This window comes from Anguilla anguilla, chromosome 12 (genome assembly GCF_013347855.1).
Source record: "Anguilla anguilla isolate fAngAng1 chromosome 12, fAngAng1.pri, whole genome shotgun sequence".
Classification (NCBI taxonomy): Eukaryota; Metazoa; Chordata; class Actinopteri; order Anguilliformes; family Anguillidae; genus Anguilla; species Anguilla anguilla.
Window position 1 is genome coordinate 27,049,836 of NC_049212.1, and position 255,394 is coordinate 27,305,229.

The 255,394-nt window shown below is 43.1% G+C and overlaps 22 protein-coding genes and 1 pseudogene across 35 annotated transcripts in view; 13 read left to right on the top strand and 10 right to left on the bottom strand.

Annotated features, from left to right (window-relative positions):
- The window catches only part of sipa1l3 (signal-induced proliferation-associated 1 like 3), a 79,547-nt gene extending 72,561 nt beyond the window's left edge, over nt 1–6,986 (top strand). Inside the window, 7 exon segments of the mRNA XM_035385365.1 lie at nt 285–447; nt 1,025–1,217; nt 1,533–1,682; nt 1,787–1,913; nt 2,282–2,363; nt 2,466–2,618; nt 2,732–6,986. Coding sequence (XP_035241256.1) covers nt 285–447; nt 1,025–1,217; nt 1,533–1,682; nt 1,787–1,913; nt 2,282–2,363; nt 2,466–2,612 — 862 coding nt within the window. The 3' untranslated portion in view covers nt 2,613–2,618; nt 2,732–6,986.
- Nucleotides 6,987–8,879: 1,893 nt separating this feature from the next.
- qpctla (glutaminyl-peptide cyclotransferase-like a) lies at nt 8,880–18,114 on the top strand. Its single transcript, XM_035384915.1, has 7 exons — nt 8,880–10,395; nt 11,473–11,619; nt 11,943–12,236; nt 13,623–13,784; nt 13,970–14,069; nt 14,475–14,591; nt 16,004–18,114. Exons 1-7 carry the CDS (start codon nt 10,186–10,188, stop codon nt 16,147–16,149), a joined length of 1,176 nt encoding a protein of 391 aa, XP_035240806.1. The 5' UTR covers nt 8,880–10,185; the 3' UTR covers nt 16,150–18,114.
- A 257-nt stretch (nt 18,115–18,371) lies between these two features.
- On the bottom strand, nt 18,372–23,629 carry six9 (SIX homeobox 9). Of its 4 annotated transcripts, none has more exons than XM_035384916.1 (3): nt 21,202–23,629; nt 19,337–19,500; nt 18,372–18,981 (listed from the first exon to the last, which is right to left on the bottom strand). In XM_035384916.1, the coding sequence occupies exons 1-3, from the start codon at nt 21,583–21,585 to the stop codon at nt 18,786–18,788; spliced, it is 744 nt and encodes a 247-aa protein (XP_035240807.1). In that variant the 5' UTR covers nt 21,586–23,629; the 3' UTR covers nt 18,372–18,785. The 4 variants fall into 4 exon arrangements, with proteins under 4 accessions (XP_035240807.1, XP_035240811.1, XP_035240809.1 ...); XM_035384920.1 differs by having other exon boundaries at nt 18,815–18,981; nt 19,337–19,486; XM_035384918.1 differs by lacking the exon at nt 18,372–18,981 and adding an exon at nt 18,998–19,150 and having other exon boundaries at nt 19,337–19,486.
- Nucleotides 23,630–23,759: 130 nt separating this feature from the next.
- Nucleotides 23,760–32,200, bottom strand: six5 (SIX homeobox 5). The gene is made up of 3 exons (XM_035384914.1): nt 31,457–32,200; nt 28,483–29,999; nt 23,760–28,137 (listed from the first exon to the last, which is right to left on the bottom strand). The coding sequence occupies exons 1-3, from the start codon at nt 32,149–32,151 to the stop codon at nt 27,413–27,415; spliced, it is 2,937 nt and encodes a 978-aa protein (XP_035240805.1). The 5' UTR covers nt 32,152–32,200; the 3' UTR covers nt 23,760–27,412.
- A 3,065-nt stretch (nt 32,201–35,265) lies between these two features.
- tbcb (tubulin folding cofactor B) lies at nt 35,266–40,837 on the top strand. The gene is made up of 6 exons (XM_035385494.1): nt 35,266–35,749; nt 36,376–36,519; nt 36,999–37,095; nt 37,368–37,559; nt 37,716–37,788; nt 38,101–40,837. Exons 1-6 carry the CDS (start codon nt 35,630–35,632, stop codon nt 38,213–38,215), a joined length of 741 nt encoding a protein of 246 aa, XP_035241385.1. The 5' UTR covers nt 35,266–35,629; the 3' UTR covers nt 38,216–40,837.
- Nucleotides 40,838–41,866: 1,029 nt separating this feature from the next.
- clptm1 (CLPTM1 regulator of GABA type A receptor forward trafficking) lies at nt 41,867–61,666 on the top strand. The gene is made up of 14 exons (XM_035384229.1): nt 41,867–42,004; nt 45,886–46,019; nt 47,431–47,554; nt 48,702–48,860; nt 49,657–49,774; nt 52,647–52,732; nt 53,007–53,127; nt 56,211–56,455; nt 56,652–56,745; nt 57,103–57,293; nt 57,710–57,805; nt 58,304–58,439; nt 59,673–59,840; nt 60,474–61,666. Exons 1-14 carry the CDS (start codon nt 41,951–41,953, stop codon nt 60,650–60,652), a joined length of 1,905 nt encoding a protein of 634 aa, XP_035240120.1. The 5' UTR covers nt 41,867–41,950; the 3' UTR covers nt 60,653–61,666.
- Nucleotides 61,667–63,530: 1,864 nt separating this feature from the next.
- relb (v-rel avian reticuloendotheliosis viral oncogene homolog B) lies at nt 63,531–81,549 on the top strand. Of its 3 annotated transcripts, XM_035384225.1 has the most exons (11): nt 63,531–64,642; nt 66,344–66,358; nt 66,718–66,884; nt 69,378–69,698; nt 72,608–72,768; nt 73,103–73,194; nt 75,192–75,323; nt 76,294–76,398; nt 77,515–77,730; nt 78,748–78,819; nt 79,639–81,549. In XM_035384225.1, exons 1-11 carry the CDS (start codon nt 64,600–64,602, stop codon nt 80,268–80,270), a joined length of 1,956 nt encoding a protein of 651 aa, XP_035240116.1. In that variant the 5' UTR covers nt 63,531–64,599; the 3' UTR covers nt 80,271–81,549. The 3 variants fall into 3 exon arrangements, with proteins under 3 accessions (XP_035240116.1, XP_035240117.1, XP_035240118.1); XM_035384226.1 differs by lacking the exons at nt 63,531–64,642; nt 66,344–66,358; nt 66,718–66,884 and adding an exon at nt 68,055–68,513; XM_035384227.1 differs by lacking the exons at nt 63,531–64,642; nt 66,344–66,358; nt 66,718–66,884 and adding an exon at nt 68,520–68,709.
- A 10,597-nt stretch (nt 81,550–92,146) lies between these two features.
- LOC118210161 (MICOS complex subunit Mic25-like) lies at nt 92,147–103,283 on the top strand. 2 transcript variants are annotated; one of them, XM_035386107.1, is made up of 8 exons: nt 92,147–92,287; nt 97,201–97,882; nt 98,487–98,586; nt 99,007–99,133; nt 99,329–99,412; nt 100,177–100,247; nt 100,592–100,727; nt 101,317–103,283. In XM_035386107.1, exons 2-8 carry the CDS (start codon nt 97,225–97,227, stop codon nt 101,338–101,340), a joined length of 1,200 nt encoding a protein of 399 aa, XP_035241998.1. In that variant the 5' UTR covers nt 92,147–92,287; nt 97,201–97,224; the 3' UTR covers nt 101,341–103,283. The 2 variants fall into 2 exon arrangements, with proteins under 2 accessions (XP_035241998.1, XP_035241997.1); XM_035386106.1 differs by lacking the exon at nt 92,147–92,287 and adding an exon at nt 94,214–95,235.
- A 1,074-nt stretch (nt 103,284–104,357) lies between these two features.
- Nucleotides 104,358–110,788, bottom strand: LOC118210160 (dynein regulatory complex subunit 4-like). The gene is made up of 11 exons (XM_035386105.1): nt 110,574–110,788; nt 110,041–110,136; nt 109,723–109,920; nt 109,350–109,556; nt 109,166–109,220; nt 108,688–108,893; nt 108,256–108,423; nt 106,967–107,053; nt 106,483–106,692; nt 105,971–106,036; nt 104,358–104,987 (listed from the first exon to the last, which is right to left on the bottom strand). Exons 1-11 carry the CDS (start codon nt 110,574–110,576, stop codon nt 104,865–104,867), a joined length of 1,419 nt encoding a protein of 472 aa, XP_035241996.1. The 5' UTR covers nt 110,577–110,788; the 3' UTR covers nt 104,358–104,864.
- A 1,314-nt stretch (nt 110,789–112,102) lies between these two features.
- On the top strand, nt 112,103–116,792 carry tekt1 (tektin 1). Of its 2 annotated transcripts, none has more exons than XM_035385748.1 (8): nt 112,103–112,246; nt 112,677–112,937; nt 114,016–114,181; nt 114,508–114,636; nt 114,757–114,900; nt 115,483–115,708; nt 116,052–116,248; nt 116,534–116,792. In XM_035385748.1, exons 2-8 carry the CDS (start codon nt 112,748–112,750, stop codon nt 116,691–116,693), a joined length of 1,212 nt encoding a protein of 403 aa, XP_035241639.1. In that variant the 5' UTR covers nt 112,103–112,246; nt 112,677–112,747; the 3' UTR covers nt 116,694–116,792. The 2 variants fall into 2 exon arrangements, with proteins under 2 accessions (XP_035241639.1, XP_035241640.1); XM_035385749.1 differs by having other exon boundaries at nt 112,240–112,377.
- Nucleotides 116,793–117,956: 1,164 nt separating this feature from the next.
- On the bottom strand, nt 117,957–124,707 carry tp53i13 (tumor protein p53 inducible protein 13). Of its 2 annotated transcripts, none has more exons than XM_035385746.1 (9): nt 124,075–124,707; nt 122,750–122,824; nt 122,472–122,507; nt 121,637–121,695; nt 121,353–121,431; nt 120,974–121,102; nt 120,235–120,459; nt 119,082–119,958; nt 117,957–118,703 (listed from the first exon to the last, which is right to left on the bottom strand). In XM_035385746.1, the coding sequence occupies exons 1-9, from the start codon at nt 124,243–124,245 to the stop codon at nt 118,588–118,590; spliced, it is 1,767 nt and encodes a 588-aa protein (XP_035241637.1). In that variant the 5' UTR covers nt 124,246–124,707; the 3' UTR covers nt 117,957–118,587. The 2 variants fall into 2 exon arrangements, with proteins under 2 accessions (XP_035241637.1, XP_035241638.1); XM_035385747.1 differs by having other exon boundaries at nt 122,739–122,824; nt 124,075–124,705.
- A 6,339-nt stretch (nt 124,708–131,046) lies between these two features.
- Nucleotides 131,047–144,951, top strand: LOC118210092 (annotated as a pseudogene).
- Nucleotides 144,952–150,494: 5,543 nt separating this feature from the next.
- LOC118209587 (synergin gamma-like) lies at nt 150,495–167,953 on the top strand. Its single transcript, XM_035385035.1, has 13 exons — nt 150,495–150,594; nt 152,045–152,085; nt 152,421–152,551; nt 153,846–153,958; nt 154,054–154,159; nt 154,349–154,460; nt 158,863–158,940; nt 159,384–159,580; nt 160,145–160,561; nt 160,676–160,815; nt 161,199–161,308; nt 161,562–161,621; nt 162,030–167,953. Exons 1-13 carry the CDS (start codon nt 150,560–150,562, stop codon nt 163,013–163,015), a joined length of 2,526 nt encoding a protein of 841 aa, XP_035240926.1. The 5' UTR covers nt 150,495–150,559; the 3' UTR covers nt 163,016–167,953.
- A 635-nt stretch (nt 167,954–168,588) lies between these two features.
- Nucleotides 168,589–176,640, bottom strand: tada2a (transcriptional adaptor 2A). Its single transcript, XM_035385037.1, has 15 exons — nt 176,363–176,640; nt 175,717–175,823; nt 175,345–175,404; nt 174,970–175,061; nt 174,319–174,473; nt 173,327–173,415; nt 173,138–173,210; nt 172,827–172,890; nt 172,157–172,200; nt 171,931–172,041; nt 171,724–171,795; nt 171,200–171,332; nt 170,753–170,796; nt 170,051–170,130; nt 168,589–169,464 (listed from the first exon to the last, which is right to left on the bottom strand). Exons 1-15 carry the CDS (start codon nt 176,385–176,387, stop codon nt 169,279–169,281), a joined length of 1,335 nt encoding a protein of 444 aa, XP_035240928.1. The 5' UTR covers nt 176,388–176,640; the 3' UTR covers nt 168,589–169,278.
- A 1,463-nt stretch (nt 176,641–178,103) lies between these two features.
- On the bottom strand, nt 178,104–186,280 carry nek8 (NIMA-related kinase 8). The gene is made up of 15 exons (XM_035385036.1): nt 186,132–186,280; nt 184,613–184,818; nt 183,455–183,687; nt 183,200–183,331; nt 182,819–183,027; nt 182,528–182,607; nt 181,548–181,717; nt 181,203–181,350; nt 180,781–180,857; nt 180,547–180,664; nt 180,294–180,444; nt 179,618–179,781; nt 179,144–179,296; nt 178,735–178,893; nt 178,104–178,376 (listed from the first exon to the last, which is right to left on the bottom strand). The coding sequence occupies exons 1-15, from the start codon at nt 186,176–186,178 to the stop codon at nt 178,348–178,350; spliced, it is 2,076 nt and encodes a 691-aa protein (XP_035240927.1). The 5' UTR covers nt 186,179–186,280; the 3' UTR covers nt 178,104–178,347.
- A 75-nt stretch (nt 186,281–186,355) lies between these two features.
- Nucleotides 186,356–190,407, top strand: LOC118209590 (dynein regulatory complex subunit 4-like). Its single transcript, XM_035385039.1, has 10 exons — nt 186,356–186,628; nt 187,086–187,181; nt 187,529–187,726; nt 187,920–188,126; nt 188,249–188,303; nt 188,511–188,716; nt 189,001–189,168; nt 189,528–189,614; nt 189,886–190,101; nt 190,272–190,407. Exons 1-9 carry the CDS (start codon nt 186,626–186,628, stop codon nt 190,015–190,017), a joined length of 1,152 nt encoding a protein of 383 aa, XP_035240930.1. The 5' UTR covers nt 186,356–186,625; the 3' UTR covers nt 190,018–190,101; nt 190,272–190,407.
- A 1,272-nt stretch (nt 190,408–191,679) lies between these two features.
- On the top strand, nt 191,680–195,823 carry tmem199 (transmembrane protein 199). The gene is made up of 7 exons (XM_035383691.1): nt 191,680–191,867; nt 192,271–192,455; nt 192,553–192,626; nt 192,747–192,836; nt 193,077–193,119; nt 193,792–193,904; nt 194,506–195,823. Exons 2-7 carry the CDS (start codon nt 192,275–192,277, stop codon nt 194,599–194,601), a joined length of 597 nt encoding a protein of 198 aa, XP_035239582.1. The 5' UTR covers nt 191,680–191,867; nt 192,271–192,274; the 3' UTR covers nt 194,602–195,823.
- Nucleotides 195,824–195,989: 166 nt separating this feature from the next.
- Nucleotides 195,990–200,826, bottom strand: LOC118209658 (tapasin-related protein-like). Its single transcript, XM_035385204.1, has 8 exons — nt 200,289–200,826; nt 199,587–199,757; nt 199,222–199,500; nt 198,734–199,063; nt 198,232–198,561; nt 197,864–197,965; nt 197,422–197,441; nt 195,990–196,749 (listed from the first exon to the last, which is right to left on the bottom strand). The coding sequence occupies exons 1-8, from the start codon at nt 200,332–200,334 to the stop codon at nt 196,735–196,737; spliced, it is 1,293 nt and encodes a 430-aa protein (XP_035241095.1). The 5' UTR covers nt 200,335–200,826; the 3' UTR covers nt 195,990–196,734.
- Nucleotides 200,827–200,909: 83 nt separating this feature from the next.
- Nucleotides 200,910–206,243, top strand: gemin4 (gem (nuclear organelle) associated protein 4). Its single transcript, XM_035385203.1, has 2 exons — nt 200,910–201,267; nt 202,141–206,243. Exons 1-2 carry the CDS (start codon nt 201,258–201,260, stop codon nt 205,329–205,331), a joined length of 3,201 nt encoding a protein of 1,066 aa, XP_035241094.1. The 5' UTR covers nt 200,910–201,257; the 3' UTR covers nt 205,332–206,243.
- LOC118209660 (TLC domain-containing protein 3A-like) lies at nt 206,056–210,569 on the bottom strand. 2 transcript variants are annotated; one of them, XM_035385206.1, is made up of 6 exons: nt 210,348–210,392; nt 210,186–210,311; nt 208,805–208,888; nt 207,724–207,940; nt 207,388–207,483; nt 206,056–207,022 (listed from the first exon to the last, which is right to left on the bottom strand). In XM_035385206.1, the coding sequence occupies exons 2-6, from the start codon at nt 210,305–210,307 to the stop codon at nt 206,753–206,755; spliced, it is 789 nt and encodes a 262-aa protein (XP_035241097.1). In that variant the 5' UTR covers nt 210,308–210,311; nt 210,348–210,392; the 3' UTR covers nt 206,056–206,752. The 2 variants fall into 2 exon arrangements, with proteins under 2 accessions (XP_035241097.1, XP_035241096.1); XM_035385205.1 differs by having other exon boundaries at nt 210,186–210,569.
- Nucleotides 210,570–212,605: 2,036 nt separating this feature from the next.
- On the bottom strand, nt 212,606–215,914 carry LOC118210425 (GTPase IMAP family member 8-like). 2 transcript variants are annotated; one of them, XM_035386611.1, is made up of 3 exons: nt 214,913–215,914; nt 214,067–214,747; nt 212,606–213,445 (listed from the first exon to the last, which is right to left on the bottom strand). In XM_035386611.1, exons 1-3 carry the CDS (start codon nt 215,016–215,018, stop codon nt 212,892–212,894), a joined length of 1,341 nt encoding a protein of 446 aa, XP_035242502.1. In that variant the 5' UTR covers nt 215,019–215,914; the 3' UTR covers nt 212,606–212,891. The 2 variants fall into 2 exon arrangements, with proteins under 2 accessions (XP_035242502.1, XP_035242501.1); XM_035386610.1 differs by having other exon boundaries at nt 212,606–213,448.
- Nucleotides 215,915–216,046: 132 nt separating this feature from the next.
- On the bottom strand, nt 216,047–237,496 carry LOC118210424 (ubiquitin carboxyl-terminal hydrolase 2-like). Of its 4 annotated transcripts, none has more exons than XM_035386609.1 (14): nt 237,276–237,496; nt 231,940–232,027; nt 224,551–225,209; nt 222,782–222,832; nt 221,671–221,788; nt 221,464–221,575; nt 220,928–221,038; nt 220,363–220,427; nt 220,043–220,146; nt 219,733–219,813; nt 219,030–219,108; nt 218,132–218,239; nt 217,881–218,001; nt 216,047–217,287 (listed from the first exon to the last, which is right to left on the bottom strand). In XM_035386609.1, exons 3-14 carry the CDS (start codon nt 225,163–225,165, stop codon nt 217,203–217,205), a joined length of 1,650 nt encoding a protein of 549 aa, XP_035242500.1. In that variant the 5' UTR covers nt 225,166–225,209; nt 231,940–232,027; nt 237,276–237,496; the 3' UTR covers nt 216,047–217,202. The 4 variants fall into 4 exon arrangements, with proteins under 4 accessions (XP_035242500.1, XP_035242497.1, XP_035242498.1 ...); XM_035386606.1 differs by having other exon boundaries at nt 224,551–225,212; nt 237,276–237,495; XM_035386607.1 differs by lacking the exon at nt 237,276–237,496 and adding an exon at nt 232,621–232,745.
- Nucleotides 237,497–241,190: 3,694 nt separating this feature from the next.
- LOC118208942 (leucine-rich repeat-containing protein 75A-like) lies at nt 241,191–251,422 on the top strand. The gene is made up of 4 exons (XM_035383953.1): nt 241,191–242,857; nt 246,571–246,699; nt 248,682–248,794; nt 249,591–251,422. Exons 1-4 carry the CDS (start codon nt 242,600–242,602, stop codon nt 250,414–250,416), a joined length of 1,326 nt encoding a protein of 441 aa, XP_035239844.1. The 5' UTR covers nt 241,191–242,599; the 3' UTR covers nt 250,417–251,422.
- Nucleotides 251,423–255,394: the final 3,972 nt, after the last annotated feature.

The following is a 255,394-nucleotide window of genomic DNA, read 5'->3' on the forward strand; positions in this document are numbered from 1 at the left end:
GTTCACACAGAGGTGTGTTAGAGTGTGTAACGGTGTGCTGTGCACATTTATTGAGGTGTGTGATATGCCGCCTTTTTTTGTGCGTTATTCTAGTGTGTGACAAGCTTTGTCACTGCGCTGTGTGTTCAGTCCGGCCTGTCTTAATCTGTTTTGTGTGTACTGCGCTCCTTCATGGTGCTGTGCTGTGTTCAGGTAGGGGTGTGCTGTGTATGTACGTGTGGTTAATGTAGCTCTGTGTTCAGGTGAGAGCGTTCTAACCTGTGGTGCTGCGCTCCTGTGTTCAGGCAGGTGGACCTGAACTCTAAGAACGTGTTTGGTCAGCCCCGCCTGCGGGCGTCGCTGAGAGACCTGCGATCCCCTCGCCGCTCACACAAGAGCACCGTGGAGGACGACCTGAAGAAGCTCATCATCATGGACACGCCCATGGACACGCCCCTCAGAGAGGCTGTGAGAGACGTGGCTGTGCGCACACACACAAACACACACACGCACACCGACATGTACAAACACACACACACACACACACACACACACACACGCACACACACACACACGCACACACACAAACACACACACGCACACGCACACCGACATGTACAAACACACGCACACACACACGCACACGCACACCGACATGTACAAACACACGCACACACACACGCACGCCGACATGTACAAACACACACACGCACACACACACACACACACACGCACACGCACACCGAGATGTACAAACACACACATGCACACACACACACACAGATGTACTCTTTCTCTCATACACACACATGCACTCAAGTGCATATACACACCAAAACATATACTTACCCACGCTTACTCTCCCATACACACACTGTACTGTATCTGCAACTGCTGTTACTCTGCATGTCTGTGCTGTAACTGTGACTGTGCTGTGATTGTGTGTATCTGTGCTGTGTGTAACTGTGTTGTCATTGTGTGTATCTGTGCTGTGACTGTGTGTGACTTACTGTCTGTGACTGTGCCGTTTCTGTGGTCTCCCCAGTCCCCTCGCCGGGCTCTCCAGCGCACTTTCTCTGATGAGAGCCTCTGCAGCGGCCGGCGGGACGACAGCTTCGCCTGCACCCCCCCGACCGACAGCCAGGCCTCCGCCGGCGACCTGCTGTTCACCTGCACCCTGCCCACCCGCCGGCACGGCCACACCCCCGCCCAGGGCTCCCTCCTGTCCAATAAGAAGGGTGAGCCTCTCGCTTCTCTCCACGCTATTGGATGAAGTTTCTGTGATGTATTGTTCACAGAAAGTAGACCCTTCTTTGTACAGGTGGAGATTCTGAGGAAGTTTGGGAGGTTGAGTGTTTATATAACCTGTGAACGTCTTGGCGTCATTGTATTTGATTGGTCCATTTCTGCGTTTTGATTGGTCCATTGTTAGTAGGCTGGGGATATTTTCCTTTCTGAAATGCCTGGGCAACTGCATTAGATCAATGAATGACTAAAAACTCCTTTCTCTCTCCCTCCCTCCCTCCCTCCTCCCCCTACCCCTCCTCTCTCAGTTCCTCTCTCTGCCTCGGAGCTGTCTCTGACAGAGGTGAGGGATAAGGTTCCCCCGCTGCGGCGTTTGGACCCCGGCCTCATGCCCCTGCCTGACACGGCCTGCGGGCTGGAGTGGACCAGCCTGGTCAACGCTGCCAAGGCCTTCGAGGGTACGAGAGGGAGGGCCGTCACAGCGACGATGATGATGAAGATATCGGTGCGTGTTGTTGTTGAAGATAATGACGATGTGCGTGTGTTTGTGTGTATGTTTCAGTCCAGAGGGCGGTGTCTCTCTTCTCCCTCACCGATTCCCAGCCTGGGGGGGCAGAGCTGCAGCCGTCTGTCAGCCCAGTGCAGTTCCACACCCCCCAGACCCCCCGCACCACTCCCACCATCAGCAGGTAATGATGTGTACCGCACACACACACACACGCTCACGCTCACACACACTCAACACACACACGCACGCACACACACACTCACACTCACACACACACAGACTATGCACCATCCCTACAGAAGACGGTTATAATTCAGTAGAGCTGTGACTGTCTCCTCTGGGAAAAGCGGTTGTGGGGCGCCCTCTTACCTGCTTAGGAAATGAAACAGAGTGAGGGGCTGCACCACAGTGCCACCTTTTGGACAGTTCTTGGGATAGCTTGTGCAAAATGAGAGATGGTTATATGCTTAAAGTAGTAACATAAAGCAGTCTTGTATTGTGCCAGAATGTCTTGTATGAAATAACAGGCGTGCTTGTGTGTTGCTGCAGTGACGAGGCCCCTAACGACCTGTCGGGGCGACTGTATCACCTGGAGGTGATGCTGAAACAACTGAACAATGACCTGGAGAAGGTGAGTCCCTCACAGAGCTTTGACTGAGGTAATGAGGACAGAGAGTGAGTGTGTGTGTGTGTGTGTGTGCGTGGGTTTTCACCCCTGCTCCCTGTCTCTCAGGAGAAGCAGGATAAGGTGGCCTTGCTGGCGGAGATGGCGAACCTGCGGGAGAATAACCAGCGCCTGCAGGAGGAGTCCCTCTCCGCCAGCGAGCAGCTCCGCAAGTTCAGCCAGATGTTCACTGGACCCTCCGGGGACAGGAAATGACCACAGGTCAGGAACAGGAAATACTCACATTTACAATATAAGGCAATCGTCAGGTAAATGATAGTTTCGGAGAGCTGTTGAAGGTGACACCCCATTCTCCTCTCTTCCTCCTCCATCAGGGACTCCCATTGGCTGAAGCTACTGGTGACGCCCTCCCCTGGGGACGTGGTCACTACAAGCTGGGGGAATCCTGAGATACTGGACCAGAGTGGGCAGTGGTGGGACCTAACGGGACAGGATATGCCTAAGAGACAGTCCTGGGTGGGGTCCATCTCCCCCACATCAACGCCCACATTTTCTGCTGGCCCACCACAGGTCCCCTGGCAGGGGAGGCACTGGTACCCCCCTCCCCCCCACCCAAACATGCGCTCCTGGTCTGGAGCAGAAAACACTGATTAGCACCTCCCACCTCTTCCTTAGTGACTGGCTGGCTCCAGGTTCAAATGCAATTGAACCAGACATTGTGGGAAGAGGTGCTATTGTGACTTATCTTAGGTTGGCTTTTGGGTGGAACAGGTACAGAACTATTTTTTTTAAACCTCATACAAGTCTTAAAAGGCATTCAAGGTGGAATTTTCTGATCTGAATCAGTTCTTTTAGCAGATTATTTCCTTATCTCTGCTGTTTTCATCACTGTCATTACCTTTATTTTAAAAACACTAAAGTCTTAATTGATACTTTAACTAAAAAAAATCTGTCAAGATAGGATTAACCATACTGTACTACTCCCAGAAGGCCTCATATCAGAAGCAGATCAGCCAAATAGAAGCTCAGTGCGTGACTGTTTGCTTAGCTGCAGGGCCCATTCTGAAATGACTCAATTTCCCATGTTGCACTGCACAAGGTGCAAGTGGGTTAAAAGAAAGCATGGTACTATACACCAACCTCAGTTCATTGTTCAAAGTGCGGTACGTTCTCCTGGGACTGACTCAGAGTTAAAATGCGCAGCACAGCGCGCAGTACTGTAGCATGAAGCTTTAATTTGCCCTTCGGCACTCCTGCAATCCATTAATAATTCATGGAGACACAAGGACTGCAGCAGACCGAATGCGCGACTTATAGAGTATCGCATTTCTGCGGAGGGTACTTCTCCAGACAAAATACCCACACTGCACCGCCAGAGGGAACGTGTTTGAGCTGTTAGTTGTCCCGGCAACGGTGTAGGAACATTATACGCATTCGCTGTTATGCACTCAGCTGGTAGGAGAAGCCGCCCGCTGGACTAGAATGAAAATAGGATGCCACTGAATGGCCTCTCATTGGTGCTCAGCTTTGAGCAGTCATCTCTCGAGGGTTCTGCTTTATTGGAAGCTCTCATTTAATTTTATTTTCAAGGGCTATTTCGGCATCTTCTGCTGATGAGAGCTCCTTGTAATTGGGCTTTAGAAATGTAGTTATGGTTGGGGACATCACTTATGGGGACTCTTCTCCATCTCTGCAGCTGTGTAAGGATCCTGGAACGTTTTTACGTGTGCTTATGTTTTATTATCATTTATATTATATGCAGGAAGGCAAGATACTGTTTTTTGGTACCAACAGCAATGAGGTGCTGATTAAGTGTGGACCCCACAAGCACACACACACACACACACACACACACACGCACACGAGAGTGTAATCATTCACTCTGCTAGAACAGCATGTAATTGTGGAAATGCAATTAGCATCGATACACCAAACCTACCCAGGAAACGTTGGGCGCAGATGAGCTGGAGCATTCCTCGGCGGTGTGGAATCCTGGGAAGGTCAACATTCTTAACCCCGGACCAGAGGGATGTTGACCCGGATGTGACTGTAATTGTTCCCATTAAACAACCACATTGACGTTGGCAGCTGCAGGGGACAGTTTGGGGCTTTCTGTAAGGGAGCTCACTGACTCCAGACCAGCCCACGCTGCCTCTCATAGCTCACGTCACAGGCCGAGCCGGCACTGGACCTGATCCCGGATGAGAGGAATCCGAAGGAGAGAAAAAAGGAAACAACTGAAAAAGACGCTAATAAAGACAGCTGCGAGCACAGCGGGAGTGTTCCACCGCTCACCCGCCTTACGGTGCTGCGGTCTTCAGTGCCACCAGCAGAGGGAGCACTTTCCTATACACAGGAATCCCTGAATCACAAGAGCCCTGTATACGAGTAGGTAATCGGAAAGAATTGTGAGAAGTGAGCTCCTTGGTTGATATTGAGGCACTGGGCCCACCTGATCTGGACAAACCAGATGATAGTGTGACACATGTGACGTGGGTTTTATGTGATCGCACACTGTGTGAACGTAATAATATCGGGAGCAATCATTGAGCACCATCGTCTCTGTGACATACTACAAAAAATATAAAAAACCAGCAAGTGTTTGCACAAAGGGGATGCTTATCTTGTCTTGAACGTGTGTGCCGTGGGTCTATTGGTTTTTACGGGGCTGCTCTCTCCTTTTCTAAGGACAGGACGTGGCAGCAATGACAGGAAGTGACATGGTGTCCCACAGTGTGGTCCCCAAAGATACTGTAGATATCTGTGGTGGCTCTACTTGTTCTGTACTGTATGAAAGTGCATCTTGCTGAATAATGTCACTGGACTGTGGTTCAGCCAAGGAGGCACTATTCAAGAGTGGGCGGGACACACATATGTCCCTATCTTAAAAAAAGATATATCTCTATGCTCATTAATCGTAAAGACACTATATTTGTACAGCTAGCTAGCTAGTTTATATTCCTATATAGAATCTATTTTTCTGAACCGTGTGTGAGTTGATGAAGTGAGAGGCAGGACTTGCACGAGGGTGGCAGGACTAGTGGCTCTTGTCATAGGAAGGCTTTTTGTCTGCAGTCCTAGACCCCCCCCTATCTGTGTCAAGATTTCCTACTGGTGGGTTGTGAGCTAATTCGGGGATAGAGGGTCCCCTAAATTCTGTTGAAGTCCCACATAGACCCTGTTCCCTCAGTTCAAAGTGGCTGGGTGGTCTTGTGTCCATGCATGTGAGTAAAGCTGTGGACAAGTGCCCCCCTCCCTTCCTAAACAACTGGACCCCCCCTCTCAGGACCTCCACTGGCTGCCCTTTCCTAAGACATCTCCTATTTATTTTCTATTTATTACCAGTGTGTACATGTACACCTGCACAGCTGTGGCCTATCGATAACTGGAAGAGAGGGACACTGCAAAATGGGCTGAAATTGAATCTGTGTTTCTGTCCCTGAGCAACACTCTACTTACACACACACTCATCTCCCTCCATCTCTCACTCTGTCTCATACACACACACACTTATCTCCCTCTATCTCTCGCTCTGTCTCATACACACACACACACACTTATCTCCCTCCATCTCTCACTCTCTCTCATTCTCTTGCTCTCTCTCAGACACGTATGAAAAAGCGTACTCTTGAGTAATGCACACCGAGAGTAACACCCGTAGGACAGAGACACAGATCTCTCTAAGCCCTGTCCCTCTCCTGCTGTCTCTTGTGTTTTTCCAAAAGCTCCTCTGGTGGTTTATGGTGGCCTCCCCTCTTGACGCACTGTCCCTGTTCTCTGTCCCTCAGTACTGTAATCACTGTCCCATCAGTGCCGGGGCACCTGGCCCGGGAGAAAACCACAAGGTAACGGAACAAAAGCAGCATAGTGCTGACACGTGTGATCAGCACTAACAGGAATCATGCTGTGATTGTTTTACAACATTATCTGCACCATCATTGTCTTAAGTTTTTTTTTTTTTTTCTTTGTATTGTGTTTTAAAGAATTTATTTTTATGTATTTGATTTTTTTAGTTGTTTAAGATAAAAGATAATGAATATATTAATGTTCACCACCAGTACCGAAGCAGGAATCATAAACAGTAATTAAAAGAAATTGTATGTAATCATTTTTTAACTTGTTATTTTTTCATAATTTATTATTGGGACACATTGGCCACTTTTGCAAGCTGGAAAAATACAAAAAAAGATTCTGAGTGGGTATAAGAGGGCATCCTGCTTTCTAGTGTAAGCTGTTTGATCTTGGATCATTGTACAAATTTGATTTTATTTTTCATTTTGATTTTTTAATTTTAAGATTGGAGCTTCCTGCATGAGGCAGGAGGCACTGTAGAAGAAAACTGACTGTTGATATTTCTCTTGGTGTCTCCTGGGGATGTTGTATCAATGAGTGTACATTGAATGGTGTAAATTATGTTCTCATTATTTTATAAGAAAAAATATATTAAAAAGGAAACAAAATCTTTCATAAAGTTGGGGTCTTATTTCTTATTTGTTGTGGTTGTTTTGTGACCATTAATCAACCTGTAACTAGACTGATTTTTATGTCCATTTTTTGTATGCATTTTGTTTTGTTTTGGCTTGCCAGCGTATGTGGTGAACGCAAAATAAATGTCTCATAGAAATTGTCTGCCAACATTCATATTGATTTCTAAGAGCAGGGTGCCCATATTACTTTCTGAGAGCATAGCAAAAGCATGATCTTTCCTGACTAGTCTGTTACGGAGTTTGACATCTCCAGTCTACGTGTCGTCTGTCCACATTAATCCGCTCACCTCACTGTGTATGAATGTGTTTTACTGTGTGTCCACTTTTTCCACTCTTAAGTGTTCCACATAGGGACCATGAAAAACAAAAACTTTTTAAATTCTTCATGCCCCTTTTTTTCTCTGGTTTTGGAATGCCCGATCATAAGTGTATCAGCGCTCCTGACTGCGACCTCTGCTGTTGAGTAAGGCGAGCGCAGACGAGCACAGCACGCCAAACGCCGCTGCTTATCCCGCTGCTCTTAGCAAGCCAGGCTGGCGCAGACATGCTGCTTAATGAGCAGCCACGCATGCACCTGATCAGCAGGAAGGGGTCATGATGAGACGCCGTCGTCCTGCCTGGCTGAAAACCTGCCGTCCGTGGGCAATGCTAGAGCCAAGCATGCATTCCCCCGAGGGGCTGCTGGCCACAGGCAGCACTGGCACGGTCCTGATCCCATATTTGGCTGTGGATCCATGCGCAAGAACTGAGACTTGACTTAGGATGAGCCACCCAGTAGCTCCTAGGCTGTGAAATTTTGATAGCATGGAATCTTCATATTTGCAGGTGTCATAATTTCCCTGGATCACACCTGCATTGTGCAGATAATTGCTGTTTGTAGTAGGGACACAGCCCATGGTAGACCCGCCCTTTGTAGTGGGAACACGGAGTCTATGGTAGACCCGCCCTTTGTAGTGGGGACACGGAGTCTATGGTAGACCCTCCCTTTGTAGTGGGGACAAAAAGTCTATGGTGGACCCTCCCTTTGTAGTGGGAATAATGGAGTCTATGGTAGACCCTCCCTTTGTAGTGGGGACACGGAGTCTATGGTAGACCCTTCGTTTGTAGTGGGGTCACAAAGTCTATGTCCCCACTACAGACCCTCCCTAGTAGGCCCATTGGCATGTTTTGTTTTACTGCCTCCCCACATTCTACAGATTGAGCACTTTTGTGGTTGGACAAGGAGGGTGCTGCTTGTGTGAGGGTGAAAGGTCATAGATTAAAGAGGGAAGGTGTGTGTGTGAGGGTGGAATGTCGTAGTTTAAAGTGGGAGGGTGTGTGTATTGAGATCCCTATCGATGATCATTTGGTTACAGGCCATAAATTAGAGGTGTGTGTTTGTACCCTGTAGCCCCTGTCCCATGCAAAGAAGTCAGGGGGTGTAACCATGGCTACAGTAAGATAACATCTCAGATTCAGGTGCTCCCAGCACATCATAGCTCATTGTTTGTTATTGATCTGCTACCTGTCAAGTGAATGGTAATATTACATAAGATTATAAAAATGTATCTAGCATAAGAATTTAGATGCAATTTAAGTTTATTATATTAATGATTATTGATATTATTAATTTCCATTGGTATAATTGCCATTTATGTTGCCATGAATGTAGGCGAATTTATTAATAACATTTTAATTCATTTTATTAAAATCTAAAATACTATTTTTAAATTATATTTTGTTTGGTAGACAAAAGAAATGCAGACCTATGAAACACTGCATGGATCACAATTCACTGGTGAATCTTTGAGATTGGTATTTACTTCACTTCATATCTGGCTTGTTTATAAAACAAATATTACGTTTCTCTGGCTACGAGTTTGTATTACCATGTCTGACTTGACCAAAACGTCTGATTTTTAATAGCCAGATGTGCAGCCACCTTGAAGTTTGGTGTACCTTAATACTGGTAGTACGCACTCCCTATAGTTTGTCAGACAAATTTGAGAATAAATCGTACGTTTTCGGCTGTCTCCGAAAATCACGTGATAGCATCACATGTGTCGCTTCGAAGTCCCAACTGCTCCTGAACTGGTTCAAGTTGCAGGAGCTGAGTCCGTTTTGTTAGCATGTCAAGAATGGGTGTTTCTAAGAGATGTAGCGGATAGTGTTGGACATAGACATATATTGGACCCTGACTGCGGAAATGGAAACAGGCGTTGCTGCGAACGATGAATTGCATTCCCAGTTATGTCAGGGTGGTCGGTATTGTGTTAGCTAGCCAGCAGAGTGCTACGGAACTCACTTGTTAGTATGGATAATGGCTAGCTTGTAATCAGGAGGTCGCGGCCACGCTTAGCTTTAACGTTAGCCATCATATGCCATCATATCCAGTTGTAAGCATTATATAAATTTTACTAGTCTATTTACATTGTTGTTCGTAATATCTGCGGTTACTAGCATTCCGCCATGGCCCGAAACACAAAGTATAATGATAATAGCAACGTAGCGGCTACCATAACAAATTATATTTGCTAACCAGTTTGCTTCAGTAACTTTGTGTCATGCGTAACGTTGTCGTAAAGGCGCGTGATGTAGATCATGCCTGTTTCAGAGTAGGCATGTAAACCACATGCAGCATTTCTGTGCTATCTGCCGTAGCCTAATGGCTCCATTTATTGACAGTTTTATTGGCCAATATTATTTTAACTGCAAAAAGTAAAGTAGCAGGGGGTCGCAACCTAACTGACATTAGCAACCAGAAGTGGGTGGAATAGCTTTCGTCTTATAGTGCCGTTAGCCTACGTGTGAAATATTTGTTCTACAAAAGCAGTGACATTTTCGACCGAAGGACGATTTTGTAGCCACCTAGGTAATTGGCTCGGACCGACGACAGAACACTGCAACCGGAAAGAACTAGAGAAGTTTGAATTCTGCAGAATAGTTACTATGTAGCTAAAGTTACAAAAGTGTCAAGGGACACGTAATGAATGGACAGTGTGTTGTGTTTTTTCATTTACCGTAATGTACATCACGGAATAGAAAGACGATTTCAAACCAAAGTTCAGAACTCGCTAGTCAAGGTTACAAGAAAATCCTGAAAATTGACATGCATGTGACATATCCGGAAAATTCAGCGAAGTTAATTTACCTTGTGGCAAATAATCTGAAGTAAAAGTTACTGGATAACTATATGCTAGCTAGCGAAGTAGTTGATCTCGTTTTTATCGATCTGTTTCTTAACGACGTGTTACAGATGCACACGTAGAACAAAGATTAGGCTGAGCTTCGAAGCGGCTAACCGTGGCGAGAGGGCGTCTTTGGTTCCTGGCCGCCGATAACCTTGCAAATTAAATGTAAAAATGTCGAAAGGGAGAAGGTACAGGGCGGCTCCTGCCAACAACGGCGGGGGGCTTTCCGTCTGTGACCAGGTGTGGAAACCTCGGCCACGCGTGCTGTTGTGTTGCCTGTGTGTGGTCCTTTCCGTGACGCTGCTGTTGGGGATTTACTTGTCCAACGACACGATCGGTACAAACGTGCGTGTCCACTCTGCAGACCTTACAAAAGAAAAGGTATGATTGTAACTCGGACATCAGTGTTGTTTTGAACTTCTGTGGCACGGAAAGAATTCCCAGGATTTCTGTTGTGTACATCTGAAGATTTCAAGTCCAGTCATACATTCTGTTTAGTGGGTCTGTCTTACTGCCATGAATATACTGCTATGTTATGAAATTAATACAAAGTAATTTACTACGAACTTAATGCTCGGTATATTGTTCAATTTTTGGTGGTATTTTAAATTGAAAATGTAAGAAATAGGCTATTCTTTGAGTCTGTTTTAATGTTATTTGGGAAATATATTATTAAATCTGACATTATTCATATCATGGAATGTCCACACAAACTGCTCTGTTTGGTGGTTATATTACAGGTAATTACTGCCCTGACTACTGCCTGTAAAAGTAATTATTGTTGTACTCATATAAAAGTAAATATATATTGGTCTCAATATTCAATATTGCACCAGTTTGTATGACAGATGGTCATGTATATGCATATTCAATAGGTAGGTGTCCAGTCATTTTAGATTGCTTGTGGGTGGAATCTGACAGTCAGTGATTATAATAGCAATTTGTATTGCACACCACTTTGTTTTGGATGTTATGAAGGAGCTGTAATTATGTCACAATAATCCTGTCTTTCTTCTCTCACTCCCTCTGTGGTCTCTGTCCCTCTTTCTTCCATATCCCCTCTCCATCCTTTTCTGTCTCACACACCTCATTCTAACCTTTCATCCTCTCCTATCCATCTCGTCCTCTCGATCCCACCCTTCTCTCTCTCCCGTCTTCCCCCTCTCTCTCCTTATCTTTCCCCATCTTCTCCCACCACTCTCTGCTTTGCTGTGTCTTTCCCTCTCCTCTGCCGACCACTCCCTCCCCCTTCCTCCTCTCTCTCCTCCCTCTCTCTCCCCCCTCTCCCTCTCTCTCCCTCGCCCCTCTCTCTCCCCCTCCTCTTCTCACCCTCCCTCTCCCCCTCTCTCTCCCTCCCCTCTCCCCTCTCCCCCTCACTCTCCCTCCCCTCTCCCCTCTCCCCTGTCTCTCCCCTCTCTCCCTCTCCCTCCCTCCCCCCCCCCCTCTCCCTCGCTCCAGTTGTCTCATAAGCCCAGTAAGCTGTCCTCGGCGCAGGTGCGGCGGCTGGCATCTCGGGTGGATCGGGGGCGGCTGTGGGAGGCTCACCTGCGGCCCATCCTGGTGGAGCGCTTGCCGGGCACGGCGGGCAGCCAGGCCGTGCGCCAGGTGAGAGAGCAGCATGGCCGCCCACTTCACAGCCTCACCGGGCGCAAGGCCGTCAGGGTCCCGTTCAGCTGCACAGACGGCCGTTTGTGATTAATATGTTGGAATTCCTTCTACAAGCTTTCATTTAAAAAAGATAATCGCAATAAAATAATAGATAGACAGTTTATATTTGCATAAGAAGAACATGGGCTGTACATAGAATAATGAAATGAATGAAAGAACAACGCTCAGGTGAAAACTTCCAGAACCTGCTCTCTCTCTTCTCACTCCTTTTCTCTGTCTTTTCACACCCTCCCTCTCTCTTCTTCCCCTTCCTCGTTCAGCACATCTCCTCTCAGCTGGGTTCCCTGTCCGCCGGCTGGTCTGTGGAGGTGGACTCCTTCCCGTCGCCCACCCCTCGCGGTCAGGTGACCTTCTCCAACATCCTGGCCGTGCTGGACCCCCAGGCCCCCCGCCGGCTGGTGCTGGCCTGCCACTATGACTCCAAGTCCCTCCCGCCGCCCCCCGACGACCCGCAGCGGGTCTTTTTGGGGGCCAGTGACTCGGCTGTCCCCTGCGCCATGATGCTGGAGCTGGTCACCGCCCTGGACGTGCAGCTCAAAGCCCTCTCACAGCAGGTGGGGACGGCGCTGCAGGACACACCCCCTAGCAACGGTTGTCAGACGTGAGATTAGGAGACTTGAGCATTAACTCAGATTCAGCTCTGTAAGGATCCAGTGTGGCACCAGCGTAGTGTAATGGTTAGGGGACTGGGCTTGCAACTCTTGAGGTTGCAGGTTTGATTCCCACTGATATTGTACCCTTGAGCAAGGTACTTGAATTGCTTCAGTAAATATTGAGCTCTATAAATGGATTCTTGGTAAAAAGAATGTAAGCTGTGTAAGTTGCTCTGGATAAGAGTGTGTTTTAATTGCCGAAAATGTAATGTAATGCCACTTAAGGGGAGGAGACTGGCTTCAGACTGGCTGGTAGCCAGTTTTACATAAAAAAAAGAAAAGATTGGCTTTCATTCCACTTGCTTGCAGAAATAGCCATTGTGCCATGAACTGGGCCTTGTTAAATTTCAGTGGGGCAGGCCATTATCCCTTGATGTGAGTTTCTAGTTAAAGAGGAAGATTTGAATAGCATTTGCCAGTGACTGCTAGTGTTTGAAGTATATTGAATTCACATTTATAGACCGCTGTCCCTGTTGTTCACTGAACTAGATTATATTGTGGAAATGTAATAAACATTCTTGCTGTTTTTTTATTTGTCTGGCCCTCCTAGTTCTTACTTAGACAGAGTATTTGATCAGTGTTTCGTGTGTCGCTATTGTTCGAATGCTGGCCAGCCATTGTCTGTTAGCGCTGTTGAGCTTGAGACTAGTTCCAGCTGGCTGATGTGTTGCCCCTGCAGGCTGATTTGAGTACTGCGCACATAAGGGGGAAAAACAACAAAAAAAGAAATTTTTTGCGCAACTTTAGGGAAGGGTGGTGTCTATAACTCATACATTGAGAGCCGTTAGGTGTTTTAGATTGAGCAAGTGGAAAAAAAGGAGGAATGGCTAGAAAAGAAAGGAGCTGGAAGGATTAACAGGAAGAAAAGCAGCTGGGAGAGAGGAAGGGAAAGAGTAAGTGGACACGGCAGAGAGCCAGAAGTAAAGAAGAAAGAACTGAGGTACTAGATGCCTCTTCCTGTCTGCAGAGGGTCTCTCCGGGGAAAATGCCAAGCTCAGCTCTCTGGAGATTTGGCCTGTAATATGTACAGACTGTTCTGATTGGCCAGTTCTCCTGAACTATGCAGATGTGCAGGTGTTCATACTGAGGCAGAGACATTTCACCAGGCTGAATTGCTGCTTTGCTGCTTGCACTCAAAGAAACCAACACAAAACTACAGACCCAGATCCTCTGTGTCATATAAAAGACAATAAAGGGAATTTTTGGTGGCTTGTCCTGTTATCTTACTTAAATCTTTCTGTGACCATGAGCCCCTGTCCATCTCTCTCTCTCTCTCTCTCTCTGTAGAAGGCTCCAGTGACTCTCCAGCTGGTGTTTTTTGACGGTGAGGAGGCGTTTGAGGAGTGGACGGCCACAGACTCCCTGTACGGCTCTCGCCACCTGGCTGAGCTCATGGCCCACACTCCCTACCCGCCTGGGTCCCCCCACAACACACTGCTGCAGGCTGTGGTGAGGACCTGTGTGTGAGCGTGTGTGAGCGTGTGTGTGTGTGCGTGCGTGTGTGCGTGCGTGTGTGTGCGTGTGCATGTTTGTGCGTGTGCTTGCGTGTGTGCGTGTGTGAGCATGTGTGAGCATGTTTGTGCGTGTGTGTGTGCTGTAGGCTCACTCACTTGTCCTCCTGTTTTTGCACTCAGGACCTCTTTGTTCTGCTGGACCTAATCGGTGGTGTAGACCCGCTGTTTGTCAATCACTTCGATAACACCGCCCGCTGGTTCGACCGCCTCATCGCCGCCGGTGAGTGACCTCCATCAAACGTGCATTTTATTTTTTATTCTCTTCAAGATTATTGTATCGTTTTGTGGCTTTTTGTCCAAGTGCTTGCACCATAGACGCATGTATAAATAAAACGAGGGATCTGTTCTCAGTGAGGGAGAGAATAGAAGGTGGGAAAAGACAGGAAGCTGAAAGAGGGGAAGATGGAGAGCCTCCCTCTCTGGTGCTGAAGCAGCTGTCTGGAGAACCAGAGCTGGTCTGCTTTTGTAACTTTGTAGCTTAAATCTGTTTGTATCTCATCCCAATGTTTCACCACTCTCTTCCCTTGTTTTTTCTTTCTCTCTCCCTCCCTCTCTCTCTTTCTCTCTCCCCCTCCCTCTCTCTCTCTTTCTTTCTCTCTCTCTCTCTCTCGCCCCCCCCCCCCAGAAAAGAGACTGCACAAGCTGGGCCTGCTCTCCTCCCACCCCAGTGAGCAGAGCTACTTCAGGAAGGACTTTTACCTGGGCCCTGTTCAGGACGACCACATGCCTTTCCTACAGAGGGGTGAGGGCCCTGCCACTGACACGAGCATCTACTGACACGCACACAGGCACACTCACATGAGCACACACATACAGACGCACGGACATGAGCACACACTTGCATTGACTCAGTTCAGTGACCTAAAAATGCACTGATGCAGGCATATGCTGACAGAAATGGACCCCAAGTTGCACTAACACAAGTGAAGTTTCACAGAGAGATTCACTGCCACAAACGCACAGTGACAGACAGATGTTTATCATTAACCATTTGGACCGTACGGTCACGCAGGTGTTACAACACTGGAGTGGTCCCTGAAGCGTACGGTCACACCAGCGTGATTAGAACATCTGTCTACAAATGACGCATTTGTGAGCATTTATTTGTTTATGCTGATGTCTTCACTTGCTCAGAAGTGGCAACTGTTAAGAGTTGGAAAAACCATACTAGGCTATACAGTTAGATAATGTTAGACTGTTAACAAAGCTGTCAAAATGAGCTAACTACAGGCTGGCAGAAAGCAGAACGCACAGTAAACAATCCAAGAGCGGTTATAGTTTACAATGCATCACATCACGGGTAAACGCACCAGTGATCAACATGATCACTAAACACTCTATTCGTGCAGTAATATTTTTTTGGGGTTCTGCCATCTCGTTTTTCTGCATTCAACCAAAGATGATAAATAATAGAGATGCTCCACTTGCCCCCACCATATAAATGATATAGCAAATACATACATTTTCACCACACAAAGCATTAGCTGACATTTGATTTTTTTGTAGATACAAATGGAATAGACAGTGCAGGTAGTTACCTAAGTCAGACATCGTGCCTGTCACACACTGAGAGCTACTGTGTCTAGTGTTGCTGTATGTGTATATATCGAACTGAATGATATTGTCAGATATGCAATGCAGGCAAAATTGAAGATGAAGTTAGGCTTTAAAAAAAAGAACAACTGTAGCTGCTAAAAATAGTGCATCTCCATTCAGAGCAGTGTAGGGTGAATGTGGCCAGTATGTACATTCACTGATGTGGGGGCAGTTTGGTCATTTCCCCAATAATGGGTAAGCTTATGATTATTATTATTATTATTATTACAGTAGGCCTCATTATCAGCACTCCATATCAAGGGCAACTTGTACCGTGCGAAGGCCAGTGTGATGTAACAGTTGAATTCTGGAACAGCTGGTGCACACACAGAAAAAACTCAGGCTGTGCGGCCATAGGAAATATTTTAGAACTTCAGGGATAAGGGGGATAATGTAATTGATTCAGGGTCAGTGTTGGCACTGCTTACAGGGTGTTAGTGGTGACCAGCGCCATTGGAGCAGTGTTTTATATGTGATCATGGTTTAAAGGCGAGACTCAGACACGTTGTGTGTTTAATGGCGCTGACACACGTGCATGCTTCCCCGCCACTCGCGCAGGAGTCCCAGTGCTGCACATCATCACCACGCCCTTCCCCTCCTTCTGGCACACGCTGGACGACACCGAGGAGAACATGCACCCCCCCACCGTGGAGAACCTCACCAAAATCCTGGCTGTCTTCCTGGCCGAGTACCTGGGCCTGTGAGCACACCGCACCCCGAAACCGCAGCCCCCCGCACCCCCGAACGCAACATTAACCGACCTCTCCTGTCTCGCCCGGCAGAACCGCATACAACCGCGTATGCTCACTCAACTCACCCCTCCCTGCTCACCCCACACCCAGCCACTGGTCACCTGAGAGAGCCACCCCCCACACCGAGGGGCCTGGGGCGTGGAACATTGGGTTATTGTATAAAGGGGCACAGACGAGGGATTATGGGCTGGAAACCGTCACACCCAGCGTTGCCTGGCAACAGGAAATGACCAGCACCCCTCCCCCTCCTCAATACCACACAGTTGACGCTTACATACGCCCTGGAGGCGTGGCACGTCTGCTGCAGACACCAGCAGCTCCATACCCCCTCAGGACCTGGGAGGGGCCCCTCTGTGAAAACGAGAGAACTCGGAAACTCGCTGCCTTCTGAGCCGCCACCTGTTGTTTGTCTGTTACGGCGCTTATCTTCGGTCACCGTGGAAACGTTCAAGGCTGCTGCCGTCTGTGTGTCATGATGCCAATTGCCAGCCAAATGCATTTTAACCAGGACAGCCCCGGAGGTGCGAAGGAGAAACCATATCAATGTTCCAATTTCCCATTGGTTAATTGGATCAAGAGTCTTAGAGACATTGACCAGCAAGATGCGTATGTATATGAGAGTTATGATACCGGACTACGGTAATCCAAAAGCGTTCTGTTTTCTTACGTCATTACAGTGCAATAGTTGACTGAGCCCAGAGCTTTAGCGGTACGCTAGGAACTGTTTGTCCTTTACATGGACCCTCAGGAATGGCCATCAACTTGAAGCCTTCAAAACGAAATGTGAATGTGTCCATATTTAATCTTCATTTACAAAATCAGGAGGTAATGATATTAATGAAAACCATTGCTACCTTGCCTAAAACCCTACACTGGTGGTTTGGGGTCTCCCACTAGTCATTCCAAAACACAGTGATGTCACACAGAAGTAGTGATGTCATAAAGGTTTTTATGTGTGGGGTTTTTTCAGCTTCAGATGGTAGCTTAACTCTGCTATAGTTGCTTTTTTGCCTTAGCTGTGTGTAGCATGAGAATTTGTTGAAGACTGCAGGTTGTTCCAGAAACCATACTGACAAATCTTGTGACAGCTTGGAATTATTGGCATGTTGACACAGCCTCTTGCTCCACCCACTCACATACACGCATAGCTCATGGTGTGGGGTAGCTTTTGCCACTTTAGCTAGCATCTGTTAATTCCACCTGTCGTTGCCTTAAATGGTACCTTGGACTGTTTTCTGAAATAATGCTTAGTAAACATTTACCTTGTAAATGGTGGATGAATATAATTAGGTTATTCTTAATTTTTTTTAAAAACAAACAGTGTTCTGAAAACCGTTGCTAGGCAATGTGTTCCAATGGATACGCCAAGCCAAAGGTCCTTGCAAAGCTGATTTTCAGTGATAGTGCATTTGTCCTGGGTTTTAGTTTCTTTTACTGATCCTTGGTACCTTTCAAGGGACATGCAGCTGGCAGTGCATGAAGGACTTTAAATCCCAGTTTGTTAAACACACAGCATAGGCTCCAGTGAAATGAATGGCTATTGAATGGAGCTGTAAGGATCCCAGGTCTGGGAGTAAAATCCTGCTGCACTATTTGCAAATGGGGAAAGATCCCCTGGAACAAGCACTAAGGAATCCAGACCCCCTGGAACATGCACTAGGGGAGCCAGGCCCCCTGGAACATGCACTAGGGGAGCCAGACCCCCTGGAACATGCTCTAAGGAATCCAGACAGCCTGGAACATGCTTTAAGGGAGCCAGACCCCCTGGAATGTGCACTTAGGAGAGCTGCTTAGTCTTTGCTGAACTGCTTGCACCTCTGGCTGTGTTGGGTTTGGCCTGCTTTGCACCCAAGATAGGCAAGCCCCAAAACTAGCCTCTGCCACAGCGCAGCATTTAATAAACTTGGCAGAAAGTGATGCGTGTTTGACCTTGTTTTTTTCAGTCATCCTGTCATGCATTCCCCTACCTATAAGCGCCCATTGGATAACTGTACCTGTGTGTGCATGTGTTTACATTTCTTCAAAAGCACGAGCACTGAACAGGAAGCCCCACGTCTCTGGGACTGCTCTCCCCATGTGCCCTGGATTGGCACAGATCGTCACATTTTGAATGAACCTATGCAGAGAATTCAGAAAGAACATTATGGTAAAGAATAGAAGCCCTCACTCCAAACTGCAGTCTGACGTTTTTAATTGGGGACCAGACAGAAATGGAAACATTTCAGAAAAACATTCTATGGCACAGAATAAAGAAAGACGCGTCTGTGCCGCACAGTGCTTAACAGTAACAGAAATGTAGTGGTTAAATCTCCAGGTAGAGAGCTTCCCACCTGCAGCCAGCACATGAAATCAGTGACCGTAAAACAGGAGCTTCAGCTGCCCTCAGGGATTAGTGGCCAGAGCATCCTGTTCTCTTGCGCTTCTAAAAGCCCATACATGTATTTATGCTGACGGTGATAGTTACAGTATAAAAAATATTGCCAAAAAAAAACCGTCTCGCCGAGGACCTAATCCAATCAAAACCCAACAAAGCCCTTATAACCAATCAGGTTCTAGTTAAGCTGGTCTCAGTGGGTGTCCACAGGGCCTCAGAACTGGTACCCGCCCTGCAGGATGGTGGGGGCACAATGGGAATTGTTAGGGTGAGGATGGGGGTATGGGCAGGGGTAAGGGGTGCTGGGGCTCCCTGGAGGTGAAAGGTCATCATCCGAGCTGGGGAACGCTGTGCTGTGCAGAGTCCCATCTGAGCACAAAAACCGGGGTACGCTGGACTCTTCCCCCTCCCTGACGGAGAGAGCATTTTAAACGGAGAGGCATGTTTGAGGTGAGGTGGATTGTTTCATGGTTTCCTCAGCAGAGGGCAGTATAAGCCAGGAGCTGTGAAGGAGGCTGGCACGTTGCCAGGCCGAGAGAAGAAGATGGAAGTGGGGAGGGCGGGAAAATCATGCAGCTGCTGCAGCAAGAAGAAGAGAAAATGAACAAAAGATGAGGAGGCTGCGAAAAAAGAGACAAAGACGGAAAGATCAGGTGAAGTTGGAAAGTTCTCAAACTGGTGAGTCCCAGACAGACCGAAGAGAGGCGCAGAGAAAAAAGGTGAGGTGCAGAGCAAGCTGACCCAGCCCGGCGACCCAGCCCTCACCTGTCCGGACCCTGGGCGGCCCGGTCCCTCTGGCGCCGGTTCTTGAACCAGTTGCTGACCTGCGTGGCGGTGAGGCCCGTGGCCGCAGCCAGGTCCCTCTTCTCCCGCGGCGACGGGTACGGCTTGTGGCAGTACCACTCCCTCAGCACGCTGCGCGACTTCTCCTGCACACACACGCGCACGTGCACAAACACACGTACCGATACACACACGCACGCGCACAAACACACGCGCACGAACACACACACGCACACGCACAAACACACACACGCACGCGCACAAACACACACACGTACGCATACGAGCACGAGCACACACACACGTACGCATACACGCACGCACGCGCACAAACACACACGTACGCATACACGCACACACACACGCACACACACACACACACACACACACACACGTACGCATACACACACACGCACGCGCACAAACACACACGCACACACACGCGCACGAGCACACACACGTACGCATACACACGCACGCGCACAAACACACACGCACACACACACGCGCACAAACACACACGCACACGTACGCATACACACACGCACGCGCACAAACACACACACGTACGCATACACACACGCACGCGCACAAACACACACACGTACGCATACACACACGAGCACGCACACAAACACACACACGCACGCACACAAACACACGCACGCACACAAACACACGCACGAGCACACGGACACACAGGCACGCACACGAACACACACACGTGCGCATACACACGCGCACGAGCACACACACACACGTACACACACGCACGCACACGAACACACACACGTACGCATACACACACGCACGCACACGAACACACACACATACGCATACACGCACGTGCACGAGCACACACACACGGACACACAGGCACATGCAGTGCAGCCGGAGTTGGGTGAATAGGGTAACTTATTCATCCATTTGTTCTATAGCATAAGTTTGCTTATTATAGTGCAACATGCCTCTAATGTGCCTTATTTGGCAGATGCAAAGCAACTTTGCCCAGGCTAATACGACATGGCAGCAGACTGAAGAAACTACAGAGAAGCTACAGTTACTAAATGGGCATTAAAGTTGAAAAATTCCCCTTAAAAGCAAATCCATAGCAGACCAAATATTATATTTATTTCCCCCTAAAACCCACGCTTCTCCCCAGATTCCTCTCAGCCCTCCCATCTCAGCCCGAAAACCCCAGTAATGTTCATCTTTGCTGATCAGAAGCACATGGGTCTACTTACAGTGCTACTCAAATCTGGCCCTCCAGGCCAGTAGTACTACTGGTTTTCCTTTCTGCTTGAGTTAATTGATCGATTAATGCCACTGACTAGCCAGAGCTTTAACTCACCTGGTGTCCCAGGTTGGAATCAGTGCTGATTAGAGGGGAAGAGTGAAAACCAGCTGCACTACTGGCCTCGTGGGCTAGATTTGAGTATCCGTGGTCTACTATGTGGTGCGCCACTGTATCAGACATAGAGCTTAATTTTTAACTCATCTCTAGCAGCAGAGAGGTTGAGTATAATATAAAGCTGACTATCTGAATCCCAGAATGCTTCACTGTCAGGCCAAAAATGATTTTTGCTGTCGTGTTATGGTGTACTTTCACCCAGTAGACACAAGTAAATTCCTTTAATTTATTTACCATTTTAAAAGAATCAGCTATTTTCACCAATACAATTCTTTCAAATTATTGTACATGTTTGTTGAAAATTCTCTGGGATTTTACATGTAAGGAGTTAAAAGTATTTAAAGTGCATACTTGCTCTAGTTTTGGGTCAGAGCCCACAGTGATACTGGTGCAATGCAAGGCAATGCGGCGTCCTTGCCATTGGCTCACACCTTACCTTAAAGCAGTAGCTGGTCTCCTCTCCATCCCAGATGGTGCGGGGCAGGGGGAACTTGCGACGGACGCGGTACTTCCCCACGGCCCCCAGGGGGCGCCCGCGCTGCTGCTCGGCCTCCAGGTAGTGCGCGCGGAGCCAGAGCTGCTGCAGGAGAGGGTGGCTGCGCGGGGAGAAGGGGAACCCGCGCAGGAGAGCGTAGAGCTCGGGGAAGCGGCCCTGGTGGAAGGCCACCGCCGCCCGGGCCTTCAGCACGCTCTCCTGGCCCTGCAGCCCCGGCCAGGAGGGCAAGGAGCTCAGGAAGGAGGCCAGCCGCTCCACGCTGCCGCCCTGCAGGAGTACCTCGCACACGCACGCCACCTGCTCCGGAGAGAAGCTGGACGTCATGGCTACGCCTCTTCCCCCACGCCCCCCCACCCCCGTAGACAGAACGCTGGGGTTTGGGCCAGGAGCGACTCCTCAGTAGTTCCAGGTGCTGAGTTCAGAATCCTCAGTCAGGGAAGTAAGATTTATCCCAGCAGCCCACAGGTCCCACAGGGGTTTCTAGATGGGGTTTGCCACCTCTGGGTGCCCGAAACTTCCTTTGGACAGCTCACTGTTCCCCTCCCCCGAGCCCGGCGTCTCGTCACTCACTTCCTGTCCTAAATGCAGGTACAGTGTGAAGTAGCACGCACTCTGCTGTTCCGCAGCCCCCAAAACTCACTCCCAGCAGGAAGCAGAGAGCAAGAGCCCTCTGCAGCCTTCAGCTCTCCCACTTCCACAGCAGAATGGACAGTCACGCAAAGAAAAAAATAATAATGTCATGAAAATATAACCCAAAAATGATTTAGAAACGAGTTTCTTAGAGCTCCGGCTGATTGGCCGAGTGCAGGGGTCTTTGGGTCTCTCCTTCAGAGGAGGCTCGGGTTCATTCGCTCCGCTGCCCGGGCTGCGTGTGTGTCAGCAGGTTCCTGCTGGTGTGTGTTAACGAGAGCATGTGCATCAGCGCGCGGAACCGCCTGACACGCCCAGACACAGCACAACTCGCAGGTAACTCGAGCGCATAGGGGCTGGAACAACACCCACTCATCCACACCATGCCAAATCCCTGCCCCTCCACACACACTCAGACACCTACACAAAACTGTGTATATACAGGGACACACACACCATGCCAAATCCCTGCCCCTCCACATACACTCAGACACCTACACAAAACTGTGTATATACAGGGGGACACACACACCATGCCAAATCCCTGCCCCTCCACACACTCCGACACCTACACAACACTGTATATACAGGGGGACACACACACCATGCCAAATCCCTGCCCCTCCACACACTCAGACACCGACACAACACTGTATATACAGGGACGCGCACACACACGCGGTCGCTTGTGGACCAGTGCTTTTCCGTTTTATTCTCAGTCGTCCATAACAAATGCATGGTGGTGTTCTACAAACACAAATATGCATACATTTGAATCTGAAAGTGGTCTAATTTCCTATTCAAATTAAAGGATTGGAAGCTAGGAGTCTAAGATTTGATACTGCAACTTTTGCTAACGCCTGTTGTGTCCATCCATTTGAGAACCAGAGAAGCAAGATTAATGTGACCGCTTTTAATGAAAACTCACAACACAGACATTAAAAATGTTTAAAGGTTCATTTAAAATGTTTATTACAATGTCATAAAATGGTTTATAAAAATAAAATACCTTTGAGTAAAAAAAAAAAAAGAAAATAGAAAATTGAGGTGTTTTCACCATAGAACACCTTTCCTCTTTCCTCAAAATGAATCCCTTTATTAAAAGTGAAATAGAAAACTTTGGTTAAACAGCTGGAGGTTTCATGTGTCGGTGCGCGTGAGAAAAGGAAGAGAGAGAGCGAGAATGAGCAAGAGTGCACATGAGAAAGGTAGATGGTGGCATACTCAAACAAAAGGTAAATTCACAAATGCCATTCAAACAAAATGGGGAAAAAAACGTCCAAACCCCCACAGGAACGCGAGCGCACAGGGCAGACACAGCCGTAACAGATTCTCTCTTCCTTTTGCAGCAAATAAACCAGCAAGGATGGGATGCCATGAGGCACAGAAGCTCATGTCTATGGTCTCCCAATCAAGTCCAAGAGCCCTGGGGCATGGGAGACCCACTCATACACTTATCAATACAAAAAAATACAATATGCATTTCACAAAGATACAACTTAAACCTTTGGCAAACATCCTACAAGTGTTAATGTCCTATTTAGAGTATATATGCATATAAAATGTATACGTTTCCATAGAAAATTAGTTGACCTTACAACAGAGAATGAACAAGGTGTCCGGGGAAAAAAAAGTCAATACTAAGGGTTTGTGTGGTGATCCCGTTGGGATTAGAGTATTTTAGAAAGCGAAATCGCACGTGGAGGAAGCTGAAAATGAAACTGCAGTCATCAGGCTACAGGCCAAAACACTTCCCTGCGAAGACACTTTCGTCGTGATGTTCTGAATTCCAGCCAGAAACAGATTGACGCCTGCTTGTAATGCAAGTTTAGAAGACACACAATAAAAGAAAATTAAAAGATTTTAGATTTTTTTTTTTTTTTTGGTTGGAGGTAAAGCTTAACAGCTGTATTGTGCAGTTGTGGTCCAGAAGGCCTGAACCTTAAACAGATGAACCGTTTTAAACCAGACACTACGGCTACATTCAGACTGCAGGCCTTAATGCTCGACTCCAATTTGTTCCTCAAGCCCGATTTTTAAGTCGGACTGTTCACGTTCATACCTCCAATTGGGCAGGGCATGCCCTTCTGTACCAATCATGTCTTTGCATGCGTGGATAAAACAATTTGAACTTTGAGTCACAAGGCTACATATCCAATTTTATTTTATATTAAGTTACGACTCCATGTGGTTTCTTTGTATACTGTTCTAATCGCATCCAACTACCACATAAGGGGAGAACCTGGAATTGGGCCACTTATCTGCAGTCTGAACGTAGCCTATGCTTCACATAATTAGTGCTCATATTTTATACAGTTTCCGGAGTGCGAGTCAGACTTAATGTCCACTTCCCTAAATTACACTGGTTCAGTCATTGCCCTAGGTCTGCGCACACGCACACGCACGCACACACACACACGCGCGCACTCTCTCTCTCTCTCTCTCTCTCACACACACACACACACACACACACATTTGAAGTTCTCCTTCAAAACCTGTATTCTAAAAAAGTAGAAAGTAGATGCGATTGTGATTCACATTTAACCTTCAAAATTTGAAAGACCATGATAGGCAGATTTTAAAATCCATAACAATGTCATATTCAAACCGAAAATTTCATAATGCTAAATTAGGCCCAGGGCTTCTTTACCAACAAAAACAGATTTATGCAAGCATGTGACATCTGAGTAAAGATTGATTTTTAAAAGACACACAGAATGTGGTAATATATAACTACACCTGAGGAATAGTATGCTTGCTATGTACAACTATAAGCTACATGTCATAAGTACACAGGCACATGCTGAAGTTTAAAGGGGCTGCCAAATAGGATACATTCCCAAAATTGGCATGAACAAGCATTCTTCTAGCAGACAGTGACCCAGGGAACCCAAAACATTGTCCTAATGTTGCTAAAACACTGTAACAGAATATAACCTGTTGCTTACGTGTCTAAGAAAGTAAGAGGAGACACTAGGCTGACTTCCTGAAATAAAAAGATGCAAGTAAACTGCACAGTTTGTCAAAGTGCAACATGTCAGAAAAGTGATTTCCCATTAACTGGAGTGTCAACATGGGTACCACATATTTTCCCTTGGTGGGTGAGGTTGGGGGGGGGGGGGGTTCAGAATGGTAGCAGCAGAAACTAGTGAAAGATATTCATACATCAGAGCATGTCCTGCGTTTGCAGCCAATTTGTGAAGCCAGACAGATTCTGCCCAAATCACTGGTCCTGCCAGCAACCATAGCATTGCTGCATCTAGAGTGGGTAATGTTTGCATATTTATCCACTCTGAATGAAGAAATGCTGTGGTTCTGATTAGGGGAGGTGAGCAGATCCTGGATCAGTCACTTGGGTCAGAATGTGCCCAGAAATAAGCCACGCAAAGCCACACTGATCCCAACTAAACGACATGCAGTGATCAGAAGACATCATCTTATCCTACTGTACAGAGCAGAATTTAAGAGTTATCATCCTATGGCATTCAAGAAACTGACGTTGTAACTGTGTGTTAAAGCAGGACATGCGTCTATGTCTACAGATGTAAAAACAGCTAGAGCTCTTACAGTACAATGAATCAAACGTTCTGCATGAAGATGATGCTTTTCTTGTTCTGTAACATGACCATAAACAACCATTTCATTTCACGACCACATTCAACATTACACTCCCGTGTTTTGGGCTAGGTTTCTTTTTTGAAAATTAAGTCTACACATGAAAACAGATCACACACATGCAAGTCTCAGCATTCAGTTAAAACAGTACCCTAGCTGGAGTGTTTCTTCCTAAGAACAGCAATGGCAATCGAACAAGTAGGGATAATACCTTATTTTAATCACCGTTAGTAGTGTGAGGCTCCATACAGAGCTGTGTCTGGGGCACTGTCACTATCACTCATACATACTGGAGTGAATTTCTCTTGATGTGAAGTGCACTGAAGAATTTGAGTCCCGTGGGCTAATGGAATGAGTATTACTCACACTGTTTACAATTTTGGAACTCAGATAAAATCTCATGATAAAATTGTAATAAGATTAGCAAGTTGGTTTGATTTAAACCGTAGAAGAACTCAGCCAAGTAATTAGGCCATTAATGTACAAACTAGAAAATGAAATATAAAGACTGCATTTACATAGCAACCCAAGGACCCTGGGACAAAAGGCACTTGCTATTTCTAAGGAACATCCTTATACATGTGGAAAAAAGCAATAATATTAAAAGACGTATTGCTAGTTATATAGACCTGTATAGAAAAACTAATTCATGTGTTTGATTGCATAGTGTTAAAAAAATGTAGTGTTTTGTTTTAGTTTTGTGCATGTCAATATCGGCATCAAAAAGATAGACAAAAGTATCTGAAGAGAAAATCCAAGATGAACTCAAAGAGAAACCTTATGCTCATGTGGAACTTCTTGGTAATCTCATAATCTCAGTATCAGCCAGGAGGTCATAGCCAAGTGTGAACAGGGCCGCTTGCTCGACAGAAGCGAAGACAGGAGGCCTCAGATGTGGGCGACTCAGCCAGGTGGAATATGAACCTTTGAAATGGCACACGTAGCCCCCACGACATCAGAACATGGGGCCTGTGTCCCACCGGTGTCCCACCCTCCTGGGAACACCATCCCACTTCTTTCCTTGAGCACCACCACTGGCCTGTTAAGGAGCTAGGTGCAGATATTTGCCCAAGAGACACTACGCAGCCAAACAAACGCAAAGCACCTGCCTGTTCAACACCTGCGTTTCCACACCTTTCAGAAACAGCCTGACGAGGCCTGTGACTGCCGTGCTTTGTCCACGCAGGCCTCCGATGAGATCTCACAGCTTTAGTTCCCCTCGGGTTTTAAGGAGGCTTGACAGGCGATGGACGGGAATCAAAAAGCCTCCACGGCTTACAAATTTCTACAAAACTTCAGTAACAGGGATTGTCCATGTGGCACAACGAGGCTTTGTTGCCTGCATTTAAAAGAATCATCACGCCCCAATCAGGGCTCTCCATGATTGATTTGGGGACACCCAAAAAGGCACTCAAAACTTGGTAGTACACAAAAAAGGCAGGAAGCAGGAACACCTCAAACTTCCCCTATTGGAGTGTCTTGGCCACTGCCAAAATGGCAGCTGATGTTTTTCCCTTGCTGAGCAAGAGAAAGAGTGAGGTTGTCCACTCTCAAACCCCCAAAACTGGAGTCTCTACCTCCAGTATCAAAGTCACATGAAATCCAAACAGTACTCGTGAACCACTGTTCTTGCCCCCACAAGCCTCAACTTCCTATGTGGCCCTCTGTCAGCTGAGCATGACCCTCTCCCTTCTTCCTCCTCTATTGCACTCATGTCTTGTCCCAGGGGACCCTACACCTCAGGTCTTTGTGTTCGTGCACCAAACTGCCCAGGTCTGGATGACCGGCAAAGCTGCAGGTGGTTTGGATTTTGGGGGGGTGGGTGGATTAGGGTGGGAGGGAGGTAAGGGGGGGAAGAGGATGTGGACAAGAGGTTGAGAAAGGGGCAGCCCTCTGGAAAACCGCATCACAGAACCAAGTCCTCGTCCACCGGCACAGACTGAAGTTGGGTGAGGATCTTGGGATCCCCGTCCGCGTCCTCAGAGTCCTCCAGCCCCCTCGGTGCACCCCCGACATCCCCATCCAGAGGGGAGGTCCCAAGGAGGAGCCCCTCACTGCCGGCCAGTCCCAGCAGGCCCTGCTCATCTCCCAGTTCCCCTTTCCCGCGGACGTCGAATAGGGCCAGGCCAGCGGCCCCCGGCAGGGACACAGGGCTCCAGGCGGAGGGGGGGAGCTGCACGGGGGCCGACAGGGAGACAGGGCAGGCGGGGCTGCGGGACAGGAGACTCTCGGGGCTCAGCGCCTGCTGCGGAGTGGGCGGGGAGGCCCCGCCCGAGGCGGGCGTGGCAGGGGCCCCCGGCTCAGGACTGGAGTAGAGCGCAGACGAGCCAATGAACCCGAGGGAGACTTCTGGAGTCTGAAAGGAGGCGGAGGAGAGGGTGGGGGAGGCTGAGGAACAGACAGGGGCTGGGGCAGGGGTGGGCGCAAGAGAGATGATGGGGGTGAGGGGCAAGCCCCCGTTGCTGGGGGCAACACTGGCAGCGATGGAGGCTTCTTCCAGGCCAGACTTGATGGGCAGGTTGGCAAACTGGACTCCTGCTGGGATGGTCAGGACCAGCTTGCCTTGCTGGATGCTGAGGCCAGTGAGAATGGGACTGCCACCCATCCCTCCTGCAAGGACCAGATTCCCCGCTGGAAGGGGCAGGGAGAGATTTCAATGGAGAGATAGAGAGAGAGAAATAACAAATTAAGAATGTAATTTAATAGCAACCAAATGCAATTACATAGGCCTAACCAGTTTGCATACAGCGTTTTTACCCTTCAAGGTGTAAGATCACAAATTTGTGATTAGAATGTTCTTAACATTCTAATGCGGATGTAACAATCACTACAGGCAAATGAAAGCAATGGAGTTCTAGAACACAGATTTAGAATTTTTGAAAAAACATTCCAAAAAACCTAATGGTTAAATAAGGAGTTGGAATAATGTGGAACTGCTGGAACAGCTGCAAGAGAAATGTCTCCCGTGTGACTTACCAGAGGAGCCTGCAGGAAGCTGAATGAACTGGGGTGCAGAGTTCAGGAACTGGACCCCCGAGGCACCGCCGGCAGGGGCCCCCACAGTCTGCAGTGGCCCCAGCTGGTTGACCCTGAATGCCCCTTGGGCCACACCCATGCTGGGCCCTGTGCTGGAGGTCAGGATCTGAAAGGCCCCGCTGGGCGAGGAGAAAGAGAGGGAGGGGGAGGCTGGCACCACCTGGGGGAAGGAGACGGAAGGCACAGAGGACACAGGTACCAGCTGGGGTAGCGACAGGGGGACCAGGTGGGTCGCGGTGGCCTGGCCCGTCTGGGATGCCGCAGGGACAACCTGCGTCGGGGAGGAGATGGGGATGATCTGGGTCCCGGGTATTTGGGTGGACAGAAGGGTGGTGGCCGGGGCTGGCTGGTCGCCCAGCTGGAGCGCCAGCCCTGCCTGCACCTGCTGGGAGATGGATGCGGCACCCTCGCCTGGGGTGGAGGACCCAAGCAGCTGCTGGGCCGGGGCCAGGCGGGAGGCGATGTGGAGGGTCTGAGGATGGAACTGCGGGACGGGGGTCCCGTGGGGGAGCTGCGCGGTGAGGGGTGACACAGGCACCAGCTGGGGGCACGGAGAGACCTGCGAGCCAGCCTGGTGCTGGACCAGCTGGGACACGGGAACACCCTGGATAGAGGGGACCACCTGGGGCAGAGACAGCACTTGGGGCACGGGGCCAGAGGACGAGGAGACCACCTGGCAGATCTGGCTACTGGGGGTCAGCTGGGACCCAGCGGTGGCAAACACCACCATCTCCGGGTTCTGGGCAGGCATGGGCACCACCTGGCCTTGCTGGGATCGGGCCACCGTGTGGGCAGGGGTTTCGGATGGCCTGCTGGTCTGGACCAGGGCAGAAGAGGGAAGGGTGGCTGGGGAGGCAGAAGTGGGGGACAGGGTCTGGGCATCGCCTTCAGGCTTCACAGTCAGGCCATCTTGCACAGCCAAGGAGCTGATGAACTCGACGGTGGCGATGACCGTGGCTCCAGCACTGCTTGAGGTCGGCTTGGTGTCTACCGGCAGCGGGAGAGACACAGCAGTGCTGGGATTGACGCCGGGGTTCAGGACGATGGCGGGCAGGGCAGCTTGGGTGGTCCCGGCCTGGTCCTCGGGACCCAGGTCCACGCCCCCGGTTATTTTGGGTATGATCTGGGCCCCGTTGAGGAGAAGAGGAGGGTTGCCCATTACTGGGCTCAGGGGGATGGTGTGCCCGTCGCTCAGGGTAAGGCCATTGATGATGACCCCCCCTCCGGGCCCCGAAAGCAGGGAGCCTCCATTAAGGAGAAGCGGGTGAGAGGTGGTGAGAAAACCACCGGTACCGTTGAGGAGCAGCTGACCTCCAGAGCTGCAGGGAGTGCCAGAGAGGGAGATGAGGGAGGCTGTGGTACATCCGGGGTTGTCGTGGGCGACAGGTGTCAAGGTGATGTCTTCCAGACCACCCCTGCTGGCCTCGTCCTCTGTGCTGTGATTTCCATCAGACTCACTGAGAGAGAGAGAGAGAGCGAGAGAGAGAGAGGGGGGGGGGGGGCATGGGGTGAAAGAATGAGGACATGAGCCAGCAGATTGAAAGAGGAAAATTACAGGGAGAAGGGAGACGAAATGAAAGAAGGAAGACCGGAGGATAAAAGATTAGAAGACCAGGAGAAATCTAGATGAAGAGATACAAAGCCAACAATTGTCTCCATCTTCACAATTCTGACCCGGTGATTTTCATTACAAATAACAATGTGCATTTTCCTCGAAACATCCACCAGCTATTTTCTACGGAAGCCGCAAGACAGGCTCGTTATCACCAATAAAAAACTGAGAGCACCTCGCATTCAAAGGCCTCCACATGAACTCCCCGATAAGATAAAACTGGGAAGCTCACTGATCGGGGCTCACCCACCTCCCCCCTCCGCATCTTGCATGCGTGAAACACAATTACGTCGCAAACAACCAAAAGAACACAAAACCTGCAGTACGCTTACGTAACGTATTCATTACAGAAGGGATAGCTTCACCGTGGAATTCAGAAAACAAATGCACTGAAAAGAAACACGTTAATAGTGAATTGTGAAGTTTGATTCCACGTCTGCGACAATCGCTTTGATTTAAAATTAAACTAGAAAACACTCGTTGTCTACCTGTTGACTCCTCTTTATCGCTCCCCGCGGCCCAGTGGCTATGGAGAAAGACGTTAACCGCGGGGAGATTTTGCGGTGCAGGGTTTCAGGAAACACGAGCCACCCTCGGCTCCCAGAGCTCACATTTCACAACAAAGGAACACGCTCTCTGGTTTGCCCTGGTCGTTATCTGGCCTTTAAGTTTGATATTTTCGTCTCGCTCCAATCGCAACTTCATTTGCCAGTCACACAAACGCAGAGAAGATAACTATTTTGTCTGTTAGAGCGTGTGGCTTTCTTTGTGCAGTCGTATGATGGGTGTAATAACTTCGGTCATGCTTTAAACTTTTTCGTCGAGTTTCATGTCAGACCAGGGTACTATTATGATTATACCTGCACCTCCTCTCAATTTCTTAATGAGCTCGCTACATTACTTTCGTTCATGTTAACAATACTTATTGCCGTCTAAGCCTGCTAACACGCCGTCCCCAGTGTTACTGTTGTCTCAAGATCCGATGCCTCTTTTTTTGTACCAAATGCATATTTAGCCTACTTGTATACATGGTTTTCATTAACTGTTTATATGGCTCTACGTCAAGGCCCACTGCTTGATGGCTAAACGCACACTACCGGAAAAGCGTAATGTTCTGCGTCTCACTGTCAACTGTTTTTCCCCCTAAAGTATATACAGCGAACGAAAATAAAATACATTTGTTTATACTGCAGACACTTGGAAGGAGGAATAAGATCCGGGACCTTTAATCAAGAAACAAGCTATCAAGAAATGAGAACCATAACAGTGGAAGAGTGCTGGAGGTGAGAAGACTTGCCGTACCTTTTACTGTTGGCACCGGACGGGGTTCGATCTCTCTGGCGACGGTTCTTGAACCAGTTACTGACTTGAGTGAGAGATAGTCCGGTTACTTTCGCCAAGTTTCTCTTCTCGTCTGGTGTCGGATACCTATTGCTCTTGTAGCATTCCTTAAGCGCGTTGCGGGACTTCTCCTTGAAGCAATACACGGTCTCCTCTCCGTCCCAGATTGTTTTTGGCAAGGGAAACTTCTTCCTCAGTCGATACTTGTCAACTGCGCCCAGAGTACGACCCCGGGACCTCTCTGCCTCTTTGTAGCGCGCCTGTAAGTAAAGGTCCTGAAGGAACCCGTGGTTGCTGGGGTGAAAGTAGTGGCTCTCCAAAATCGCGTACATCTCCTTGAATTCCTCCCGGTGAAAAGCGACCAGTGCTTGGGCCTTCAATAGGGTCTCGTTGCCACGTAGCAGGTCGGCCGTCGGAGGGATGGAGGAGAGGAATTTGCACAGGCGATCCACATTGCCCGCCTGTAGAAGCGCCTCGCACAGACATGCTAACTGGTCGGTCGAGAAGCTAAGCGCAGAGCTCTCGAAAGTTTCAAACAACTGCTCTGAATCGTCGTCGGGGTCCGCATTCTCTTCTTTCAACTTCCCCGGTTCCGGAGCCGATTCTGGTGAGGAGTTTTCAGTTTCTACTCCTGCCTCCAAAGAAAAGGAAGCCATTTTTAGACTAACTTTTTCTGTAGTTCCTCCTCCCTCCCCTTCGCACTCTTTCCCCTTCTCTCCGTCTACGAGCGCCTGCAGCCAATCGAAACGTCACGCCCCTAAATTTCCCCAATCCTCCTGAACTAGCTACGTAGAGTGATTAGACTTGCCTAATAGCTCGTGGAAACAGTCGTTCTGCCGTACAGCCTAGTTTCAGAGATTTTATAAAATCTTGAACTTTTTCTTGTTTAGCCTATTAACAGATTTTCATTTCTTCGCATTTACAAACAAGAAGTTCATACGACGCACCGAAGTATTTGAGCCGGGCCTCCCTCATAAATCGTTTTGGTGTGAAAGGCGCAGGAACACAATTCACTCTTTACTTGCGTTGTCCCGTCACAGTCTTCAATATCTGTTTATGTGGGTAATTTATTCATAGGCATATATTTATTGCACGTTAAAGACTTATTTTCACTGGTTCATTATAATGCAAATTTGTAGTAATAAGGGTCTGGCCAGCGCTGCCCGTCTTCTTATCACGTTGGTATAGACAGTGCAGAAACCTATGGGCGCCCTACACATCATCCTTCAATGCCATTTCCATTCAAATGATTTAAGAGGCATGTAAATGTGCCATTGGAGTATTGGGAAAGAACAGGTCAACAATGTACAGTCACCTCAACATTATTGGCACCCTTGAAAAGGCTGTATTAATATACAACATAATTAATGAGATACATTTTATGCTGAAAAAGACCAGAAATTTGTATTATTTTATTTATAGTAGTACAATCATAAAACACTACAGAAAAAGAGTAGTGTAATCCTTGTGGAGAGACAGTTCACAATACTGGAAAAAGGGGTTCCCATAATTTTGGCTTTTTTGAAAATAAAATTATTGCTGGTTCAAAAAAAAAAAATCATTCAAAACATAACATGAAAGATTGAACACCATATTTTACCATAGGCTTGACAAAATTATATCATAAGTGAAACGTTTGCTCTGAGAAAAATTTATTAGAATGAAAGAATACAGTTTTCCTATACTGTTTAGAATAAAATATAGCTTATTACTATTGTTTTTTATGCAGCCTTTTTTTTTGTGCTACACACACATTTGTTTGTGTGTGTGTGTGTGTGTGGTTCTACTTGTCTGTATATCATATGTTTCCTGATGTAGTAGCGTTAGCTACTGAATCCTGTCTTGCTGTCTTGCCCTGATTGCAATTTCGGTGATTTTTTCTTTTTTGTGTGTGTATTCAAACACTCTATCTATATATATAGCAGCATGTCTGCCAGTACCAGTACCACTGGACAATGAGCTGTAGGAGCATCTTTTTGAAATGCATCTCACCACAGCCAATGCACAGATCCAGACCCAGTGAAATAGCTACAGCAGGTGTTTACTGTTTTTATATTTGTGCGTGTCAGAGATATTTTGGAAGGAGCTGGCTGCGCTTCTTTTTCTGGAAAAAAAGCATATGTGCAGGCTGCCCTCTCCACTCCCCAGTTCCCCATGTTGGGGTCTTGAAAGCATATGTGCAGGCATGACCCTGGAGCAGAAAGCGTGCATGTGGGCATGACCCTGGAGCAGAAAGTGTGCATGTGGGCATGACCCTGGAGCAGAAAGCGTGCATATTGGCATGATGCTGGAGCAGAAAGCGTGCATGCAGAAAGCATGCATATTGGCATGATGCTGGAGAAGAAAGCGTGCATGTGAGCATGACCCTAGAGCAGTAAGTGTGTGTGCGGGCGTGTCCCTGGAGCAGAAAGCATGTGTGCTGGTGTGACCCTGGAGCAGAAAGTGTGTGTGTCCCTGGCGCGGGGGTTGCTGTCTGTTGTGACTGCATCCCCAGGTGTGTTGTCTCTGTGGCTGTGGCCAGTGTGCAAATGACCCATCTGCTCTGTATACTTCATGTAAATGTGAGTAGTGTGCGGTAGAGTCGAGCAGCACACAGCTGATTACACACAGTGCAGAACACACTCAGCACCTTCAAGACACACACACACACACACACACACACACGCACACACACACACACGTGTGATGACAGGGAGCCTACGTGGTTATAAGAGAATGTTTATAAGGGTTAGACAGGGTGTGTGTGTGTGTGTGTGTGTGCATGTGCATGTGTGATGGCAGACAGCCTCTGTGGTTGCAAGAGAATGTGTACAAGAGTGAGAAAGGGTGTGTGTGTGTGTGTGTGTGTGTGTGTGTACCTGTGTGTGCTTATGTGGCCTGCTGCACGTACTCCTGGACAGGTAGACAGACAGGCCGCAATGGGGCTGGGCCAAACACCACCATTCTCGGCAGCATGCTGGAATGTAAACGTTTTCACAGCGTGGAGGCGGGCACTACTCTGGGCAGCCCCTATGCATGCTGGGATTAAGCCACCTCAATCCTGCACTGACACAGCCCCCCTTCACAGCACTGAGACTCACCACTTTGATCTTCTCCTCTGTGCCTAGACATGTTTACCAACCCTCACACCAAAGCATAAACTGAGGCCAAAGAGTACAGGAAAGGTCTTCCTTATTCTTCACAATTAAGTCATTCTGTAACCACCCTTATACCTGGGCAACTTGTGGGATATTATGCATACACTTAAAGAAATATGGAAGTAGATGAATAAACAGCAATGATGCATCATCAGTGGACAATTCATTCATAATATGGAAGACAATCATGTACCCCACACAATTTTCACTACAATGGAGTCTCACAGACAGTCTGACTGGGTGGTGTGCTAGGTGGTCTTGGTAATTACTGTCCTAACAGAGAGCATTATTTTGAAATGAATGCATTAAAAAAAAATTATACTGAAGAATAATAACGTCCCTGTACGTTTTGTTGTAAAACGCATAAAACCATGTCAACACATTAGCAAATAGCGCCATCGTACGGTTAGTATAATTGTTTATGCCATGATGAGATCATGTTCAACTGGCTAAACGCTACACTAATGACGGAGAACGTCCTCACGTTTCTTACGTAAAAAGGGCAGAATTCTTCTTCCGTGTATTATTTTGCCCTCTTTGCAAAATCAGTGCATTCATTGGTTAAGAATTCGTACCCGACTGGATTCCTACTATGCGATTGGTTGTCAGACTGTAGTGGGTGGGTGGAAGGTTCCAGAAACGGGCGGCTAAAGCTTTAGTTAATGATGGGGTTGTGTCGTTGTTGGTAAGAACAGAACCACGGCCCAATCTCTTCGATAAGATACCAATATCCTCCCACATGGACTGAGCAAGGACTTTGGAATAAGCTAGCCTACCAATCATAGCATATATAAAGATAAGTATAAATAGGTCGTTTAATAAATGTGTTTTATCGTGTCGCATTTTTTAAACCGAACTCTTTAAATTCTCATAGTTTAACGTTAGCTACGTTTGTTAGCTAAGATACCAACAGTTGCTAGTGAACTAGCTAGTTTGCAGGCTAGCTCGATATTTTCTGCTTTCGTAAAGTCGGTCAGGATTACATCGCTACCAGAAAATGGACGGAGGTGTGTCAGTAATCACCAACCCTACGGTGTCGGTGCGTTTAACCAGCACACTCAGTTCGTTCGAAGTGAATCGTAGGTTCAACCGAGGCATGACTATCGCTGAGTTTAAGGTAAGTGAATATGCGCTGTGACATTTCTTAGGGTTCTTTACACGAAGTGACTAGGCCATGTTTACGGATTTACGAAATTTCCATAACTCCGGTTTTAGCTGGTTAACGGTTTGGCTACGTGACTAAACTCCTGGCCTGGCACGTGATTGTTGACCACGTTACTTGTTGAAATCAATGCCAAATCTGAAGTACCCGCCCATCTATTGTCTCGTGTAACGCTGCAGCTGAATATATGTATATATATGAAAGCCGATTACCTCGTTACGTTCTGACTCGCAATGCTAATTTCTTGCTAGCTAAAATTTCTAACCATTTTAATTTGGGTAATTACCGTTTCCCCTCGCAATCCGCATAGTCTCTAAAAGCAAATTATAGTACATATTCATATAAATTAAATGCACAATGATGAGGTGATTATCCTTGCGCTATTGATGAAGTTAAATTCAGAAATGATTGATTCAGTGTGAAATTCTTAAATACTAATATCAGTGGGTTTATGAGATCAATTTTAACGAGCAGTGTACAGTTGGAACATGCCTGATACATTTTAAATTTGGAGTTAAATTCACTGTGTTGGTAGTTACTTGACTTGGGGGCTGTGGATGAAGTGTGCACTGATTTCTCAGAGCAAGCTGGAGATGGTGGTGGGCTCTCCAGCCTCCTGCATGGACCTGCAGCTCTTCAGTGCGTCAGACAAGTTCTTGCAAAAGATGGAGGACAATGAGGCCCTGCTGGGGTCCTACGCTGTGGACGATGACTGCAGGATACATGTGTGTACCTCCCCCAGTCCCATGTCTCTCCGTTCAGTCTTTCTGTCTCCTGTCAGTTTGTAGTAATTGTATCTTCTAGGTCTTCAGACTGATTTTAGATGCAGTCACTGGATTTGCGCCTACACCATGCTCATCTTCAGAAATCAATTTATATTTTTAAAAAATGCGATTAGACCTGAGATTTCTCTGCTTTTAAGAGTCATCACTGCTCATGCCATTTGCTTAGAGATATTTTGGTTCAAGTGCTGCTTTTCCCACGCTGGAGAACATCATGTAGTGAGTATTACGCTTGCATGTTTGTGCGTGCGTGTGCATTTCTTTACCAATGGCACATTCTGGAATTGAGTTTCAGACTCGAGGGCATATTGCAGCACCAGAAAGTCCCCTTCCCACTGATCTAGCTGCACACATGATTTGTCTGAATTATAATGAGACTTGTGCTGGGAGGCATTTTATGGATTTTGATGATGTGTCGGCAGGTGATTGATCGAAGTGGGGCTCAGACTGGGGAGTTCAGCGACCTGTCCAAGGTGGAGAAGTACGAAATACCTGAGGATGTCTATGAGAAAAGAACCGGTAAGTGGTTTTCACGCCCCCCCGCCCCCCCTTAAAAAAAGGAAGAAAGAGCATTAGAAGCTTGTTTTATGTACATAAGAAATTTTTGTATATATGTACATAAGGTTTTGTATTTGTCACGTATTGATGATGTCATAAATGGTGTTGGTGAGTTTGGAAACACGGAAATCTCTGAGTGAGAGAAATGCTTTCATCCCATAATTATCTACTGCATAGCGGGTGTATGTGTACTTGGCCGAGATGGTCATCCGAGCACCTGTCACCCTATGTAGACTCAGTACGCTCCTTCCTGAAGAAGAAGAAGGTGGGGCAGTTTGACGAGGAGAAAATGGCGCAGCGGGAGGCTGAGAAAGCTGAGCGCGAGCTGGAGGAGAAGACCGCTGCCGAGGCCATTTCCGTGGGCAAACGTTGCCAGGTGCTGGTGTCTGGCCAGCCCACCAAGGTCGGCACGGTGATGTTCGTCGGTGAGTGCGATAACACTTTATTCCTCCTCCGTGCTCATCTGGGAGGCTGTGAGGCAGATACTTACTGTAATGCATGTAACTGGCTGAAGAACTAGTGGCCTTTATTTGGCATGCATGGTCGATTCCTCAACATTTTCTTTAACGTGTATATTTCAGGCACAGCAGATTTCAAGCCAGGTTACTGGGTGGGGGTGAAATATGACGAGCCGCTGGGGAAGAACGACGGCAGGTGAGGAATGTCCCAGTTCAGACCAAAAAACCCTGAACAGACATTTTTCAAAAGATATTTTGTTCGGTGTGAGCTGCAGAGTTTTAGAACGTTTTAAATGAGCTAAAAATTTAGATGGGTCTACTCAACCAACTCATAACTCATTCATTATGGTAACAGTCGTTAATGTAATTTAACTGTTCTTTTGATTTGGGCTTTGTAGTCTTTTGTGGTTGTGACCTGTATTGGGTTAAGTGTTTTCGTCACCACCTGTCGGGGGGAGAAGCTTAGAGATGGTTATACTGTATCTGTCTGTCTGTCTGTCTGCTCCAGTGTGAACGGGAAGCAGTACTTTGAGTGCCAGCCCAAGTACGGCGCGTTTGTGAAGCCACAGACGGTGATAGTCGGAGACTTCCCGGAGGAAGACTATGGTCTGGACGAGATGTAGGAGTGCCCCAGCCAAGAGGGGCAAAGAGAGCTGAAACTCTGACCTATCTGGCAGATCGCATTTTGCATTTTATTGTTGCCACTTGTTTCGTTCAGTCTCAAGATGGGTCAGAGGAATCTTGATTCTGCTTTCAAAACTCACCTAAAACAAAAGTCAAAATACACTGACTTCTGCAGATATTTATAGTGCATCAGCCATGCAGCAACAGTGCTGGGGGTATGGTTTGGGGGGTACATCTTAGCTTTATTAGTTTATATAGGCTGGATCAACATTTTTCAGGAGTCCTCAACCAAAACTCTCCGGGTAGCAAAACATGGCTTCAGTACTGAATGTAGGAAAGAGCTAAACATTTAATGTACTCCACTAACTTAGAATAACAACTTTTTTGTAATTCCTTAGTGTCTGTTAGTCAGTTCTGTGCAGATGTCTGCAATGCCTTATCCATGACTGTTGTCTGTAAATTTATTTTTGTGTATCTGAAACATTATTTCAGATTTGTCTGTGGTTGTAATATAATTAACTGTGGTGTCATTGTTTTTCATGTTCTGATGGATGGTGCTGTACACCATACAGCAGCAACTTTGTTTTACTAGCAACACACACTGCAGTGAATAGCACAGATTAAGTGCGTGAGAAAGCACATCTATACTGTTTTGTTTGATTCATTTAGCAAAGTTTGCTGATGGGGCAGAAGTCACAGAATTTGGTTCAAAGAGCAGCGTGCTGGTAGTGCTCATAATGTTCAGCCTCCAGCACTCTGTCGGGCTGGGCTAATGTTAACCCCTGTTTAACACACTGTACACAGTGAAGGAGAACATTGCTGAATGTGCCTCAAAAATGTGACTTAAGTGCATTGAAGCCTTTTGCAAGCTAGCTAGTTTGAGAATAACACTCGGGTAAGAATAAAGTAGTGTAACCAGTCTAGTAGAGTACTGGCACCCAGAACTTTACATGGTGTTCTTGAAGGGTGAGCTGATTTAAATGCTTAGCCTGCAGCCACTTTGTTAGCCGAGCATGCACTCAGTGCTCTGTTGCTTCTCCCAGGCGCTTTTTGGCAGGAGTGTGTGCAGGGATCTGCAGATGTTTGCCAGAATGCAGCAAGCACACTGGACTCTTCTGAGCATCCTCAAAGTCAGCTTGTTGGGGAATCCTGCAGTGGGGGGAAAAAAACATAGAATCTGCTTAGTTAAACGTTTGCTGAAAAAGCTTCTTATTTTGCTCTGCAGAAAACAACAGCCCAAAGTGTACAGTATACATGCCCAGATTTTGTTTCTGTTCATAGTGTCCGGGTTGAATTCAAATTTAATCTGAATACCCAGACATAGTGAACTGTGGTGTTCATTTAACACTTCTGACGTTCTGCCAGCTACAATGCACTTTTTTGCCCCAGAGTAAATTGTATCCAGTTCATTTTTTTGTTATTGGTAAGTTTCATTCCGTATGCTTTATTACACTGCTAGCTGTATTCTAATATATGTATTGCAGTGTTGTTTTTAAAAGGATTTCCATCTGAACACAATTATTTGTCACTGTGAAAACAGCATTGTCTGCATTGACAGAACTATGCTGGACTTACCACAAGCTTATTTATTTTTCAGTCTAGGACTATCTTTTTGGATGCTGTGTGCATTTTATTAAAATTGACATGACCAATTTTAGTTGAGACAAAGGATGTTGAAAGAAGCACTGATTAATTAAAACGGAAATGCTTTTGGCACTACACAAATGCTTTTGTGTAGTGCCAAAATGTAATGATATCCTTTGTACGCCTGAAAATGGCCTGAACATTTCTCTGGTGAAGCCATCAGAAGACATGCACCTGGTAGGGGTTCTGTTTTTACCAGGTGTTTGTTTTTTGATTGCTGTTTGATAAATGAGGCAGGGCTCCTCTACTTAGAGGAATACTGAAAGTTGGAAAAAGGCAAGGATTAGACCCCCAGAATAAAGATGGGATAGAAAAATGACATTTCACAACTGATATGTAATCGCTGACTGGATTGAGGGATGGCCTTTGAAGTCGACACCACGTGCTATTTTGAGACTAAGAAGCACTGCCCCCTCCCTGAATCGATTGATCATTCCCTGTTTATTGATTATTTGTTCTGTAAACTTTATCGTTGCTATATTAAAAGTATGTTATACTAACTCCCCCTCCCCAAAAAAAAAAAAAAAAAATTGAATGATGCATTTCTGATAATTTGTTATAATGCCCACATGGAGCATGGTTGTTTCAATGCTGCTTGTTAGTTTAAGCATGAACCCTCTATCTGGTGTTGGGAATACTGATTGGTTGATTTCAGAAAGGGAATAAACAATGACCCTCTAGATTCTCAGGAATGAGGAACTGACAGTGCAGTGCTGAACTTTGCTGGGGCAGGATACTGCAGCTGATGCATAACAGAACTGTGTCAGTCCTATTAGCTGGAAAGCCCCATGGACAGCAGCATGCTTATATTCACATTTGTTTAATGCCCTACTCTCTGTAAAGGAACCTTGTTTTTTGTGTGTGGTTGTCCCAAACTTAGAAAAAAGTGGACTTGTGCTCATGTTGTTACAAAACAGTTAGAAGCTTCTACAAAACTGCTGAAGGAACTTGTCATTAAAAAGCACTAATGAAAACTGCAGAAATTGTCTGTGAAATTATTTTTCCATGTGATAGTTGGTCCAATATTCCTCTCAGGAGATGCACTGTAATATTTGTTAGGTTATAAGTTGGAGGAGGAAATACAGAAGAAATTTGACATGCCGTTGTCAGAGCTTTTTTGAGCTTTCTAGTAGCATCTGACCTGGTGAATAAAAAAATGTACAGAGGAACTCTGAGATGTTCCAGATAGTGCAGTTGTGTGTGATACTAAGTCTGGGTTTCCACGGTTTAAAGACTACCTGTATAAATGTTAACCAGTTTTTGTTGTTAAAAGTACACATTTCATTCTTACATTATGTCCATTTAGCAGACGCAGTTATCCTGCGACTTGCAATGAATGAGGACAAAAGCGCTTTCACTTGGGTTATTCAGGCAATGGTGTTAGACGTGCCTAACAAATATTCCCAGAGAAGTCATTGAAACTGCAACAACTGACACACTAAATCCAATATGGCAGTTTTCAGTCAGAAAGAACCATCATACTGGGGCGACATAGCTCAGGAGGTAAGACCGATTGTCTGGCAGTCGGAGGGTTGCCGGTTCAAACCCCGCCCTGGGCGTGTCGAAGTGTCCTTGAGCAAGACACCTAACCCCTAACTGCTCTGGCGAATGAGAGGCATCAGTTGTAAAGCGCTTTGGATAAAAGCGCTATATAAATGCAGTCCATTTACCATACATGAAAATGTCATAATGGTCAAGCACTGAGAAATCCATCAAAATGTGACACTATGCCTTGGGAAAAAATGACTTCAGCGATTGCACCACACAATTATAAAATGGTATTGAGTTATTAAATATTGTTGATGCTAATAATAATAATAATAATAATAATAAATATTCGCTGAGGGTCCACACTTAAGCCCTATTGCCAATATTTTGAAATCAACAGAGCAATCAGTTTTTTTCTCGGCAACTTTTATTTTTTACATGGATTTAGAACCACTGCAACTTCCAGACTGGCCCTTTGGTCCCTTACCAAGATGGTGGCCTCTTGCGATTCACCCTTAGGATTGAACGGTTTTTAAAAAACGTCATGACGTATGTAATTTCAGTTCTCGCGAGAGTACGATCACACCAGAGAGGCAGGGAAGATGGCGGCGCAGGAGACTGAAGCAGCAAGACAACCAGCCCTAAGCAACGGCGAGGTAAATTAATAAAATCTCATGTATAGACATTAAATGTAACAGGAAAATCGGGATTAGTTGACCTGTCAAAAAAGACCGACGAAGTTATAAAATGGTAAGAGATTACCATTGTCGCTTCACGAGTGATTAGGTAGCTAACGCCAACCGTCATCGTCACAGTGCCGGTCCGACTTGAAACGACCCCTGCCTGCATTTCACGATGCGATGCCGATGGAAAGAAATGGCTGGCAAGCGAGCATATGACGTTAAGGAACGGTTGTGTGAATCCAACTTAACTAGCTATATTACTTATGAAACCATTAGCTGTTTCATCATCGTGATATTTGTCTTTGTTTGGCCATTTTGACATTGGCTTACATTGATTAGATTAGTCGTGTGTGCTAGCTAGTAGTATGAGGTAACATTTGTAGTTCTCTTATCGCACTGATTGACTGCTGTGCGTAGCTAGCCATTAAATGGGAACTGGATTCTGGTCGGCTCACTTCGTTATTTAGGAAAGCGCAGCTCGTTTGCACCAAACGGCCACCTCGAACGTTGGTTGAGGTCAGGATGCGCGAGATACCCAGTTACCTTTCCTCGTTAGTCACCTGGATGGAGGTGTAACGTCAGATCTGGCTTGACATTCGTTCTCGGTGTTGAGTTCATAACGTTACTTGTTCGTTTCACTCAATTTGTGTTACTTTAGCTCATTTTCAATGCGGCACGATTTTAATACATATTTAGCTAACTGGCGACGGTATCTGATCTGTTTTATACTGTTAATTGTTATAATTACTTCTTACTTGACTAATGTTGGCACAATATGAATGCGAACTGTAATAATGGACACATTAGCAAGCGCTGACGAGCTTGGTGTGCAATAAGTTATTCATACATATTTGTTCCGCAATATAACGTTAACGTTAGTGTTAATGACTGGCGAGATTGCCTATATTGCAAATCGACACCGATTATAATGTAACTTAATTACAACTTTATTCTTGGTATTATGATAATATCGTTGGATAACTTGTAAACTAGACCGTTAGTTTGCGTGCATTTTCAACCAAGCTATCTCGGCTAGTTGTGATTTTTACCTAGGCCCTGCGTAGCAGTTGGCTATAGTTAGGCTCCTATTGCTAGCTGTTAAAGTATTTTAACGTAAATTAGCTACGATGTAACGATAAGATCTTTTAAATAAGATACTATTTAGCTTAGAAACTCACGTGGCACAATATATAACGTGACGCGATTGCTCAACAGGAACTACAAGTTAGACTACTACCCAGTTGCATTCGTGCAAGTTAACCGTCATCGAATGAAGCTTCTTAACTGCTTTGTCATCTGCAGACATAAACCGGTGTTTAAAAAAAGTGTCAACTGCGCATCAGTTGACTCTTGTAAAAATCTGAAGTCTGCTTTCGGGGTTGGCCTCAAACGATAGGGTCCAGGATATTTATCATCGTTAAATCAATATAATGTGATCTCGTTTGGTGGTGGTCGAGTATTCTTGGCCTACGTAGAAAATACCAAACCGGCCATTACACACAATCCTTGTAGAATTTACAGCGCCTTATATCTTATGCTACTTGTTAAGAAAGCTTGTTTGCTTGTGCTATTGAAGTGACGGCCACAACCTGGAATTACTTCATTGTCGTCATGTCACTAACGTTAATAAACCAGAAAGTGGATTAAAACCACCCAGAATTATGTTCTGGAGAGACCGATTTTGGGTGGCTTTATCGTGCCTCTGCAGCGCACGTTGGGTTTGACACAAAGACACGACGAATATGGACGATATGGACGTATTTAAAGAATGTATGACTTTGTCTGGGATTCACGTAACGTTAGTTTGCTCGGTAATTATGCAGATGCAGGCGATAATGGTACATCAGGGAGAGGATTGAGGACGCAGGGCATCATAAATCAACTCCTGGGAGCCGTACTTTGGCTGCCTTTGGGTCTGACTTTCCCACAGTATGCACACAAATAGTCAATGTTACCAAAGCATGGCGGTAAAAAGGGTCGGCAATGAACAGGTGAATCCATGGTGGATTCATAGCGAATGCACAGAAATGTGTGAGCGCACTAGTTGAAAATTAACCCAGGACCAGATCGTTTTAAATCTGATTATAACCACAGGCAGTACGGACAGACCTGTTCCACCAGTGAAAGGTGGATGGTTGTCCACGGGAGTTAATGTTCATGGTGTACTCGTTTGTTTTCAGAACATAGGAGAGGCCTGCTGCTATTAACCTCTGCATTTCTTGTGGCTGGAAACAGGTCCAAACTGCTTGTGTATCTGTTTTCCCATAGAAATCTGAGCTAATTTCACCTTGTATTGATTGCCTTATTAAAAAAAAAAAGTGCAAAGGTCCACAAAGGGTGTAGAGCACCCTTGTTGATGGTGACAGCAGATATCACCCAAGCACCATATACCACGTTTTACTTACTGAAACAAAGTGAATTTAAACATGAAGTGTTAGCATTATCATGTGTAGGGTACGCTTTGTCAGTGTTATTTTTGAAGCGACTTCCTGTACTGTTAGAATGTGACTTCCTGTCACTGTAAAAATGTTGCCCTACAGGCAGAGGGATGTTGCCAAATTAAAAGGAGGAGTTGTAGATGGTGGTCATTTTCTTTCAGCTTCCTCTTGACTGTGGTTCGTTTTCCACAAAAGACAAAAATCACTTAGAAATGGGTTAACATGTGAAAGGAGTATGCTTTGTTCAGTTAAGGCGTACCTCAATTTGGCTTTTTTTTTTTGCTTTTACATAAAGCCCCAGGCATACTGGTTTGTCTTGGCTCAGTGGTTCTGAAATAGTGCATTGGGACTAGGCTCGCTGTTGGATCCTGAGAGGGGTTGAAGTTGATTTGCAAAATGCCTGTGAAATATATGTAGACCACTTTTATACATTCCTATTGATACCGCAACAGTCAAATTATACACTGCAGTAGTAGGTGCAAACACAGTTGTTTTGAGGTATTTCATATACTAATTGAAAAGACATTACCATAATTTAGGCTACATTTTAATGAGGAGTGGGTAACTGGAATTGTAGAGACTTTTTAATTGGGTCGTGCCTCAGAAAGTCTGGAAGCCGTTGTCTTCACCAATTACAACTCTCCATGTGACCTAAAACAGGCTGAGCACTAGAGGGATTGTTTGACATTGAATACTATGGGTCCACACTCACACACACACGTCCCGTTTGAACTGTTCTCAATAACGACAAAATTCCCGTTGGAAATGTTTGCAAATTAAAGTCGGTGATCTTTTGTATAATCTCATTCAGAGTCCATATCGTGTGTTGTAACGCTAGCCTTGACACGGTTTATTAAGTTGCATACATCTGTGAAAAATGATTAAATTTGCATGATCTTCTGTCAGCTTGTACTGTGAAATATCAAAGTGCAAATGATGGTTTTGAACTGCTTTGAACCAAAATGGCACCAATCGGGTAAAGTTGAATGTGGCCAGTAAGAGCACTGCATTTCACTCCGGTGGTTTAATAAAAAGGATCAAATCTTCCACTGGTACTGGAAAGAAGTCGATCACAGTATGGGGCGGGGGGAAAAGGCACCACCCCCAGTTGATTGGTTCCAATTGCAGCCAGTTATTTATTGCAGCCAATGCACTTGGAGCAGCACAGTGCCTGTGCTTGATATTTTTTTGTGTATAGCAATGTTAATAAGCGCTACTGGATTATTTCATAATGTGTGATTCTCACCTCTGGGCTCGATTACCTGCCAGCCCAAGACCCACAGCAGCCCACTGCTGTTAAACCCTCTCTAAAGCAAAAGCTGATCATGAAGAAGAAACCACGTTCCTGGTGGCGTGAGTTTGTGTGTGACGCTGAGCTGTGATGCGTGACACGCATGCCTGTGTTTTTCTGCGCAGGTGAGCAGCAATGGAGCTGCGGGAGGAGAGCAGGCCGTTCAGACTGCGCAGGCTGCGCAGGACCCGCAGCAGCAGCAGCAGCCGCAGCAGCCGCCGCCCAACGCATGGCAGGTTATTAAAGGCGTTCTGTTCAGGTGAGTCCAGGGTGGTGCGCTGCACCTGTGCCCCCAGCGTCATTCAGAAGGCATTTGTGCGTACATACTCACAGCCAGACCTAAGGTGTCCCAGTGAGGTCAGAGGTAGGGGTCCAGTTTAAATCACAGACTACCTGTAGCACCCCCCCCCCCCTTATAGTCCCTGCTACGCACTGACTTTGGGGTAAAACTAAGAGTATTTTCATTGTTAGGTTAAAATCTTAGGTGATAAGAATATGTGGGTGATGCTTTGAAGATAGTTTAGTTATGATTTAATTGCATTTACATTTAAATTCCTTTTGGCATTTAGCAGATGTTCTTATCAGAGCGACTTGCACAGATGACATTTATTTTGAATGTACTGTTAATTTATAGGGCTATATTTGCTTAAGCAGTTCACGTACCTTCCTCAAGGGTACAACGGCAGCACCTCCACCTGGGATTTGAACCTGCATCCTCAGCTACAAGCCCTATTCCCCACCTGTTACACTACACTGCCTCCGTCTGCTGCAAATGTAGCTGAGCTGGCTCCTAGTGCTTTCTGGAGCCGTCCTGTGGGGACAGGGGAGTTGGGGTGCTAACTGCCGTTTTTGGGTGGAGTAATTGGTGTCAGGAGGGTGGGGTTGTGGGTTGGGAGCGGGGGAGGGGGTTCTTGGTCCCTGTAGGGCAGCTGTGTGGATATACCGCGTGGCGGTTGTAGTGTGGTTATAAAATATCCTGGATGATGCGTAAACATCCAGCGCCAGGGTTACAGAGACTTAGGACTGATTCTCACTGGACTGAAAGGGGAGAGTCACGTGCTGGGAGGCTGCTGGATGTTTGATCAGGTGCTTGCAGGCTTGAGTCCTGAGTGGGGGGTTCAAGGGTGCATTTACACACCACTGTGAATGGATTCCAATTTTTTCCTTGCATCTCACACAGATCAGATTTAATTGTTCAAGTGTAAACTTTTTTTTCTGTGATTTGCCTCCTTCATATGTGCTATTAAATTCCAATAAAATTCCAGTCACCTTCATCCAACATTTTTGCCCCTAAAGTGATGTGTTGACATCATGTTGATAATTCCTCCCTTCCCTGGGCTGTGTTACTACCAACTGCATGTCTCCACAGCTGGCACTGATGTGATCCAGACCACGGGATCTGCACGCCCCCCCCCCCCCTCACAAGAATGTGGGGAAGTGAGCCACCCACCAGCCCCCCTATAAAATCCATTAATTAAAAAAATGTACTATGAAACCGTAAAAGTGTTCTGTACTGGGAAGGTGTAATTATGCTCATTAGTTTGGGAGTTCAGGGGGCCTTCATGGCTCACAGCTCTCAGTGTCTGAAGACAGAGGGATCCCCCTGCGTCTAGTTCTTACATTCTCATCGTCTCGTCTGTTTTCTCTCCGTTTCCTCCCCCTCTCTGTAGGATCTTCATCATCTGGGCGATCAGCAGCTTGTTCCGCAGGAGTCCGGCCACGCCGGAGCAGAGCGGGCCAGCCGGTGCCCCACGGGTACCCAGCCGTAACCTCTTCCCCAAGGACACCCTCATGGTACTGCCCCGGGCCCATACCCCCTCCCCCCCCACGGGGAATTTCTGCTAACTCAGGGAGAGCGTTTGCTCAGCTGTTTGCTAATCAATCTTGTGATGGCTTTTGTTTGGCAAGCGTTTCTTATGGCCAACCGAACTGTTTCCCCTGTAAATTTTATGTTGGTGTTTTTGCAGTTCATTAGTTTCTTCTTTTTGATATTTGAACTTTCTTTTTTGTGTATTTTAGTTTTTCCCCTAATTCCTCTGTCTGTGTGGCCCCTTCTCCTTAAAAACTTGGCTTATTGAAGTTAAGCTTCAGCACACCTTTAATAAGACCGTTTGAGCCCGAAGGTGATTTTCACCACCGTGTGTTCTTTAACAGATTAAACGAGCTTATGTAATGGATAAAAAAACGCCTCAGGCAACGCCTCATTTTGTTCACAAGTTGTGCCCCTCTCAGGAAACAGGCCTGGATATGATATGGATTAGTCGGTAGGCCCTTTTATCTGAGAAAAAATAGTTTTTACTTACTAAAAAAAATGTGTTCACTTCAGTTTATCTCCAAAACCAAAAGTGTCAGTTCAGGAATATCAACGTACATTGCAAAAATAGGTTGTATGAAGTAACCACATCATAGAGCCACGTCAGTGGATGTACCATTTATAATGCTTTATAATGTATAAAAATATCAGCAAAGTACTTGACTGAAATATGCTCAGAACTGAAGTGGTTTTATTTTGGTGACACTGAAAACAATTAAAACAGTAAATAACTGTATTTGGCAATAATGATCCTGTGTCAAGGCACTGAGTCTGTATTTGTAGTAAATTAGCCAGTTTTTCACCGGTAAGTACTTATAACTTTCATTAACTGTAAGAGGCTGTGTCAGAAATGTGTATGTTTGTTCAATTTGTTTCTTTACACAATAACTTTCTTTACAGAATAACTTCTCTGCATTTTTATTATCTTGATATTCCACTGACTGCCAATACTAAGTCTATGGCCACAGTAGATTGTTTTCCCCCACTGTGGGGGTGTGGCCTATTTATGCACTGTCTCTATGTATGCAGCTGCCTGTATGAGAGATTGGTTGCCTGATAGGTGTGCTTACACTCCCTCCCCCCTCTTTTTCTCTCTCTCTCTCTCCATCTCTCTCCCTCTGTCTCCAGGATTTGTATGTCTACGTTACCCAGGATGAGCACTTCTCTGAGTTCAATGATACAGAGGGCCTATTCTGGTACCAAAGGGATCTGGTGTACGGAGACTGGGTCACCGGGGACAACCAAGATGGCTGCTATGAGCAGTACCAGGAGATGGACATCCCTGAGGTGGGGTGGGACTTGGGGGTTTGCCTGAGATTGGCTCACCGGTCCTGTCTGTGTGTCTTTGGTTTGTCGGTTATCAGAGAATAGCTGTAAAGTTGTAAAAGGTTTTTTTTTTTGTTAACCTGGAACTGTGACTGTTCTGTTTGTTGTCTGAAATTAATGATTGTCAGGTATAGGGAAACATTAATAACGTGCGTCTCAAACTCCAGTCCACTTAGTGTCTGCAGGTGTGTGCCATTTCCTTTCAGTCAAGAGCCAGCTTTGCCCTTGGAAAAAGTTTTGTGGACGCTTTAACCAATCATTGCCGCAAATTACGCATTTACCACATTTAGTGCTGAAAGCAGAGAAGGGAGTGAAAGAGTAGCAATACCAGACATTTTATTACAGTTCCAAGGACCGTGCATGTTAGCAATAGCATGTAAGTGAACTTTGTACTAAGCCTTGTGGCCATTTTGATCTTATCTGTTGCTCCACTGAAGCATACTCCTTTACAGAACTTTTTGGTGTACGATTGGCAAACCCTCTAGCCCTCACAGCCCCCACTGTCAATTGGGTGGTGAGGTTTTGGGTGTTGGAGGGGAGAAGCCCCTGAGAGGGTAAATATGGGCAGTTTCCTGAGCTCATTGGAGGCAGATGGGGGAAGTCTGGGATAGACCCCCCTCCCCTGCTGACCACCTGTCCCACTTTAGACAACAATGACCTGATGTAGAGGGGTACATTTTATTTTAACAGCATACAGTTGCATTATCTCTCCCCCATTTCTCTCTCTCTCCCTCCCCCATCTCTCTCTCTGTTGTAGAAGGTGCTGCAGAACGGCTCTCTCTACATCCATGTGTACTTCACTAAGAGTGGGTTCCACCCAGACCCTAAGCGCAAGGGCGAATATCGCCGGCTGGCCACAGTGCACGCCTCTCGAAGTAAGTCTGACTCGGCTAGAGCCTGGGAGCACTCGCAGGTATCACACTCAGGCAGGTATCACACTCAGGCAGGTATCACGCTCAGGCAGGTATCACACTCACACAGGTATCACACTCAGGCAGGTATCACACTCAGGCAGGTATCACACTCACGCAGGTATCACACTCAGGCAGGTATCACGCTCAGGCAGGTATCACACTCACACAGGTATCACACTCACAGGTATCACACTCACACAGGTATCACACTCACGCAGGTATCACACTCACACAGGTATCACACTCAGGCAGGTATCACACTCACACAGGTATCACACTCAGGCAGGTATCACACTCAGGCAGGTATCACACTCAGGCAGGTATCACACTCACACAGGTATCACACTCACACAGGTATCACACTCAGGCAGGTATCACACTCACACAGGTATCACACTCACACAGGTATCACACTCAGGCAGGTATCACACTCAGGCAGGTATCACACTCACACAGGTATCACACTCAGGCAGGTATCACACTCACACAGGTATCACACTCACGCAGGTATCACACTCACACAGGTATCACACTCAGGCAGGTATCACACTCACACAGGTATCACACTCAGGCAGGTATCACACTCACACAGGTATCACACTCAGGCAGGTATCACACTCAGGCAGGTATCACACTCAGGCAGGTATCACACTCACACAGGTATCACACTCAGGCAGGTATCACACTCACACAGGTATCACACTCAGGCAGGTATCACACTCACACAGGTATCACACTCAGGCAGGTATCACACTCAGGCAGGTATCACACTCAGGCAGGTATCACACTCACACAGGTATCACACTCAGGCAGGTATCACACTCACACAGGTATCACACTCACACAGGTATCACACTCACACAGGTATCACACTCAGGCAGGTATCACACTCACACAGGTATCACACTCAGGCAGGTATCACACTCACACAGGTATCACACTCAGGCAGGTATCACACTCAGGCAGGTATCACACTCACGCAGGTATCACACTCAGGCAGGTATCACACTCACACAGGTATCACACTCAGGCAGGTATCACACTCAGGCAGGTATCACACTCACACAGGTATCACACTCACGCAGGTATCACACTCACGCAGGTATCACACTCAGGCAGGTATCACACTCAGGCAGGTATCACACTCAGGCAGGTATCACACACACACAGGTATCACACTCACGCAGGTATCACTCAAGCAGGTATCACACTCACGCAGGTATCACACTCAGGCAGGTATCACACTCACACAGGTATCACACTCAGGCAGGTATCACACTCAGGCAGGTATCACACAAGCAGGTATCACACTCACGCAGGTATCACACTCAGGCAGGTATCACACAAGCAGGTATCACACTCAGGCAGGTATCACACTCAGGCAGGTATCACACTCACGCAGGTATCACACTCAGGCAGGTATCACACTCACACAGGTATCACACTCAGGCAGGTATCACACTCACACAGGTATCACACTCAGGCAGGTATCACACTCAGGCAGGTATCACACTCACACAGGTATCACACTCAGGCAGGTATCACACTCAGGCAGGTATCACACTCAGGCAGGTATCACACTCACGCAGGTATCACACTCACACAGGTATCACACTCAGGCAGGTATCACACTCAGGCAGGTATCACACTCACACAGGTATCACACTCAGGCAGGTATCACACTCAGGCAGGTATCACACTCACACAGGTATCACACTCAGGCAGGTATCACACTCAGGCAGGTATCACACTCACACAGGTATCACACTCAGGCAGGCATCACACTCACACAGGTATCACACTCAGGCAGGTATCACACTCAGGCAGGTATCACACTCAGGCAGGTATCACACTCACGCAGGTATCACACTCACGCAGGTATCACACTCACACAGGTATCACACTCACAGGTATCACACTCACGCAGGTATCACACTCACGCAGGTATCACACTCACGCAGGTATCACACTCACACAGGTATCACACTCAGGCAGGTATCACACTCACACAGGTATCACACTCAGGCAGGTATCACACACACGCAGATGCACAGAAAACAAGCTCAACTCAGGATGTTAACCTTTAATCGACTTTCGATTATTCGTCTGTTACACATTCACATCATTCAAGCTTAACAATCAAAAAGATTTTATTTTTACACCCCTCTTTGGGAGAAAATGTAATGACTTGAACTGTCCACTGGTTGGCACTGTGTATTTAAAAATACTGAGATAGACTTGGGACATTTACATCCAGGTACTGGCACAGATACAGTCAGTAATGTATCATAGGCACGTAGGAGGAGCCAGCATTTTATTATTATCATTATTATTTTATTCTAAGTTCAGCGAATAACATTGAATCACTGTTTCCTAAAGACCAAGTATTTTGGCAATAACCTGAATAGGAGTGCTGTCCTTATGCAGTTACAGGGTGGACAAATGATCCAGCTCAGTGGCCTAAGATATCATTCCCTAACATATTTTTTATTGAATCCCCCACTTAGGAGCCATATCAACTATATTATGATCCATGACCATGAAAAGTAGACCAGCATTAGTTCACTGACTTTAATTGTACGGTTTCACTTTGAACACTCTATTGCAGAAGCAATGTTAACTTGGTCAGTTTGTGGGCTATTGTTGTTAGATGTTGCTAGCCTCAGATCTCTTGGTAATAAATAAAAGTCCAGGTTTTTGAATCTGTTTGCTGTGCATTAAGCCACAGAGCCACTTTGACAATTGCAATGTTTTTAATATATTACTAGCACACACACTCACTATTCAAATTGAAATGATGTATCATGCGTAACCCCTTCTCCTTTCCTCTCAGTGCTGAACAAGTACAAGCGCAGAAAGTTCCTGAAGACCAAAAACCTGCTGACTGGCGAGACTGAGGCCGACCCCGAGATGATCAAGGTGGGAACACAGTTTTAGCCCTGGGCTGCCTGGAGACCACGGGATGATCACAGATTAGAAGTGCAAGAGATTCTTTAGAGCCAAATAAGGCAGAGCATTTAAACCAGCATATTTTCTGTCACAGTGCTGCTCTAGAACTCTCATGTTAGAATCTCGATTAAACAGAATAAAATTGAAACATTAGATGTAGGAGTTCTTGGTTCCAGAGGAAAGTGTGTTTAAGGGTGAGGTAATGGGACAATGTGCAGTTTGAGCACGTGCGTTTGTGTTCCAGCGAGCGGAGAGCCACGGTCCAGTAGAGGTGATTTCCCATTGGCACCCCAACCTCACCATCAACATGGTGGACGACCACACAGCCTGGGTGAAGGGCTCTGTGCCCCCACCTCTGGATCAACGTAAGTAACCCCCCCCTCACACACACACACACAGGCCCACATACACACGTGCATGCTTGTGTACGTTTTTGAGAACACACACAGGCCTACATACACATGTGCACGCCTGTGTACATTTTCAAGTACACACACACACACACCTACCTTCATCACAGATGGTATTTTTGTTTTGGTCTCTGCTGAGGAAGTGCATGCCAAGAATTTAAAAAAAACAAAACATTGGGCCTCATTCACCAGCCGTTCTTAAGAAGAATTTTCTTCTTAAAACCCACCTACGCAGTTTTCACGAAGATTCTGACATTCACCAATGTTTTCTTATTTGGGATTTGTTCTTATGTAAGAACAGAATCTACGCACACTCAAGGGCACACTTACGCACATTTGAGTGCTGACATGTTTGTGCAAAATAATTGGTTATTGCGTTTTCTTCAATTCTACAGTTGTATAATATTATAGGATTTAAATTACAATAATATTTTTATAATTTATAATATCTTTTAATAATTATTTTCATTATTTTACAAAGCATTAAGGTGCCAGGTTCTGCCTCAGAGGGTGGTTGCCTCAGCAGAAGTTCATCTGTAAATAAATTATAAAAATCAAACCATTGTAGTGACCTTTTATTTTTGGGGGTCTCAATTATGCAATGTTTGGTCTATAATGCAAAAGCAAATGTTTAAATTTTGAATACAATCTAAGCACTTAGGTAACACTTTTTAAACACATGGACATGCTGAAGAAGAGAACACTTACTCAGAAGCGTCACTTGGGGGGTGCGGACCGCACCGGGTGACACCACCAGAGGGGGGTGCCACCAAAATGACTGGCAATAAATGTTTTGTGCAGTGTTTTGTGCAGAGACGGGTTGAAACAGCTAGTTTCTCCGATGCAGTTTACTGCCGGTTGATTAAATTAGCGGTATTAATGTGGCGAGAAGCGCTTTGTCGTTTGAATGCATAACACGCAATTCCTTGCGCCCACTCCCACCAGCATTTTTTTTTGCCTCAGATTTGACATCAAACCATCTTTTTTTTACTTCATCAGCTGTGCGCCCTTCTCCGGATACAGCTGTCACTGAACGAGTAATAGCATCCCATGCATCTTTTTTTTGTGTTATTTTATATCCACTACTGACGCTACTAAATATGATAGGTCATTTGCTGTTCACTTCCTGCAGCAATACCTCCACTTCAGAACTACTGAAGTTTTTCTTACATTTGGAGTCCGGTGCTCCACCGTCTTTAGATTTTCGTTTGGGCATTCTTGACTTCTCGCTCAGCTTTTCTTTTCAATTTCTGTGTGTGATTTGTGTGTGTGCACGGCCCTGCAGTCTCATGCCCTTTTATGGGGATTGGTGGAGCTTTTACCTATGCTAATTAGGAACAACTGGCATGCGCTTTCAGTTTACGAGGACAATGGGATTCATCATTATAAGAACATGGGTGCAAACAGTTCTGCGGTTTAAGAACACGTAATGAATCTGACGTAGTCTTTTCTTAGGACCTAGGAAAAATGCAAGAAAAAAATTGCCTTAAAGTTGTGCACGAATTGACTCAAGTTGAGTAAGTATACATTTCCTGTTGAGTATACATTTCCTGTTGAGTAACGCGTGGCCAAAACTCAAACACGTGGGGGGAAATAGAATCATAGCTATGCGGAGGAAGTGACACATACCAGTCGGGCACGATTCCTGCGCATTGTTTCTTCTAGAATGTTTTTCAGCAGCGAGGCGAAAGGGTTTTGTTGTACCTGGGTGGGGCCGGCATTGGAGTGAATATCAATAGGTCATTTAAAAATATGAAATTAAATGACACTTAACTGCAAAACACTTGAGAACATATTTATTGACATAGATTTATTCATACATAATGCCTGTTTGACCCACTACTTACAGAGGGCACTGTATATTAGGCTCAGTGGCAAAGTTTGCAGCCTGGCTGAGAGCACTTAATTTTTCTTGTATTTTTTAAAATTTTTATAGAAGAGCTCTAAGGCTCTGTCATCGGGAAACTCGTCCAGAGGTGGCCCACCACTAACGTTAAATATTTTAGAACTAGAAGGCATTTCTTTTCCTTCAAAAGTTCGGGGCATAGCTAAGAACCTTGAGCCCCTCCCTAGCTAAAGTAACATTACCTGACTATCTTCCTCATCGACATCAGGCATCTTTCTCTTCTCTGAGAAATATTTTAACAAACTCATCTGAAAATGCAATCAGGAATGTTTTAATACATAGCTTATATAAACATTGTTAGCAATTATGTTACCGACATTTATTGAAGTAATGTTACCGGAATTATGATTCACTGAGTTCGCTAACGTTACCTAGCTAACGTTAGCTGGAACAGTATTTCACGATATATTATTAATATTAATAATAATTAGTTGGCCATGAACATCAATAGAGAATACAGTGCGAATGTTTATTTAAACTGTAAAATCTATCTAACTTAACGTTAGCTAGTTAAATCTACCTTTTTTCTTGTTCTCCGGTAACGTAATCCTATCCTCTTCCCTGTTTGTCACTCTGCCTGAGGAGAAAATGCTGTACTCGCGCTGTTGTTTATTTGGTTGTCATGATTTTGTGAGTGATTGACGTCCTGTCACTGTTCCAGTTGCTCATCCTCAAAGTGGAGAGAGAGCGGACAACCGTTCGTTTGAGTTTAGTGGAGCGGACAGCTCCGCAGAGTCGTGTAACTGCGACTTCATGACATTTCATAAAATTCTGAAGCAGCGGCGGCAATAATTTTGCAGCGGCAGGCCGCTGCAGCAAAATGTATATAACGGAAACACAGCTGCAGTTCCGCTGAACAGACCCACTGTCTGGCTCTGCTGTGCCTGGTACTGAAGCAGCAGGGCAGGAGAGCTCATCTGTTTCAGGTCTTAATGGTTTAATTAGCCCAGTTTTAATGTTTGTTAAACTATAGCGAGGAAGTGGCCTACAGCTGCAGTCTGCACAGGGAAAATGTGTGCTCCAGCAGGAGCGTGCAGCAGACCATTTTAAGCCAGAATTAAGAGCCTCATGTTTGGTAGAAATAATGCGGTGTATTCTAAGCCCGACTGGCTCTCTTACCCCTCCCCTCCAGATGTGAAATTCGACGCGGTGAGCGGGGACTACTACCCCATCGTCTACTTTAATGACTACTGGAACCTGCAGAAGGACTACTACCCCATCAACGACACGCTGGAGAAGCTCCCGCTGCGCCTGACCTTCTGCCCCCTCTCGCTGTGGCGCTGGCAGCTCTACGCCGCCCAGAACGCCAAGTCCCCCTGGAACTTCCTGGCCGACGAGACCTATGAGCAGTCGGACGAGGACCAGGACTCCGTCAAGGTCAGGGGGGAGGGAAGTGGGAGGGGCGTACAGAGGCCCCGCCTTAAGCGATGAAAGTTTTAAATGTTCTTGATAGAAACCGCGAGTGCTTTTCAGAAACGTGTAACGTGATGGCGCATCCCTGTTATGGCATTGTGCGAGTGTTCGTGGATGGCACCCATAGCGACTGTTGCTAAGGAAGTGTTGGCCTCCGCAGGTGGCTCTGCTGGAGACCAATCCCTACCTGCTGGGCGTGACCATCGTGGTGTCCATCGTCCACAGCATCTTCGAGTTCCTGGCCTTCAAGAATGGTGTGTTTTGGGCTGGAGAGTTGTCTTGTGTGGTTGAGTTGTTCTGTGATAGATTGGCGGCCTGTCCAGGGTTTATTCCTGCCTCTCGCCTGGGATAGGCTCCAGCACCCCCCACGATCCTGCCCAGGATAAACGGGTATAGATAGTGGATGGATGGATGGGTTGAGTTGTTGATGTGGTTGTTGTTGCATTTGTTTCATGCGTTGTGTCTCCAGAGTGTTTTTGCAATGTAGCTGACTCTGTTGAGTGTCTGTACTTACCCTGATGATAGCATCAGGTTTGCATTTGGTGTGTAGAGCACGTAACGCCATGGCGACGACTGTGTGTAACAGCCCTTTCTGTCCCTCTGCGTCTAAGACATCCAGTTCTGGAACAGCCGGCAGTCCCTGGAGGGGCTCTCCGTGCGCTCCATCATCTTCGGCGTCTTCCAGTCCCTCGTGGTCCTGCTCTACATCCTGGACAATGAGACCAACTTCGTGGTGCAGGTCAGCGTCTTCATCGGACTGCTCATCGACTTCTGGAAGATCACCAAAGTCATGGACGTCAAGGTGAGTGGCGGGTGGGGGCGGGGCAGGAGGTGGTGTTGGGGGGGGGTCACTACCTGCGACACCATTTCCTAATAATTGTCTGTCCCCTTTCTGTTTTTTTTCCCTTTCAGTTACATTTCTACATTTCTGACAGAAATATTAAGCTCTCTGCCATTGTTTTATTATAAGATTTACATTTTCAGATGAAAGCTGTCCTAAAAATGTAGCCTTACTCCAAGCTTGCAGTGTTATTAAGGTCTTCGTAAAATATTCACAGCCATGGAATTAATTTCTAGTCTTTTTTTTTGGAATGCTCTGTAGCGAGGTAGTTTTTTGTAAAATAAAACACAATTGTATATGTAAGCTCTGTAAATGTGTCCTAGAATTTTTAGTTTATTGTGTAAACTGTCTCATGATGAATTGTATTTGATCTCCAGCTGGACAGAGAGAACAAATTGGCTGGAATCATCCCACGCTTGGTCTTCAAAGACAAGTCCACGTATGTCCAGTCCTCCACCAAAATCTACGATGACGTAAGAGCGCTTCTCCCAAACGCAAACCGTGTGCTCAGGTTTTTTGTGGTAGTTTTGTTTTTATTCTTCTTTTTTCTTTTTCAATTTGTCCATAGTACATTTGCTATTGTATCAGTTTGGAGTCACAAGCAGGATCCCTAAAATATAAAGCCACAAATGCAAGGGTTGAAAGGGCAGCTTCTTTAGGGAGGGGACAGTAAGGTGTCCAGTGATGGTTGAAGTAATAAGCAGTGAATCCTCCCTTTAACTGTTTTTATTTTTGTGGGGGAGTTGTAGACCAGCCTTTGCTTTCATATGATCTTATCCCCTGCCCAACACACCAGTGTACTGTTTGAAGAAAGACTGCTAGTGGTTCATTTAAACTATGAGCGGGGGAACATAATGATTGTGGAATATTGACATTAATGCCCACTTGTAGATCATGTAGTGTGTGATGTGGGGGTGAGTGAGTGTTACACTAACTGTTTTTGCTCTGTCCCTTCCTCTCTCGTTGTGCAGATGGCCTTCAGGTACCTGTCTTGGCTGCTGTACCCGCTGTTTGGCTGCTATGCTGTCTACAGCTTGTTGTACGTGGAGCACAAAGGCTGGTACTCCTGGGTTCTGAGCATGTTGTACGGCTTCTTGTTAACCTTCGGTGAGTCACCCGTCACCCTGCTAGAAATACCTGTCGTCTTTTCTTCATTTTCACTTTCACTCTCCCTTTCCGTTTCTCTCTCTCACATGCGCGCACACACACACACACACACTCACACTCTCTCTCTCTCTCTCTCTCTCTCTCTCTCACTAACTCTAGCTTATGCATAAGAGCACAATCATGGAACAGGATGTCAGCCATCATGGAATTCCCCTGGCACGGAAAGGAAAATAGGCAGCTGCTCAGTTTACTTAAATGGGGAAAAAACATTTTGACAAAATGAATGTGTACTTAATCAGTGGCATTACGTTTTGTCAGGGTGTTGCACAAGTATTGTCTTTTGGGACAAATTTTGCAAGATGAAGTGCCTCATTAAAAATGATCAGGTTGTTTAAATGTGGTTTTGCAACACATTGAAGGCACTTGTACAATTAAGAACAACATGCAAGGATATAATCAGTGATATAATAGACTTGCCTACATATGACCGTAGCACAGTCATAATTGTGTTACTGTTATAGTGTGTTGTTGTAAGGTACAACGCTGTCATCAACAAAGTTAGCAGTTTAACTTTGGATGTTAGCCATATAGTTAGCCAAAAGTAGTTTGATAGCTAGTTGCGTAGCAATGGTTATTCCCTCAAGTTACGGTAACTAATACAGTACCTAGTTTCAAAGCTAGCGGTCTTTTCACTCAGCATCACATTTTTTGCTTGCCTGGATAATACTTAATGCTAGCTTAGCTAGAGTTGCTGTGAGATTAACAGAACATCAACCAGTAATGGCTAAATGACATGGCTAACTTTAGCTGCTTGTACCATGGCACTGGTGTGCATTAGTCTGTATTATTGCCATTTAATTGCTTCCAGCCACTTCTTTCTCCTGTCTGGCTCTGTAGCCTCACTTGGTCTTGTATAAAAGAGGGACATTTCTATTATTTTTTTAAATTGTATTGCAACTGCCAAGACAACAGCTTTTAGCTTGTGTTTTTAGCCATAGAAGTCAGTGATGGAATCCTGTGATCTTGCCCTTTCCTCTCCATTGCTAAAGATCTTGGAGGGTCCAAGTTATCCGAATGTCCAACTGCTTTTGTACTAGAACACCTCATTCAGCACATCTCAGCCCGCCATTTTGCCTGCTGCCTAGAGACTATTTAGAACGTTGTCAAGGACAAATAGGAATAGTGTTGTTTTCTGTGTTCTGATTGGTTCCTTGGCTATGCCCCGCTTCCTAGGCTTCATCACCATGACGCCCCAGCTCTTCATCAACTACAAGATGAAGTCAGTGGCCCACCTCCCGTGGAGGATGCTGACCTACAAGGCGCTGAACACCTTCATCGATGACCTGTTTGCCTTTGTCATCAAGATGCCCATGATGTACAGAATAGGCTGCCTCAGAGATGGTATGTCACCACCCAGCCCCTCCCACCAGCCTCGCCCTGCCCTACCTTGTCCTTCTATATTTCAGGAGGTCCAGGTTCCCTCCCTGATCCCATAGCTAATTTGTCTTAATGCCAAACACCTTGTCCCTAACTGTTAAGCTTGCTGTGAAGCTATTTTATTTGCTGGTGTAAACATCTTCTACTAGGCTTGGATCTACTAGGCTTCCCGGAAGAAATTTGGAGAATTACTGGTACAGTGATGCTATCTAGAGGGTATATTTTAAACAATATGGTCTGATTTTGATGCTTGGTGTCAGATTTGGTGGCATTTGTTTTGGTGCCATGCCTGCCTCTTCTTGTAAAAGCTCCGCCTCGTGTCAATCAAGCCACCTGAGCGCTGCCTCCAAGGCAGTGACTGCGCAGCTCGCAGCCGGAAAAGTGACGTATGCGGAAGCCATGCTCTCTAAAAACTGCACAACATTCCCGCAAAGAAACTGGTGTGCGGAGGAGAAATTTTCCGCTCTGTTGTGTGATACGTTTATTTTTTTTCCGTATAAAAGCACGGTTCACTTCTCCTTCTACATTCCAGATTTATTATGCAAGTTTCGAAGAGTGACGGCATTTTTTTGTTTTTTTTGTTTTTTGTCCTTACAGATGTAGTGTTCTTCGTCTACCTGTACCAGCGCTGGATCTACAGAGTGGATCCCAACCGCGTCAACGAGTTTGGCACCAGCGGGGTGGACCAACCCAGGGACAGCTCAGAGCAGGGGGCGACGAGCGGCGAGCCGGCCGCCATCACAGATAAACCAGAGGGGGAGAAAAAGGACGACTGAGAGCAGGAAGCGCCCATACCCCCCCGCCCCCACCCCTTGTCCAACCTCTCCCAGAGGAGATGATTCGCCGAGGCGAGGCAGAGTTTGTTTCATTGGCTGGGGAAGAGAACAGAGCTACTGTATTCTGTAATGGGCACCTCAACCAATTCACTTCAACTTTCCTTTTTGTTTGTTGGGATCCATGACAGGTCATGTTTAATATAGACTTCATGTTTTGTTTTTTTTATTCCCCTTTTTGCAGTTCCAGTGAAGTAAAGTGTGATTGTACTGTATTGTAATTTTTTTTCCAACTGTTGAGTCTTGGACAGAGGGGTGGGGGGGCGGGGGGGCAGTGCATATCTCCATATTTTAAAATGACTGGGTTGGGTGAGGGAGGGGGCAAAAAGGAACCAAGCATGATTCTGCTGTCTGTGGATTCCTTGTGAATTTTCATTCCATGTGTATGCCTTGCTTTTGGGGCAACTGGTAAAACTGGCAACATTATCTAGTCTGGGGGAGGGTTGGTCTTGTCTGTAAGTTGAGCCAAAATGGCTGATGGCTGACCCTACCCAAACACTACACACATTGAGGCTACCCTAGATTTTAAACAAGATAATTGATGTTCCGAACTTAAGCAGCCTTGTAGGTATTAATATCTGATGATAATATTAACAATGATGTTGACTTGATTTTGTTTCTCAGTAATTTTTTTTTCCTTTTGTATGTACTGAAACTGTACAGAATCACAGCTTGTACTCTTGATAATACTGATGTCAAACTCAAATATTATAGCCGATGTACAACGTGTAATTTTGCCCCGGATTGCCCACTTGAATTCTGCTGCGTTTGCACTTCTAGCCGTAGCTGCAAGGCCTCTTTGTCTAATACAGTAGAGTCCCAACATCTGGTTGTGTACGAGATTAATGCATTTTTTGGTATTTATTATTTTGGATGCTGTATATCTCAACGGAGGAGGGGGATTGTTTAATACTTATTGAATTCTGATCACTCAATGTTCATATTTATAGTGCTGCTGAAGAGCCATTTAAAGGTTTTTTTTTGTTTTGTTTTTTTTAAACAAAAAAAAAAAACATGTCTAAAACTGAATTTATCAAAAAGGCTTGAAAAGAAAACGGATGATAAAACGACTGGGACGTTGGGTGGTTCATTTCCTAGTTATAAAGTTCGCAACATAAAACCAGCAGGAGATTTTCCGTTAGCACTGAGATGCTTCTGACGGGACGGTGGACGTGGCCGTTTATTTTTGGCCTAATAATAACGTTGATCTTTGATCATAGCCAGAGCAGTTTAAACGCATTACGTGTGAAAAATATAATCGCATTCATTCGGTTGTTTATTTCCAAAGAGGTTCTTGTTGGGTTTCTTTGAGGAGATGACTACAACAATACCCCCTCCTTGGATCGGAACCAGCAGCTGGTACCATGTCGCCCTGTTACTAACCATTAGTCTACAGTTTCTTATGAAGGGCATGCTACGGTTCCGTGCAACGACTTAACTGCTTTTATATGTCCGTGGTCTATTGTGGGGGGTTTCTAGCAATGGTCATCCCCGGCACCCTTTGATTCAGGGGTACAGTAAGACACGGGAGTAGGAGTAGGTGATTCCATACATTTTTATATAGTACAGATAGTAAAACCTTAAAACGCTGCTGGCTCTGGTAATGATTCATCTGCCTGTAGGATACTCGGAGTTTATTCGGGAGCTTTTTCTTTCTATTTGGCTTTTCCAGATTTTGATTGGACTTAATCGACCAGATCCCGTTTACAGGAAAGTGAAACTGCACTCTAGCCCTGTCACTAGAAATTTAAATGTAGGCTAGTTCGAAAGGATGTGGGACCGCTGGGTTTACAACAGAGGTAGAAATCTGCAGCAGATTCAAACTTAATGGAGAAATCGTAGGTTGAATTTGTTTACCTGGCATTCTAGTCACTGAGGGTATAAAGACTGCAGAATACCCTTTACTAAAGATTTATTCAGCGTACGTTTAACAGCAAGTGTATGCTACGGGCTATCTGTAGGTGGCGGGATTCCAGAATGTTTCGGTTTGCCTCTAACATTTAGCGCATTTCTCTGGATGTAAAATGAACACAATTTGTGATAAATTTTCCCAGTCAAATACTCCAGGGTCGAATCCAGGCGTAGCCTACACGTTGCATATTGTAAAAGACGAACCATTTTATACAACCGGGTATTTTTTTTTTGGGACAATCCAGGCGAATTTTCCTGGCTGAGCAGGCCACGCCTATCTACCATCTCTCACAAGCTACTTTTACTTTCTATTGGTTCAATCTTCGTGTTGTCTCTTACGTCCCTCTTCTGATGTACGATTGATGACGTACCCCCTACTCCCGGGTACTAACGTCGAAACATTATTTCACAACGTTTCGATGACCAGGCCAGGCGTCTGAGTCTCACTAGCAAATTCTCCCTATCGATGAAGTACAGCATACACATTTTTTTTCTGACTGCTGAAATAAATTCACCAGCTAAAACCCACTAGGCTACACGTTTAACAGTTGTTCTGTTGCTTTCCCTCTAAATATCAATTACAAACCGTTAACTGTATAAGTACGTTTCCAAGAACATTTCGACATTCATAATTTTTTCTTATGTGTATTTGTCATGGCTGTTTCCTTATGCTAATCACATGAACGGGATTGCGCGTAAAATTTACAATTAGTATTCATCATCTCATACACCCGGAATGCACACAAAAACAAAGGTCTGCACATGTGTCATGAGTCCCATATTGTTTTTCGTAGGAACTTTTAAAGAATAAAACTAAGAATAATTAAGGAGAAGTTTTGTGAAAGAGGCCCATTGAGAGGCTATCGAATTCCCGGCAAATGTTTTGACTTTGTTAAGGGTGTATTGCGCCCTCTGCGGTCCAATCCTGTTTTGTTTCAGTAGGGTGACGCAACCGAACGAAATACAGACTGGGAAAACAATCGACATGCTCCTGTCTGACTGCAGACAATTGCACATTGACGGACGTTTGTAACCTGTTATAGCCTACGTTTTCAAAATTTTTAAAGTAGGCCCTATCAGTAAAATTATTGCTTACGAGTTCAGCACTACGCGGAACAGTTAATGAAGACAAGTTGCACGTATGGAAACTGGATAGGCGAAGATGACCGTCGCCTCGCGTCCAATTGACGAGAACTTGCTTGTCGTTGGATCCTGATTATGCTGCAGGTTCAGTGCTCTGGTAAAACTGCGACTCGTGCAATGTCAAACTGAGTGAGCATGCCTAATGGTGGAATATCATCTCACCCGCAGAGGCACAAGAACAGGGAAGGTGTGACTCTGGAAGGATATCGATTTGACTTCCGCGTAATAAAGAGAGTCTGGATAAATGTTGTTTAATCGTGATTGTACTATGCGTTGTATGTAGGCTATCCATTGTTTACCTCGTTGTAAGTAGCTATAGCAACAATACATCATTTGGAATAATTATCTGAAGTTCGTTTGCGTCGACATGGTAACGCGCTTTGGGGGTTTCCCAAGCTGACGTAAGGGGATTTCCACTATTGCAGACCAACTCGTCTAAAACCAAACACGAACGAATCTAGAATGAAAAAGAAGGAATGGCCAGATAAAAAATAAGCAAGCGTACAGAGCAGACCTTCGATTATAGTCGCAGTCTGTGGGTAGTTATCTGACAACGCTAGCGTCTAAAAGAAATAGCATAAACGAACACCTCCTCCAAGTCCATGTTTATATTCTAAACTAGATCGGTTCTGAAGAGCAAAGAAGAGAACTAGGCCCACCTCGGAACAATCTACCATTTTAGAAGACAATGACAGCGATAGTTTTTATATCCATCGACGAGGAGTCAGATTAATTTTTCTCCGTCGGCAACACTGTGGCGCTTGGTATCAACTGATCGCCTAGAAGGACTACACGAAGTGAAGTAACATTAGGTCTTGAAGAGTTGCAAAGTTACAATGATAAAAATGGGCACCAGGGATGTCACACAGGGCGCTGCAGGTAGGACAACGTTTTATTTTCTACAGTATTTTAAGCATACATGTGCCTGTAGAATGAAGCAACAGTGAACACATAGCTAATTAAATATGACTATCTAGGCTATAGACTATTTAACTGTGTCCTTGTACAATTTCGTGTACCATTTCCCATAGATATTAATTTATTAAATCATAGAGTTACTGTTGCGAATTGTTCATAGGTTGATCGTGGTGCAACCCCCGGGCTTTGTCCATGATGGCAAGTAGCCTAATCTGGCTAATTTAAAAAGACACTGGGCAACGTGGCATAACATGGGATATGCTGTGTGTTTAAGGCTTTTTAACGGAATTTGTTATAAATTTGTGTAATTAAAAGGGTTAATTATATTTGATAACACAAACTATGAATGTGATCTGGATTTAAGACTGGACATAAAGTCGCAAGTAACGTTATGTTTTAATTTTTTATTAAAAACGCACCCGAATCATGTTGTAAATTATATATTGTTAGTTTTTTTCTTCTACAATGTTCCGTAGGACTATTTGTTTATATAGCAAGATTCGCCAACTATCTATAATAATCATATCAACTCATCTGTCTGAAGGATCACGTTTTTGTGTTCGTGACCATTCTGGTGAGGCCCAATCACAGAGTTGTTCTGTGGGTCCAGCTTTAGGAAGCGTGCCACTATATATCACACCCCTTTTTAATTCAGCGAGAGTTGCTGTGACGTCCTTCCAATTTAGCACGCAGAGCGCGGATACTGGTCAGAGAGCGGTTACATGCTTGATTTAGCCTATTTCCAACGCCTTTGTTAAATATTTATTCTTTAGTAATTAATTGCCATCGCAATCGTTAATTTCATTTAACCAGGCTTCTGGCAGTGAATTTATACTGTATTGTCCTACTATAGTTTATTCTCAGCTGGAGCGAAGTGTCCCGTGGCAATGTATTGCTGGAAGATAAAAATTCAGTAGAAGTTAATCAGCTGACATGGTGCGATGCAGGCTATTTAGGTTATGAAAACTTTATGATAAGCAAAAAATTAACGCCTGCTGTGTTACAAACTATATATAGGCTACTCTGTGGCCAGTACAATGGCGTTGCATGAGCCACAGATGGTTTATTGTCAACATGTGCTTAGGTTAGACCTGTTCACTGGTGAAACCAAAACTTCCTAACTCCTAACTACCACATTACTAGATAAGATAGCTTATTGATTAACTATCGTATGCATTGGGATGGTTGCAGTAGCACAACAGTGATTACTGAATAGTGCAACAATTGCTGCTGTCAGTCAGACCACTTCATTAAGCAACAATCTACAGAGACAGTTGAGTGTCTTTCGAGTCAATGCCTGCTGTGTTGCATGATTCAGATGCAGCAGTTCTAAAGTCCACTTGGCTGATCCCTAAAAACTCAGTAGTCATTTTGATTAGCAGTCCCTTAATAATCATACATTTTATTTGAAGTTCACTTACTTGAGAATGAAATCATGAAAAGTATTCTTTTGAAAGTACAATGCTTACACCAAATCAAAAGGCCCAGCCTACCAAAATTCTCAGAAGTCACAGCCAGATAGTACAAATGGTTATATAATGTTACTAGATGCAGAAAGCATCAGTGGTTTCTCTTGTCCTGAAACTACTCAGTATAATTGTTGACCTTGCTTTTACAACATGTATAAATAATTCTGTTCCTCTTTCCCTCCCTTTTCTGTAGATATACCAGAATTAGGTGAGTATTCATAAACTTTGTGGTTTTTGCAACTTCTGTGCGCTAGGATGCTAGTCAGACATGTTGTGATGTAATGACACATGCTATATTTTGGTTCTGTTTGGCAAATTTATTAGTCCAATATGAATAGGATTTAAAGTAAAACCTTTTACCTTACAAATCTAAACCCTATACCAACCAGAGGTGCAGATTTTCACACCAGAGAAAAAGACCTTTCATACCCTCTCAAAAGTGACCCATATTTTGAAAGCTGCTTTGCATAAGAATGATTTTCATGTAACTGGTCATTTCTACTGGCATTTGGAACTCCACCATGTCCGTTGGCCTCAGTAGTTGACAGCCCTCCTCTTCCTCGACAGATTTGATTGATGAGTATGTGAAGGAGAATACGGCGAAAGAGCAGGAAAGCCAGCCCCGAAAGTTACCGGGCCCACCCCCTCCCCCCCAAGAGCTGGAGGACCTGAACCCTGTTGCCAGACGCCATCACACCCCCCCCCTGTTAGTGGCTCGAGGCACGGCACCCCAAGTGAGTCCTGTTTGTCGCCTCACACAAGTTCCCGTTGGCATGGTTACTGCTTGCCCTGCACTCGCAAAACTGGCGATGGAAGAGGGAGCCCCAAAAAAAAAGTTGTGGTGGGGGAGTGGTTGTCATGGAAACCTCAATTCTGTACATCCCAGGATACACCAATGCAAGGTTGTCTGGTTTTCTGTTTGTTGTCCCACGTTTGGAATGGGCTGCAATCCTCATTTACTCATTTACATTTTCATGCCTTCAGAATAATAATACAGAGAGTTGTACATAGTTTCTGAAGAACTCCTTGATCATATTTGGATTTAAGCCTGCAGGTGTATGGTTATGAATCATGAATTATGTCTTCATAATGGCATGCTGATACAGATGCACAAGAATGTTACACGCAGCCAGAAAGGTAACTTTTCTGAGCACACACGTGTATCACAGTGTCTGGCGTTTGCTTTTGAGGTTATGTGTGAATCTGTTGATAATATTGTTGCTTTACCCATTCCACCAAGCGGCCAGTTTCAAAAGCTTGGATCTTGCATCTGAATTGGCCTGAGGTATGCTGAGAAAAAATGGTTATTTGGTTTGTCCATAGGGGGGAACCTTCTTTAATTCTTTATGGAACCCAGTATGGTTGGTGTGAAAAGTGTGAAAGCTCCTAGATTGAACCATTTTACCTGACAAAGAGCACTTGTGCTAGATAGAGTTCCTCTGTGGAGGCACAGAGGAGCCTTTTAGAACCCTTTCTTTTGAAAGCGTTGATCATACTTTGCGGAACCTGAACTGGATGCCTGGCTAAGCTTCAGTGAGTCCAAGGCATGAGAACACTTAGAGAGGTGAAGGGGAGGGAGGAACGGCAGGCTGATCATGCCGATATCAACGCTGAATACGGAAATGACTAACATGAGCTTGGGACTTCTTGGATCCGCGGGTGAACTAGTGACTCCTGCGTGAATGTGCTGCAGCTCTGGGAACCCGGGGAAGCGGTTGGTGTGGATCCAAGCAGCCTGCTCAGCCTTTTGGGCTTTGCCGCGGGAGGCTGCGCGGGCAGACCCTGTGAGCAGCTGCTGTTGTTTAGGGGGTGGAGAGAAAAAAAGAGAAAAAAAAACAGATCTGTAATTTGATTCTTACTTTCGCTTTGTTCCTCAAACAGCGCTCTCTTGCTCTGCCGTTGCTCCCCGCCCCCATCAACAGACAGGCAGTGCGGGTTGAAGGATCCCCCCCTCCCCCACCGCCACTGTAATTGGTCAGGTTTCTCGGAACTCACTCGGTTTCCTGCTCTGCTCCACAGTCCTCCTGGCTTCCCCAGGCACTCTTCATGCTGACATTTTTTGTTGATTTCCTAGCGTGCTCAGACACACAAACACACACACGCACGCACACACAGGGCCCTGGCACCTTTCTCCGCTACATGCATGCTGTCTAATGCCATTCTTGTTTAAAGTGGCTTCTCAACGCTGAATGATTCATGCAGTCTGGAATTTTTTTAAAATTGTTATTGCGGTTGCGCTTGTAGATCAGGCTGGACACCCGCGAAAAACAACAGCACTTGTGTTAGCAGCACGCTTTAACTTCTTCCCTTTTTTAACTTCTTTTTTTTGGTCTTCCGGTCGTTCAGAGGCTGTGAACCAGAAGGTATGGCAGTGGCTCATGGAGAGTGTGTTTATGCACATGTGTTGTTTGTGTTTTGGTGGCTGAACGGTCACATTTTTTTGTTGAGGGTGGAGTGTGTGTGGCAGCGTAGTGCTGAGAATTGAGTAGCAGGGACAAAGGAAGAGGTGGAACGTGCAGATAAAAGGTTGAGCCGACGCATTTACCTCACTTCTAAAAGGTTGGTTTGAAAGTTAACAGTTTGGAGGGCAAAACAAAGTGCCTCATGCCAGGTTGGAAGAGAAACAGAATTAAGTGGGTTGCGTAAACTGGCCCACCTCCCTTCAAGAACAAATGGATGTCTGTGTATTGCGTCGGTTTGAATGCAGTACTTGGTTTTATAGTAAAGATAAATTTGCACTCCTGACATCATGATTGATGTTTCATGATTTGAGCTAAAAGCGAAAGCAAGGATAGTAACCTAATTTGTTGATATCTGAATTTTAAAAACACTACACAGCTTCCTGTATGTACTGTAACATGGCAGTGAGCTAATGACTTGCTAGCAATGGGAGATGTGGTGTAAACCGAAGGTCATAGGTAGTGTAATAGTGTAATTCATTTGGGACATGTTTTGGTTTGATCTATCTATTGTACTTTCTATGTGGTTGCGCTGCACTTTTGTATTCCTGATGGTAACATTGGCACTGATCATTTTTGCAAGTTTCTCTGGATATGTGTGTTTGCCAAATGGCAGTAATATGATGTAATGTAATTTAACCTGAGAGATTTATTTAATTCCTCCACTTTGGCTGTAATTGTCAGTATAACATAAAATATGTGGTATATACAAAGAAACAATCAGAAAAGGTTGTGTCACAGTACACCCATGTGCCCCCCTCTCCATAGGTGCCTTCGACCCTGCCGCAGCTCACTGTCGCCACCAGCGGCATGGCCTCGCCTCATTCTAACATGGCAGGCCACCAGAGGCCTATCCTGCGTGCCCGTGGGGGCCAGGGGGCAGTGTCTGGCATGGTGGGCCGTGTAGCCCAGCAGGAGCAGTCGGGTACGGATTTGCTGGAGCAGTTCCTGGAGAAGCCGGTGCTGGAGATTGTGGAGCAGCCCAAGGAGAGGGGCATGAGGTTTCGGTACGAGTGCGAGGGCCGCTCCGCCGGAAGCATCCTGGGCGCCTCAAGCACTGAGTCCAACAAGACCCTCCCCACCATCGAGGTCAGTCTGGGGGCCCCGGCAGGGCACCGTCCAAACTGGGTTACTTTTACGGGGAACAGGATTAGGTCAGCTTTACTTAAATTCAGAAATTAACTGAAAAATCTTTATGGACATGTTTGAATTCATGAATTGAATCTTATTTAATTTCAAAACAGATTAAATAAAATCTTTATTTTCCCACAAGGGGGAATAACTGTAGAGAGTATGCACATGACGTGACAGTAAGTGGAAGTCACTGCGGTTACACCCACTGAGTGGCAGAAAGACTACTGAGTGGCAGCGTTAGCATTCAGCTTGAATGCCGCAAAAACACAAAAAACACATCTAAAATGGGAAAGAGCTGTTGTGCGATTGACTGTACAAATAGATTCAACAAGAAATCGGAGCTATCTTTTTACAGACTCCCAAAGCTAAAGAAAAGAGAAGCAAATGGATCACCGCAATTCGCAGAAACAACTGGAATCCATGCACCGAAACGTGGATTTGCAGTTGTCATTTTGTGTCAGGTATGTTGGATTTTTGGGTAAAATCATACCTTAAGTTATGTACTGTATTGACTACTCATCAATTAAATATTTAGCATCTTTCATTTATATTCTGTGTAACTGTAAAGTTTTTGTCAGCATTTATTAAAAAACATCCATGATGATGAGCCTTGTGTTCTACAAACAAAGGGGGGATGGTTAGATAGTGTTAGCTAGCCAAGCATATAAATTATTAAGGTATGATTTTACCCAAAAATCCAACATACCTGACACAAAATAACAACCACAAATCCACGTTTCAGTGCCTGGATTCGAGTTGTTTCTGCGAATTTGTGGCTATGCATTTGCTTCTCTTTTCTTTAGCTTTTGGCAGTCTGTGAAAAGATAGCTCCGACTTCTTGTTGAATGTCCATGGACCACTGGTTCTTTGGTAAGTTGTAAGGATCACTGTCGAGTCCAACTGCCTTTAATTTAAGCAGATAATCGTTTGTTTTGCTCCCGGTTTTGCAGTTTCCTCTACTAAAAGCAGCCATGTCGCAGCATGTTTTGCCACTCAGTCCCAACTGAGGGGGCGTGTTCTGGTGGGAAAGTGATGTCAATGCATACCCTCTATAGCAACTATAGCCAGGAACCACAACACAACACATATTACACCATATTCCAACACAATACTCAAGTAAACCATAAAAGACACATACATAAAACGCAACATCATCTAAAACTACATGCTGTACAGATCACAAGCACAAATGGTATACAGTATCAGCAAAATCACAGAAAATGAAGACAAAATGTGCAAAATGAGCAGATTGTCAAGTACCAAAGTGCATTAAGTGCAAGAGCAAGTGTGCAAATTAAGCCTGCTAATTGCTGTATGAATAAAAGGGACTTTGAATCATTTATTCCATGAAGACAGGACTCTATATCTATGGCCTGAGGGTAGGAGGTCAAACTCCCTGGGCAAGGGATGTTCAGGACAGGGCTGTATGGAATAGGCCTTCCTTGAGACCTGCTTGCCATAAAGATCAGAAAGCTGGACCTGGTTCACCCCAGTGATTTAACTAGCTGCTTCAACAAACTGGCCAAGACTTACTGGCCAAATTCAAGTCACCAAACCAGGCCACAGTGTAAAAGGACAAAACAGTAACACTTAAGTTGAAATGTCGTAATTTTAGTGTATTCGTTAAAAGTACACATAGTAGGAGTCCATTTCTATAATTGACTCCTGCTATGATTCAGAAATACTGTGAAATAAATGCTTAATGGTGCAAGTCTACAACAAAGTAACTTTTTAACAACTAAATAATTAATTGTAATGAATTAAACAATTAAACTTTGAATGCATATGGCAAATATCATCTGTGTAATTTGCAAAATGGTAGCCTACTACTGTACACATGTGGCTTCCTTTCAGACAAAATGCACTCATTACTCAGGATGTGAGTGGGGTTAGCTGTAAGCTGCAGCCTGCTTACAATGTTATCTTTGGTGCTGGAGCTGATATGTGAGCCACAAAGCCTATTCATGGAGCAATGCAGCTTTCCAGGAGCATATATAGTGGTAGAGTAGAAAGGCAGTGTCTGTGACAGTGTTACTATGGAAATGCGGAAGTGATTGAGTTTTTCCTGTATGTCTACCTATCCCATCACGTTGCATTCCTGAGCTTGGTTTGGAAGTTGGTGTCAGGGGGATTTTGATGGAAGGTACCATCTTTCCCGGGGGATGGGGGGTTCCCCAACCTTAGTGTGGCTTTGCTCGACAAGTAGCACCTCACACCAGCTGCAAAAGTGTGCAAAGGTGCACCTAACTGAAGTAGGAAGTCCCCCTAAAAAGAGGTCCACACCTCTGTGTGGTCGTTAGTGGGGAATATGTCTCAGCCCCTCCCCCCAATTTCATGCCTTTATTTAGCACAGACAGCCGCATGGAGTTAAAGGCACACTTGCGGTCTTCTCCTCAAGAGAGCACTGACTCCACTGTGCTTACGTACTAAAAGGAACCTGATCGGTCTAGATGTTGTATTGATTAGGCTCTACATGGAAGTGAACAACAGTGTGTGTGACAGCTGCCTCTAGAGCTTTAACTCTTCAGTAAAAGCTTAAATAAATGAACAGCTGTTATTGCACAAATCAAGTGAAACATGAACAATTAAAATGTATGCTCCAGGCATGGAATATTTTACATCTATTACAATATTCTAATGAGATAAGGCAAATTTAATGATTTGCTGTCAAAATTTCAGCAGAAAGTAGCTTTGTTCAGATTAAAATATTTTTTTTATAATAACTGTTTTGGCCCTATTAATGATAAGAAAGGTAATAAAAGAGTTGGTGAGATACATGGAATAATAGAGGCTTTCTCTCTCTCTCTCTCTCTCTCTCTCTCTCTCTCTCTCTGTCACTCTCTCACTTTCTGTGTTTCTATCAGATTAAAGGGTGTAAACCAAAAATGAAGAAAATAAAGGTCACTGTATCCTTGGTTACCAAAGACATCCCACATCGCCCTCACCCCCACAGCCTTGTGGGCAAGGACTGTGCTGATGGAATCTGTGTTATCCGCCTGAACTCCTGCAGGTCCTGTCGGCACAGGTAAAGACCCCCTCCCCTCCAACAAACCCTCCCTTACTGCCATTATGTGGGTCACTTCTGTCCACGGCTGTATTGGACTCTTTCCTGTGTCACCCATCGCAGTTCACACAGGGAAGAAGCTTCATGTGTAACTGGCCTGCTATAACGAGTGATTTTGCTTAAATGTGCTTGACTAGCAGACACTTGATGTCATTGCCTGTCTGAGGCCAATTGGTGAAGGGAATTCATTTCAGATAGCAGAGCTATATACCCTGACTCTGTGTGTGTGTGTGTGTGTGTGTGTGTGTGTGTGTGCACGTGCACGCATTGGTGCTGTTGTATTTCTCTCACCCAGCTTCTCTAACCTCGGAATCCAATGTGTGAGACGCAAGGAGCTGGAGACGGCTCTGGAAAAGAGAAGGAGCCAGAAGATTGATCCGTTTAACAGTAAGTTCAGACACATATGTATATACATGTAAACTCCCTCTTCCTCACACACACACACACACAGTTTAACTGTAATTGAACACTCACAAACTGGTTTAACTGTAATTGAACACAGCTCTGCACTGTGTTAACAATGCAGACCTGACTGAGCCATGACAACTGGATTTTGTGAAGACTGAAAATTGCCATATATTGTATTATTTCAATGAATAACAAAAATAGTCATACGGTCTGTGCAATTATTCATAGTAACAGCCCACACACTGTTTGTCAGTTGCTTGTTGCATCTCACGGGAAAAAAAATGGTCATCATTGTGGCTTATTTTCTTCACCTTCTTTTTTTGGCATCCCACCATCACCCTTGAGAAAGTTATAAAAATCCCCTCCCGGTACTTTTGATTGGCGGTCGGTGTGGTTTTTCTATTTCGGTAGCACGAAGTGCATGAACACAAGATGTGAAATAAGATAGAGACATGTCTGGACGTTTTGATATATACATAATTCAAGGCAAGATTAACATTCATATGCCCCCAAGGGTAACATTCACCTGAAAACAGTGTGGTTTTGATGAGGGCAGGAGACTAATTTTGTGTGCTGTGAGAGGATTCCATGTTAGCACCATGAGCCAACGCCTGCTCTGTTAAGAGGAGAAGTGCTCTTCTGATTCACCCTCTGCTACCATCAGTGTGTGGGTCTTTTTCTTTTGGCGGTCACATGAATGGCTTTTCTGTGGCATTTGTGTTGTGTCAGCGCATATTCCTTTTTTCCGTTTGCATTGCAAATAAATCTATTGCTCACCTGCCCCGTCCAACCTTTGTTTATGCATTCACCTTGTCCCTGGTAAAAGCTGCCAGGTTTTCCCAATCAAGGTGGTACTGGGTGCTATTGAATTTCTTAAATTATAAGTAGCAGGTGTGGCAGCCAAAACTAGAACAGGATAGGTGCAGTGGGCTAAATGGAAGTGCAATCTGCGATGAAAGTGCCACGTGTGTGCCTAAAGGCAGAAAGTGTGAAACAGGAAGTGCTCCTCTTGTGGTGGAGTTCCATGCCTGTTCACGTGAAGCGTGGGTGTTGCCATCCCATGCACAGAAGCACGTCTCTGGCTCTGTTCACACTAAAATAAATGGCAGAATTTTCCCACAAATTTTACTGGGGAGAACTGCATTATAATAGTGAACCTGCTGTGAAATAAAAACGGAAACAAAAATTTGTGTCACCCAAGAGCCCTGACAGAGCAGTGGATCTCAGTGCAGTGCACGGATCCTGAAGGACCAGGAGTCCCAGGGGGTGTTGCATAATTGGCTCGTAGCACCACCCAGGGATGTGGGGCTTCAGCTGACCGGTTCCCCCTCCCTCACTGCTCAATAGCGACACCTCTGGCCAGATGTGTGCCTGCGGTCTGACTCTGACAGAAAAGAAATTCTGTCCTTCGGGAAAATAGCTGCGCATTTCCGCTGGTGAACGCCATGGCCAAAATCAGCAGCAGCTGTGCTCTCTCGATTTGGAAGTCTCAGACAATTATGACATATAATTATGACGACTGGGCTTTTCAAATTGGGGATTGGATTAAAAAAAAGGATAAAAAGGTTTATACAAAGAGTTCTTCACTTCCATTTTACATCAGAGCCTTTTCTATAAATGAGGAGAAAGAGGTGTGCTGTCATGTAGGTCAGTGCTATGAAGGGTGGAACTGGTGACTCACCAGTTAGACTATGTCTTTCACTTTCATAAGCAGCTGTAAGCTTTGTCGAGAATCACTCTGGTTTAAGGGGCCAGGCTGAGTGTGCTGTGGAGGAGGGGGGCATCTGGCACCCCTCCCGTCCCCAGGGGACTGAAATCTCAACATTCTTTCCATTTCAATTTTTAAAGTGAAGAGGTGGAGTGACTCAAATATTCCTTTCCAAAATGTGGAGCATGCTGTTGCATGGTGCACAATATGCTTTATATATGCGATTGAAGTCCCACCCTTCCCTTTCTAACTCTCTCCTTCCTTGCAGCCGGCCAATCAAAGAGCATTGAGGACATCGACATGAATGTGGTGCGGCTCTGCTTCCAGTGTGAGGTGGAGACGGAGAACGAGGAGAGGATCCTGCTGAGTCCTGTGGTGTCCAATGCCATCTATGACAAGAGTAAGCACTCTGACACTGCCCCCTCCCCAAAACTGCCCAAAACAGACTCCCAATTGGGTAGAGTTATCTGTGCAATACGTGACTGACCATCTCTCTGTAGTGTTAAAAAAATTATATATATATATATATATATATATATATATATATATATATATATATAATCATTTAATTGTAAGCCAAAGATAAATCTTTGCAGAATCCAGGCCACTGTCTTGACCTCCATTTTAAGAATCTTTGGCTTGCACAATTCCTATGAGAATTTACAGAAAAGAGTATTGAATTGAGAAAGTATTTTCCAAGTCTCCACATAGCAGTGTGTTAAGAGGAACCTTTTTTCAGCAATCTGAAACCATTGCAGTATTCACATCCTATTTTGTCCAGTTTCTCTTTTGCCATGTGGGAATCATTTGGTTGCAGTGTATTGAATTTACATTGTACAGTTAATGCTTTATTTTATCATTCAGTCATCAGTCAAATTGGTTGTGCCCGTCATTGTGAACCCTAATCCCTAGAATGGTGTACTGTATTGCTAGACCAGCTGTGCTTACCAGTGCCTCAGAGTACCTTAAATAAGACTCATAAGGGGAACGGACTTGGTTAAGGTTAGGTTTGGCTAAACTGCAAATGTTACCGCAAGCGATTCAAGGGAATTAATTTTCAAAAGGGAAATTAAATATCGGTAGGTTTCCCCCACTATGGTGGAAGAAAGACTGAACATAGTCAGCACTTTTTCGCTTTCAATTGCGAGAGGATCACTGGATAATTAAGATATTCCAAATTGATAAACTGTTCAGCCAGACTTTGAAGGGAACATTACTTGATAATATATAAACCAGTGAATCCAGAATCCAAGCTGTGGTGTGTTGTGGGCTCTCAGCTGTAACATTAAATCTAATCTGGTTTCCATAGCATGGATGTGATAACATAACAAACAGCAGCTTGACAATGTGTGTTTTCCCCATGGAAACAGAAGCCACCACCACATCAGAGCTAAAGATCAACCGGCTAAATGTGGTCAGAGGTCCCTGTACTGGCAAGACAGAGATATACCTACTTTGTGACAAGGTGCAGAAAGGTGAGCATCTATAGATTCACCCCCCCACACACACACACACACACACGCACACACACACAACAACAACAACATTGATCTGAGGATAGTGTCACATTTTTACCTGAAGGTCTGGGGTTGGGGCTGGTCCTGAAACAGTCATAGTTCTGCTTGTGGGTTTGTCGCAGATTGTTAATGAAACCCTGAATTGTTTGAAACTACGTGAACACAATTGTACAGTGTCTGAGGAAGTAATCTCACCTCAGATTCACAGTTGAGACAGCAACTCCACAACTCCTTAACTTGTCAAAAAGTGTTCAAAAGGGAGGGTGGGTGTAACCACACACCCATGACCCCTGCTGGTTGATGGGGCACTCACAGTTCATCTATTGAGCTGCACATAAAGGGAGAATTCCTCCAGCTCATGTCTGTGCGAGCCTGACTAGTCGACTGTGGAGTGTAATGCGGCTGTGGCAGCATCACGTGCTGCAAAGGAGAGCACATGCACTCTCCCGATTCCACAATGGAAATTGTAATGAACAATGCAGCATGAGCAGGGCATTGCAGGTAGCATTAGCATTTACATTAATATATTTGCATTATTGCATTTGCATTAGCTTTAAAAGCATTACATTTAAAAAATGTACAAATTACATATACTGATTTGCAAGTGTCATTTTTATCCTTTACAAACACAGATTAGAAAATTCGTATTTCAGATTAAATGCCAAACTGTGTTTGTGAACAAACATTTTGTCAATTGTTAAGTCACCAAAGTTGAAGGCAGTTGACTGAGTCTGGTTGTGTGCATTCATTAATATGTAGATATATGCAGAAATCCTTTACCAAGTACATACTTGAAAATATTTAACACTTTAGATGCTAGCAAATTTGAAACCAGTGCAGCAGTTCCCTGGAGTGGTTACAGCATCTTACTAACCAAAATGTACAAACATGTGAAAGAAGAATTGCTGTAAATATTGGTGAAAATAGATATTTCTTTAAAAATTGCTTGTAATCTGCAGTAATTGTACTGGTGCCTGAGGGGTTAAAGTATTTCAAGTAATTATTTGATCCATGTGTGGTACACAAAGGGCCCTGCTTGTGGCCATTGCTAACATGGTGTGTGTGTCTGTGCAGATGACATTGATATCATCTTTAGCGTGGGGAAGTGGGAGGCCAAGGCTGAGTTTGCCCAGACGGACGTCCACCGGCAGATTGCCATCGTTTTCAAGTCGCCCCCGTACTGGGAGCAGGACATCAGGGAGGAAGTGGATGTCAACGTCTTCCTGCGCCGTCAGTCCGACCACATGGACAGCGAGCCCGTCAAATTCACCTACGAGCCCCAAAACCAAGGTAAGGAATTCCCCCAGCACCCTCTCTTCCTGTCTGTTCCATTTTTTTTTACTTCCTGTCAGCTCCTGTGAGGCTGTGAATATTTTGTTTGAATTAAAAATGAGAAATTTTTGTTTGGGATTAGGAAGGCATATTGCATGCTTGTTAATTGCCTTCCACAATTCGATTCTGAGTAATTGAAGTATTGCCGGTTTTATGGCTTTTGTGCAATTACGTAATGCCACAGTGATAGCCTGATGATTGTAAATGATCCACCAAGGTTATCGTTGAACAAAAGCCCTTTGTGTTATAAGGTCTTTCTGATTTTCCCATGATGAGTTTTACTGGTCAGGCTAGGCTTAGCCTTGGTGCTTTTTTCAGCTGCACTGTCAGCATTCTCTGTGTCACAGACAGACTGAAAACCCCTGTGCCAAAAACCACACAAAACTGACGCCCTATAAACATCCATTGAATAAAAGCTGAAAAACGGCTATTCTTGGAATGAGCTGTCTGTTTATTAATAAATTTGTCTTGGCTGTGAGAACCTGGGGGGACCCCACTGAAACAATGAGTTTAGTTTTTAGAATAAGCGTCTTACTTTCAGTTGAGTCATGAGGGAAGTGCTGAAGCAGCGGCAATTCGCTGAGCTAATACTAATGCTACTGCGTTATCCGCTAACACTAACCATATTTTTCCCATCACCTGTAAGGAAGAACTAAATAACATTTTGTTATGTACAATTACATAAAAATATGTGTATTGGAGATCCCAACTCTTTATCTTACATTATTTCACTTTTCTGTGGTCAGTGAATGGGCAATAAAGTAAGGAGGTGTTTAACAAGCAGTGCTAAGACAGTACTGTAATTATTAAGTTTATTGTATCACAATACAGACTTAAAAAATATGTGATAATTAGTGCATTTTTTCCTTTCATCATGAGCCAAACAATATACAGACGTACCTTTCCGGTTGTGGTATGATGTATAATAAATGCAGATGATGTGACATTTTTGTTTTAAATTCTGTCTGCTTGCAGATCCATATGAGGTAAATCGGAAGAGAAAACGCAGATCTGATATGAAGTTTGGTGAGAGGTGCAGTGTAGCAGGTAAGAACGTACAGGATTTATCTGGAAATACAGTTTCTGATACAGCTTCTGATACAGTTATGAGGTTAAAGTGTATTATAATCGTTCAGAAACTTGGTTTGTAACTCAGGAGTTGCAGGTTTGATTCCCAGTTAGGGCATAGTTGTTGTACACTTCAACAAAGGTACTTAACTTGAGTTGCTTCAGTAAATATCCAGCTGTAAAATGTATTGTATATAAAAATGTGAGCTGTGTAAGTTTCTGTGGATAAGATGCCTAAAGGGAAAGGGCTTGTCCTGGTAAGGCGCTGTTCTAGTGCGTGGGTTGGGCGCCACGGTCTGATTGGGGCAGATGAATCAGGACAGGGCCAGTGCCGAATGTGGGCAGCAGCCCCACAGTGAGACGCACATTAGGATTCTAGCGTTGCCTAGGGACGGGTGGGTTTCAGTCGGCTAGGATAACGACTCCTTGTGCACCAGCGGTCAGTCAGGCACCTGTAAGGCTGCACACACGCTGTACTCCTGCGGTCTCACTGGCGGAATGCGCCGTGATAAGAAGAGGTAGCTGCAAGCGCATCCTTCAGAGGAGAGCGCATGCTTGTCTGCGCTGTTGCTAATCAATGAGCAGTGAGTGCTGATAAACTTTCCTAATCAGGGGCATTCCAAATTGGGGAGGGGCATAAAAAATGCCTAAATGGAAGCAACGGGAAGGGAGATAAACATTACAAAAAGGCAAAAATCCAGCTGACAGCAAGTTGGGATAGCCGGTTATTTAAATTCAGATTTTTCTCTCCTGTTGAGTTTGCGCTTGTTGAGTCTCCCCATTGTGTTTCACCCACAGCACAAAGCGTGACTCTACCAGAGTCGCTGTCTCCGCTGCCGTTCGCCTCGCCCCCGTTCGTCCCCTGTGACACCCCCCAGCCGGAACTGGTAACCCCGCACCTGCCACAGGTGATGGAGGAGATACATCACCCCTTCACCTCTCAGGACGTCAAACAGGAGGACAACTTTTGCCACAGCCTGGAAATGATGGACTCGGCAGATTTCCAGGCCATCATGTCGGGGATCTCTCAGGTCCTGGAAGACTCTGCCGCCACCGGCCTCCCCCCTCTGCTGGACGCTGGGTTCCACGAACAGGTGCCTTCGCAGGGCTACGGGCACCCCAACGTCAGCCTCCCCGCCACCTTCAACCAGGACCCCAACTCCAACTACGCCCTGTCGGGCATGGACTTCAACTGCAACATGCCGGAGGAAAGCAGGATGCAGCCGGACATGAACTTCTACAACGACGTGCACTTCAACCACTACACCAGCCAGATGGTCAATGGCACGCAGCCCCACCTCCACGCCCTGTCCTTCGACCCGCTGCTGGAGGACCCTGACGGCCCCATTCCCCAGCCCCTGCGCCCGTGCGAAACCGAGGACCCCGCCCTGGGCCCCCCCATGAAGACGGAGAGCCACATAGATCTCTGAGGCCCCGGAGGGAGGCTGGCAGGCGAGCGCCGAAAAGGGAACGGGTCTGAATCTTCACTGTTATCATTCCAATTAGACGCGTGTCCCGTGTGGGCTGAGGAGGGACAGGCAGACATTTCCGTCGACTTCGTGAAGGTAGCTAATAAGAGGACACGGCTGTCGGCATCCTGTCTGTATTAGGACCAGACCGAGACTGACAGACTAACTGGTCAGTGCATTGCCTAAGCAGTTTTGCTGCTGCGGACGTTTGTTCGATTGTGCTTAAACACCCTGGCTGGAACCAGAGAAGATGTGAACAACGGCGTTCTGTCTCTGATCTTGAGTGACAGTTCTCCTTTATTGTGAATGGCAGGCTTGTTCACGCAGGGACAGTGTCGAAGCAAAGAGTGGAACATTCCAGAAAAAAGTCCATCCAGACTCTTGGCCCCTGTTGGGACTCAGACTGCTGCTAAAGCGGCAAACTGCTAGCGATGGACAGAGGTTACAGATGCAAAATGGCCTCCACTTTGTCTGAGTGAAATACCCAGTGTAGCCAAACTGTTAAGCATCAGCCTCACCCTGTAGCTCTTAAAAGGGAATCCTGTTGCCGAGCAACCAAGACACACCCACTACACAACACCCATTGGTCATGTCTCAGGGTCACATGGTTAAGGGCTCCCCAGATTGGACTTTATACTTTTGAAGTGAACTGAAACAGGGGGAAACCAGCTGCCCTTCACCTAAAACCTCTCTGTGGCAAAAACCAGTCCTTTCAGAGTAGCTCACCATTGTGGGAGGAATCCAATATCTTATACTGCTGTGAAGGATCACACCCACCAGAGAGAAAAATGTGAAGGAAATTACACTTAAATGCATTGTGAAACAGATCACACTTCTCTCTCATTTGTATGTACATTCCAATAATTCCAATAGTTGACAGTAGATAAGAGCAAGAACTCCTGCTAATAGTAAATAAGGACAAATATATGTTTGCTAATTGTAGATAAGGGAAAAAGCACCTTTCCTAATACAATATGATAGTATTCATCAAACATGTAGGTACAGTAGCATTCATTCTGATAATATGATGATCACAGCCATACTAATGCCACAATGTAAATGACTTTGCCGTTTTGATACAGCACTGACAACATTTTGCATGCTTGTGAAAGCATGTTGAGCTCAAAATCTTTCCTTGTTCATTTCCTGTTGTCTGTGAAACTTCTCCCACTATTGACCATTTCTTGTCCAGTCGTGTGCCTGAAGTAGTTGGTTTTAAATAAAACAAATGCAAAACTCAGTGTCCGTAGTCGTGTTACACATCCAAGTCGCAAGCACTTATCATATCCCTTAAGATAATGATGGGTGATTTGAATGACAGCTTCAGGAAGCACACTACATGCCTCCTCAGTTGTAACCAGGCAAAGCCACTGCCAGTATAAGCAGGTAAAAGCAGTTTCCACTTACCCAGAATACTGTCTATCCATTCAGATAGTTTCACTGAGAATTCACAAGTTTTCTAGATATCCACTGCAGCTCATCCTGATACGTCTCTTTCCAAATATAATGCCATGGTTACTCACGAACATCCACACTGCTTAATCTGTGAATGGTTTCATTGAAAACTACTTTCTACAAAGTACACAAACTATCCAGGCAAAGTCTCAACCAAAGCATGGTAGTATTCAAGCAAAATTGTTAAAACGATGGTGGAACAGTGTTTTAAAACAACATTGACACTGCAAACTTGAATACTTGCATGCTTTGGTTAAGACTTTGTGCAGATATACACAGTTGGCATACTTTGTACTAAGTAGTTTTTGATGAAACCTTGCACAAGTTAAGCTCTGTGGGTGTTCATGAGTAGCCGTGGCATTATATTTGGATAGATACGTTGAGTTTTCTGAATGTCAAGACTCAGAAAACAATTGAGAGACTCAACAATTGATAATTACAATCAGGTGGCTTAGTGCTGGGCCAAAACAAAAACCGGCACCCAGGTGACATTGTGTCTATATTTTATGTTGTACCCATGCACAACATGAGATTGAAACGGTGCCTTACATTATGGTTATTAAATTCCTCACCATAAAAATAAAATTTGTACTCATATATTGGGTTTGTGTTCAACAGAATATGTACAAAGCAAGAAGTAACTCCATGTTGATTTAAATGTGATGTTTGACTAGAGAAGATTAGTGGGAGTTTTTCTTCTGTTCTCCAAACATCCATATATGTCATCTGAATGGCATTTCTGTGAGATGCATGTAAAAGTACACCAAATGTACACCTACATGTTTTCCCCCATACATTTACATTTTTCACCAGTAAATAAATGTAAAATAAAGTCGAATAAATTCCCCGTATTGTTCATTTAGGAGATGATAGCATCCTGGTTCCTCGTTCCACAGTAAATATGCTACGGATATTTCGCAGCGTACGCAGGGGAAAAATCCAGTCATGCCCCGGGTTAAGATGCAGTGTACTTCGAGGAAATGTAAATGGCACATTAGTATGTGTGCCCAGGTGCCCATTTGTGCTGTAAGCCATGTATAAAGGCCTGCTCTTTGTGTTCGTCACAGGTTTGGAACGTGGAATGTTAACTTAAAATTCTTTCTTCCTCTATCGCAGTTTAAGCACCAGTAACCGCGGAGCGAAACGCACCTCACCGCAGTCGATCACACTCTCTGCTGTTCTGAAGCCCTTTCTCCCTTTTATCCCCGTCTATTTTTAGCTCTTGGAGTTTGCGCCGCCCACGCGCATTCCAATCGCTAAACACGCTCGCTCGAAAATGCGGTCGAAATCAAGGCATTTTCTCTCCAGGGAGCTGCCTCTCGCTTTCTTTGTGTCACTCTTTAATTACTACCGGATTTGTGTCTGCTTTACATGATAATAAGAAAATGAAGGCATGGTTTCTTTCATGCTGACATGAAAAACCCACTTCTGCTGTAAATGTGCAGCTCTGAACACAAGCCGACTGATTTGACCTTGCTGGGTGCCCGTGGGGCCCCAGGTTTCCTGAGTAGGAGAAACTGACTTCAAGGAATAATTAACTTTCTGGGGTTTTTCTATTATACTAGTTTTAGTGTATGATTTCAATTGACACAGACAGTTTTTATTTTTATTTTTTATTTTATTGCATGCAATGAAGGATATTCTATATACTAGAAGTTTCTGATGACTGGTCGCTTTACAATGGTTGGTATTGGGGTACTTGTAGTGATTTGTGGTCTGAAGCATGAAAATACACTTCACTTTAAAGCAATTTGTTGTTTATTTCAAAATGTTTATAGACAATTATAAACATTAATTCCCAATTTAATATTATGGCAGTATTTCTTTTCATGAATACAGTGGTCTGTGCTTGAATGCACAAAAAGAAATAGTTCCTCCTGAAGATAAGAATAAACAAAAATCTCTGAAGAGCAGTATGGTCATATGCATGTGTACAAACACTGAACACATAATGTTGCTGTACAAGCTACCTTATAAGTATGCAAACTAATACTTCCATGCTTTAGACCATGAACTCTGAATGCCCCATACCTGCCATTGTAAAGGCGGAAGGTTTCAGAAACTTCTCTATGTTAAAATATCCTTCCTTGCACATAAAACTATCAGGGCCAGTCAGAAACATACACTAAAACTGAAATAATATTTTTTTTAAACCCGAAACATGAACTATTCATTTATGATAATGGACAGCAGCTATGGGTCCTATTGAGTCACAGAATTCCCACTCACTCCCCCACTGATGCCCACCTGAGTCCTTGTTCTGCTTTCAGCTCTGGGGTGATGATTCACTAACTAGAAATGCCATTTGCCCAGCTCTGAATGGCTCCACTTCTCATGTACAATCAGCAAGAATTACTGCTCAGTGGGGTGTATGATGTCATCATGATACATCCCTGACACATTTTGTAAGGGCTTTACTATGAATTGCTGATGAATGTCACAACTATTTGAGAGTACAGCTGTAGACAGCAACCAGGCAGTACAAGAAGTAGGTAATAAACTGCTGAAGTACATTTCTCTGTAGTGTGCTATGTTTAAGGTTTTATTTGTTATATGCCATTTTGGCCAGTACTGCATTGTAAAAGAGATTGCAAATATCAACAGGATCATTTCCTGGTAAAATAAAGATAAAATGCACTTTTTTAAATAATAAAAGTAGTGAAAGATTATTTAGAAACTGTTTTAAAAATCAGATTTTTACTGGTTGCCTACAAATAGAAGTCTTGTCTCTACTGTCCTCTCACAGTGTTTATTAACTATTGCAACTCTATAAAAAAAGAGAAAAAAGTGAATTTAATACATATCAATTATATGTTCATTTTCCAGCTGGTAGTTTAGGTTTACTAAGATAACATGTTTGAACTTGGAAGTATAGCTGCTTCGCAGTTACTCAGCTTGCTTTCTGTTGCCAAAATGCACACGCATCTTCGTTACGTCATTACTGTTTACAAACTGTTGAGGGGTCTATACCCTGGGGGTGGTAGGATACACCCAAAATGTAAATATGTAAAGAAAAACCCAAATGGATTCATTTCTTTTCTTTTTTCCTCAGCTCATAGCAAATTTGTCTCTCAGAGGGGTATTAAATTAAAATGACCTCCTTGTTTGATTAGTCTCTGCCCACGTCACCAGCACCATGTCAGAATACCATGTCAGTGCAAATGTTTTCATACAATGAAGACGACAAAGGCACAACCTAACTGCATACAAGCTTGGTTTCCATTCCAAAATGCTAATATCCTCAGTTCGCAAAGGTTTAAAGCCAAATTTGGGCCAAATGTACTGGTTAGAGAATTAAAGCTGCCAACTATAGTCAGCCAAAATGTCTCAAATGATTACAAGTGCTTAGACAATGGCCTAAAGTACTTCTCTGACTAATGCAGAGGTAATCTGAGATTTAATTGACACTTTTCTCTAATCATATGAAATGTTATTCTCAGAGTTGATAAGATCACTTTCAAAACTTGCTTTGGTGAGGTCTTTAAATCTGTTCCATCTCTCAGCACTTTCTTCTTTACCAATACCATAAACAACTGAGTTGTGAGAACCATATGGGAAATTTCATGGCTGAAAGGTGCCAAACACAGACTGAATGCCACATGCACACATGCACACATAGACACACACAAACACACACGTGCGCACACGCACACACACACACACACATGTGCGCACACACAAATAAATCACACACATATTTAGCATGGAATTCTTTACTGTGATCAGATAGACACTGAACATATGCACATGACAGGGCAATTCAGATAACAATGAGGAAGACAGTATGAAGAAGTATTAGTGTTGGCCTTTGAAATAGGCGCATAAAATGTAGTTTTTCGATGTGGCTGTTTCAAAGGTCACAAAACGTTACTTTCCCTTGTAATGACATGCACCTGTGAAGTTTCTTTACTGACACACAGGACCACACAGAGCCCTTAGCCAGTCTATGAGTTCTCTTAATGTTACTTCCTACTGCTGGTCTCATGCCACTGAAAGGGAATGTATTGTTTACATCTTGGTAACGATAAAATAGGTCTAATATGACCAGATTCTTATTGGCTCATAATCTCTAGAGGATTAACTGAAATGCTATGACCTGTTTTGCTTAACATTGATTTTGCTCAGTTTCTGAATGTACATGTACCAAAGTGAAGCAGCCACAGTCTGTCTGAACCACTGGATTTAAAGCTGACAATGAAATGACACACCTCCTGCGTCACTGAAGCCGATTCATAAAGCCAGGGGAATTTTCGGACTGACACTGTAAAAAAAACACACAAAAAAACACACACAACAAAAGCATATAAATCGTTATTGTCAATATCTCTCTCATGAACAAAGTTACATCATTGCAATGGCCTTGGTATTTTTCATCAGTCTTGCTCGCCAAAAACATATCACCGTGTCTATTGATACACCAAACATTCCACAACAGATGATAAAGTGCCCAACATGTAATATTCATTAATATTTAATCCAGCTCGCACCCAATGACCTGCATGAGGATTGGTTGTTGTATAGGTAACATTTAACCAGGGCAGGTTTGGCAAGTTTGATGTGTTTACAGGTCCCTGATTATTATTACAACCTTTCTATTATAACCGGGCCTACAAGTGCATCAGCACTTCTCTGGGAAAAAACGCAGACAAAGACATTAGGGAACTGGTCTGGGCTGCTGTGAAAACAGTATGTTATAGGGGCTTTTTTAAAGTGCAGATTTCTTGCCATAACTTCTACATTTGTGAGAAATGACTTGAACGCAACCACTCCATCGACAAAATGTTATGTTGTACAGCTGCCTCAGTTTAAATTATCAATGAAATGAAACAATGTGGTAAAGAATATAACCTTTGTGCAACATGACTTGTTCTGTTTTCTTGTTTAAAGCACAATCTAACCATAATCATGCTCAAAAAAATCAACACACACTGCATTTATGAATTTTATTTCTCACACTTACTCCTCAGACTGAAGAATTGTACTTTTTCAGTGCTCATTACCACAACCTATCCCCAGGGTGCAAGTATACCTTCTGGTTATGTTGATACATTTTCAGAAAAAAATGTGCAGCATTATGCAAAATATAGCCAACTAAGACTGAAGTTATCTAACAGCAATATAAAGAGTTGGACTGATTTTGAGGTTTAATTACAATTTTATGTCAGTCTATATGACCATGTGTCCAAGAAGGCTGAGATTGCATGGGGAGTTCCACAGGGATTGATACTTGAGCTTCTGCTATCACTTTTTGTACGTCGCTTTGGATAAAAGCGTCTGCCAAATAAACGTAATGTAATACTCTTTACTCTGTATGTTGGCAAACATGGTGCAATATTCCATACCTATGCCGATGGTACGCAGTTATATATGTCTGTAGGGCCAGATGATGACAATGTTTTTAAATTGTTGGTTAATTGTCTATCAGACATCACACGCTGGCTGGCTCTTCTTACATATGTCCATATGCTCATTGGGAAAAACTTAAAAATAAACTGAGCCCTCCTGGGTTAAAATGTAAACCAAAAGGAAAAAAATTTTTACTCTGATCTGAGGTTGAATTCAGTAACAAAAACAGCATTTCTTTTATTTAAGAACCATTTCCTGAGCATTTATTTCAAGGAGACACGGTTACTGCAGTTTTTTTTTCTGGCCTTCCAGAAAAGTCAATTGATGCAGCTGCAAGACCAGGACAAAAATAAGAGCTTGCATTTTCCCAGTCCTTGCTACCCTGGGCTGGCTACCTGTGGATTTTAGAGTTGATTTTAGAGATGAAGTTGTTTTTAATGCACTAAACAGTTTTTCACCTAAATGTATCTGTGATTGATTATCTAAGTATGTCCCCAGTTGAGCCCTAAGATCCAGTGCTGGTCTTCTCTAGATTTTCAAAAGTAAAGCATAAATAAAAGAAAACACATTTATTTAGATTGGCTTTTAATTAGTACATTTGTTTTTATTATGGATTTTTTGTTGGAGTTTTATTCATTTATTATTATTATTATTATTATTATTATTATTATTATTATTATGTCCCACAATGAAGTACCGCAAATAACATTTTGCTGACATAATTAGCCAGCATTACATTACATTTATTTGGCAGACGCTTTTATCCAAAGCAACGTACAAAAAAGAAAAAAAGCAGTAGCAAGCTATAATGTTTGTCAAGCTGTGGCTCACTAACTTCAGCACTACAGCCCCATCTACAGTTATGTTTTCAAATGAGTATTTGCGCAGTGCCTCCTGTAAGCCACAAATGGGTTTTTTTTTTTTTTCTTTTTTGCAAATTGTGCCAAGAGGATTGTCTCAAAAATCCCCAAGTAAATGCAAGCGACAGGCAACGCACAAATGTGAACTAGCTGCATTAATTTGTGAATCAGCTGCATTTATTTGTGTAGCCACAGCATTAATTAAATGATCAGCTACATTTATTTGTGCATCAGCTCCATTTGTGGATCCACAGCATTTATTAGTGGGTCAGCTGCTATTTGCGCATCAGCTGCATTTATTTGTCAATCAGTTACATTTATTTATTTATTGTTTAGACAATAATACCACCATACATTTCATTTCAAATAAAAAAATTCATTGAAATTGAATTAAATGAAAACGCCTCAAAATTATGGACATTTTTATGAATGGAATTTAATTTAACTTAAATTTTGAATTGAGTGAACTGAAATGGAATTCAACACAGGGCTGTATGGATTGAGGCCTAGAATGACAAAGCGTTTTTCTTCTTGTCACTTTCTACAGAGCTCTTTACTACCATCTAGTGGTCAACTACAAGCATTGCATCATCCTCCCCCTGCCTCCGTAAACTCACAAGAGGACACGGCCTTGCTCAGCCTTCCTGAGGCGTGCCTCAAGGCTGGACAGTGGGTGATAGGGATTTTGCTAATCCTAACATTTAGGAAAGCCTATGAAGAGGTCAGATAACAAATGATCTTTTGCTAGAAGGTTTATGAACAGGTGAACTGTGAGTACACTGCTCGATTATTTTAGCATCATTTATGGTACAAACATTTCGATGTGTGGTTACTTCTGATATATATTAAATTTATTTTATACGTATTTCATATTAACTCAGGAGCTCAGTAGTACACAAGAAAGTCGCACAGCTTTGGAAAGGTTTACAGTTGTTGTGGAGAAGGTTTTCATATAACTCTGACTGCCAGAGACACAGTGTGCTGGCTAAGTGTGTCACACAGCCTGGAAATGATTTATAGTGTTATTCATGTTATTAGATTACAGACTGCTGCAGCCACGTACATTTTAATTCAAAATCTGAATTTACAGCACACAGTTATTATAATAAATAATACAAAATTACAAAGAAAAGGAAAAAAAACTAAAAATAAAAACAATAATGAAAAGAATGTACACATCAAAAAATATATGATTTTATATTAAAACCAGACAAATACCAGAAACAGCTGTCCTGTTCACAATTGATATGGACAGCTAACACACCAGCCTAGAGACTGCTGCAGGACTACAGGGAGTTAACCACAGAAATGAAGCATTGGAAATACTGGGCCTACAAACAAACCCAAACACTAGCAGACAGGAGGAGGACAGAAAAACAATGGATCAAAAAATAAAACACAAGTTTCCCGGGGGGTTGAATATATGTAACTGACATGAAATTAACAACAAAACATGGAAATAAATTCTTCCACTGAAATGCTGCCGATAAAACTGAATGGCCATGCATACTTTTTCTTTTCTCCATGAACTAACCCAAATACTAGCCCTAACCCTAATGTAGTCCTCAGTGCTTATTCTGTAGGCGAATAGAAACATGGAAACTGTATAATTAGGAAAGAACGACAATGGTAAGTTTTCTGCTGGGGATAATGGAATCATAGAAAATCATGGGAAATTATGCTAGCTATGGAAAAAATCCATGACTCCAAACTCTTACCCTAGCCATACCTGTCAGCCTAACCCAAATGATAAACACTGGATCACAAAAAAATAAACATTCTCAGAGATTTTAAATGCACAAAACAGTCTGAATGGCCAGTGCAAACTTTCCTTTCCCAAGGGACTAACAGAGGAGGGCAACTTTGGAAAGGAACATTCCCTCCTTGCTAAGCCTAGCTCAACCAGGACACCAATATAATTTGCCTTGGAAAAGAAGCAATGTAAGTAAAAATTATCATGGTAATTATGCAATGTGGGATCAAAAATAAATAAATAAAATAACATGCTTTGTGGAAACTGAATAGTAAAGCAAAATAGATCATGGTGGTGACATAGCTCAGGAGGTAAGACTGATTGTCTGGCAGTCGGAGGGTTGCCGGTTCAAACCCCGCCCTGGGCATGTCGAAGTGTCCTTGAGCAAGACACCTAACCCCTAACTCCTAACTGCTCTGGCGAATGAGAGGCATCAATTGTAAAGCGCTTTGGATAAAAGCGCTATATAAATGCAGTCCATTTACCATTTACCATGGTAAAACACGGTAAATCATTGCTAAATATGGTAGTCACCTATGTAGGCATCATGCAAATTACCCTATCTGAAAAGAAGAATTTTATGTATACAAATACACAGTCAGGTCATAATCAGCATCAGAATTTGCTTTGTGAAAGTTGAATTGTGCGAAAACATGGTGATTCATGGTACTCATGGCAGTCCTCCATGGGAGCACCAGTATTAGCATAGAAACGAGAGAAAGCGTATAACCACTGAGAAGACCATAAACATGCTTGCATGAGAGGTCACATGACACAACCTCAAAAACCACAGGAAGTGAGCCAACAGCCAGCTAAAGGGCTTTGCCCCACACTTTTGTTTCTCTTTGGTTGAATGTATCCACAGTCAACCACGCACATAATGTACAAAGACAAACCTATGCAGGTGTCCACTTTTTGAAATACATACACTTCTTTTCACTCTTTCACACACACACATGCACGTGCAGAGTTTTATATACACACACACACACACACACACACACACATACCTTTTACATACATAGACATATTATTCTTTCTCACGTATGCACACATACGTTTCCTCATTCACAGATACAGTGCCCTACATAATGTCTGAGATTCTTGATTTGTCTCTGTACTCAATTTTAAATTAGTAGTCAAACAATAGACAAATGGCTTCACAAGTGTTTCTGATTAGTCAGGAGTGTTCAATTGCTTCCTTAGAGCAGGTATAAGACAGCTTTCAGTATATAGTATTGATTCTAGGCTTTAGATTGCCTTTGTCCCAAACATTATGGAGGGTACTGTAGATGCACGTGCTGTAGATGCACGGTATAGCTGTTTTGCTTATATTCATTCAAATGGTCTCCTTCATGTCAAAATAAATGCAATGGACATTAGACCAACTGCATAGAGGCCATTTCTTTTCTATTCTAGAAAGAAATAGAAGTGGAGACCTTGGGTGCAAGGCCAAGAAAATCCAATATCAACTTAAACAAGAAGCCATAATGCACTTCAGCTTTGCAACGGAGTCGTTGTCTCTGGAACACATAAAACTGCAGTGAAACTATGAGACCTGAATTTAGACCTGCTTGCACACATCTCAAGCACGCTTTCAAAAAGTATGTCATTACTTCACCACAAATCACTTCCGCACACAGCCAATAGCACCTCTGGAGGACTTTATTTTGAAGTCAAGTCAGTTCAAGGAAAGCCATAAACCGTCTAAGCCATCTGTCTTTTGCAGGGTAATTCCAAGACCATTGTTTTGGTCCCCAACAAGCTCCACCCCTCCTCGTTGCCATGTCCTCGCAGTACGTGTCACCTTGGTAATCCCCTTGGGGACCAGAGACGACTGAGGAACCCCCTTTTCTAGATCGTACCTTGCCTGCACCCACGGGAGTCCCCGTATCAATAGGGAGTTCCCCCCCCCACGACTGAGGTAACCACCAACCATCAGAAACAGTGGAAAAAGTGACAGCAGACCTGTGCAGAGCTGCCTGAAAGTGGGAAATGTTGTTTTTTCCATCTTGCATTCAGTACATTTTTATTCCTTTGAACAAGAAGGTATAATAAAGGGCATGAGACATGAAGCTTGTTGTTTTGCCCCTATTTAGAAATGCACTGCCTGTCATCCGCTAAACTGGATCAGGTTTGTGATAAATGTCTCATCACTTAACACCCTAACCCCTAAGCCAGATTCAGAAGGGTACTTTAAAATATTTGAAACAAATTAAAATGAAATTTAAAAACAAGGCATTTTCTTACTATCTATATGAATTATTTAAAAAATGTGAAATAATTTCAAGAGATTACTGCTCTATAAATGAACATTGTTGAATATTAAAAGGGCATGTGCACGTTCAGAATAGTGTTCTATGTAACCTGAAGGAAGGCTTCAGGTTACTTACTGGAAACATTGTTTTGATGAAATCTGGAGACTCATGGTTTCCACAACATCCTTTCTGAAAATTGCAGCACTGCAGAATATCTGACAGTCAAAGATACTGCCCGGCAACTATGAAGCACATTACGATAAGCTCAATGATAAAGAATCAGATTACTGAATACACAATGAGTAGGTGAGTCAACCATTTTGTTTTACAGTAATATCCTCATGTCTGAGTAATCTGACATCCAGTAAAATGCTACAAAAATAGTATTTTGTAGACATACTGCGTATTGTTGAATCGTGTCATGCACATTGTAAGGGCAATCTCCCTACTTCCTCACATGTACAGCTGCTCATTGCTGAGTATGCCCACTTACACACACACATACACACATACACTCACACACACCAACAACAATCACACACACACATACACACATGCATACACACTCACAAACTCTCTCTCTCTCTCTCTCTCTCTCTCTCACACACACACACACACACACACACACACACAGTACACACAAAGTACTCCATCATACCACACTGGTCAAATTTTACATTTGCATTTACTTATCAGAATTCTCTAAAATATGCTGTGGATATATTGTTGATTGTTTATAAATCAGTTTTCAGCATTTTCTATAAAGATTGACAGACTTGTGATTTTAACACCACCTCTAAGGCTGGTGAGTGCTTGCATTGTCCTACTAAATGAGCAATGTATTTTCCCTCCCTATAGAACTACGCTAGTTCTATTTTTAACAATATTAACAAAACAAAATTTAACTTAAAGTTATGTTCAGGAACTGAGCAATAAATAAACCAAAATACAATGACACAATAAAAAAGAATCTCTGGTGGTATCTACAGAAGATATGACTGTGACCCAGACTGGAATCCACCTGAAAAGCTGTTGGTTTATTAACATTGATTAAGTACAACACTGCCACCTACTGGAGAACATGAGTATACCAAAGTAGCAGCAGTAGGGTTATTACAGACTACGACCTATCCATTATACTAGTGCCAGAGGGCAAGTACAGCAATCTCTGTGAACAAATGGAGTTACTTATTTATAGTCCAGCATTATTAAGTGGGTATATCACAGGCTGTCTCAAATCTAGCATCAGATAATAATTCAGTTCTGTCCTGTTGTTTCACATCATTCATACTGCTATAAATTATCTGTGCAGTTAGATGCACCCATCTGGTCTCTAATGCTTGATATTTCACTTATTCTCATATAATGACTTTAAAGGGAAAAAGTTTAAAGCTATTTTTTGCTTTAAACTTTTTTTTTTGTTCTGTCAGGAGTGTGGCAGCAAGAGACCTAATTTCATTTTAAAATGAAAAAACAGTTTATAAATAAAATAAAATAATATTAAATTAAATTTAATTAAAGTAAAATTTAATTAAATAAATATTAATTAAAAAAAATAAATAATCAATAAAATAAAATAAAAAATAAGTAATGGAAAAATATAAATCAATATAAAAATAATAAATACATATTAAATAAATAATTAAAACTGTGGAAAAGAAATAAGTAAATCAATATAAATTAATAATATTAAATTACAAATAAAAATCTATAAACATGTATACAAATAAATATAAAACATATAAATAAATAAATAAATAAATTATATTAATTATGTTCACTCCAAATTGTGTTATTTTATTTTGGATTTTATGTTTTATTTTAATTTTATAGTATTTGGTATTTAACATTTTATTTTAAATTTATTATCATTATTATTAATTTATTTTATTTCATTACATTTTTCTTTCATTTTTTGTTTATTTCGTGAAACTAGCAAAAGTGGATCTGGCCACACACTAAATGCACTTGCACCTTTGTGCTTTAGACCATGCGCAAAGATCGTTAGAGCCCAATATTGCCATAATAGCCACTGTCCCCTAACATACATCTTCCAGGCAGATAATGACAGAGTTTCGCAATATAAAGGAGTCATATCTCGATCCAAGAAAATGTAACCGTACTTGTAGCATCGCCAATTATTCGTATTCTGATCAATATTATTTATCTAATTCGGATCAATCCCTTATGACCACCCATTATGACGTTGTATTTCTATTATGTATTTATTACATAATAATATTATTACACAATAATGATATTTTACATTGTAATCTTGATATTTCTATGCGTGTCTATCCATGCCCCTTTGTATTACGGACAGGAGGGTGTACGGGCCTTGCGTACCCGCCTAGGTGCGCCTATCTATTTAGGCCCTTAAAAGAAAAACGAAACTGCAATATCACTTAAAATCAAGTTTTGTTGGTCATAACGCAAACGTTTTCAGCTGCATCAAAATAGCAATAGACCAACAATTACCAAATGACCACATCTCATGTTAAGACCAATCCGCCTACACGGGCCCAAGTTCATTTGCTATTTAAACAGCGTGGGTGCTGCACAGGAAAATAACTGCGTCAGTGAAACTTGCGATAAGGTTATCACCGCGTCGCGTCGAGTGTAATTCGCCGAGTGTAAGACTGAGCCCTAAAGTCATATACTGTGCCCTCTTAGTCCGACACATCCATGACTTTTGGAAATGTTATGCAACACATAACAGGTCACGGAGAATATTCAGAATGTATGGGGGCTTTATTGTAATGTCCCACCTGACTTTACCAAACATGTGGAGCGCATTTACAGCACCCCGAATGTCCTCCTATTAGGCAACGGTGCGTGTTTACATGTCCCGCCCCTTTGCAAGTTTAGCGTAAATGTGCTCAGTCTATGTCGACTTTAGCATTAGCAGCATGCTTTCTCAAATACACACTATCACTATCTATAAATAGAGGCCATGTTTATAGTTCCTGCATGTATGCAATGGCAGTATCTTGTTTCCACAGCTGCACACAGCCAATAGCCAGCTATTTAAGACACGATCGCGCTATTTCTCCAATGGCAACATGGACCGATCGCCCGCCTGCAGCTGTTAAAGACCTGAGCAGCCTATTCCCCACTCATCAGAGTAGGTCAATGATGGCAATTTTTTAACTGCGCGAAAGATATCACTCTTGGCCACCGACACAGACATGGGGGCGAACGCCAGCGCGTATGAAGAGGACGATGAAACCATTACAGTAATGAAAGGCGTTAGGGTGAGTGGGCGAGAAGACAGGCCAGCAAGAAACAAATTCGGCTTTTCTAGATGACATCCTACAGGCTATTAACATTGTGATAGAGGGTCAACTAAACATTCTGTGAAAGTATCTTCCCCGCTGTAGTTTGTTGTGGCATTACTGCGATATAATACGCCCTATATAGCACGGCTTGTACAGCAGGCTAAGTATCTAGTTTTATACCCCGAAGACTGTCAGGTGGACAGCTTGCTGCACTGACCCTGTGCGTGTCATTATCAGTCAGTAGAAATGTGTAAAATGCTATTTTAAAACGTAACCCACTAACTCTTGGAGCAAAACCAATTTATACTGTCCTCTTCATTTTTAAATTTTTTTAAATTAAATGTCCGCTATTTAGTTTAAATTAGCTACTAAAGAGAATATGTTTGGTCTGAGTTCAACAGCGGTAATACGTCAATATTCATGTAATAGATTTAACGCATTTCCCAGTGCTACATTCATGGAGCGGTTAGCTTACTGTACATTGCTAGTATGCAGCTTTAGGCACGCGAATGGACCGGTGCCTCTGTCTATTTATGGTTTGCCATTTGTCGGCATAAATACATTATTGTGCCATCTACGCTAGCTTACTCTACCTGTTATTATTTTTATTTTTTTTGCTGAAAAAAAATAATACAACTACTGTGAACTTGTGGACAGAGAGCGATTTTATGGAAGAGCGTTAAGTGATTTACAGTATGCTAGACTATATCTACTGTATGTTAGGCTACTAATTGCTGGGCAGTGTAGTTTGTCAGAGGTCACATTTGTTGTATAACTGTGCTTCCAGTTGGCCTACGTGGCTGACCTGTTTGACTGTGCTTTAGCAGGTGTGTCCTGTCAGCAATGCTGCATGAGACGAAATGCCAATGTGCAATAGTACAGATAGACCTAAGCTTTGTTTTGTTGGATAGTTTTCAGTTCACAGTCAGGCTGTCTGGTTAAATTCTGACGACCAGCGTGTCCCGTACTGTCACAAACCATGCAAAATCACCAGGAAACGGTTCGCCCTCACGAATCTAATCCATTTCATTGCAAGGTCTCCTTAGTGAGGATTCTAGTAGTTCGCTAAAACAGAACACGTCTTGTAGGCTGTACTGTTCCGTGCAACACCACCACGCCCACGCCGGTACATGTAGCTGTCTAAACCCACTCTTCTTACCCCATAAACTCGGTCCTGGGGCTCTTCTGTTTCGGGCTTTTGCTGCAGTCAGTCTATTGATCAAATAAAATAGGCGTTTGTGTTCTTTCAGGACTATTTTTCTCAGTCTTATCTCAATACAGGATGGTCTTATTTATTTAGCTTCAATGACCAAGTGTGAACTCTTTCAACAGCTTGGACCCTGCTGATTGCACCTGCAACTGAATATGTTAAAAATAACTTATTTATAATGTTCTAATTTGCAGAATTATGGAAAATGAAAGCAATAGCTGATCCGATGGACTAGATTCTGGGGTGTGAATATGGGAAATACATCTCATTCTGGGATAATATGGCCTGAGAGTAAATCATCCCTCAGTTGACATCACAAATGTCTAATTAAAAATGATTAACATCATACAATCCAGGGGCTGTACTTTTGGCTGGAAAAACACCATACGCGGGAGCCCCTGGATCAAGTCTTTTGTAAAGCGGCAGCAGTATAAACCGTAGCCATAGTCAATTCTGTGTAAAACTATGGATGAGCTCATCAGTTCTGTGTGAAACTTCACAGATGATCTGGTCAGTCCTGTGAAAAACTATGAATGAACTGGTTAGTTTTGTAAAAAAAAAAAATAATAAATTAAAAAAAACATTATGGATGAACTGGTCAGTTCTGTCTAAAACTGCATAGATAGTAGATAGCTAGTAGTTCTGTGTAAAACTACAGAAGAGCTGGTCAGTTCTATGTAAATCTGTACAGATGTACTGAACAGTTTCCATTTTCCCTTTTTCTCTGACAGTTGACAGAGAATGTCATTAATCGCATGAGAGGAGCCTCTGCATCAGCCAACACACAATCACCACCCACAATCCCAGTGCCTTCACTTCCTGCCCAAACTACAGCACCTCTGCTACCCCTCTCTGCTCCCGGGGAACCTCCTCCTCTCCCTGTGGAACCTGCTCCTGCGTCTCCTCCTCCCTCGGTGGAAGCTATTCTATCTTCTCCATCTGCGGAACCTGCTCTTCAGTTTGCTCATCCTCCTTCTGTGGAACCTGAATCTACTCCCTCTCCTCCTCCTCCTCCTCCGTCTGTGGAACCAGCACCTTCTGCCCCTCCTCCTACCTCTGTGGAACCTGCTCCTCAGCCTCCTCATCCCCCCTCTGAGGAACCTGCTCCATCTCCTCTCTGTGTTGAAACTACTCCTTTATCTCCTCCTCCATCTGTGGAACCTACTCCTCAGCCTCCTCCTCCTCTCTCCGTGGAACCTGCTCCTTCTGCCCCTCCTCGTACCTCTGTAGAACCTGCTGCTGCTCCTCCTCCTACCTCTGTGAAACCTGCTCTTCCTTCTCTTCATCCTTCTCTGGAACCTGCTCCTTCTTCTCCTTCTCTCTCTGTGGAACCTGCCCCTCCTCCTCCTCGCCTTGTGGAACCTGCTGCTCCTGCCTTTGTGGAGCCTGTGTCTCCAACACCATGTCCTGTTGGTGAGAAACTGACACACCTTGGCATGCGTACACGTGTATGTATTACTGTCATAGTTTCAGCCAGCGGCTTGCTAGAAGCCTCCAGTTTCCTGCCCTAGTGTGTCTTGGTATGTCACTGTTGTATTATTTGTCTGCTCATTAGTATTTAAGTTCCTTGTCTTCCCGTGTCTTTGCTTGGTTTTAGAATTTGTCTAAATGCCTAGCCTGCCTCTCATGTTCTCCCAAGTCTCTAGTTTGAATGTTTGCTGATGCACCCCTGTTTGTTTTGTTTAATGTTCAGCAAAGTCTTTTGAGTTACTCACTAAGTGTGCCACCTGTGAGTCTCTGTGCTTGGTTCTGTAAAGAGCCATCCTATGACAATAATATGTATCGTGAAGTAATAATAAAGTTGAAAGAAAAGATCTGCAAACCAACCTCTGAAAGACTGCAGGTGATCTTGGATTCTCATGAAAAATTGGTTTGGGGGACGATGAGGTCTGGATGATCTGACTGTGGTTTAGTTGGTTTCCTCCCTTATATCCAATCTTAAAAGTTTGAGCCAGGTCTGTACCCCTGTGTCTGCAGGAGAATAATCCCTTTGGGGTTTTTCTTCTCTGTGACGTAGTGAGTGAAGAGGGGCTGTGCAGGACCGTCACGCAGGAGCAGGAGCTGCAGAAGGGCCTGGAACAGCACATGAGCCTAACGGAGCTGGAAGTACATCAGGGGTGAGAGACCAGCACTGGAGAGCAGCACTTGGATTACATGAATTACATCCATTTAGCAGATGCTAATATTCAGAGAAACCGCCAACTAAAACGTAACACATAATAATACACCATTCGTATGGAGCTACATAGGCCCTTCCTCAATGGAGCACTGAAGTATAGCACAGACAGACCAGCACTGAAGTATATCACAGAGATAATGACTGTGCATACAGAGCAGAGAGAGACCAGCACTGAAATACAAAACCCTACTGAAGTACACCATTCATGCACACACATACACACACACACACACGCACACACACACACACACACACACACATGCACACACACACGCACACACACACATATATACACGCACACGCACACACACACACACACACACACACACATACAGTAAGCCTGTGTGTCTGTGTGCAGGGTGGAGCAGGAGAAGGTGCAGGCGCAGATGCAAGTGGAGGAGAGGTTTGCGGAGGAGAGCCTCAAACAGTCCATCCTGGCAGACCGCGCTGCCGCCCAGGATCACCGGCTACGAGCCCATCTCTATGTAAGGGACCCCTTCACCCCTCATAAAGCCACACCCACGTCATGCAACCACACTTGTCTTGGCTCCGCCCATGAAGCAATGCCCACTTCAGCCCGCCCTTCATATAGCCACACCCACATCGGTCCCACCCCTCACAGACCTGCCAGCCTTGGCTCTGCCCTGCACACTATCATGAGTTATCCACGGTTTCTGCAGGCCCATCAGCTGGAACAGAGGATCAGAGAGCTGAAGAAACAGGATGCTCTCTACAGGGAGCAGGTGGCCAAGCTGGAGTGGAGGGTAAGTTGTGCACGCCACCTCTATGTGCATTACACTCACACTACTAGGTCATCTACACCAAGCGCACTTCACCCTCTACAACTACTCTCACACTACTCCACAATCTACATTCACAACCAGAACACTGCACAATCCACACTTATACCCATTCTACCCCACCATCCAGACAGACCCTATTCCACAATCTACACATTAGTGTCAAACTCACACACATACAAACAAGCATGTGCGCATGCGTGCACGTGCACACACACATACACATATACTGGCACATGCATGCATGCAAAGCAAATTGCAAAAAAAAAACAACTAAGTGAGCAAATAAGCAGATCCAGATCTTATGAAATGGGAGCTCCTGGTGGGAAAACGGAGTGCTCTGCCTGCCTCTTTCTCTGTGTAGGACAGAAAGGAGTCCTGAGACTGAAGTTGTCCTCAGAAGCCTCTTTGCCAGGGATAACTGGGAAAGGGGGGGAACCTAAATGCTGGGTACTTTCATAATTACACAGTCCTCATCTTTGATTCTGTCAACATAGTTTGCGATTGTGGGAGGTTGACATATAAAGCTGTTTGTTCAACCAACTGGGGTGGATTCTGATGTGACATGGTTTCAGTGTACAGAAAGGCGAAGACATGCACAGGAAAGGCGTGTAATTAAATGTTCCATTCTTCTCATGTTTTCATTTTGCAGAAGTGAATATTAATTAGCACAGTGAGTCCAGTGTAGACACAGGCTGTGATTTTTCTTGTCTCTCCCTCTGTTACAGGGGAAGAGGTTCTACAGCGCCATCACTGAAAGCTACCAGAAGGCATCCAGGGAGGTCAGTGCCAAGTTTAGGTGAGCCCTCATATTTTTGCCTGCACTCCCAGGCTGAGGAACATTCAGTCTGGCCATGGCTGGCTTCTCCCATACTAGCCAGACTTACTTTATAAATTTTTGTAAACACATGAATGGCCATTGGAATGTAAGCCTGTCTTGTAGGAGGGAGGCTAGCCACACATGTTTGTTATGGAAAGGCAATGCTGTTTGGTGTAGTTTGCTATAACTCACACAAAGGGATGTTCATATCATATTCATATTCTGTATTTTTGGACATCTGGTTCTAGGACAGATATGTGGTACAGATATGCAAGAGTGAGGGACCTGGTTCAATTCTCATCTCTCTTCCTCCATTTCTGCAGGCAGAACCAGATTAACCCCGTCTGTGCTGACCTGCAGAGGGAGATTCTGAAGTGTTACAGAGAGAACACGGGACATACGCTCTCCTGCTCCAAAATTGCCTCTCTCTACCTGCAGTGTGTCACTGAAGCTAGACAGGTACAGTTTCCCTCCTGTGTGCATTCTGTGTGTGAATACTCTTCCCCCTGAAACACAGGCGTTGGGACTCCCTTCACCCACTGAGAATCCAGTCCAAGCAGCAGCTCTATTTTAAGTGCAGTTTGTTAATGTCAGAGTTTAAATAAAGTTCTGTGAGATTTCCTGCAGTCACTGAAAGTGTTTCAGTGTGAACACTGAAACTAACCACAGGCTAATTCTCTTCTCTCCTCCATCCTTTTTTATCTTCTCCAATTCTTCATCCGTTTCTGTTTTCCCCCTATTGCTGGTTTAGCTCATTCTCTACCTCTCTCTCTTTCTCTCTATTTTCCTCCCTCTCCCATATAATTCCATTCTGCCACTGTGCATTAGGAATTTCCCCCCTGGTATCACAGTGCCAGCATGAGGGAGGCCTTTCTACAAGGGCTATTTCATGACCACATGGCTCTGTATCACATCAATGTATAACATCAGTCTTCCTCTGTCCCTTCCTTTCCCCACTCTCCCTCCTTCCAACCATCTCTCTCCAATGTTCTGTCCCTCTCTCCTTCCCTCCCTCCCCTACTCTGTCCATCCTCCATCTTGTCTGCAGAGTAAGACGAGACCAGGCGATTAGTGTTGTGTGTTCTGCACTACAGTGAAGCAGCCACACCCCTCTTCTCCATGGAGGTGTTACCATAACAACAAGAGGGAGGGACACACTGCTACCTTACACATCCAGCAGGGGTGCAGGTCATCACAATGAAACAGAAGCCTATTTTTTTGCCCCAGAATGTTTGGCTATATTTACAGAATAAACTATCATCTTGTAGCTTTTTGTAGAGGGATTGATATGCAAGGCTAGATCTGGAAATCGTCTCAGTAGCCAACCTTAAATGTCATTTTGACTGACATGCACGTTTTGCTGGTAGCCTAACCCAGACATTAAGATATTTTTCAATTGAAATTGCCTGAACATATTTCACAAGGGAAACCTGGTTTTGGTTATGTAAATAGCCATAAGGCGGATTTTAATGGTGCAGACCTGTTTAAATCACAGCAGAGGCAGGTGCACTGCTGGGCCAGAATTGCCTCAGATCTGTGCCGGAGTCACAGGCTATCTGGAATATGCATTCTGATGATAAAAATTTATTTTCAATACAGCCATAATTCCAAAATGCCCTCAGCATACCGGAGGAATGAGCCACAAGTAATTGCTAAAATAACTGTTTAGTTAAACAGCTATTTGGCTTGGCACGCTGTTTGGTTGGTTTAAATTTGGCAACATGGCTCACCATTACGTTGCTGTGCGAACGAAGGCGTAGCATATTTAGCCAAATTTGTAGGCTATTCCCTAATGTAAATGGGCTAATATCAATTTGATCTCTTGCATCGTCGTTTGGAATACTGATTTTTGATCATATTTGTCTCTATTCTGTTTAGCCTAGAAACTTTTTTTATCCAGGAAAACTTTTTAATATTTAAAAAAAAAAAAAAAAGTGCCTGCTTCTTGCCAGTGTGAGGTTTTGGCGCCTAATTTGCACAGGAATGAGTTCAATGAATTTCTGTAACTCTATGGCAGAGTTAATCAGTAATACTATTTACCGGCCGTGGAAGCCATCTTGTGGTGGTGCCACATGCAGAAGTATCAAATTGAATAGGACTGAATGCAACCACGTGAGCACATTTCCCTTCTAGTTCTTATCCAGTTCATTGGAGGACACACTGCCTCAGATATTGTGAAACCTACACACAATCTTAGAGGATTTCTCAAATTTTGGAAATGGGGGGTACACATATCTGTCTGTGTCTGTGTCAGACTGGCATTTATACACATATCTGTCCGAAATTGCCCCCTAAAGTAATGGGATTTTCAGTTTTTTTTGTTGTTATATTAGGGACTGAAATATAGTTGCCAAGCTGCTACACACCATATTAGCTAAATCCTTACAACTGAATGTATAAAATCAGATTACAGTTGCAACCCAAAAGACTGTAATGCTCCAGACAATTTCAAAAGCCAAAGGCAAGATTACCACACCAGATGATAATTGTTATACATTTATGACTGATTACATTCAGCGTCTGCTGATTCAGTGCTTTGTTCCTTCATCCCCTGTGGTCAGGGACAATACTGCACTAATGCTCCTGAGGAGAGGTTTGGGTGGCTCTGTCGGCCATTCCAGAACCCGATTCACCCTTTCACCATTAAAATTACTGGCCAGTTTTTGCAGTTCATTGAGCCATTCTTTTTCCCCACATTCCACCATTTCTCAGGAGGTTGGCTTAATTGATATTCAAGGGACTGAGGGAACAATTTCTCAGTTTTTCCCTAATTTGGTGTTTTTTTATCGCCCAAGCGTCCTGTGTCAAACACAGTGTGGCACTAAATGGTACCGTGCAAAAAGTGCTGCACAAATAAAACTGAATTGAACTGACTATCCACTTGGGTTAATGAAATAACTATTTAAAGGCATAAGCACTAAATCACATTTTTTGAGTTCTAAGCCTGTATCCTGTCTCTATTTGATACATCACATTAATCCTTGTCTAAAAATAAAAATGAGCCATGCACTGCTACCCAAAGGTGAAGTTTTGTTTAGTTTCACATGGAGACCAGCCCACGTCTGTGATGTAGAAGTAAAAACGAGCTGCTACATATGTATGTAAGCATTTCAGAGCCCCATCTCCACCCCTCTTCTTGATTGATGGGTAAGTATTATGTAACTGATCTAATACAACTACTCAAATTACCCTGCTCATTTTAAACCACCTGCAGTCAAGTTAAGATTAGTTTAACTAGAAATCCTTTTTAGTTTTTCCTTTTTACATTCCATTTTCAATATCGTTCTGTGGCTCTATATTTGGCATTTTAGTAGTTAGTAGTAGTTAAGATTTAGGTAGTTAGACTGGTTTTTATAACTGTACATAGCTTTTACAATTGTAATATTAATCTTTTCTAACTGCAGTATTTTCCCATTTTAGTTTCAGTTGCATTAAGTAGGCTAAGTCTATCTGTTTTCCAGCTTTAGCTGAGATAGCCAGCATGCATTACACGTTGCGCCTGAGGTGGTCAGAGCACCACCAGGTCACTACAAAATAATTATGAGAATTGTTACTACAGAATTGTTATGACTGCTTCTGCAACTGAATGTTGAATGTGGAACCATTCGATTATGGTCAGCTCAATAAGGTTTGTCTACTTTTCATGGTCATGGATCATAATGTAGTTGACATGGTTCCTTACCAGGGGAGTAAATAAGATGGACCTCAGGGAATGATACAGTTGGACCATACATTTGTCTACTCTGTCCGCATAAGGACATCACGCAAATCCTATTTGGTTTATTTTGCCAAAATACCTTTTCTGGTCTTTGGGAAACAGCAATTCAAAGTAATTTGCTAACATACTAATAAAATGGCAATTACAGCTACACTGATGTACAGTGGGTCCCTATGCAGAACAGTGACAGGCACAGGATTGTTTTCTCCCTCACTGGCTCCACCTACGTGCCTATGATGCTTTACCGACAGTTCTTTTGCCCCTCCTTCCTCCCCCTCCCCTGGGCTGAGGTAGGCTAAAAGCTGGTACGCTTCAACGTAAATGCACACAGTCTTTGATGCCAATGAAAATTAGCCGTTGATGATAGAGTGAACAGTTTCTGCAATACAGCTTTTATTTTTCACTTCAAAGAATGTTCCATTCTTTATAGAAAACAAATGTTAAAGGGCTATTACTGGATTGCCTACGTTTCTTTGAAATTTTGCAAATTCAGCTTGTGGTAGCATTTTCAGTTGCAACAGTATCTTTTCCAGGTTTGTTTCATTCGATACAGTCATGTAGTCTGTTGATGACATGTTAAATGCTACGTGTTGTAACTGTGTAATTATGCTTAAAGCCATGTTGTATGTCTATATGCCTCCAAAGCGAAAAAAAATTTCCTTACAATCACTGTAATAAGTGACTGTTTGAGCTGCGTTTCCATGATGTGTCCAAAATGTTTTTGCCTGAACACTAGCACATTGTCTTCTTATATTAACAAGTAAACCGTTATTTACTAAATCAGCCTGAAAGATTTTACTCTGAATGCAGGTCCTTCATTCTATGTAAAAAAAACAGCAAGATGATTAAACTTTAATTAAAAGTTGTTCATTTGCTTGTCACATCGGGGCAGACACCAGTCCAGCTGAAGTGCTCTCCAGGGGCTTGAACCCCAGGTCCTCAACAGGGATGCCTAAAGACTTCAGCTTTGTCTCATATGTCCAGAGCAAGTCATTATGAGCCTGTGAATGAGAAACACTTATAGCACAACACTTACATGCCTCCATAGCAGAATTAGCATTTTTACACACAAACTTAAAAACACTCAGGGGCTGTGCAGCACTATACCCAAATACAGCAGGAGGGCAGGACTGTACAGCGCTATACACAGTGACAGTACGAGGGCGGGGCTCTACAGTGCTATACACAGCGACAGTACGAGGGCGGGGCTCTACAGTGCTATACACAGTGACAGTACGAGGGCGGGGCTCTACAGCGCTATACACAGCGACAGTACGAGGGCGGGGCTCTACAGTGCTATACACAGCGACAGTACGAGGGCGGGGCTCTACAGTGCTATACACAGTGACAGTACGAGGGCGGGGCTCTACAGTGCTATACACAGTGACAGTACGAGGGCGGGGCTCTACAGTGCCATACACAGCGACAGCAGAAGGGCGAGGCTCTACAGTGCCATACACAGTGACAGTACGAGGGCAGGACTGTACAGTGCTATACACAGTGACAGTACGAGGGCGGGGCTCTACAGCACTATACACAGTGACAGTAGGAGGGCGGGGCTCTACAGCGCTATACACAGTGACAGCAGAAGGGCGGGGCTCTACAGTGCCATACACAGCGACAGCAGAAGGGCGGGGCTCTACAGTGCTATACACAGCGACAGTACGAGGGCGGGGCTCTACAGTGCTATACACAGCGACAGTAGGAGGGCGGGGCCAGCTGCACTGGAGAACACTGCACAGAGGGAGGGACGGCTGCATGTCCTTCTGAGGATGCACACCAGCCTGCACCCTCCTGATCTCATGGTGGACACTGTAGCCATGGGACAGGCCTACAACTGCAAGCGTAAAATCCACAAAATTCCTCAAAAAACTGGGGAATAAAAAGGTCAAAATGGGGGAAAACTAAGGCGTAAACTGATTTTGTAGTAGAAAATGTAATATTAGACGACAATTATTTTCCCAATAATATGTGATTATCCTACCTTACAAACTCGAGCCAGCTCATACTGTAAATCTTTGATGGCAATATTTTTGGAATCCAACACATCCTGCAAACAGAGAGAGGCAACTTTAGAACAAATTTCAGTCAGGACAATTCACATATTTAAATATTTTAATGAATAGAATATGCAAGTACATTTTTTGTTTTGGTGCTGAATGGATCTGCTTCAGGTAGTACAGTGCACACACCAGCCTGCACTACCCTATCTAACTGGGAGCATGATACATCTCCCCTACTGAACAGGAGGAATATCAGAAACCCCCCAGTATCTAGAAGCAGATCCAAACAACGGGTGGTTGCTGGGGTGGAGGGTGAGTAAAATTCTGTACAGTGGCAAGCGAAGTATGCAAAGCAGGGCAGGCAATCAGCAGCACTGTAGAGGTCTGACTCTTGATTTAAAAATGGCGCTCATTGGTGATGTGTGCATGTGATTGGATGTGTATGAGAAAATGTCTTGTGTGTCTGTGATTGGTTGATAAAGAAAAGGTGTACCTCTACTTTGCGGGTCACCAGGTTGATTGCCGAGGGGTCGAGGTTGGAGGCGGAGAGGACCTCGTTGAGTTGCGCGTCCTTCTTCTCCAGAGTTTCGGTCAAGGTGCTCAGCTTTTTCTCCAGGAGCAGGTTCTTAAATCCGCTCTTCTGCTGCACCTCCAGAATGGCCTTGGTGAACTTCTGGTACAGCTCATCCCTCTCCTCCTGAACCTAATAGTCATTTCCAACATTTTAAAGTGAGACCTGCTTTCAATTCACACACAAGTTTACATCCTCCACATCTGAGCAGCCAAGTAGTGGACTGGAGCTTAATCCAAGCCATGTACTGAACACCCATTTCACAAAACAGTGTGTGTTAGACAGTTTTATGACATGGGTAAAGTAAGAGTACCTTGTGCCCTCTTTTATAAAAAAGACACATTGAATAGTGTTCTCTGCCTCACATATCCAATAATGTCATGAACATTTTCACATAAATTCTCACTTTGCTAAATCTCTGCTCCAGGACTTCATGTTCCCACTTCAGGTCTTTAATCTCTTTTTCTGCGACCTTCAAACGAGCTTTCGCCCCCTGGAGGGAGAGAAGATGTAACCAACATCACTGCACACGTATTACACTAAAATGTCATTAACACCCAAACAGCCGAAAGGAACATACACACATACATATACAGTGCCTACACAAAATATTCACCTTCTTGACCAGTTTTCCTCTATGAAGAAATTTTTTTTTTTTAATTCAAAGCTAGAACACTTATCATTAGTTAACATGTGGCAGCAATGTGCAATTAATTCAAGGATTTATTATCTGTTATGTGTAATATCTTTTACTTTATCGCTATTCACAATTTTTCACTTGCTCTCCTGTCAGGCTTCTTCTGGAAATGCACCAGTGTTATTTTCCTACGATACCCAGAGCTACTTTTGCCACATCCCTTCGTGAGAAGGGGTGCAGCATGAACAGTGAACTAGATTGTCATGGACATTAGCTAGCTAACTCGTCATGCTGAAAGGCTAAAAGCAAAGTCGAAGATCGTGGCCACACTCGCAAATCCCCATAAAGCCACGGTGTTGCATTCTGGACTACTGAGGCAGCCAGCACAGCAAAAATCAGTATGTCCTCTTTAATAAATGATTTGTCTCAGTCGGAGTATTGCAGAAAGTTGACTAGCAGGGATTCAAGGCAAAAGCCCTAACTTGTTGTCCCTAAGGGGATGAAATGAATATCTGATACTTATAGTTGGTGCCATAGCAAGTTGAAGACACACTCCCGATATGAAACTGCACTGTGCCTACTGTGGCACTATCACTGCAAGACATCACATCATCTACAGAACCTGAGTTTAGCTGTGGAAAAGTGAAATACTACACAAAACAGGAAAATAGGACCTGGGATCAACAATATGCAAAGTATAATAATGTGTTTTAGTGTGGAATTTCCCTCTTATGTTACTGTACAACCTCCTCTACTTTCAAAGAAGAGATATCAATATAAAAATATTAGATTCAATTAATTCTTAATTCGATTTAAAAAAAAAAAAAAATCTAAACAAATGAAAAAAAAATCTTTGGTTTCTTTTATTTCATAATCAACACCCACATAATTAGACCTGCTTGGGTAGATATGACAATTATTGCACACATCCTGGCATCTGAGAGGGGGGCCATAACAGAATAGCAACCAACTGCAAATGGTACTCAATTGGGATTTCTAGGAAGAAATCTTAAGCTGGAGCACAGACGTAAGAAGGAATTTTATTTTATTTCACCCACCGCCAGTGAAGCCTTGTCATTCTTGTAATTTGCCATCTGTCTCTGCAGCTCTATCACCTCCTCCTTTGCTTTCTGCAGGGGTTCAGTCAGAGTCTTGTTCTGCTGTAAGACTTCTGCCATTTCTTTCTCCAGCCTATCCTCCTTCTTCTTCTTCTCCTCTAACTGCTCCTGTATAAAATGATTTTGGGTCCTGCGTGATACTGAGGTCTCTACATAAAAGCATATCTTTTTTTTATGGCAACAGTTTCAAACTTCCTCAGTCATTTTCATACTTTCACACTTCAGCAGAGTGGATGGGCACAACCCACACTTCATGAATAGGAAGGGAACAGGTAATAAAGAACACATTTGCCCTGCCCTAATGGTGTCATGTAAAATAAATTGGACCAATTACACGCAGTTAGTACAGAAGTTGTTTAGTACAGCTCTTACTTTCAGTGAGTTGATGAGTGCCAGGTTGTTGAAGGTGGTTTTATTGTAGTAAATCTTAATGTTGCTGAAGGCCTTTTCATGATTCTTCATCAGCGTATTTATCTGGCTGTTCTTCCTTTCTTCAATTTCATGGATCTCCATTTTCCGCCTCAGGTCAAGCTCCTGTCGTAACACCTGCATTTTCTTGTCATATTTCCTCTCAATGTCTAGACAAAAATTGTTTTTCAAAAGTTGAAAGCGTGCATGTCCTTTTAAACAGCTTCCTATTCCACTACTTTTTTCATTGTACTCCCATCAACAGGACTCTATAGCACAGGGGGGGGTTATTCTGCAGTGTGAACCCTTCCCCTCCTCCCTGCACAAAACTGTAACCAGCTATGGATTGACCTGTGAAGAGGCATGGTTAGGATTTGAATCAAGCTGCCAAAAACTGACTTAAAAATACATATAAAAAATCATTACTTAAAATGAAGCATACCTTGCACTTGACTTTCAAAATCCTGTCTCATTTTGGTAATTTCTTCATCATGTTTCTGTTAGAATAAAAAATAGTAAAATATTTTTTTTCTGCACAGAAGAGAAAAGAAACAAAGGAAATTTAAGAAGTCCCAAGAACAAAACATAATAGTCTCCCCTTCCCCGAAACAATCACATCAACTCACCAGTTTGAGGCTCTTCAATAGATCTTCATTGGACAGTTCCTGCTGTTTGACATCCACTTTTAGGCCGCGCATGCCTTTACGCAATTCATTCTCCATCTCTGCATGTTCTTTCTGTATCACTTTGGTGGCCACAACCCCTTCTGCTTTCTGCTCTGTGAGATTATTTTGGTGTTCATACAGCAAGTGCTTCACTTTCTGTTTATAAACCTGGATGAAAACCAAGCAAACACACAAAACATCAGGTTTTCCAACAAAAGGATTATAGTGCGCCAGAAATGGTCAAATCTGAACATGATGTGTTCAATTGTGGGCTTTCTCAATAACTACTGTTGCAGTTTCCTTTCCTTGATGCATGCACTAAACTACTTTATACCTTGATTTCCACTTGATGGCGCTCCTCTGACTCCTCCATCTCTCTGTCCCTGTTCCTCAGGTCAGCCTTCTTCTCATCCAGTTGCCTCTTGGTGATCTCCCAGAATGTGTGGATCTTGTCCCTCTCCAACTGAAAGTAGTTGCGCTCCTCCCGCTCCCTGTCCAACTCTTCCCGGAGGCGCACAATGTGCTCCTCCAGCTAGAGCACACAGACAGAGCCGAATAATTAACTAAATTAGGTTTCACTAAAGATCTATCACGGCAAGCGTAACTGATAAGGGCAAGAAAAGGGACATAACCGCCGTTAAAGTTGCAGTACCTGCTCCTTCGACATTTCTTCCGTGGACAGGCCATCTACCACCGTAGGCGCTGCCTTCGCCTTTGCAGACTTTTTCTCCCCTTTCTTTTTCGGAGGCTGAAACAATACAACTTTTCTGGTTAGCTATGCGACTTTAACATGAAATAGATCCGCTGATTCGTCTAACTTATAATGCAACAGCGAGCTAGCAAACCAGTAAACAAGCCAACTTGACTAACGTGCGCCAACGTTAGTCTAGCTGGATAGATTTAATCAGTGAGCTATCCTAATTCCACAGGACATTACTTGTCTGTGAAATGTAACCAAAAATAAGTAACTTTGCCTGTGTGCTATGGCAACATATTCGAACGTAGTAAGCTAAATCACACTAGCTATCATCGAATCGTTGGCTAACGTTAGGTAACTACAGTAACTAGCTACGCTTTGAGTCAGTTAACAAAAGGTAACTAGTCAATAGCTGGTTAGCTGGCCTCCACAGAGTCAACATGTTCAGCTAGCTAGCTAACGTTCAGCTCTAGTCTAAATATACTCACCATGTCGATGTATTATGTTCACTAGGCCCAAATGAAATACTACCTAGTTATGACATTTAAATATATTCATTACGGGCACTTAAAGTAGATTGTGTTAGTTAGCCGTGTATGTAAGGTTAACTAGACAACTAAATTACCCAGCAAATAGAGCTAGCTAGCTAGCTCGCGAGCTGGAGTGTGACTGTTAAATGCCGTTGCTATGGAGAACAGAAAAGATGTTGAATACTTGAAAATGCCTATCAAACATATCTCACTTCCAGGTTAAACGGACGCCGCCTAAAGCGGAACTCTTTACTGGTACACAACTGCGACAATGACCGGAACTTATAAGATAAACAAATTACGTTGCACCAGAAACAAACTCGAAGAGGCGACAACGCAAACGTTCTCAACTAAAACACGTTTTCAACCTCAAAAATGCTGAGTTACTCACGCATACAAAACACTGTACGTTATTAACGAAACATTGTTAAATCGAGGCATGCCATTAAAAGTGTCGATATCCAAATTATTTTACATTGGAAAATAAATTATTTTATTGTGCTTATTTGGCTAAACTTTATCTCACCCAGAAACATACGGAACATTAAACATATCTTGATAGGTTTGAAAAATATTTAATAGGCTTGAGTATTAGTATATAATATCTGTATTTATCATGTCTTCCTCACTTATACAGTGTTTGTCATTGTCAGGGCCGTAGGGCTGGCAGGTGCAACGGGTGCTTTATTGTCACTTTTAGATAAGAAATCGACCTGACAAATCCCTCTCAAATGCTGTAAATTTGAGAACTATGTTTAATCTGGGGAGTGGAAGCATGATGAAAAATCTGCTTTAAACTGGGTTTTTTACTCAATGATAAGTGAAAAGTTACCTTGGTAGGCAGTAACTGGATTGTGCCATAAACCGGTTAGTAAGCAGTGTCGCCGAATAATTTCTGTACAGAGTTGCTAGGGACAGCTTGATTTGTGGATAAAAAATGGACTTCACAATGAGGTCAAATGACACAATGGCGTCATTGTACGGTGGCGAAATTATGTCACCACGTCGCATTCTAGCTGTTTTAACAGTATTGCCAGATTGGGAAAATGCACAAGTGAGAGTCAACAAAAATGCAATTACTTGAGTAGGCTATATAGATGCCTCCAAAGTGTATTTAAGTATAACAACGAAGTATTTCTATAAACAAAGTATAAAAAAGTACAGAAACAGTCGTAGGTTCTGCCCCACCAGACTAAAGTTAGATTGCTGCAGACTGAAGAAACAGGGTAATTAAAATGTTTCCCCATTAGAAAACTTCCACACATTGAAAGAGGAGCATTAATAACTCTATGGGACACTATCCACATTTCCGTTGAAGTCATGACTAGAAATTACGATGCTAAAAGTTTCCGAATAAATATTAAAAAGTGGATACATTTGAGGATAGATCGGTGATTTTTTGTGGGGGAAAAAAGTTGCTAGTGAGGCCAAAAGTGGCTAAATCTAGCTACAAAGGGCTGCTTAGGCAACACTGTCAGCAAGCCCATGAGTTTCATGGTTGCTGTGGTGACACTGTGTTTAGTTGCCCGTCACTCATTGAGCCGGTAGCAGCGTTAGTTAGCTAATGAAGAGACCAGCTGCTAGCAACGCCTTATACCTCACTTAAGAAGCTAAGTACATTTAACTGAAAGGTAAAGTAAAGTTAACATTGCTAGATAGTACATTGTGTAAACCCTGCGGACAGTGGCAATAGCGACGGGATGCAATGCTGTAATGTTATATCTGTTCCCATAGTTATAGCTAAGGTTACGCAGTGATCTAGGTGAGTTACCCTACTTAATCCAAATCGAATGTAACACTATCTAGAAGTAAACTCGAGTTATGTTAAATCGCATTTACTTCACTTATGTCTTCAGAGCTATCTACGGTAAGTTGTATTAAGTTTCGTCCTGAAAGGTAACGTGACATCATTAAGCTTTTTTATTTTGCGAAAATGAAAAGTCAGTTTTGACTGCTGCTCAGTTGGTGGTAGCCTATGTGGGCCTTTACTAAATAGCGAGCTAATGTTAATTAAGGGGCCGTTTTTACATTACGCCTTATTTTGTGTTACTTATTTTTCAGGAAGAAACTACAACGGAGAGAGCAAAATAAGAACTCTTAACCTGCGAAACTGACAGTGAGAAAAGCGGAGAATGTATAAAGTGAAGCAAGTGCCCCATAAATTTCTGCCGCCGGAATGGTGGATGACAAACCGGGCTCACTGTGTGACTGCGGAGGCAGAGTGTTCACGGTCTGAGCGGCTCATCGCCACGAGCCAGACTGTGGTGGAAGAAAGTAACAAGGCTGCACAACGCATGCAACAGGATGTCAACAAGAAGCTTGGTAATATGGAAAATGTTTTTTATTTTGGCCATAAAACAGGTTGTAGCATTTCTCGTGTATATACAATCTGTGAAAACTGGAAAGATACTAATAAAATAATACTTTGTGATATCAATTTACTGTAGGCTAGTTATTCTGTTCGCTGCACGTCATTAGATATATTAAATGTTTGTCAGGTTAATGCTGTAGTCGGATGAAATACAGGCGATATAATTGTATGCATGAGAAACATGGGAAGTCAGTCATCTGGATGAATTTACTCTTGAAGAATATAAGGGCCCCGCTTCTGAACAGAAATACGTATTGATGACCCGACGGTAAATGGGACTCGTACAATAGCTAATACGGGGTATCAACACTTTGGTGTTGGTAAAGTAGAAGTACAGCACAGCCCACGTTAATACACTTTCAATTTGTTTGCTATGTAAGCGCGATTCTGGGAGGATTGGGAGAAGGAGCAGAGACCTCCTCTTTCGCTCCTGTCAGCTGTGCTTGTTCCTTCCCACAGCCAGGGAGGCATGCTCACACGAGGCTGATCCAGTCAGCTCTAATGTTGCCCATTGACTCCATTGGTCATTTTTATTAAGATGCATCATACTATGCTTTGAGGAAAGATCTTGGAAGAATGATGATATTTCATGGTTTTTGGCTTTCCTTTACACTCTGGGCCAGGGCTGAACCTTGAGAGACCCCACAAGTGATTTGTGCAGTGCAATGCTGAGAGGGGTGGGTGGATACACTCCTCCTCTTTGGCTGCTGTCAGGTGTTCCTATTCCCTCCTATGGCCGAAGAGGCATACAGGACCTTGGATAGCAGCAGTTCTATGGCTGCATAGCAGAATGCATAAAACGTAGCTACAACTGCAACTACAATATTGGAAGCTAAAGCATATTATATTCCTCATAATATTTGGATAGTAGTCATAAAGATTTATGTAATGAGCTAAATTCTACAAAACGGCGCATCTATCTGAAACCCTTTTACAGGACTATTTGGGGACATAATTTCAAAACCCTCTAATCAATAAATGGCATGAATCGCTAACCCTCAGCCTGACCCCCGTCCTGTTAATGTCCAGAGCAAAGGCTCCAGGCCATCAAGTTTTGGAGGCAAGAGCTGGATAAGAAGCTGGGGGAAATGACAGAGGAGATGGAGGTTCTGATGACCTTCAGGACCAGACTGGAGAAGGCCTTGGAGAACTGCTCACCACCCCTCCAAGTCATACAGCAGTGTCTGTCAGAAAGGTACAAAGCTAATTCACTACATCACATTGCCATTGCAAATAGGCTGCGTGCTATAGGCCTCTGCATACAAGGAAGTAATACTGTACATTGAAAATTTTAATCTGATATACTGCATGCTCATACAAAGATTTCTAGGTTGTCCTGGACAAGCACGGACCCTTAGGGTCTGCAGCACAAGACTGGCGCAGTAGCATGCTCGTCATCTCACCAGCATTTTTGTTTTTATTTGTTGTTATAGAACAACTCTTTCCATTCTGTCAGTCATTCATCAGAAACATATCTGAGTGTGTGTGTGTGTGTGTGTGTGTGTGTGTGTTTGGCTTCAGGGAGAATCATGCGGGCATTGACCGGGTTCATGATGAGGTGGAGAGGGAACTGATGAAGGAGAGGGAGGTGATGGAGGGGGTGAGATCACTGCTGCAGCGTACTCTGGAACAGACCAATGAGCAGATGAGGTGGGGCTGTGGAGTGAAGGGGTTGGCTATAATAATAATAATTATTATTATAATAATTATAATAATAATAATCACCTTTGCCATTACTTGTTTTGTCTGTTATGTTGAATGTGGCTCTAGACTGAACCGTTCAGCAAAGTTCTGGCTAGAGAAAGATCTGCAGCAGAAGTTTCAGGCAGAGCAGATCGATGATCGTTGTTCCGTCCTCACTGACACCTCACCTAGCCTGAGCCACACAGAGAAGATGCACCGCTCTACTCTGAGGTAAACTGTACACCCCAGTTTTTAGCACAGTGTGGTTGTCTTGGAGGTGGGTTTTTACTGCCATGATGTCTTTAGTTGATTATTTGATCACATATCCTAAGGCCTGTGGTAAGATTTGCCCGCCCCCCCAACCCACAAAATGTGTGAGGAAAAAATAATTAGATATACCATAGAACTTGATCTTGATCTTTGTACCTGAAAGTTCCTGGTTTAAAGATGAAATGTGTCATCAATGCCCTTATCACCAACAGAGAGAAAGCACATGAACATGGTTGTCCTTATCGTTTAAAAAAAATTGGCACAGCAATGATCAATATTTTAGGGTATCCGGTTTCCACTTAGTTTTTTATATGAGACTCACAAAGCATCTGCAACATTTCAGAATCTCAGTCAGGAAGTAATCTGTTTACTGCATGTTTAACAAATACAAAGGGCATATGGCAGACAGGCAGAGAAGAGAAGCAATGACAGCAGAAAGCACATGTAGCTGTATTCACTTAAATATGCTGCCAGAGGAACTCAACGTTTGGTTTACAGTCTTACATTTCTTAAACCTTTTGTGAAATGCTGTTTCCTACCCAGTACCAATGTAACACCTGAAGGGTGGGAGAATTCCTCCGAAATAAATACCTCCAAGGCAGAGAAAGAGAGGAACAACTCGGCGTCTCTGAGAGCCCTGATAGACCGTGTGCTGGAGCAGACGGCTGCAGACATGCGCAGCCAGCACCAGGCTGCGGCCACTGCCCTTCAGCTGCGCATACAGGAGACGAAGGATGCCAAAGATCAGCTCGAAGACCACCTGCAGAAGGTAGGTAGAAACAAAGGCGGAACTTTGGGTTTAACAATGGAGGGGTTGAGATGAACATACCTCAAGGAGGGTTAGGGGGCATGCTCCCTCAGAAGAAATCTTTTTGCAAAAAGGCTATTAATTGACCAAGTTTTAATGCAAAAAAAAATATCCAGGAACATACTGAACCTGTGTGCCATTGTAAATGTACATTATCATACAAATTATTGGACACCTGCATTATGTTGTGGTATTATGTTACTTTCTCCCTAGACATTTTTTCTCCTGTGTATTAAGTCTTTGTCCAGAATAATGATCAGCATCACTGTATTAGAGACAGCTATGGATTCCTCTGGTCTCTCAGGTTCTGGCAGAAATTGCAAACCAGGAGAGGAACCTAGAATCCCTTGCAGTAGCCATTCAGGCCAAGCAGGGGCCGCTAAAGGTTGCGCAGACACGTCTGGCTCTGCGCAGCCAGAGGCCCAGTCCTGAGCTCTGCCTGGACTCTGCGCAGATTCAGCTTTCTGCAGAGGTCCAAGACCTGTCTGCTCACCTGGAGAGGTGAGCAACAAGAAAGGAAAGACTCAACGTGATATCAATCACATCTGTTTAACACTCAACATGATATCAGTCAAACCTGTTAAGCAACACAGTATCAATCACGCCTGTTTAACACTAAAGATGATATCAGTCATACCTGGTAAACATTCAACATGTGAATCACACCTCTTAAAGACTCAACATGATGTCAGTCACACCTGTTGTCCCACTACGCATGCATTTCGCTGTGTCTCCCTGGCCTTCACTGCTGCACCCTGACTCATTGGCTCTGATCTCCTTCTACAGGCTGAATGCCAGCCTATCCCAGTCAGAGATGGAGCTTCGGGCATTGAGCCAGACCCAGCTGTCCCTGGAGGAGCAAATTCATGGGAAGTCAAACTCCCTCTACATCGATGAGGTCATCTGCTCATCGCTACACCAGTCTATTGCAATTCACAGTTTCTGATTGGACCATGGGCTGAATCTTAATCTCTGTATTTTGAGGACCAACGTGTAGACCAGCACCACTCAACTCCAAGTGCTGCAGACCACAGTGTCTGCTGGTGTTTGCACCAACCATGCACTACACCACCTGATTTCATTATTGAGCTTACTTTCTGAACCAAGGTGAAATCAGGTGGTGTAGTGCATGATTGGAGTAAATACCTGCAGACACTGCAGCCTGCAGGACCTGGAGTTGAGTAACAGTGGACAGATGACTCGTATGGCCTGTAACACATCTGAATCATGAACATATGATGAAAGTGAAAAGTGTGCAAGTGCGTGTACATTTCCACTTAGCTTCTCATTACTTGGCTTGTAAAGTAGAATTTCATTACAAGTCATGTCAAAATCAGTGACATTTCTTTCAGTACTAATCCTGTATTCACATACATTTACAACATGGAAATAGGCATTTTGTGTAGTGATTGTATTAATTTATGGCTGTCTTGTGCTTATTATTTATGGATGTTGGTGCGTTTGGACTGTGTCAGAGCAGCTCAGGATAATGACGAGGGAAGTACGTCAGGAAAATGGCACTAATTAGAACAGGTGTCCACACACTTCTGGAAATGTAGTGCATCTTAGTTATTGTTTCTCAATGTTCATATTATGGCAGTGTTCACATTGAAAACAATTATTTCTCATTGTAACATCTGAAATCAAATTTGTTGGTAATACATCATTTGGAATCAGTTGGTTGAAAACTTTCATTCATGCATATTCATGCATATTCACATACTGAAATAATGGCATCTGGTCAGTTCCTGTGATTTTCCACACAACACGATTTTCCTTTCACATAAAGGTCTACACTGCACTACACACCTCTCTTATTGGTTCTGTAGTTCCAGGTAACTTTATACCCTTCTAATTACTCTCATCCCTGCCCCCTCACTAAGCTACGCCTCTGTAATTTCAACCATGTCAGCCCTTCCATTAATCATGACAGTCATCTCAAGCTAGCGCATTAAGTGTCTGACATCACATGCTTCAGAGGGGAGCACATGTTTGTCTGCTTCCTCCCCATTGAAGAGTGGTCAGTTGGTAGCTAGGACAAAAATTGCTCTTGATGTATGTGCTTGCCACATCATGCACGCAACACACAACAGTTCCGCACATGAGATGCTGTGTTCTGTACTGACCAGACAAATTAAAAGGATTAAGTGAATTTAAGACAGCAGAATCTCTGTCCTACGAATGCTTCTGGAATTAAGGCCCTTCAGAATTCTAAGAAAGCAATTTCTTTATTGATTGGAGTTCTGTACATTACCTTTTCAATGATCTTTCCCCCTTATTTCATTTTCATACAACATTTTCAAAATAAGTATCAAGCTAATTTCTTTGCTGCTGGGAATCACTCCTGGGACCAGATAAACATTACCACTAACTACCCCATTTGTCCACATTAGCCAACAAGCTAGCAACCTGCATAATTTGCATGATTCTACTAAAATTCATGGTTTCGTAAAAGTTAGTATTAAAAACTTTTTAAATAAAAATGGAGTATAAATACAACTTGCTAGCTATCAAGCAAACTGGATTCTAGAAAGTTGCTTTTGCATTGTGGTTTTCAAGGGGAATATTTCCACGCTTTTCCATAAATAGATTTTGCAACCAAACTAGCAAACGTGCTAGGATGACAAATGTCCATAAACTGACAGTTTTAGAGTTCAGTGCCTCTCCGTATGATATTAGGACAATCAAAATCCATCTGTAAACCCAGCAGGTTTTGTACCCTGGACTGGAGTCAGCAGAACAATGCCATTTGCTGCTCCTAGAGCAGAATGATGCAGAGGGGGAGGAGGTGGGCTGAGGCAGGTAGAGGCAGGTGCAGCAGAGAGGGAACAGGATGAATGTCAGTCCGACTCCTCCTCTGTGCTGGAGCTGGGAAGGAGCACACACTCTGGCCTTCGGCTCTGTGGCGCTCTCCTCTTCTTCCCTCCGGACATCTTCAGCCTCCTTCGCACCACGTCTGGAACACACACGCGTGCACACATGCGCGTACACACACACACACACACACACACACATGCACATATACCATTTACAGCCAACACCACTGGTAGTTGTGAGTTAACATATTCAGGTATTTAGCTGCTGTATTAGCTGCTCACCTCACCTGCCGCACCACTGTTCTCACCTGCAACACTACTGATATCACCTGCGACACTACTGATCTCACCTGCCATGCTGCTCATCTCACCTGCCACACTACTGATCTCACCTGCCACACTGCTGACCTCACCTGCCACACTGCTGACCTCACCTGCCACACTGCTGGCCTCACCTGCCACACTACTGATCTCACCTGCCACATTACTGATCTCACCTGCCACACTACTGTTCTCACCTGCCACGCTGTCGTAGTCATGCTGCGGGTGGTACCAGTAGAGGCTGGGCATGGTTCGCCAGTGTCGGTACAGCCGGGTGTGCAGTACTGATAGGGTCAGCAGCACCAGCAGGAAGCCCAGAGCCGCAGCTGCCCAAACCGCTTCATTGGTGCGCGGCGTGGGCAGCCTCTGTCCCAGCACAGCGTTCTCTGCTGGCACCTCAGTCTCTGTGCACCCACAGCACTTGGGACCGCCCTGCTGCTCTGTTTGACTTCTGTCCAGGTGGCCCTTTAGGTGCTGTGTCTGCTGTCTGGGCCTGGGATGCCCATTTATCCTGTGGAGCTCAGACTCGGTGTTGGTGTCTCCTCCATATCGCTGCTCCCTGGATGCTTCCCTCTTCTCCTGCTTTTCACTTCTCACCCCTCTTTCCCCAGGACTCTCCCCCCTGTCCTCTACTGCCCCAAGTGTTTGGGAGTCTCTTTCCTTGTTGTGAGTCTTTTGGAGTTCTTTCTCATCCTTCCGCTGCCCCCCCACGTCATCCTCTGGGATGTTCTCTACCACTCTTCCTTCTCTCTGTTTTAACTCTTTGTTCATTCCTCCCCTCGTTGTCACGGCCTCACCTGCTGTCCCTCTTGTTTGTGTGTCCCTCCGTGGCCGATGGAGAGTCCTGTGCTTCTGTGCTTGTTCAGGTCCCATTGTGTTCAGGTTGTGTGGTAAGGACTGAGACGCCACGTCATTATTTACACTGCCTTTATACGTGTCCTCCAATTTCTCTCTCTGTCCTTCCCCCTGGCTGAAGATTGCTCTCCTTCTCTTTTTCTTCCATCTGTTCCAGTCCATCTCAGAACCTTCTTCCCAGAGCCGGGAGAGAGCTTCCACACAGCACTGTTTCAGAGACTGTAGCAGAAACAATCAGAGATTATTTTATCTCATCTTCCTGCATGTTCTCCACACCTCCATCCTGCTCTCACCTCCTCCACCCTGCGGAATCACCTGCTCCATCCTACTCACTCCTCTATCTCCCCTGCTCCCTCAGACCACCACCCAGCTCTCTCCTCTCTACCCTGTTCTCTCACTCCTTCATCCTGCACTGGTTTCTCCATCCTGCTCTGACCTCCTCCATTCTGCTCTAACTCCACCCTGCTCCCTCACTCCTCCACCCTGGTCTCTCACCTGTTGCTGTTCCCCCATAGCCAGAGGTTTCTGTGCGCCTCCCTCCCCAGAGTGCATCAGCTGGGGGACACCTGCCGGCCGTGTCAGGTACAGACTGTACTTGTGGCTTTGAAGCTTCCTGCTCTCAAAGCTGTGGGCTGCGTTCACTTCCAGCCAATTGCACACGTCCGATTCGGTCACATGGGACAGCTCCAGAGCATGACCCCACGAGACCATGGCAAATGGCTTTAAACAGAAGGACAAATACAAATGTCAGATCAAATGGGAGTTTCTACCAAACGCTTTGTTGTTAATTCAATTCCACAGATGAGGCCATTTCTGTGAAATGTGCTTAATTCACAGAACGAGATTCAGGTTGCCTTGAAATTGTATTTAATGTTTTTAAGTCATAAACACAGATATAGACTGGAAAAAGGACAAAATTCAACTCAATTTTTGGTCTTCACCCCCCTCCTCTTTAAGTACAGGACACCTGCACCTGCTATGATAGTTATGCTATGAACCAAGAGTGAGACAATACAGACAATCAGTAGCGCTGTATCAAATCCACATAGAGACATCAAAATGATTTGCCCAATCCAAACCATGGAGAATTTTACCTTCATATGCGTTACAGGACCACACCATTATGGCAGTTTTATGACAGAACAAGATTTACTATAGTATTATTATTTTGTAACTGTGTAGTTTACATGTAGTTTCAGTATGTGGAGTGCGAATCTGAATGAACATGGCTCACCCTCTTTGCACCAAGTTCATAGTGTGGAGTGATGATGTAATGGGATAGACAGGAGCGTGCAAGGACAGACAGACGGACACGCTCTGACATAGAGGCACATGGGTGATAGAGGAATACTGTTGCCCCATTCTGCAAACACACAAACAGAGATCAGGATATATTATATTCATATTACAACACAGTATTAAATGAGAAGATTCACATATAATGCTCTGGTACCATTTTGCCTTAATGCCAAGGTTCACGGCTATGTAGGAGATAGATAATTGAGAATAAAAAATACAGGTTTTATTAGATATAGAAACCAATACATTTCAGCCAAAAATTGTTGGTTTTACATGTGATAAAATAATTATAGCGCTACAGTGACGCACGTTACCTGCAGATTGTGTAGCCAACGCTGGGGCGGACAGTACAGGTACTCCCCACTCACCGCCCCCACTGGTCTATGAGCACCACTGGAGGGGGAGACAGAAAAGGCCTGTTGTAACAAAGTCAAAATCTGTGCTCACTTTAATTAAATAAATACCAACAGTAGTTTATTACACCAGCTCTATTAAGGTAACCCCAACCTATGCCCTCTACACGTGGGCCATTCCCAGAGTGGGCTTACTTTACCTGCTGGAAATATAAATGGGGGTTCCCAGAGTGGGCTTGCTTTACCTGCTGGGGATGGTGTGGTTGTATGTGATGGGGGTCTGCATGCAGACAGACGTGGCTGGCTGTGGACAGAACAAAAACAGAGTTGTATGGCAGCTCCAGAGACAGTCCAGAAAATTTCCTCTATCAATACTCACTGTCCCTCTCTTCACTGGCTTCAGCTGGCATCATTTCTTCATTGTATTCCCATATGAGGTCTTATTGTGACTGAAGACCCATTATAGATGAGCTAATGGTGGTATATCACCTCTCGAAATGAAGCATAACAAGTGTTTTTTTTCTAGCAATATTTTTTAGAATTTTTTTTTCATGCACTGCACTGTCACATTTTGTCAGGATCGTGAAAACAGGTTTTGTTTTATCTTATTTGAATCCCTGTTTTTATGGTGTTTGCTCTGGGCCTGGTTGGGAGATTGGGCTCTGGTTCGGGTTGTTTGGGGCCATCCTTTGGTGCAAACGCAGGGTACAGAGACATTAGCACCAGAGACATGGTCTTAAGGCTGAGACGACCATGCACAGGCAATTCATGATATGGGGACAATTATGAGGGGGAAAAAATGTAAAATCTTTGAATGTGCTGTAGAGGCATCCATACATATGTGCTAGTGGAGCAACAATACAATATTTGAGTCCTTCATAGCACCACAAATAGCTGCAAGTGTGCTGTTCAGGGCTTTTTATGGGGTACTTAACATAGGCTCATTTGGGGTTTATATTTATGCGGTAACATGATCATTGTGACGCACTGTGTGAAACCAGTTTTTAATTGAATCCATAAAAATTTAAATACAGATTGATTGGTTTACTGCAGTTGGTACTGTGAAAGTTTGACTTATACCTGTAAGGGATACTTGGTATCAATGCTGGGGAGTTTCTGTCGACACAGAAAGTAAACAGATACATATTAGTTCAGTATTTCTGAAAACATTAGCATGACAAAAATTTCTGAACTGATGAGTTTGTACTGTTTTGTACAGTTAAAGTCAACACAAGTAAGTCTGAATTAAAACATTTAACATTTAAAATAAATTGAGTCTTAAAGTGCATTATACAACCCCCCTTACAAGTGACTGAGCAATATCCAGGACTGTTTACTTATCTGTACCTGATAATTACCTGGGTGGACTCTGACCAGGATATCCCGGCACACTGGTACACAGCGGAGAGTGGCAGGTCTTTCTCAAGCCAAAGCTGACAGATACACACGGCTGTTAGTCTCTTTCCCACCGCACACCCCACCATCACACACTCTAAACAATAAACCATGTTTTCAAATAGTAACTGTGCCATTTTGAAAAGGAAGGAACAAATGCTGAGTTGCAAGGAAGATAAGTACAAATTGACAGTTAGACTAAAGGTGAGGTTTTCATCCTTACTCATCCTACACTTCTGGACAAAGATAGCAATAAAGAAATTTTTAATAGGGGGGTGGTTATGAGAAAATAAAATTTTAATGAATTTGAGAGGGCCCACACATTGCAGTAGCCTAATGCTTCCTTGATCTGAACTGATCTTGTCAAGATCTAGTGTAGCTAATAAGTAGAAGAAATGGAAAAAAAACAAATAGAACTTCCAGGGTCTGAAGCATGTGACACAGACAGGCTATACAGGCAGGTAATCTGGAGTTCATCCCCACTACTTTGAGTCAGGAATCACCCCTGATACAAGAACATGATCATAAGAACACAATGAAGAGGCCAGTCCATTCTGCCCATCATTATTTACCTACAAACTAGAGCAGGGATATTCAAACCTGGACCTGGAGGCCTGTAGCACTGCTGGGCATAGAAAGCATTTCCTCATAATATTTAGGCTACAGTTCATACCAGGAACCAATTTCGTTGCCCTTCTTTGCTCCGGCACGTTTCCAAGAGTTTCTATGTCATTCTTGTAGTGTGGTTCCCATAACACAGCTCACACGTCCTTTGATTTACACTCTCATATACTTTTTACTATACATTTTTATCGGACTTTCTCCTAACTGTTAAGGTCGTAGTAGACTTTCATCAGCTAATTTTCTTCCCGTCTTAATGGGAAACTTAAGCATTGATTATTAACCGTTGAAATTTGCTAGGTTTTTATTCTAAATTGTGCTTGCAAATATTTGCCGCGTCGTGCACCTAAACGGGACTATATATTGCTCTACTTTCGCGTCACTTGGTGTGACAGTGTCCACGTCTACAAAGGCACGTTTCACGTGTAGCACAGATACAATTTGTCGTTAAATTATTCGGGTGTCCACATATCCCGTGCACATAGGTCAAATGTTAATGCATTTCTTTTCTAAACCACTTTCATGCGAATGTTTTTCAACACATCAACATTTTAAATAAGCTTGAGACCTAATCAGTGCTAGCCGCCTCGGCGTCTCTATTATGACGTTCACGCATTAGCATAAAGTTAGAGAATTTACGGAGGAAACTCCAGTCCGATGTCCATACCTTTCCATTATCGCAGTGCTGCCATATCGAAGCGTCCACCCCGCATAAAAACAGTGAGAGAAACAGCAAGAGCTGCTTCAACATCTGACGAGCCCTTTGTATCCAGCCAGCCGAATTCATCGAAGTGAAAAGTATTTTTAAAGTAACGTTTAAAAATCGCTGATCAGACATTAACCATTTGCTCCTATCGGTCGCGCAAAAGCAGATAATCGATTAATAGATAAATTTAGGAAAGAAACTCATGAACCTATCTTTCAAAATGGTAAAGGTACTATACATGCAGTTGCACACTGCCGATGCCACGACTAGGTTATTAGCTTGCTGACCACATTTTTTTGATAACGTTTCGCTTGCTAGCGAGCATTCAATGTCATTTGCTAGATAGCCGACAAAAAGTTTACAATACATTTCCGAATTGGAATTCCTTCTTACTAGCACCTGGATCTTTCGCTAACAAAATCCACCCACTTATATTCTTTATTTATTGTTTCAGCAATGTTACTATGTCAATGTTGAAAGACTGCAAGTTCAGTTCAAATTCCGAGTCAAACCATAGTGCCAGACTAGAAGAGGGGCATAAACAATGCAGACTGCAATCAGAGAAGGCATAAAGCAGAAATGCGAACCCAGCCCGAATAATAACCAAACTTCCGGTGTAGTTTCTCTACCGAGTTTCAAAATAAAAGCACCGTATTATTATTATACATCCCTGGCATGGATTACTGTTTCAATAAGACAGACAAGCACTTGCCTTTAATATTAATTTAAAATAGAGTTAAATGATTATGTTGCTTACGTTTTATAGGGTAGAGCGTACTGTAGGCTATGTCTGTAGGGCCTGCTGAACATGACAAAGACATATTTGTTCCTTATTTGGCTGTGTAAAGGGTATTTGACATATATCAGTTTGATTTCACCGGGGAGAAATTACAGCACTTTTTATACATAATTCTGATGAAGGTAACTGCTGTAATGCATTACTGCAGGGATTTTTAATTGTCCGAGATTAACATGTAGCACTAATACATTTTGTTTTAGAGTTTAAAGAATCAGCAGAGTGTCTTGGTTTTTTTTCTTCTGCTGAATATCACACAACCCCTCCAAAGAGCACCTTCTGTTGATGCAAATATACACAAGGCCATTCGCCCCTGCCTTCTGCCTACCTTTTATAGTACTGATAGTAATGATTACACATGTACACATCCACTTGCCATACGGTCACACACTTACCTGAAGTTACTCTGAAGTCCCCCCCCCCCCCCCCACCCAAAAAAAGAAAGAAAATTACAATCATAAATCTCAAAATAATACTAATATCTTAAAAACAATGTTAAACACAATGTTAAAAGTATGTTATGGGTGAACTTCCATCTGCTGTACTTACTGTAGTTGGGAGCTAATTTCACCACTGGGGGGCAGAATAGAGACTCTCCGGGAATGTGATGTTATGATGTGGGGTTTATGTGATGTTTGGAGGGTGGGGTTAATGTTGTGTTTGGAGGTGGGGTTAATGTGGTATTGGGGAGTGGGGTTAATGCGGTGTTTGGCAGTGGGGGTTAATGTGCTTGGAGGAGGTGGTTAATGTGGTGTTTGGCAGTGGGGTTAATGTAGTGTTTGGCGGTGGGGGTTAATGTTTTGGACAGGAATGGGGTTAATATTGTGTTTAGGAATCATTTGTGTCCTGATTTATTCCAGTGCTAGTTTGGAAAGTCTGGTTGTGATTCTGAGCTGGTGTGAGATGTGCAGATGTGTATGGAGACACACAGAAAGCACTGGCCTGGGAGGGCGGGGGAGGGACCCAAGCTGTTCACTGGGAACTTCATTTTGTACTCAATCCATCAGCCTACTTCCCTGCCCACACAGCCCTCTCTCCACACTGGGGGCAATACAAATCTCTGAAGAATCTAAAGAAAAAACAAAATCGTATTTTTGTCAATGTCAAGCAATGTGAAAATCATTGAGCATGGACTCAGTCACTGGCATTAAATGGTTGACACACTGTGTTCACTGGTGAGATTTCTCACTGGGGATCATTCAAATAAATCTTTCCATGTCTGGATGCAGTCCATTGCCTGGCATTCAATGCAGATCATGCCAGTGCCAGCAGCCGAGCCATTAACACACCACAGAGAATATAAAAATATCCAGAAAGAATGAAAGTGCTTCAGTGTGAAATAGATAACCTGACACTGTTGCTGTCATACTACTGTTTCTGGAAATAAATTGCTGAGCGAAAAACTCCAAGCGACACCAATGTCGTCTCACTTTAAACTAAAAATTCCACGTTTATTGCTTAAATAAAATAGCTGTGAGAGGTACTTCAGCCGCCTTAGAAAATACACTACATCATTACATTATTAACAGACACTATGATCCAAAACAAATTAAAATGAAGGAGAACATAAATGCATCCTGAGTTGTCCTGATAACATTACCAGACAATATCAATAAAGCACTAAAGGTAAGTTAACTTATGACAACTTTGAAGCATAGGACAACTTTTGAAGCATTCTTCATCGTCTTGTTTCAGGTTATCCCTGCCTGAGTGCAGATGCAGATTTAGAGGTCATAATTAAATAGCCTACATTTGACAAAATTGATCTCACTGAGTTCTGTGGATCTGATTGAACTCATATATTGCATGCCAGCATATATTGGATGTGTGTATGAAGTAACGTGAATATGATAAAAATAATACAGTAAAAATAGCCTCAAATTAGAGGATTAGTGTAAGCAGCTTGCTGGCTGTTCCATCACATTCCCATTAAGCTATCTACCATACACTCATAGCCACATATAGGCTACCATCGACATTACTCCCATTAATAAATAATAGTTACATTTAATGTGTATTTTTGTGTCTTCTGAAGTATCTTAACAGCATAAATCTGGCAGAAGTCATGTACTATTATTAATTACATTTATGATAACTACTTAATCTCACTCATACAGCCTACATGCAAGGAAATTTGGTTTATAAAGGACAGCACAGTATTTATTTTAAAAAATGAAATCAGTTTGTACATGGCTTACAATAAGTGTTGAGCTGTTTATATGCGTTTGTGTGATGGCTGTTCAAGTAAGCAAAAAAAATCTCTATTCATACATTACCTACAATATATATTAGGCTATTTATAGGTGTGATGGCTGTTCAAGCAAAAATGTGTTTTAAAAATAACACAGTCTTGACTATCAAACTGTTTACTGAAAACTTTTAAGTTTGTGCTTGCAGTAGAATGACAGTGTGAATGGACGTAATTGACCCGAACGCTGTATACAGTGTAACTACACGTGAAGGGGCTAAAAACCTTACATTGAAAAGATATAGTATCTGACTAGCCGTAGAACTGGTAATACTGCAATTTCACAAACCCATATTTCTGTCGTGTGCATTTTGCTGTTGATGTGCCCTTTAAAAATGCACCGGAAATGGCAACGAATGAACTAGAGACAGACATGATATTTTTTGTCAGACAATTTGTTTAAATGTATTCAAGTAGATGTGTGTGGATAATATAGATTCTCCTATGAGGGGCAATGGTTAGACTACCACCACCCACAGACTACAAAGCACACGCTCCAATGTCTATGATACCTAGTAAATATCCTTCCCCCCTAAATGTTTAGCAACGTTTTGCAACGTTATTCATAAATAATATGAAGAGAATGAAACACGTTACGAGTAATATTATCATGTGTTGCTAACTTTATGCTTTATCCCAGCTAACGTTATTTGAAAACATTATCAAAATCAACTAATTTGGTGGAAAATGGTGAGCTAACCTAGTATTGTTCAAACAAGAACTTGCAGGTAAGAACTCCTATGGTATATCTAATGATTATTTCACATGTACATCTTATGGGTTGATGGAAAAAAATATGACAAATTTATTTATAGTGTGAACTTATCCTTTTGCCCAACTTAAGGTATGTTCACTAAGATTCTCATCCAGGAACACCAGGAAAAAAGTTGTGCCACTTGACATCTTCTGAAAAAAGTGATTTAAAAAAGTTTTTCCTTTGGAGTCCTTAATTGCCCAGCAAGCCAGCTGCCATGTCGGTAGAGTTAAGGAGATGCTGGAGGGCTCATCTCATACGATCCAGCTTAGATTCCTCCACTTCGCTGCCTTCCTGAAGGGCATGCTGGGTCCTCAGACCAGTGCTTGGTGGGCCAGAAAGAGAAGACTATGTGCCTGTGTATGTAGTTAATTTCAGGGTGGATACCTGAATTGTAATCAGCTTTGACCATACTGAGTTCTCTTCTCTATCTTTCACCATCCTTATCGTCCAGCTGCAAATCTAACCAAAGAGGAAACAGGGCCATTTGGAAACCATCAGCGCTTCCTTTAAAAAAAAAAAAAAAAAAAAAAAAAGGAAGATATTTCTGCTCTTTGTACCCCTGTAAGGAATTTGCTATCATCCCTGCCTGTATTACCTATGTACTGGAATAGTCCTTTTTCCTGTTTGCTCCCCTGTAATGTCACATCCCCCTCAGCAATTCCTCCTGTTCAACGAGCCATGAGTAAAGAAAAACAAAAACATTTCCAGTGAATAATAAACAGAGTGTAAAAATAACCCTGCAGGACTGGTAGTGTTGCCCAAGATAAAACTGTCATGAGTTTTACCTGGGCACTTAGCAACGTGTGTCACCCAGGACCCTGCAGTCTGCACCTGGATGCTAATAGTGTGAAATGATGCTATGTTCTGTCAAATGAGTGCTGTGAATGACACCCGAGACCCCAGAGAATCTTCATTTTACAAAATAATGCATCTTTTAAGGTTAGTGTAATGTGTGCTTGAGTGCTAGTGGTCAGATAGTAACTTTTTGTGTGTGTACGCACGTGTGTGCGTGTGCATGCGTGTATGTATAGGTGTGTGTGTGTGTGTTGCATGTTTGGAAAAACAGTGCATGTTTGGAGAAATGAGGGTAATGAATGGAGTCAGCAAAATAGAGAAGGCATGGAATATTACTGAACATTAATGGCCTCGTGGGGAAACAGCTGAGCCTAATATGGGTGCTGGCTGACTGCAAAAAGGGCACAAGTGATTGCAAGAGCTGTATCTGTATTATTCTACTAAGAGAGTACTTTTTTTTTTTTAAACTCACATTCTCAAGAAACGATGAAGATCCATCGATGCGTTAAAGTTCAGATCGGTGTCTGGAACAGGACCACATCAGGCATTGGCAGAAGATTCCAGATGTTCCATATTGAGCTCAGATCTCTGGGGGTGTGAAGGGAGATGCAGAGGGAGGGAGGTAACGGCAGACCTGCGTGGTGACCAAGCACAGTTTGGGTCACTGCCCATGCTTTCAGTTCAGCCCCTAGCTCCATAACTCATTACACAGTCATTAAAAAAGTGCACAGGACCAAGGAGCCATGCTGGGATTATACAGACTTTTGCTGCTATAAGCTTTTGCTCTATCCTTTGGATACAATGTTAGAACACAGGACATAATGAGACCTTCTCTTCCCCAAATTCAGCCTGAAATTTGTGCTAAACTTCAGCATGAGCACCTTCACTTGTTTTAAAGGAGGCCTGTTCGATCATTCAAAAAATTCTAGAGTTTTCACACACATATGGATTATGATTTTGACTGGAGCCACGTCCTTTAATTTGACAAAATGTGGAAGATTGAGCAGAATTATGTCTCATTCCCATGTTCTCTCATGAAATGAAGAAGGGTATTGTACTGGAATGTCAATGGAAATATTGACAGTAATTGTCCTTTCAGCAAGAAGAATTTTTCAGTGGTATTGTGGTCCCAGCTTTAATCTTTGGGAATTTCTTATCACAGCATACTGAGTCATTCATAACGCTGTCTTTATATTGACAAAACAATGGGTAGACTACTGCACCATCAAAGCGACTGCTCTTTCATGAGCTGGTATGTGAAAATTAAGCACACACAGCCAGTCAAAGCTTAAAGCCTTGTGCAGAGATTCATTGGCCTTAAATATCCTCTCTTCTTTTTGCCATTCACAACTTGTATTTATGGATATTTTAATACATTTTGGTTTCACCGTGTACAAATTACACTTTGCAGGAGGCAGGCAGAAGACTTCACAAACAGAACTACAGAGGGTACATTGAAAAGTTCAAACCACTAGTTAGCCATAAAAACAAGATGGCCAGGTTAGAGTTTGCTAAGAAATACTTACAAGAGCCTGCAGAGTTCTGGAAAAGGTCTTTTAGACAGATGAGACCAACCTTCAGTAGTATCAGAGCGATGGCAAGAGCAAATTGTGAAGGTCAACAGGAAATGCCCAAGATTCAAAGCGCCCCCCTCATCTGTAAAACATAGTGGTGAGGGTGTTATGGTTTGGGCATGTATGGCTTCCACAGGTACTGGCTCACTTGTATTCAATGATGGTGTAACTACTGAATGAATTCTGAATGTACAGAAACATCTTGTTTGGGGGGTGGCTATAAGTGAAAAGTGCTGTAATTTCTACATGGTGAAACCAAAGTGTATAAAGATTACCTTTATATCATAGCAGAAAATGTGCACTTTAACCACATGTGAATTGTAATTTTCTGTGATTTTTATGTAGTAAATGTGAGTTTCATTTATATTTGAATATTGTTTTAAATATAACATTGAATATTTTGTATAGCTGTTGCATTTATACTTTTGTGATAATGAAAATGAAATATAATATTAATACCCTAATAATAATAATAATAATAATAATAATAATAATAATAATAATAATAATAATCCATGTTTACCAAAGTCAAGCCTAAAAGTTCATGTCAGGTTTGGCGGTTTAACGAACCAGTAGCTTACAAGCACCAGCGACCTAGAGTAAACACATGAAACTGGGTCTACCTGCTGCTCAGTGAGCACAGCCAGCTTCTCAGCGTTTGCATACAGACCGTATCGGACAGCCTCCTAATTAACATGTTTTATAGTGCCTGCCTGCGTCAGGCGCCTTGGCAAATCAAGCGCTTAAGTCGAACAGTGGCTTCTCTGGGCAGGTGCTGCCAGGGGCCTGCCATGTACAGTAAAACCATACAGCGCCAAACGAAGAATTATTTAAATGATTCTTTGTCTTCACTGTAGCTTGCGCTTTCTGTTTCTATTTCAGTTTATTAAAATGGTGTCCAAATTGACACCTCTGCAAAAAGAGCTTTTGAGCGCTTTGTTAAGTTCCGGAGTTAAAAAAGACGTTTTGATCCAAGCGCTAGACGACCTGAGCCAGAGTAGGACTGGGGTTAAACTGGAGGATTTCCAGGTGTCCCCACCAAGTTCAAAGATGAATGGAAATGTTTCAGATGCAAAGCCAATATCCCACACACTTGCCAACGGACACGGTAAGGGCTGCAGGTTGTCGGGTGACGAGGGCTCCGAGGATGGGGACGATTTGGATGCACCACCAATACTTAAGGAACTTCTGTCCCTCAACACAGAGGAGGCTGCGAAGCAGAGGGCTGAAGTGGATCGAATCTTAGCGTGAGTAAGCCATGGGCTGCTTTTGCAATACTCTACTTACTTAACTGTAAAAGGTGAAAACTAAGTGCCTTTTTTTTTGGCTTAGCCAACCTCGAAATCAGCAGTCTTCATTCAGTCTGTAAATAATGCAGTGCATCTATGTGCGTCTCATGATAATAATAATAATAATAATAATAATAATAATAATATTAGCAACAGAAAGAGACGTGATTCGTGTATTCTGTACAAGCTGATAACATTGAAATAGGCTCAACTTTAGGGTATTTTTTATTCATAAGTTCTTCATTCTGTTATAACAATTTAGCTAATATCTCGGCAATAATTAGGGTATTTTGAGTACGGTCCAAGTATTTTTGATGTTAGAGAAGCCACCTCAAACGTGTCACTAGCCCTATTCATTTTATTCTGTGAATCATCAACTGAAAGAGGCTGCACAGTGCGTAGCTATGATTGCATTTATGGAAAATGCACACCTGGTTATTCATGGACGAAAGGTATAAGCATCTCTACCTCAATCATCTTAACACAGGCGTGTTCCGAATGGAGCAGTATTACTGAGTATTGGCATCAATATATTTCAATCAGTATTGAATTCAGTGTTTCATGAATATGACATAAAAGTCGCAGCTTTGCCGTTGATCTATGAGGGCTACTTTTATACCAGGTTATAGGCCTACTATAACCTGTTTTTTACGACAAAGAGTTAAATTGTATGTAATTGTTTATTTTTACTGCGGCGACCATTATTATTTGGATGTTTGATGTAGTATTTGGAAGTGTATGCTAAGCATTAACGGACACAGTCGATAGGCTTAAGTATTAGTATAGGCCTATTAAATATGTCAGTAACTATTGCTGTCAAAGATCATTTGAAGCGCAATGTGGCAATAGGCTGCTGTAGCCTACACACCATTTGTCTGGGTCATTTTTACATTTATCTAATTATCATGTAATAGCCAGTAGTTCACAACGTAGACAGTGATCGAAAATGGTAAATCACAATCACAAAACATTCAGATATTGCGCATGCAGGATTACTCTCCTATTGACTTAATTCGAATTTTTAAGCAATTGTTATTATTATTATTATTATTATTATTATTATTATTATTGAAAGTAGCAATTCCAGGGTCCTGTACAAGTAGTTGGCAGCACGAAATATCAATACAGGTGTCCATAGAATGATTGATCTAACCTACTCGTCGGATACGCGCATACTCGATCTTTTTTTAGTCATAAAGTCATAGAGACTATGCATGTTGGAATTTATTAAGTTCATGAGAAGACGATCTCTTAGTGTTTCTCAAAAATGAACAATTAATCATGGTGCTTTTTTATCAATTAAAGTGTTCGTTTTCAATATGAGATGTTTTTGGATATGTAATTTTTTTATTCCTATAGCGACCTCTGTAGACACCTGACATTTAATTCAGTCTGCCTTTATAATAATAATAATAATAATAGCTATTTAAATAGCTATTAAAACATATAATAATAATAATAATAATAATATTATTATTATTATTATTATTATTATTATTATTATTATTATTAACAATAATATTATTATATGACTCAATGACTGTAAAGATGTAGATTATGCTGTGCTATTGTGCTGGCATCTCAGTAAGGGCTTGGAAGGATGGTGATTATGCTGTGTGTATTGCATTGTACTGGTGACCCAGTGAGGACTTGCAAGGATGGTTATTGTGTTGTGTGCCCTGTATTGTATTGTATTGGATTTAGTGAGGACCCGTGGTGCGCCGCCCGCATGATCAAAGGATACATGAAGCAACACAATATTCCCCAGCGGGAGGTGGTGGACATCACAGGGCTGAACCAGTCCCATCTGTCTCAACACCTCAATAAGGGCACGCCCATGAAGACCTATAAACGAGCAGCACTCTACACCTGGTACGTCCGGAAACAGCAAGAAATTCTCAGACGTAAGTTAATATATGAGCTTTTCATAGGACATGCAGTAAGTGTTTTTGCATTGGAATTGGAATTGCGATTCATTGTAGTTACTGAAACTTGCAACTGTATGCCTTTTTAATTCTGCAAGGACTTTACTGAATACATTCATAAAAACATATCTGGAATCTGTAAACCACTGGACCCCAGTCAACCAGAATACTGTAAAAGTCACAGGGTTACCTTAAATTGCTTCAGTAAATTGTGTAGGGTCTGATTCAGCTCACACATGCAAGAGAACTGAATACGAGTTCCACTGAACTAGGATGGGTTTTTGCATCTTTTACACAACATTTTGAGTACAAATGTTGTGTACTGTACAGCACACATTGTAGCAACATTGTAGTGTTGTAACAATTTTTTATTATAGATTTTTTGTAATGAAAGAACAACATCAGTTATTTCATCCTGAATGTATCTATATTTTCAATGTGCATGCATGCATGCATGCATGCATATGTGTGTGTGTGTGTGTGTATGTGTGTTGCTAGATGTATAAAATGTGCTTTTTCTTATTTTTCAGAGTTCACCCAGGCAGGTCAAGCCTCTAACAGCAATATGACAGACAAGAGCAATGAGGATCCGGTGCTGTTTTTTTTCCCAGAATTCCATCAGCCTGGACAGAGAATGGGGCAGGCTGGGGACGAGGAGGATGTTGAACCTGCCTCTAAGAAAATGAGACGCAATCGTTTCAAATGGGGCCCTGCATCCCAGCAGATTCTCTATCAGGCATATGAGCGACAGAAAAACCCCAGCAAGGAGGAGAGGGAGGCACTGGCGGAGGAGTGCAACAGGTAAGAAAGGAAGACCACACAGAGGGAAATGCATGTGGCAGGTCATACAGGGTTCAACAGTAACACTCACCCACTCACAGTTTCATATTATTTGGAATGCAGAGCAAATCCGTCGGTCATTTGGCTCTCTGATTTCGAGATTTTATTGGCTCAGAATGTTTGCATTGTCTCCATCCCTCATATCAGAGCTGAGTGTGTGCAGAGAGGAGTGTCTCCATCCAAAGCGTATGGCCTGGGCTCTAACCTCGTCACAGAGGTGCGTGTCTACAACTGGTTCGCCAACCGCCGCAAGGAGGAAGCCTTTCGACAGAAACTAGCACTGGACGCCTATAGTGGGTCCTCTCACAGTACTGAACGCCTCCTGTCCCACAGCTCCCCCTCCCAGGCCCAGGACAGCGCCTCGTCCCCTACAAAAATGCAAGGTAGGGGTCATCAGGTCTGTCCATCCCATCATGCACTTGTGTATTTCTGTAAGGCTTAGGGTCTGCTGTGACCCACGGTGCTGTGATATAGGAAACGCTCTCATACAGGGAGCTTTAGGGTCTCCTCTATTTAGGTTGAATGCTCTGCTATGGGGAGCTTTAGGGTCTCTTCTATATGGGGCTAATGCTATGATATTGGGAGCTTTAGTGTCTTCTCTATATGGGGCAAACGCTATGATATTGATCATTGTTGTAACCAATAAAATGTAACCCTCAAAAAGAATGACATCAGTATGAATTTGGCATGCATGTACAGTCCAACATCAATTGCAGCTCAAACATCAGCCAACCGGAGTGTAACATGAAAACGGGACATTTTGTGAAAAGCAGGGCCAACAGGGTCAGTGGAAATTCCAGGTCACTGTTAATACAACCAGCTGTGTGATTAAATCCAATAAAGTGGTTAGATCATTTGGCGCTGAATCATTTGGACACCATGATGTGGGTTTGTGTTTTATCAAGACCAAAAAGAGGGCTGGTCAGTGGACTGTGTCTTTATTGTTATTGCAGAAAGGGAGGGTGATGCAGTCAGTGGACTGTGTCTTTATTGTTACTGCAGAAAGGGAGGGCACGGTATAACATTTAGCCAGGTTTAATCTAGTCCCAGGGATGTCAGGTCAGTTAGCAGCTGGAGAACTTGAGGACACTGAGCCTGATAATTTAGAAAGTAAGATAAAAAAAATGTATTTGTATTCAGTTTCAAAGTCAGTAAATGAGAACATTTGAATTTATGCAGTAGAAACCCAGAGATGCAAACCTCAAGGCTGATGTAAAACTGAAAGTAGCATGCATAGCTACACATGTTTGGGTCTTTATTGTCAGTGCTGCAGTAAATGCATTACATGGAAAGACATCACACTTTTCATTCATAAAATAAGTTGTGCAACACATAGAGAAACAAAGCAGAGTCTGTGGCTATCTTCACATTAGATGATATTTCTTGGCATTTTGGCAACTTTTTGGAGTTTCCAAGTCTGCCCTTTGTCTGAAGAGACTTAATAACTACATATTGTTAACTTGGCTCTATAAAATAATGTATTCATCTATAAAAATAATTAAGTAACTTCTTTTTAGTGAAATGTTGGAATTTCCTCTGTAGAAATGACTCTCAATGAACCTCAGCATATGTGTGAAAGTATCAGCGCAAAAAGTCCACATTTACTATAAGGTCCTTGAGCTGGTAACATCCTAGTATATAATGAATTGCCAGCATGTGAAGACCTGTAACATTACTTTAGAAGGTAACAAATCCATGCAATGTTGACATAAAAAATCGCATAAAAGTTGAACATAAAAGAGGACCTGTGCGTTCACATTTTAGGCATCATTCGAGTGACTCGCTACATAGATACAATCCCCCAAGTTCAAGGTGAACACATTTTATTCACTGGCTGTTTCCATGTCATTACCCATTCTAGATTCTTCCATGTGTATTTCTGAGTGTGGTGCAGTGTAAGTTTAAATTTAAAAAATGTAACAATGAAATGGGTGATTTTGTAAAGCTTATTAGGACTAATAGGTGTATTTGTTCTCCATTTCAAAAAATGTACATTTGTCGTATGTTTGAAAATGTATGTGAAGATTAACAAATGCAAGGTCTGTTTATTCTGAAATACCTAAATAAATAATCATTTAAATTAAAAATCCCTCTGCGGGTTTAGTTCCCTGCTAAGGGCACAGATCTGCTAAAAATGCTGACAGATATATGGACAAAAAAACTATGTGGCATGTAGATGTGCATTTCAGCTAGCTTGTGTAAGCATTATGGCTGTTTTTTAGGCAATCACTGTGGACATGTGCACTAAATTACACTCAATCTCCCTGCAATGAAGATTCTTCTTTCCTAAGAACCCGTCAGTGAGTTTCAATATTTGTTTAAATAACTCCCTGAACACTTGACCAGGCACTGACCCGATGCTCCAGTGAAAAGGGGGCGTTTGTTGCGGGGGAGGGGAGTTTCAGTGGAAGACAGTTTGCGCTCCGGAGTGTCTCGTTTGGTCAGATCCACATGCTTACAAGGTGTCTGGCTGATATCCTGCTGACAGCATCAGCTGTTTATCAGAGTCGTACAATAACGGCCCAGCAGGGACCCTCACTGGGTTGCTATGGCACAGTCTTCATTATGCATGCTTAATTGACAGTTTAAAATCCTTGGTTGCCACATGACCTCTGACCCCTGCTCTCGGTAACCCTCTCTCCAGGGGCTCCATTGTGAGGGGTATATTAGAAGAGAGTAGTAACTGTAACCCATGTTCATTTATCTCTGCTGGCACTGGGGAGGGCACATTTAAAGCCCCCCCTCCCCCGCCACCAGACTTTATTGGGCTGCAGTATAATGGCAGAGACTGGGTATAGGCTTGATCAACAGGAGCTGTCCACTGGGCTCTTGCCTCTATTCTGTCTACACAGAAATAATGGACCCCCTTGGCTGCAGTTTTGCGTATCCTCCTCCTCTCCTACATACACCTCTGTGTTAAAAAGGTCATTATGGGGTCAGTGGAGTAAAAATGTTTTTGGAGGATTTACAAGGGACTTTGTTTATTCTGCTTGTTCCTGTGATAAGACAGGAACGGCCTGGCATTGACAGGACTCTCAAATCAAATCAAATCAAATCAAAATGCATTTATATAGCGCTTTTCACAAACAATTGTATCAATATGCTTCACAGACAACCCTGGCTTAAACCCTCACAGTTGCAAGCCTAAGGCGACAGTGGCAAGGAAAAACTCCCTGGTAACAGATAGGATGAAACCATGGAAGGAACCAGGCTCAAGAGGGGAACTCATCCTCCTCTGGTCGGCTCAGGTTGTAGGTTTGTGACCAGCACGGTCTCTTCAGAACAGTCTGAAGTGCAGTATGTGACACCATCTACTGCTTTGTTCTGTTCACAGCACAGCTTGGTTAGTAAAGTGCAGGTGGTACATATCCTAAAGGTAGCCTGTGTTTGGGCTTTATGAGGTTTGGGATCTGGCTTTTGGAGAGGTAGTAGTGTAGTAACAGCAGTCCAGATTGTGTGCAGTGTACACAATGGAGAACACAAATGTACAGCCCCACAGTGAACCCAGCCTGGTGAAGAGGAGGTATTCTGTATCCTATGGGCTGAGCAGGCTAAACCTCCAGCACTGCTTCTCTCTCTGGTTACTCCTCCACTGTTGTTGTGAGGGAAAGCCATGTCAGACAGATGCGTGATTCTGGCCACAGGGCCTTGTTGTTTTCCAGTGCTGTGCGCAACAGGTCAGCTTTTGCTTGCTGGTCAGAATCTGGCTCAGCTTCATGTTAGGACATTTCTCACTGTTGTGTAAAGAGCTAACGTGTGAATTCATGAGCTGAGTTCACAATACTCCACCCATTACATTAATCACTTGGCATATGCTTTTACCCAGAGCAACATCAAAAGTGGAGCCTATCAGTGTTAGTCTGAAGATTACAAAAAACAGTATCACCAAGAAGGCAGAGGGGCCCATTTATAACCAATAAGTGTAATATTAACACCCCCTATTAATTATGCACATTTAAATAGGGAAATGTGAAAATGCAGTTTGCATGAGATGCCTGGAGAAAGTAACCCATCTCTTTTTCTCATTGTTTACAGGCTGATATTATAACCCCCCCCAAGGTTTCTTCACCAGACCTGATTTACGGCCCTATGAAGCCGCTCTATATAGCATGCTCAGCACTGGCACTTTTAGTGGCTCCATAGTTGTAAAGTACCAGAGAAACAGTCCCTTTCTGAGCCCCTAGCCATTGTGTAGCCATCAGGTCACAGACCCACTGAGTGCTTTATGGTCCTGCACTGGTGTTTACAAGCACACAAGAGTGTTAGCGGATTGTTTAGGTGTGTTTGGAACAGCATGATGTCAGTGGTCCGATTGGCCTGGGATGTGTCTGAGTGCTCTGCGGGTTAAACTCTGTGGAACACTGCAGCAAGAAGTGACCATCTGAAACAACAGAGGACATCTAAATTTGCTAAAATTACGATAGCAGAAAAACACAGCTAGAAACACATTGCTAGAAACACAAAACAAACATATACCTGCTACATTTTCTCATTTTTATTGAATGTTAATCATCATTACTAACAGGTTAGTTCACTGCTGTTGCCTAAGTTCATTAATCAAAATTCAAAGGTAGCCAGGAAACATACACCACCAAATGAAGTCTTAGACCCATTGTGTGGAACAGCTATGTTTTCGTGTATTAAGGCCACAGGGACACACTTCATGTATCACGGCTGTGTGTATATATGTGTGTAAATGCTCTGTAACCAAAGCAATTGTATTAAACCCCCTGCGTATACGTAAGACCATGAACATGCACCACAGAAAAAAAGAAAAAAAAGGTGGAGTAGTTTTTATACTATTGTTTAATGTTTAAACACCACATTTCATGCTAATTACATCCATATTATTATATCATATTATTCACATAAACATATCTAGACATATCTATCATGCATAGATATGTTAATATTCATTCAGTCTGTATTGTAATTGCTCATGAGAAGGTGTTTATGCAGGTGAGGGAAGGGTTTGTAGGTAGAAAAGACCCACACATCCCCTCAGATGTTTAGGTAAACAGTGTGTGTGTCAGTGCTGACAGAATGGGGACAGGTGAACGTGCAGGTGACTGTGTACGAGCCTGAGGGAGCAGGGTAAGAATGTTTGACATTGGCTCTAACTGTATGTTTGCTCTGCTACTATCAGAGGGACCGGGGCTGGCAAACACTAATTTCGGGGGGCAGTGTAGGATTCCTGAATTTTCACATAAAATACAATAGAGGCATTAAGATTTCAGTTTCCCCTGCAAAATGCCTTTTGGTTGCTGCAGCTGGGGTTGGTGGGTTATGGATGCAGTTTGTTGGTGAGTTATGGAATCAGTTTGTTTGGTCAAAAAATGCACTTCTACATTGAAAGCTCTCTGTACAAACCACGTGACCTTCTGCACTCTATGAACTCTCTCAGGATCCAGCAGTTGAACCATTTATTACGTGGCATAATTATTTTTTTTTAAAGTAGCTCACATATTTTCCTAAGAACTCTATTTCTTTCTTTGGGAGATTTGTGAGGAATGCTTTCCCTCAGAAGAGTGGAGGGCCAGGATTGTGTGTGAGTTTGTATTTGTGATGGATTGAGGCAGGGAGAGCTGAGGTGATCATTTCCTGTGTCTGGGGGGAGAATGATGTGTGTGGTATGGTGTTCAGGTATGTGGAAAGGGAGCAGGGAGGGGCTGTATGTGCAGAAAGAGCAGTCTCTGGCTCCATTGTGTCAACATTTCAAGTGGAGAGGCTGGGGTGTGTTTGCTCTACCTGTCCTGTTTGAGTCAGGAATGCTGAAGTCTCTATGCTCATGGGGTGAAAGATTAGCTCTGATTGGAGCTGGGACACAGAAACTATAGCCCCAGCTATAGTGTGCTCATGTTCTGTATCTCTTTATCTCACTGACCTGGCCCTACAGATCAGTGAAAGGAACAGCTCCACCATACCGACGATCTTCACATCTCTCTGTTCTACAACGCCATTCATGATGCCTGCCTACTGGCCCCACAGTGGTGGATTGAATCTGCCAATGTGATAGCAGAATTGTTGGCTGTATTCCAATACAGATCAAAGACCCCTCTTTAGATTGCACCTAGTTTCCCTTCCCACTCCCACCATTTACTAATTCATGTTGTGTTTTTTTTAATGGTTTTTGGCTCTATTTTTATGATTTTATGTTTGTTAGGGCTTGTTATGGATATAGCCTGGATGTATTTGGAATTAATCCTTTTTTTTCTTGATTAATACATTTAACTTGCACTAGTGCTTTAGTGATGCATCTTTTTTAGTGCTTTGCATCTTTACTCACTGAGGTGTGAATGTTGTTAGCTAGGTCTAGCACTATTGCTCACTTTAAACAGGTGAATGCACTTATGTTTCTTATCATATTCCCAGCAAGACCATGTGCTACATGCATGTAATGTAATATTGAAAGTAGCAGTGAAACGCTAAACTCTCCCTCTGCCTCTCCACAGGGGTCTGCTACAGTCAGCAGGGAGCTAGCGAGGCCACTTCTTCCACGACCATCGGTCACCATGGCAACAGCAGAATGGAAAACAGTCGGCCTGCGTTACAACAGCTGTCTCCAGGCAGCCTGGACCCCACCCAGAGCCTGGTCTCACCTGACACCAAGATGGTGAGCACACCTGCAGGCTGAGATTAGCTAAGAAAAGGCGTGACTGGACTCTTCAGCATGAAGCAGGCCTTAGAATGGAGCACTTAGTGTTCATAGTGTTCATGCAGGCCTTTGTGCTCCCTCACCAGCCAAGGCCCATTGGCCGGCGATGGTGCACAAAGGAAGCCAATAGAGCCATGATGTGTGCATGATGGAATGATGCATGCGAGGGTGGGAGGCTGCTGTCATTCTCTGTGTCACGGGGGAATGTCCGATACTGAGCTAATAAGCCTGTCGCCAGGTCAATCTGCTTTTATTGGGTTAACACCAAAATAGCCCAGTACTGGGTGGTGCTGGCTGTGTGACTGACTCTGTGTACCGCCTGCCTTATCAGGATAATCACACCATAAAATAACTGTTGTTTTTTAATACAAAATGCAAACAAAATGCAGACATAGTACGGTATCACTGGCTCCCCACACTAACAGCTACAACTTTGATTGGTAAGCTGATTTAGAGTTGCTTGGAAGTCATTGCACTTTTACATTTTTTTTTCATGATCAGTGTTGCAGGCATATTGCAATTTGTGGTTATTTGTGTTGCTGTGGGCCCTATGTTTTCCATGCCATTTTTTTAGTTTGTCTTCATTCCCTCTGCAGTGGCTTTCCTTCATATTCTCTTTGCCTTGCTCAGTTACACTAGAAAGCAACAGCCACTGCATGATGGTACCCCCGCAGTACTGCCTCAGAAACTATCTACAACTCTTACTATGTTTCCATACTGAAGCAATGCAACATTCATGTTAACATACAGCTTTTCTTTGGCTGTTACCTGCTTAATAGTGCTGCAGAAAGAATAACGCAATGCTAAAGTGCTGAAGTAATTTTTGTATTATATTTACATGAATATGTAAAAGCTTCCTCTGCTCTGATTTGACTCTACTGCTTGGGTGGTTTGCTGTCTGTTGCTCTTTAACTGAAATGTGGTGTACTGTGTGTATGGAATCAGTGGAACTGTGTTTGCATATCTCTCATATGTTCGGTTTCACTTGTGTCAGTCATGGCTGGAATTCGCCCGCAAAATAAGACCGTTGGGATGAGTAGCACCCAATTACCACTGAACTAGGTCAGTGTTGACCTAATTCAAAATGAATGGCGACTGTGTTTCCATTACATTACATTACATTACAGGCATTTAGCAGATGCTCTTATCCAGAGCGACTTACATTGTATCCATTTATGCAGCTGGATATATACTGGAGCAATGCAGGTTAAGTACCTTGCTCAAGGGTACAACGACAGTGTTCTAGCGGGGAATCGAACCTGCGACCTTTAGGTTACAAGACCAACTCCTTACCCATTATACTTTCCCTGCGAACTGCTGTGTGGGTTAAAAATGAAAGCTTTTGCAGGAGCTGCTGGGTGGCTCATCCTGTTAAGACCATGCTCCAGTGTGTGGATGTGCCCCACAGTCTGGTATGGAATCCAGACTAGTGTCGCTCAGTGAAGGGACAGGGTTCAGTCAGCCGGGATGACAGAGTCTCATCGCTCACTAGCATCACATAGCATATCAGTGGGGCGCCTACAGTCCGTCTGTTGAGCTGCACATTAAGTGTCTTCCTCTGACTCGTGTCCACATGAGCCTGATTTGTGAACTGCTGTGTGAAAAGAAGCGGCAGCTGACATCACATGCTTTGGAGGACAGTGTATGCTGGAAATGAATATCACTGGGAATTCCAAAGTCAGCGGAAAAAGGGGGGAAGGTATTAAATAGTACATAAATAATCAATAAAAAGTGGCTGTTAAAGTTGCAAAACAGATGCCAGTGGTACGATCCTGCTACATGGATGCAATTTCCAGAGCAGGGAAAGTGGTATCCCAGTAAAAGGATAATGATACTACATTTGGATACTGCATTTACATCTCTCCTCTCTCTGTAGATCTCAGTGTCAGGAGGAGGACTGCCCCCCGTCAGCACGCTGACACATATCCATCACTGTCACAGCCCCCATCAGACCCAGGACCTGATCAGAACCCTGCCTGGAGTCATGACTATAGCGCAGAGTAAGTGTGCTGTGTCTGCCTGTCCCTCCTCTTCCTCAGAACCATGAATGATTTTCAGGGTGAATGTGCATATAGGAGTAATCTCTTTGGTGCTAATCACTCCCCCGCTCTCGCTGCAGATCTGGGCATATCACAAACGGCGCCTGTCGTTAACAGCATTGCAGGGAGTTTGGCAGCACTGCCGTTCTCGTCACAGCTGCACGGCTGCCATGAGCACGACCTGGTGCAGCAGGAGCCCGACCACAGGACCCAGCAGCCTTTCTTGGGCCCCGCCACACACTCACATAGTGAGTACTAGTTTAGGGGCCCATCACACATTCTCACAGTAACACTTCAGGGGCCCCGTTGCACACTCACAGAATCAGTACCACTTCAGGGGTCCCGTCGCATGCTCACAGAATCAGTACCACTTCAGGGGTCCCGTCGCATGCTCACAGAATCAGTACCACTTCAGGGGTCCCGTTGCACACTCACAGAATCAGTACCACTTCAGGGGCCCTGTTGCACACTCACACAGTACAGGGGCCCCTGATGTGTTCCCCTGGCTTATAAAAAGAAGTAGTATAAAAGAATGAAATGACTGACTGCTCTTCCTCCCTCTCTCGCCTGGTAGTATATAAGCCAGATCTTCCTCAGTACTCCCAACCCCCACGCTACCCCCTCCACCATGGGGCAGACCGAAGCCAACATCATCACCACCCTCAGCCCCATGCCCACCCACAAGCAGGTCAGTGTTCCTGTGTGAGCAAGACCAGGCACTTCTACCTGCTCTCTGCTATATGCTTTCTGCTCTCTGCTACCTGCTCCCTGCTCTTCTTTAGAACACTTTTTCTTATATTTGATTAGATTTCCTTCACATCCCGACAGATATCAATAAATCATAAGTGCTAAGAAAAAGTCTGGTCTCTCTGACTGCTCCAGGCTCTGAAATCAGCCTCTAAATTTCACCGTGCTTGACTTTGACAGCGCAGTCAGAGCAGAGATACCGCAGAGATAGTGTTATTGCTAGCTAGCTGCCTAGAAAACAAAACAAGAACTTTCACCTGCAACTTCGTCTGGGTCTCAGACAAGTAAAAATTCAGGTGTCTACATTTATTGACCATTGTTAACCCATAGCTGTAAATAAAAACTATAGCTATGTTCATTGTTTACATTCATTGTGATGATGTTGTGTGTTTTATTTTCTACCTGTGAATGAGGCATGATGCGCTTCACTCTCCCTACTTTACTTTTCAATGCTCTTGTCCTCTCTACAGTACCTCTCTTGTCCTGGATGTCACTCTTGGGTCAATTACTCCCACCCCTATTAACAAACAGAATAATAACGTTCACTGACTCATACAAAAGGTGTTTTAGCTGCTAGAAAGTGATGTTTGTAGTTAGTCAGGTTAGGTACTCTTTCAGGGATGAGAAATGTACTGTACTGTCTTCTTTTTCATCTGTAATTGAACAATTTGCAGTTCGTTGTGTTTAATATAAACGTGTGCATGTGTGAGTGTGTTAAACTGTCTGTTTTTTCTTTGTTATTGCAGTGCCCTTTGCAAGCCTGGTGATTGCGCACCTGGCAACAGGAGAGCATTCTTCCACCCTCTCACAAGCGTAACCATGGAAACTCCTGAGGCAAGGCAATGGTGCATTGGACAATAAGCCCCTCAGTAAAGTAAAGGCAGGAAGCAGCACTGTCTGGATGAACTCTATTTTAAAGAGAAATATATGGAATGCACACAAAAATTCTGCATTCTAAAGCCAAATGAGCATGGTATGAATATATAACATGATTAACTCTGGCATGGTGATGATCAAGAAGGCTGAGTCTGCTTCTGTTACGTGGCTTCCACGAAAACACTTCATTTTTTCACAATCCTCATTTCATATATGGAAGAAAGAGCACTTATAGTGTCCATTTGTACATAATTTGTAGGTTATCAATGCACTGAACAAAAAAACATCTGACAGAGAAGTGTGTCTGTGTGTGTGCGTTTGTGTGTGTGCGTGTGAGTGTCCTTGCATATATGCACATGTGTGTGCATGTGTGGTTGTGTATGACAGGTGGGGGTGCGTGTGTGTGCATGCATTCTTGGTTGTGCATGGCAGGTGTGTGTGTGTGTGTGTGTGTGTGTGCACATGTCTGTGGGAGGAGCTGTGAAGAGGAGCTGTGCCACATAGTCAGAGTGATGTCACTGACTCCTCTCCGCTGGTGTCCATGGGCAACTTGCAGAAACCAGGCACTGGGAGAGAAATGGCAGGATCGGAACACCATGAGGCCTGGCCTAGTGCCACAGTTGTATCATATGACAATCATGAGTTTAACACAGTGCATACAGTAAAGTCAACTGTTAAAAGTTCCCATGTTCTCTCATTTAGAAGAGTTTCAACAGCATTTTCAGATCAGTAGTCACAGTACTGGGGTGTCATAAAGAGTGAAGTTCACAGCACTGTGAATGTAACAGGAGTTTAGGCATCGGGGGAAAAAAAGCACACTAGTTCAATGCTTAGATTTTGTTTAAAATTTCACAGTTCAAGGCTTACTTACCAGCAGAATTCTGTAAAAGTTTTGGCCTATCAGGTCTGGCCTATGGTAGGCAGCTTGTTACAGCTATCTAATTTTACACAGCTAAGAATTTTGTTAAAAATAAGTTGGTATGTGAATGTCCTGTGCAGACTGTGACATCACTCATTGTGGATCAATAAGAGTATGATTAGTTCTCCTTCCTAAGAATGGTAAATGATAAATGGACTGCATTTATATAGCGCTTTTATCCAAAGCGCTTTACAACTGATGCCTCTCATTCGCCAGAGCAGTTAGGGGTTAGGTGTCTTGCTCAAGGACACTTCGACACGCCCAGGGCGGGGTTTGAACCGGCAACCCTCCGACTGCCAGACAATCGGTCTTACCTACCTTTCCTGAGCTATGTCGCCCCCAAAGCTAAAGAAGATCTTTAGCTTTGCAAGCTAATCACACCTTGTTGTGAGGAGTGGCTGTGGTTTGAATCTCACTGCAGCCTTATCCAAGTAACAGAAACTAGCTTGTTATTGTTTCAGATTAACATATTTGCTAGCTTGAGGGCTAAATTTATTTTTAAATATATTTATAAATAAATACATTTTTAAGCAATATGAAATATTCAGGTTTGCTGCTTGCTAGCTACACAAGCTGGCCTGGCAAATTGTGTGTGATTTGTCATCCCTTGTTGAATCCTTGTTATCGGGACATTATTCCAATTTGTTAACAGTTTTTTGGATGAGTACTGTGTAGACTAATATTCAAAGGCAAGCTCTCAGCATTGTAGATTATAGAGCGTCTTAAAACATATACATCATATTACACAATTTAAGTCTTCAGATAAGGCTAAAACTACACAGTTGTGCAATCATTGATGGTTATAATAGCATGTTATGTGAATTTTGGCTAATCATAAATCAAAGTGTTTGAATCCAGTTTGAAGTCAGTTTAACTGATACAGCTGAAAAAAATCTTCCATACTTTCTCTGTCACTTCAGTTGTCAGCAGTTGCCATAGACTAGAAGATTTTTAAGGCCAATTCAGTCTTTTCACTGAACAGACAATCGCTATCGATTTTGACCAACAATAACCACAAGATCACATTTAGCCTGTTCTGTTGTGTTAACTGTCATAGCAACATACAAACAGATCTGCCACATGTCACCTGGCCAGCCTCTCATGTCTAGCTAGAGAGTAAAATAATGGTAAATCAATGTATTTCCTTATACAGAACAAGTGGCAGAACCTGAATGCAGCCTTGGATTTATCATATATTATTTCTGCCTGTCTTCCATAAGGAAGCTGCCTGGAAAGCATTTGGTCAGCGTGCCATCAAATTTCCCTTTTAATTTCCATATGAGTAACAGCAGGGTTACACATAAGAGATAAAGACAATGTTTTTAAAAATATATACTGTATCCATTGTTGTGTCTGGCTTTCTGCATGCAAACATGATATGCAAGCAGGCTGTTGAGAGAGAAAGGCAGTAGAATGAGTAAGAGCTCAATGAGCCTATGGGTGCAGTGCTTCTGTATGTTGTCACTGTGATGTTCTTACTCGCAGATTTACATTTCCTAAATGCTCTGAGTCTAAATGTTAAATACAAGTTGTGCTTTACTGAGGTCTTTCAACGTTCTCCAGAAGTTGTGTCTAAGGAAAATTCCCGTGTGCTGAAATCATAAAACTGGCCATGACTTTATTTTTCCCTTTTTTCAAAGTCCACACAAGGCCAAACATTCAAATCCAAACATTCCAACAGCCATTGCAGTCAACTCAGTCACTAAAGACTCAAACAGCACATTGGCCTCTCAACAAAGGCATTTTCTTATTTTAGCTGCCAATCAAGTGAGCACTGCCCAGTTTTTAACATAATCAAGCTGGAAATTAGCTGCCATAGATTGGCCACTTTTGTGACTGCACTCTTGTGCAATTTTAAGTTACCAGAAAAGTATTGTGAAAAAGTGCCTGGGAAAAAAATAGGAAATATTTTAAACAACATCTTGAAACCATGTTTATTGACTTGGGGCCTTTGTCACAAAGCAGGATCGCTGGGTTAGCTGGGTAACTACACTGAGGAAAACCCAGAACCCTCCCAAATCTGGACAATGGACTGAAGTAAAAAGAGCTGTTCTGGGTTTTACTATGTGCAGTTATCCATATAACTCTGTAGTCTTGCTTCGCGATACAGTTCCCTGTACTCAAACTGTTCACCAGATTTCTATTAATCTTCAATTCATTTTTGTCATTGTGAATCTAAGATTAGTGGTTGCTTCATTCAAAATTATCTTATCTTTCTCCCCCTTAATACTCATTTGAAAAATATAGCATTCATAGCATCCTTCAGAGTATTATTTACTTTATTAACGCATTCTGTTCGTCTCGACCAGGAGTGCACAACAAATTTGAGCCAACTTCTGCTCTTAATTATTTAATCAGCTCAATCATATCTTGATCTGACATTTGTATAAGCAACAGATACAGCTGCAGACTGCAAGTGTATCTGAAAGTTTTTACTGTGCTGAAGTACAGGAGTGAACCAGTTGTGAGTTGTGCACCCCAGTTTTAGACAGATCAGAATCAATGCACATTTTTTTTTCTCTAGATGACAGAAACCACCATGTCAAAAGTGATTTAACTCTAATGTATTGTTTTTATATAAAAATGGAAATTAGCCTTTGAAAATCTTTATTTAAACTTGTTTGAATATTGCTATTTTAAGTAAACATTTTTATATGACTGGTTTTGGGTCTGTGTCCATCAGTTTATAATTACTGTGGATGTTGAAACATTCTATTCATATGCATTCAGTTATTATGATAACCACTCTAACCTTATCCCTTCTGAGTGGAACTGCCATTGTATATCCTGGTCTGTCCTGAATCATTGAGTTAGTTATGGCCACACACACACACACACACACACACACACACACACAAGGAAGTCAAGTCAAGTCAAGTAGAACTTTATTTGTCTCCAGAGGGGCAATTGGTTGTGCAGCAGTGAAAACAGTACCAAGGCAATTAAATACAACATACAGTATAATGAAAAGTAAAAACATAGAATACAAGTAAAAACATAAAATACAGTAAAAAAAAAAACATATAATACAAGTAAAAACATAGAATACAGTAAAAACATAGAATACATTTTTGTAAAAACATAGAGAAGGAAGATGAGCATTATATGCACACGAATGTTATCTGTGCTATACCCATCTGACAAAGTACTGTGTAAAATAATAACTTAATCATTACTCCTGTGTCCTGAGCTCCATTTGATGCTATCAGTGTGAGGTAACACTACATAAATCCATGATTCTGGTCTATGCCACAACTACAACTGCACATAATCTGTATGTATATTGTATACAGTATATGGTTATACAACAAATACTTTGTATTAGGATTCTTGCTGGATGTTTTACTTAACTAATTGAGATTAAATAACTTGCTCAGGAGTGCAATGACAGTGCCCCGGCTGGACCCACAGAGACCTACTTGCGTACATATAAAACTTATGAACAAGAAATATAGTACATTTGTTGGAACGTTGCAGATATTCAAATTTCTAAAATAAAAGTAGCCAAATGACCCTGCTTTGGCAGTTGAAAGTGTTTCTCTGCTCCATGTTGATAACAGGCTAAATGGACAGGGCCTGGCATAATTTGAATTTGACTGTTAAATGTTACAAGATGTCTTCTTATAACATTATGCACAGCTCGCTATATTACATTTTTATCAATTAATAATTTGAATATTCAAATTAAGATGCATTATCAGTATGGAGGTGTCCTGACCATGGAAAACCCAATTTTAATAGAACAGATTACTGGTTTGTTGAGGTTTCAAAGCTGTCCCTTGTTGGGAATCAGCTTTTTCATTTCTTTGTGACAGGGACTCTTTAATTTTACAATATAAATAGCAGTCCAATAAACAGCTGACCTTACATTAAACATTAAACAAAAATGAAACTTTCCATCTGATCATTTCCTTCATTATTGCCAACTCAAGGAATGTTTACATCAACAATACACTGAAGAACCCTCTCCTAATATATAAAAAAAAAATAACGCACTGAATATCTCCCACAACAAACGCCTGCTTTCCCAAATGTATTGCTTCCTATCATCACTGGGTCATTGGCAGTGCCCTCAGAAAAGAAAAACTGTCAACACCCAACCCTGGGAGCAACTGGCAGAAATACATTTTTCATGCCTAAGAACACATAGATACAGTACAGAAAAATACACAGGGTTCATATTATTCTACATAAAATGGCTAGAATGAGACTTTTAAACACAGAGGAATACACAAATCAGAATGACTCAACTACAGGTAATTATATTTATACCACGTGGACGTGACCCCCTGTAGCTTAGCACTGCAAATCCATTCTAGTTAATTTAAACCTGAATCTGGGCCTCAGTATCTCCTTCACCCCCTCTTTCTGGCTACTTGGGAACATGCTGTAGGCTCAATCTAAAAGAAAAAAAAAGAAAAAAAAGAACTGAAATTTCAGGTAAAGGTACCCTCAATACACCTTTCACAGGTACGTTCTATGAATTTTGTATGTACACTCATATCAAATTTCATAGTCATGGGTCATTGTATGAGGACTTTTTTTTGTAGAATAAAGATGTCACTTTGGTTTAATAAACTTAATAATTCTCCTGAGCAAATACCAGATCCACATTTGTAAATGGAAAAGCATTAATCCATACTGTTCATATTTCATAAATAAGTTTAGGCTGTATTTAAAGACCCTTTAAAAACGTTTTTTTAAGGTAAGAATTTACAATTTTTTTATTTATTATTGCCGTCATTGCTTCATTCCTCAGCGAGGTTTGTCATGTTATGATGATTACAATGATACACTGCAAACGTCACAGATCACAAAGGGCCATAAATAAATGTAGGCTAGCTACCCTTCCCTGTATCTGATCGCATAGAACTGCGTAAGAATTTATTTATTTATTTATTTATTTATTTGCTGTGGTGGCAGATAACGGAAGTACCAGTCTATTACATCATCGATGACGTCTTTTAGCAGCCTTGTTTTGTTAAGATGGCGCTGCGGCCAGGACCAGGGGGAGCTGGCAGGTACATCGTTTTTTTTTATAAAACATGTTGTCATTTGCCTTCTCTATCACTTGTGTAAAGTGCAATTATCTTTACTTTTCGTTATTCGTTAGATTGAAAACTATTATTGGTAACGAGAGTACGTGCACAATAAGATAGCTAGCCAGAGATTGAACTGAATGTATGTTCAGCTAGCCATGGCAATAGTATAGCTAACAGTTAGTCTACATTAATCTAGTTGACATGTTGATCCTATTAAATTGCAAGCTAACGTCGCTAATAGTTCGCTTCAAAAGGGGCCAGTTTACCAGTTATGAGCAACCCGGGTTACTGTTGGAACTGAGAAACAAGCGATCTCAGGTTGTTAGTTGTGCTGGCAGTTAGCTAGCTAACACAGTTGAAGTCATGAAGCTGTCTTTCCATTTAGAGAGCTGCGCGTGTCTCCGGTTCACGTTATTTCTCAGAAGGCATACGATTTACGATTACGGAGATTTGTCTATGTACATGTATATGAGAATAACTGCGTTGCTTAATTGTTACTTTGTCCTTTAGTGCGCTAGTGCTGTGTAAATTGTTGCCGCTACTCTGATTTAGCTAGAATGAATAGCTAGCTAGCTGTTAGCAGACTTTTTACATTTTAGCCACAATTCCAGTGTCAGAAGATATTCTACAGCTAGCAATACTAACAGTTGAACGAACACTGTTTGATGAGATGTTAATATATTCAAACTCAGTTCCGGACTGTGATCATTCGATGTAGTTTCCCAACCTGAGGTCCCAAAGCTCGGGAAAACGTAATTGACTAAGATGAAATTCTGCGTACATGATGGGTACCCAGCCCAGGACAAGGACTGGTAAATTCACACGCAAGATCAGATAATCAAGCTGATAATCAAAGCTGTCCTGGTGTTGTTTATAATATAAAGTCAATATTACACACATATGCAAGTTTATAGCCTCTATATACCTCGTAATCGCATTAGAATTACGGACTTTAACTTTTAATTCTAGATCCAGGTCTAAGCCGAGATATGAAATAACAAAGGGAAGTTGATTTAGAAATGGTCGGTGTTTTAGCATTACCAAAGAAACGGTAGCCAGTGTTGGAATGCATGACACATCCACATAAAACAATGGATATTTGTACACTGCTAAAATGCACCACTGGGTCTTCCTCAGGAATACATCCAGAGATACTGTAATATTTAGCTTGACTCTTATAGATTATGGCAGGATCAATGTAAACATATCTGTGTGTATGTTTTAAGAGTCCCCCTCATGTGGTATGAGACATTGGATGAGTTAAAAAGTTTCAGAGGAGCTTAAATTCCAGGAAGACTGTAAGGTTTGTGCTGTAATGTTTAGGCTATGCACTAAGGTCAACACTTTATAGCCTGCACTGCATACAAAGTCTAGGTTTGGACTGAAGTGGGAAATAATAAAAATAAAATGTTTCTTCTGTACTTCTCAGTTTTATATATCCTGTCGGAGGTGGCCTGGGACCTCCACAAGGTGAGTCCTGTCTTTAAATCATCCTCTTTCTTCACAAGTCACCGTTGGGCCTCCTTCTCTTCTTTCTAGTTTCCACGGTGAGAAATATAGGTTTCCTGAGAAGTGAATGTCCCAGAGCATCTGAGGTTGTAAAATAATGTCACACTGCTAAAAACCTGGGTCTTCTGTGTTTCTGGAGGTTTCCACCTATCTTCAGAATGAGGATGTGTAGGTTTTATGTCCTCTCCAGGGTTTTACATCATACTCCTTTGAACCCGCTGTGTCATTGCTCCAGTATTACAGATATAACCCACAGTGCCTGAGCTCATAGATCTGAAGTTTGGCTTCTCTTGTAGGCCTGATGCCCGTGCAGGGTCCGCAGCCGCAACAGGGCTTCCCCATGATGCAGGTCATGTCGCCCAACATGCAGGGAATGATGGGAATCAATTTTGGGGCCCAGATGACCCCAGCAGCCATGCCAATGCAGGTTAGTGTGTTGGGAGAAGGGGGTGGAGGTGGTTGCCTTGGAGTTTACAGCATCCTGTTGGGTGATCCTTAATTACAGTGCTGGTTGGTACACTAGTGATGGCTGATGAATATTCAGATTGTTCCTGTTTATATACGTTTAGCTGATGTGATGGAAATGACAAGTGGAGGATGATGTCCACCTCAGTGATGCCATTTACCTGTGCTGGATTTGAAGTGGCAGTTTTCTTTTCACCAAGAGCTGCTCTTGTTGTTACCATGCATGTCCAAAAACAATGGGAGTCTTATGTCCCTGCAGGGAACATGCTCAAAATTTCTCTCAAAATTACCTTCCAGTAATTTATAACCAAGTCAGTCAGACATGTGGAGTCAATTCCAGTGTGGTTAGCTGGTGTGTAAAACTGTGGCTTAAACCCCAAGACCACATCTGTGAAGTAAGGATTAGCTGTTCCAGGTGTAATGTGGACTGAAGTCAGCATCTTTCATTTTGTCTGCCGAAACCTAAAACAAATTGCGATTTTGATGTTTTCTGTGCAGCATTTAATTCTTTGGATTAAGACAAATTAAGACACCTGTTTCCTCATTGGTCCAGAAATGAGGACTAACTGCTTGCGGCAACATTTTTACAGTAAATTAGCTGGCTGGCTGACTTCAACACCCATGACTCCTTGCTAATGCATGCTCAGAAGGTGTTTATGAGTTATATTGGGAATAAGGAGTTTATACGGTTTTCATTTTCGGATTGTCATTGGCATATGAAACCTATGTTTTTTGGATTTCACATATTCAGAATGAGGGCTTTGTTCTTCAGAATAATGTGTTTACATGGGTTTAATTGTAATTGGACTACTTGAGTATTTTGAATAAGATTGGAATAATGATTTACATGTAAACATGGTTATTGACATCTTTGGTGATGTTATTGTAGTTTCACAAAAAGTTCACTAGTTATGGTTGTGTAAATTGAAAGTAATCTGTTGTCTGCATGATACTTTTAATACTTTGGTATGTAGCCTCAAGTTAAAGTATGGGTCTATGTAATACAAATCATTCTGCAGGTACATTGATTCCCATTATTTTAGGACATCAGTGTTGTTAACAGTGCTAGTTGTTGGAATCACCATTTATTTTAACGCATAGTGCTTCACTTGGATGCATAATATGTCATACTGCACAGAAAAGAGTTTGTAGCTCAGTTTGTGAGAGCTAATGTCTGTCTGTAATGTCTGGTGGTCATTGAGGAGAGTGAGAGTGCTAGTTGTACTGATCATGCTTGTTTTGTGTGTTCCTCCCAGGGTGGGCTGACGATGGGGATCCAGGCCCCTGGGATGCAGTTTGTGGGTCAGCCCCAATTCATCAGTGTGAGGGCCACCGGCCCGCAGTACACACACATAGCTGAGGAGCATCAGTAAGACCTGCACTTGCTCTCTGTGTGATGCTGTGCACTGCTGTGCCCTGTGTTTCAGTGGAGGTTTGGTGTGATGCTCTGTGCGCCCCCTATAGGAAGCGACTGGAGCAGCAGCAGAAGCTGCTGGAGGAGGACCGCAAGCGGAGGCAGTTTGAGGAGCAGAAACAGAAACTGCGTCTGCTGAGCAGCGTCAAGCCCAAGGTGAGACACCTTGACCCTCTTTCAGTTTCTCAGCCCTGATCAGGATCAATACGGTTTCTCAGCCCCGATCAGGATCAATACGGTTTCTCCACTTCGGTCGGGATCACTGTGGTTTCTCAGCCCCAGTAGAGGATAGCTGTGCTTTCTCCTGTATTGTGTGTGAATCTGCTTTGTGTTTTTTTCCCTCAGGCAGGAGAGAAGAGTCGGGACGATGCACTGGAGGCCATCAAAGGGAACCTGGACGGCTTCAGCAGAGACGCAAAGCTGCACCCCACGCCATCCTCGCACCCCAAGAAAGCAGGTACAGTCACTTGACCATTGAAACAAGCCCCCCTACCCTCTCTATTGCTAAAATGGACTGCACCAGTCCATGCTTCTGTCATGCTCTGAGGTCATCATATTATCGTCCCGTATCAGAGCTGCACCAGGAATAAACCCAGCACACTCTCCTCTTTAACATACCACATCTCCCCAAACCTCCAGAAGTGCACATTTCATCACAATAACTTCACACCTTAATTTTTTGAGCAGCATAGGTGAGGTTGATGTGTTCTCTAACTCCCATTTTTCTACTTTCAGTAAAAATTTTCCATTTTCATGACGTGTGTCATTTTCATGATGTGTGTGATTTGTTCTGCCCCACTATATGATTATTTCATCAATAAATTCATCCAGTGAAAGCATTTTTTATGTGTGTGTTGCATGATTTAAGAGGCATATCATCTTGATTTGATCAAACTACAAAGCATTCATTTGTCATCTTCCACATAACTTGCTCTGCAGAATCATAAATGCTTGTGATTCTCATACATTAAATATGGAACGCTGTATTTCGACAGCCATGTTTTACAGCCTGTAATTCAGACCTCCAGCATTAAGGTGGCACTGCAGCCTCCGTGTTAAACCACCTTATTAGCTGCCATGAACAGTCATCGGATTCTGCTACTTTTAGTATCTCAGTGAATGACCTCATTTTTAATGACATGTGGATTCACATAGTGGTGCACTTACATTATGAATATTACTTCATCAAATATGTCAGCAATACATAGTTATTTTGCTTTTTGTGTTTATTAACTGCTTATGTTTCTCACTCGAGAAATTTATTTCACTCATTTACATGAAATATTTTACAACTTTATTTGATAAACAGCAGATACAATTTGAATTTTATTACTATACAAAAAGGTGTTTGACTATGGCAACACATTGCTGTCACAAGCCTTCATTAAGTGCACTGTCTTTTGGGATAACCCAAAATGCTAGCAGTTAGCATGGGGAGCAGAGTCCCGTGGGCAGGTCCGGTAAGACTGGTCTTAATGTCTGGTTTAAGTGGATTATCACTGACACACACATATCTGATCACGATGTTGTCATACCTCCACTAGATGGAGTCATTGTCTTGTAATTGAATGAACTTTTCCACTCATCATTTTACTGCTTATGAACAGTAACTATGTACTGACACCACATTTTTAAGGCTACTAATTATACATAATTAGCTACATAAATAGCTCTTACCGTTTTTCATTCAGTAATTTATTTTAGAATGATTTATGCTCCTAACTGCAGCAGATTACCTGACATGCAAAATCTGTTTTCTGATGTCATATCAGTTCTCACTTGCTAACATGACACGTGTTCAGGTTATGATTTCATTGTGACCTTTTTCTTGTTGTGCATACATGTTTTCTTTCTCATCTCTACCAGTTTTACCATCATCCTTACCTCAGTTCTGTTACAGTCGTCTCCGCCTCATTTTTCCATCACCCTTTGCATCTTCCTGCCTGCTTTCTCAAGCAATGATAATGAGAGTTATAGTACACAGGGTCCACCCCCTCCACAGGCCTGGCCATATTGGTCAGTCTTTAGACACAGCCCCCCCCCCCCCCCCCATTATGTACCAGTCACTGGTAATGCAACCCCCCTGGCGTCCTTCATCCAGCGGCCCGTCTGGACTCAAAGGTCACACTTCCCTGTTTAATCTAGGGCCTGGAGGACACACGGGTAAAGCAGTTCTAATGAGCTCTTATATAGGAAGGAAATATTTGTGTGGGTAAAATTTACTGTTTCTCAGTGCTGCTCCAGGTGTTGCTGCTCATTAAGTGGTCAGTACCCCCTATCCGAGCTGTTGGACAGGAATTCACTCGCTTCTTTGTGTCATGTCAGTGGGCAGAGTTGTAGTCCCTTAATTCCCCAATGCCAAATGAGGAGGAAATTGTGGGATGGATCTCAGAATGCTCTTCTGCTTCAAACGTGGGGGAAAGAAAATGAAGATAAAAGAAGTACAGGGGGAACTTTAGGCTGAATCATAATGTAATTTTTCCTTTTTCCTTTCCTTTTTTACATCTTGATTCCTCCTGAAACTGCTTAACTGCCTGGTAACAATGTACTTTCTTCACGTGGAAATGGCTTGGAAAGTCAGACAATTTTGTAGGGAAAATGGTGTGTTTTTCAAATATAAAATTGGAGAAGTAAGAGCATATCAGGGTTTTTTCTTGACCAAAGTTGAAGAGCTGAAGGTTTAGTCATCATTTGGCTTTGGGTAATGTGATGCCCAGATAAGTAGAATGACTGAATGGGATTTAGAGAACTCTACTTTGGACCATCCCAGGGCAGCAGGGCCTAAAACTACTGCATACTTTCACAATATTGAGCTCCAGAGCTCAGGTTTCACCCCAGCCCCTGAACCCAAAACTGGGCCTCTGCTCCCAGGAACCTGAGTGTCACCATCGCTATGGAAACAACACTGCAAGCTGGTGGGAGAAGGAACTGCAGTTCAGCACCAACACCTGAACAATTTCTTCAGTTTAAACACACCTACACCTGAACAATCTCTCCAGTATAAACACACACACCTACACTTGAATAGCCTCTCCAGTAAAAACACACACACCTACACCTGAATAATATCTCCAGTATAAACACACACACCTACACCTGAATAATCTCTCCAGTATAAACACACACACCTACCCCTGAATAATATCTCCAGTATAAACACACACACCTACCCCTGAGTAATCTCTCCAGTATAAACATAAACATACATTCCCATATCCACATAAATGCACAGAAAAACATACACACATAGAATAACAAATTCTCTGCTATTCTTCTGTGTATTGGCAAAAGTATTTGGACAATTTTTGTTGTTTTGGTTAAAGTGGGGGGCTACTTTATCGAGCCTGTAATACCTACATGGATCATTGGATATGGATGTAAATACACTCAAATTACAACTGACAGTCTGCACTTTAAATTCATATTCACTGTGTTATCTCAAATCCAATGTGCTGGAGTGCAGAGCCAAAACAAAAAGAATTGTGCCACTGTCCTTGTGCCACTGTACTTTTTTATAGGTTGCCCAAAAATCTAAATGTATGGGATAAATGGAAATGATCCCATATACGTATGTCTGAATATGGGTACATCATACTGGGGAAAACGTGCATTAATACATTAGAACAAGATTTGTTTCTGCGGGCCATACTGGAGCGGACCCTGCGGAGGGCAGCGAAGCTCCGGAGTCGTTAAGCTGCAGCTCTGGCATTTAGGGATTACAGCCCGGGATACGCGTGCTGGCATGCAGCTGCACGCCTGGCATTTAGGGATTACAGCCCGGGATACGCGTGCTGGCATGCAGCTGCACGCCTGGCATTGTGTGGTAAAGCCTGCGCAAAAGACGCGCTCCGTCACACCTGTCAATCACAGAATGTGTTATGTGATCAAGGCTGGAGAGCCTCTGTGCTCCAGAAGGAGGGCACTGCAGATGGCTTGTGCAAGCTGGCTAGTTTGGCTGTGAAAGTGTGATTGCGTGTTATGACTGCAGTGCTGTTTACATAGATGATCTCACCTCTCACATCACAGAAAATTATACTTTCATAGCTATGCAGGTCGAGACATGGTAGCATGTAGCTAGCAAGAAACCACATAAATGTACTAAGCATACCTTATTATTACCTTAATATTTTTAATATTGCATAGTTGTGGCCCTGTAGAAGTTTCTGGACCCATTGTCTGCTACTATTACCAGGTTGCCGACATTTAAGGATTATAAATACTTTATTATAAAATGTGGCCCCTGTGTTATTTTATGAAATGATTTGACATAAACATTGTTTTGTTTTTTTATGTTTGATAAATACACCACTATTCTGTGCTGTTTCTCAAAGTAACAATGAAGATGTATTATAATGTCTTCACAATTTATGCTGAGAGGAGTCACATTCATTTGTTGCTTAATTAATACCTCTCAGTACAGTGCCTGATATTCGCTCTACAGTTCGAGTGTGGATATGTTTTGTTATCTCTTAAGTCTTCCACAGTAACGCATTCTGAATCAACTACGGTCTGTGTTGCGGTCCTGTAGCTATGGTCTCTCAAACGTGTTGATTTAGAATGCCAATTCTCCCTGTTAGTAAAATTTTTTTAGACTTGGGCATGACCCTCCTTTTGTATTTTTTTTCTACATTGGTATGACCAGTGAAACAAGCTCACTGTACAGAGGTAATTGTGGAAATGTTTCTCCACCTTCTCAGTTGAAGATGCAGGACACTATTAAAGCTGAACATCCTCAGTTGTGGGTGCAGGACAATATTATAACTGAATGTTTCATGCAGGCCCAGCTGAAGGACTATTCCTGTGAAGTACCTGTCTGCTCTCCCAGGTGTGTCAGTCCTGTGCTGTGTTGGTGTTTGTAGGTGTAGGAGTCTACCCTCAGCAGGACCACATCCAGCCTCTTATGCCTGCCTGGCTGTACAATGACAGCCTGGTCCCAGGTAAACACCATGCTGGTTCTTTCTATAAACCTGTATTACTCCCCATAATTGTACAGTCCATTCCACAAAAGGTAGTGTATGTATGTTTATTTTCTATATGGATGTAGCTTGTGCGAAAATTTAGTTTGTGTGTAGATGTAGTATGTATACAGGTTTAGTTTGAATCTAGATTTAGATTATATGTGCTGTAGGTTTAGTTTGTATGTACATTTATGTTTTATGTTGGTTGGCTTTGTATGTAGATGTAGTTTGCATGTATATTTAGTTTGTTTGTAGGTTTAGTCTGAACTTACCTTTATGTAGATTTAACTTGAATGTAGATGTAGATTTGGTAGATTTTTTACTTCTTTATTCCTGGCATTATCTTTCTCTTTGTATGTGTGTGCATGTGTATGTGGTGTCTGTGATTGTGTGTGCACATATTGTCTGCTTGGTTTGTACAGAACTCTTCAAAAAGGTGCTGGACTTCACTCTGACCCCTGCTGGCATTGACACAGCCAAGCTGTACCCCATTCTGATGTCATCAGGCCTGCCCAGAGAGGCGCTGGGACAGATCTGGGCTTCAGCCAATCGCACCACACCTGGCAAGCTGACCAAGGAGGAGCTCTATGCTGTGTTGGCCATGATTGGTGTAACACAGGTGAACATTCTGCTCTGACCTTTGAGTTTTATGTTGGATAAAATGTTTTTAAGTATTGGATTTTGGTCACTCTTTTAAAAAAGAATGTATGCTCAAACTTATTACAGCTCTATTTCATTCTATATGTTTTGGTATGCAGTAGCAAATGACAGTAATGAAGATGGCTTTATGTGCGTAATTAGTCATGAATACTACTAATTAGTTTTACCTATGACCAACTTTTTTGAGGAGCACGATCTAATTGCATTGGTTTCTCTTTCCAGGTATGAATCAAATGTTGCTTATAGGACATATCATGGTGGTTAAATTTGCCATACTGTCTGACTGCAGGCCTGTCTTTGACTATTCAGAGGAGAATGTCATCAGACAAAGTCCTTTAAATATGACATTGATTGAAGCAATTCAAAAGAATCCTTCAGTGTGTAATTTAACATAGTAGTATTGTACTCATCTACAGTTATAATATCTAAATCACACTGCATTTACAGTTGTACATTACTAATCTCTAAATCATGCTACATCCAATGTAGCACTAACTGTTATTTATTTTTATTTTTTTCTCAGAGTGGTATTCCAGCAATAGGTCTGGATATTTTGAGTCAGTTCCCCTCTCCCCCAATGCCCAACCTGCCTGCCATGACCGCACCCCCTGTCCTGCCCCAGCACCAACAGCCAATCATGTCTCAGACATCAGTCTCTATGGCCACGCCCCCTGTCTTGCCCCAGCACCAACAGCCAATCATGTCTCAGACAGCAGTCCCCATGACCACACCCCCTGTCCTGCCTCAGCACCAACTTCCAATCATGTCTCAGACTCCCGTCTCCATGGCCACACCGCCTGTCCTTCCCCAGCACCAACAGCCAATCATGTCTCAGACATCTGTCTCCACACCGACTCCAACACCTGCAGTCATCGGCATGAGTTCAAGCACCAGCATCCAGCCTGCCAACAGCTTTGTCGCCTGTTTCCCACCTCTGCAGGTAATATGGCAGCCCCTCCCTCTCTCTTCTACATCCTGGGGTTCATTCAAACACCGTCTGTTTTTTGTTTGTGCTTTGGGTTAATTGTTGACTGGCATCATTGATTTATTTTAGGGAACGAAACCAGACGATGATGATTTCCAGGACTTCCAGGAGGCACCCAAGGCTGGGGCCAGCGAGGACCCCTTCACTGACTTCCAGGCAGAACCAGGAAACACATTCTCCAGCACAGCTCATCCCCAACAACAGACTAGGTACAAACCAAAAACACTCCCCCCCCCAACATCAAACCAGGTACAAACCCAGAACACCCCCAACTAACACCACACCAGGTACAAACCCAGAACACCCCCCACACCACACCAGATACAGACACAGAACACCCCCACCCAACACCACACCAGGTACAAACCCAGAACACCCCCACCCAACACCACACCAGGTACAAACCCAGAACACCCCCCCCCCACACACACACACACACCACACCCGGTACAGACACAGAACACCCCCACCCAACACCACACCAGGTACAAACCCAGAACACGCCCCCCCCCCCCCCCCCCCACACACCAGGTACGGACACAGAACACCCCCTTCCAACACCCCATTGACTCCAATGTTGTTCTCTCCTCAGTGTTACTGCAATACTGACTCCAGTGTCCAGATCCTCATCCCTGGATAAATATGCTGCATTCAAACAGCTATCTGTGGAGCAAGCTGCAGATACCTCCTCCCCTGCCTCAGGTACCACCCCACCCACCTTCACTTCACTCACTCACGAGAGAAACCGCCTCTGTATTTTTAAAAATAGACTTTCATATGCGCTTCATGAGATTTTTATGAAATTTTTTTTGTGAATATTTAATGGCTCCCACCCCACATGTTAAACTTGAAGCTGAACTTAAAAGAATGTGTTGAAACATGCTGGCAGGCATGGTGTTCACTGTTGATACTGCTCTAATGATTTCTGTCGAGTTAATTTTTATTTTCTTTGCAGATTTTACAGATAAATATAGTGTCTTCAGACAGCTTGAGCAACCTGGAGATAGAAAGTCAGGTGAGCTACAACTGTTTCTCTCCTCTGTCACAGTCCAGGGTTTCACACAGACTTGCATTACCATGAGAAACTTCCTGCCTATATACTACAACACTATGTAACTATTGCACTGAATGTCAGAACAAGTTACCTGAACTGCCTAAACTCATTGGTATTTCTCTTGGCATCAGGTGGCTTAGAACTAGCAGTCCAATCTGCATGGTCAGTACTACCTCAGACAATTTAAATAAGACATTCAGTGAGTTTTAGAGACTGTTTTAGCAGTCAATAAACATGTCCCAGTATCAGTAGAACAGTACCCACTGGAGGCAGACCTCTGAACTCCAGCATTGCAAATTTCATTGGTCTGTGTGGAGTTCAGAAATCATTTTTGAAGTCCCATTTTAATTCATGTTTTGTTTTTTGAAGGTGAAGGATTTTCAGACTTTAAGTCCGCCAGTACCGATGATGGCTTCACAGACTTTAAAACAGCCGATGCAGTGTCTCCATCAGACCCTTCGGATCAAACAAAGACCTTCCACCCCTCATTCCCTCCCCCTTTTGCCCTCTCTCAGCCTCTGCATCAACAGCCCCAGAACCCCCCCTCCCGGTCGCGATGCAGAAACCCTCTCAACATGGCCGACTTGGACCTCTTTGCCCCCACGGCTCCGCCTGCGCCTGCCGCTGACCCCAAAAACCTGCCTTTCCCTTCCACTCCCCAATCTGCAGAGCCCCGCCCAGAGGGAGCTGTGCCCTTGGGCAAAGCTGGCGATGATTTTGGGGAGTTCGCCCTCTTTGGATCCTCTACCCCCAACTCCTGCTCGGCTGCAACGCCGGGCTGCACTGTTGGGGTGGGGGGAACGGCTCTCGATGAGTTTGCCGACTTTCTGGCTTTCAGGAGGCCTGGGGAGATCTCAGCCGACGCTAACCCCGTCCTGAGCGGCTCCAGGATGGGGGAGGCTCTGCCCCGGCAGCAGCAACAGCATGTCTCAGACAAATACAACATCTTCAAGCAGCTCTCTTTGGAAGGCAGCCTGGGCTACGACACCAAGGATAGTGGGGGCTGCGCAGCCTCTCTGAAGAGCGACATTGACGATTTTGCCGAATTCCAGTCCTCCAAGTTCTGCACTGCCCTGGGGGCCTCAGAGAAGAGCCTGCTGGACAAAGTCACCTCCTTCAAACAGTCCAAGGAAGACTCCGCCTCCGTCAAGTCCCTGGACCTCCCATCCACTGGGGGCAGCAGTGCGGGAAAGGAGGACTCGGAAGACACGCTCTCTGTGCAGCTGGACATGAAGCTGTCAGACATGGGCGGAGACCTGAAGCACGTGATGTCTGACAGCTCTCTGGACCTGCCTGCAATGTCCGCCCACCAGCCCCCCGCCTCAGGTGAGGAACTAGTGCGCTTACTGTGGTGAGACGCAGCTCAGCTACGCACACCTCTGCTCCCAGGCCCTCTCTGCTCCAGGCAACCCTTTGGCCTCTGCCCCAGTGCCCCCCACAGTGCATATGTACTGTGGCCACTTTATCAGCCCAGTGTTTAAAACCATCAGTTCAGAGCACACTTCATAGCCTTCCATGAAACCCAGAAATACTGTGTGCCCATCATTTTGTTTGTGTCTAATTTTATTTATTTATTTATTTATTTATTTATTTATTTATTTATTTATTTATTTATTATTTATGTATGTATGTATTTATTTGTTTGTTTGTTACATTGCCATTTATGAATTGATCTGTATTTCCATGTGTTTTCAGGCTGTTTTATAAGGATGGTCCATATTGTATTGGTTGTAGGACTCTGTTTCTGCTGAATTAGTTGTTGTAGCAGTGTTAATGTACCCACCAGTGTGATAAATCCCTGAATCCCTGGTACCCCAGACATGTCTCCTGCATAAAGCACACTGCCTCTGTCCTGCTCAAATTTATTTAACAACCACACTGGCAATAGGAAAGGACTCTCTCCCTTTTCACTTATCATTGCATCCTTCACGTTAGTCCTTACTTGGCTGCATACTTGGGTCAGATCAGTATTTAAAATATAGTCCCCCCTCCACTGTTTGCTGTCTGCTAACATTATACAATCTGTAGCCAGAAACAATATGCTACGTGTGTGTATTTAATCAAAGTCAAGCACAGCAGTGCTCATTCAACCCAGTCTCACTGTCAACAGACAGCTCACCACTTTTCAGACCTTATAGACAGACAACTCAGATTATGGACCTGGTTACATGATAGCAGCCCATAGAAGCATGGAGATATTCTTGGATACCTCAGGTACAACCTGTTCGGAACCAGTGGGAGGACAACAGAACCCATAGGATATTACATTCATAAACTTCTATGATGCATCAATTAACATAACAATAGCAAAATACAGTATGTAACTTGGATAGCTTGCTAGGTAAGATAATATATCTAAATAGAAGACCATTCTATAGTTACAAATGGAAAAGCTAGACAGGTTAAATGAATAATACTTACTTTCAGGTTTTGGAGGCATTCACGGAAACTGGGCACTGCTAATCTCAGTGTTCTCTGAGAGCTGTTTAGGCTCGCCTCAACCTGTGCTAACAAACTGCACCCATTTCACACAAAAGTGATACAATTGTATGTAGTACTGCAGAGAAAAGGCCTCTCCTATGTTACAGTGGAAAACAGCATAACTTCTGTTTGTAGACAGTGCCATCATTCGCATTATAATGCATTAGCTAGTTCACTGCTGTCATATCAGCACCAGCGCCATGTCATTATTAATAAGACAGAAAGATTCCATGATGTCTCAAAACCAGTGATTTTGCTTAAATTCCATTGTTGATAGCTGACTTTGATCCTCAGTGTTTTCAACAGCAAAACCGGCTCATTCACAGAGCTGACAGCATATTTTACATTTTAGCAGGTGTGCATTGTGCATTAGAGTGTATAAATGCCACCGAGAGATTTATCAGCAGAGCAGTCATGATTTTGACTGGAGGGGGTCTTTAAAGAGTGTTTCACTCAGGTCTGTTAGCGTGTGCTGCTGCTCACCTGGAGAGCACTGATGGTCAGCATGTTGATGCCGATGGTCCTAAAAAAATTAAAATAGGTGGGGCATTCATGCACAGCACACCACTGTATTATTTTCCAAGTAGATTATTGTCCCTAAGAAACTTTATGTAAGATATTTTAGACTGCCATTACCTCTTTACTAATAATCTGATTCTGTTATATGCGCATAGAAGGACTTTATTTAATTAATAATGCAGCCGAGTATTAAAAGACGCTGTGAGGTAGTGCAGTGCGTGTACACTTTCAGTCAACATTCCTGTACTGAAATGACTGTATTGGCTGTCAGTCTGATCGATCAGACCTTGCCCTTGTGTGCATGCAGCAGATGTTATAGATATTCTCTGTTAAAACAGCATTTCATTGGGTCAAGTTTGAATATTATTAAAAGACATTAAAATAGAAAAGGAGCTTGAGTTATGTTCGTGTAGTGCAAAAAGTGGCAAAGGTGAATTTTATTTATTCACCTGATCTTACTTCACAATTCACCTTACGGAGCAAGGTACATATTCCTGAATACTCAAGACCTCTTCTTAAAATATGTGTGCACATTTATACACGCTCATGGGTCTGTTGGCTTCTTGGCTGAGTGAGATTTGCTTTGATTTAGGCTTATAGATGTCAGAATAAGCAGTGTTAATTTCAGTGTGTGTGCAGCTGCATGTGTTGTAGTGCTGTGTGAGAAACATTAATGATCTGTCTGCAGAAGTTGTTCCACAGACCCAATCAAGGCTGTTTGTTCTCTGCATTCCTACTTCATATTCATCAATGTTTATTCTTAAAGAGACAGTATCTCTTTTTGTGGAATGTTTTTGGCCTAGAAATCTACATCAAAGCAATATTAGTATCTGAATTATAATATTATTAATCATAATAATATTAATATTAACATAATTAATACAAAAACACAAAAAAACTGTGGGATCATACAGCTGGTATATATCTGCATATCAATCCACCTTTAAAAAAAAATATGTACAGTGAGCTCCATGATTTTTGGCACAAGGACAATTATTTTTGATTTGGCTCTGTGCTCCACAATTTAAAATTTGTAATCAGCCAATTCATGGTTAATTTGCACATTCTCAGCTTTTATGGGTATTTTTATACTCTTTGGTTCCACCATATAGAAATCACAGCTCTTTTTATACATACTTTAACGTATGCAGTGAATGTTCAGTAAGATTCAAATTGGGTAACTTAGCCAATCAATTTCCCAGTTTTTGGCTTTCGTTGCTTTAGCAGTATGTTTGGGATCATTGTCTTGCTGTAGGATGAAGTGCCATCCAATGAGTTTTTAAAGGCATTTTATTGAACTTGAGCAGATAAGATGCATCTGTACACTTCATAATTCACTCTGCCACTGCTATAAGCAGTTACATCATCAATGCATCAATGAAGACAATACCTGTGGCGGTCATACATGTCTAAACCATAACATTCCCGCCACCATGTTTCACAGATTGGGGGGGGGGGTGTTTTGATCTAAGGGAGTTCCTTTTGCCTGCCACACTTTGTTCTTGGCATCACTCTCATACAAGTGACTCTTGGTCCTTTTTTCCAGAACACTGCAGGCCCTTTTAGGCACTTCTTAGCAAACTAACCCAGCCATCCTGTTTTTGTGGGTAATTACAGGTTTGCATTTACCAATATAGCCTCTGTAGTTTTGTGAAGTCTTCTGTGGACAGTAGTCCACCGATACATCCACTCCTGCTTCCTGTAGACTGTTTCTGATCTGTCAGGCAGGTGTTTAGTGGTTTTTCTTCATTGCGGTCATCAACTGTAGAGGACGTTCTTAGCCTACCAGGCCCTTTGCAATTTCTGAACTCACCAGTGTTCTCTTTCTTCTTGATGCTCCAAGCAGTTGCTATCGATAAGCCTAAGGTTTGGCCTATGTCTCTGTTTTTTCTTATTTCTCAGCCTCATAATGGCTTCCTCGACTCGTCATTGGCAACTCATGTTGACAAACTCCAATAACAGACTGCAAAGCAATCAAAAGCTGAAAGCTCTTATACCTGCACTAAGGAAACAAATGAACACATCTGACTAATCCAAAACACCTCTGAAGTCATTTGTTCCAAACTTTATGGTTCCCTTATAAAAATACCCTGTAATAACAGCTGATAATTTGCACTTCAACCACACATGAATGATTACAAATATAAAATTGTGGTGTGTATAGCCAAATCAAAAAGAAAATGTCTTAGTCCCAAACATTATGGAGCTCACTGTATATACATATAAAATTCATAGTGTATTTTTATTGCAGTTTGTGCTCAACTTTATTTCAAATATATATATATTCAATGTAGTTTGAACAAATCCTACTTCATGCTACGTTATCTATTTGAATATTAAAGCTAATTATCAATTTTTCATATATTTCCATTAAAGTATTAAATGTCTAATGAATATTTACAAATATTTGCTGGATGTTATCTTTTTATGCATTCTTCTTCCATAATGTAAAGAGGTTAGACAGAGGAACATGCACAGGACATGTTTGGGGTGGTGTGATAAACAGAATACTGTCACTTTAAATTTGTTGTTCACCTGTTACATAAGATGCAGTGTTAAGTTCGTCTTATGTTATTTTAACCCCTTGAGTATTTGAACAAAGCAGTTATCAAAGGTTTGTTCTGATTTGTTTTAATGAAGAGTGTCAATGCTTACCTGCCATCTATTTAATACATTGAATACCACGGAGGGACAAGCATGAATGAGATTAATGAATCACAGGCTCTTTTGTCAATCTTGGCTTTTTATAACTTACTATCCTTACTCTTTATTGCTTCTGAGCCTGTGGGCTATATCCTGATCTTGGGGTTTATATCCCGGTAGAATCAGAATGACAGAACAGATTGTCTCACCCAAAGTATACATTTTTCAGATACCCATCGTTCATTTTGGCCATCTTGGGAACCTGCAGGACGTGAGTTAAGAGTGAAGACGTGTACGTCCTCAAAGCATTTTAGTACCTGGCTTTCAACATACACTCACATTTTTCTCGATTTTTGGCTTTTTAAGCTTTACGTACAATTTGGTTCTCTGTTGCTTTTCCCTCTTAGAACTTATCAAAAACTAATGTTAGTCTGTGAATGTGCCTTCTCAGATCTACTGTCTGCTGGTTTCTGGGGTTTCCTCTTTCAAACATTTGCCGTTTGTCGTTTTTATGACTTTGCATGCCCTTGTATGCGTTCTTTTTTTAAGTGCTCATTTGGCTAAATTCTCTTATAAATTTCCCTTTCAGACAGCATTTTGTGAACTTCCTCTCGTTGTCATAATAAATATAAATCTTGGTATAGCTGAAATGCGTACCGTCCTGACTGTTCTTGTTTAAACTTAAATGTATACAAAAGAATGCATATGAACACATCCATGATGTAATACATGACTGTATAGTAGAACATGGGTTCTGCTGGGAGCTGCAGGCCACACAAATCCTGCACAACCTCACGAACTGGGACTCACAAAGAATAATATGAATACAGTTATAAAAAACATGCATTATTGTTACACCAACAGAGGTTTTTTTTCCCTACGGGGTGAACCGAGGTGCAGGGCTGAGGCATGCGTGCAGGGTGTCACGCCAGTGTCAGGAGAGTGAGGATCAAGACCTGACCCAGAATATTCAACATTCAACCAATTTTTAAGTTCAGGAATCCAATGAGTATGAGGAATGCCAGTGCGGGGGTTTCCCAGGTCACCCCTGATGACATAAGCACACACACCACAAATGGCTGGCTGACACCCCCCCACCCCCCATTTTCTAATTTACTGTCCTTGTTTCTGCCATTCTTTAAGGTGTCGATTTTACCTGTTAAAATCGTTAAAATTTACTTCCCGTTGGTCTCTCGCTCCTGGGATTTAAATTAATTGGTCGTGATGCGGTAGACCAAAACACAGACCAACACAAAACAGAAAGAAGTGCACGTAGCATGTGTGCTTGCTTGTGAATGTGCATTAATGTATATTAGTCTGAATCAGTTTGCAGATTAAGTACACTGAACTACATGGTACACCACACATATTCATGTTTGCAAATTAACAACTAAAATTTTCTAGCAAGGATGGCTCTATGTTGACGGAGTATTATATTATTCCAGAACTATGCGTTTTCACAATAATTTTACCTAAGCTCGAAATATATAGGCTCACATTATCTCTACGACTGGCAGGACAGTGTGACAATGTTAAACTCAAAAACACAACTTCATAACTCATTAAACTGGTAGCAATCCTTACAAGTGCCAATAGCCATGCTATTTTGTGTCGTTTTTGGCTTGTGGTTGTGGTAGGTATTAAGCAGGCTAGTAACGCCCATATACCAGTAACTGAAACAAATTTGTTTTATTACTAGTTTGTTAAATAATCTTATTTGGCCAATTGCCAATCACAAGTTATTCTACCACAAAATGATTGAACCGCAAGGACAACAATCTCTAATGAAAACAAACAGGAATCTGGCCCCTCCACTTGCAGATGGGGCAGTGCTCTCAGTTCCAGGCTCCTCAGATACAGTTCAAGCACAGCTTCCCTTCCACCAGCACCTTGACCAACAGTCTGGCTGGGTGCTTTTCTTTTATGATGTCACAGTAGGTTTGATTGACAGGTCAGGAATGGGTGCGGCGCAGGTCTAGGCCTTGTTAATGTATCCTTCCTTGATGAGGAAGTCGTAGATCTTGCGGGTCTTGTTGACGTCGATCTTGATGAGGGCTCGGGCCTGGGCCAGCCGCAGGCCGCCCTGCCTCCTGCTCTCGTTTAGGAGGGCCTGCTTGTACTCCAGGTAGGCCCCGGGGACCAGCCGCACCACCTGACACAGCTGCAACCAGACATGTCACGTTATCCCACACAGCTCAGCCAATCACATGTAAACAAAGGCACCCCACCCCCCCACCCACACCCCACACTGGCCACACCCCTCAGAGAGGGCAGGTGTGCTTCCATAGCAGTGTTTCCTAACCCTGGACCTGGGAACCCCCCTGTACGCTAGTTTTTACGTTATCCAGGCAATCTCTTGATCAGTTAAGGTTATGGAAAACAGAAGATCTGGTAAACGAGTGCGCACACTTTTCAGCACTTTCCCCATTTCAACAGCAGGTCTGTCAATGAATGAATCAAAAAGAATCATTTGTCACAGTGCATTTCATAAAATGAACCCAGCTGTCAATGAAGCTAGTTGTCAGAACTGATCTAATTAAAACATTTTAAAATGAAAATACAATAATCATTCATTGGGATACAAACTGTGTCTGACCTGCGGGATAAAACAATCCCTCATTAGACATTAAAAAGTGTCCAATTCTGAACAATCAGCAACTGATCATACTTTGAATCATTGTAATTAGGGTTTGGATGAAAGCCCAGGATATACAGGGCTGTGAATGGAAGCTGACCAGTCCCTGTACCTCCTTCTCCCTGTCGTTGAGTTTGTCTGTGCCAGGCAAGCCGGTCAGGTTGAGAGGGGGTGCGCTTCTCCGGCCTGATGCTGTGGAATGGGGAATAAAAACCACGCAGTGATTTACACTCAAATGCCACGACACATCTTCACTCATTTTTGCATTTTTGGTGCTTGTACAAATTAAGTGAACAGCTGTTTGTATACAGCACAGCTTAATCAGTGCACAGCACTGTTTAAGGTATAAACAGTTAAGTATACAGAGTGCACAGTAAGTGGAATTTATCTGTTGTTTAAGCCATTGAAAATGATCACTTAACCTGTAAGAAATGGCAGAACAGTCCAAGTTTACAAGAGTGCAGCGATGCATGTTAGAGAGAGAGTCAAAGCAGGGGAGAGGGAGTCAGGGAGGAATCACAGTGAAAAAATGAGTCATAGCAGGGAGAAGAGTCAGATGGAGGGGTGAGTAGGGAGGGGAGTCAGAGACAGAGAGAGAGTCAGTGTGGGGGAGGAGTAGAGAGGGTGTCAGGCAGGAGTCAGAACAGGGAGGGGAGTTAGAGACAGAGGGAGTCAGTTTGGGGGAGGAGTAGAGAGGGTGTCAGACAGGAGTCAGAGCAGGGAGGGGAGTTAGAGACAGAGAGGGAGTCAGTGTGGGGGAGGAGTCAGACAGGGAGTTAGACACAGTGGGGAGAGGAGACAGTGCGGAGCTTACCGGATGTGGGGATGGAAGTGACCACAGGACTGATCCCAGCATCACTATGAGGAGAACAATGCCTTGTGTCACCGTGGTGAAAACACAGTAAAAGTACTCAAATGAAATACTCAGTAAAATGACTCTAGTTTATTTTATCTTAGGGAAAGATATGGTCATGCATCTGAAACTGATCCATATTTAAGCCAGATAAATAATAGTGAGTAGTCACTGCAGACCTGTTGCCCTGTCCCACAGGTGGACTCTGCCATTTCAGAGCAGACAGCCAGAGGCGCAGTAGTTGCGGTCTTGAGGCAATTCGTGAAAATTCATACGTTTTGTTCAGTGATACTCATTTGAGCATCCTAGGGCAATATAAACGTTTTTTCTTCATCGTGGCTAAGTGGTGGGGCTTACACGGCAGCCCGTTTGTACGGTATGGAATTGTGGGTAAGGGGCAGGGCTTACATAGCAGCCTGTTTGTGTAGCCACTGCTGGCAGGCACGGCCATCCTGGATCAGCTGCAGAACGTCACACAGCATGCTCCGCTTCCTGCGTTCATCCTCCCGAACACGCTTCACGCGCTCGTACACCTTAGCACCTGCAACACAGACACACACTCGTACACCTTAGCACCTGCAACACAGACACACACTCGTATACCTTAGCACCTGCAACACAGACACACACTCGTACACCTTAGCACCTACAACACAGAAACAAGCTAGTACACCTTAGCACCTACAACACAGGCACATGCTCATACACCTTAGCACCTGTAACATAGACACACGCTAGAACACCTAGGCAACCTAGGTTTCCGAGGAAAAAGTGGAAACAAAAGCCCATAAAACGCCTAAATCCTGGTTTAATTTTGATGGAGAGACCCAGTGATATTGTGTGTTATTAGCTCTTTTATGGAGATATTTTCTGTAATTAGCTATTTTACAGAGATGTTTTAATTAGCCCTGATTAGTATGATGTGGACTCACTGCAGAAGGACTGGATTCCTGCCCTCCTGTACTCCTGCAGTCTCTGGATCTCCCTCCTCAGTTCAAACTCTACTGCAAGAGAAACAGTCTATTAGAAGCCTCCACAGCCAGGCATGCTGGGAAATGTAGTACACAGCAAAGCAGCCTCCACAAGGCTACATACAGCAGAAAACAGTGAGTGTGTGTGTGCATGCATGCACTACTCACAGGCATGGCTCTCGATGAACTTGTCGTGTTCGATGGGACCCACCACCCTGGCGAAGCGTCTCATTGCCTCGTACAGGTCCTGCACCTGCTTGGGGTATCGCCGCTCTAGCACTGGAGCACAAATTTACAGCCAAAATCAATAGTGCAGTCATCACAGGGACAGCCGCTGTAACACCAGGGCAAAAACACAGACAGAATCGCATGCATGCACAGCTGGAATACTCACTCTGAAACTTCCTCAAGTGGATTAATCCGTGATCCCGGATGATTCTGGAACAGACAGAACAGTCAACTCTCAGTAGCCCCTTTCACACATGGAACCCAGAACATTGCCGGGTTCAATGATCTAGGTTAGACAGTGGCTTTCCCCGTTCACACCTACTGTACTGTAGGTCTCCTGTGCGGAAGAAATTCAGTGTGGGCTCGAGTCTGTTTACACATGACATGACCATTCCAGATAGATTACGCACGGCAGGATGTCTACCCTCTGAAGCAATGCACGGCAAATATTAATGTTAAAATATTAATATTAATGTCAGCTTGTCTTAAAAACAGCCAAATATTTCTCTGAATAAAAAAGCAGACTCCACACACTGTCTACTGCTGCAATGATAAATGTGCCACAAAACGCAACGAGGATATCTGCTGAAGACACTTCACATTTTGTGCCATTAAACACTTTTAGCTAAAGCAGTAGACAGTGTGCGGACTCCACATTATTAAGAGATGTAAATCCTACCAACACAAAAGCAGTAGAGTGTAAGTTGTGGGTGGGGGTGGGGGTGGGGCCCTACCCAGTACTTTATACGTGTACCTAATAGAGTGGTCACTGAGTATATTCTTCTATTCTTATTATACAGTTATACAACAGAAAGTGCACAGTAATTAAAACTCACTTCTTCCTGCGTTGTCTCTCCTTCAATCTGGAGTGGTAAATATCAACAACTGCAATCTTTAGAGCTAGAAAGAAGTAGTCATTAATTTGTAAACCAACACTTCCTGCTTTCACATTAACATATTCATTACCATACAAGCATTAGCAATTCACTCTGTGCTGCATATTTCTAAAATTTGAACTTTACAATGTGTGCTTTTAGTAAAGCCTTTGACAAACAGACTTAGAAATGATCAAGCATAACTATTCAGATGCACTGCAAACTTTGCAGTAAGCCCATATCCCTCTGGGTTTAGGACACCTTTCCCTCACCATGGAGAATATCGGAGTCATCATCCACAAAATCAATGTCTTTCAAATCCCATTCTGCGTAGTTGTCAAATTCCTGGCAGAGGAGGAGAAGAGAGAGAAAGAGAACAGATGAGTGGACCCCGTAAAGACAGGATTAATGTGGTTTATACATCCTGTTCTATGAAAAATAAAAACATCCTGATATCTCACCTCCATGAAGTCTGCTCGGGCAGGCATGTACCCCGCCATGTCTCGGGACAGCAGAGAGTCAAAGGCCGGTCTGGGGGGGTCGTCTGTGGCTGTGGAAGGACGGACACGGAAGCCAGTTAAAAAAAGCATGAGTAAGCAGCACTTATACAGGCACAGCAGCTTTAAAAAGCACTACAGTAAGGACGTAGAGTTTGTCTTTAAGACTGGTGAAAGCAGGTTTGATAGGTTTTGTTACATGGGTTTAACCAAAACTGAACTAACAGATGGACTCTTTCAACCAATGCTTTGAGCTTTGCTTGAAAATAAACTTGTAGCGGAGGAGCAAAATCATCTATTCAGCACAGCAAACACCAGAAATCAGTGTTGCCAAGATACAAAAGCAGTCCTAGTGAAGTATATCACCGACTTTCTAATTTTTCACAAAAAAGTGTTATTTTCTAATATGTTTTCATGATCATTGATTAAATAAAATATTGTTCCATGACCATGTAAACATATAAAGCCAAAATAGCTGCAACTTACATTGTCTGTGGAAATAGTCACCTGAAAAGTGCCAAACTCTCGGTGCTGTGTAGGTATGGGGCATGCCCTGCCAAGGCTTAAATTGGCTGGATGGCATACCTGCCATCCCAATTACAATGTCTGCATGTTCATGGGTTAGCCAGTGTAGACACGCAAAACTTATAAACAGTAAGCTTGAATACTGTTGACTTTTCCTTTGTATGAGAGTTTACATTCTTAAGGCACGCACGTCTGATGAGTGATTCATACCCAAACAATCCACAGCGATTGACCCAAAAAATTCATGTGCAGCTACAGGTAAAGGAGATATTTTATGGTAGTAGATTCCTCCATTTGAAATGCAGCTAATATGGGTGGGATAGCATAGAGGAACAGAGGTAATATGGGAAGAAAGGAAAGGAACTGAATAAAAAGTTTGGGGAAAGCAGCGATGGAAAACGCAAGCGAAGAGCAGGAGAGCGAGCTCTCACGTTTGAAGGGGATGGCCGTGTCGGCCGTGCGAGCCTCCATCTGCCGCAGGCCGAGCAGCGTGGAGGAGAACAGCGGGTTGTTGATGAAGTTCTTCATGTAGTGCCCCTCGCACTCTTCCTTGCTCTTGGTACGCATCTGATAGGCCACGTCCTGCCTGCACAGGAAATAGCGACACTCTTCGAGATTACATTATATCAATACACATGAAGTTTTAAGTGCACAAAATTAATTCTCTTGTAAGGACCATGTTTTATTTTTGGTTTTGTTTTTATTATCTAAATGTATGTCAACATCCCTCTCAATCAGACATAGTTTTTTCCCCCTAAAAAAGCTGAAACATGGTGGATTATGTGTGTCCGGACAGCAAATTTCTTCCTCACGAGTATGGGAGTCTTATTGTACAAAGTTTTTCCAATCAAGGTCAAGCAGGATGCGAAGACTCACCCGTAACTCAAACTGGAGCTGATTTATTGTGCCCCATGTGGCCAACTGGCACCAGCGTTTAATTTCTTTCAGGCAATTTCTACCGTCCTCATGAAACCAACAAAATTCATGAGACACACTATCTACAGCTTTATCTGGAGAGAACGTGCAGAAGTGCATGCAGGTACGTGTGCACTGTGCAGGTATGTGCACAGGTATGCACTGACCAGTTCCCAAAGCCACAGTCCATCACTGCCTCCAGTAATGACATCTCCTCCTGCGCCGTCCAGCCCGGCTCCAGCACAGGGAAATCTGAGGTCTGCAGGAGAAAACATGAATTTCCACTCCAAATTAGGAGGAGAATGAAAAACAGGAGCTAAAACAGAGCTAATACACAAACAATAAACCAATACCAGTGCAAATCACAGTATTTCAGTGTGAGATCAGTGAAAGATCAAACAAATAATCAAATTTAATACATCACCAAGGGTACCCCACAGATTAATATGGATATTAGCCCCTGAATTTATCTAGTTTTACGCAGTAAACCTACTCTAGTCCTGAAGCCTTACCAGTACATTTGTTTCCAGTATTACTCTTACCATAATTTCATATCTGTGATCACTTTGGTGCTTCTTGTACTCAAACCCCCTGGTAAAACACTAAATAATAAAAAGATGCGTTAGCTTCCATATCCATATAGCTTCATACAATACCAACTCATTCAATTACCAACCAATCTCACAGACAGCTGTGTTGAATGTAATCGGTGCTTTCAATAAAATTATGCCTGTGTCTAATGTCTCATTTCAGCAAAAAATAATAATTTCAGATATTTGTCATGCGACACAACACGTTGTAATGTATCGATAATAATCTTAAACACGATATTAACATTTGAGGATGCAAAGCAATAATTTAGCAAGGGTTTTAGAAAGATGATCAAAAATGGAACCGGACTGCCGGAGACAGACCTGTAGACAGAGGAGGAAAGGCGTGGGACCACACTCCGCGCATTTTATATACGGCTCGGTCAGGTAGGACGAGCAGCCCCGGCACGGCGGCTTGTCGTACGGGTCATCTAGGATCATTTAAATGACTTATTAGCTAGTTGGACAGTGCATTCACTACTTCTGAGTTGCTCCGCGTAACCACGTTAGTTACCAACTTAATTAACGTCAACGAAGGATGCAAAACATTGGCTACATCGATTAGACCAATTCAAAACAAAGGACAACAGCTGCTAGCTACCTTGTTCGCTGGAAAATAAATGGTCTTCATCATTCATTTAATTAAGGTTAGTTAGGTCCCGGGAGTTTGGTACTCAGGTTCTCAGAACCAGTACGTAACTAGCTAGCAGAATACAAGTAAAACAATTACACTTGCTAGCTAGCAAACTGGCCAAAATAGGCTATGAAAACTAGCTAGCTAATCACGCAGCCTTCTGTGTTCACCGTCAGAGTGAACGTACTTAGCTGGATGGCTAGGTAGCTGTCTTGCTCTTCACATGTTCGATTCCAATATATGCATGTACTTACATAGCCAACTGTATTATCCAGGTAGTTAGATAGCAGCTACCGGTACCTACATATAGGTTTAACTTCAAAAAGTGACACTTACTTCCAAAAGAGGCTAACCGATCCATGCTCGTTGCTTGATAATCAACCTTATGTTATTCGATTCAGATTTTCAGCGCACAGCCTCCCCTGCCGTCGTACAATCAGGCAAAACTAATCAAACAGCATTATCAGACTCGATTAGCTGAAGAACGACCGGGCAATCGATAGCGCCAAAGAAAATGAGAAAATGCATGTTACAATAAAAATAAACATAGACCATTGTCCGCAACTTGTAGTCACGATTGCACTCCGTCAGGGAAATAGGACATGCGCTGATACCGAACAATCATAAATCTTTTATTAAAATTTACACGGATATTCAGCGTCAAGCAGTATTAGATCAAAATCCATAATATTAACCCACTATTTTTTTTACATTGTAAACTTTCTACCTAATGGTGGCATCTCTTCTGTACACAATGTCACCAAAGCTGAGAAAGACTTAAAAAAAAAAAAAATTAACCCTCTAGCGGCTAGCATCTTAAAATAGTGAGACAAAAATATTACTTTTGTCCTGACTTTTGGTTACATTCTCTATCAAGATACTTTTCTGGATTTGTAGGAGGCTATTATGAAATCACCTAGTTGTGGCAGTCCGGTTCCATTTTTGATCATCTTTCTAAAACCCTTGCTAAATTATTATTTAGATAAAAATTTAGCTACCCAGCCAACAACTTTCATGTGTTAATTTTATCTGTGACTGCCGACCAGAAGTAATACAACTATCATCTGCTGTTTGCCATTATGAGCACACATGCATCAAAAAAAGCCTTGGAATTTCTTCAGGTTTTATTTGGGAAAAATTTAATTAGCAAATTTAAAAATGCAGAAACCCAGGTGAAAATCAGTCATATTGCTTGCTTAATTATGGGGTACAAGCAAAGTCAAATGAATTAGCTCATGAAACAGGAGACAGGCATAGTCATTTTAATCGTCACATTAATATGGATTCAATAATGACACATAAATGCAGTGACAATAATAGACATTTACACCTGAAAAGAGTTACATTACGGTGAAGCCATCCACTAAACCATGGTTAACTAATTTCTTTAACAAATACACAATTTATTTTATAATTGAATAAAGAATCAAACTGATATTACTGGGGGCTGCTGAGTACAGCTCACTCTTGTAGAAGCACCGCTTGCGGCGCATGAGTGAACACCACCGTCTGTGACTGTGGCCAGCAGCCCCACAGAAACGGTGCATAATTATATAGCATTGTTCGTTGCTCAAGTGACTCCTGTTGGCCGTCGCAACTGGTGCCCGTGGCTAGCTCTGTCTGCACACGTGTATGAATGGGTCTCCTCCGCCCCTACTCTGTGCATGTGCGGCTTGCAGCTGGCAGGCGCATGTTTCAGAGGAGAACCGCGAATTGCCTTCACTCTCCTGAGCCAGCAGCAGTAGCCGTATATGAACGTACTTAATACTGAGTTTGCAAATTGAACATTTCAAAGTCGGTTGGGATCGGAGATGCCAAATTTACATATATATTTAAAAAATATGATATTCAAGTTGTTTTATTTAACATGTTAACACACAAGGATAGTTTTAATGGCTTCCTGTGGGACCATGGAGACAATTTCATTATGTATTATTAATAAATATTGTGGAGTTAATTATACTTAGTCTTAATGTTAAATATATTTGTATATATATATTTGTATGTTACATAAGTCACTGTAATATGTGTTATCAGTATATCCAACTTAATATTAATTCAGGCAGGGGGAACCACACAGTCTTTTGCTTTTCTATGGGCCGGGCGGGTCCACATCATCTCTGGTTATGTATTCGGGATTTGCCCTGCCAAATTTTGGAGATGTCAAAAGCGGACAACGCACACCATGGTAGTTCACACTGATCACATTTCCTTATAATAAGGTAATACTGGCTGATAAACTGTCCATAACAGAAATGTATAGAGGAACTTTATAGGAATCCATCTTGATCTCTGGCTATCCAGGCTGGTGGCATGGAGGATCACCTGGGAACAGACTCCTCTATAAAAGCTGGGAACAAGAGAGGCAATATACACACACACATTTATAAATATAACATACACAAATTCACTATTCAATTATCAAGTCTTTTGGATTAAGTTGAGTTAATTTTCACTTTAAATTTAGCCTCGTTTGCCTCAATTTATCCAAATTGTGATCCACTGATTAATTTTTACAACTTGTACCCCACTGTTTCATTCTTAATGTAATATCCGTGTCCTGTAACTTTCATGGACATCATTAACAAACTGATCAATGGCATGAAAAATTATGAGATAATGTTTAAAAATAAAAAACTAAATTAATTATTGCTTCACCAAAAAAATTAGAAAAACAAGATTAGAAAAGTGAATAATCGAAATATTACGTTTCACAGCCAGGAGAGTGTTTCCATGACAACAGGCCACTGACAGAACAGTGTACGGATGCCTCTCCTCGAGCTGCACTGCCTTTGGTATCCCAGAATCCTCCTCTTTCCTTCCCAGCCTGCCACGGGCCCCTTTCCCCCAGGTGTATACCTCACCCTCTGCAGAAAAATGAAGAAGATCAGATCAGCCATCACCAGGGTACCAGGGATTAACACTCCCCAGAAGCTTGTAAACTCCAGTGGTTACCATTTATTGCAGTTTAGTAAGTCTCTATTCATGCAGACACCTTGTGATTTTGGGGGCCGCTGGGCGGCTCCTGTTCTGTCGTGCTGATGGGCCCCGCGGTGACGAGCTCCCCTTCGTAAGGTGGAATGTTAAGGGGCTTAATCACCCCCAGTTCTGACGCACCTGCACTGATGGCCAATGTGAACGCATCCCCACACGCAGCCATGACGATGCCCTGCAGCCCCGGCACTGGGTAGGGCACCCGGCTGGCCCTGCGGGTGCTGCAGCCCAGCTGCCCGTGCTGGTTACTCCCAAAGGTGAAGCACTGGCCCTTCTCTGGAAACACAAAGAAAACCACAAAGGTCCTTTAAACAGGTAAATTGATCAGCCCACCGTTACAACAAGTTCACCAGGTACAGTGCAGCAGTTACAATAAATCAGGGGTTCCCAAACTGGGGCTGGAGAGAATGAAAGCATTGGTTTTTTGACCTGATTAAAAGTCTTTAAATGAATATGGAACAGGCATACATATTCCCGAATGCAGCCACACCCAAGTCTCATTAGCATAGCCGAGTTTTAAGACCAACAGCATTAAAGACAGACAACTACAACCTAAAATGCAAGCACACTGAATTAGGAGCCACAGTCCCCTCTCACCTGTCACTCCAGCAGAGTGGGCGGTTCCAATGTCAATGTAAACAATCTTCTCAACGTTCAGAGGAGCTGACCTGACTGGGCTGAAAGTGGTAACTTCTTCCACCTGATTGGAGGGAGACGGCTCTTCTGTACCATCAATCTTGTCCAGACCTAGTTTATTAAATCTGAACATGCAGAATTACATTCATGATTCATGGATTATTCACTCATAACATCAGATGAGGCGCTTATCGACTGGAAGTCACAGATATGGAAAGTGTCCCAGCATGCATCAATACATAAATGCTGAATGCGTTCTGATTACATTATAGCGTGAGAGTGTTGCCTAACAGAGCGTCTCCAGAGCAGAACGCAGTGAAAAGCTCAAAGCAAAGTACTGTATGTTTGATGTATTAACCATGGGTCGCATTGAGCTGAAGATCAAAGTAATTACTGCAATATGTTAAATCTTTATTTTATTATGGGACCAAGGGATCTCATCTTATTTTACCTCTAGAAAAGATAAGCAATTTCACTATTACAAAGGGAGCAGTTCCTCACCTGTTGCCATGTATTAAAGGGAACAGTTCCTCACCTGTTGCCATGTATTAAAGGGAACAGTTCCTCACCTGTTGCCATGTATTAAAGGGAACAGTTCCTCATGTGTTGCTGTGTACCAAATAATACACTTCCTCACCTGTTGCTGCCACAGGCCAGGATGCTGTGCTGAGTGCTGATGATCATGGAGCAGTCCACCCCACACAGCACGCGCTGGGTCTCAAACTCCGGCGGCACACACACCTGCTGTGGGGAGTTGTGTGAGTCCTGGCTGCCCAGACCCAGACGGCCTGGCACACGAGACACAGGAGAGGGAGAGACACATTAAAAATCGCCAAAAAGCCTGTTTTCATAATGCAACAGTCCCAGAATATGTGAAGCTGCTCCTTTACCATTATCCCCTCTGCCCCAAGCAAACACTTCCCTCTCATTGGTCACGGCCAGAACGTGTGACGCCCCGCAGGACACCTGTACCAGCTCGTATCCCAGCAAAGCCTCCACAATCTTGGGCTGTAGAAACACATACAGAAACATGTGAAGCCTACAGGCCTGACATTCTCTCAGACTGTAAGCAATCTTGTTTCTGTTTGTTAGTAATCTGAACAGCAGGACTGCAGGGAATTTACCTGAGTTACATCATTGCAGTTTCCATGTCCAAGGCAGCCATTGCTTCCACTCCCAAATGTCATTATAATGCCTCTGTCTGTATATTGAAAATAACACAATAAACCAACCCACCAACAAAAGACCATGATGTACACTTATTGTACTGTTCTCTTGCAACACAAAACAGTTTAGTTACAAGATAAATATTAGATTTTAAAGCTTGAAAAGTACACACTGCCAAAGACCGTATAGATAGTCAATAGACCCGAGGAGATGATTTGTTAACGTGAACATTAATTTTTTTTTGCATTCGGATCCATTCTGAATAAATTCATCCTTGCAATAATGTTTACTATGTTAGACACTGGATCATTCCACACATACACACACACACACACACACACACACACACACACACACACACACACACACTCTGGCCTACCTGTCATACAGGTGGTGAAGAGGTCCCCACAGGACACAGATTTGATGGTAACACCTGACTGCCCCTCCAGGAAGCGGGAGATGAACTGTGGCTGCATGTGCTCCACCGTCCCGGGAAGAGAGGGCTCTCCGCACCCCACAGAGGGAGCCTGCCCCATTTCATGAAGGAATTCATACAAATCACAAGTTATTTACAACATCACAACATAATATAGTTTTTTAAGTCATTGATAACAGTGTGCAATTCAGCACGATGGCACCTAAAGCACATGATAACAATAAAAACATTTTTAAAGTTATTCATCATGTTAAAGGCATTAGCCTTCATCAGTGTGTGAACTCTGACCTCCCAGGTGATGAGGCGGCCGGATTTGGTGACGCCCATTCTCTGTGTCCGGCCCAGAGACACCTGCAGCACCTGGGTGTTGAGCATGGGTAGGCGGAGGGGTGCAGAGATGCCACTTCCCCAGGTGTAGACAGAGGACAGGGGGAGAGGATGTCCCATAGTTCCTGTGCCTAAACCCAGCAGCCCATATGTCAGGGGACAGGTGGCATGTAACACAGCAGCACAGCACGGTTAGCATGCAACACAGCAGCACAGTACGGTTAGCATGCAACACAGCAGCACAGTACGGTTAGCATGCAACACAGCAGCACAGCACGGTTAGCATGCAACACAGCAGCACAGCTCGGTTAGCATGCAACACAGAAGCACAGCACGGTTAGCATACAAACAGCAACACAGCTCGGTTAGCACGAAACAAAACAGGACAGCTCATTTAACATGTAACAGCAGCACAGCTCAGTTTGCATGTAACACAGATGCACAGCTTGGTTAGCATGTAACACAGCAGCACAACACTGATGGCATGTAACACAACACAGGGATGAACACAGCTTGGACAGAAAGAGTTCAATCCCTTGCAAATGGTGGACCCCCTATCCCCTGGACCACAGTTCACTCTCTTATCTAAATCCGATGTAGAAACCTAGAACTTGACTTGAAAACATGATGAAAATCTATGCAGTGGGTTATATACTAAAAAAATTCTGGTTAAATACTTTTTTCTCAAGGGTACAACAGCAGTGTCATCATCAAGCCTGCAACTTTTAGGTTAACAGCCCAGTTCCCTAACCATTGTACTACAGCTGCTGCTGTGAGACCAACAAAGTGTGAATAGACTGCAGGATAAGTAAGGGGCAGGATCTCGCTGTAGAGTACCTGTGCTGCTAAAATCATCATGCTGCCAACCTGCCGTTTTTATATAAGGCCATGCCATACAGGATGCCTGCTGAGCCAAAGTATAACAGCAGATATACACTGACCTCTGGACCTACTGCTGGGGACTCGAGCTCCTGGTCTCCCATGAGCACCTGCCTGAACAGAGGACAGCGGCTTCTCGATCCTGGGATCAAACAACAGTTTTTACAATGACAATTATACAAACAATAGACGTTATCTGTGAGGGTATGTACTGTGCTGGTGAGGATACACCTAGCTAGCTATTTAGCCAGACGTGCAATCGACATCCATTACAGCTATCTACAGGCTGAAACACAACCGCTATGAGACCCGCCGTCAGCAGCGGAAGCCGGAGCCTTGGTCGCGCTCGTCACCTGCGCATTTTGACGTTGCCAATGTCGGTGCAGAGGTTGAGGAGAGGCCGAACACAGATGGGCTGAGCCATGATCTCGCTCAGCTGCGGTCGATTGGACGGGTCCAGATTCAGCATGTTTAGAATCAGCTGCCTGAGCTCTGGGCTGTACCGGTCCGAGATCGGAGCAAAAGTACCGCTCATGATCTTCAGTACCAGGGCAGGAAGGTTCTGGAAGGGAAGGAGACAACTCCTAACATTTACTGAAACACTGTTCTGTCCTCTTTTAGCAGCACAAAAACATGTGAAAGAGTTAAGAAGTGAAATATCCACATAAGTACACATGACACACAAGTGCATAACAGAGAATTGTTCATAAAATGCAAGATAAGCCATTCCGTACCGCTGCCTCGAAGGCTCTCTTTAGGCTGGCTAATTCATACAGCACACAGCCCAGAGCCCAGATATCACTCTTCTGGTTATAGGGTTTCCCCTCACACAGCTCAGGGGAGATGTAGCACGGAGTCCCCACTACCTGCAGGTGCATGCGAGAGCCAGTGGAGAGGAAGGTCAAGGTCAGAATGGCCCCATTTTGCAGCAGTTCGACAGTGACAGGCTGCAGTACAAATGCTCTGTCAGCTAGGCACCTGGCACTTACCGTGTAAGCTTTACTCTTGCTGACAAGGATCTTGGAAATGCCAAAGTCCCCAATCTTGACGATCATCTGGTGTTTGTCCAGCAGGATGTTTTGGGTCTTGAGGTCCCGGTGCAGGATGAGCTTGTTATGCACATGGTAGAGCGCCAGGAGGATCTGCACAAAGAAGTGCATGATGGTGTCCTCATCCAGCAGGGAGTTACAGCGCTTCTGGATGTAGTCAGCCAAGGTCCCACCTACATAGGGGAAGACCTCAGACGATCAAACATCCTCACATGGGCCATCTGGCTGATTGAGGTCAAACATCAAAGGCTGACAATATCAGGAAAATCTCCATCTTTAGGTTTCTTGCTATCGGATTCAGGTTATTGTTGAGGTCAGAGGTTGAGTTGGCTTAACTTGTCACCTCTAACTGCAACCTGAAGTGCTCAAGATCCCTACATCATGAAAATAGATAATTGCCCATTTGCTTATCAGCAAAGTACATCCCTGGAAGTTAGGAGTCATCTCACATTAGAGTGCAAAACTTTTCGGGCAGTGAGACAGGTCAGCAATGCAGCTAATTTTTTAACCAAACACACCTATACACAGCATTATTTCTGAAATTACATCAAAACTATCTTTCTAAGCCTGTACACCTCCAAATTCTTTATGAAATTATATAAAAATCACCATTTTAAGCCTGTACACCTCCACATTATTTACAACAATATATTAAAACCATCTTTCAAAGTCTGTACTCCTCCATACAATTTATTCAATTAGCCTATATCAAAGCCATGTTTCTAAGCCAAATAAAGATTGAAAGATTACCTCATTTAAAGCAATGACAATTATACAGCTGAATGTACAGTTTGGAATGGCCTTGATTTCCAGAATCAATGAGATCCCCAAATCAGTACTTCAAAAAATAGCAACCTATAACAGCTGGAACAAATTGAAAAATCAGGCATCAAAATTTCCCAGTTGATCTGGCTGATTTGGCAAGGAATGACTTGTGTGCAGAAGAGATGCACCTCTTACAAGAAATATCTCCAAATCTCACAAAAGACTTTGCACGTGCTCTCTCGTTGCCTATGCCACAATAGCACCAACTTGACGTACCATTACAAAGGCTGTAATGAATGAGAGAGACATGAGAGAGGTCAGCCTGATGAGTACCTGGCGCATACTCCATAGCAATCATGAGTGCCTTGTCCTCCAGGAAGTTCTCATAGTACTCAATGATGTTGGGGTGATTGAGCAGCTTCAGCACCTGGCACTCGTTCTGCGCAGAGAGCCGCTCATCTCGTGTCATCTGCTCAACCGGGATCTCCTTCAGGATCACCAAAGCCCCATCACTGTGTCTGCGACACAGGTGAACAATTCTGCCTCCCACAGACACAGGACAACGGTTAGCTTAGAGCTCATTAAGTACAATTTCTGAAATTAGAAATGTCCTACCTCAGTGATGACAAAAGTTTTACTTTTAATTTCAGATTTTGACTGCTGAGGGAAAAATGTAAATACTTATAAAAAACAATAGTAAAAGGTTCCAATAATAGAACAAGGGGAAAATTCAAGGACTTTTAAAGTAGCATAAATGGCTGTTTAGGAATTAAAGGACCTGATTCAAAGCCTGACACATGAATTATCTCTTAATAGACCACTGAAATAATTACAGAGACATTGTGATTGAAAATCCTCACACTGTATGAAATTTAGCACCTTCTGGCCATACTCCCTGGAAAACAAAATGCTGATGCAAATAAATTAACTGCACACTTGTTCACTGCACAGAATATGAATGCCAATGGAAGCAGGGCGTTTGTAAGAATGCATAAACAAAATAACTTATCACTTGACCTCAATTAGATTGAGTAGAATGTAGGCTATATTATACAGATGTGAAACTAATCTTGGATGGGTAAATCCACTGTCTGGTACAATTTTGGAAAACAAAAGTTCAGTCAACTGCCTGGGTTATGAATTAGGCAATCTGGAGAGAGTGATTTCTGGGTTGTAAAGGGGGAAAATATGAACAGTTCCAGGTTTATGAATATTAGTTATTTGATAAGAACACTGGAAAACAGTTAGGCTGAGTCAGGGTCATTATAATGATGCATTTTCCTCATTGTGCAACAGTATAGCCAAACCAAAATGAATAAGACTATTTAAGCTTCTTCACCCTTAATCTGCAGAGATATCAGCTGGGTCAAAGTAATTTCAAACTGGCATTCAATATAAAACAGAGTTTCCCAAGTTAAATTCTGTCTTTAAAGTAAATCAGCTAAGTACCACAATGCCTGTACTAAGTTACATTAAAACCAAGCTAAGTATCTTGAAGATTAACAAGATGCTTAGCTCCTTCTAGTAAATAACCTAGATGTAGCAAGCTAACGTTAGAAACAAATCCCATTACTGAGTATGTACTGTTTTGCATAACTAACGTTTACTAAATTGGCAGTAGTCCGAAGATCTGGAATGTCGCCGACAGCCCGATGCTGAGTAACAAAGGTAAATCGTCCAGCGAGTGGTTAGTTCGCTGCTGCTGTTAGCTACAGCACAGCGGCAAAGTTTGGTCACTTAATTGCAGGCAGTTGGCTTCTAAATAATAACTCTGTGAAACGTTAGGTAGTTCGCTAAATTACAGGCAAGCTACCTCACTTCAAAGTCCAAAGTAAAACGATGAGATTTTTACCCAAAAGCTCCTCTTCCCACTACTTTTATTTTTTCATATTTTTCCATGTTCCAGGGCTTGTAGAAACACCATAGATACGCATGTGTATGGGAGACACCTTTGGCGTCGCCTCTTCCTTTCTGGTGCCACGTAGTCTGCGTTTCTTGTTGGTTTTGCATACGAGTTCCGGCCACTGCCGGAGGTGTTTAACAATATGGAGATCCGGTTTCACAGGCTTTCGTTTAACCTTGAAGTCTAAGTGATCTGGTTTTATAGCTATTTTGCGAGGGTTCAACATCTTTGTTATCCCATAGCAACGGCATTTAACAGTCATACGCTAGCTAGCTCGCTACTCGCTTCTTTTGCTAGCTAACTTTTCATATCTGGTTAACCTTGCATATAAGGCTAGCTAACTGTTTACTAGCACAATCTACTTTAAGTGCCCGTAAAGAACACATTTCATTTCTTTAAGCAGATATTATTTTATTTGTGCCAAGTGAAAATAATACATCGACATGGTGAATATATTTCATTAGAAAAAAATTAAACTAACTACAGTCTCGTTGACTTTACCGGCCATCTATAACGTCATATCATAGATAGCTAGGCTAGTAAAGTTATGACTTAAACTTAGACTGGTGTAACGTTAGTTAGCTAACATTAGCCGTTAACGAGCAATGTAGCTAAAATGTAACATATCATTAATTGACGTTTCTATTACGTGCAAGCAAAATTGGGGGAAAAGTTTCTCTCAGCTAGCTAATTTTCACATAACTAGTTTAATTGCTGTGTAACTGCTGATTTAACTCACCGGTTAAATCTAGCCAGCTATAGCTAGGCCAAGAGTAAAGTTAGCTGTTGTCAACTTGGCTTTATAGCTATCATAACTAGCTAACGTTACTCTAACCAACTTCAATCAGCTGATCCATTTCAGGGAAAAGTCAAACAGTTGACCATATAGTATTATTGTTTCAGCCTCCGAAAAAGAAAGGTCGTAAAAAGTCGGCAAAGGTGAAGACAGCACCTCAAGTGGCAGATGGCCAGCCCAAGGAACACATGTCAAAGGAGCAGGTAATGCTAGCTGGAAAGCTAATGTTAACTTAGTTTTCGATCTCTAACTAACTAGACTATACGGCTAACTGTATAGCAAAGTGAGGGAGCACGGTGCGTGGTTAGCTAACACTGGATGTCTAGCTTGGACAATGCTAGGCCTAATTGACCATTACGAATGGCAATTCCTCCTTCAATTAAACTACGCAAATGATGGCAAGTCTTCTAACGATATCATACCTCTTATTTCTATCATTGACCTTCATAAGGTTATACCAGTTTTGTTGCCCTTATCAGTTACGCTTGCCGTGATAGATCTTTAGTGAACCAGTTTTAGTCCGTTCCTGGCCTCTGTCTGTGTGCTCTAGCTGGAGGAGCACAATGCGCGCCTGCAGGAGCAGTTGGACAAAGAGCGGGAGGAGCGCAACTACTTTCAGTTGGAGAGGGACAAGATCCACACCTTCTGGGAGGTCACCAAGAGGCAACTGGAAGAGAAGAAGGCTGACCTGAGGAACAGGGACAGAGAGATGGAGGAATCAGAGGAGCGTCATCAATTGGAAATCAAGGTATAAAAGAGCTTACTGAATGCATTGAAGGATGCCCAAATTTTAATCAACAAAAGGAAACTGCTTCATGGTTATATAGTTACAAACTAATCTTTCTGCTCACATTCAAACATTTCAGCTGTACAATATGTGCACTGATGTTATTATGTTGGAAAGCGTGATGTTTTGTGTGTTTTTGCTTGGTGTCATTCAGGCTTATAAACAGAAAGTGAAGCACTTGCTGTACGAACACCAAGGTACTGTCACAGAGCAGAAAGCAAAAGTGGTTGTGACCACCAAACTGATGCAGAAAGACCATGCAGAGGTGGAGGATGAATTGCGTAAAGGCATGCGCTACCTTAAACTGGATATCAAACAGCGTGAACTGTCTAATGAAGATCTGCTGAAGAGCCTGAGTCTGGTGAGCGGGTGTGATCGGTTGGGGGAAGGGGAGTGTCATATCGTTCTTGGGGTTTCTTAAAGTCAATTTGTTCATTCTCACTTCTGTGCACAAAAAGTTTATTTTACTCATAATGCCAACAGAAACAAGATGAAGAAATTACCAAAATGAGACAAGATTTTGAAAATAAAGTTCAAGGTATGCCAGGACTGTCCCACGGGTAAATACATAGCTGTTACAGTTTAGTGCAGGGAGGGAGTGAAGATCCCCCCCCCCCAGGGTCCTGTTAATTTGGCTTTCAGCAGCTGGCCTTTTCAGACTTGGAGTACATTTAAAAAGATGTTGGATAGGAAGGTGTTCAAAAAACTTGCACACTTTCAACTTTTGAGAAACATTTTTTTCTAGACATTGAGAAGAAATGTGATGAGAAACTGCAGGCGTTACGACATGACCTGGACTTGAGGCGGAAAATGGAGATCCATGAAATTGAAGAAAGGAAGAACAGCCAGATAAATACGCTGATGAAGAATCATGAAAAGGCCTTCAGCAACATTAAGATTTACTACAATAAAACCACCTTCAACAACCTGGCACTCATCAACTCACTGAAAGTAAGAGCTGTACTAAACAACGTCTTTACTAACCGCTTTTAAATGGTACAATTCATTTTACATGACATCTCATTTGGGTATCTTACTATTAGGGCAGGGTAAATGTGTTCTTTATTACCTGTTCCCACCCTAGTCATGAAGTGTGGGTTGGACCCATCCACTCTATTGAAGTGTGAAAGTATGAAAGTGACTCTGATGAAGTTTGAAACTGTTGCCATGAGAAGCAGAGATGCTTTTATGCAGAGACCTCAGTATCACGCAGGACCCAAAATAATTTCATACAGGAACAGTTGGAGGAGAAGAAAAAGAAGGATGACAGGCTGGAGAAAAGAATGGCAGAAATCTTACAGCAAAACAAGACTCTGACTGAACCCCTGCAGAAAGCCAAGGAGGAGGTGATAGAGCTGCAGAGACAGATGGCAAATTACAAGAATGACAAGGCTTCACTGGCGGTGGGTGAAATAAAATAAAATGCCTTCTAAAATCTGTGCTCCAGCTTAAGATTTCATCCTAGAAAACCCAATCAAGTCCAACATTTCCATTTGACGTATCTGACTTAATTAGGAGACCACTGTTAACCAATCAGTATATTTATATTAATTAAAGAATACAAAAGCATACGGTTCTTGAAGTGCATTGTCTTCTTCAGTTTCTTATAATGTAATATAGCAAATACCTTTAGGCATAGGTTTAAGTTGTTATATTATCAAGACCCCCTCTCAGTGCCAGGATGTGTGCAATAATTGTCATATATATATATTACAGTGTAATAAGTGTGTAGTTATTTTAATTATATCTTCTGTCTGGCCAGACGGCGAAAGCACGTTTGAAGGCTGCAGAAAAAGAGATGAAACGCCTGAAGTGGGAACATGAAGTACTGGAGCAGAGATTTAGCAAAGTGAGAATTAATTTATATTCCCATCACATTATTGAACACGTGAAGCAGAGACCACTTTCCATGTGTCTTTTTATAAAAGATGGCACAAGGTACTCTTACTTTACTTGTGTCGTGAAAATACTGTCTAACACACACTGCTTTGTGAAATGGCTGTTCTGTGCATGACTTGTATTCAGCTCCAGTTGCTCACTACTTGGGTGATGTGGAGGATTCAAATTTGTGTGTGAAATGAAAGCAGGTCTCACTTTAAAATGTTGGAAATGACTATTAGGTTCAGGAGGAGAAGGATGAGCTGTACCAGAAGTTCACCAAGGCCATTCTGGAGGTGCAGCAGAAGAGCGGATTTAAGAACCTGCTCCTGGAGAAAAAGCTGAGCGCTCTGACAGAAACTCTGGAGAAGTAGGCACAACTTCACGACTTAACAAGATCCTCTCCAACCTCCACTGTCAACCACTTGGCACTCTACCTGGTGACCCACAAAGTGGAGGTACACCTGTTCTTTATTGGCTCTTTATGCTGTTATTCAAATTGTATCCGTCTTGCCCTCCTGCTGTATTTGGGTATAGCGCTGTACAGCCCCTGAGTGTCTTTAAGTTTGTGTGTAATTCTGCTATGGAGGCATGTAAGTGTTGTGCTATAAGTGTTTCTCATTCACAGGCTCATAATGACTTGCTCTGGACATATGAGACAAAGCTGAAGTCTTTGGGCATCCCTGTTGAGGACCTGGGGTTCAAGCCCCTGGAGAAAACTTCAGCTGGACTGGTGTCTGCCCCGATGTGACAAGCAAATGGACAACTTTTAATTAAAGTTTAATCATCTTGCTGTTTTTCACATAGAATGAAGAGCCTGCATTCAGACTAAAATCTTTCAGGCTGAGTTAGTAAAATAACCTTTTACTAATGTTAGAAAATGTGCTATTGTTCAAAACATTTTGGACACATCATGGAAGGGTAGTTCCAACGGTGAAGGGCTATCCGCCTAAAGCACGAGTGTCATTAGATTAGATTTATTATCTTCTGCAAAGATATTCTTGTGCTTTAGAGGATTGGTGGTTTTAATGCATAATTAGACAGTGACAACACATAAGCATTTCACATCCCATCAATAGACTACATAACTGTATGGAATGAAACAAGCCTGGCAAGGATACTACAAATTTAATTTGGGAAATCCAATAGTAGCCCTTTAATATTTGGTTTCTATAAAGAATGGAACATTGTTTGAAGTGAAAAATAAAAGCTGTATTGGAATAACTTTGCTCTGTTTCATCAACAGCTTTTTTATCAGGCTTGAAATCAGAGAGACTCAGGTGTGCGTTTACTTTAAATTATTGCAGTAACCCTGTTGGATACACAGAAATGTTATTGTGAAACCAGTTGCTAAAGAAGTGAAAGGGTCCTTTTCCTGGTGTGTGCCCTTTGCACTCTTGTGCACTGCAGCAGAGTGGTTCAGGGTGATTAATATCAGGTTAAAATTGAAGGATGTTTCCATATATTGACCCCCAACCTGGAGCCAAGGCTTCATTTATTACATTTACTGGATTTGTTTCCAAGTTTGGTACCAATAGCGTGGATAAATCTGAATATGTCATAACCTCATAATTGCAAAGTGGTCCTGGAAATAGTATTTTAAATTTAATTTGTTCTTCAGGGTTTGAATCAATATGCAGTAATCTGAAACTAGAGGGAAAATTTTGTTCATAAATTTCAGAGCAATTCATATAGCACTTTAAAAAACTGAGTTTTGTCATTGCAAGAGGCTGCATTTTCTGGCTTTCACACTGTAAATAGTTTTGCTTTATAAATGTTAATGGAATTACCAACACAATAGTTGCACCTGTTTTCAGTCTATGAGAAGTCCTGTGGAACAGTTTCAGTTTACAACTGTGTAGCATTGCAGATGGATAAAACAACAGGATCTGAGTCGTTCTGGAGAAAACAGGAGAATGCTGGAATAGTACGTACTGGATTATTTTCGTTTTTATCAAGCACAAATAGAGTGGAAGACCCAGGTTATGCTTTTATTTTGAAATGTTCCTCCTTTGCCATTCCCGGAAATTACACTCGTTTTAGGCTTTGTTTTTCTGGTCTTGTGACCAGAAGCCGCTAAATAGCAATAAGGAGACACCACAGTTTTAGGTGTTTAAAAAAATGAATGTGTAGTGTAACTAATTAAGAAACTAGCTGCATTTTGAAAATGTTATAGTTGCGAGTAACACACACAACTGCTGGAAACTTAGTGGACATTAACAAGGTAACAGTCAATGAACAGCGTGCTTTCTTGTCAGCCTGCTATCTAAATGTTCTGGATGCGCAATATTAGAAGCCTGGTTGGGAATTATGATAGCGAAACTATATTATTCAATTATGTCGTGGTTAACCTGAACTATATAGAGTTGTGTAGCTACTATGTATCTAATTCGCTATCTAATTGAAATTTCTGCTAGCCTAGGAGGCCGGTATTCTTGGTTATTTTGTAATGTTTTTTTGCGGAACTTCTTTTAGGGGAAAATATGAGCACATTCAGTGTGAGTAACAATAGTAGCCACGCTACCTGCACTTTGTTTAATCTCGATAATTACTTGCAGTCAGCTATGCGATTGATTCCGTTTTCGACAATAAAAGTCTGGCTAAAAACCTTTTCCTACATTCTACAGAAAAATGGCATCTTCATTTGTGACTGGCCGCAAATTTCGAGAGGGAGTACATGACTTGATGAAAAGGGATACTTCCTTTCCCCTGGATTTAAAAGAAGAATTGGAGGAGATTTTGGGAAAAGATGAACCTCCGGTCCTATCTTTCAGAACTGCAAGGACGTTACAAAACCATCTTCAAAACAACGGTACGAGGCCGAAATATAAAAACGATCTAATTTAAGATAAAAATGTAAACTCTATTGTAACTAAGTAAGCCTTGTGACAATTGAATTTCTGTTTTAGGGTACTCCGTCTACCTTCATCAGTTGTTGGAGGACAGTACGATATACCTGCCTCCGGTTGAAAAGCCCCCAAGAGTAAGTGTGTCGCTGTCTTTTGTGATTTTCTTGAAGTCTAGACTAACTGCAGCAGAATCGTAGTTGAGTTTTCCTGTTAAACTGGACATCTTGTCTGATTTTGTTCGCAATTCATTGCAGAATCCCCAGCTGGTAGCTCGTTTAGAGCGCATTAAAGCAAAACTGGCAAACGAGGAGTACATGAGGATAACCAGGAATGTGAACACTCAGGTAACTCTCTTGACTGGGAGGTTGCTGGCCCACACACTGCTCAAGGTCATTTAAAAAAAAACAATTTCAAATGAAATAATTCACTCAGATTTTTCAACTCCAATAGCATTGGAAAATGACCAACAGAGACGATTTGACTGTGAAAAATCATCATTTTCTCCCTTAACCGATGGATGAAACGGCTGCACTGTTTAAAGTCAGATGGAAATGTCAATTATATTTTTTGTTTCTCTCACCCAGGAAATTAATCGCCATGGTGCAATGGCTGACTTTGGAAGACAAGGTTTGGTTCTTTCCTTCATTTTTTATGAGCAGTGTTGGGGAGTAGTTTAACTATGTGTTGTTGTTTAACTACTAGTTTTATTAAATTTTGCAGCAGTTTTCTGGTAGTTCAACTACATTCAAGTTTGTGTAGTGGTTGTAGTAAATTACCTGTTTGGTAGTTTGAGGTGTAGGATCTACCAAGTACTTCTGGCCCTAAAATGTTTTTTTCTAAAAACCTGATCAAATATTGCCTCCTCTCTCTTTTCCCTCTAATCTCGATTGGTGAGAGGCACTCTGCTCCACTATAGTTGCCAACTGACAGTTGGCACACATTGATAGTTCTCCCCACAGAGCTGTATAGGGGTTCTCCCCATGTGCAAAAGAAGGCTTTTCTCACACACACATCATGTCTGGGGAACACGATGATGGTAATTTTTAAAATATTTTTTTATGGTTATTTTTTTAAGTAGTTTGAACTACATTTTTTAGTAATTGTGATTTCAGTAACTACATTTCTGTTTAGGGTAACTTGACTGTAGTTTAAATACTTTCGGTGTGAATTAACTGGTAGTTAGTACAACTACACATTCAGAGTAATTTCCCCAACATTGTTTCTGAGTCTTGTATTTTGTGTATTTGAAAATAAAATTATTTGGTTTTGATATTATGTACATCTCTCCTGATCTTTTAGTACGCTCAGTCAAAGCCATAGTTGTCACGGTCTTCAATTTCCTCGTGACAGTTGTGGCAACATTTGCTTGCTCCTACATGGGCAGTCAGTATGTCTTCACTGAGACGGCAGCGGTAAGAATACGCCGGTACAGCCAGAACCACCTTCCACTCCACACACCTGTACATGCAGAACCACCTTCCACTCCACACACCTGTACATGCAGAACCACCTTCCACTCCACACACCTGTACATGTAGAACCACCTTCCACTCTACACACCTGTACATGCAGAACCACCTTCCTCTCCACACACCTGTACATGCAGAACCACCTTCCTCTCCACACACATGTACATGCAGAACCCTGTTACTGTGCGCACACCTGTATGTAGAGAACCCATCACTCTCCACACACCTGTGCAAGCAAAAACCCATTACTGTGCAATCACCTTTGCTGGACACGTACAGAACCCGTAGAGACTTGACTATATAAGTGACACTAGTGTTCTGACAGTTATAACATGTATTGCACTGTAATAATGTATATGTGGCTAACCCATGGGTTAAGATTTGTACTCCAGGCTGCTTTGGCACTGTCTAGCTGCCAATATTCCACTGACTAGTTCCTCCCTGAGCCTGTCAGTTACCCAGATTAAGATACAGGTTACTCATGGAATGTGGTACTGTACAGCAGTGTCCTGAGTTTCTGTGTGTGTGCGTTCATGTGTTACAGAGAGTGATTTCTGCAGTGATCGCAGCCTCTGTAGTGGGACTTGCAGAGCTGTACGTTCTGGTCAGAACCATGGAGGGGGAGTTGGGGGAGCCGTAGCAACTGTAATCTGCACAGACCACTGCCAGGCTTATCATAGGGACACCAACCCCAATTCAGACCCATCACGCAGGAAACCAACCCAAATTCAGACCCATCACGCAGGAAACCAACCCCAATTCAGACCCATCACGCAGGAAACCAACCCCAATTCAGACCCATCACGCAGGAAACCAACCCCAATTCAGACCCATCACGCAGGAAACCAACCCCAATTCAGACCCATCACACAGGAAACCAACCCCAATTTAGACACGGCAGAAGTCCACCCTCAAATCGATGTGCAGCAAAACACTGGATTCTTTAAAGTGATATCTTCAAATGTTTGTTTCTGTTAAAAGTTTAGATGTGTAAGACGTGTTTTTAGGAGTATGTGTAACATGTGCTTATCAGACCTTGGTCAAATACGTACTTGTTTTGGATTCAACTACTTTTCTGTGCTCTGTTGATCTTGCCTGGTGCAACTGAGCCTGCCAATAGGACCAAAAGGTGGGGTTTGCACTTTTTGAGAGTATGTCATAGGTTCCAATACACCAGACAGGCTCAGTACTGTGTAGAAAAGTATTTGAAGCCAAAACTAATTTTTGTTTGACCCAGGTCTGGTGGTTATGGCTGGAAAGGCCACTGTTAAATTAATCCTTCTTTCATTATTTAAGATGTGAAATATTCCACGTGTTCATCTTTTGTCTTTACTCCCATTCAGTGCTGTGTGCCCTGTCATCAGCTCCAGTCTAATTACTCAAGTCTGTTTATCAGTGTGGGAGAGTGAATGAGTTTCAATGTTTTTGTTTGACATTCCTCTCTTTGGCATTCTCATTATTGACTATGGCAGGGGTCATATTTTATTAATATTTTGATGCAGATATTTGCTACATTGTATTGTCAGGAAGAATGATGTTTGTTTTTACATTTTAAAATAAAGATGCGATTCTGTTTGGCATTACAATTCAATATGAAGATCACTAGATTACATATGACTGTATGAGTTTGACAGTATGGTGCAGTGGTTACAGAGCTGGACTGGTTACTTGGGTCTAGCAGTTTCAGTTTCTTGATGTAGCAGTGCTGTTGCACCTTTGAGTACGGTACTTTACCCTGGACATTTTCTGTAATTATCCAGCTGTATAAAATGAGAATCCATGCAGAAATGTCAGCTGTACAAGTCAAGATGTCCTTGATAATGTGGTTTTCCAAGTAAATAAACAATGTATTTTGTATTATAGTTTGCCATGTAAAATTCTTTCTTTGCATGGCTGGCTTTTGGGGTTAAAAGGCACCCCCCCCCCTCCAAAACATCTCCTGTTCACACGTCCAAAACCATCCCATGCACTGGGCAGGAGACCTGACGTGGTAAAAAGGACCCTTTAAAACCTCATACACAACACAACTTTTCTCAATGTCAGAATTATTTTATTCGCACATCACAAATGAAAGCCTTCTAGAATAGAACAGTGCAAATATAGTAAACCATATGTCCACCCAAGTATAATTATTTCATCATCAGAACTTTAACATACAGCTACAAACAAAGCAATCTGCACTTGTATTCAACTCAAATTACCTGACAAACTAGGTGTGAAAAGGCCCTTATACCCTACCTTGCCCTTGCCAACCTTTCAGACACGATGAGCAGACAGCTTGCAAAAAAAATGCAGCCCTTTCAATCATGCACAAATCAGAACATATTAACTGTATAGAAGTGAGCAGTGAACAGAAATAAGACAAAACAAAACCCAGAAAATTTTAAATCGTAGCCTGACAAAAAGACTTCAACATTTATTATTTTATCGTACACTCAAATGTAATCGTTTTCTTAACTGATCATGTCCTGCCACGTAAGAACAAGTAGAACATGTGTCAGGAATCAAGCACTGTTGACAAGGAAACACTCAAAATTGACTTCTTAAATAAAATACATTCTACATCACCATCACACCCTCATTCCATGGCTTTAGAAAGGCACTTATTTTGCTGATTGCACCATCTAGAAATTCCTCCACTACAATAGTGTCCCGAGGGTTTCCAGGCCCCTCTGTCCTCTGCTGGACTCTCCACGTTAACTGTTACTGTAACCCGAAGAACAGGCTGATACAGGAGGCCAGGGAAAAGACGCTCTTCTCCAGACATGGTGTCTCAGTACGGCTTCCTCTGCACAGGGGAGACCACGAATACACACACACACACACACACACACACAGTGAGTTCAGACCACAGTTTTTCCATGATTTTGTCCCACAGCTTGAAACCATGAATACATTTTTAAATAGGAATTGATAGATAGTGACAAAACAATAATCAAACAAGGTGCCTTAACTGCATACAGATTCACACCCTTTGGCATGGAAATTCTGAAGTAGTTCAAGTGAAAATAATTAGAATCAAAATCAGAAAATTAGTTCAATTGCCTCTGTGCAGCAGTTCCAATGTTGCATGACTTGAAAAATACATGAAATGTCCCCATTTCTGTAAGGTCCCTAAGTCATGTGTGAAATTCAGATATTTAACCATAAAAACTAGCTAAGGAGCTTCCAAAACAACTCCAGGAAGGAACAGGCCAGGAGAAGTGTGTCAAAAAAGAGCTGTTACTGAATATCTCTATGATCGTGGTTAAGCTGGTCATTAGGAAGCGAGTAGATGTATTGTACCACCTGGACTTCGCCGACATCAGGCTGTCCCTCAAACCTCAGCCAATGAGCAAGGATGAAACTGTTACAGTCGTTCTGAATTTAGTGCATGCCATAGGAAAACCAATCTGACGATAACAAACAGTGACAGCAACATTTTCATGGATGATAAATAAATTAAGCTAATTTTACGTACCTTCTTTGCCTCTTGTTTTGCTGTATGGGAGAAATTAAAAATACTGTTCTCAGCAACAAACAATTAACAACAGAGCATATGTGCCTGCTACAGTGAGACACCATGAGTCATTTAATTTGTTTATATTTATTCATTAGCCAGACACCTTTCCAGAAGCACTTGCAAAGATCTAAAGAATACATTATACATTGCATACATCTCATGATAACCTGCAACACAGTAAATAATGGTGTTCAAATATACAAAGAATAGCTATAGATTGTAAATGCCTGCAGAACAGATGCAAGCAACAAGCCACACATATTGATCTGCAGGCTTATAATATAATAATAACCTAAAATGCCATTTTAATTTTTCATCAGTTTGTCAGAATGACATGAAATGTAGTACAGACATCCTTTTCCTTTTAATGGTCCTATAAAAGAATTTTAGATTAACTTGCCCGTATGGAGGTAGTGAAGCATCCACAGCAGAAAGGCCAGCATAACTGCTGCAAACCCAATGCCCACAACTCCCAACAGCACTGAGCCCCAGTCAGCAGTCTCTGAAACAACAACATCGGTTTGATTTTATGACATCAGATGCAGTGGGGTTTTATATGAAACACTGTCCTATGTAGAAGTGCTCCATTTTAAGCAGATGAGCATGCAAGAAAAGGTAAATACCTTCAAAACTGATTTTTAAATTAAAAGAATTATGTCTGTGTAACTACGTGTGTGTGCTTGTGAGTGGGAATCACCTGTGACATCACGGTGAGGGTGCTCTGTGTGTGTGTGTGTGTGTGGGGGGCGGGGGGGCGGAGGGATTCACCTGTGACAGTCAGGGTGAAGCTCTTGCGGATGGGCACACGTAAGGAGCGGTGCGACACTCTGCAGGTGTAGGTGCACCCTGAGTCCATGGGGGTGGGGTGCAGCAGGAAGAAGGTGGAGAGAGAGTAGGTGCCATCATTGTGGTGCCGATGGCTGGAGAAAAGCACGTTTTTCAGCACCTCCGGCAGGCGGCTCCCGCCCCTCTGCTCCTTCAGCCACTCCAGCTGCACGTCCAGGGGGTAGTACCCCTGCGCCTCACACACCACCTTCTGCTCCTGCCCCTCCTGAAGCATCAGGGACGCCCCCACGTTCAGAGACACCTGCGGACTCTCTGCAGCCAAACACAAAGACAGACGGACAGACACAGGCGCTGTCAGGAACAGAACAGTAGCAGCCAAATATAAGTGCCTGTACCTCTCATAACAAACTGTGGCTCCATTCGTCTTCTCTGTCTCTCCCGCCATTACATACTGTATGTGCCCCCACCCATACAGCAGCCTCACCCACGATTTGCAGGACCACGTCGTGCGTTGCGTAAAGCGGGGGCACGTAGACCGAGCAGGTGTACGTTCCCTCGCTGGCCAGAGAGACGGCGGGAAGTCGCAGAGAACCGTCGCCCTTGGCGATGGCGCTAAGAGAGACGCCGCTTCCCTCGCTCTGGCCCGACTTGCTGCTGTAGTGGAAGAGTTTGGACCGCTCCCCCCTGCGCCGCAGAGTCCACTCCAGCACCAGCTCCGGCCGCGCGTGATCCACTACAAACTGGCAGTGCAGAATCTGCTCCCTCAACAGACCCACTTCTACTGAGGGGGTCTGGGTGAGAACCAGCATCCCCACTGCAGGGTGGGGGAGGGAGACAAGGCATGAAGGAGAGAATGCACAGTAAAACAATGATTCAGTAAATTAATGATGGTAGAGTTCAGTCATCTTTGTGTATGGACTAGTGTTTCAGTCTTTGATTGACTTCCTGTGTGTCTGTTCCTATTAGCAGTACCTGTAGTGACTAAAGAGTCTTTGTCCCCGATGGGATGCATCTTTGTGTGGTCCTCCTGGGCGTTGGTAGGCGTGGGAGGGGTGTGTCTTAAAAAGGTGGTGAGGACGAAGTGACCCCCACTGTGGTGCAGGGTGCATGTGAACCAGATGTCCTGTTCTTGTGCCCCACGACCTGGCCAGAGCACCTGGATCCCACCTGTGCTGTACCTGCGAATCTCACACTGCAGCGGTTCCACTCCCAGATCAACATACCTCCTGATGTCCAGCTTTTTCCCAGTGCCTGGAGGAGACAGTGACATAAAACACTGTTTCTCCCATCAAAGCTGCAGTGTGCCCACGTCTGAATGGCACCAGTTGTGTACTCACCTGAGACAAAGAAGGTGATAGAGTCTGGATTCATAGCGTGGTCTCCCGGCTGTCCAAACTGCAGCACTGCATTTCTATGACGGTACTGAGTTTCCATGTGTCCATTCACATCCATCTGGACTTGCTCCTCCACCAGCTCACAGGGAAGCCAGCTCACCTCCTGCAGAAGCACTGCACAGGACACCACACAATACAAATGACAATCAGTGCAGCAGGTCCACTAGTTTAGAAAAATGGAGTGCTAGTCAAAGCAGCTCTTGTGTTACTGCATATATGTTTAGTAGACCAGTGCTTTCTTTATTGTTATATAATTAGATAATTCAAAGCAGAGCTCGAGAGAAGTATTTCATTTGTGGGCAAAATTCCTGCTGTAAACAAAATTCTGTTATGATACATACATAAAGTTGGTTATTACGTTTAGTAACTTCTACATTTAACTTTAGGTGCCTTGTCATCTGACTATGACCATACTATACTTCCGGGTATCGGTGCAACAACTAGGCTTAAACATCATCTAAATATGTAGAAATTTTGTTCAGAATACTCGTTTGCAAGACGACGTTTTCAACATAAGGCACCTGCATTAGCTAGAAAGACCGACGATTACATCGGGTCATGCTCCCTGTGACAGAAATTAACTATGCAACTCGCTAACCTTTTAAAGCAGAAAATATTTTTGGAGGAAGCAGATGAGATACCAACCTGAATAAATAAATGTACTGAGAAGAACTATAAAGCTCAACATCATGTTGCTTCAGGACCGTCCTCATATAGCTAAATCATATCACTCCAACCGCCATTTCAGGCAGATAGCTAGCTAGTGCTTTCACTTTCATTTCTGAAGTAACTTGACGCTGTTGGATCATTTAGTTTTTTTAAGCTAAATTAGTTTCGAAAGATCCATGACACGCTTTCTGATTGGTCCAAAATCATAACCAGGATTAGCTGTGATCGCACAAGTCAAACATACTGTCTGTGTTATGCTAAGTAGCTGGTTATTTAATCTGTTTGTGGTACATTCATTTGAACAAAAATGTTAGCTTAACTAATGCCATGTACAAGTTTATTTCTATGTTTTTCTATCTATCTAACAGATAGTCCAAGTATAAAGCTGAACCAACGTTAACTTAGCAATAAACTGTTAGCTAAATGGTGAAATGTTATAACTATACTATATTCTCTAAATATGAGCCGACACGTATTCAATAACTGCACCATAACCTCTAAATACCAGTGCACATTATATTCCACTATCCCCACTAAGGGGCGCTATGTAAAAACCTGAGCCGTGTTTTATGTGTATGTAGTTCTTGGGGGGAAAAAAGCAGACACGTCGGCTTGTTTGGAAAGTGCAAAGGGCGTCAGGGCAAGCTGCTAGCTGCAAATCTGAAAAAGGGAGAGCACATGGTTGTGTACGGCAACTAGAGTTGGTCAACTATATATGTTTGACATTTAAGCACAGGAACCAGTTATCCATCACCTAGGGGATTAATAAAGTCAGGTTGCTAGTAAACAAAATGTAACGTTAGGTTGGAACTTGGCCAGGTGCCGATTAGCCTACTGTATCAGGTGGTTTGTTTTGTTCTTAGTTGTTCAGTATTTGTAACATTTTACTGTTCAGCGAGAACTAGCGCTGTCTGGAATAAGAAATCTTCAAGTTTCTTCCTAAGTATGGAATCGGGTAAGCCGAACATTTTGTCTCTTCTCTTCTCAACAGATTAATAAGACATTGTAAACCTAATTTCTTGCATGGATTCCGTTCCTACACAGTCTGCTGCAATAAAGACACTGCAGTAAAAAATAGATTTTGGCTGAGAGGTGACGTTGGTATGACATCACGTGAAGCACAAATGTAGTTTGCAATCGCCTTTTTGTTTTTTAAAGGATCTTTGAAACCATAGACATAATGTCTATGTTTGAAACGATACAAGATGTCGCGGGATTCTCTCATCATTCGTCCTTTTAAATGAAGGATGCAGAGTTACAGATTTGAGTCCGTTCTGGGGGGGGGGGGGGGGGGGGTGGTGGTATTTCCTGTCGACTGGAACTACTCATAAAGCAGAGCACGTAGCACATTGTGTTTTGAATGGAAATCACCTTGACTTGTGGAAGTTTCATACGTCATCATGCATTCAAGTTGACTTTATTCTAGTATAAAAATGTCCTGTATAAAGTAGCAGATTAGTTACTGAAGGGAACTTTTGCATTTTTCAGTGGCAGAATGAATAATGGAGAAATACATTTAATTCCACTTGCTTGGAGAACAAGGATTATAAACCTGCATGTGAATTATTTGACTTGTGTGACAGGGACACATTACATGGATGTGAAATATACAGACTGGCTGAAAATAAAATGTGAATAACAAATCTGTTCCGACAATTACTATAATTTTATGTCATGTATTGTGGTCATGTTGTTAAGTTGTGTTCCCAAAGTTCTCAGTTGTGATGATTAAGACTCGTCGGGTTCACTGATTTTGTTTAAAACCAATGTAGCTTTAATCATAATTTAGCAAATGGTTTTCCACAGCTCACTGTGCTTGTTATTTCAGAGTCGTGGCTGAGCTGTGAGAAGACAGCAATACTCCAGGGAGGGTTTCTTCTGGCAGAGAAGCTCTGCAATGCTGGGAAGCTGTCTGACCTCAGAAAGGAGGAGTGGGGAAGAGTGGGTCACCCCGTCCGCCAGGCCGTCATTAGCATCTGCGGAGATGGTTGTGGGGGCAGCCAAGACCAAGTCCTCTGGAGAAAGAGGATTGTCTGCATCCTGTGGGGCAAGCTGTTGGAAATGGAAGAAGGAAAGGACATTGACTCTGCTTGGAAAGAGAACCCTTTTTTCTCCGTGCAGAACGCCCTCCCCCAGGTCAACCGTGTAGTGCTGTACGAGTTGATCAAGTCAATGGGCTTCTTCAAAGTTTACGTAGATTTGCTGCTGTGTTTCCCACCGGCAGGCCTGTGCTCAGAGCTAGCAAAGCTAGTTAAGCACATCATGGCTGATAGCACAAAGGAGGATACCCAGCTCCTCATGGAAGTGTGGTGGGACCTGTGGAAGGCCAGTGGCAGGCAGGAGCAAGCCCTGGATCAGGTCTTTGCATCCCAGTGCAGCCATTACACTACGCCCTGCACTCAGCTCTCATACCAGACCTCCCAGCGTGTCGAGCCTGGTCCAAACCAAGCTTTGACCTCCTCCTGTGTGCAATCCATTCTTTTCAGTGCAATTGAGGAAATGAGAGGGCACATGTCCTCTGACATGTGTCCTTTTGCCCTCTCCATCTCCCTGGACACTTTGTACACATCATTCTTGCTCGACCATGCGGTAAACATCAGCCCCAAGCTGTATCTTCAAAGCCTTTCAAGGGCAGTATGTATAATAGAAAGACAAGCCAGCATGGAGGGTTGTGACCTGATGGAGATCATCAAGGAGGAACAGCGAGAACTTGCCGCCACACACAGACCGCCACAGTTCAGGCCATGTGGAATGACTTTGATGGACGCTGTGCGTACCTTGTTGACCATTTGTAGGGCCTGGGGGGAGGAGGGGCTGCTGAAGATACCAGAAAGTGAAGGTCCCCATAAAAATGCCCTCTGTCTTACTGGGAGTCTGCATCGAATGATCAAGGCATTGGACGAACGCACAGCATATGAGGCTCTGACTGAAGCAGAGAGGCGGGATGTAGATGAGCTGAGTTGTACTTTGAGGAACCTTGCGGAGTCACTTTCCGTCCCTGATCTGCAGTGTAACTCTGTGGACATGGTCCGTGTTGCTGTAGCAATCATTGATCAGCGTCTTGAGAGATACCAAGATATCGCTCATTTATTTGCCTCTGAAGTAAACTGGGCCTTAAGTAGCAACGAGTGGATTGGCTGCCTGAAGAGAAATAAAGATGCCTTTCTGCACAAAGACCTGCTGCTGAAATTAGTCTCCATCCTTGTGGCCAACTGCCAAACTAGCACAGATATTGTGCAGTGTAAAATGTTAAAGGAAATAATTTTGGATATTTTCTCTGGCCTTCCACCACAAGGCAAGAATGAGGCCCTGGCTGCAGTACTTGGTTCCTGGGGAAAGAGCGGGCTGAACGGGTCTCTGCCCCTCGCCGTCTCTGAGGGCTTCAGTGAGGAGCTCAACTTATCCTTCAACAGTCTTATTCAGAGCAAGGCTGAGTCCGACTTGGGCCTTGCGGTATCTGCTGTGGCCCGGGTTGCTCTCCAGGATCCCCAAGCCACCCTGATCAGATGCTGTCATATGGCCGTGATGAACCTGGGAGCCGAAACTCTCCTGGCCAAAGTTCTCCAGCAGCTTCCTGGATTAATTTATCCCCAGCACTCTGGTGTGGAGGGGCAGAACCTGGTTCGGGGGGAGCTGCTGTGCTCCTGTCTACAGGAAGCTGTTCAGGGCAAGCTGGCTACACCTCGAGAAGAGGGGCAGTTCCTTAACTTCCTTGCCACCTTAATGCAGTTGAATGTTGTGACTGAGACAAAAGAGGAAAGGCCAAGTGTGTTACCCCCTGAGAATGTGGTTCACGCCTTTGTTCTGCCTTACCTTTCAGCTTCTTCCCCTCAGTCCTGTAGCTTGGAACTATGTCTGCAGGTGCTTCTCTCTGCCCTGAAGCAGGAAGACTGCATTGGCTCTGCTCATTGGCTGATGAGCTGCAGCCCTTTCCCCCTCCTTGTTGCTCTCTGTCAGCTCCTGAACGACAGCTACGCATGTTGGGAGGAGCCAGCGGAGGGCAGCCGTTGCGTGTCCATGGAGTCAAAGGAGATGCTCATTGGTGCTCTGAAGGTGATTGACGGGGTGGTTGGCAGGGAGGTAGCTGCAGCTCCTGGTGTCTGGTCTAGAGCAGTCTTCTGGCTCCACAGTAAACTGGAAGGGCTCGATTGGACTGTTTACTTTAATCTGAAATCGATTTTTGGAGGACACTTTAAGAACGAAGTTCCGTGTTCCTTGTTTGCCGTGTGTGAGCTGTCAGACCGGGAGTGGTCTGGGCTGGAGCTGCCCCAGTACGGACAGGGCACGGGACTGCTGGCCTGGGTGGAGTGTTGCTGTATGCCTGGCCTACGCGAAACCATGTTGAGCAGCTTGGCTCTGGACCAGAACTGTCCGGACCAGGTCACCATGTTCGGCAAAGGCCTCCTGGTGGCGGTGACAGAGACCCTGCCCTGGTGCACCGCGGAGGAGTGGCGGACGCTGCTGGGGGTGCTGGGAGAGCTGCTGGAGTCGGGGAGGCTGTATGTGCCGTACTCCCTGGAATACGTGGAATTCCTGCCGCTGCTTGACCTTCGATCCTTCGCCTGCGAGCTTCGCCTGTCTGTGCTGCTGCTGCGCATGTTCCAGCTGCTCTGTGGGGCTAGCTGCGCCAACTGGCTGCCGGCCAGGGGCTGGGCGCACGCGGGCCAGCTCTACGCCAGCGCCGTCCGGGAGACGGTGGCGTCCGTCAAGGGGAAGCTGCCCGTCCCGCCCCCTGCTCTTCCCAGAGGCCCATGCGTGGGGCAGGAAGGCCTGTTTGTTCTGACCCAGCTCTTCTGCCATGTGCTGCATGTGCTGGTGATGCTCCCGGGGGGTACCGAGCCTCTCTTCCTGTGTGCTCTAGAGATTCTGACTCTGTACCAGTCCATGATGGCCGCATATCCCACCAGCAGCTCCGGCCTGAACCGTAAAAACACGAGACACTTCCTCACCACCCTCACAGACAACCTGGAGAGTGCTGAGATGAGGTCTGCCCTGCATCAAAAGATTGCCCAGCTGTGAAATGTATTCCAATAGAACATTCTGATAGACCTTTTTTACCCATATAATATTTACATGAAATTGAATTCCACCCCTTTTCTCCTTATACAATGTTTTTGGTTGTCTAACCACTGGTTAAAAAAGACAGTGTACATTTGTCAAATGAAAAAATATATGGTTTTGTTTTTCATTTGGACTGTTTGCAGTGCATGTATTCAGGATCTGAGGCACCAGCTTTACAGCTCTATTTAAACATGTCCATTTGACCAAATTGTAAGACTCTCATCATGACATAATTAGTTTGATTATTTTAATTTCTTCAGGCATCTGTGCATAACTCCACTTTTACTGAGGCAAGGATTTAGTCACTAGCACACTCAGCCCTTTCCCCCCATATATCTCAGCTAATTTTTAAAATAACCCCCCCTCGGCACCACCCATAGGTTCTTTCTGCCAAAACACACCAGTAATCACTCATTTCCAGCATTGAGATTCAAAGGACAGGCACTTTCTTATCTAAATGCACTGAGAGGGGGTGGTGGGCTGATGTCTTAGAGTGACTGTGCCTACACGTTCATTCGTGTAAGCTTGTCAGTAAAATTGATTCTATGCATATAAAATTAGTTTGTGGACTTTGAAGTCCTATGCTTGTGCTTTCATAGAATTGACTTTGCACATTTAGACCAGTTATTAAAAATGTAAACAGCCAAATGGAAAGCTGAAATTCACAAAACCTTCCCTGCACTTGATTATTTCATTTGCTGATGCATCTTGTTGGTCTTGCTTAAATTGTGTATTACCAGTTTTTCAGAGATAAAGAAATCTAGGAGCACCCATCTCAGTGAATGCCTCCAGGCTGTTTCATTCATGCATTTTTTTACTTTGTTTATGGAGCTTTTTAACTATCACAGTTGGCTTAAATAAAATGTGTTTCTGAAATTGTTTCCATTGATAGTGTTTATGTGCAGGAGAGACCAATGTGTTGCATTTTTATTTTGCTAATCATATATTGAATTGGCAACATTTTCTATATGAATTTATTATACAGACTAGACTCTGTTATGCAGACTGTTCTACCCCCCTCCATGTTTTCAGTCCATTTTGCATGTCTGGCAATGGATTCCAATCACAGCTACAGCAGTAATACACACCTGAGACACAGACGTTCAGTCGCTGGGAGTCACACCTGACTGAATGATGCAAAAGAAGAGGAGGGCAGAAGGAGAAAACTCCTCCAAATAAAATATTACTGCACGAATAAATGGGCTCTCAAAACCTGGCCTCGAGCGTCTATTTAATATAACTAAATTTGAGGTGAGCGTTCTGATTTCTTTGGTTTAGTAGTCACCGCTTGGACAATTGGTTGTGAAGGGGGGTGGGGTTACAGTTCTGCTCAATAAATCCCGGCAGTATAACGGCACAGTTGGAGGGGTCTTCTTGCTCTAGCTACTTTTCGGTTTGGCCTGTCGCAGGTAGAGGCGACGAGCCTTTCGACACAACAGCGTGAACCAGTACAGCTGTGGCGCCAGGATGCAGAGATTTCCAAGGTTACAGCACAGGGGCAGGTGGAAGGGCACGCTGTGGAAGGGGATGCCAGCGTGCCGCCCGTACGCCCAGTACATGTAGGGGAAGAGCGCGATGCGGCACGTGAAGAAGCTGAGCAGCGCCATCACACCATTCACTCTGTGCAGCCAGCTGGCCTGCAACCCCAGCTGGTGTGGAGCAAGACAAGAAAAATCTGATAAATACTACAAAAGATAAAGATAAATCTTACACTTAATACACTATGTAAATAAATATTTTCAGCCTACATAATGTTACTCACAGGACACCTGTAAAACAATTCCTAAAAATATCTGCATACCAAATTATTGATACCTAAATTAAGTTACAACCAAGCTATCTTGCAATACGTTTGAGAGGAACAAAAAATGATCCCATACAAATTTTAAGACGGGTACATTACAGTCTTTCAAGAAAGTAAATTCAGAAAAGAGCCCCACTCTTACAAAATATAATCACAAGCATGTGTAGGGACTGTGGCTGTCACTTTGTGCAGATGTGAGACTGATCTTACCTGGATTAGGATCTGCCCCAAACAAATGAAAGGAGTACTGAACTCTGTAGTGAAGAGGCATCCAACAAAGAAGTCTCCCAGATCTCTCCGGAAGAACTGGGAAAAGTGACAAAGTGACACGACTGTGAGACATTTTATAACCTCACTACATGTGCTGTGATTAAAGGATTGAGGTCTACTACTATGACTGGCTATTTGGTTCACAGGATAACTCGCTGCCTGGCTAGCTGACCTGCATGTGTGCAGTCAGCTTGGTAAATCATAACAGGAAAAGATAAATGCTTTGAACTTAGTGATTAATGATAGCAGTGTTTCTGAGGTTTTCCCCTCTCTTACCAGTGTGATTGGCAAAAAGATGGTCAGCAACACAGTGTGATGAAGGACCAGTAGGAAGTCCTTTCGAAGGAACGCCCTGACTGTGTGGAGGGAGTGGTTTCTGTACTCAACGTGCCCTTTTACCTGGCAATTATAGTAATGGCACAGGTACATGGCATAAATGTCATAAGACATGTAGGGTACGCCAAACCACACAAAATCAGTGGACAGCCAGTGTCTGAGAGCGAGAGAGAGCCAGAGAGAAAGACAAAATGGTTACTTGAAACCTTATTACAAGAAATGTCTTCATATGCATGGAATGGAACTACTTCCACTTTTTTTTTACTTCCTGATTTTTCTATGTCAGTAATTCTGTCCCCCTTATGGATGTATAGAGTGATTCATGAGGAAAGCAGACACTTAAAATGAATCATAGGTTAACAAAGAATCATAAGTTATTTAAACAACATTCCATGCATTATTTGTAAGTTTAAATGTGACATTTTAGGATTATTACTGTAATAATATGAAAATAACCATTTACTATGCATATGTATCAGAAAACAGTAATCTGTTAGTATGAGTACGCATGAAGCAATACAAGCTAAAACTTCAACCATAGGCTAAATCACCCAGTGGTGGAATCTTCAAAACCCTTTAAAACTGTTAATATACCACTGCAGCATTGACTCCTCACCAAGCAATAACCCTAACGTGCATAACATGTTTGCACCAAGCCACACCTCCAAACAACTGCAGCATTAGTTTGCACCAAGCCACACCCCCGAACAACAGCCCAACTCTTCCTCCACCCACCCAGGGCAAGTGCTACAAAAACAGGGATGTAAACATCAAACCTGGTGCAAACATCCATCACATAGCTCTGTACTGGCAACAGCTATGTTAGCGCTAGCAAGAGGTATGCTACCACTAGCAATCGGGTTGTTTGTCCTCAAAATACAGCCCAAAGTGTTTTGCACTTCTCAAGGTTTCCTTTCTAGAATTATCTACATCAGCTAATAATATCTGTGCAAAGAGATTCTCATATAATTTAATTAATTAAATGTTGTATTGTCATATCCCATTAGACAAAACTGCTTACCTGTCAGTCATCACATTTTTACAAGATTTAATTATGAGAAGCCCAGCAGTGGAGGCCAGAACTGCATGGAGGGTAGACACCAGCCTTTTGGAGAAAGAGACAGACAATACACAGTAGTGGCTTCTCTAAAGCTAGGCTGAGCAGTCATCCTTTTTTCTGACATTTCTTCTTTTTGGGACTGAAATATCCATCCAGGCAGGATTTCTAAATTCCTAAAAATATCTGATTACGTTTTGTTCATTCCATTTACCACACATAAACAAACGAATAGCCTAGTATTATGTCCATAATGCTTGCCCACACCATCCTCTTTTTTGAAATTCAATATGTGGTCACCCTACTAATACACTTCCTTTGCTGTCCCATTGTCCTGTCAAGCATAATTAAAACATCAACCTTAACCAAGAATCTGAAACTGAACTGGAAATTCCAGCAACAACAATAATAATGTATTTGCATACAGGCTTTCTCTGAAAGTGCTGTACAGTGAGGTGGGAAAACCTAAACTACATGCAATGTGGCATCTAGTGCCATTTTTCATTGGATGCTGATTAATACTGTACCTGCGGTTCTCTCCTCTCAGCACAAAGAGGGTGCTATTGTTTATTCCTGTTAAGCAATCATCCCATTCCAGAACATAAATCATATCCATGCATAAATGTGACATTTTTTAAAGAAAGCTATTTAAATTAAATCCCCAGTGTTGTTTAATAAGATCTGGTGCCGCCCCCTGGCTGCACAGCTGTTCATTGCTAATCGCTTTTCAAAGGGTGAACTGTGGCCACGCTTTCGGTTCAATTCAGGTCAACAGTCTGACATGCGTAATGCCATAGCTACAGGGGCGTGCGCAGGATTTAAAAATCAGCCTGTCACAGACATGCCAATTTTTTTTTTGTGATTGCAGGTAGCATTAAAATAAAATGATTCTTAAGTCATCTAGGACCCCATCTAGAAGTCTAAGGACGTTGGATTAACTGGAAACAAATATGTATCCTGAACAAACTCGGGGGCTCAAACCGCCATACTGTCTCAATGAAAGCAATTAACCTTTACACCCAAAAATGTTACTGTGTTATTGACTTGGTAACCGCGTGTGCGTGCCAAGACAGACGTGCAGATTTAAGCAAATATATTTGCTAACCTAGTCAGTTTATGTCAAAACCTCTATTCCATCCCACACGTTGCGGGTTTTGCCTACTTATCCGTTAGGCTACTTTACAGTCATGTTCTGGTTAGCTTTTCCTAAGTTGGCTAATGTTTGTGAAACTACTCGTATATCAGTGAGCCAAGGCTGACACTGAAAATTTCTGACACCCCCACCTCATTATCAAAACTTAAGTTTATATCGTTAAGTGGCCTAGTGATTGTCCACTTGACTTACCTCTCGCTAACCAGTACAACATCAGCTTCGGTCCATGTTTTGAAAGTACAGGAAATAAATTTCCTAAGAAAGCAGAATAGTCCAGGAAAAGCAAGGACACCGCAAGAAAGCGCACGCAGCATTGCACCACATGCGTTTCCAGTCTGGCTGCAGGAATAAACAGATTTGCATTAATGATAATACTGACACTGGTCAACAGATAGCCTATAGGCTCCAGTGTTCATTTCACCCTATCTGCGCGATTGTGTGTAGAGTCAGTGCAGTGCAAAAAACAATAGCGTCACCGATCTGTGAGCGTCACCAGCTTTTTGGGTAGGCTACATTATAGCAACCCGCCCATACACACGGTACAGTAGGCCTCCCATCAGTTAATACGTCTCACTTTTTAAGAATGAGCTGTACACTAAAGCGTGGTGCACTTGTCTAGCCTACAGCGCAGGCAAAGTTAATGCTTCTCATTTCTTTTCCATGTACATTAATAGCATCTGACGACGCATTATTGACTCTATCAGTATAACGTATTGCAGCCCACTTGGCTAAATAAAATGAGTTTATACACGATAACATTATCCAGTACTTAAATTACATCAAATAAAAATAAAAATACAACATTTTAAGGTCGTTACAGATACTATGTATATGGGCAGAAGCAGCCATTTTGATAATTGCAATGTGTGTCTCGACGATTGCTGTGACATAGGATACTTTTTATCGCGTAGCTCGTAAGCCTTTTCATGGTTATAAAACGAATCCACATCATTCTTTGCGTGCAATCCCTTTAACACAGAAACTTAAATGCGCATCCTATACTGCAATTCACTCCCAACAATACAAACAAATTACCACTCAAAGGCGATAGAGAGAACTTGCTGGATGTTTTATTTTCGGTTTCATTAGGCAGAATAACTAGTAGAAGTCCTGTTCGATGTATTACAAATTAGATTTCTAACGAGTTATGCTGTTGGAGTAATGTTGAAAATTAAATGATAGAAAATCAGTTTAGGTCATACGATGTCCTGCTACAACAGCCCACTTCCTTGTGCGTATTTATTTTTTTTTAAAAAGGTGGGTTATACCTTTGTTCCGTAAATTGAATAGGTTATATAATTTATTTATTCATGTCACATTTTCATATACCAAGGACAATTGGCTCGATCCCAACACCATTTTGTGTAATGCCTGATTGTTTTATCTACGATACTTTCGTTTCAAAGCATGTCCATTGATTTCCCCAAATACAACTTGTAGACAGCATTCTCACCGTTTCCTGCATCATCTGTTAACAACAAACTAAAAAGTCCGCTCACATAAAAGGGTTTTGGCAATTATAACTCCTGTGTAGTTATTATTATTATTATTATTATTATTATTATTATTATTATAGCTTTTTGAAACTGTATGGCACCCAGAGCACTTTTAAAAGTAGCCTTTATAATAAATAAATAAAATCGGATGCAGTAAGAGTAAACAGTAACAGTAAATTTAAAAAAGGGTTGAAAACATGTGAAATGACATTTCAAACAAACATGCAGTCAGAGAACTTATTAAAACATTCAAAATATTCCATTAAAGTGAAGCCAAAGCCAGCAATGCTCTGTTTCCTCTCGTTTATGTGGCTGGGGCAGTGAGGAGGTATTTTCTGGAAGATCTAAAGATGGATGCATACTTCTAAGACATCAAAATGTATTATGGGCCTAGATCTAGCCTTGTCTTTTAAGCAAAAAAAAAAAAAAAGTTAAAATTAAAACGGAAACCAGTATGATGAGGCCAGGTTATATCAGATCTCTTAGTTGTTTTGGTGAAAAACGTAGTAGCTGAAACTGCAGACAGGATAAGCCATTTTGGCTCAGGTATGAGTAAGGAGAAATACAATAATAAAGCTGAGAAGAACTAAACGCATGCAACACCTTCTCAGTACTAACCACGGACAGGAGAAACAGTCCAGGATATATATGTGACACTATCGAATGTTATGGATCTAGACTTGTAATAATGTTGTACTCTTGAGTAAGGTACTTAACATCATGCTTCAGAAAAAATAAAGCTGTGTAAATGGCATGTTTAAAAAACTGAATCTGTGTAAGTCACTCTATGGTCTCAAAGCCAGAGTACCATGTGAATAATTTAGGCAAATGTGCCATTATGCTGAGAAATGTAACATCATAGTCATGTAAAATGTCATGTGTAAGATATATAGTCAGTGGACCAAGGTTGCACAAGCACTGTTGGAAAACCTTGTGGACTGAAGGATGCACCACAAGCATGTTTCTAGAGACAGGACAGATTTTCCTGTACTATGTGAAAGGTAATTGAACAGCAAAACAAATTATATGCCACCATATAAGGCTAAAGTAGGTGGTACACTGGGCAGAGTTGTAAAAATTGTTCACAACACAAGCAATCTTAGGGATAAATGTGATTTTAATGAACATGTGTGAGTACAATTTTATTTAATTTATGCATACATTTTATAAATAATGTTTACACACACTTTAGGAGCTGGTCATACTCTCATATTTAATATGAAATCCACAAAAATATAATGTAGCCTCTTTACAGTCAACCAACTTAACTTACAATAATAGACAAAGAAAATGGTTTTGGCACCTGGAATGAAAAACAGTACACGCCAGTGTGCCTGGGACTGACTTTGGAAAGATCTGCTGAGAGCTTTGCCGTAGACCGTTCATGTGAATAAAGGTCTGTTTACATGCGATCGACCATCTCCAGCAGCTCAATGACTTGAGTATCATTGGCTCTGTTTATGTTGTTGAAGACGTGATACCTGTTGCCACACTTCTCCACCAGGCCACTGAGGGCCACGCCCATTTTTTTGATGTGCTGCCCAATGCTCCTCCCGTTCAGCTTGTCACCCCAGGTGAAGAGCACTAATGTGCGTCTCCACACGCACTCTCCCAGGAGACCAAGGTGCTCCTCCACCGCCCTCCGGTTTCTCTCAGTGAAGGAGTCCACTGGGATGGTCAGGAGGAAAGCCCGGGGCCCGTGTGGGTGCAGGGAAGCACTCCGCATGATCTCCGCCCTCACTTGCTCCCGATTGGCCAGCCCATACTGACTCCAGCCAGGAGTGTCGGCCACAGTGATCCTCCTCCAGGCCACCGTACCCCATTTCTCTGCACAGCACACAGTCTTCTTCCCGCTCTCAAACTGTCTCCCACCCAGGATGGTATTTCCAGCTGAGCTCTTCCCTGCCAATCTTCTACCCAGCAGCACCAGGGTCAGTGCAGAGCCATGGTCCAGTTCTGCTATAGGAGAGATATTCATGGTGTTCCTCAGCATGAGATGCCCTTTCTATAAACATATAATGTGGTAACATAAGGACAGGGATGTCCCTGACCTTTTTGGGGGCCCTAAGCCCTAAAATGAGAAGTTTTATAAGTGAAATTGTAGAGCCGGGTGGGGAGATTGTGATTGGGCGGGGGAGAGGGGGAGGGGGGGTAACTGAGATTTACTTAGGAGCTCATTAAATATGATAAAAACATAGCTTAACTGAAATATACATGTTATACCCACATGTATTTCACAGACTTCTGACATTAATGTACAAATTGGTAGAAGAATATATATGAATATATATGATTGCATACAACTTTTTTTTCACTGTATCATATCAGGGTTGAGTGGCCCAATGTCAAAGGGCTGTCTGTCAATAGAGCAGAATGGTACCTTCTGAAGCTCACAGTAAATCCACGCATGATCACAAGTTCTGTATCGAGGATCAGAATTTAGCAAAGCTAGATGTTACACAGAGGGAAGCTGTTTAGTAAGCCCCTCTCTCTGGACCGGCTACTTTGATACCTGTGTGAAAGAAGTAAAGAGCTGTGTATTAAGAACAGGATACGTGGTGCTAAGAGAGAACTCACCCATATGGAGCGCTGTGGGTTTCTGGGTCTGCTTCTCCATCCAAACCAGGAATCTCTCACCCTCCTCCCTCCGCTTCCATTCAGCTCCCTCTCTCTTCTGTTGGATCTGAGTGGTGTTTGATCTCCTTCCTTCTGCCAATGGTTCCATCTCTTCCAGAAGCTGTGCAATCAGAGCCTGTCCATCACGGCCAAGAACACAGTACCTGTTCCCACACATTTCCATGAGCCTCTGGAGATACTGACCACCCCCTTTAATGTTCTCCTCTATGCTCTGAGCCCCCAGTTGGTCCCCTGGGTTGAACAGCACCACACTGTGAGTCCACACAGGAAACTGTAGGAGTCCAAGATGTGTACACATGGCTCTCCACTCAGCCAAACCAAACTCTTTAGTGATACAGAGGACTAGCAGGAAGACGCGGGGCACTGTGGGGCAGAGTGCCACGCCCAATTCTATCTCCTGGTGAACACTCTCCGGCGTGCGACGCTCAACGTACCACCCCGGAGTGTCCACGACAGTCACCTGCCTGCCTGCCACCATCCCGGTCCCCTTCCTGCTGTGTGATGTCACTTCACCTGCCTCAAACTGCCTCCGGCCAAGCAGCACGTTGCCCACCGAGCTCTTCCCAGACAGCCTCTCTCCCAGCAGCACCAGGCTCAGCTGTGGCTGACTCCACACCTCCCCTGCCACAGAAAAGGGCAGCTTTTAACCATCCACAAAGTCTCTATATGATATGAGGAGCAATTCTTTCTTAGTTTCTACCAAACATCTACCTGAATAACTACCATGATTATATAATTATAGCAGTCTATCTGGGATCACCTATTTTGTGAACAAAAAAAACATACCTTGCTGAGAGTTTAATCTGTGAGCTGCCATTTCCTCCTTTACTGTGGGCTTTTGAACCTCTGGAAACAGATGTACAAAACTCCTGTACTGAATTTCATGGTTCATCCGAATTTCCTAACACATTAGACCTTGTATAACCAGCTGTGAAATAACCTGTCTCCGGTCTTACAGCCTCCTGTTTAGCCATATGCTAGTTCCAAAGTTCACATCTCAGTTCTAAGGAAATTATGATGGTGAATAGAAGCACATGGGTGGGACTTGGACTTGTGTTGGATGCTTGCCAAGGTAGGTTGAGCTAAAATTGTTATCCATAAAGCTTTCAACACAACAACATAAATGGAGGTACTGCTGGGATGGCAACTTCCTGGTCCCTGAATCTCCAGCCAAACCTCTGTCAAGTAGATACTGGATCTTTCTGATAATTTTTAAAAATTCAAAAGCCCAAATTCAGCTACTGCCTACAAATGACACCTTCCCCCAAAATGGCTCTAAATGTATTTAGATGTTAATAAGACTTGTGAGAGTCTCAGCTAGTAAAAAGCCTCTCACAAGAGTAAGCTGGGCCCAGCAGTGTACAAGTGGGAGGTTTGGGATGTGTCCTTAACTTGTGTCATTAGCAGAATCTGACTACAAGTTCACAAAGGCTTCATCCTGCCACAGGCAGGGCAGGTCTCAGACTGCAGATTTCCAGATTCCACAGAGAAATAAGGGTTAAATAAATATAATTTTTTTCTCTAAGTTAATGTATCCTTAGTCTCTGATTGATTACTAAATATCCCACACGCTGTGCCCAAGAAACTCAAGACCTGCAGTGTAACGCCAGTACTGTGAATAAATAATACTTGATCTTTGTCCAGCCAATGACATGGGGCTTTGGATATCAGTGGATTTCACCCACAATCCCACAGCCTCCTCTGGGGATATGAGGCTCTTTGTACATAAAGGCTGCCGTTTCTGTTTTACAATTTTATCATCTTCCACAGACGTTATGATTAAAAAATAAATAATCTTCAAATATTGGGGCATATGTTGTATGTTTAACATGCTATATTAATAAGAAATCAGAGGAACGGAGGGAACAGGAAAATGACTGATGGGTCAAAACAGGACAAACATGACTCTGGTATGTAGAGTACGGTTCGTAGAACACAAATTATATTATTAGTGCAAGGCAGATATAGAAACCATCTTGGATATACCCTCAAGTAAAAACGAATGACATTTCTGAACAATCCCATCCCAAAAACATTTACCAGAAAATGGGAATACAGAAATACACAGCATCTGTTTTTATTTATATGAGTGTGTTGAGTGTGTGTGTGTGTGTGTGTATTATGTGCCACTGTTAAAAAGTGTGACATCACATTTCTCATCAGTAAGCATAAATAAGTATTTTCTTTCACCTGTTAAATTTACCGAAAACAGTAATGGGTCATTTTAAGCACCACTGTATAGTACATTCTCTATATTGCATCATAATATAAAAATATACATATATAGTGTTTTCAAAACATTCTTTCCATGTTGTTCAATGGCATGAAATCAGTGATGAATCCATACTGTAGACTGTTTCTGGATTGTTCGTTCATTCACAGCACTTTAAAATGTCAGTAGCAGCCACACTGACGTTACAGGCATCCTGTGTGTGCAGTGCAGGCTTTCAACAGCAAAACCCAGTAGGGGGTAGCAGAGAGTCAGTCAGACGCTGGACACTGAGACAGACCGACACAGACAATGATGAGAAGCAGGAGTGTGAAAGAAAAACAATACTAAATGGGTCAGGAGTTGTTATGTGCATATATATGCCTGCAGCTTTGAGGAAACTGGAATACTCTCACACCCAAATGTCCCAGCAGAGGGCGCCACAAAAAAAACCCTCCAGCGTCCAGGGTGAGGGAAACTGCAAATACAAAAACTAACCAGATAATCCAAAGCAAAATTCAAAAATGAAAGCAGTCTTTATTTTGTGGTGATCTGGAGAGTGAAAACAGCAGGGGGATGAGTCTGAGCTGCAGTGCATAGACATCTCAGGTGGGGTTTTGTTTGCTGGATTGCTGGCGGGAGGTGACATCATTGCTCCCTCTGTTCTGATCTCTCGGAGGAGAGGGAGAGAGAGAACGGCATGCTGGGATACTGTTCATGCCACCTGCCGGCATGCTAGATGTGTGGGGGGCAGTTTCTCCTGCTGAAACGTCCTCCTCCTGGTTTTTCGGGTGGGGTGGGGGGGGCTGGTAAATGACTCCCCTGTGTGTGATGTGCCACCCCTGCCCTGTTCCCCCCTGCTTGGACTCAGATTCGGGAGGAGCTGGACAGCTCGTAGAACAGCACGTAGGCGTCACTGCTGCGGACTTGGCTGGAGGACATTGGCGTTACTCTGTGGGGGGCAGAGAGGGAGAGTCTGTAGAGAAATGTGATACTGAAACATAAGTAGAGAACAGAACTCAGGGCAGCCATTGAGGGCTGCACTCTGACCACAGGAAGGGCTTTAGGTGCATTTCCAGGTTCACCAGAGATAGGCGCATTCTCATTGGAAGTACGCACCTGTACAGCTGAAATGGGTGATCCAGCATGAGCAGGACTGAATAGAGTAAAGGCCCAGAACTGGGTTTCTATTTTACATGAACTTCAGTCCTCTACCTCTAAGGGGTCAACAGAGTCTCCATTTAAATCCAGGAGTCAAACAATCATTCCTTACTTATCAAGGAATAAAAATAAATGTAAGTGCAATGTATTTGGCAATGCTCTGTGTTTGGAATATCCCTAACTGAACACCTTGAATGATAGCAACTCATGTTAACACTCAACAATGGCATTGCAATCACTACAGATATTCCCAGTGCAGACAGTGCGAGGCAGTATAGCAAGTCTACACTGTGTGGATTTCAGGGAAAATATACATTAATCAAGCAGAGTAAAATGTACTGAGGCAGCCAAGCAAATGCAGGTGTGGCCACAGAGGAAAGTTACCTGGAGTCATTGAAGGTGTACCACTCGTCAGTGGTGGGGTTACGGCAGTACGCTGTGTAGTGTCCGCCCATAGTGGTACCTGAGTGATTGGACACTGCATACAGGGTATAGACTGCATTAACTGCATAGGGAGTGAGGAAGGGAGGGAGAGAGAGAGAGAGAGAGAGAGAGAAAGAGAGAGAGATTGTTACTCCCATTTACATATGCAAACATAGTACTAACTGCTGATTTCAAAAAGAAACGGTACTTACTTCTGTTTTCAGATGCAAACTCTCTGAGGTCTAAGTCCTTCATGGGGAAGTTGACAAAGGTGGACAGTTTACTGGTTCTGATCCGAGCCTCAGAGAAGCGTTTCAGATCTGTAGGAGGGCACGAGTAAAGGAGGAGTAGCCCAATTATGTTACTACACAGCATCCACAGTAACTCATTAGTAACCCTTGAGTTATGATTGGGTGTGTTGTGACATAACTTACTGAAGAGAACAGGTCATTCAGCCCATCTATACTCAACATTTCCCCACAAACTAGAGTGCATCCAGCATTGCACTTAGCCTGGACCCCAAGGCTCTAAAACCTCTACTACAAGACATGTCATACTGATCCACACACTAACAACTCTGCGTAAAGAAATCTTATCATGATAATCTGGGTAAAACCAGAAAAAGTAGCTGAACTAGTGGTTATTGTGTTGGTTATGGTCTGTCAGTTGGAAAGTAAAAGTCGTCAGGTGTAGCAGTAAACACTTCTCATGTGGGTACGTGAACTCTCTGTGTAACATTCTGCCTTCGAAGTGCATCCCAAATTTGTTGCTTTTTGAGGTTCCTTCACCATTAGGATGCTAATGGTAAAGGAACCTTCAAAGGGAGCTCACTTCTAAGGATGCAGGCAGCGAGGCAGCTGCCTTCGTATTGGGACACATTAAGTATCTCAAGTTTTTCCTCACAGCATTTACAGTTGATTCACATGCAGTACTTCACATCTGTACTTAATTTAATTTACCAGGATTACAAACTGTTTGCTAAGACCTCTGGTTAAAGTCTGATCACACCAATCCAATCTGCTTCTAGCTGGAAAACTGTGTCAATTGAAATATTGTTTCTAATGTATACATAATACATACAGAAAGCAGTGTATTTTTTAAAAAGGATACGCAGCACCAGGATCTTCGGAAATTTCTGAATTGTAAATTTCTTTGTGCATTTTCTTCTGGCTTTACATCTGTAGCATGTCTGAAAATAATGCCATAATTTATGTCAATATTTGTACTCATTTCTATTCACAAATAAATGCAAGTAAGAGCTGTAGTGAGTGTGTCTGTAGGGTAGAGGTGTAGTGTTATTTGCTGTCTGCTACTTTACACCAGGCTGGCCAGTGGAGGATGGGCTCCTCCTCTATAGCCGGGTTCCTCTCTTTTTCTCTTCCCATTGGGGAGTTTTTTCTTGCCACCGTTTGAGGGCTTTACCTTATGTACTTGCTATTTGGGGGTTGAGTCCTGGTGTTTGCTCTGTTTGCTCTTTTTGCTCTGTCTCTTGCTTTGCTACTCTGTAAAGCGTCTTTGTGACAGTTCTCTGTAAAAAGTGCTATACAAATGAAATTGAATTGAATTGAATTAAATAGTGCGTGTATCTGTAGTGTAGAGGTGTACTGAGATTATCTGTAGTGTAGATGTGTAGTAAGTAGTGAGTGTACCTGTAGTTTAGAGGTGTAATGAGTGTACCTGTAGTGTAGAGGTATAGTGAGTGTACCTGTAGTGTTTGAGGTGTAGTGAGCGTATCTGTAGTAAAATGGTATAGTAAGTGCATCTGTAGTATAGAGGTGTAGTGAGAGTATCTGAGGTATATTTGCAGTCTCACCGGTTTCTCATCCCCATCCAGCACGTCCTCTTTGGTGAAGAGTCTCACACAGTCTATCAGACTCACTTCCCCATAGCCTTTCTACACAGGGACAGACAGACTCCAACATCTCATGTCCTCATAAAGCAAAAACCCTTTTCTCAAAATATTTATTATGTTAGACATTACCATCTCCATAACATACCATGTTTCACTGCACTTTGTATGCAGCCTTAAAGAGTGCGTTTTTCAAGCACTGGGTGAACAGCAGACCCAGAAACAGATTTAAATGGCAGTGTAAATGTTAAGTGTGCATGCAAGGCAAACAGACCTTGGCGATGGGCAGGGAGAGGTCCCAGAAGGGGTCAAATACTGTAGAGCAGTAGCCACAATCACTGCAAGTCAACGAGCTCTTTAGCTGGCCAACAAACACATCTGCCCCAAGAAAACACAGTAGTGTGTTACAAAACCCGCTCTACAGCTTCACACAAACATTCTACTGCATCTCATAAACTTCTTGCAGCCCCATACAAACATTCTACAACCCCACACAAAAGGTCTACAGCTCCACAGAAATATTCTACAGCCTCACACAAACGTTCTACAACCTCACACAAACCCATTAAAGGTACTCATGAAATATGTCCTTACCAACGATTTTGCTGTCTTCTCTTTCCAGATATTTATTCCACATTCGTTTCCCTTTCTCATCATCTCTAGAGAAGACAAACACACCTGTTAGAACAAACACAAACACACCTGCTACTCAGAACAAACACAAACACACCTGTTACTCAGAACAAACACAAACACACCTGCTACTCAGAATAAACACAAACACACCTGCTACTCAGAACAAACACAAACACACCTGTTACTCAGAACAAGCATACATGTTACTCAGAACAAACACAAACACACCTGTTACTCAGAACAAGCATACATGTTACTCAGAACAAAGACAAACACACCTGTTACTCAGAACAAAGACAAACACACCTGTTACTCAGAACAAACACAAACACACCTGTTACTCAGAGCCCTAATGCTAACAAACCTGCTCAACATCGGTTCTGCTGACATTCTGTTGATCAGGACAGCTGAGGTGTCTTACCCATCCCAGCTGATTTCTGCACTGTGCACTCCTCCACCCACCAGCCAATCACAGAGAATTGCTCTGGCCCTCACAGCGTAATGGAAGGAAGCGTATACTTACGGCAAGTGATCAAAATCTTCCATGTGTCCCCGGGGCCTGACCGTGACCCGATTCACATCATTGTGTAGCCCATCAAGTAGGAAACGCAGAAACTCCTGAGCATCCTGTTGGCTGAAATCAGAAAGACATTCTTTATGCATACAGCTCTGTAGTCCAATCATACTCCTAAAGAGCCGTTTCCATTGTCAGCAAAAACAAGGACTGCCAAATCATTAGAATTGTACCACTTCTTTGAAGACCCAGTTAATGATATTGAAAGGTAAACTAAGTTGGTGAACTTTCAAACCTTGAAATACAGCATGTATAAAAATTTAGGTAGCACTTCCATGCGAGTTTAAAACCGAACATTGATGTGGAACGTCATCTTTAAAATGTAGCTGGAAAAAGGGAAGAGTTCAGCATTATGAGAGCCAAGATGCAGTTTAAACAGGGGCAGCTTCAGTCTACAGCAGAAGATGGGCAGGGACTCTGCTGTCCTGGCTGTAGTGGGGAGCTCATTCCACCAGGATAGAGGGGTTTGAAGGGTTTATACTTACTTATAGCCCACAAATCTGGGAGCGTACTTCTGAATCTGGGTTTTGAACTCTGAGGGGCTGACGGCCTCACTGCCTGATGATGACCACAGTGTCTGGATGAGCTTGGCAAACTCTGCAATAAACACAGTAAAGGCACAGTCAGAGCCCACCTAATGTAATTAGGAGGGCTCTGACTGTAGTAAGGGTGTATTATTCACGGTGTCTCACCTTCCATGAGTGCTGTATTGTGGCTGTTATTAAGGTCTCTGCGGTAGGAGTTATGTAGACAGTAATCTCGCAGGTCTCGAGTGTTACTCAGACACTGAATGATTGAGTTCATGAAGCACTGAAGAGAGACAATATGCACAGGAAAACGTTTAGTAAGCCATGCTGTTAATTTTCCACATACAACCCAAGGAAAGGAAAGAAAAACTCAAACCCTTCTGACGACCTTATTAAACAGAAGGAACACTTCCATGTACAGTTCTATTAATTGTTTTTAACAACCCTTAGTGTGAATCCTGGGAAAGGAAAACCTATTGAATGCCTAATACGTGTCAACCACAAAAATGTTCAGCATTGAGGAGGTCCATGTTCACCTGGTTCCTGGTATCTGAACTGATTTAGGATCATGTAGATCATTCAGGCTGACAGTATTAGGATCATTTAGGTCATTCAGGTTGACAGTATAAGGACCACATAGATCATTCAGGCTGACAATATTAGGGCCATGTAGGTCATTCAAGTTGAAAGTATAACAGCTGTTACAGTGCCACCATGTAGACAGACAGATCAGTCACACTGGTTATGTAGATTGTCGTAGCAATATGTACATTTACAAAGATTAGACAGCCTAAACTAGACAAGACAAATAAGTACATTAATAACTGCCTCTGTGTGTGGAATTTAGAATAGATATTGGTATAAAAAAATCAAAGGTTCTTAAACCTTTAAATTTTAAGAAAAGGTTCTTTAACCTAAAAGCTCATGAAGGTTTTGGTCCAATGGGCTCTTAGATAATTTGCCCTCATTGCAGTGTTTAAAAACAGACCAAAACAGTACCATAAGGCTATAATCAACACTGTAATGGCAGTGCAAATCTATGTAGCCTTGTGCAAATGTTCCAGTTTTCATGTGTTTTCAACTAGTTGAAATGCATTTCTTGCCCACTGAATGTTTTTTCTTGAAACAGAATGAAATATTGTGGAAAAGGATAAGATTTCTTCAATCTTGCCTTAATGAGCAGGGCAGTATGGGTAATACTGTCCTTTGTGTGCAGTGTCAGTATGGGTAATGATGTCCTTTGTGTGCAGTGCAATATGGGTAATGCTGTACTCACAGTGTTCCCCAGATTCCGCAGTCCCACCGCACCTTGCCCACCCTTTGAGCTCTGTAATGACAGCAAAGGAGAGCTGTTTGTATGAAACATAATGTTGGGGAAACCTACACCATGGGCTAAAGACAGTAAGCAGCTGGAGAATATGGTTGTTTAATAAAGCTCATTACAAATCATTACATATCTCCTAAAAAGGAGGCCAGTATTCAAGGAGAGCAGTTCATGACTGTGGGCGATGGTCAGTGTGGTGATGCTACAAACGTAAAAGTAATACCAAGAAGGAGCTGACCTCATAATATGCATGAACACTGTGTCTTAAAATGTCAACATTACCATCTAGTATTAGGCCTTCAAATATTATAATCATGTGAGAATCAAAATTTACATCATAGGGATTAATCCTGGCTTTTTCCTGTGGCCAAAGTAGCATATAATACAATTCTAAGCACTAAGGGAAAAAAGTCAGCAGCAAGCCATGTGACGTAAATCTGATACGAGTCTCACTTGATTGTAATACTAGAAGGTCTAAGCTATCAGTTTTACTTTTTGTTGGTAAAGATCTGGAGGGCCACAGAGTCTGTCGCTGTTAGGCCTAGAAAAGTCTTTACTCTGAGGACTCTTCTTTAGCCAATCAAAGACTGAGATGAATGGATTAAGAGATGAAACACACCAAACCCAGCAGACAGTGCAGCCCTCCAAGCAAGTGTAAAAAACAATAGAAATGTCTCTAAACTGCAACCAAAAATGACCCAGAGCTCAGAGGGCAGGATCACATGATAGGAAAAAGGGACAATTTAAACACTTATGGCATAAATCAGCACAAATGAATACATCATTAAAAATGAGAAATTAAATTAAATCTAATCTAAAGTTCTAAAGAAAATGCAATGTAATCTAACCATGTTGTAAATGTATTATGATGACATATGATGTAATTCAAGATGTCATTTAAATGTAAAATGTATTGTATTTTATTTTATGAATAATGACTAATAAAGTTCTTTAAAAATCCAGGGGCTGCAGCCTTCTGAGTTGGAGTTTGGGGTGTATGAAGGGGTGTATCCTCGTATGCTGCAAGCAAGTGAATCTTTAACTCACACCAATGCACACAATACCAAAGGAGTAAGCTGGTAGTCTTTGGGGACTCGATGTGTCCCTGTCAAAATAAGTGGTTCTACCAGCTGTGCCACTCTCTCTGTGGAGTAACACTGAGCGCTTAGCTTTGCCACTCTCTCTGTGGAGTAACACTGAGCGCTTAGCTGTGCCACCCTCTCTGTGGAGTAACACTGAGCGCTTAGCTGTGCCACCCTCTCTGTGGAGTAACACTGAGCGCTTAGCTGTGCCACTCTCTCTGTGGAGTAACACTGAGCGCTTAGCTGTGCCACGCTCTCTGTGGAGTAACACTGAGCGCTTAGCTGTGCCACTCTCTCTGTGGAGTAACACTGAGCGCTTAGCTGTGCCACTCTCTCTGTGGAGTAACACTGAGCGCTTAGCTGTGCCACTCTCTCTGTGGAGTAACACTGAGTGCTTAGCTGTGCCACTCTCTCTGTGGAGTAACACTGAGCGCTTAGCTGTGCCACTCTCTCTGTGGAGTAACACTGAGCGCTTAGCTGTGCCACTTGCTCTGTGGGCCACGGTTAGGGCTGCACCTGATTGCAGGCAGGTCCACAGGCTGGTACATAACATTTGAAATATTTCTCTACTGCCTGCACAACCTTCAGGATACAAGGTCTGCATTCTCCCCACTATTTGTAGCCCTACGGGTGACTCACCGCGTAGTCCCGTGAAGGAGAGCTGGAGCAGCTGGGGGCGAGGCCGTCCTGGGTGGAGCTGCGGGAGAGGCTGTAGGTGGAGCGGCTGTGGGTGTAGGAGTCGGCGATGTCGCTGGCCCGGCTTCGGTGGGCCGTCCTCAGGCCGCTCCCGGAGGAGTAGGAGGACTCGCCCAGCGTCAGGGAGGACAGGTCCCGCGCCAGGTCCGTCTGGCTCACGGACCGGCGCCGGCTCAGCGCCACGCTGGAGGAGCTCGGCGAGGAGGAGAGGTAGCTGGACTGCACCGAGGAGTAGCCCCCCGTGCCCCCCCCGCTCAGCCCCGAGCCGTAGCTCCTCGCCGGGGCGCGGCTCAGGCTCTCGCTGCGCCTGCCGGCCAGCAGGTCGCTGCGCGGGGCGGCCCGGCCGCGGTCCAGCTCCGTGGACGTGCTGTAGTTGCGGGCGCGGGCTGCGCTGCTGCTCAGGTAGCTGGAGGCGGGGCTCTTGTAGGGCAGCCGCTCCCTCGGGCTGTAGGAGTCGAGCGCGGGCGACAGCGAGGAGCCGTAGGACCCATAGTGACCGTAGGAGGAGCTGGAGTACGAGCCGGTGTAGCGCTTGGCGGTAGAGGAAGCGCGAGACATGCTGTGTTCTCAGCCGCGAGCGATGCGGCAACAGGCCGCATCGACTGCTGGAGAAGAAACAAAAAACACTCATTGATCACTCCCTTCGGACCGGGTGGAGTCACAGCTTCTCTCAAGCTAAACAGGGGTACCACATTATCATTCTGGTTCATTTAGAACAGAAACACACAATGAAGCATCCTGTATAATTGAGTTCTAATTAAACCAGTTGATGGAAAAACAAGATGGAAAAAACCAGTTACCCATGGTTTCTTCTTAAAAGTTTCAAGCCATGGATGTTTTTTGTTTGGTGCTGTATGGCATCATAATAATAATAGTGTGACCCATAATATATGTAGCAGTAATACCCTAGCCTAGCATATATATACACACACACACACACACACATATAAGGGTAAAAGCAGGACTGGACTTAAACCTGCAGACCCTGTGACCCTCCAGAATAGGAGTTTAATCTGCAGACCTTCCGTGCCTGAGTTCGAGATCCCCAGTACAGGAAGCAATAAGCCATAAATTCTACAAGCAGATATTACACTAAAAATAATAACTGAAATAAAACAAAACAAAGACTGCAAGCATTGTCTTTTAAACAAGATTTGAAAGAAGAAACCGAGCCAGAGGTTTAATAAAATCTAGAAAATGATTCCTTACATTTGAAGCCATAGCTGAAAATGCCTAAGTATGTGTCAGGGATGGTGGGATGGTCTTTTCTCTGGGATCTAAGGGAACAAGGTGGGATGTATGCTTTTAAGAGATTCTGGGGCTCCCCTTGGTAAGTTAATGTTTTAGAAAATATTTAATAAATCTGGAAGTAGCTAGGCTGCATCTCCAATGATTACTGTTAATAACAGCGGGGCCAGGAACTCCAGAGACGCAGAAGATGAGTGGTGGGGACAGGCACAGCCCATCCTCTTTTGGAAGAGCAGTTTGTTTTCAGGAACTGTGAGGTACAGCATCTGTCTGTTGGCACCATTACAAAGGGACATCTTATCATAAGTAACAATGATCCCAAGGCCTATGTGTTCAAGGACCTGACATAGTGTGTATGTTAAATATTACCTCATTAGTCTTTCTAATACAAAGCATATACATTTATTTCAAATAAAACCTTTAACTGCCTCCCATAGTGTCCATGGATTAGCTGCAAAATGTTTGCTAAAGTGAAAAAAACCCATTAAAATATGCAGTTTGTGATATGAATCACTTATTGCACCGCAGAGTGGTGCTGACACGCCACCTGGTGGCACAATTAGGAATCCTGAATGACAACACTGATCAGTAGCACAATCACCCCTCCAAAATGGAAAGGAACTTAAACTTCTGTTAATATCGCACATGCAATATTCTTTATCAATGATATTTTCACCCTAGAGTACTTGTAGCTAGTTTTATGCAGTAAAATGGTCAATATTATATTATATTATATTATATTATACTTTTTGTAGTATCAAACCAACTGCCATTCACTTATCCCAAATTGTATTGAAATTTTAAAAATTCAATAAAACAAACAAATTATAGAAAGTTATTCAACTTTTCCATCAACACCTAGGCTATGTTAAACTAAGTGGCGAGGTGATTGTGCTGCTGATCACTGTCATCTGAAGCAGCAAACATTCATAATCTTATAAGGGAAAAACATCAGTGGATGATCAGGAATGTTTTAGCCAGTGGAAAGCAGGGGTAATCTCTCTCTCTCTCTTTCTATCTCTCTATCTCCCTCTCTCTCGCTCTCAGTCAATTCCACTAAGGAACTGTTAAGTCTATGCTAAATATGTTTGTATACTTCACAAATGCCTGAATGATGGTCGGTGGTTATTTTGGTAACCCTGCAGCGGGAGAGCTGTCCTGCTGCCTGTAACTGGAGAGACCCCTGAAGTAGAACGGCGCGTTAAGGTGGCACACTCTGTTCCCGTAGAGACAGGCTCTTGTTCACGAGCACTGCAGTGCCTGAATAAATAAGAGTTGCGGTGTTGTTGGTCCGTGTTGGGTTCGGGAGGAGGGATCCTGTTTCTTTAATCTGGCTCTCCGGCTCCTCCGGTTTGACGCTGGCCCCGCGCGCATTAATAATTCAGTTCACAGATCTGGAGTAGGCGGCGAACTGGAGCGGGGCCAGAGCAGGCAGCTCAGTGCGGGGCCCGCTCCGCACGCGCTGCTCACCGCTGCTTACTCTCACTGGCACACTGGATTCCCACCCAAACCCCCCCCCCAACCCGCCGGGCTCCTCCTGCTAAGCCAGCCTAACGCAGGCAGTCCCTGATAGAGCAGGTCTGCTCAGCTTAAAGCCATCTGCAGTACAGTTAGCGTACCACGTCTCTGATAGCACACATCTGCTCAGCTTAAAGCCATATGCAGTACAGTTAGCGTACCACGTCTCTGATAGCACACATCTGCTCAGCTTAAAGCCATATGCAGTACAGTTAGCGTACCACGTCTCTGATAGCACAGGTCCTCTCAGCTTAAAGCCATATGCATATGTAGTACAGTTAGCATAGCATGTCTCTGATACCACAGGTCCGCTCAGCTTAAAGCAATATGCATATGTAGTACAGTTAGCATAGCATGTCTCTGATAGCACATTCCTGCTCAGCATAAAGCCATTTGCAAATTTAGTACAGTTAGCGTAGCAAGTCTCTGATAGTACACGTCTGCTCAGCATTAAGCCATCTGCAGCACAGTTAGCGTACCACGTCTCTGATAGCACAGGCCTGCTCAGCATAAACCCATCTGTGCTTCTTGATTACAGAAAAGAACAGGAGACTCTGAGAGTAGTTATCTGCCTAAGGCATGTGAAGTAGATCTTACATTTGCCATGACAGGCTTCATGCAAAGCACTACTTCAGAAGCTAAATTGGCATAATGCCACTTTCTGCTCCTGGCTCCTTTTAAAGTCATCTAAGCTATAGTTCAAAACCTGAAATGTAATTACAGTAGCAAGCAAGATCACAACGCTTGGTGACTGACATAATTTGATAAGGATTTAACATTGCAGTCCACTTCAGAGCAGAATAGCATCAACACCTGAACAAATGAGACGTCGCATCAACAGAGGACATAAAAGAGGACGAAACAGCTAAACATTCTTAAACCACTAACTAGAAGAAGAACACCGTGCTTGTGAAAAAGGCACCACAGCTGCTCACAGCCATGTGCTGGAGCATTACCTAGCCACCTGCAAAATGAACACCATCATTTGTTTGTAAAGTAGTCAATATGGGAACTGAGTACCTTCATCTACAACTGAAGGCCACTATTTAAAATGCTGCTTCAGCCTATTACCTTGAGCACACACCTCATATATACTGAGATACAAGTGTAAATACAGCTGCAAGCAGTGATCGTATTGGATAGAGGAAGACTACATTTGGGGTTCTTCTCAGGGGTGTACTCATACACTGTACAACCATTGACCATTGTCACTCAATGACTTTCTATGGACTTGCGAAAAGCCTTTTTGAAGTTGTTGAAATGCAGTTTTTGTGGTGCCATGTTCTACATATTGAAGCCAAAAACAGGTGGGTAAAGAGGGACCCTTACATGGTCATTAAATCCAGGCTGGGTCTGGGTCGTCCACTAAGCGTGTGACATACCCCTTGAGTGATGTACAGTGAGTAAGCAGTGACACAATGCGTTCCTGATTGGTCCATATATTAAAATATTCAAATGACACAATAATACAATAACTTCACAAATCGGCACATAGGGAGAGATTACACAAAGAAAAAAATGCTATTGTGACTAGCCTGCATGTTCTTGTGGGGGGAAATGATTGGCTTTGTATTTTGACCACATAGATACCATTGACTTACACTGAAATGGGTGACTGAAAGACCAAGAGATCAACATCTCTCAACAAGACGAGGAAGTAACAGGTATAAGTCAGGTGTAACAGGTGGCGGGTACAGCTGTGCTACAGAGGAAGACGACTGCATATGGGGTTCTTCTCTGTGGTGTACAAGTGGCAGGTTTAGCAGTGGTGAGCAACTCTGTGCTCATGATAAAGGACAGCTCACATGACGCCATGTTTGGTATGATAGTATGCATTTTAAATGTGTAACTACTTTCTTTTGTGACGTTAACAGCCCTGCATTTAATAAAGCTTTTTGTTCACTATGTTCCATTTAATCCCTGCCTGCTCCTGTCCACATTATCACACATGGGTTTGGGAGAAGAGAGGCTGTGCTATGGGTTTGGGAGGGGAGAGGCTGTGCTATGGGTTTGGGAGAAGAGAGGCTGTGCTATGGGTTTGGGAGGGGAGAGGCTGTGCCATGGGTTTGGGAGAAGAGAGGCTGTGCTATGGGTCTGGGAGAAGAGAGACTGTGTTATGGGTTTGGTTGAGGAGAGACTGTGCTATGGGTTTGGGAGAAGAGAGGCTGTGCTATGGGTTTGGGAGAAGAGAGACTGTGCTATGGGTTTGGAAGGGGAGAGGCTGTGCCATGGGTTTAGGAGAAGAGAGGCTGTGCTATGGGTTTGGGAGAAGAGAGGCTGTGTTATGGGTTTGGGAGAAGAGAGACTGTGCTATGGGTTTGGGAGGGGAGAGGCTGTGCTATGGGTTTGGGAGGAGAGGCTGTGTTATGGGTTAGGGAGAAGAGAGGCTGTGCTATAGGTTTGGGGGAAGAGAGGCTGTGCTATGGGTTTGGAAGGGGAGACTGTGCTATGGGTTTGGGAGAAGAGAGGCTGTGCTATGGGTCTGGGAGAAGAGAGACTGTGTCATGGGTTTGGTTGAGGAGAGACTGTGCTATGGGTTTGGGAGAAGAGAGGCTGTGCTATGGGTTAGAGAGAAGAGAGACTGAGCTATGGGTTTGGAAAGGGAGACTGTGTTATGGGTTTGGGAGGGGAGGCTGTGCTATGGGCTTGGGAAAGGAGAAACCCAATATAAGATGTACTGTAAGCAGCAGTTAAAATCCCCTCGAAGTGGAAGTAATGGTGGATACAGGGGACACCTTTCAGCAGACTACCATAGATTAGTTAGTCAAAGAAATCCCTTTCCTTATACACAGTTCAAGCTATAAATTAAATGCAGAATTTAAGAGAAAATGGCATAAGTTCACTGTTTGGGAGAATGTGACCTTTTCTGAAAATGTTGACAATTTTACGCTGGCTATTTCTATGGCTTTGTTGGAAATGAACTGAATTTATTAGATGTACATCACTTAATGGGAGATTATGAAGTGAAATGTATTTATATTTTACATAGGTGTAACGGACAGCTGTTTTGTTTTAAACGCAAAACAGAGATTATGTGCACTCTTACGCACTGAGCTTCCAGTCACGCGGTTGGGAGCGTGATTTCCTGTCGGGTTAAGCACGTCTATGGTCAGCACCCAGCCAGTGCTCCAAGATGGCTGCACTCTGGTAAGCCTGACAGTTCCTGACAGCTGACCGCTAACCGCCGCTGCCGAGTTCGCCGACGGCCATTAGAAGGCAGCGTGAAACACTGGTCGTGTGCAACACGACCAGCACCGAGAAGGGTCACGGTAATGACGGCAGTGGAAATTTCATCACGTTTGTATTCCCGAGCAGTGCGGTGCTTTGGGTTTAGCTCCACGCAGCTTCAGAATTTTAATAGGCAGCTGAAGAAACACTACACCTGCCTGTACTGCGATACGCATCACAAATTAGACCACTCTGCCTTACAGTCCAGCCCTGAATGAGAGTATGTGCCCTGCATCAAACACACCCACACATTTAGGTTTTTTTTACCCAAAAATATTTCTCAATTTAGAAATTTACAAAACATTACAATTTATTTTTAGATCAAAGAAAATGTTTTGACTTTAAAAAGTAAAAATACGTACAATAAAACAAGAAATAATCTAGCACAGGGCTGTCAATGCAAATTCATTATGAATGAATAATTCTATTAGTGCAAATACACTAAAATGTGAGAGAGAAACTTGTCTACAAGGATAAGCTGCTGCTCATTGTCCTTGTGCAATATTTCGATTTTGCTTTGTGAAAAAGCAGGTAAATATAGCAGGTAAAGCAGGCAAAGCAGGTAAAATCTTTGAGTGGCTAGTGACTCTCTTAATCCATCAGCCACGCTTGGCTGATTCCCAAAGTTATGTTTAAGCTCCATCAATGATGCCCACTTATTTGTCATTGTGAAAATCATACCTAACACTTGTTGTGGTGTTCCTGATGTGAATGAAGACAAAGCTCCCTGCCTTCCTGCAGTGGGCTGAGTGAAGCTAGTGCAGGCGGAGTCCTAGAAGCAGCTATATTTACTCTGAAATGTGAGCTCATACAAAGACGCTGGTGTGTGCGAGGGTCGCTCTGATGCCGGGGGCCTCTTCCCACCCTCTCCCCCTCCAGCTTAAGACATCCCATCAGTCACAACTAGAAGGCTTCAGCACTTGTAGCCATGACAATATTACAACAACACACACAGGCGGGCTCCCACTCTGCGATTAGACCATTACAGCAGTTACCACTGATGTAACGCTATTAGAAAACATATGCACAACTCCACTCTATTTACACTCCCACAGTCTCATCATGCATTCCTATGCAGAACAACAAATACCCAGCATGCCACCTGCCAGCGCACGTTACATAACGCCCAGGCAAATTCAAGAGTACGGAATACAACAACACAATATCTCCAGCACACCGCCTGGAGAAAGCCCCCAACCCCAGTAACACGTATCCAACTGCTGAAAGACATAATGTAGATGGCGCGGGACCCAACAAAGGCGTTTGTGAAAGAATGAGTGGCGTGGCAGTGAGGTAACGATGATGTGGAACTGCCACAGGAACTCTGACGGGGTTTACCTGTGAAGGGCGTCGCTCAGTCCAAGCAGACCGCTAGGAAGGTGTGATACCGCATCATCCTGAGTTGAGACAGATCACTGCACGAAACCTGGAGAGACACAAACAGCGTGTGAAACAGGCGTAGCTAGAGATACCGTACCAACACTGAATCCATTGTCCTGCTCCTTGGGCTCCTATAGAGAGACAGCAAACACTGTGATCCCTGCCTGTGGATTTGACCAATGACAAAAATCCATAACGGCTGTTAGGACGTGATTATCAGCAACCGCGCTTTCTTGTTCTAACAATTATGAAAAAGAAAAGAAATATAACAAATTCATAGAGACATAAAACGGAATTAGAAAAAAAATCATTGCGATATAATGACAAGCAGTCAATCACCAAAAAACAGTCACAAATGTATGCCAGCTTGCCTTCCTGAACGATACTTTCAAAATAGCTCTCTATCTCTGTGCAGGCTATCGCTAAAAGGTGTCATGTCAACAGACCCAACTGGCACACGATCACATACTTTCAACCAGGTCAAATTTCCGACTTAAGTTCTCCTGAAAAAATGGACCATGTACATCAGCTGGGATGTCCCAATAACGTAATGGCAATATATGCCTGGAGTGAGTACATAAACATTCCCATTTCTAAGGTCATGTGACCTAAACACGACAACACACAAAATCCCCATACCTGCACACGCAGCACAGAGACAGCAAGCAGCGAAGGATACCAAATACGTAGTAACAGGGAAAAGGTAAAAGACAGGAGCTGGTGCGCGCGATGGTGGCGGACAGTGAGCTGCTCTGGAGGCAGTGGCCCCAGCGAAAGGAGCCGAAGGGGGATTGTATGAGCGCAGCAGTTCAGAATGCCAGAGATCAGGTTACAGGCCCGGTAAATATAGCTGCTGCCCATGACCCAGGCAGGTCACTCAACACTGGCATTTCAGACAGCTCTTAAAGCACCAGCATTAGTGTGCGCTGTTCATGACGTACTTCTGTAAAAAACACATTTCAGCTCCCATTCTCATAACCTTGTCTGAAAAGCCCAGTCGCTCTCCGTCATGCTGGAAGCACTTGGAATAGCCGACAAGTGTTCTATGTCTATACATACACACACACATATACATATACATATACATATACATATACATATACATATACATACACAATTGAGAGATTGTGATCATGGACTCTGGGGGCTATCTGGAACAGTGGTTATAAGCCAAGAAGGGGCCCTTCTGTGGGAGGTTGGGTCCTGCACATAGAACGGGGCAGCACTGTATGTATGTTCGATTCCCCGGTAGGACACTGCCGTTGTACCCTTGAGCAAGGTACTTAACCTGCATTGCTCCAGTATATATCCAGCTGTATAACTGCATACAATGTAAGTCGCTCTGGATAAGAGCGTCTGCTAAATGTCTGTAATGTAATGTAATTAGTCAGTAAGCAAGAATATTAATTCAATCATTTTAATCATTTATTGTTGCTGATTGGTATATTAGATTAATTAGTTTTTAAAATCCACATATAACAATGAGAATACCACATTTTGCATATTAAAAAGAAGCGTAGCTAGAAATTTTAATTCTGAAATGAAATTACTAATGGATGATTTTAAATATGTATTGATTCACCCTCATCAGACAAAGATTTGACTAGGTTGTTATGTTTGTATAGTTTATATAGTTATAGTTATAATTGTATAACACCATCCATACATGGCTATATCAGCACTGATGCCCTATAGAACTGATGCCCCATTGACAGAGGGCTATATTAGCACTGATGCCCTATCCACACATGGCTATATCAGCACTGATGCCCTACAGAACTAATGCCCTGTTCACACAGGGCTACAGTATATCAGCACTGATGCCCTATAGAACTGTTTCCCCGTTCACACAGGGCTATATCAACACTGATGCCCTATCCACACAGGACTATGGTGTATACAGCTGCTGGAAGGCCCCACAGTCTGAGTCCTGGTTTTTGATCCAGCCAATGACCTTATTTTTACTTTTCTGACAGCTCCACAAACTACACTGCTTCACTGCTGAGCTTCAGCACAGTAAAATCTTTAGGATATACTTGCAATTTGCGGTTGTAGCTGCTTCGTATACCAATGTCAGCTGAAGATATGATTGACCTAATTAAATAATTAAGAGCAGACATTGGAACAAAATCCTGCAATGTACTGGCCATTGTTGTGCTCCCCAGGTATAGGCACAGGGCACAGCACCCTCTGCTGGCCCAGTGGGGCAGGATGGCATGGCAGTCCTCAGAAGGCCTGTGCTGGCAGGAGGCATGACACTGTGGAACCTGGGCTTGAACATAGCCTTCACCCCCTACCCCCCACCCCCCCTCGTAACATACTGCACTGTACTCAGTCATATCAGAAATTCTCTCACAAAGTCCAGATATACAGAGCTCAGGCGGCTGAAGCTGTAACGGGCACAGCTGTTTGACAGCCCAGCCAATCAGTACAGACACGATGGAGGCACACTGGTGATGGTGGGTTATGGAGGTCTACTAGTAGGGGTCAGATGGGGGTCAGATAAATGAAAAAAACATTTTTTAAATGTGTTTTGTGTTTACTCAGGTTCTCCTTGTCTAATATTACATTTTGTCTAAAGATGTGAAACCATTTAGTGGGTCAAATATTCAGTAATAGAGAAAATCTGGAAGGGGGAAATACTTTTTCATGGCTCTGTTCATGATCTATGAATAACATCAGTTATTTGACTTGGGATTTTCCTATGTAAATAACAGGTGGGAAGAGTGCAGAATACTTTAATGTATATTTGCTGGGTGGGGCTTCTGATCGACCCATTGGTGTGTGAGCCTCAAACAATGAAATGTTAATTGATTATATCAAAGAGGCAGTGAACTGAACTGCAATGCACTAAATTGCTAAGACAGGAGCTGTGTCAAATCTGTTACTCTGTTACTGTATTTTAAATGCCCTGTTTGCAAAACTGTAGAGGTGGGGATCAGACAATCCAGAGTCCCCAAAGGCCCAGGAACTGGGAATGTCAAAAAAGGAGAACTCCTGTATGTGCTACCCTAGAGGACTGGGCTGAGCACAGCGCACAGATGGGAACTGGTGAAGAACAACATCCTTGGGACTTCAGGCACCTGAAATGGATCCACTGTGACTCCCATGTCCTGCTGAAACTGAGCAGGAAGATCGGATAATACTGAGACTCACAGGACATTTTGGGACACCCCAGCTCCAGAATGAATGGACAAGTAACGCAGTTGCTGTTAGAGTCCTTCGGTAGTACAGTTCTTCAGCTGGCTCACTCACGTTTGCTTGGAGCCCATTTACGCATGGAAAAAACCGGAACCATTGGTCAAATTACATCAATACAATTTTTTCCCCTGAAATTTCATGGAGACCCGTCGGCTAGTTTCTAAGCTTTAAAGAAAGTTGAATGATTCAAATATTTTCTACGCACATGTTTTCACCGAAAGGTAATAAACTAAACTTGTGTGGTATCAGTGACTACTTCCTTTCTGTGAAACCATAATTGTAGATACCGTATAGCCTACTTATTTTATTTGGATTATTTTGGTATATAAGTGCCTATTGACTCACATTCATATTTGATTCATTTTCTTTTTTATAAAAATGATGGAACTTATATTCTGAGAAAGCACCCAAAGCATGATAAACATCACCATTCTGCGTGGCATCCAGGTTGGTTGGAGGGCTCGGAATTAAGGACTGGCTGTTTAACCGTGAACTTAGTAAGTGTCCTAACATGAAAATATCATCCTCTAGGTAATACAACACAATTTCATTACACTTAGTTATCAGCCAATTTTGAGTTAATCCAATGAATTGATTTGTTTTCAGTGCATTTAAAACATTTAATCAGTGCCATGTTATAATATTCAGTAACGTTGGCCCAATCTAAACTAAAATATTTCAATTGATTAGCCTCTTGTTAATTATTGAGTGTAGTTGTTTTAACAAATTCCAACACCACTCCCCTGAAACATTTAATGGGGAAAACACTGGAGTAAATAGTACCAGACAACAACCTGCAAGATGTGGCTTATAAAATGTATCCAAGAAGACAATATGAATATGTTTCAAAATGTCTACACAGCCGAAGTGTGCTTTTCCTCAGGAGTGGTTACAGCTAGCTTTAGAATGAGTAAAATGACATTTTTTAAACGTGAAGGAAAATTACTTGCTCATAGACGAACGAAATTTCATTGCATATGGCCCGGGACCGCTCAAGAATTTTACCCCACAAAGTCAACATAGAAACAGTAACTCTGGAAGAAGTCCACGTGACGTCCGGAGTTAGGGAACTAACCCTAGCAACCAAAGTTGTGACGGAATAGAAAATCAGTGGCCTTGACTCATTGAATAACTTTTAGCAAAAAATCACAGTCCCTGACGTACATATGAAAATGATTATCAAAGAACGCAAATTATCAAGTTCCCTCAAGGCAATTCAAGTTGCACTTACAGGTGTTTCGAATTCATTGCTGAAATATCAGAATTGGCTTTGTAGGAAACATCACAAGTATATTAACTAGACTAGCAAATGTGTAAGGTATCATGATTACAGCAATGACCAAAGTTCGCAACAAAGCAGCACAAGCGCTTGCTGCTGTCGTACAGTAATACCTGTCATAACCAGGGGGGAGTTGAGCATAGGAACCCAGCTTCAAAACGACTTTGAATTCTAACTTCCCGTACTGACAAGCTAAGTTAGTTAACCAATGTTGCCTAGCTGTGTTAACTATCTAGATAACTTTAGTCTAGTTAGCTTGTTAACTTAGCTAACGTTTCGTAAATGGCAGCTGAGCAATATCACCGTGAGAAATACCTTCTTAGTTGCGCCAGCTAGCTACATCTAACGTTATTCCAGTTATGATTAATAGAACCAGCTAGGAAACTCGCTAACTAGACTAAATCTCAATATTAATGATCTATCTAGCTAAACAAGTAGCTAATTTTAGTTAGCTAGCTGCCCAAACAATGTGGTTAGGTATATAACGTGAGCCAACTTTCAGTTAGCGAACGTTAATGATATAGCTAGCTAGTATCCTGTAACAGCTAGCCCGCTAAGGCAGACTAGCTGCCAGACCGCTAGCTAACGTGTTACAGAGTGAGAAAGCTGAAACATGAATAAATGAGCTTTACAGCTCTACAGTTTGCTTGCTCTGTGTATAAGCAAGGTTGTAAAACAAAACATTTCAGTGGACACAAGGGCAACGTTAGGTAGCGAAGTGTAGCAGCCAAAGTTGGATCGGCCGAGCCATGCACACTACAGCAATGACAATTCAAATCAGAAAAGTGGAGGGCTGCAGTCAGTGTTCACTTACCCACAACCTCAGTCCCCCCCTCTCCAGCTCCCCCTCTCTCCTCGAGCTTCTGCCAAACTGTATGCGGGTAAAGCCGATAAACACCTTCACTTAGCTATGTTAAAATAACAGTTATCATGATAATTTAATTGTTTTTCAACAAAAATCCTTGCTTTCCAGCCTAGTTTGTAACCAAATAACGGATCTCTCTATGCCTCTCTCGCTCTTTAACTATGACGTCAGTTCGTCAATAGCTGCCACTGATTGGGTCAATTCAGTCTCTAACGTCACCTAAGAACACCCTCCCACACCATCGCCTAGGTGACGGAAGTAAACATGAACATGAATACTTGTAGCATCGAAGTTCTACCTCCTCATCCACCTTCATATTTGTAAGGGTTGCTCTAAATTTTTAATGTAGAATAAGTCGGTGTAGGATATAATACTCATGAATCTTGACCCTTGTGGCTGAACCTTAAAATATGACACAGATCTGATGGTTGTACTTTGATCAGGTGCACTTCTAATTTGCACCCTATGGTCATTTTCTGGCCATTCAGATTACCGGTCACCACAGGGGCCCACGCCCAGTATTGTAATTGTTCAGATTTCAAAGGGCCAAGCACCACAGGTGCATAGTCACATTATGTAGTTTGTTCAGTTTTGTGGGTGACTGAGAACTGCAGTGTTGGCACCCTATTGTTATTATATGGATTTACTTTCTGCCACATTGGCTGGAGATTCCACATGATTTATCAAAAAGGGCTGTTTTTGCAAGCATCTCTTATGGGTCCACTGCACACTCACTTCACTTCATATTAACAATAACACTGATAACATTTTATGGTCCGACAGATCTAGGTACATAGCATCATTAAGTAGTTTGTTAATAATGAATTATCCATTTCTTAAAAATACATGTTCATACATTTTTTAGACTGAGATGTCTGTGATTTGAGCCATTTGTCCTTGCACAATTGATCCAGTGCACTGGTCAGTCTTGTAGGTGAGCTATGACTTTACTCTGGAATCAAATAGTTACCAAGAGCAACATGCCTATAACCACAGATGTAATCACTAACTAACAAATATCTGAACAAATATGTATAATTGTCAATGAATTAGTTACTAATGAGTAACAAACTAGTAACAGGGGGCTATAAGCCAGTATAATGAAACAAAGTACTTCTATGTATTTTTTTTCTGTTATTTTACATTGAACATCAGGATTGTGATTCACATAGACCTCTTTTTTCATTTCTGACACAGCAGTAAAATGTTTATTCTCTAAGCAAGATGTATCATCTTTAAATTTAAAACTATTAAAAATGAAAGATCCAAAATTATATGCCTGGTAAGCTCCTGCACAAAATTATTTTTGGCTATGCAATAGGCAGCTTTGGGACATTCCTGTTGAACAGTAATGTAATGTGTATTTACATCTCAGAACACAACCATGGTATATGCCAAGCATGCTAGAACGTTCAGAACATTGTTATATCATAGTTGTCCAATGTGACATCACAGAGGAAATCATTACAGGTGCTTCTCAGTATTATATAAATGTAGAAAATGTGTAAAGCAACCATCTGAAAATGTCTTCCGTGGGGCCTGTTTAACATTCTTACAGCAGTCAGCATGGATTAACATTAACATTCAAACCAAAATCCGAAAGGTAGGCTGTTATTCTTACTCATCCACCATTTCTTATATATAATATTATACAAAAAGCCTCACTGCCTTTTAGGTAGGTGTATTTAGTGAAATCTTAGTGAGAATAGAACAATCTTGCTGTCCCATGTACTAACCTGTTCCTAAATTAACTAAACATTCAACTGAAATAAAATGTTTATATTGTATGCTTCATAGCTCCAGATTTTCTTGTAGGATTTGGGACCTTTCTGTCATGTGACACAACCTGCTCACATCCAGGGTTTTTACTCCTTACTGAGGTGAGCTCCCAGTATTTACAGTATAGTCTGTAAGTATTTGGACAGTGACAGGGGAATATGCATAAAAAGGGCTGCAATTCTGACATGGATCACTGGATATGGGATGTACACACCCTTAAATTAAAGCTGACCGTCTGCACTTTAACCTCATGTTCATTGTTTCACTTAAAAATTGATGTGCTAAAGTATAGAGCCAAAACTACAAAACTTCTATCTGTTAACTTCGTCACCTGGGGTACATTTAAAGACATTTGATAAATCCATCTCACTGCCCAGAGACAACTATTGTACAGACGGTTAAATTAAGGCAACAGATGTCAACCTCTAAATCATAAATGCCCTTTTGTACAGCCAATAAGCAGCATGTTGCTTAGAGGAAGCTGTAGGGTACAACAGCAGCAGTTTGTGACGAAGTGTAGAAGAAATTGATTCAGAGTGAATCATTCCTTTCAGTTCCAACTGGTCATCAATATAGGAGCATATAAAAGTTCCCTTTTAACAGACTCTTGGCTGATTCATCTCAAATGACCTCTTTTCCCTTTAGCAATAGCTTAAAATGGTAACACGAAGTGACTGCAAGTCCTGTCCTTCAGAGTGGATTTGTGCGCTTTCTAATTTGATGTAACCATAATGGGGGGAAGGTTTGCTGGAGTTTCAAATCACTGATGGTGTTGGTGATTTGTCAACTATTGTCTATACCAGGAATGTCACAATCCAGTCCTGCAGGGCCACAGTGTCTGCAAGAACATGTAGTTTCCTTTCAATCAGCAGCCAGTTTAAAGTCTTGAAAACAAGGTGTTTGAAACTCTTAAAACCAGCAGACAGTGCTGCCCTCCAGGACTCGAGTTTGACACCCCTCGTCTGTACATACAGGCATACTCACCTTACCACCTTTACCTGACAAATGGTTGAAACATTGTCTCTGCTGGTGGATAAAGAAATCACGTGGGTGCATAACATCGTTGCACTTGTATTTTTTCTTATGTTAAATTCTTTTGTCAAGCACCCAAAGAAAAATGAGACATGCATATGCTTACAGTATGCGTGATTAGGGCTCTGTTGCTTCCCCCTGATGATTATGGCCTGGGCTCAGGGGTTGGAGCATCATTTTCTTCTGCAGTCCTCCAGGTGGCACTGCGTTCAGCATCTTAATCTGCATCTCCATTATGTGTTGCTCCTGGCCACCAGTGTTTTCATCTGAATTACTGAGTTAACTGCATAACCACCCTGCACAAAACCTGCAACCCTTCCATATCTGGAACAAGGACTGAAATTAAAACAGCTGTAGCCTGTTCTGGGTTTCTCTCTGCGCAGTTATCCAGTGAACTCAGTAATCCTGCTTCGTGAAACACCACATAGGTCACGTCAGTCATGGCTTTACACACCGGGTACCTCCAGTCTACCAGGGGGGTCCGGTCGGGGGACTTAGCTAAGCCTTGTCCACTGTACATCTTCTTTTTCAGTCATTCTTCAATTTTAAAATGAAATATATATAAATATAATTAGAAAACATTTTCATAAGCTTCAACCACAACAAACGGGTAGACTAAATGTTTATAGATGAATTTTTATTTGCCAGTTACTGATTGTAACAGCCTTATGTCTGAACCCACATTAATAACATGTTTGTATTAATTTTTTAATTAATTTTTTTAATTTGGCCAAATAGTTAATGTACTCGAGTTTTCCGTTGCTTTTATACAACCGAACTGATAAATCTGTGGTGGAGTTCAGAATTAGTCCGTGAACGTCCCAGATGGTGACGTCACCTCTAGAGAAGTTGTGTCCTTGAAATAATAATAATAAAAATCCTGGAAATCTCATTCTCTGTAGACCAGACATATGTGGTACAAAACAAGAGTGAAATGTTGTGATACTGATCACTGTGATGGTGGTGATGTAAAATTGTCGTGAATGCATCACATGTTCGGAGAGATTTGCCCTAGGAACAGGAAGATGCAGGCAGTCCACTCCCTCACGCATAAACATACGCACACTGGCCTTGCCCACCTTCTCAATCTGATTAATAATTCATTCGCAGTGTCGATCCACCTTCAAACTTGTCCCATACCGTTTTAATTGGTTCCATGAAAACACAGTTGGGAAAATATTAATCGCGAGATCTGTAGAAAAGAATATGGACGCTAAGCTATGTTGTTTTCTTTGTTAATTTTTAAATGTTGCAGAATGATATGTATAAAATAACTGCAGCAGTGTGAGCTGTAGCACTAGCCAGCCCCAGCCAGGAGACTACATAACAAATTGAGGGAAGTAAAATGTGAAACAAATCTGATGAAGATGAAGATTCTAAAACATTTTCAGCCTCTATTTCCCCTGCATTACTGCGTAATTTCGTCTGTTATGTCCTGCAGATCGACTGCTAACGCGTGGATGTTACTCATTTCTAAGGGGAAATGTGATTGAGAGCGGGGATGCGAAGTCCTAAAGAAGAAACAACGAACACGCTGCTTCCTGGTCGTTTTCCAGTTTCATATGGAGCAAAATTAAGGTCAAATTTATAAATTTACTGCCATTTTCTGCCACTGGAGTTCGCAGTGTTTTGGGACTGTTACATTTGTCTTTATCCGCCATATACTGCGGGCGTCTGTACTAGTCTATTGCAGTTCCCGTCTTCAGTCCGGGTAGGATGTAAGGGGCTACAATAATGTAGCCTACGGCGGTACATGGCGATGTGTACATTGTGCATTAAATGCTTCACTGGTCTTATTTGCATTTAGCCGTGAATTTAACGGCCGATTGACTGAAGACCGCACAAACGCTTTAGCTGCATCGAATAGCTGCTGTCAACTGTATGTACATAGATCGGCTGCCGTTCTAGGTGAAAAACATTACGATGCTGTGGTGTCCCGTTGCAGGACACCGCGCACCATAGCTAGGCTACAGCCAAACCATAAAATAAACCGTTCCCTTTCAAGTGTAGTTTATTCCGTTATTTATTACAGGCTTGTATTTAAGTGTCATTGCCTCGGCGTCCTCTGGACTGCAGTTGTCACATTTACTATCGCGTATCATGTGGAATTAATTTATTAAGTGGGCAGTTGCTTTAATTTTTAAAAAGAAATTCTGAAAAAAGCAGTCAATTGATAAAAAGTAGTACGATTACCAAATAACCCATGGACTCACAACCTTGACTCCCGAATAAATTGAGTAGGAAATTTTACTTGCCATTAAAACGGAATAAAATGCACACATCGTTATATGGTCTATCCACAAGGCCTGTGTCTGAATCATAATGTTACACTGTATAATATTTTAATATTTCAACAAATGCCCTGCGTTTAGGTACATGAAATTGGCTATTAGGGAGAGTAAAGTCTTAATGAGTTTTTGGCGGAATCGATGCGCGTCCCTTCTGGAGATCATTGACGCATCATGGGAACCAAACAGACCAAAGGAGCGGGACAGGAGGCTAGCGCGAGTCCCCTTCACGGCGCGTGGAGACGGACGCCGACGAAAGAGCGAGGCGATATATTTGCCTCTTTTATGCTGAGATCAGGGGATCGATTCGGACGCGGTGGAGCCCCCCCTCCCCCTTACCAGCGGCGCATCGGGATGATTCAAGAGATGATGATAATGGCCCAGCAAGGGAAGCAAGACGAGGCGACAGAGCTTCTGAAAACCCTGCGACAGGTAGGGTAATTCATGGACAGGTTGATTATTTAAAGAAGTCAATCATTCTTCTATTACTGGCAAATGTGTCATTGTTTCTCAGTAAAATTATAGGATAAATAGAATATACTAGAATGCATCTCTCAATTCCCATGCAGTCACTGAAGCCCACAATCCACCACTATGTTTATCACATATATTTAAATTTAGGTATTTAGCAGACGGCTTTATCCAGAGCGACTTACACAGTTGACGTTCTTTGTACATAGAGTCAATTTATACAGTTGTATATTAAGTAGACTTCCTTCTCAGTGGTGCAACAGCAGTGCCCCACCTGGAATCGAACCTACAACCCTGGAGTTGCAACCAGTTCCCTGGTGATTATTTATCATATCCTACAAAGTGAGACATACATATAAATTAATGACTACAAAATTTTAAATAATCACTGTACTATAGTTGTGTTAAAGAAACTACAAAACCACTTAGGCTATTTCACTCCCATGTTGCAGAAAATTAGAAATACTTGTAAATAGTTGAACCTTATTATTTACCACCCCTGGAAATTATTTTACCATTTCCATTTCTTGGTAAAGATCAGTGTGTTTTTTTAGATTCTTTTTATTGAATATGATGTGCCTTGATTGCAGCAACACTAACATGACCTTTTCTGGTGGCTTCTGTTTGAGGACATTTTTGCCATTCACCCTGTAGATATCAAATGGGTCGCCTTCAGTGATGACCATCACGGTCAGAAACCGGTTTTCATAAGAAATAACACTGTTGTTTTGGGGAACTATAAATCTTTACCTACAGTGCAACGGTCCCGAGTAGGTTGATACTCTGATGTAAGTCACTTCTGAGGATGTGGTTTGATAATAAAGCAATAGTCACTTACTTATTCTGGTGAATCATGATCTTGTGTACTCGCAAGTGGCATTAAAGCTGGCTGCACCAACATTTTTGGCGTATGAACTTATGGTTTTTAAGTCATGCTGGCTATCTAACCTGCCTTTGTGTATTCCGGCAAATTTCTACTGTGTTGTTTGCAAACAGAAAGAAATTTGTGTGCTTTAAGGGAATGCAGGAGAAAGCTGCAATTGGCAACAGGTGCATGGAGCTAAATTACTCATTCACAAACGAATGTTTGCTTTCTTTAATACTGGACTATGAAGACATTTGCTTGCAGAAATGTACTTGGAATAAGTGCTCATTGAAAGTAAACTGCACAATAGCAAAGTTTTCGGCGCAGAGTGCAATCTCACCAAGCATAATACAGTTACCTTTAAAGGATTACACTGGTTCACAGATGAGCAGCAGGCAATGACCAGCGGAGACAACGGCATTCAGACAATAAAGAAATGCACAGCTCTTTACAGTCAACAATATGACATACCTTGTTTTTTGTGCCTTTATTGTAAAAAAAAATTGACATGTGTGGCCAGGGAATTTGGAAGTCTATTACTCAGACATAAATATTGAATTTTGGATGAGAATGTGGGAATGTTTTTTAAAGAGAACGTCTTGATGGGTTGCTTAAGCCCTAATAGCCATAACCCTAGTTGGTTTGGGTCCTGAATTTTAACTCATCATTTGAGGTTGACTGCCTTGGGTCTTCTTATGAGTTAATACCTGTGAGAGTGAGAGACCCTATATCCCTGCAAGCTCACTGTGCTGCTCTCTGTTTGTGCTGCTATGTGTCTGCACTGCTCTGTGTGTCTGGTCTGATTGTGAATGCATGGCACAGTGGTATTTTAACATTTGATTTACAGAATCTAAAAAATCCACTATCTGTACCATGATCTTAACATAGATTCAGTTGTGCACCAGCAATGCCAAAGTCATTGATGGAGGTAATTATGAGAATAATACTAATGTGTTGAGAATGTTGCAAAGGCATTCACAGATACCACTAGCGGACAGTAGCAATATCATATTCACATATTTGATAGCTAAATGATCATGGTACATTCATTCTACAAACGTTTTTCATTTTATAGAATTTAATGACTCAAAAGAGTAGAACCAGACTTCCAGTTTGCAGTGGAAAGGAGTGGATGTGTATGCTGCCAATGCCCACACAATTCATTTGATTTTTACTTCTCCCATCTGTCAGATAAAATCCTACTAGTTGAATTCAACTCCTCCTAATGTTTAAAACGTCCAAAGAAAAGCACTCACACAACAGCTGAGGCAGTTAGGGTCTGACTTATTAGAGAAACGCTGGAGGACTCTCCAAATAAAAGATTTTCCACGTCCTTGAGTACCAAGCTCGATGCCATCCAATGCCATCCCTGTTCAATAGTCTGTGCTTTCCTGCCCACTATGGGATCCTATGGTAAGTGCTTCCCAGTGCTTTGTAGATCTAGTGCACTTTCCTTCAGTAATTTCCTTGGTGAATTAGTGTGAAATGAAACACAGCAGCTCCTGAGCCTGACAGAGCTTGACACACCCCTGAAGGCTGGTCCTGACCAGTGACTCTGCCTCATCCTTGCTCAGTGCTACTGCTTCAAACTTCCAGAGCTGGTGCTGCCATGAGACATGAGGACCCCTTGCTGTTATTTTTTTGTTCTCTCAATTCAGCTGAGTAGAGGATGGTTTTCTTGTGAATAACATCTCTGTCCTATTGGTTATAGGCATTTTTTAGTTACGATAACAAATTTACAGTCATAATGTCACATAATTAGGGCCAACTGTTTGTCTTTCACATGACTCTGCAGGTACTCTATCAGCACAATCAATCACAATTACTGTAGAATGTTCAGGATATTTTTCATTTTTATATAGTCACCCCAAGAAGTATTCTGGTGTGGTTTGCCAACAGCTGCATTTGAGCTAAGATCATGTTTCTGGTGTTGGATCGTTCTGTCCCTTATATCTGTTAAAATTACACCATTGCATCGGGGTCCTGCCATTGCATTGCACCTTCTAAAAGGCCAACTAAGTCCCCGTCTCACCCACCCAGTGCAAACTTGAGTGGGGTTTATACCATCCTTCATGCTACTATTATCTTCTGCATCTGGACAGCTGCAGTGTACCAGTCTGTGCTTTTGACAGCTGTGCCCTGTTTCACGAAGCAGGATTAGCTGGATAACTGCGCTGAGGAAAACCTAAGGCAGCTCTTTTTACTTCAGTCCATATTCCAAATTTGGGAAGGTTCCACGTTTTACTTACTCTTACCCAGTAATCTTGATTTGTGAAACACCCCTCTGCACTGTTCTATCTCTGCTTACTTAGTGGGTGAACGTGCTCTGTGTCCTTCCAAGTTTCTTATGTTCTCACGGCAACAGCGCCCTCTTGCTGCTCACTGAATGCCTACACGTGGTCAGATGTTTTTTCGCACAGAGTAGTCAATGTGTGGAATAGCCTACCAGATGACTCTAGGGATTTTGACCAGGCTTGATATGGTGTTAGGCTATCTAGTGTGTGGGTAATCAGAGCACTAGGTACAATGCAATTAGGAAAATGACGAGCATTGCTGGGCTGAATGGCCTGTTCTCATTGTTATGTTATGTTATGTTATGTTTTCAGTGAGATCTCTCCTGTAGTTCGCTGCCTGGCCTATAGGGAAAACTGCCAATAGGCTGTTTAGGATAGGAGTGTCTGCTCTATGGTACCCATGTTCATTGAGCACTGCAGCTGAAGGCAAACATGATATCACTTTTATTCAAGCTCAACACATTCTGGTTTCCTAGCTGTGTGTTTGATGCATTTTAACCTCCCCTTCTCTCCAGGATCTGGGAATGGAGTCCACATCTTTAGATGATGTCCTGTACCGTTATGCCAGCTTCCGCAATTTGGTGGACCCGATCACCCATGATCTCATCATCAGCTTGGCCCGGTACATTCACTGCTCTAAGACGGTAGGACTGCACCCGTCTTCCCACCCCTGATTCTCTCCCTACATACTGTTACAGTACATTTGCCACATTTGCCATTAAGGTTCAAGTTTAAATCTCTCATTCAGAACGATGGTGAATTAAGGCATGTCAAACTTTATTCTGTTAATTTCTTGAGAGATGGTAGTGCACCTACAGCACAGTTTTAAAAAGAGTTTGGTTTAAGAAGAATAAATTGTCTGCAGGTATTTTGGGGTTTGGTTTCATTATACGTAATCAGATCAGCTGATATCTTTCACTTTAATCCCAATGTATTAACACCATAGCAAATAACAGTTTCCTCATTCCTGATGAAGAGCATGTGCCAAATTATGAGACATTCTGTTAGGACTACTTCTTTCATGAGGAAACCGATTCACTCTCTCTGAGAGTCACCACATGTGCATCTGTGGCACTACAAATAAGCCTCCTTGGATCAATGATAACTATGAAGAAGAAGATGAATATGTCTGTTCCTTAATTTAGTTTGTATGGTCATCTGAGCTGCATGCAGGATAAGAACAGTGCTATGCAGCTGACACATGCGGATAATTGCCATTCAACTTGATATGACTCATCTGTGTAGTTGGCTTTCTGATTGTGGTTTAGTTATTTCAAAGCCCTTTTTCAAGTGTTGTGACCTGTATAAAAGAGATATGACAATAAAGACTTTGATATGCAAGTTTCCAAAGAAACACGAGGCAACTAACGGAGTTCCAAAAATTCAAAATAGTCAGTGCCTAAATTGCAAATACATTGATCAGAAAAACTGCAAAATTATGTAATTTAATAAGGGGAACAGTGTCAAAAATTATGACAACATGCCAAACACAAACACACTGCATCAGCAAGAGAAACAGTGATCGCAAATTAAAGCTCACTAACATGGACAGCAGGGCACTTAACAGTGTAGTTCCTAAACAGCCTAAATCTACTGCCTCAGAAATGACTACAGGATTGAATCAACATCACCTTGAGCTTCACAAAGCTGGTATTTATGGTAGGCCACCATTTGGAAACCACCTGTGTCCGAGGCTAACGCACAAAGACACATAGCATGGTGAAAGGAGTAATGGAAAAAACATGAAGCCATTTTACAAGACCAGGTGCATCAGATTGTGCAAACACTGTTCCCTCATGATTTCCCAATATTGCAAGATGATAATGCCCCCATACACCGTGCTAAACAATGTCAAAAGAGGTTTCAAGGACATGAGGTTGAAGACAGTCCCCTTCCACCCTCAATCACCAGACCTAAACATTGTTAAACATTAATGGGAAGTTTTAGAGTGCAGAATGTGAAGTAGATTCCCACCTTCTTCATCCCTCAAAGACCTGAAGGCTTTCCTTCTTGAAGAATGGTCCAACATCCCACTACACAGTTCAGAACTTGTATGACAGCATTCCTCGATGTATTGAAGCTGTTCTCAAAGTGAAGGGTGGCTCTATCCCGATTAGATACTTGATATTTATATATTGTTTGGTTTTTTCCTTTTGTCCAACTGCTGTATCGCTTCAGTAGGAATACAAACCATAGTCCCCCACATCAGTAGAAATACAAACAATAGCTGCCCTTTTCAGTAGAAATGCAAACCATAGTCCCCCTCATCAGCAGAAATACAAACCATAGCTTCCTTGTCAGTAGCTCATTGTTCTTTCTAAAGGCATCTGTAAACTCAAAACGAAACAGAACATTTTGATCAAAACGACCCGTTTCAAATAAGAGACGAACAGCCTGCCACACGTTTCACATTTCTGTGTCGCTCTTGACTGCCCAAAGTGCCCAGCGCTGTTTCCATGAGACATCTGTTCAAACTGCAGCTGTCTCCAGAGTGGCTGTGTTTTGTTGTTTTATTGTGTATGTATGTGTGTTTGTGTCTGTGCGTGTGTGTGCGTGTGTGTGTGTGTGTGTGCGTGTGTGTATGTGTGTGTGTGCGTGTGTGCATGTGTGTTTGTGTGTCTGTCAGGAAGGCGATTCTCTAGGTGCAGTGGAGAAGGTGTGTCGGCAGCTGACCTACCACCTGAGCCCCCACTCCCAGTGGAGACGGCAGGGCATGCTGAAGAGGAAGCCCCAGTCATGGTATGGAGGATGAGAATGGCCTTCCATATGTGTGCTCATTTAATTAGTATCGTTCCATACAATACTTTGACAAGATATATTTGACAAGGTATATTTTTGTGATAGGTATGAAAATTCACAGTGCAAATTCTATTCACATGCAAAGTTTCTTTTTAAAACCTCATATTTAGTATATATAAATTCTCCTGACAAGTTCGGCATGACCTAGAAGTGCCAGTGTAATTTAATACCATATTTTCTATGGATAAGAATGACTCATAAGAGGCACCGCACAGGGCCTGGAGGTGGAGCTGTCTCCTAGTCCCTCTGCTTTAGCACTCATTGGCTGCTGTCTGTGTGGAAGATCAGATATAATGTGTTATTTCTGCATAGTGTCAGAAGGACAAACAGGATGTTCGTACCTCTCAGCCATGACCATTGGACCTTAATTCTAGACTTTGAGGAAGAAGAAATATGGGACATTAGTGTATACTGGACAGAATTATTATCCTGCGTGTGTCTGCCAGACTTTCCACCTGCCTCCCATTACTACCACAGTCTCTTCTCTTCAGATGATAATATGAAAACACGACTTGTTTTTTCAGTTCTCACCATCACTGATTTTTCCTTTTAATAAAAGATAACTTCCCTTGAAATATTTTTTTCCACTGCTATGAGTTTTCACATCCTACATTTGAAGATTCACTGTGCAAAGTTTGTCATTTATTTCAGTGAGTTTCACCATAGATTGGAGTGGAGATGCGTAATTAAAGTGCCTTAGAGTCAGTCTTCTCTCCTGTTCTTTTTGCTTCAATAGTTTGAAAGCCCTGCTGTTAGTCCCTCCCCCTAGTGGGGCACTGGATCTGTCAGGTTTACCCCTCACCGTGCGGGATGTGGAGCGGCTGTGCGCCTACCTGCAACGACACGCGTCCCAGGTAAGCAGCCTGGAGCTGGGCTTCACCGAGCTGACGGATGCGGCCTTCCTGCTGCTGCTGCCCACCGTCAGCTCCCTGCCGTGCCTGGTGACCCTGATGCTGAATGGAAACCGGCTGACCCGCGCCGTTCTCAAGGAGCTCACTGACGCGCTCAAGGACTCCACCAGCTTCCCCAGCCTCACCTGGATCGACCTGGGCAACAACGTGGACATCTTCTGCCTGCCCCAGCCCTTCCTGGTCAGCTTGCGTAAGCGCTCCCCCAAAAAGCAGGGGAACCTCCCCACCATCATGGAGTTCGGGGAAAGCCAGGCCAGCGAGCCCGACAGCAGGGCGGAGCCCGAGAGCGAGGGGGACGAGATGCTGCGCACCGAGAGCATGGGGGAACTGAGGTCCGAGATGGAGGGAGAGATGGAGGGAGGGATGGACGGAGATCTGGAAATAGAGGAGATGATGGAGGAGCTGTTGGACTTTGATAAGGAGGTGCAGGGAAAGGAGTATGAGACAGAAGAGGACAGCATGTGGATAATGGAGGATCATGAGAAAGGTTTCAAGGGAAAGGGGGTCACTCCAGGACGGAGAACTCCAGACAGGCCTGCAAAGGCAGAGGTGGAGGACGATACTCAGAGCCACTCCAGTTCCAGCCAATCAGAGCATATGAGCTCACATATGGAGGATCAGGTAGCCAGCCATACGGACAATCAAACCTGAACCAGTGCTGCTTCATTCTGTCTGAGTAGAAGAAAAAACATGTTGGACTGCAAAAGAAGATATTGTCAGTTTCGCTCAGTACAATGACTTGCTTCCCTTTGTGATAAGACTGAATAATAAAACGGCAAATCTAGTCTGCTGTGAATATATCCAATATTTTCAAAAGATGGATAATAAGAGGATTGTGCATGAGAGGGTTATAGCTGCCACCAATAGTATTACCTGTATGTAACACATTATAATGTAACATTACTTGTCATTTTTAGTATCCCACACATAAAATTTATAGAAAACATTGAATCTGTTTAGATACTTCTGTGTGGCCTAACTGGCACGTTTAGTTTCATTTTGGTGTTAGGTGATAAACTAGTTATTTCTTACCAAAGGAGTTAATGCCTGTGTGCCTGTTACTCCAGTATCCCGCTGGTAAATAAAAACAGATGGGATGTGCCTCAAAATGAAATAGGTTATCTCTGTTTTGTTGAAAGTATCTCTGCCTGTCCATCTATGCAGCAGTCAGCAATTCATTAAAATATCTCCACTCCGCACCATGTCCAGCCATTTAAACGAATTATTCAGTGCTTGAATTCAGTGTGATTGAATAAGAAGTGGAGGCACTTTAAGCTGAAACGGCCTGATAAATCACCAATGGTGAAATATGGTGGATCTTTGATGTTATGGGGTGTTCCGTCTACTGGTCCTGGCCTCTTGGTAAGATCAATGGAATCATGAACTCCAGCAAGTGCAAAGATTTATTGGAGAAACTCTGGTTTCCCTCTTTCAGAAAGCTCAATCCTGGCTGAAAAGGTTTGTCCAGATCACACGAGAGTGAATGTTTGTGGTTTGAAAAGAAGTGGGCAGCAGGATTCCCCCCAATATAATCACAAATCTCTTTAAACCCCACATAAGATGGTTCAGTTGTGGAGAGGTGCAGATAGTACTGAAAACGGGTGGGAATAATTGGGACACAAATCTTGGAAAAAAGATATCACTTGTTAAATAAAGACTTTAGTATGAAATATTAAAATTTTGGAGGGCTGTATGTGTGTATGTGTGTGTGTACATATCTTTCACATTCCTTATTCCCTGCTCTCTTCTATTATATTACTTGCAGTATACTCTGGAAATGTGAAGCGAATTGGAGCAGGACTGTGGGAGTTTACTGGGCTGCTTTGTGTAAAACCCTTCTGAGAAAGTGTTTTACGTCTTGACATTTTGCAAATGGACTTTGTACATTCTGCCTTGCCTTTGATATGAAGCAGGGAAACAGCTGTGCTGTCCAGTTGGCAAGAGGGGGCCACTGGAGCTATCAGGCTGTTTTGCTGGGATTTTATTTTATATTTGTATAGTTTATTTTATTTTATATATATATATATTTGTTTGTTTTTGCTCCTCTCTGCTGTAAATTACAGTGGTTATTAATAAAGGCCCAGTGCATTCACCTGGGGACTCTTATTTAGTTGTGTTTTTGGACTGCTAGTTGTATTTGAGTTATCACCATGGTTACACAGCTTGCCCTTGTCTAGCACTTCCTGTTTCAGAGCCAGGATCCCCAGATATTCTGAATGGAATGTGTTATTTTAGCAGGTGTCAATGTACATGAACCATGTCTAGTCTGAGTTTTCCCTGCATTACAGGAAGACAGATCACCAGTCTACTGAATGTGGCTGAGAAAGATTGTATGCCCTCTACAGTCAGCCACCTTTCAAAAGTACACAGGGCTGGTGTTTCCTTAAGAAGAGTGATGTAATCCAAAAGCAATGTCACCAATTTCAGAATAGTATTCTAATAAAAAATGAATAATTGTGTGAAATTATGAATAACACCACACTAAGTGAAAAAACAAACCAAATGCTTATACTGTACATTATATTTGGCATTTTTGACAATTCAGACATGATTAAACAATTCAGACATGATTCTCATACTGAAATGAAACATTGTGCTAATAACAAACAAATCAACCGTGTTAATCACAATTTTAGTGTGTGTTGGCTACTTGAATATATTATGATTGAACTTTTGAATTCAAATTTTTTGGTCTTCTATGCTCTGCCTTGACTTCAACATTTAGAAGTTTGAGTGCACGTTTGGAGAGCAAGAATTGCATGCAGGTTTTTGTGGCACAGTATGAGAAGCTGATCTCTGATCAGTAGTTAGTAGTCATTCTCTACAAATCTGTGTTAATGACACTTCTAAACTAGATGGTGTCACTATTTACTTGAGGATCAGGAGTAGCCAACACCCTTCTATGTAAACACACTATTTTTGGTCAGCGCCTACATGAATGCAGGCACTGAGAAGCAGGTTCCTTCAAGATGGTGGTCTATACGAACACAACACCAATAACTGCTGTGATTTCACTGATACTGTTGTGACACCAGGAAGGGAGTTTGTGTGTTGTCTACCAGGGGGATGAGCTGACCTTTGCACAGGTGCCTAATCATTGGGCCTAATAAAAGCCCTGATTTTCAGGCCTAAGGGAGGACACTTTTCCTTGATGGGTATGGGTGAGCCCATTGCTGCTTTCAGTTAAGAACTGGTTTTCCGATGGTTGTGGCATGTTGGTGCCTGTTATTCTTTAGAGGACTTACTGCCTGCCCTTTCCAATGGAGTTTTTGGCTGCCAGATGTTTAGGATTTCTGTTATTTTACATTCACAGCATATTTATTACTAAAAAAAATCTTAATTAATATTTATCAAAAGGAACTCCTTCATTCTAAAACATAAAACCCTAAAAACTGAAACTATGTATATAATAGACCTTCTCAAGCACAAAGGTTGTGCTCTGGGTATGACTGCCTTAGGTGGATTTGGATGGAAAGGCTGAATGCCCCTCACCATGGTGAGCTGCATTTGACCTAGGTGACCAGTGCTCTGGCTTTCATCCCCCTCTCCAGAGTGAGACACAGCCCGTTCTCACTGATTCCTACCCTAGAGTGCTGAGAGAGGCTACTCTGTATCAGATACAGTCTAGAGTTCAACTGAAAATGTTTTCTTGCGATTTAAGTACAGGAGTGTGGATGGGGGTGGTGGGTGGATGATGGTTTTATTTCCACAAAAATGGCTCAAGAGGTTATTGAGGATATTACGTTTACCCCATAACCTGTTTGCTATGCTTTTTCAGTCTGCCTGTACAGGTCTGGGCAAGTAGGCCTTTATCATCGTTTCATTTGATTCTCAACTCAACTGCAGAACATGTCTTCTGAACAGAGTCTACTCCAGACTTGTCTCTAGGACCATGACTCAAGGCTAGACTGAAAACTGAGTCACATGAGGCAAGATCTCTGGGGAATCGAGAGTAATGTAAGGACATGCCAATCATGTGCTCTTTCCTCTTCCTTACCTTTTTCATTAATGCACTAGCAGGCAACGGCAAAACACAATGGAACAAAGAAAAACAAAAACAGAATATACACCCACAGAGTTGGGTGCCAGTAGACAGCAGGCCTGGAAATACCAGACATTTAACACATTAGGACATAACTCTACACTTGGTTTTTATTGTGAATATTAATTATCATCATTATTATGAATTGTATTTAAAAAGCACCTTTCATCTTGTGATCTCAATGTGCTTCACACACAGGGAATGCAAGCTTTTGATGAAAACTAAGAAAATATCTTGCTTTTCAACTTTAACCTTCTGAAGTAAAAACAAAAATGGTTAATTACAGGAATGAGAAAATCACTTTGGCATGGCCATCCTAGAGGGGTCTGGAAGCCACTCAACATGCAAGTGATGGTGTGCTTATACATTAGCCTATACCACTGTACTTCATTAAAGCTGATCCTACTTAAGTTTAGTTCTCTAACAATACAAATGAAGAAGGTATAAGGCTGTCTGTGGTTTAAAAAAAAAAAGAAACTTTCGGTAGAGAAGAATTATGCTTCACTTCTTATAGTACCCGATTAACGGCACAAACCCTAGTGTTCCTACCCACTTTGATTCCCCAGGTCATCACTGCGAAAGAGAATTAAGTTTTCAGTCGGCCTATATCTGGTTAAATGAAAGATAAATAGAATTTTTTTAAATTAGAATTTAAAATAGTTTGCCTTACCACACCAATCAGGTATTTGCAAATGACCTGTGATATGTTAGTTTCCTGTAGGGGGCATCAAGAAATGTAGGTAGAAGAGTCTATTGGGATTGAAAATAAAACATAACACGGTGTACATCTATGGATTAACACTGGCTTTACCAGCCAAAACAAAAGAAAGTATTCATTGTAGTGGGGTTAATTATCCAAAATGCAAAAGGAATCTAAGATTGTTCTGTGCTAAACATCATAAAGTGGCTGAAATGGTCCTTGTAATTGCACCTGACAAGAAAGCATCCACAAATTCTGCGCTGATGTAGGCTTCTCTGCGGCTGCAAAGTTTAGCCTATTAGCCTGCTCTTTCTTCAAAACATACCCCTATTCATCGACATTCCAGGGAATTAACTATATTATTATTATTATTATTACTGTTACTGTTGTTGTTGCTGCTGTTGTTAATAATAAATAGAAATCGAAAGTATAACAGGAACACTTCTTTATAACTATTAAAAAATACATTATTGTTACAGCATGTCCACAAAGGCAGTTAAAAGCATGTTATACCTGCACGTTCCGATTCACTAGGCTTCGTCAGGGCACCCCACATACCCTGACAACGGCTAGTAAGTCGAAACTCATAGTTATAGCATGCGTCTAAAATAACTTATTTTGAGAACATTCCGTAACAATAAACACATTTCTAATAGTAGAGAAGGGTGCCTTGATTTTTCCTGTTATCAGTTATTTGAATAGACCGCTTTCAATGAGCACCTTCCTTATCGAATGTATACGTTTCATCTCGGCAGCGCTCCCTTTTGCCTCTTTCCCCCCTCAGATATAGGTAGTTGGTAAACTTTAAATTAGCCTACTTATTTAGAGAAATGTTAAGCTCTTACTATTTAAGTGTTACGTTTTTTTATTCAGGGATGTCTAGAAAT

Excerpts from the sequence above, each read along its gene's own strand:
- qpctla (XM_035384915.1), top strand. The coding sequence starts at position 10,186 with ATGTCGAAAGGGAGAAGGTACAGGGCGGCTCCTGCCAACAACGGCGGG. Across the intron at positions 12,237-13,622 it reads TCAAAGCCCTCTCACAGCAG|AAGGCTCCAGTGACTCTCCA; the intron begins GTGGGGACGGCG and ends CTCTCTCTGTAG. Across the intron at positions 14,070-14,474 it reads CGACCGCCTCATCGCCGCCG|AAAAGAGACTGCACAAGCTG; the intron begins GTGAGTGACCTC and ends CCCCCCCCCCAG.
- six9 (XM_035384916.1), bottom strand. The coding sequence starts at position 21,585 with ATGACGTCCAGCTTCTCTCCGGAGCAGGTGGCGTGCGTGTGCGAGGTA. Across the intron at positions 19,501-21,201 it reads AGACCAGCTACTGCTTTAAG|GAGAAGTCGCGCAGCGTGCT; the intron begins GTAAGGTGTGAG and ends GTGTGTGTGCAG. Across the intron at positions 18,982-19,336 it reads GCCGCCCAGGGTCCGGACAG|GGAGGGGGAAGAGTCCAGCG; the intron begins GTGAGGGCTGGG and ends TCTCTCCGTCAG.
- six5 (XM_035384914.1), bottom strand. The coding sequence starts at position 32,151 with ATGGCTTCCTTTTCTTTGGAGGCAGGAGTAGAAACTGAAAACTCCTCA. Across the intron at positions 30,000-31,456 it reads TCCGGTGCCAACAGTAAAAG|TGAGTCTGATGGAAATCACA; the intron begins GTACGGCAAGTC and ends TCTCTCTCTCAG. Across the intron at positions 28,138-28,482 it reads GCTTCCTGCAGGCTCCTCTG|CGGGGAATCTGGTCCTTGCA; the intron begins GTAAGTCACACG and ends TGCCCCTTCCAG.
- tbcb (XM_035385494.1), top strand. The coding sequence starts at position 35,630 with ATGGACGGAGGTGTGTCAGTAATCACCAACCCTACGGTGTCGGTGCGT. Across the intron at positions 36,520-36,998 it reads ACGATGACTGCAGGATACAT|GTGATTGATCGAAGTGGGGC; the intron begins GTGTGTACCTCC and ends ATGTGTCGGCAG. Across the intron at positions 37,560-37,715 it reads CGGCACGGTGATGTTCGTCG|GCACAGCAGATTTCAAGCCA; the intron begins GTGAGTGCGATA and ends TGTATATTTCAG.
- clptm1 (XM_035384229.1), top strand. The coding sequence starts at position 41,951 with ATGGCGGCGCAGGAGACTGAAGCAGCAAGACAACCAGCCCTAAGCAAC. Across the intron at positions 46,020-47,430 it reads ATTAAAGGCGTTCTGTTCAG|GATCTTCATCATCTGGGCGA; the intron begins GTGAGTCCAGGG and ends CCCTCTCTGTAG. Across the intron at positions 57,806-58,303 it reads CCACCAAAATCTACGATGAC|ATGGCCTTCAGGTACCTGTC; the intron begins GTAAGAGCGCTT and ends CTCGTTGTGCAG.
- relb (XM_035384225.1), top strand. The coding sequence starts at position 64,600 with ATGATAAAAATGGGCACCAGGGATGTCACACAGGGCGCTGCAG. Across the intron at positions 69,699-72,607 it reads AGACCCTCCCCACCATCGAG|ATTAAAGGGTGTAAACCAAA; the intron begins GTCAGTCTGGGG and ends TGTTTCTATCAG. Across the intron at positions 75,324-76,293 it reads CAATGCCATCTATGACAAGA|AAGCCACCACCACATCAGAG; the intron begins GTAAGCACTCTG and ends CCATGGAAACAG.
- LOC118210161 (XM_035386106.1), top strand. The coding sequence starts at position 95,170 with ATGGGGGCGAACGCCAGCGCGTATGAAGAGGACGATGAAACCATTACA. Across the intron at positions 99,134-99,328 it reads GGCTACGAGCCCATCTCTAT|GCCCATCAGCTGGAACAGAG; the intron begins GTAAGGGACCCC and ends CGGTTTCTGCAG. Across the intron at positions 100,728-101,316 it reads GTGTCACTGAAGCTAGACAG|AGTAAGACGAGACCAGGCGA; the intron begins GTACAGTTTCCC and ends TCTTGTCTGCAG.
- LOC118210160 (XM_035386105.1), bottom strand. Across the intron at positions 109,221-109,349 it reads TATTGAAGAGCCTCAAACTG|AAACATGATGAAGAAATTAC; the intron begins GTGAGTTGATGT and ends TTATTCTAACAG. Across the intron at positions 104,988-105,970 it reads AGCTGGCTCGAGTTTGTAAG|GCTCATAATGACTTGCTCTG; the intron begins GTAGGATAATCA and ends TCTCATTCACAG.
- tekt1 (XM_035385748.1), top strand. The coding sequence starts at position 112,748 with ATGTATAAAGTGAAGCAAGTGCCCCATAAATTTCTGCCGCCGGAATGG. Across the intron at positions 114,637-114,756 it reads CAGACCAATGAGCAGATGAG|ACTGAACCGTTCAGCAAAGT; the intron begins GTGGGGCTGTGG and ends ATGTGGCTCTAG. Across the intron at positions 116,249-116,533 it reads CTGTCTGCTCACCTGGAGAG|GCTGAATGCCAGCCTATCCC; the intron begins GTGAGCAACAAG and ends CTCCTTCTACAG.
- tp53i13 (XM_035385746.1), bottom strand. The coding sequence starts at position 124,245 with ATGTCTGATCAGCGATTTTTAAACGTTACTTTAAAAATACTTTTCACT. Across the intron at positions 119,959-120,234 it reads CTATGGGGGAACAGCAACAG|TCTCTGAAACAGTGCTGTGT; the intron begins GTGAGAGACCAG and ends TTTCTGCTACAG. Across the intron at positions 118,704-119,081 it reads TGACTACGACAGCGTGGCAG|ACGTGGTGCGAAGGAGGCTG; the intron begins GTGAGAACAGTA and ends TGTGTGTTCCAG.
- LOC118209587 (XM_035385035.1), top strand. The coding sequence starts at position 150,560 with ATGGCGCTGCGGCCAGGACCAGGGGGAGCTGGCAG. Across the intron at positions 152,552-153,845 it reads CAGCAGCCATGCCAATGCAG|GGTGGGCTGACGATGGGGAT; the intron begins GTTAGTGTGTTG and ends TGTTCCTCCCAG. Across the intron at positions 154,461-158,862 it reads CTCGCACCCCAAGAAAGCAG|GTGTAGGAGTCTACCCTCAG; the intron begins GTACAGTCACTT and ends TGGTGTTTGTAG.
- tada2a (XM_035385037.1), bottom strand. The coding sequence starts at position 176,387 with ATGGATCGGTTAGCCTCTTTTGGAA. Across the intron at positions 172,201-172,826 it reads GAGAGACAACGCAGGAAGAA|AATCATCCGGGATCACGGAT; the intron begins GTGAGTTTTAAT and ends TGTCTGTTCCAG. Across the intron at positions 170,797-171,199 it reads CTACACAAACAGGCTGCTAT|TGATGCTGGGATCAGTCCTG; the intron begins GTAAGCCCTGCC and ends TTCTCCTCATAG.
- nek8 (XM_035385036.1), bottom strand. The coding sequence starts at position 186,178 with ATGGAAAAATATGAAAAAATAAAAGTAGTGGGAAGAGGAGCTTTTGG. Across the intron at positions 179,782-180,293 it reads CTGGCCTGTGGCAGCAACAG|ATTTAATAAACTAGGTCTGG; the intron begins GTGAGGAAGTGT and ends CTGCATGTTCAG. Across the intron at positions 179,297-179,617 it reads CCACTCTGCTGGAGTGACAG|AGAAGGGCCAGTGCTTCACC; the intron begins GTGAGAGGGGAC and ends TTGTGTTTCCAG.
- LOC118209590 (XM_035385039.1), top strand. Across the intron at positions 188,304-188,510 it reads TTTTGAAAATAAAGTTCAAG|ACATTGAGAAGAAATGTGAT; the intron begins GTATGCCAGGAC and ends ATTTTTTTCTAG. Across the intron at positions 188,717-189,000 it reads CACTCATCAACTCACTGAAA|GAACAGTTGGAGGAGAAGAA; the intron begins GTAAGAGCTGTA and ends AATTTCATACAG.
- tmem199 (XM_035383691.1), top strand. The coding sequence starts at position 192,275 with ATGGCATCTTCATTTGTGACTGGCCGCAAATTTCGAGAGGGAGTACAT. Across the intron at positions 193,120-193,791 it reads GGCTGACTTTGGAAGACAAG|TACGCTCAGTCAAAGCCATA; the intron begins GTTTGGTTCTTT and ends CTGATCTTTTAG. Across the intron at positions 193,905-194,505 it reads TCTTCACTGAGACGGCAGCG|AGAGTGATTTCTGCAGTGAT; the intron begins GTAAGAATACGC and ends CATGTGTTACAG.
- LOC118209658 (XM_035385204.1), bottom strand. The coding sequence starts at position 200,334 with ATGATGTTGAGCTTTATAGTTCTTCTCAGTACATTTATTTATTCAG. Across the intron at positions 199,501-199,586 it reads TATCACCTTCTTTGTCTCAG|GCACTGGGAAAAAGCTGGAC; the intron begins GTGAGTACACAA and ends TGTCTCCTCCAG. Across the intron at positions 197,966-198,231 it reads CTTCACCCTGACTGTCACAG|AGACTGCTGACTGGGGCTCA; the intron begins GTGAATCCCTCC and ends TTGTTGTTTCAG.
- LOC118209660 (XM_035385205.1), bottom strand. The coding sequence starts at position 210,307 with ATGCTGCGTGCGCTTTCTTGCGGTGTCCTTGCTTTTCCTGGACTATTC. Across the intron at positions 207,941-208,804 it reads AAAAATGTGATGACTGACAG|ACACTGGCTGTCCACTGATT; the intron begins GTAAGCAGTTTT and ends TCTCGCTCTCAG. Across the intron at positions 207,023-207,387 it reads TGGGGCAGATCCTAATCCAG|CTGGGGTTGCAGGCCAGCTG; the intron begins GTAAGATCAGTC and ends GCTCCACACCAG.
- LOC118210425 (XM_035386610.1), bottom strand. The coding sequence starts at position 215,018 with ATGAACCATGAAATTCAGTACAGGAGTTTTGTACATCTGTTTCCAGAG. Across the intron at positions 214,748-214,912 it reads CAGATTAAACTCTCAGCAAG|GGGAGGTGTGGAGTCAGCCA; the intron begins GTATGTTTTTTT and ends TTTCTGTGGCAG. Across the intron at positions 213,449-214,066 it reads ACCCACAGCGCTCCATATGG|CAGAACTGGACCATGGCTCT; the intron begins GTGAGTTCTCTC and ends TCTCTCCTATAG.
- LOC118210424 (XM_035386609.1), bottom strand. The coding sequence starts at position 225,165 with ATGTCTCGCGCTTCCTCTACCGCCAAGCGCTACACCGGCTCGTACTCC. Across the intron at positions 218,240-219,029 it reads TCCGAAGATCCTGGTGCTGC|ATCTGAAACGCTTCTCTGAG; the intron begins GTATCCTTTTTA and ends GCCCTCCTACAG. Across the intron at positions 217,288-217,880 it reads TACACCTTCAATGACTCCAG|AGTAACGCCAATGTCCTCCA; the intron begins GTAACTTTCCTC and ends TGCCCCCCACAG.
- LOC118208942 (XM_035383953.1), top strand. The coding sequence starts at position 242,600 with ATGGGAACCAAACAGACCAAAGGAGCGGGACAGGAGGCTAGCGCGAGT. Across the intron at positions 242,858-246,570 it reads TTCTGAAAACCCTGCGACAG|GATCTGGGAATGGAGTCCAC; the intron begins GTAGGGTAATTC and ends CCTTCTCTCCAG. Across the intron at positions 246,700-248,681 it reads ACATTCACTGCTCTAAGACG|GAAGGCGATTCTCTAGGTGC; the intron begins GTAGGACTGCAC and ends TGTGTCTGTCAG.